A 288,358-nucleotide genomic window follows, 5' to 3' on the forward strand; every position below is an offset into this window, starting at 1 on the left:
TCTATTAAGACTCTGTTTAGTTGAGATAATAATTTTGGGGTAATTAAGCAAATTGTATAGACTCCAATGAGCCGTTAATCCCCAAAGGAATCTTGTGAAATGGAGAGGCCTTTAAATTCTGTAGTAAGGATCAGAGTTTGGCAACAGTGACATTTTGAATTTCCTTCAGTAAAAATGAAAAGGTAGCAATGTTAACAGGTATTGGTTCTGCATGAAGAATTCACTTCATTTACTTATAATCTGTACCTCACCTTGCTGTGTTAAAAGAGACAGTTAAAACATTAAAGTAAGGGTTCAAGTATCAGTTAAGTACACTCAGCAGGAGGTAGAAGTACATCAGCAACCCTGGGCTAAAGGTTACATTAGCAATTGACACCCAGTTTTGCTAAGTTTCTCAGCAACCAACAACATGGATTACTTAGCTACTACTACCTAATTAAAGGAGGCACTCTGGGAATACAGAAAACCTCTTTAACTGACTTCTAAAAACAATAGTTTGCAGAACAGAGAGCATCAAGTTTGGAAGCAGAGAAATGTGAAGTCCAGTGCAGGCTTTACAACCATAGGATCTTGGGCAAGTTAATAGATGGCTCTTAATCCTACTGTCCCTACCTGTAAAAGAATAACGGTGCTGAACTCTTGGGGGTTGCATTGAGGTTAAATGAAATCTTATATGTGAAGCACCCCAGCACATGCCAGGTCTACAATGAATGATATTTCTCTTCTACTCTGCCTTTTCAATAAAAAGAGAGACCTTCAATGAAAGCTTAAAAAAAAAAAAAAGGCACTGAGATGATCCCAGTACTGAAAAGGAGAGCAACACGCCCGATCTCCTCAAGCTAGAATGAAACTACAAAAAAGTCATGTTACTGAAGTTGCAGCAATTTGTTCAAGCAATCTTTGGCTACTACTTCTGAATGTCTGCCAGACACATTTGGTATAGATTTCTTTGAAAAGAAATGGAAGCACATAGCAAAAGGAAAGCACTGGGAAGGAAAGATAGCTCAGAAGAGGAAGGAAATTGAGGAAGTAGGTGCGGTGGCCACTTACTTGTGGTCTTTCCCTAGGAACCTGCTCGCTCAACTGCATATAAGGGAGAGGCAAGTTTACCACCCTCTCCTACAAGTCACAATCAAGACATCAGTGCTTTGTCCTAGCCTGTGTGGCTCTGGGTAGGGGGTGTGCAGGAGGCAGCAGATTGATGTCTCTCTCTCTCTCTCTCTCTCTCTCTCTCTCTCTCTCTCTCTCTCTCTCTTCCCCTCTCTCCCTCTCCCTTCCTCTCTCTCAAAAAAAAAAATCAATTAAAAATACATATTTAAAAAAAAGACATCAGTGCTTTTAATTTGCAAAAAGTCCAGACAGTTAATTAATTCAATTACCCTTCTTTGCCTACAGCTACTGCTGTTCTACATATTCAAATGTGCAGCTGGGAAGGGTGCTCAAAAGCTCTTCCTGGCACCTTTGGAGAGTTTTCCCAATAGTCTTTTGTTTTAACTTTATTTTTAACGTTGACACAATTACAGATGTCCCCATTCCCCCCCACCTTTGCCCACCTCCATCCAGCCCCTGGCCCCCCTTCCCTCTGGCCATCACCACACTGTTGTCTATGCTTATGTGTCATATTGCAGCGTTATTTACAATAGCCAAGATCTGGAAACAGCCCAAGTAGATGTATGGCTAAAAAAAGCTATAGTACATGGATCTCTCTCTTTCTCTCTCTCTCTCTCTCTCTCTCTCTCTCTCTCTCTCTCTCTCTCTCTCTCTTCCTCTTTCTCTAAAAATCAATAAAAACATATCCTTGGGTGAGGATTGAAAAACAGTGGTACATTTGCGCAATGGAATATTATGTGGCTGTAAAAAAGAAGGAAATCGTACCTTTTGTAACAGCATGGATGGACCTGGAGGTTATTATGCTAAGTGAAATAAGCCAGTCACAAAAAGACCAACACCATATGATCTCACTTATATGTAGAACCTAATGAACAAAATAGAAACAGAGGCATGGATGCATGGAACAGAGCAACAGCTGTCAGAAGGGAGTGGGGGTTATTGGGTGAAAGAAGGTAAAGGAATTTTCCAATAGTCTTTGACACTCTGAGCTGCTGTATGGCCAGGAAAATATCTCTCCTCCCTGAGACTCAGTTTTGTAAACTGTAAAACTGGAGCAAAATTGATCCCTATTTTATATGGTTATTGTAAGGATTGAATGCAAAGTTTAACACAGTGCCTGGCACATAGAAAGAGCTCAATGCATGGTAGCTCATATCAGTTATTCACAGAATGTCAGTGCTGAAGGGGGTGTCAGTTTTGTAGTCTAATGTACTGAGTTTACAAATAAGAAAGTAAGCCCTTGCCAGGCCGGCATGGCTCAGTGGATAGAGCATTGGCCTGCGGACTGAAGGGTCCCGGGCTTGATTCTGGTCAGGGCACATGCCCAAGTTGTGGGCTCAGTCCCCAGTGTGGGGTGTGCAGGAGGCAGTCAAACTGATTCTCTCTCATCGTTAATGTCTCTATCTCTCTCTCCCTCTCTGAAATCAATAAAATATATTTAAAAAAAGAAAGAAAGTAAGCCCAGAAAGTTGAACTGGCAGGTCTAAGGTGATATCGTGTTGATGTGTGTTACTCTGTCCAGCCCAATAATATACATGCTGGCCCCTTGATAGGGGGCAATTCTCACTCTTCTCCCAATCTTGAGAAAAGTCTGGACTTTGAATTAATTTGACCAGGCCAGCGGGGGGGGGGGGGCAGTTAGGGGAGACCAGGGTGGCAGGGGGGCAGTGAGGGGCGACTAGGCCAGTTGGGGGGGGGATGTTGGGGGCGACCAGGTCGGCGGAGGGGGGGGGCAGTTAGGAGTGACCAGGCTGGCAGGGTGGGGGCAATTGGGGGTGACCTGGCTAGCAGGGTGAGGTCAGTTAGGGGCGACCAGGCTGGCAGGCAGGTGAGCAATTAGGAGCCAGCGGTCCAGAACTGTGAGAGGGATGTCCAACTGACGGTTTAGGCCCGTTCCCTGGGATTGAGCCTAAACCAGCCGTGGGCAAACTACGGCCCACAGGCCGGATCCGGCCCGTTTGAAATGAATAAAACTATTGAAAAAAAAGACCGTACCCTTTTATGTAATGATGTTTACTTTGAATTTATATTAGTTCACACAAACACTCCATCCATGCTTTTGTTCCAGCCCTCCAGTCCAGTTTAAGAACCCATTGTGGCCCTTGAGTTAAAAAGTTTGCCCACCCCTGGCCTAAACCATCAGCCGGACATCCCCCAAGGGTTCCCGGATTGGAGAGGGTGCAGGCTTGGCTGAGGGGACCCCCGCGGTGGACAAATTTCGTGCATCGGGCCTCTAGTAGGTTATAACCCACAAAACAAAGCAAATATCCACAATTCCATATGCATTTAAATTAACAACTGAATAAATGGGGGAGAAGAGAAAGCTCTTCCTTACATTAGAAATCCAACTGATAAATATAGAAGGCATGATAAAAATAGGAAATCACCAACTGGCAAATACCACCATAATCATTGTTTTGAGTAAGAATTATTAATAGATGATAAAATTAGTGGGTGAAAGTTTGATTAAAAACAGGCTATTTACATAGTCTCAAATATCACCTCCAAGATTCTTGTTAATTATAAGGAAACTAGAAGCCCGTTGCACAAAATTTTGCGCAATAGGCCTTCCTTCCCCTGGCTGATGGCACTGGTTTTCCTCTGGCACCTGGGACCCAGGCCTTTGGTCCGGCCACAGCAGAGACGCCAAGCCTCTTCAGTCTTCAGTCTTTAGTCTTCAGTCTTCACTCTGGCCAGAGCTTTCAGTCTTCGCTCCATGCCTGCATATGCAAATTATCCACCATCTTTGTTGGGTTAATTTGCATAGTCGCTCTGATTGGTTTGTGAGAGTAGCAGAGTGACACCAATTTGCATGCTTCTCTTTTATTAGTGTAGATAGTAATTTTACCAGGAAGAATCTTGGCAGATACCACCTTAGCCAAGAGATTAGCATTAACATCACCAATTAATGAGACATATTAACACCATCTGCCTCCCGATACCCTGAGAAAGGCACAGCATCATTTTTGTGTTGCCAAGAAGTGCATAACCTCAACTGAATCACGAAAAAACACACCACATTACCCTGAATTAAGAAACATTCTATCAAATAGCTGGCAAGAACTTTTATGAAATGTCAATGCCATGAAAGAAGCAGACAGAGGAACTGTCACAGATTAGAGAACAGTAAGGAGACATGACAACTAAATGCAGTGTGGAATCCTCGGCCAGACAAAGGGCACTAATGGGAAACTGATGAACTTTAAATAAGGTCTGTAGTAATCATATTGTCTCAGTGAATTTCTTAGTTTTGACAATTGTGGTATGGTTATGTAAGGTGTCAATATTTTAGGAAGCTAGGTGAAGGCAATACAAGGAACTTTGCAACTTTTTCCCTAAGTCTGAAGTTATTTCTAAATGAAAAGCTAAAAAAGAGAGAAAGGGAAAAGGTGGCCTTTGGCAAATCTCTCCTCTCTCTGAGCCTTAGTTTCCTCATCTGTAGAGCAGGGCAATAATTCCAATCTACTTCACAGCAGCATGAGGATAAAATGAAACAATGCAAAGTAGCAATGTGCATGTATTTATCCTATAAAAAGTTATTCTTGCTGTTAGTAATGGCAGCTCATGTGTCTTGATGAGATGTTTGAGCTGCTAAAACTTTAGGAGGGTTGTATCCTAATGAGAAACATCTGGCTGCAAGCTACTTCCTCACCGCCATTCGATATGACCTTGCCCAAGGAAATAATAATGCCAGCTTTGTGGCTGGGTGGCTGTTGTCAAGGAGATGGCGCCAGATAGCCCAGACAGCTGGTGGTAATGACGTCACCTCTAGGCTTGGCAGAAAGAAAAGCTGTGGGGAGACAGAGACAGGGCAAAGGGCGTTATCCCTGACCATGAAAACAGGAAAAACAACTTCCCAAATAGCCTGTCCTTTGTACGACTGATTCTATTTTCAGTTTCCAGGTTCACCAAAGGGTTTAGCATACAATTCAGGAACATGGTCATTTTCTTGAATGGGGCAATGGCTTAATCATAAGGACAACGCGTCACAGGCTCGTATTTCTTTATTATTGTTCCCAAAGTATCTAATTAGATAATGCAAGTGTGTGAGCTCAGCACTGTCTGCCCTGTTTTACACATGGAAAAATCAAGGAGAAGCAAAGGGAAGGTACTCCAGGTCACAGGAAGTTAGAGGACTCTCCAGAGTCAGAATTCTGGTACCCAGACTTCCAGTCTGCAATCAGACTCCACACTAAGGTTTCCCTCACGGCCACCTTGAAGCAGTTGCCCAAGGAGTCTGCTGAACACATCCCTGAAATGTCTCACCTCTGAACCTTAAATTCTAAAGTGGAGAAAAGGGAACAAACAGGGAAGACAGGCTGCCTGAAACAATGAGGACATTGACGTTTAGAGAGACCTGAGAAAGTCATCTTTACCTCTTTCAGCCTCAGTCTTCTCCTGTGTAAGTGAAGTGGGGTTCACAGTAGACCTCCTCCAGGGGTGGTGGCGAGAGTTCAATGAGGCGGTGCATGTGATGTGCCTGTCCAAAGTGGCAGGAAAGAGATGTTCAGGATGTGTGAGTCCTCTTCCTTGTTTCCTTTCTCAAGAGCTTTCATCTGCTGCATGGAAAGTTAGTTCCTTCATTTGAGAAATGATGGTTGTATAACTCAGCCTCCCTCGCCAGAACAGAGTTGGTTGTGCATTAGTCGCTTTGAAAAACACACAAAGAAATGGCCTCCGGAGCTGTGAGGTCCTGAGACATCCATCCAGTCCCACCCTCTTATTTTATCGCTGTAGAAACTGAGGCCCAGAGAAGAGGAGTGGACGGCCAAAGGTCACAGGGAGTCCGTGGCAGAACCAGCTTCCCTGCTTTTGGACACACTCGTCTCATTGCTTGGACTTAGCACTGTCAGGAACTGTTGGTTCCACGGCGTCAAGCACTGCTCCTTTCCTGGAGACGTGGGCTCCTGCCCACTCTGTCCTTCAGGATGTCATTTTATTGCTGATTCTGAGGAGGTTGAAGATCTGGGACGGGAAGAGGAACAGGCACAGGACGATGTGCTTTATAGGTTTCATGAAGAAACACACACACACACACACACACACACACACACACAGAATAGGAATATGTAGGACGCTGACTGAACTATTATAGGTATCTTAGGTCATCTTCACATCCTTGCAGGATAGGTTTTGGCTCCATTTCCCAGATGGATTGAATCATTCAACATATATTTTTAAACACCTGCTGGGTGGAGGCACTGTGATAGGTGTCGGGGATAAAGCAGGAAACAATTCAGAATATAGTCTCTGCCTCATGGAGCTGCCAGTCTAGTGCAAGAGGACAACATTGGAAAACAAACATCCCCCCCCCCCCCTTTCCAGAAATCTGTCCTTGCAAAATGCAGTAAGCGCCCCAGAGGAAAAGCAGAGGGGCTAAGAATTCAAGGAAGGGCTTGATTTAGATGAGAGGATTAGAGAAGGCCTCCTTTGGAAAGGAACACTTAAAGTGGAGAATGAGGAAACCGAGGCCGAGGCTGGACTTACCAATATACACGATAACAGGGAAAGCCACCATCAACCCATCTTTCCACGTTATTTTCATCCAGGACCCTCCTGTCAGCCTGCAGAGGGAGGTATGAACCTCGAGATGGGAGATGAAGGTGGGGTTCACTGGCCACCCTCTGCGCCGTCACCCAGGCGCCCAGGGAGGCCCTGTGCCTTAGAGGAGGCAGCGAGGATAGGCAGAGCCCTGATGCAGGGGCCGGGGCCGGCCTGGCTCCATTCACAGTTTATTGTGCAGGACTCCGGGCGAGTGGCCTAGTCTTGCGGGGCCTCAGTTTACAGATCTCAAGTGCGTTTGAGACCTAAAGGTAATGGTCACTAGGAGAGACTGGAGAGGAAGTGTTGCTGACCACTGGGCTCATAGGAATGCGCTTGCTACTTGAGTTGGGATTCCACAGGTAGGATTTTTCTAAAGGGAGGCGGCACTGGCTTGTCTGTTGAGTTTCAATTGAAGGCGGAAAAAAGAAACTTGGAAGAACAGACTGTAAGGTTCGTGGTCACTATTCTAGAAAAGCACAGAGGCGGTTATGAAATCTGAAGGTCCGCGAGTGGCCTGATGCCCGGCTCCCGCTTAAATTAACGGACCGAAGCCGACCTTTGCCCTCAACAAAGATGGCGCCTTCCCGGGCCTCGGCCAGGCTGCCCTCATCAAATATGGCCACCACAGGCCCCTCTTTCCTTAGCTTTGCTGGCCCAAGTGCGGGCGTCCTGCCCTTAGTTAAGATGGCGCCCGCCCGCGCTTCCCTGCCCGGCTTCACGGCGCGCGCCGCGTTGGTCCCGCCTCGTTTCCGTAGGAAGAGGCGCCGGGAAAGATGGCGGCGGCTGCGGTTTGAATTCCAGCGGCGCCGCCGGAGTCCGAACAAGAGCTGGATTGGAGGGGGCGGGGACCTGGAGAGCCGGGCGGGTCGCGACCGCAGGAGAAACCAGGGTCGAGGCCGCCACGGACACCAATGCCACCACCTGCTCTGTGTCCATGATGGACTCGGTGTTGGAAGAGGACGTCACCCTCCCCGGGACGCTCAGCGGCTGCAGGTGCGGCCCGGGTTTGAGGGATTCGCGATAACGGGGTCGGGTGCCCGCTGATGGGGTTCGCTCTTGAGGGTGTTTCTGGACCTGGTCAGGTGTGGGGTGCGTTTCTGGGAGGGGGTCTCTTTGGGGACCCACCCGTCGATACTGAGTGCGGGGTCCCGGGGGTCCCGACCGGCCCCACACTCGCCCTTCGTATTGCGGGCGGATCTTGGAAGAGGGTGTGCGGGGCAGGAGGGAGGGTGCCTCTCGGAGTGCACGTCCGTGGGAGCTGCTGCGGGCAGGACTGGGAGCATTCTGGTTTGGGGGTTCGCTTTCATGGGGACTTCGCTTATGGGGCCACCAAGACTGAGGCAATGGAGTGCAGTGGTTAAGAACCTTGGCTGGAGTTGAACAGAATTGGGTCCAAATTCAAGTCCTGGGGGTGGGGGCGGAGGCGGGCTAGGAGGGGTCATGGGGGAAAATGGGGGACATAGGCAATACTTTGAACAACGAAGATTAAAAAACATCCAGGTCCTTTTAGCTGGGTGACCTTGGGAGGGTGGCTTAGCCTACTTTCCCATCTGTGAAATGGGGCTAGTGGTCATATCAGTGCCTAAAAAATGATTGAGCTGCCGTCATCATCATCATCATCATCATCATCAATATCAATAATGGTTGAGAGTGGCCCCCCGATGGACCTGTTCCAAGAGGCAGTTGGACTCCACATTGCTGATGGGGCCAGTATCTCCGCCCATGGGAGGGCCTGAGAGAGCCTGTGGTTGTCCTGGGTCCCTGGTTGGAGGGCGCTGGAAGGATGCCGAGGAGAGCCCGACTGAGACAATGGCTGTCTATCCAGGTCTGCTAGGGACAGGATGCTACTTTTAGTCAACAGACCCTAATTGAAAGGGTGATTATATTATTTGTTGTGCAAACCTGGGCTCTTTGCAGAGGGAGATGGCACAATTAATATTTATGCCTGGACAGCAGGTGTAATCAAGTCCTATCTTGGACAGAACTTGACAAATAGTTTCTTTGCTTATTGAGAATCTACTATGCATAAGCCAGAGCCAGGCCCTTTGCAGCTCCTGCTTAATTGGATCCAGTGGTAGTCCATCATGTCTCTTTGTCTTCATCTTACTTCCACAGCCCCCCATATATTATGGTATGACCTCTCACCCGGATTGTCCTGTTTTCCCTGGCCCCTCTAATATTAATTCAGTATTCCCATATATTATCATTCTGACTTGTAGCAGGTATCAGCATTTCATTCCTTTTTATGGCTGAATAATAGTCCATTGTATGCATGTAGCATATTTTGTTTATTCATTCATTGGTTTGTGACATTGGGTTGTTTCTGCTTTTTTTTTGGCTATTATAAATAATATTGTTATAAACATTTATTTTTATAAAAGTTTTTATATGGACATATGTTTTCATTTCTTTCTAGGTATATACCTGGAAGTGAAATTGCTGGGTCATATGGTAACATTGTATTTAACATTTTGAGGAACTGTCCAACTCTTTTCCAAAGTGGCTGATGTCTGCCAGGTCATCTGGTAACTTTGGGACAAGGCAGTGTATGAGGGTCCTTATTTCTTCATAGCCTCACCAACACTCGCTATTGTCTGTCTCTTTTATTGTAGCCATCCATGGAGGTATGATATGGTATCACATTGTGGTATTGATTTGCATTTTCCTAATGACAATGATGTTCAGCATTTTTTCATGTGCTTATTAGCCATTTGTATATTTTCAAATCCTTTGCCCACTCAAAAATATGAATATTTTTTGGTCCAGCAGTTCCACTTCTTGTTATCTATGCACAAGAAATCCTCATGCATGTGCACAAGGAGTCCTGTATGCATTGTAAAAGGAAAAACTTAGAAACAAACTGAATTATCCTCAGGGGATTGTGTAAATACAGATCCTTTCAAGCGTGTCTTTCAGACTGTGACCCATGACAGCTCATGAAATTCAACTTAGTAGGTTGCAATCAGAATTTTATAAAATGGAATAGAACAGAATAGAAAACATTACAAGAATTAAGGGTAATATGTTTCCTTCTATGGGTGGTACGCAGTAAGTTTTGGAAAAAGAGTGTTGTAGAATGCTTTGCGGGAGTTAAAAACATTGAGGGAGATCTATTTGTACTGCCATGAAAATATCTTTAGGACACATTAAGTGAAGAAAAGATGCTGCAGAATAACACATAAAATTTGATTGTATTTATTTATGTTTAAACCACAAAATAAAACTATGTCTCTTTGTATGTGAATGCATAGATTAAGATCTGGAAGAATACATGTCTTGTGGCAGCATGGGTACCTCTTAGGAGGGGACTGAGATGGGAGTGAGGAGTAGTTGAAGAGAACTTTAGCTTATCTATACTTTTGTATTTATATATTTCCTCTCTAAGGATAAGTAACAAAGAATGACAAATGAATTGTTGAAGGGCAAACAAAAGTGCACTTGTAATTGTTTTCTGAAAGCGATGTCCAGCCCCATCCTTGGCACTCATAACACTTTACCAATGAAATGCCTAGGCCTTGTGTCTGTGTGGGGAGTGGACAATTGTTGCTGCCATATACAGACACAGACAGAGATCACTCCTATTGAGTGGCTGTAGGGTAAGATAGGAGGATGAGATGGTGAAGCTCAGGGGAGTGTCCATTCATTCACTCAACAAATAGTTGACAAACAGCAGTCCTGATGGCTCTGCACTGATGGAGTGAGCACTGAAAGTCCTCTGCCTCTGTTCATTCGGACCTCGCCACAGCCCCCTGAGGAAGGTGTTAGGGGTATAGAGGTTAAGAGCTTGGGGTTTGAAATCTGGGTAGCTTGGCCTTTCCAACACTGAGTAAATGTTACTAACTTTTCTGGGCCTCTGTTTCCTCATTTTAAAAAATGGCAACATTTAAAAACTACCACCTACCACAAAAGGGCTGTGATGAGCCTTAAATGGGAGGCTCATCACATGTGGTGCCTTGCTAGTGTGGGTGCCCTACAGGGTAGGATTGCTGGATTTTGCTGGATTTTGTCTCCGCTTTGTGATTTTAAGCAAATAAGTTCCTTCCCCCTTCTGGGCCTTAGTCTCCCCCATCTGTACCATGATAAAACCATATCTAAGCTCTCTATTTTTTGCTAGCATAAAAAAGCCCCGCCCCTCCTTTTTTTCCCTGTGGGGCTCCCTGAAGCCCCAGCCTTACTTCTTAGGCTAAAAATGAGTTATCCGAATGGGAAGAGGGAGCTACTTAGAACTGGAGGGGCAGCTGGAACTGACTGGAGTATGCAGATGACAGACTCATAGCATTTAAAAGTGGTCAGGTGGTTGGAGTGTTGTCCCATACACTAAAAGGTTTCGGGTTTGATTCCTGGTCAGGGCACATACCCAGGTGCGGGTTTGATCTCGGTTGGAGTGGGCGCTGGAAGCAGCTGATTGATGTTTCTCACATTGATGTTACTCTCTCTCTACCCCAACTCCTTTTCTAAAATAACAAAACAAACAAACAAGCAAACAGAAAGAACATATCCTTGGAAAGTGATTATTTTTTTAAAAAAAGGATTAGGTAAAGCCCAAGTGGAAAGTTGGCAAGAACCAGACAGGAATTTTTGGGTTACATAGTGGTTTCTTCTAAGAGTTGGGAAACTTGGCTAAACTAAATTCTTTGGCTTTGTCAACCATGATTGATCTTGGTTTGAGTAATTGATGGGCCAGTTTAGTCAGTGGGAGTCATTCAATGGCTGTGGTGGGGAGAACCCCAGATTGGGAATGTAGAGACTAGACTGTAGGATGAGCTTAACCAGTAACTAGTGGGCCATTGGGCCACCATCTGTGAAAGGTGCTGATTGAACTTGATTTTAACTTTTAAGAAAATTCAGTTTAGAAAATGGATTTGTCCTTCTAGTGATGCTTATTAGAGGAAATTGAGAATTTTAGAAAATTAAAGGAGGCAAGTATCTCTCATTTCCACAAATGATGATTTTAAATATTTCCCTTGTCTTGTTATATATTTATAGCCCACCTAATTTCCAAGAAGGATTAGTGGTGACTTTAGTATATATGTATTTTTTTTAAATAACTGAGGACATATTCTAAAGGTTTTTATCAGTTGTCTTTAAATTCTTTCTTTTAAAAAATTCTTTATTGATTAAAGTATTACATATATCTCCTTTTTCCCCCATTGACCTCTCCCCGGCCACTCCCACCCCCCAGCACATTCCCTCACCCCCTAGTGTCTGTGTCTATTGGTTATGCTTATCTGCATGCATACAAGTCCTTTGATTGATCTCTTACCGCCTCCCCCTACTACCCTGCCTTCCCTCTGAAGTTTGATGGTCTGTTTGGTGCTTCTCTGTTTCTGGACCTATTTTTGTTCATCAGTTTATGTTGTTTATTATATTCCATAAATGAGTGAGATCATGTGATATTTATCTTTCTCCGACTGGCTTATTTCGTTTAGCATAATGCTCTCCAGTTCCATCCATGCTGTTGCAAATGGTAAGAGTTCCTTCTTTTTTACAGCAGCGTAGTATTCCACTGTGTAGATGTACCACAGTTTTTTAATCCATTCATTTACTGATGGGCACTTAGGCTGTTTCCAAATCTTAGCTATAGTAAATTGTGCTGCTATGAACTTAAGGGTGCATATATCTTTTTTGATTGGTGCGTCTGATTTCTTGGGATATATTCCTAGAAGTGGGATAACTGGGTCAAATGGGAGTCCAATTTTTAATTTTTTGAGGAAATGCCATACTGTTTTCCACAGTGGCTGCACCAGTCTGCATTCCCACCAGCAGTGCATGAGGGTCCCTTTTTCTCCACATCCTCTCCAGCACTTGTCATTTGTTGATTTCTTGATGATAGCCATTCTAACAGGTGTGAGATGGTATCTCATTGTCATTTTGATTTGCATCTCTCGGATGATTAGTGACTTTGAGCATATTTTCATATGTCTGTTGGCCTTCTGTATGTCCCCTTTCAAAAAGTGTCTAGTTAGGTTCTTTGCCCATTTTTTTATTGAATTGTTTTATCTTCCTTTTGTTAAATTGTATGAGTTCCCTGTAAATTTTGGAGATTAAACCCTTATCGGTGATTGTGTCGTGTCCATCACTGGCAGGTTTGGTGAGCCTGAGGAGGGGCGGTGAAGGATTAAAGAAGACAGACAAGAGAATACAGCTGGGTCTCAGACGCTGCTTCTCTGATGGAGACACAGTGCCACGGCCAGTCTTTATTTTATAGTCAGAGCACACAAATCAAAACAAGAGAAGTGGTCAACATGTTTACAATGTTCTTGGGAGTTTCATCTTGTTTTGGCAGCACTTGCTGCACCTCCCACAACCCATTAGCTACCTAGGAAGGAACTAGGGAGGACTGTAAGGTCAAGCTTAATTGTGCTAGGAGAGCTTGCTCTCCAAGCTGGGACTTGTTTGTGGCCCTGCCACAGGTCAGTCTGAGGCTTAACCCTATAGCTGCTCCCTGCAGGTGATAACATTGGCAAATATGTTCTCCCATGCAGTGGGCTTTCTTGTTGTTTTGCTGATGGTTTCTTTTGCTGTGCAGAAGCTTTTTATTTTGATGTAGTCCCATTTGTTTATTTTCTCCTTAGTCACCATTGCCCTAGGAGCTGTATCTGTAAAGATATTGTTACCACATATATCTGATATTTTGCTGCCTGTGCAGTCTTCTAAGATTTTTATGGTTTCCCATCTTACGTTTAAGTCCTTTATCCATTTTGAGTTTATTTTTGTTTATGTTGTAAGTTGGTGGTCTAGTTTCATTTTTTTGCATGTATCTGACCAATTTTCCGAACACCATTTATTGAAGAGACTGTCTTGACTCCCTTGTATGCTCTTGCCTCCTTTGTCAAATATTAATTGAGCATAATGGCTTGGGTCGATTTCTGGGTTCTCTGTTCTGTTCCATTGGTCTATATGTCTGTTCTTGTGCCAGTACCAGGCTGTTTTGAGAATAGTGGCTTTGTAATACAGCTTGAAATTTGTATTGAGATCCCTCCTAATTTGTTCTTCTTTCTCAGGATTGCTGCTGCTCTTTGGGGTCTTTTTTTATTCCATATGAATTTTTGGAGAGTTTGTTTAGGTCTGTGAACTATGCCGTTGGTATTTTAATGGGGAGTGCATTGAATCTATAGATTTTTTCAGTTGTCGTTATAGTAGACACATTTTGTGTAAATCATTCTCTTGATGTTGAATTTTATGACACCCATTTTTTTTCTTCTTTTGCTTGGTGCTCTTCTTGGAGGTGTATGCCAGCTTTATGTTGGGTGATCAGGCAGAATTGTCTTTGGAACAGAATGGATTCTGATTTAGAGATCTGGAAAGAACAATCTGCCAAGAAGCCAAGCTGGGCTTCCATCAAGTCCTAGGTTACAGCGTGGGGCAGGGATGCGTCATTGTGGACTGGACACAAGAGGCTTGGATTCTGGACTTGGATCTCTACTTAACTACCATGCCACCCTGGATAGGCCACTGAGTTACCTGGATCTTAGCGCCTTCCTTTGAAAAATACATGGACCCTCAGGGAACTGGGTAGCTCCCATGTCAGTAAATTATGAAGCACAGTATGTTTCTAGGTGACAGTGGTATTTTGCTTCCGTTTGTGGGGTGCCTCCAATTTGAAGATACCTTGCTGGGCACTGTGTCTTGTTTAATTGTCAGCTACTCTCTGAAATGGCTGCTGTTCTCCTTTCACAGATGAAAGAAGCAAAGCCTGGAGGGGCATGTGGCAGAGCTTAGGATAGAATCCAGGGTAATATCCTTTGTGTTAAACCACTCCTCCTATTATGGCTTAGTTTTCTGACAATGTCTCCAGGTCTTCACTGACCCTATTTTTATAATTCACCTAGTAAAACTTCTTGGATCAGTGAATTTTGTATTTTTATGTGATGTTCTTAAAGCATCTGAATTGGTGCCTGATTCTTGGAAGCTTAATTTTTGGTTGTGATAGGTATATTAATAAGAGTATGACAAAAACAACATATGCCACTTGCTGAGTGTTTACTATGTGCTGAGTGTTCATAGACATTCACTCATTTAATCTTTATAGCTAGAGGTATTCCCATGTAACAGATTGAGTGAGACTCAGAAACTTAACTCGCTTATATTTGGCTCAGTGCCTCTGCCCCTGCTACATTTATGGCACACAGAATACTTGTATGAGTGAATGAATGAATGAATGACCAACCAACATTACTGAAGGTCACTCAGCTATTGAGTTCTTAACCTCTGCACTGCATGCCTCCCAGGTGGCTCAGCTGTGTGCCCCTCCGTGGCCGCGGCCTGGTGATTGTCATGTGCAGACTGTCTTAACGGTCTCCCTGTGTTCAAACACTAACTCATCTCTTGTGCACATGTTTTCTCTTAGTGGCCTTGTCCCCAAGTTACCAGATGACCTGGAAGGTATCAGCCCCATTGCTGGTTTGGGAAATGGAGGTAAGTACACAAAACTGGGTATTCTCTTGAGTAAGAACAAGGCATGTAGACACCAGACCATGAGGGCCCTGAGGCCTTGAGCCTGAGACTGGGCTCTGATGTCTCTGGGCCCAGAGCCTACTCTGGCCTGGCTAGGTGCTCAGAGTAGGTGCTCAGTATTTTATATATGTATTGATTTATTATTCACCTCCTTTCATAAACATGGGATTAGAGGAATTGATGTCCTTCAGGCTGTATTTCATGAGTTTTCTTTCTTTCTTTTTTTTTTTTTTTTTAAATCCTCACCCGAGGACATGTTTTTCATTGATTCTAGAGAGAGAGGAAGGAAGAGGAAGAGAGAGAAACATTGATCGGTTGCCTCATGCACATGCTCTGACTGGGGATCGAACCCACAACTTGGATATGTGCCCTGACCAAGAATTGAATCCTTGACCCTACGGTGCATGGGACGGTGCTCTAACCATGGAGCACATCGGCCAGGGCGAGCTTTCCTTTTTGCTACCACGCTTGTAGGATTCAGTCTGTGTTTTCTAAAATGAATGACTGTGTGGAGGCTGGATGTTGAATTGGTGACTAGTCAGACAAGGAAGGTCTGTTGGTCCCACTGCTGAGTGGCTGGAGGCTGAGGAGAGCTCCTATCTGAACTTCGTGTGCCAAGGCCTTCCTGGCAGGCTGCTGGGTCCCATCTGCCAGCAGAGGCCCAGCATTCCTACCCAGGCCTGCCCTTTGGAGACAAATAGCTGGTTAGACCACGGGAGACGGTGCCGAGTAAATAAGCAGTCTATTGTGGTGGAGCCCATTATGAGGAGACTTTCCACTTTGCAGTGTGGATTTTGCTAAGCATTCTTCATAATTTTTGTTTCTGAAAAAAGGGCAAGCTATTGTATGTATCTGTGAGAAGTGCTAATAATTTGATTTGTTGAAATATCTCAGAGAGATATTTTGATTTTCATTTTATTCTCTTCTCCAAAGTGATGAGATATGTGCAAAAGGGAGAAGTTTTTAGAGCAGGTCATATAAATGTCACAGGGTTTATTTCTGGAGAATACTTTAGCTTATAGGCCACCCTTAGGTTTCCCTTCAAAATATGTTAACTTTTAACACAAATCCAGTAATTCTGGCTTCTGCTTTCCCTGCCCACAGGTAGTTAGAAGCAGAAAATTGGTAGGCCTGCTCCTTAATGCAGCCCATGTGTACGTCTGCTTCATGTCAGGCTCTGGGCTGTGCACTGGCAGTCAACCTTGAACAGGTTACAGTCAAGCCGAGAAGACAGACAATTAAATAAAGAATAGCTATGATAAATCATATGACAGATGTAACGAGCGGAGAAGTATAAGGTGCTGTGAGAGAGGTAAGAGGGAATTTACCCTGGAACTGGAGGAGTTGGGTCAGGCAAGAGTTTCCCAAGAAACTGATATTGGAGCAAAGACTTGAAGAATGAATGGCTCAGACACCATGCCCACTCCCACCTCTGGGCCTTTGCATGGGACGCTGCTTTTCCTTTTGTTCCCTCATCTGCCCGCTGCCTCTTTAAGACTGAGCTTGAAGCTCATTGCCTTCCCTGGCTCTCCGCAGGCTGACTTAGGTGTGCTTTCCTTTCTGAAACGTACATGTTTAATTTTATTTCATTGATTTGTGTCGGCTGCTTTAAAAATACCCAGAATTAGGTAACTTCTGCCACCCTGGTCTAAGCCACTGTGATCTCTGGCGTAGACTGTGCCCGCATTCTCCTAACTGGTCTTGTTCCTCAGCTCCTTTCAGTCTGTTCTCAGTGAGGCAGCCAGAGGGAGCCTGTGGAAGCCAGAGTCCCATCGTGTTACTCCTTAGCTCAGAATCCTCTGTTGGCTCTCGGAGTCCTGAGAAGAGCCTACAAGGCCATCCACAGCCTGTCCCCCGGTACTTTGCTCACCTCCTTTCTGCCCCTCTTAGTCCATTGGCATCACGGCTGGTCCTCAGACCCACTAGACATGCTCCCCTCTCAGACTTCTCCCTTCGCCCTTCCCTCAAGCCTGCCCAGTGAGACCTTCCCTAATTTGACCACCTTACTTAAAATTGCAACCCTTACCCCACCCTTGGTATTTCTCATCCTTATCCACTTTATTTTTCTCCACAGTTTTTATCACATTTTAACATACTGTGTAATTGCCCTATTATTTTTTTATCTATTTCTTCTTTCCAGAATATCAGCTCCGTTTGTTTGTTCGTTTCCTAATATAGCCACGTCTAGAATGAGGCCTAGCAGAGCAGAGGCCTGCCATGCGTATTTGTTGGAAGAATGCTTTCATTCTCAACACCCATCTACTCAGCAGCTAAACAGTGCCACGCCCTTTGTGCAGCATAATAGTTTGTGTCCGTCTCTGTCTTGCTCACTAGATTGGCTCTCTCTCGGGCCCAGCATCAGTGTCTCCTTCGCTGTTGTTTCCCCAACACCTAGTATGGTGCTTGGCACAGAGTAGGGGTGTAATAAATGTTTGGTGAATTAAAGAAGCTGTGGAAAAATTTGGGTATTGGCAAAGTCTTTAATCATTCCAAAGCAGGGCTTGGCAGTTTCCGACCCACAGCCTGCTTTTGAAAATAAGCTTTTATTGGAACAGCTTCTTTATTGGTTTATGAATTGTCTGTGGTTCTTTTTGTGCTGCAACAGAAGAGTTAGTAATGTAACTGTCTTATATTTGTAAAATAGTTTAGGTTTCATATATGACCTACAAAGCCTAAAATATTTGTCGTCTGCTGTCTTAAACATTTTGCTGACCCCTGCTCTCAAGTTAGTTGGATATGCTTTGTTTTAGTTGCTGACATGTGAGATATCATCCTGGTCAGCAGAATAATTTTATGACAGTCAGTAAGGAAGTACATATCAGGACGTTGCTGCTTTGCCACATGCCCAGTGCATTTTCTGGTTCATCCTCTGACATATACATTGTTACATTGGGGCTAGTTTAAGTAATTTGTAAATATTTGAAATCTAATGGTTTAGAGCTTTCCCTGGACTCAACTCAGTAAATCACAGCAGACAGAAAGTACCAGCAGAATACACTGTGGAAGCTATTTACGTTTTTTTTCTCTGGGCTCTGTCCCCTAATAGGGATGCTGGGTGATTTGCATACCATGATGTTTTGTCTACTTTACCTTTTTATAGTGCTCCCAAAGGTGTCAGAAGAAACGGTGTCTCCCACAAGAGCACGGAACATGAAGGACTTTGAAAATGTAAGTGGAGACGCCAAGTTACCAGCCCTAACAAATCATGCCTGCTGCCCCTGTCTAAGTAGACCCAGGAGGGAGCCGTATTTCTTGACAGGTGTCTAAGTTGGGTAATGCCAGGGTTGGAGGAATGCCGTGTCTCTGTGAGACTGTTGCATACCTAGGCAATCGGCCCTTGAATATGTGTCCAGTTATGGGTTCTAACAGGATCAGCAATTTCCAACCTGGGGGAAGGTGGTGTATTCTGGTGCCCCGACTGTGAGGTTATTACCCTCTTGCACAGTTGAGAGGAGCTCATATTTGTCAAGGGCTTTTTTATGATGTCAGACGCCTTATATATGGTCCCCATTTAATTTTTGCTACAACTCTGTGAGGTATTTTGTATTATCCCCATTTTACAGATAAGGAATCACATAATATTTAAGCAGCAGAGCTGGGATTTGAATCCAGGTTTTTAATGACTCCAAAGCCATTATTCTTTTCACCACATTGGGGGGACTCCTTGCATTTTGTAGGCTTCATCTTTGTTGCTGTTGAATGAAAGTGAGCAGCCTGGACCCAGTGCTGTCTGAGGATGGATTACGTGGTGATAGATCTGTCTCCTGTACTTAATGTCTTTTGGCACCGTGTCTTTCATTTGTTAGTGTATGTGTGTGTGTGTGTGTGTGGGGGGGGGGGTGAGGGGGTGTTGTTGTTAAGTAACAGGAAAATAAGGATATTTTCCCAATTCCAAATCTTCTTAACAAGTTACCTGTTCAGCGCTCTCATTTATCATAGGAAGAATTAGACCATCTTCATTTGTAACCAAATGGAACCCATACTGTACAAGATAAAAGAGATATTTATCAGAGAGAAGACGGAGGACACAGAGAGAAGGACGTTCCCCAATTGTGTTTCTCTCTCCCCAGTTGTCTGTACAGAACAGAGCAGTACTGTTTCTAGATTTAATTTAGAATACTCATTACTGCTAATAGTTATCTGCAAACCACCAGTGACCAATTGAAGAAATGACTTGTCAGATCTCTAATGGAAACAAGTAATTTCTAAGCTTGGAGTTGTTATAATTTCAACTGTACAACATGATCTATGCCGTGGGGTCTGGGGCCTCAAACGAATGAGATTTGATTATTTCACATTGTGTATAATTAAAATGTGCTCTAATATTAAATGGTGATTCCTGGTTTATCGTAGAGTAATACTAGCTACTGCTTATTGAGCTCTTGTTCTGAGCTGGGCACTTATGTGTTAGGCTCTTCATATATATTACATTAATATTAAAGCAGCTTTGTAAGATATAGTTATTTAATTTATGAAGGGCACAGTTTTGAATTTTATTTCTAGATGGAAAAATTTAATAGAATCTTAGAATTTTTGTTTCACGCTTTATTGTCTGCCTTTTGATGTGGGATGAATCAGTCCTCTTTATTATATGTAGGAGAAACTGAGACCCAGAGGTGTGACATGGAAAGCTGTTCTCTAAGGACCACAGCCTCTGGAGCCAGACTGCCTGCTCACCCACTTCTGCTGGGTGACCTTGGGCCAGTCATTTAACAGTTTCTATTTCGTAGTGGAAGCACATGTGCCTACCGAGTTCATCCTGTGTCAGCTGTTGCTCCTCTTATAGTTATTGGTATATATATATATTATTGTGATTTTCCCCCCTGCTCTGCATGTGACTGAAGTTTCTCTTGCTCAAGTGTGCTCTTGATGACCTAAATACCATTTTTCTTGAAGGTGAAGGAGAGCCTTCCATGCCAGTGTTTTAGAATTTATGTGTGTGTGTGTTTTTTTTTTATGACTGTGCTCCTTTGGCTGCTGTTAGGTTTTTATGGCATTAATATTTTTTACTGTAGCATTTTTAGGAGCGAATTCTTCAGTTGAAATTGAAATGACCACACTGTTCTCCACGTTTCCCTTTTAGGTCTTTATAAGTCACTGAAGATTTTCATCTGGCCTGAGCTACCCAATGCATGACCTCTATGCTGAGGTAGTCTGAACTTTCTGCGGGATGCTTATAGGAAATGCTCTTGGCATCTCAAGCTAATTTTAAAGTCAGCATGCATATTAAAGAGGAGGCAGGAATAGTTTTGATTTAAAGGGGAAACTTATGATTCCTCTTCTAGTCTCAGATAACAGGTACCTGAACATCAGGGTCTGTTAGCTAGTATCTAGCAAGACATAGGCCTCCTTCTGGTTTTGCTCAGAGTTCATCTGTTCATTAATGAATATTTTCAGATATATGCCCTATGCCAGGCTGGGCTAGGGACCGGGAATTTGCAGTAGGTTAATACCGGGTACATTTCCCTGTCAAGAGGCTCACAGTCTAGTTGGGGAGATGGAGAGGAAAACAGTGCAGTGATAGAGGTAAATACAGGGTGCTGTGGGGCACAGAGGATGGGCCCCGAACCTGACCTGGGGGTTCAGGGCAGCCTCCCTGGAAGAGGTGTTCCTTGAGTTGGGTCTTCAGAGACAGGGAGGGATTAGCCAAGGCAAGAGAACTGGGGGAGCATCCAGACACAAGGACTCACATGGGCAAGTGTAGAGAGAGGCATGGTGGGTGTGATGAGTTTAGAGATCTCTAAGTTCCCTTTGCTGGAAGGAGCCTCTGTGAAGGGGCCTGAGAGAAGTGAGGCCATTGAAGCTGGCAGGGGTCAGATTCTGTCTGTGACACTGCTTTGTTTGATTTTGTCCTGAAGATGAAGGGGAGCCAATGATGACTTTTAATCCAGGAGGAAAATGACCAAATTACGCTCTCAAAACACCCAGAAGGGTGACTGCAGGAAGGAGCAAGGTTGGGGGCAAGATGGCCAGTTAAAAGGCTGCTCTGTGTGGTCTCATGGAAAACAGGATGATGCTGAAGCTAAGGGATGGGGTCACGAGATGTTTAGAAGAAAGGCAGAATTTCAGAGCTAGGGGAATGCCAGGAGTCCCTTCATTTGACACATGAGGACTTTGAAGCCCAGAGAGTGGGAGGGACTTCTTCAGGCTTTGAACTTGGGCCACTCTGCTCTTCTGTGCAAGGCCTCACTCTGCCATGTGAAAACCACTTGCCTTCTTTTGGGTCTTTAAACTGGTAATCCATTAGTACCTTTATTAAATAAAGCTGAAGGTATAGTCACCTCTGTGGCAGACCTATGGTTGCTGGCAAATCATTTTGGTCTTCAGTGGGGGCCTGTCTTATTGGACCCAGATTCTGGTTCCACCTATCCAGTTAGTCCAGTAGAAATTTTTATTCGTATATAGAAGAGTTTAATTCTGGCTTTTTCTGTGACCTTCTTGACAGGGAATGACGGGTAGCTTTCCACCTCTGTTCATACTACTGATGGATAGTATTATTTAATGACTGTCTAAAGTTCATAAAGACTTATTAAAAGGGATGGATTAAACAGTAATCTATATGATCTTTTATTGTGAGATGTTCATATTTCTAATTTTTCACTATTACAAACAGAGCTGTGATGAATATCCTTATGCACACATATTTTGACAGTTATGTGATTATTTTCTTAGGGTAAATTCTGCTGTCATGTCTCATACTCAGCTGCCCTGGGGTGCTGGTGTTCTTGTACCCCGGCCCTTGTTCCTTTTTGTTGAAAATTCTTGGTCTTAGTTGAGGCATTTAGTCAAATTTAGTGTTTTATATGAGGAATGGTAGGAGGTTCACATCTTCAGATTTGCTCTGTAACCTCTATGTTGTGAGTTACTTATTATACCAGGGAATAGCTCCCTTCATCCCCACCCCTGCCCCATTTTGTCATAAAAAATATTACTCTTGAGCCCACTAATCCATTTTGGGAAAACTTATCCTCAGGAAACAACCCAGTAGAAGGAAAAAGCTCTGTGGGTAAGGTGTTTGTTGCCACATGGCATATAATTGTGAAAAGTTGGGAACAAAGGAATGATTTTACATTTGTTATTTCTTTGGCTTCTTGCAGTAAGTTTGTGATGAAGGTATTTCACAGATGAGGAAGCTGAGATTGGAGAGATTAAATGACTTGCCCATGAGCTTGGTGTGATTGAGAAACTCAAAGCAGGCAGAATTCAAGCCCGGTCTTCTTGATTATAAAGCTTGAATGCTCTCTACTAGATCACATTGACGGCATAGATGCTCAGTAGAGAAATGTGAAATAATCGACAGTGAATCAGTTCAGTAGAATTCAGTGCAGTCATTTCAAATGATAATTGTGTAATTCTTCAACAACAGTGTAAGACATTAGGGGAAAGCAGTGGAATATCGAAATTCACTTATATCATAATATACTAGAGGCTCGATGCACGAAATTCGTGCAAGGGACTTGCCCCTTGCAGAAGGTCGTCTGGAAGGATGTCCAGAAGGTTGTTCGGCTGTCTGGTCTAATTAGCATATTACACTTTTATTATAGACTAGAGGCCTGGTGCACGAAATTCGTGTGCAGGTACGGTCCCTAGGCCTGGCCTGCTATCAGGGCCATCTTCCCCAGCTGCCCGCAGCTGGCCCTGCCCCCTGCCGCCACCCATCTCCGGTTCCCTGTTTGCCATCAGGTGATAGGTGCCTGACGGCCGGGGAAATGGACCAAGGGGTGGTCAGTGCACCTCATAGTGACTCGTCCAGCGGTCATTCTGGTCATTCTGCTGTTAGTGTCAATTTGCATATTACCCTTTTATTATATAGGATAAAAATGTATAGATAAAAAATTCATGAGTGAAAGCTGAAAAGAATATAACAGAAATTGATCTCATAAGTTGATTTCATTGTATTCCAAGTATTGTTTGAGGTTCAGTTTTAAAATTCTGTTACTGCTACAGTACAGTGGGGCCTTGACTTACGAGTGTCCCGACTAACGAGTTTTTCCAGATATGAGCTGTCTCTCGGCCGATTTTTTGCTTTGAGTTGCGAGCTAAAATTTGGGTTACGAGCCAGCTTCAGATACCCCACCGCTAGTTGGCTCAGCGAACGTCACAGTGAATGCCACGACATCAGCCCAGCATCACGTGTCTCACTCGTTCACTTTAAGATTTGACATATGAGTAATTTGAGTTACGAGCTCCGTCACGGAACAAATTAAACTTGTAAGTCAAGGCCCCACTGTACTAATTGTTAATAAATAGATGTTTGCCAAGAATAGTTTTCTTGATGATTTGAGGACTAGGGAGAGTATTGGAATCAGAAACTAATTCCAGAGTGTCCTTATTTTCCTAACCTCACTTAGCTGCTACTGGCAAAACCATCATACACATGGTATTGTTTACCAGAGATGAATTCTGGACAGTAAGAGTCCATGTTTTTTGTGATGTACAGGTGAGTGGTCTAACACCTTTTGGATTTTTAAAGAGGATAACAAAATTGTTGGTGACCCAAAGATCTGCTTAACGAGGGCTTGAGTGGAAACGGATTCCTTTTGAAAGCCAGCCTTTGTTTCCTGTTTGCTAGTGCCAGGCTCTGCAGGTGCTTTAACTCATTCGGTTGTCACACCCCCCCGTGAGGTCATTGATTTTTATCCTCATTTTATAGATGACCCAACAAAGATGGTAAGTAATGTTTCCAAGGTCACATGGCTCATAGGTGGCAGCATTGGAGGTTCAGTTCATTCTGCTGACCCTAGGGCCTTGCTCCTAGCCCAGCTGCCTTGAATTGAAAGGTGATCTGATGGGTGAACTTCAGCTTTGGAGGCCCGGGCTCTTGTAAGCCAGAGTGAGGTCTCGCTTAGATTTCAGTGAAGGAGGGCCTGTTTGGAGTTGCTCTGATTCTTTTTCACGTGGTTGATTTTCGTTTTTCCCTGTTTGGTGAAGCTTTAGACTTAGCCAAGGCTCTTGATAGGGAGTGAGAGTGGGAGGAAGCCAGAAGGACTGAGTAGCAGCTCTTTCAAAGTGGGGCCCTGTCCAGCTTCAGAAAGCACCACCCGTGACCATGCTGGATGTTGCCCCTTGCAGAGGCTGCACTTCCACAACAACACTGGGCTTCTGAAGGCGGGAATGTGGCAAGCACAGCCCTTGCATTAGCTTACTTTTGAGCATTAGATTTCTGAGTCATATTTGGTGGGTTTTCTATTTTGAGGTTTTTATTCCTACTGTATGGTAAGCTGTTTTCAGTTTTTCCAGCTCAAGTTTAAAAAAATTTTTTGAACTTGATCTCATAAAGGGAGAAGGAAAAATGAGAAGACTATTAAAATGTTTTAAGTTCTTATGCTGTGCTGGGCATAATATTGAGCAATGAAATTAATTTCTTCTAATCCTTATAATAGCTCTCCGAAATGGGCATTATTATAATCCCATTTGTATAGATAAAGGAACTGAGGCAAAGGGGAAAATGAACATGACTAAAGTCATACAGCTAGTAAGGTAGTAAGGATTTCATTTATTTATTAATTTATTCATTCATTTAGCAAATGTTAGTTGAACTCTGCTGTGTTCTAGGGACTGTGCTAAAACCTCAGGGCCATAAATAGGTAAGGTCCATGCCCTCAAGAAGTGGATTATCCTATATAATAAAAGCCTAATATGCAAATTGACTGAACAGTGGAATGACCGTTTGGCAGGGGGTAGGAGCTGGTGAACGGGCGGTGCCAGGCCAGCCAAGGTGTGTGCCAGTGAGCAGAGAGAGGACAGCTATTGGTGGGCTGTGATTGGTGGGTGGTGGCGACCGGCGGTGGAGGGGTGATGGGGGGGTGGGGCTGGCCGCTTGCCACTGGTGCCGTCCCCTAATCTGCCTGCCCGTTGCCTCCCTCAGAGGGAGGCTAGACTGCGGCTAAGCCGTCAGTCAGACATCCCCTGAGGGCTCCTGGACTGCGAGAGGGCACAGGCTGGGTGGAGAGGACCCCCCCCCCCCCATTCAGTGCACGAATTTTCATTATAGTATTCATGTAATAAGCATAATAAATAATAAATGTGTTAGTAAATAAGGTGAATACAGATTGTGAAAAGTTCCGGCAAGAAAATAAGAATTAGGTGTCAGAGCATGACTTGGTGGAGGTGATAGAGATGGGGACCACTTTAGATTGGAAAGTTAGGAAAGGCCCCTTTGAATTGTTGACATTTGAGCTGAGATGGAAAAGATGAGACTGAGCCACCCTGGCAAGTGCTGTGGAAGAGCTGTGCAGACAGACAGATGGGCTGGGCTTATCTGAAGCCCAGAAAGGCGGCCAGTGAGGCTGCAACACTGAGCAAGGAGAGGATGTATACAGTGAGCCTAGAGAGACAGGCCGGAGCCGGGTCATACAGCGCTTTGTGGCCATGGCAGGGAGATCTTGTCTGAAAGTGGAGAAAAACACAGTGGAGTGACGTGAACCAGATCTGTCTGACTCTGATGCCTTCTTGCATTGCACTTCTTCAAGAAAGTCTTAAATGTGTGTGTTCACCCATTCAGCCATTGGGTATTTAGTAAAACCGTCTCTTATGTTTTAGACTAGAATGCACATGAAGATATAGTTCCTGATGTCTTAGAGATGGTAAGGGTAGAAAGGCAAATAACCAGCTCGTACAAAGCCCTGTGATAACTGTTATGATAAAGAAAGTGGAGGGTATATGGAAATATTTAGAAGGGTTCCCAGTTCAGCCTGGCGGGGGTGGTCAGAGAAAACTTGATGAGGAAAGTGCAGAGAACTAGACTGGCATTGTTGTTGAATAGATAGTGCCTGTATGTCTTCTGGGCCAGTCCGGCATGGGCAATGAGCTTCTGAGGCTTATTGACCTTTCTCCTGTTTTTTAAGAAAATGTCTTTACCTATGAATAGGACAAATATTTTTTCAAGTGGTGTTAAGAATTTCAGCAGTGTGTACAATGTGGGCATTCTGAGCAAGCTCCATAAATATTTTATTGGTAGCTGAGTAACAAGAATAAGGTTTCTCTTTATAGGATGCAGCTGGCAGGGTAGACTTTTTTGTTTGAATGAATGTTTTATGTGCTGTTTCCTTCCAACATTTAAAAGGAGGCTTTAATGAACCTACCAATTGTTTCTTGTGCTGTTCTTGTTAGCCACAAAATTGTTAACAAGAGGGCCACGGGCAGACAGCTTGAAAATATAATACAGAGTATGCTTATCATTTTCTTTTATCCAGTCATAAAAGTATGTTTATTAAAAAAAGCATTATATACTATTACCAATTGTTTTTTAAAGTGCTGGAAAAAAACCTGAGTGATATGTGTGGAGATATTAGGCATTCTAGTACAGCTATTAATATTCTGTTATATTTCTTTTTTGTTATTTTAAATTAAACTTATTGAGATATAATTTACATAAAATTTACCCATTTTGAGTTTTGGATGAGAGTTGGATGTGCTGGATGAGTATACTTACTCTCTTGTAACCTCTGTCATAATGAAGATATAATATGTAAGTGTATATAGTTATAATTTTTTAATATGTGTATACTCTTCTCGGTTCATGTGACCATCACCACAATCACAATATAGAATTAGTTCCATAATGCCCACATGCCTCTTTGTGGTCAAACCTTCTCTTTACCCCAAACCTCTAGCAGCTATTATGTTCTGTCCTTCGCCCCTATAATTTTGCTTTTTCCAGATGTCACATAAATGGAATCATACAGTTTGTAATCTTTTGAGGCTAGCTTCTTTTCCTCAGTGTAATGTCTTTGAAATATATTCATGTTGTGTGTGTCACAGTAGCCAAGTATTACTCCATCATATGGATGCATACTATTTAGTCTTTCACCCTTTGAAGAACATTTGTATTTTGGTGATTGTTAATGAAGCTGCAGTAAACATTCACATACAGGTTTGTGTGTGAACATAGGTTCTCATTTCTTTAGGGCAGTGGTCGGCAAACTGCGGAGCCACATGCGGCTCTTTGGCCCCTTGAGTGTGGCTCTTCCACAAAATACCGACTTCTGCGCATGGGCCACGAAGTTTCAATCGCACTGTATGTGCATGCCCGCACGTGGTATTTTGTGGAAGAGCCACACTCAAGGGGCCAAAGAGCCGCATGTGGCAGCGAGCCACAATTTGCCGACCACTGCTTTAGGGTAAATATCTCGGGATGGAATTGCTGAGTCATGTGACGAGTATAGTTTTCCAAACTGTTAACCAGATGGGTTGTGCCATTTTGCATTCTCATCAGCAGAGTATGAGAACCCCATTTGCTTCCCATCCTCATCAGCATTTGATATTATCAATTATAACTTTTTTTTTTTTTTAGCTAGGCTAGTAGGTGCATAGTAGTTTTGTAGTTTTAATTTGCATTTTCCTAATGGCTAAAATTGGGTTGTTTGCTTACAGTTACATTTTGAGAGTTATTCATGTTCTGGTTACAGTTTCTATGTTGAATATGTGATTTGTAAATATTTGTCCTAATGTGTAGCTTGTCTTTTCATTCTTTTTTTGAGAGAAAAAGTTTTAAATTTTGATGAAGCCCAATTTATTGATTAAATATTTTTTTTGATGGATGATGCCTTCTCTGTTATATCTAACTAGGGGCCCGGTGCACGAAATTCGTGCACTGGGTGTGTGTGTGGGGGGGAGTGTCCCTCAGCCCAGCCTGCCCCCTCTCACATACTGGGAGCCCTCAGGCGTTGACCCCCATCACCCTCCAATCGCAGGATCGGCCCCTTGCCCAGGCCTGACGCCTCTGGCCTAGGCGTCCGGCCCGGGCAGCGGGGACCCACAGCTGCAGTGGCCCTGCGATCGTGGGCTTCGCTTTAGGCCCAGGCAAGGGGCCCCTAGCTCCTGGGACTGCCAGCTGCGACCGTGCCCAGCTCCCATCGCTGGCTCCACCCCTACTTCCTGCTATCACTGGCCAGGGCGGAAAAGGCACCTGATTCTCCGATCATGGCTGGGGGGCAGGGCAAAGGCGGCCCCAGGGCTGCCTTTGCCCTGCCCCCCAGCTCTTAGCTCCCCCCTGGGTTTCTGATCACTGTCAGTGGCAGGGGGCTTCTTCCTGCTTTCCCTTTCGCCTCCCTGCATTGTGCCTACATATGCAAATTAACCGCCATCTTGTTGGCAGTTAATTTGCATATAGCCCTGATTAGCCAATGAAAAGGGTATCGTCGTACGCCAATTACCATTTTTCTCTTTTATTAGTGTAGATAATTCTACTGAGCCCTAGGTTTCAAAGATTTGCCCCTATGTATTCTTCTAAAAATTATATAATTTTACCTTGCCTTTTTTGTCATAGATTAATTGACCATATAAGTGTGAGTTTGTTTCTGGGCTCTCTATTCTATCCCATTGATCTATGTGTCTATTTTGACTATTATCGCTCTATAGTATAGTTTGAAATCAGGGAGCATAATACCTCCAACTTGGTAATTCTTTTCTCAAGATTGCTTTGTCTATTCAGGGTCCTTTGTGATAAATTTTAGGATTCTTTGTTCTATTCTGTCAAAAATGACATTGACATTTTGATAGGGATTGCATTGAATCTATAGATTGCTTTGGGTACTGTGGACATTTTAGTGATATTGATTCTTCAAATCCATGAGCATGGTATAGCCTTCCATTTTCTTGAGTCTTGTTCAGTTTCTTTCATCAGTGTCTTATAGTTTTCAGTGTACAAGTCTTTTACCTCCTTGGTTAAATTTATTCCTAGGTATTTTATTCTTTATGATGCAATTATAAATGGGGTTGTTATCTTAATTTCTGATGGTTCATTATTTGTGTATAGAAACACAACATATTTCTGAATATTAATTTTGTATCCTGCAACTTGACTGAATTCATTTATTAGTTGCAACAATGGTGGATTCCTTTCTTTTCATTCATTAGAGAGTTAGTTGCAGACATCTTGATAGTACCCGTAAGGACTTCAGCATGTATTTCTTAGGACATTCTCTTACAAAATCACACTATTATCTAATATAAAGTTGTTATTCATATTTCCTCAGTTATCTTCACATAGCTTTATCTTTTAAGTTCAAGATTCACTGTATAATTTCGTTGTACTTAGTTGTCATGCCTGTATTACTTCCATTTATTTATTTAATTTATTGGGGTCACATTGGTCAACGTGAACATGCAGGTTTCAGGGGTAGGTTTCTATGTTACAAGGTCTATATATTGCACTATGTGCCTGCTTTAAAAAAAAATATTTTTATTGATTTCAGAGAGAAAGGGAGAGGGAGAGATAGATAGAAATGTCAATGATGAGAGAGAAGCACTTATCGGCTGCCATCTGCTAGCCCCCACTGGGGATCGAGCCTGCAACCTGGGCACATGCCTTGACGGAATCAAACTGTGACCTCCTGGTTCATAGGTTGATGCTCAACCACAGAGCCACACCTGCCGGGCAGTACTTCATTTATTTGGAAGAGTTCCCTAACCATTTTTTACTTAAGATTGTCATTAAGATTTTTTAAAAGTTTTATTTTATTGTTTAAAGTATTACATACAGTATTACGTATGTCTCCTTTTTCCCCCATTGACCTCCCCCCGGCTAACCCCCAGCCCCCCCCCCCCTCCCCGCTATATGCCCCCACCCCCTAGTGTCTGTGTCCATTGGTTATGCTTATATGCATGCATACACATCCTTTGGTTGATCTCTTATCCCCACCTCCAACCCCTCCCCTGCCTTCCCACTGAAGTTTGACAGTCTGTTCGATGCTTCTTTGTCTCTGTATCTATTTTTGTTCATCAGTTTATAATGTTCATTATATTCCACAAATGTCATTAAGATTTTTGAAGAGTCCAGGCCTGTTGTTTTGCAGAAAGTCCTTCAATTTGGATGTGTCTGATCAACAACTTTTGATTAGATTCAGGGCAGAAGTATTTTAAGTGAAATTGCTTCCTTTCAGTGATTTATTTCAGGAGGCACGAGATGTCAGTTTGTCTTATCAGGGTGATTTTAACTACAGTTGGCCCTCCATATTTGTGTGTTTTGCATCTGGATTCAACCAACTAAAAATACTTTGGTTGAAAATATTTTTTAAAATATAGGTTATATTCAAATAGTACACCATTTTATGTAAATGATGAGAGCATTTACTGATTTTGGTTTCCATGGGAGTTCCTGGAACCCATCCTCTGTGGATACTGAGGGACAACTGTATATACTCTTTTAAAAAATTAGTTTTTATTGATTTGAAATAGAGAGGAAGAGAGAAGGAGAGAGAATGAAACATTGATTGGCTGCCTCCTACGCGCACCCAGATGCATTTGGACCTCAGATCAAGCCCCCAACCTGGGCATGTGCCCTGACCGGGAATTGAACCAGTAACCCTTTGGTGCATCAGATGACGTTTAACCAACTGAGCCACACCGGCCAGGGCTGTATATACTCTTGATTAATGTGGTGTCTGATAGGTTTCTTAATTTTAAATGTACCGTTTCCTTTTGTAATTAATAAACCATCTGTGGGGTGATATCTTGAGACCGTGTGAATGAATATCATGCTGTCCAGTGATCTTTCATCTAAATTTTTTAGCATTAATGAGTCTCACCTGAGTCAATTATTACTATAGTGGTTGTGTAATGGTGATTTTCTGTTCCTATTATTCTACATTTATTAACTGGATTTATATTCTAAATAACAGATTCCTCTCTTCTTTTCCTTCCTTTCTTTACTTATTGTCAGTGTGAAATCTTGAATTCTTTCTTTACTTGGTCATTATTTATTCTGATGTTCAGATTGTCCTAAATTTGGTTAGAGGGAACCACTTAGTACTGGGTTGGTACAATTATAGCAAAGGTAAGCTTTCTCTAGTATGTAACATTTGAATCCATTTGTAGCCTCGGGAGCTCTGAGAATTAATGTAGGTAACATCCCTTTGACCTTATTTTGATAACCCATCTGTGCTTATTTTCTAGCAAATCACTGAACTGAAGAAAGAAAACTTTAACCTAAAGCTTCGCATCTATTTCCTTGAAGAACGAATGCAACAGGAATTTCATGGCCCCACAGAACACATCTATAAAACTGTGAGTGTCCTACTTCTCGCTGCCATCCTGGTGTCTTTCCTCAAAGTCCTCCAAGCAGCAATTTGATTAATGTTTATGCTCAGAGTTAGCAGGAGTAGGTGGAGCTGCCTTCATTTCGTTTGAATTGATTATAAGGAGCATAAAGATAATAGGATGACCTTAATATTAAGCAAAGAGATACAAGATTAATTTTAAAGGAGTCTTTTTCTCTTCCTAAAATTGGACTTCTGATTTTCTATATCTCAGTTGCCTTTTAAAATTTATTTATAATTTAGACAAAGACAGTGAAATGATAGAATGTCTGTGGAATTGCATCTTATTGTTATCAACTAATTTGCCTAACTGTAGGCAAGTCATTTCAGCTCTCTGGGCTTGGTCCAGCAGGGAGTGATAATCACTGTGTCGTAGGGTTATTAGTGTGGATTAAAATGAGGGGACAGGTGAAAAGCCCCAGCACGCAGTCAGTGCTGGCAGTTACCATCATTGTCTCATGGAGGCTTCCATGGGGAGCTGAGAGTTAGGATTGTCAGTGTTTCTGTGATGTGACTCTTCTGTGTGCTTTATGTGCTTGCTTATAACTAACTGTCAGAAAAAACATCAATTTCCATCTGAAGTCTTGGCCTGCAGGCCTCTGCCTGAAAACAGACCTTGGTTCTGAAAGTTGAAAAAAGAACTTGGCTTTCTTGAAAAGGCATGAGTACAAACAATATTTCAGTGCCCATTTCTTGGCTTTCTCCAGTAGATTAGCCCTTGGCCTGGGAATTATTCCATTTTTTCTCTTCTGAAGTTTGCACCAGTGGGAACTTTTGAAGGAGGAAAAGGAACTCTGCTTGAGTTTCAGTGGATGAACTTAAATGGGCTTGTCTTGAAGAAGGATTGTACTGTACTTCTGAGGCTTTTCAAGAACTGAAAAGCTCCCTTGTCCCTTAGGACACAGTGTTTTCCCTTCATTGTGGGGTGGAAAGACAATGAGGGCGTCCCCCTTTCTGGAAGGAAGTGGTGATGCAATCAAAATGTTAAAGACAAACCAGTAGCCTAAAACATTTTATATGTAAGCATGGTTATCATCTGTCTCAGAACGTGTAGGGTGATAAGAAGCCAAATCGTGTTAATTGTCTTTGCAAGGTCAGGCACTGTCCTGGGCCTTTGTACATCATCACCGTATGTTAATGCTCAAGACAGCCCTTGGCAGGAGAGGACACTGAAGCTCGGGGAAGATCAGTGACTGGCTTGATGTCATAGCTACTATGTGCGGTGGGTTTGAACCCAGCTCTGCCTACCTCATTGTACCACGCTCTTTCAGCTATTCTTTTCCATTGTCTGCTTCGATGACCTGATGTTATTGCAGTTTTATTGCAATTTAAGTTTTTATTTAGGTGTACATGGTTCAAAATTTAAAAAGCATAAAAGGTATACACTGAAAGATTTTCTTCTACCCTGTCTTCTAGTCCCCTAGGTCTAACCAATAGTGTTATTTCCTCAGGCAAAGATATTTTATGTCTAGAAAAGCAAGTGTGTGTGTGTGTGTGTGTGTGTGTGTGTGTGTGTGCGCGTGTATATATAAACCCCCTTTTATATAAATGCAAGCATGTTCTGTTCTGTATCTTGCATTTTTCCTTAACAATATCTTGGATATCTTTTCTTAATAGTGGCTTAAGAGCCTCTGTCTTCTTTAAAAAATTGTTTCTAATCCTCACCTGAGGACATATTTTCCATTGAATCTAGAGAGAGGAACGGGGAGGGGGGGGAGGGGAGGAAGAGAGGGAGAGAGAGAGAGAAGAGAGAGAGAGAGAGAGAAACATTAATGTGAGAGAGAAACATCAATCAGTCGTCTCCCATATGCATCCTGACTGAGGATTGACCCACAACCTAGGCATGTGCCCTGACTGGGAATTGAAGCCTCAACCCTTTAGTGCACAGGATGATACTCCAATTAACCAAGCCACCTGACCAGGCTGTTCTTTTTTTATAATGATATTTCATTTTATGCTAATAAGGTATCTTGATTTCTGGTTTCAAAATAATGATTTCCATGTATATAAGTTTATAACTTAAGGTGTTGGGCTTGTGAAAAATAGTCTAGTGGACACATTAGCTCTCTGTTCTTTTAAATTCGCTAGGCTGGAGTGCCAGTTGATTCATCAGAAAGTATAGCACTCAGAATCTGTGCTATCAGCTCTTACACAGTTCTCTGCCCTTCTGAGACTGGCAAGGAATCCTCAGTTGAAGGGTGTTTCTGTTTTTTTCACAAAACCGCAGTGAAAACATTGTGCACTGCCACTCAGTGTCCTTTATCAAAGATCACTTTCTTCTGGAAAAAGTTCTGCTGTATGGATGACTTCTTTAGTTCCTGTTGTTTGGCGTTGAAGACAATAATACATTCTGAGCCTTGTCTTTAGGCTGCTCTCATTCGTTAGCTCGCTTAATCCTAAAATTTCCCATGTCAGGTGGCTTATTGATTTTCATTTGCCACATGGGGAACTGAGAGGAGAAACCTTACATCCTCACATTCTGGGCTTATGCTTCTGCAGACAGTTAAAGGCTCACACTTCCAAGTTTCTGTTTGACGTTAGCATGAAGGCAGGCTGTGTCTGGCTTGTATACCAGGGTCCTCAGTGCTTAGTCCAGTGCTTGGCCCATCACAGGGACTGGTGAATGTCTATGAAGTGAAGGAATGAATACATGAGCATTTACTGACTACTATAGTTTCCTCTTGGTGAAGAGTGGAGGCAGAATTTGAACCCACGTCCTTCTGGTCTCAAGCCCATGACCTTGCCTTTCTGGCTGACTTCTCAACCTGGGTATATCCTACAGCTATTTGGCTGGAAGGAGGGAGGGATGTCCTCTGAGATTATAAATTTTACTGGAAGTTTTATGTTTTTAAAAAATATTTTTATTAATTTTAGACAGAGGAAGGGGGAAGGAGAGAGAGAAACATCAATGATGAGAAAATCATTGATCAGCTGCTGGGGACTGAGTCCATAACCTGGGCATGTCCCCCTACTGGGAATTGAACTGGTGACCTCTTGGTTCATGGGATGACACTCAACCACTGAGCCACACCAGTTGGGCTGGATGTGTTATTTTTATTTAAAATGATGAACATGTTTTGTGGAGTAGAATGTAAAATTGGCACGACTTACTAAAATAAAACAGGAGCAAGATTTCAAAGGAAACCTAGATTTATAGCAGTTCTCTGCAAACCGTGCACCCATATCCCTGTTTCTACTATGTAAATTCATCTAATATTCCGTCTGGGATACATTTGTGGACTGGTTTGAGAAGGCATCCACTGCCCCAACTATCTCACGTTGTGATCCACTTGCCAAAGACTCTGTCTTTGGATTCTCATGTGAATGATGAGTCCAAGGCCATGTGTGACTCCCTTCCTTCCAGTCAATTAAGAGGAAGAGGGTTGGTTGGAGAACATTGTGGTGTCCCTTACTGACAGCTTGCCCTGTGTGGTTGTGGCTCTTTTGTAAGTGAATACCCTGAAATCTTAGATTGAAAGAAGATAGGCAATGACGAATTCCCATTTATCCAGCCACATGCTTTATTTTTTTTTAAGCTGTAAAATGTTTCCACTTCTACAACCAGGACATGCATGATGGTAAACAACCAGAAGTAATTGCCTTAGAATGGTAAAGGCAAACTGCGAAATTGCTTGTAAATTTGCTTGGTGGAGGGCAAACAATTTTTAAATCGGCCTCTCTTGTATGACATTTATGCCTCAATGTTTGAGTGCTCTGGCTGTTAGAAGCTTGGAAAATTTACATAATTGTTCCAAGTCTTGAGAAATCCGGGGCTTTCTTTGGAGACCACCAGTGTTTAATAATTCCCTTTTCCCAGTGCCCTGAGGCTAATGAGATTTTGAATCTAACGGCTGTCTATTATGAGCATGGCGTAGTCAGTCCACGCCGAAAGCCATTTCCCCATGGTAGACATTCGTTTGTCCTGTGTTTTTACACTGTTTCTTTTTCCCCCCTAATCTCGTCTGAAAGAATATCGAGCTCAAGGTGGAAGTAGAAAGTCTGAAGCGTGAGCTCCAAGAGAGAGAGCAGCTGCTCATCAAAGCCTCGTGAGTACCTGTCATCCTGTCATAAGCTTGCGGGTAGCCCAGGGGTTCTGATGGTGGCGGCTAAGTGGGTCAGTGAAATAGAACCTTGTGCTTTCTAAGCCACTTGTTCTCCAGCTGGGCTCTGAGGAGGTTTCATTTTTATTTAGTTATTTTTCAACAAACTTAAAATTTATAGGAAAATGAACAGATCTTGTCCATGAAGCAGAATGAATTTTCACTAAGCAGACACACCTGTGGGGCCACCATCCTGATCAGAAGCCAGCACATCACCAGCCCCCTAGAAGTCCCCTTTGTGCTCTGGGAACTTACCTTTCTGCCACAAAGAGGACCACTTTGCTGACCAGTAGTGTCACCTTTAGTTCTGCCCCTTTTGAACTTTTTAGAAATGGAATCATATACTATGCATGCACCCATATATGTCTGGTCCTTTTCCTCAGCAATATATTTGTGAGATCCATCCAGATCTTAAAGTGTATCATTAACTCATTCATCTCTGTAAAAACCCTAGAGCCGTGGTCGGCAAACTGTGGCTCTTTGGCCCCTTGAGTGTGGCTCTTCCTAAGCCTTAGGAGTACTCTAATTAAGTTAATAACAATGGACCTACCTATATAGTTTAAGTTTAAAAAATTTGGTTCTCAAAAGAAATTTCAATCGTTGTACTGTTGATATTTGGCTCTGTTGACTAAAGAGTTTGCCGACCACTGCCCTACAGGCTTAAAGGGGTTCTGAAGGCCCTGGCTTGACCTCGCATGTGTAGTATTTTCTGAGGGAATGAATGAATGAATGAATAAATGAATAAACCAGGTTAACACATTTTTTATTTTTGTTGTAGTTTTTTTAGAGGCACATCGCTCACCATTCTCTAGGCAGGGAGTCAAATCAACTTTACGAAGCCTGGAAGTCAGTAGTAGAATTCGGTTTGTTTTATACTCAGTGCCCTGCCTGCTGCAGGTCTTGACTTGGACTTGTTTTTAGTCAAGCATGTACATGTGGAAGCCCAGACTCACCAAGGCTATGCACACTCCTCATTCCAGCATGCAAGGCGGAGTGCTTTGTATGCAAAGATTCTCCTAACTGCCCAAACTAGTGTTTAAGGCCCTTTGGTCTGATCTTATTTACCAGTTTATTCAGAAATTATTTCTTAAGCAGCTGTTCTGTGCTGCACTGGCCTCAGCTCCTGGGGATGCAGTGGTGAGCCAGACAGACACATGGGGCTTACATTCTAGTGTGACTGATGGGGATCAAATACTTCAGTAATAAATATATCAATGCAAACTGGGAGAAGAGCCGTGAGAAAAATAAAATGAGCTGTGAGAACTTAGAGCAGCGGGAGTAGATACCTAAGTATATGTCTATGAGAGGCCTGGTGCATGGATTCGTGCACCAGTGGAGTCCCTTGGCCTGGTCTGTGGGGATCGGGCTGAAACCAGCAGCCTGACATCCCCTGAGGGGTCCCGGAGTGCAAGAGGGCACTCGGCAAAGTTGCTGTGGCTCGGCAGCTCTTGCATTGAGCGTCTGTCCCCGTGGTGGTCAGTGCATGTCATAGCTACGGGCCGGTCGGCCGGTTGCTTAGTCTTTTGTATATATAGATAGATAGCAGGGAAGAGACCCTGAGGAAGCAGCATTTGAGATGAGGTCTGAGAGGTCAATAGGAATTAACCAGGTGAAAGGGTGGTGAAACATGTTTAAAGGGAAAGAAATGTGCAGGTCTGAGGAAATAGGATCTGCCTAGGGGGCTCAGCCTCATCTTGCAGTGTCTGGAGGCCTGATTAGAGATTTTGGTCGTTATCCTAAAATCAAAGGAAAAAGCAATCATGGGTTTTAAGCAACTGATACAATCAGAGTTTTGTTTTCTAAAAGGTCGCTCTGGATGCTGAATGGGAAATGTTTGGTAGAGGAAGAGGGAGTGGAAGAGTGAGAAGGCTAGTACAGTAGTGTAGGTGACAGATTAGTGACGGAGGTAGATGGTGGATTGGAAAGACACTTAGGAAGCAAAATGAACAGGACTTGGTGGATGGGAAGGGAGCTGGCAAGGATAGGTTAGGGATCAGATCACTAGCTCTGTTTAAGAATGTCACAGTGACTAGCTGCTCCAGCTTTCTCTCCACCAATTTTTAATCTCAAACACAGTTCACAGATACTAGAAAGGGTTCCTGTTCCTGCTACTCTACCGTTGCCCTGGCAGACCTCTTCCCTGCCCAGCCCTCCCAGCCCCTGTGCCTTTGCTGTTGTCCACCCTTAATACAGGTTTCTGTTGAATCCCATGTGGCTGCCTCAGCCCACATCGGTCTCTTCACAAACTTCTCGGGCATATAATGACAATCCCATATGTGGATAGCACTTTTCAGTGTAGAAAACACTTTCACATCTATTTGCATTCCATCGTTATCCTGAGAGCTCATCAAATCTTGAGGAAAGCCTCATGAGAGAGGAGGGAATTTCAGTTTGGAGAAGGGAAGGGCCATGACTAACATCCCTCAGCCAGAAAGATCAGAGTTGGCTTAGAACTCACGTTTGTGACTTCTGGTCCAGCACGAGGTTTCAGATTCTTTTTAATGTTCATGTGTGTTTCTCATTTCTTCAACATGATTCTACATCTAAGCCAAAGGCCTCTTCCTTGGTGGAGTACGGGGCAGTGGAAAGGGCGGGCTCTGGGTTGGCTCTACCAATAGGTAGGACTGTGGTCTCTGAGCCTTGGCTTCTCAGTCGTTCCTACATCCTAGAGCTTTTGTGCAGATGACCTGCCATAGGATACGCACACTGTCTACCACAGACCTGCTCACTGGCCTTTCCCTTGACCTCTACCTGCCCGGCACTTGGCAGTGTATATGTGATACAACCTTGTTGATGGAAAAATAGCTTTTTATTAACGCCCTCAACTCCCTTTTTGAGTTTTATGGTTGTTTTAATGGGTGTGTGTGTGTGTGTGGGGGGGTAGATATGGGAAAAGCCCCTGTTTTTCTCCAAAGAACTATAATTAGAACAGAAAGAGGAAATGTTGATGGTTAACAAGAGTAGTGAGGGTGGTGTTTATAGAAGTTCTCTTTTGTACTGGGTGGAAAGCTGGATTAGACCACTTTCCTCATCCTTTCCTCTCCTTAGGTCTTGCTCTCTGTCTTGTCTGTTGGCCCAAATTCTATGAGGAAGGAAAGGATAGAGGGAGGGAACTAACATTTATTGAGATCCTTCTTAGCCCCTAACCCTGTGCCTGGCACTTGACATGCTTTTTGCATCTGACTTTACAGCAGTTCTGTGAGGCAGCCAGTATTCCCATTTGAGCTAAGAGGAAACGGGGCTCAGGGGAGTGAGGGAACTTGCCCAAGTTGGCAACAGAGCTGGGGCTGATCTGGCTCTGGAGCCCACTCTGCCTCGCTGTGAAGTAAACATATATGTTCGCTGATTTTCCATTGTTCTATTTCTCAGTTACCATAAGGGGACATTAAAACCAAAAGCAGACATATTGGCAGGAGTGAATTTTATCTCTGTAGCTTTAAAACACAAACAAAAATAATAATTCCATTAGTAGAGGAAAATTGCACCATACTGCTGAGTATAAATTTTATTGCTACAGTAACTGTAAAATACAAAGATGATAAATGAAAAGTTGGAACATTTATTATTGGGTGTATATTTTATTGGTATAACTAAAATGCAAACAAACTGAATAATGCCGTTACTTGTTAAAAATTGTAGTCAGCCTTTTGACAATGTGTGTGATGCTGACTGTAAAACACTAAGGTTTGATCTGGGCGGACAGGAGGGAGCCAGTATATTTGCACCCGCTGGGTGAGTGGAGGGTAAGGGAGGGGTAATGGAGCCATTTGCTAGAGGAGGCTTTATGAAGCCCAAGGGCTAAAACATTTGTGGTGGTTCGAGGAAATTGAGGACTGGAAAATTCGGTATCCAAGGCTCAGGAAGGAAAAGCTTCTTTTCTAGAATTCTTTTTTTTTTTTTTTTTAATTATTCTTGACACTATTACAACTGTCCCCCATTTCCTCCCCTTTAGCCCAGAATTCTTGCAGCCATGTAGAATGCCCTCTTGAGAAGTGGCAGAAATGATTGTGAGTCATGTGAACTCCCTACAGTGCTGGTCCAGACGTGAGCTGAGGGACGGGGCTCAGGGCGCTTGGTGGCATTCATCAGGAAGTGGCAGCTTTGGTCTTAGTTCAGGCCAGTGGACAATCTGTTCTCAGCTGGGGCACCACCGGAGGGTAGAATGAGGCTGCTCAGCATCTTAGCAGAGGCAGCGCTGCGGTGGCCGCGGGGACCACAGGCTGTCCTGCAGCACTCAGATCAGAGAGGAAGGAGCCCCGTGCTTTGGCCGCCGCATGTGCCAGCACATTAATTCTAAGAGGGCATCACCTCATTTTTCAAATGAGGAAACTGAGGTGAAAGAGGTAATTTACCCAGAGTCACACTGAGGCCATAATAGAGTACAAATTTGGAAGCAGATCTGTTCTGCTTCTGAGCCCGTGTTCTTTCTTCCCAGTTATCCACATTGAATTCCATTAAAATGATATCGTGACACTGGGGCCTTGTGAAGGCTCGTTGGTGAAAGGAAACAAGATATGAATAAAGCCTTTATTTGCAGGCAGTTCGTGTCTGAGGCTTGGACAGCAAGTATGGCCCTCTTGACATTCCATTGTTCTCAGTCAAAAATTCACATGGCCCGTGCATGTGCATGTCTGGTCACATGGCTCTTGGTCGGAAAAGCCTTACATCCCCCTAACGCAGGGCTTGGGAGGCTGGTGGTGACTGGATTTGTCCTATTGCCGTTTTCTGAGAAACCAGCTTTAGGTGGAGCCATTTCCTTATATTATTCTGCCTTCTGGAAACCCACAATCATTTTAGAAACCCAATAGAGCTGCTCTGAGTACAGGTCTCCCAAATTCATATCTGACACTGTTTTTCTTCTGGGGAGAAGCAGATGAAAGGCGTCAGTGGTTGTGGTCCTCTGTCTGATTTCGGTGTGCCATTCCCACCACTGCCTGTCAGGAGGACAGAATGTTTATTCCGTGGTGCCACAGTGATGTGAAGTCTGCATTTCATGTTAGAGTAACACGGAGTGTGGGCTGCTTGCGTGCTCTCTTCTCCTCATGCCCTAAGTAGTAGCTAGTGCTCACACATAGCAGTGTGCTGTATTTAAAATGCTTTTCCTCCAAGCCCCAGCCAGGTAGCTCAGTTGGTTAGAGCATCGTCCTGATATGCCAAGGTTGTGGGTTCAGTTCTGATCGGGACACTTGCAACAATCAACCAGTGAATCCATAAATAAATGGAACAACAAATTGATGTTTCTCTTTGTGTCTCTCTCTGTCTTTCTCTCTCTCTCTCAAAAATTAATAAATAAAATTTAAAAATAAAATAAAATGCTTCCCCTCCTGCTGAAGCATACCAACCTTTACCCCTCAGATTCATTTTGTTACATACTTTCTGTGTACATTGGTTTGTCAAGTTAGCTTTCCACCTTTCCTAACACTGGTGGAGGTGTGCTTTGTTGGAAGTTTCCTGGTGGGAAACTTGGCAACAGCTGTCAAAAAAGTCTTAAAAGAATACTTACACTTTGACCCTGTAATTCCCTTTCTAGGAATTGACCCTAAGGAAATCACTGGATAGTTTACATACAAGGATGCTTTTTCATCACAACATTGCTTATACTAGTAATAATAAACAATAACACTGACATATGTTGAATACTTTTGTTGAGTACTTTGGCCACTGTTCTCAGAGCTTTGTAAGTGTTATTGGACAAATATATAAAATCAGAAGCAATTTAAGTGTTTTAAAAATAGGGGTTGATTAAATATAGTACATTTCATATAGCAAATTATTATGTAGTCAAATGATACACATTTGTATTTATTGACACAAAAGGTGTTTTAGTGTGTTAAGCAATAAAATCGTGATGATATATAGATGATGCTTACTTTGTTTTTAAATTTGTATTTTTATTGACTCATAATTGACATTTAACATTGTGCAAGTTTAAGGGGTACAACATGTTGATTTAGTACATTTATATATTGTATGGTCAGTGTTTTTGAGTTACAAATATTAATTAAAATATAAAAGAAGCTCAGCACAGGCCCATGGGGGAATTTGTTGTTTCTTGGGGTGATTAAAATCACTACCTGACTGCCACTCTTATTTGCCTCATTTTGCAGCAAAGCAGTTGAGAGCCTCGCTGCAGGAGGCGGCTCAGAAGTTCGGCGGGCGAAAGAGGATGCTCAGAAGAAGGTGCAGCAGGTCGAAGATCTCCTAACCAAAAGGATACTCCTTTTGGAAGAGGCAAGTCTGGAGACCCTGTGGAGAGTGTGTTTCTTTCAGTGGGTTAATAACGGACTGGGCAGAATTGTGTTTCTTTCCTCATAAACTTGCGCAGACATGAGAACCATCCTCATTGAATATCTCTGGGGTTCCAGCTCCATCAGAGATGCTTGGCATAAAGAATTTATACCCTTTCACCCTGCAAACTGGCCATTATTGTTTTATTCCTATAGATGAGGACACTGAGATATGGAGAGAAATGCTAACCAGTCCAAGTTTAATCCTGCATTTAAATGTAGACTGCTGTCGCTAAACCCCGTGTTCTTGCCACACCACTCTTCTTATTATCTAGTTTAGTGCCTTTATTTCACTGAGGAGGAAACTGAGGCCCAGAGAGGGAAGCCACTCACCCAACATTAGCTAAGCCTGGAACCAGATTTTCTGACTTGTAGGTCATTGTGTGTCCATGCAGCCCCACCCCGCGTGTCCAGCCTCCACGCCACCATCCACCGGTGTTGACTGAGGACCTGTCTGGAGGCTCTGTATGTAGCTCCTCCTCCTGATTCCAGTCAGATGCTTCCTAGGTATTAAACAGGTTTCCTCCATTAAAGCTAATATTAAGTAAACTAATTATTTCGTTCTTGGTCTTTGAAGTCTGTTATTTCAGCTCACTTTTTCTACCTGCAACCCTGATTTTTCTAAGCAGGTAGGAGGAGAAATAGCACCAAAAAGCGTTTCTGGATACAAAGAGTGAATACATTTGTACTGTAATTTGCAGCTAACAATGGCCTTTTTCAGTCATGATGTTCAGTTCAGCCCTTGTTCATGAGCGTGTATAGATATTAGGTCGATCATATGGATGAGGAAATAGGCTCAGAGAAGGGGAGAAAGTAGTCCTCGTCATTAGTAGTAGAGCTGGGACCAAAAGAAGGGGCTCTGAGCCCAAGTTCTGAATTTTAGTTAAGATGACTGTGAGACTGCCCTAGCCCATTTGACTCAGTCGGCTTGTGGACCCCAGGGTCCCGGGTTTAATTCCGGTCAAGGGCATGTACCTTGGCTGCAGGCTCCTCCCTTGCCTGGGCCCTCCTTGGGGTGCGTGCGGGAGGCAACCAGTCAATGTATTTCTCTCACATCGATATTTCTCTCTGTCTTCCCCTCTCTCTTCCACTCTCTAAAAAATCAATGGAAAAATATCCTTGGGTAAGGATTAAAACAAACAAACAAGATGATAGTGAGACTTTTAAGAGACTTAACCTAATCTTGCTCATTCATCTTATTTTTCCCAGTAAGTGCCTCCCAGTGTGTTGGGCTGCCAGTGTAACTGACAGTGCTGGGTGCAGTCCCTGTGCTGTCACTTACTAGCTTTGTCACCTTGGATAAAGCATTTGCCTTCCCGGAGCCTTTGCCTCTGTAAAACGAGGCTAGTGATACCTGCTTGGCTGGTAATTGCAATAACAACAGCAGTACTAACCATTGGTGGAGGGCTTCCCACACGTGAGCACCCTTCTCAGCGTTTTACATATATTGACTTAGGTAATCCCCTCAGCAAACCTAGGAGGTAAATGCTGTATCATCCTTTAACAACAGAAAGAAGAACATGATGACACCGGCCGAGTGGCTGAGTCACTTGCTTACGGTGACACAGGCAGGAAGTGCCTGGTGGTCTGGCTGCAGAGCGTGCATTGTAAACTGCAGTAATGTGTCTCTATATGTCAGTGTTTAGGCTTGAGTGAGAATCAAAGAAAATATAAACAGAGCTTCTTGTGAAGCCTGGCATTGAGTAAGCTCCCACTGAATAATAGGCTTCGTTGTTTGTTGTCTCAAAATATTGGGAAATGATTTTTCCCAGCTGTCATTGAGATTGACAGGCATGCCTCTTGGGGAGACAGCGTTCAGGAGGCCCAGGAGGGAAAAGGTGGGGAGGAGGAAGTCACATTTTTCGAGTTTCCCGTGATGCAGCAGGCACTTGACAGAGCCTCACAACAATTCTCTGACGAGATGGTCATTAGGAAGCTGGGTCTCAGAGAGGTTAAGTGACTATCCAAGGTCACACAGCAAATAAGTGGGAGCTGGGTTTTGAACCTAGTTTGATTTGACTTTCATCTTTGTGGTGCAGTCAGAGGCAGTTGGCATGAGCAGTCAGAGATGCCCATCGACTCCGGGTCACTTTCATGAGCAGCAGGGCCTGTTCCCCTAACACAGACGCTGCCTGCATGATTTAGATAATTTCCTCGTCAGCCTCTGTGAGTGCTCAGGAAGAACATAGAGTTTTTTACCACCTAAATCACTTTGGAGATGGAGAAAATGTACTTAGAATTATATCGTCATTATCTGAAAAACCCCCACAAAAAAACTGGGGGGAGGGGGGGCGGTGGGGTGTGGAATGAATTTGTGTGGAGATTGTGGTGACTCTGGAATTTATGTATGTTTAAGTATTGAGAGGTACGTTACTCCTTGTTCTCATTGAGCTGTAAATATTGATCTGATTTTTCAAAACCACAACAGTTCTTATATAGTTGAGTCTTTTCCATTGGAAATGCCTATTACTCTTCAGGATACAAGAAGGAAAGATGGCTGGCAAATGTATTTATTACTGATTCTCCCCATGTAGAGTACAATTCAGGGAGGGGAAATGTGCCGGAGAAAAAGTCATAAATATTTATATTTTAATCCAATTTCCTTTCAAAGTGTTCCCAATTGTATTGAAAAATTGCATCAAATGCATTTAATTTAACTCTAGGATGTGAAAGCCGCCCAAGCAGAACTGGAAAAGGCCTTTGCAGGGACAGAAACGGAGAAGGCTCTTCGGTTGAGTTTGGAAAACAAGCTTTCAGAGATGAAGAAGATGCACGAGGGGGACTTGGACATGGCTCTGGTCCTGGAAGAGAAAGACAGGTCTGGCTCTTGTCCCTGTGATACCCTGACAGTCATTTATCTGGCAGTCCTTTCCCACCCCTTTCCTACTGGTTCCCCACAGTAAGGAAACCAGGAATGTGAGGACAGAGAGAGAGGTAGTAGGTAGAAATTCATGCTGGAATTTGCTACTCAGGTACTAAATTTAGCATTCAGTTTTGGCTCTAAGCTTCTTGGTAGTCAATGGATAGTAGGAAAAACAATCTTGATGGACGGAAGATTCACATGATTCATAAAATAAAACAAGTTAGTAACTCAGGAGACGTCTAGTTTTACTTGACATTGTTTAGACACTTGTGGATCTTCTTGTAGGGAACAGTTAATGTCTACATCCCCACAGTAAATACCAGTGCATTTTCTGTGACCCGTTTCTGGCATATATATATATAATTTTTTCTGGCATATCTTTTAATGTGGCCTGAGGGCCCAGGTTTGTACAGTGCAAGGGGCCAAAACAATCCACACCAAGTACAGAGCTCTTTGATGGTCCAGGAATAAAATGTGTGCCATTTGGACTAAGGTGTCAGAATTAGGGGTGGAGAAGAATAAGAGAGATATTTAGAAGGTAGAATCAATCACGTGTTGGCTTGAAGGGCTTGGTGGCTTATTGGATTTGAGGCTGAGGGAAACGGCTGCCGAGATACTCCCTCACCCAGATGAGCAATGGTGGGATGGTATTGCAGTTGGCTGAGTGTGGGACTGAAAGGGAGAAAGAGATGTTTTTGGGTAGAGGGGGTGGGAAGATGAGCTTTCAGTTGGGACATGTTGGGTTGAAGGATTGTGCTAGCCAAGAGGAGAGTCCAGGTGGTACTTGGGAATACAGATCAAGGCCCAGATTAGAGGAGACAAACATTCATTCATTAGCCACCTACTGAGCATGGCCTGGGTTGTGTGCCAGGAATGCAAAGGGGAGCACTGTCTTCCTTATAGGGAATTCCCAAGTGTAGGAGGGGACAGATGTAAAGGGAAGATGGTGCTGGAGGTAAGTTCAGGGTTCTGTGCTGTGACAGAGGGGAGGGAGCTCTGCTTGGGTGAGGAGCAGGGAAGGCTTCTCAGAGGAGGAGTGCTGGGAGTTGGGTGAGGAAGCCTTGCCACACGAGGGAGCGGCAAGTGCAAAGGTGTGGAGTCTGGCTCATTTCAAGGTAATTACAGAGGAAAGTGGTCCCCGATGAGACTTGGATTCTCATCTGTTTGGAAAAGGGAATTTGGGAAGAATTAATGCTTATTGAGTTCTTACCAGCCCAAGCGGTGGGGTCTCCAGGTCAGGGCCTTGTGAAAGGCTTTGTCTTCCTGGGGTTTCCTAGAGTCTGGCTACATAGGCACAGAAACCTGAGTTGTCAGCACTGCGAATGCGTCTGTCCCAGGGGTAGGTGTGTCCCAGCCACATTCCCAGAGACCTAAGAGCAGCCAGATGCCTACTCAGGGTTCCTGCTCGCTCTGGGCACGGCCCTCTCTGGTGGAGCTCTCCTGGGTCTAAGGTCAGTGTTTCCTCCCTGAAGGCAGGCCTGTCTAGGAAGCTAAATCCATATGAGAAGGTGAGTGCTGAGCGAAGAATTGGAATAAGGGTCTCCGTCATGCCCTGGTGAGGTGGATCCAGACCGGCCACACAGATTGGCCCGCCTTTGGGCAGGGCCCTCATGAGGATGTCCTTGTCTTTCTGGGCCCCCACCACCCTTTTCAAAGGTGTGCACTTTAGCTACTTGATTTCCTTCAATCTGACCTTGAAGTTAGTCTGTATCTTTAAGGTAGTTGACAGTGAAGAGCCCTACAGTCAAGTTTGGCCTTTGGATGTTTTATCTGTTTGTGTGTTTTTTTAGAGTTTAACTAAAAACATCTAATTTTATGTAAGAGTCTGAATTTCCAGATTCTCTCAAAAACCTGGGAGGTGTGGGAGGATGGGCCATGGTATTGCTGGGGTGTGGCCGCTCCCTCAGGTGGCCTGGCGCTCCTGCTTGGCCGCAGTCCCCGCAGGCCTGCCCCGCTCATTTCCATCCCTAGCTGCACCTTGCTGTAAGGACCTAAAAAAAGAGTTTTATCGAGGTGGAAGGTACACACAACGCAACACATGCATTTTAGAGTACAGTTTGGTGCCTTTACCTCTCCAGTGGATTATGTGATGATTTCAGAGTTGAGCCCCTAGAGGGCACTCTTACTTCTCTTTCCTAGTTTTGGGGGGTGTTGTATTGACGCTGCCAGTTCTTGCTGTATCCAGTTGTCTTAGTCCATTTGGTGCCATAACAAAATAATACACACTGGATCGCTTATAAATAATACCTTTATTTCTTACAGTTGTGGATGCTGGAAGTCCAAGGTCAGGGTGCAGCGTGGTTAGGTGAGGGGCCCCTTTAGGTCCTCTTTCTCGTTGTGTCCCCACCTGGCAGAGAGACCAAGGGATCTCTCTAGAGCTTCCTTAATAAGGCATCACTCCAATTTATGAGAGCTCCACTGTCATGACCTTGTTTTCTCCCAAATGCGTCCCAAATGACACCTCCTAATGTCAACATTTTTGGGGACACACGATGTTCAGACAGTGCGCCAGATGCTCAAGCTGCTTTTGGCTCCCTCCTCACCTGCACCCGGGCACCTATCCTCTTTCTGCCACAGTAAGTTGCTTTTTAGGCTTAGCTACAAACACTCTTAAGGTCTTTTGACAAAATGCTAATCATTGAATGCTAAAAAATAGTACTAATTATAGCAACTGTCACTTGTTGAGTTCTGCCATATGCCTAGAGCTGTGGAGGGCCCTTTTAAAAAGCTTATCTCCCTCCCACATAAACAAGTTATCTCCATTTTATAGCTGAGGAGATGCAGGCTTAGAGCTGAAATAATTTGACTGTTGTCAGAGTGCAGTTAATAGAGGGAATTTGGGGCCTCCAGAAGGGTGTGCTCAGCTCGACCTAAGGGGGCTCTTGGGGTGTCGACTGGCAAAGCTTCCCCGAGAATAATGCCTAATGAAGTCGGGTGTATGAAGGGTGTCTAGCAGGTGGAGGTGGTTGTGGAGTTGTGAAGGGCATTCTAGGTACAGGAGCCGTGGGAACAAAGGTCTAGAGCAGGGGTGGGCAACTTTTTTGTGAGTGGGTGCCAAAACTAGCAAAATCTCTGACTCAAAATTCTTCTGCGTGCCAACCCTAATTTTTTGAGAACATGTTACGCCTACTTGATATCTCTTAAGGTATACGTATGTGAAGAACCTTGAAGAAATAATAAAATTCATTCGAGCGACAAGAACACAGTATATGATGATGAAAAATACATTTATTTTTTAATGTATACATGTACACTGATAGTCCGACAGAAAACTTTATGACTCCTTTTGATATTATCAGTGGGACTTTTGCTGCTGCATCACTGATGACAGAGATTTTACATCAGGTTTATATTTTGTGACCTGCAGAGATAGGCACAAGCTACTACTGTCATCTGTCAGGCTACTCCTATTACGAGACTTAACAAAATTCATCACTGAGAACAAAGATTCCCAAGTGTATGTGGATGAAACCAAAACATTGGTTAGATCTAGGAAGGCAGGGAGAGTTAAGGCAGAGGCATAGAAATTGCTTTTTCCCTCTCTCGTCAATCCATGTCTATGGTCTTTAAGATAACTTGTTATGTAAAATTATTTATTTATCTAAGATGCACCTACACTGAATTTATCTGAAAAATAAAAAAGTCGATATTAAGAAAAAAATTGTAAATGGAAGATTATAAGAGAGGGTTTCGTGTGCCAGCAAAAGTTACTGGCGTGCCATGTTTGGCACGCGTGCCAGGGGTTGCCCACCCCTGGTCTAGAGGCCCAGCACAGCCTGGCTTCTGGAGAGATCTGGAAGTGTGGCTCCCGAGGGCGATGAGGGGGAGTGGGGGTGGGGGGGTTTCCTGTGAGAGGTGATGCCGAAGCTTCAGCAGGGCCTCTGATCTCGCCCCTAAAAGCTCGGGCTTGACTGCTGCCCAGGAGTTCGTTCTTCATCTTGAACGTCAGTATGTTTTCAACTTTGCCCTGAGATGCCTCGGAGAGAAGTTCTTTGTTTTTCACATTTACCAGAATATTTCTGCTTTATTGGTCATGTTTGTTTAGCCTTCAGTGCCAGATTTCTTTTGGAGAGAAGATTTCTTGGCTGGAAAAATTTAGTAATCCACAGCTGTCAGTGGTGGGGACCGTTGAATGGTTGAGCAGGGGTGTGACTCAGTCAGACCATAGTCCAGTAGCTCGGAGGGTGGATCGCCCGGGGCCAGGCTGGAAGTGAGGGGACAGTTAATGTCACACGGATTCTGGCCCTTAGTCTCCGACCTGCAAATGCTATTTCGTTCATGTTCAGTCACTGGACATGTCTACTTTGAAGATGTCTGGCCCCATTTCCTACCTCCTCCTGCTCCACTGAGCTGAGAGAGCAGTGTCGAATTAATATTGAAATCTGTTCTCTTTTAGACTGATTGAGGAGTTGAGGCTGTCTTTGAAGAGCAAAGAAGCTTTAATTCAGCGCCTGAGAGAGGAGAAATCTCAGATGGTGCCTGCTGCTGAGAATGTGTCATCTGGAGAGCTCCGAGGGCTTTCTGCTGCTTGCAGGGCTGAAAAGGAGAGAGAAACCGTGGTGAGGCCACAGGACGTGGAGGGGGCTTTAGTTAGCACACCAGACTGCACGGGCCATGGGACACACATGCAGGCCCCTGGCCACCCACAGTCTGCTTCTGAATATCATCGCCCTGTCAGCTGAGATCAGCAGAAACTTCCTGTCAGGGGCCTGGCATATTTTTCCCCTCCAGCTTTGTGTTCACAGAGTTGGTTAAAACACCAGTCCATACCTGCTTGCCTCTGTTTTATTATGTGTTCATTTGCTGTTGTCTGGGGACTTGATCTTATTTTCATCCTTTGGATTTTCTTAGGATAAAATTGTGTTACTTTCTCATTTCACCTTTTGTGGTTAGAGGCAGCTGAAGGCCAACAGTGGTCTGCAACTGTGAGGCAGTGGGGACAGGCAGCTGCCCTGTCGGGTGTGCTGCACACAAGGGGACGCCGTGTGCCCTTCATCTCATCCGCCTGCACACCTTCCGAGGCTGGGGTCACGGTCCCTCATTGAGTTTAGAAACAGGTTCGGCTCAGAGTTGTTATATTTTCCTAGGCTCTAAGAGGTGGGTTACTAGCACCGATCCCAAAGCCTCCCGGGACCCCTCCCTGCACTAGGTGGCCTCCACAGCAAGCTCTTTTGAAGAGGGTGGGCAGGACCTGGAAGGGCAGGTAGGCCTAGTCAGGCCTTCCCATTCCTGTGGGACCACGGGTGCTGCTGCATGTGGTATGTTCACTTAGAGACATTCTGGATGCTCATGGAAGTCTTGGCTTCGTTAGGGAGCAGGGTCTCCTTTTCCCCTAACATGCTGTGACTTCCTTAGCCTCACCTATGAGTTTCAGGCTGCTTCTTTGTCTCCTGCTTCTTTGAACCCTGTCTCACTTCCTTGGCCCTGTCCTTTCGAAGGCCCTTTTCATTGTCCAGTCGCCCCTTGGTTTACTCTCTATGGGGCTGGTGGTCATCTTTACATTTTTCTTCACTTGGGTGGGACTTTGGGTGAGTTTCACAGCAAGGGAACAGCAAGTAAATGAGGTGCTCATTCTAATTGTTCGGGGGAAGCTATTGGATTATGGGTCCCTTCTGGGCACCAATTAATGTCTTTTCGTAGGCTGCACAAGTGGAGCGCCAGACGGAGAGAAATCGCTTTGAAGAGAGGATCCAGGTATGATGATACAGTTTTAAAAATGTGTTGAAGATTTATCCTTGCCTCTTTTTTTATTCTGAGTCCAGTAGATAATTCTGTGTGGCAATAGCTGTCACTCATTGAATGCTACTGTCTGCCAGTCAAGCTTTAGGCACTGTGGGGAGGGGTTCTCAGTCTTTGTAATAACTCTGTGAAGCAGGCATGCCCATCTTGCAGATATGACATGTGAGGCTCAGAGCGGTGAGGTCCCTACCCAAGGTCATGTAGCTTGGAGTATAGCAGGGATTCAGACTTGCCAGTCTCACTCCAAAGCCCTTGCTCCATGGTCCCTTAGTCTCAGCAGCTGGCATTTGTGTAGCACCTGCCGACTTAGAAAGTGCTTTCACATCCATTATCTCATTTGATCCTCACGACAGCCTGGGAGGGAGGCAGCAGTGAGTATCTTTAGAAATGAACTCAGACTATAAATGTATATGTTCAGTCTCCATCAAACCAAATTCTCTGCTAGCTTTTGTAGCATTAAGGAATGATATTAATGATCTGTTATTTCCCCCCAAATAACTGGTATGATTTCAAAGACTCTGATGTGACTGTATTCAACTTCCAGAAGGCATTGGAGTCCTTCCTGTAGGAATAGCTGTCATTTCTTAACTGATCTGCTCCCCTGCCTTTCACCCAGCCCGGTTGCCTTGAGCGGTAATACAGTAACTTGGAGCTGATGCCACTACGTTCAGCTCTACTTGGAAACATTAATCACAGAGTCACAGAATAAGATAGAATAACTGCATTTGAGTGTGCTCTTAAAGATATATACTGTGCATTTTGGTTGGAACACATCAACTTAGTGAATCTTTTTCTAATCTAATTTAGGCACTTCAGGAGGACCTGAGAGAGAAGGAAAGAGAAATTGCTACAGAAAAGCAAAATAGTTTAAAGAGGGATAAAGCCATTCAGGGTCTAACCATGGCATTAAAGTCAAAGGAAAAAGAGGTATGTCTGCTAGATCTCAAGTGAGATTTTTCTTTATTAGCTTCTGTGACTGGCCTGTCCTTCCCTGAATTTTTAGCTTTAAGGAAAAAGTTTGTGAAAGAGCTGAGATGACTGTAGAAAGTGGGGTAGGGATCCTGTAGTCGATTAGACGTTCTTTTGGAATGTCTAATCCAGCACTGTCCAATGCAAATATGTGAGTTACATATGTAATTTTAATTTACTAGTAGCCACATTAAAAGAAGTAAAAAGAAGCAAATATATTTGCTAATATATATGACAAATATCATTTCAACATCCAGTCAACAGAACAAAATAAATAAAGAGGTATTTAACATTTATTTTTTTATTTTTTGTTAATCCTCACCTGAGGATATTCCATTGATTTTTAGGGAGAGTGGAAGAGAGAGGGAAAGACAGCGAGTAACATTGATGTGAGAGAAACACATCGATTGGTTGCCTCCAGACCAGGGCCTGGGCCGGGGAGGAGCCTGCAACCAAGGTACATGCCCTTGACCGGAATCAAACCTGGGTCTCTTTGGTCTGCAGGCTGATGCTCTATCCACTGAGTCAAACCTGCTTAGGGCTTTAACATTTTAAAAAATCTGAAGTCCAGATATGCTTACAGCACATCTCAAGTCAGACTAACCACATTTCAAGTGCCCAGTAGCCACAGGTGACTTGTGGCTACCGTATGGGACAGTGCAGGTCTAATCTTTTGAAAGACAACAGAAAATGGAGATACAGGAGTTTTGCGGGGGCAAGGCCAAGGTAGTTAGATAGGTACGTGGGCTGTTGTCTTTGTGACCCAAGGTGGTGGCTGGTGATTCTGTGCTTTTTCTTGTCATTGGTGTAGCAATCTTGTGTCTCAGTTGGAGGCACAGAAACAGAGAAGCAAAATCTAGCTGTGCCCACAAGCCTTGTGGGGAAGAAAGACAATGAAGGTGTGATTGAAGGTGCAGGCCTGTGAGGTGGAACAAAGGGGTCCCCATCCAGATTAGGGGGACTGGTGCTTCGAGGAGCAGGTATTTGAGCTGAATCTTTTTTTTTTTAATATTTTTTATTGATTTTTTACAGAGAGGAAGGGAGAGGGATAGAGAGTTAGAAACATCGACGAGAGAGAAACATCGATCAGCCGCCTCCTGCACGCCCCCCACTGGGGATGTGCCCGCAACCAAGGCACATGCCCTTGACCGGAATTGAACCTGGGACACTTGAGTCCACAGGCCGACGCTCTATCCACTGAGCCAAACCGGTCAGGGCATGAGCTGAATCTTAAAGGATGAGTAGGTGTTGGTTGGGAAGGAGGACAGAAAAGAGGAGGCCATTTCATACAGAGGGGAGAACATTGGTCAGGCATTCAGTGGGGAAAGAGCCTGATATGTTTTTGTGGAACCAAAATCAGTTTGAGGTCATCAGAGCATCAAGTGCAGAACTTAAGTGAGATGAGAGAAGAGGCTGGAGAGGTTGCTAGGGACCAGTGGTGGTGGTGGATCTATTCATGATTCATTGCTTGGGTGACACTCCACTGAAGACTCTTAAGTGAGATAGGTGTGATCACATTTGCATTTTAGCCAGTTCTCTGCCTGTATCCAGAGAGTGGGTTGTAGGAGGGAGAGAATAAATGCAGGGAGGCCATTAGCCAAGATGAGAGCCACCTAATTCAGAAAGGCTGCATTAGAGCAGTGGTCACAGCAAGCAAGAGTGGTGGGGTGGGGCTAATTCAGGAAATAAAATGAGAAACAATTAATTAAAAGTATATGACTATGCTGTATAGCTGACACGAATATAAAATAATATTGAATGTCAACTGTAATTGAAAAATAAAATAAAATAAAAATTAAAAAAAACAATATAAAAATGAAATAATTAATTAATTAAAGATTAGAAGTAAATTTGGGGAAATATGATGGTCAGACGTAGGAATAGAGAGAAGGACCAAACCAGGATGACTTCTGGCTGGCACCACTAGAGAGATGGTCTTGCCACCAACTCAGCATGGAAAATGGAGGATGATGGTGGGATGGGAGGTAGTGATGGAAGTGATGAGACTTTTAGAAAGTATGGACTTTGAGGAGTCTGTGGACCATCCAGGTGAGATGTCCAGGAGTCGATAGATCTGCAAGTCTAAAGCTTGGAGAGAGAGCTCATTAGGCCTGAAGGTATAGATCGGAGAGTCCCTCTTCAGCAGATGTGAGTTAAAATTCTGAGAGCTGATCACCTTATCCAAGGAGAGTGTACAGCGGGAAAGAAGGCTGAGGATTGGGCCACAGGGGACATCAGAATTGAAGGTACAGGAAGAGGAATGCACAAAGAAGACGGAAGAAGGAATGGCTGTAGAAAATGAAGCCAACCAGGAAACTGGTGCTGAAGAAGCTAAAGGAGAGAATGAGTTTGAGTAATCACCACTGTCAGATGCAGCAGAGAGTTGGTTCTTAGTAATAGTAGCTGTAGTTTGTGTTGGAGTTCAGGGCCCAGTGGTGGAGCAGTTCTGGGTGCTGGCAAAGTCCAGGTGTAACTTGGTAGCTATTGGCTGTCTCTGGGTAGATGGGAGTAGCCAGGCTAGGTTGTTGGGTGGCTCATCTATATGACAATAATAATTATAGTGACAGTATGAGCCAAACATGGTTTTAGCACCACTGCACATTACCTCATCAACAGTGCTAGGTTGGGTGAGCGGTGGTATCTTCATTTTATAGGTAAGGGAATTGAGTCTCAAAGAGATTAAGTTTTGTGCCTTGAGTCATCTAGCTAGTAAACAGCCAAACTAGAAATCCCACTTTTCTGACTTCAGGCTTTTTCTGATTACAAAGCCCTTGATTATAAGCACAGTCGAGCAGTTAAAGCAGTTGGGCTGTGGGAGATAGGAGGAGCCCAGTTGCACAGTTGGCTGCTAGTCCTTATTTTTACCCAGGTTGAAGAACTTAACTCTGAAATCGAAGAGCTCAATGCTGCCTTTGCTAAAGTCAAAGAGGCCCGCCAGAAACCAGAGACTCAGAAAGTCCAGGTAAGTAAGTGTTCAGGGTGAAGAAGTTCTCTCTTTGATCCTTTCTCCTGCTGAGGTCAGGACTTCATAGCTGAAAGGAATGGAGGAAAACTCAGTGGTCTCTAATAATAGAACCATCATTCTACTTAAACTGGCCCGGCCAGAGTGGCTCACTTGGTTGAGCATTGTCCTGTGCACTGAAAGGGGTTGATCAATTCCCAGTTGGGGCACATATGGAAGTCAGCTGATCAATATTTCTCATATCAATGTTTCTCTCTCTCCCTCTCCCCCCCTTCCTCTCTCTAGTCGTGTCCTCAGTGAGAATTAAAAATAAATAAATAAATATATAAAATACATTGTTTTAAAAAATTATTATCTAATGAACAAAATAAACTGATGAACAAAAAAGATCCAGTGACATAGAAGCATGGAACAGACTGATGAACCTCAAAGGGAAGGCAGAGGTGGGGTGGGGGTGGGGGATAGATTAACCAAAGAATTTATATGCATATCTGTATAACCCAGGGATACCAGCAATAGTGTGATGAAGGCCTTGTGGGGGCGGGGGAGTGGGTGTGGTGTAGAGGGGGGTCAATGGGGAAAAAAAGGGGACATGTGTAATACTTTCAACAATAAAGATAAATTAAAAAAAATAAAACTTTACCAAAAAAAGTTCTTATATTTCAAAGGGAAAAAAATCATTATAAAAGTTACATACTCACTAACCTTAGAACATTTGAAAATACAGAGTGGTGAAGGAAAAAAGTCAACTGTGTTTCCACCCCATGAAAGTTCCTGTTAACTTTCTGTACTTTTCCTTCTAGTCTTAAAGTTATTTTTTTACACAGTTGTAGCTTCCCCCTTCCCTTTAACATCAACACCATAATATAAACATTACCCTAAGTTATTTCAAAATCTTCATATTATTTGTGCTCTAGGTCCTGAATGATGTTTATATTAATCCCCTCCCTGCAAGGTGAAAAAGGAGCACAGATTTCTTGGTTTGTTTAATGAGCTATGAAAATTAGCTGTCTCCCCCCCAACCCCCGTCTTCTAGGGATCTGAAGATTATGAAGCTGCTCTGTTGGAAAAGGCAGCCCTTTTGGCTGAGTTGCACTCAGAAAACCTCACCAAGAGTACAGAGAACCACAGACTGCGTAGGAACATTAAGAAAGTCACCCAGGAGTTGAGCGACTTGCAGCAGGAGAAGGAGAGACTAGAAAAGGATCTGGAAGCAGCCCATCGAGAGAAGAGCAAGAGAGACTGCACCATCCATGTGAGCACCCCGTTCCCTTCTGAAATAGCGGGCAGTGCAGCGGGCTGGGGCTGTCCCATGTTCATGGTTTTAGGGAGATTCACTGCAGAAAACTTAGAAAATTTGAAAAATTTAAAGAAGAAAATAACTTCACTCATCTGATCACCTAGAAATGACCAGTTGATGTCTTAACTAGTTGATGTTTCATTCCCTGTATACTCTTTCTCCCCCCACTCCCCAGGCATTGGTATCAAGCTGAAAATGCAGTTTTGTGTCAGTTTTTTAAGTTCTGTGTTCTCTCTTTGGTGTGTTGCCATGTTATGAATGTTCTTCAAAAACGTTTGTGTGTGTGTGTGTGTGTGTACAAGCATATTTCATCGCCTGGATGTGCTACAATTTGAGTGATTTTTTAAAAGGCTATTCTATTCAGCATTGGGTGTTAGCATAAAAAAAGAAATCTCTGAACTTGGAAGAAGAAAATAATTTATCTTTTAGAATTTTTATTGTATTTAAACTTAAGTATTCAGCATCCTGAGAGTCATATCCAGATACACAAGCCTTGGTGCCGTCAGGTAGGAGAGGGTCGGATTGGAGTGGTTAGTGGCACTCAGGTCCCAGGCGCTCAGGCTAATGGGATTACCTGCACGGGAAGCTGGGGCAGGAAGAATCAGAGTAGAGAGCTCAGAAGAGAGACTATAGGTATCAGAGGTTAGTTCTCTGGGGACTGCTGTTGGCAGGGACACCAAGATCCATAATTTGAAATCTTGATGTTAATGCTGATGCAAGAATTGAAATGCAATGTTTGTATAGTTTAACAAAAACTTTAATGAACATTAGAGAGCAATAATGGAAATTTAGATAATTAAGAAATCGTCACCTACCATTCCAATGAAGTAACTCTTGTTTTTCAAGATCACCCTTCCGTGCTAGTACAGCTGGATCCCCAATCTAATCAGAGGCTAAATACTCTGTCAGTGTTCTTTGGTCACCTGGGCATGTCCCCATGTCACTTCCCTTATCATGGACATCTCCTCAGGTTACTTTCCCTGTTATGACATCTCCCATGTTGTATAGATTCCAGAGTCATTAGGTTGAATGGTGCATACCCCTCACTGAATAGATTTCACATGATTACTTAATAATTTCCTCCTCTCTTGGACATTTTAGCTGTTTAAGTAATGCTACAGTGAACATCTTTGATCATTAAGGCATTTTCTCTTGAAATTCCTAGATAGATTCTGAGGAATGAGATAATTGGTACAAATATTATACACTAGTTAATCATGCTGACAAATTATTTGTCCAAAAGGCTGTTCCAGTTTATGTTGCCACCAGCAATATTGGAGAGTACCAGTTTGTTGCGTGTTATTAAAAGACCTGTTCCCTGTATTTATTCAGTGTTATTGAACACCAAATATACCTAGTGTAGATGCTGATGGAAATACAAGGCATGGCCTCTGAAAGTTTTATTTTTCTAAGTGAGCTGAAAATGTTATACATGACAAAATGCAAAGTAGTTTGAAATCCAGAGCTAATTAATGTAGTTTATATAGTCAGTGCAAAAGATCCTTGCAGAATGGAGTAGTCAGGGAGGCCTTCTGGGAGGAGAGGATACTTGAGTTGATTGAAAAGAGTGAGATCTGAGCAGTGTGCCTTTGTGGATGAGGTAAGGATGAGACTGGCCAGAGGGTCCTTTTACAGAGGTGCAGTTTTCATAGTCAATTTTTATATCCCTCACAACATTTTTAGGTTAACAAAACCTGTGGCATAACAGGTTTCTTTTTGTTTCTTTCAGTTTAAAGTAGTTTGTTTTCTTTCTCCTTCACTGCCATCATAAAAATATTCAATAAAATTTGGATGGGGAAACATATGTGTGTGTGTGTGTGTGTGTGTGTGTGTGTATATGCATATGTGAAATATGTAATTTTTTTACACTATAACTTACTCTTGGCAATAAATAGCTAGAAAACTATATCAAAAGGGTATTTAACTATCTCTCTATTGTCAGACATTGTTGGTCCCAAAATTCACTTATTTATGTAAACTCTGGTGTTTCTAAAATAATATTGGGCTGCTGTTGATGAAAAGCAGCATTCTTAGGCAAAAAGGGACATTTATTGCCTTGTAACTAAATTGCTGGAGGGATGGATGATTGGGACACTGCCAGGACCTGGTCTCTGTCTCTCTGAGAGCTGACGTCTTTATTTTGTTAATTGTCACCTGAGGATAATTTTTCCAATGATTTTTAGAGGGAGTGGAAAGGAGGGGGAGGGGAAAAGAGAGAGAGAACCATTGAGTGAGAGAAACATTGACGAGAGAAAGACACAGGGATTAGTTGCCTCCCGCACCCACCTCGACCAGGGCTATGGATCAAATCTGCAACCTAGGCAGGTGCTCTTGACCAGGAATCAAACCTGCGACCTTTCAGTGCTGGGGCCAGCACCCTAGCCACTGAGAAACTGGCCAGGGTGAGAGAGAGTGGCTTCTTTTTCTTGCATCCACTTCCTCCAGGTCCAAGTGTTGGACCCATCCCTGCCAGCCCTGCCAGGATCCCATTTTCCCAGTTCATTACATAGAGGAAGGGGGGCTCACACTCCACTATCCCCGCTGTCTCCGTCAGGGTGGCCAGAGGAGTGAGATACTGAGAGGCCAGCTTGGGTCCCCTGCCCATTCTTCTTTGTCAGAAGTGCGCGTATGCCATCGTTGTCAGCTTCCCCTGGAACCATGTGTTTGTTTGGAGGGGCATGAGCGAAAGCACTGTTTTGTTTCATGGCACTGGGCAGACCAGAACCACAGCTGTGCACTCTCAGTGCTTTCCTCAGGTGAGCGTGTCTGTGACTCAGCTTCTGAGCATCTCGTGACTACTTTTCTACGTCATACATATGTTTCTGACAAGGTCATATGGCTCTGGTTTCTTTCCTTTTGTGTATGTATTGCATGACAGGTATCTCTATTTAACTTCTGGTTATATTCTAAGAATTTGGTTGTGTCCATCTCATATGAATGTTTTAGGCCTGATCTTGGGGTCACTGGCTTGCAGAGTCTGGGGAGACATCTTGGGGTGGTGATTTTGCCTTAAGGTGCTAGGTGCATGCAGAGGCAGAGCACAACCACCGGCCTCGCATGTCCCATCAGCTTGTTCTGTTCACTGGAGCCCTCCACTCACCAGCTGCTACTGCTGGTGCTTTGGATTGAAACAAACAAACAAACAAACAGAGAACCAGACTTTGTCGTGTTTCTGCCCTGGCAAAGGAAAGGAACATTCACATAGTTAGCAGGCCCTCAACTTGGCGTGGGGACAGTTCCATACTGAGATACCAAGTGCCACGGGAGCACGGAGGAAGGAAGTGCTTGCAGGATCAGAGCAGGCTCTGGGGAAAGTCACTTCTGAACTGGTTCTGAGGTTCAAGTTTAAGGTTGTTAGATAGTCAAGGGAGAGCAGGGGGTTCTGCACGGAAGTTGAAGGTACAGAGGTGTGAGAGTGTATGTTGTTTTGGGAGAAACAAGAATATCCAGCTTAAAGTGTTCTGGTTATTTGAAGCTTCAAAAATTGTAACTTCTTTTAAAAACATTTTCAGAGGTTTATGGATAGTCATGAAATTAAAAATGAAAATAAAGGCATTAGGGTGAAGGAAAAATAAGGTGACTGGTGAAATGGAATCAGTAAGTAGAAATGCAGGTTGTGATACCCGCCACAGTACTGAAGAGGGGGACTTAACTTCAGCTGGTAGCTCCTGGCAGCAGAAGTAAAAAGGGAAATTTAGTTACAAGGTCTCCAGTGTCTGTAAGATGAACATGTTAAGATAAAAGGACAGCTTTGCCAGCACTCAGGCCTGAGGGAAGTATTGCCTCTGGTGGGTTTTATAAAGAGTTCTCTGAGCAGTACACAGAATCTTTGACAATGCCCCATTCAATAAAAGCAATTTTGCACAGGGCCAGGTCAGTGTCATCCAAGTTGGTAAGCTTGTAAGCATTAAGTTAAGGTTTTCAGTCCCTGGGACTATGTGTGGGTATTTCCCGTTATTCTCGTGTCTTGGACAACTACAAAGTCCGTGGGAAATACTGCGGCCCTGTTTATAGATGTGCCCTGACTCCAAGCTTTGCAGTGGCCCCCTACTCTGCAGTCCTAGATTTTATAGCATTCCCTGAATTCTTTCCAATGGTAAGCCATCAGCTCTCTTTTGGATGTGCTCAAACCATCCTTTGCTCATGCCAAAAACATTGATTGCCGTCTCACTGCCTGCTTTTAAGCATTTCAGGGGGAGACAATGCCTGTCTGAATAGAGGCATATGAATTCACTGTGTCTTATTGTGTACGAACGCTGACAAGTTTGGCCCTGAGAGTCATTTCTCGTTTGTTTTAATTGCCTGCGATTGCAGTGACCCAGTGCCAGTTGACTCAGCATGTGTTGTTATGTGCAGTTTGTTCATTTGTTTATTCAGGGGACACTTCCTGAGTACTTGCAGTCGTGCAGGCACTGTGGGTAGGCTGTGGGGAATACAAGTTTGGTTTTTACTTTGGAAGTGTTTTTACAACAAGGGAGGTCAAGAATTGAGGGCCTTACAGATATATTCCTTTTATTGTATTATTTCTCCTTGTCACCAGAGGGACTCATATCCCTTTGAAGAAATTCAGCAGGCCTTCGCAAAAGCAAACAAAAAAACCCCAGGATGCCCAAGTCAGTGTCCTTACTGTGATGTTTAAAGTTCCCTAGTTTCTGGGGTCTGACAGGCGGGCTTCTTGGATTTCCACATCCTTGTCCTCACATCTCTGACTCTGCTACATTGCTTGGTTTCAGAGACATAAGGCTTTCCTTTTAGTGTGTGCATGCGTGTGTGTGTGTGTGCTTGTTTGTGTGTGTGTGTGCATTTGGTGAAGGTGATAGAGTGGTCCATCTTTATTTTAGATTTGCTATCTCTGGCTCAGGCGTTCTGTGTGCTATTCAGGGTGTGTGGGAGAGAAGAGCAAGTCCTAGTCCTTTTCTTCTCCTGTAGAAGCAACGTATATTAGACATTGGTTTAGCCATATTCCCCAGATTGTCACATAATGCTCTCTTCTGTCACCCGCTACTCTGACAAGTGTGTGCTTCAGTACCTGGGCACTTAGCTCTGTGGGAATGCATTTGCTGGCTAAAGCCCAAAAATCTAATTAAAGTTGTACCTGCCACCCAGCTGCTAACCCAGTGTGCTATGACAGGAGCGAGTTTTAATTTCAGGGTAGTTCAGCCTGAACCCCTCCGGTCCTCACGTGTGTTTGTTGTGGGTAGCTCCAAATGAGATTGTGACAGCATCCAGAGTATCTCTTGGTGAACTGTAATCAAAACATGGCCCTTGGAGACAGTGTCTGTAGGCTGGCTGGTTAGGGCTAAGACCACAGACCTGAGGCAGTGTGATTTTTTCCCCAGGGCCAAAGCTCCCCTTTATTTGTTTTAATCAGGTGTAAAGATTTTGAGTTGGTGTCCTGGTAGAATCATATGCAGTTTCAGTGTCCTATGTTGGAAGAAGCTCTGTCTTTGCAAATCCCAGTTTCTTGTAGGAGAGGCTGAATGCAGAGACTTTGGAGTCAAAGTGGGTTTGAATCCTGGTCCCGTCGCTTGTGAGATGTTGAACTGAGTCAGGAACTGTGCCTCTCCAAACTGTGGGGTCCATTTCTCGTCAGAAAACAGAATAGTTGTAGGGATTACAGGAGATATCACTTAGCATCATACCTGGCACATCATAAATGATCAGTGAACAGTAGCTGTTTTCATGATGGTGATGCTGCTGCCACCTTGGGAGCTAGAAACTTAGCCATTTTAGTAGGTGTCTTTGGAATAGTGGAAACCAGGGTTGGGCTCCAGTTGGAACCAGAGCTTCAGCAGGTGTTTAAGCCTCTAACTCAGTTACTTAACCTTTCTAAACTAATGTTTTCTCCCCTAAAATGGCATTGATTGCATCTACTTTAGGATTAAATAAATGAATAATAAAATATAATGCATGAGAAAGCACCTACTGTGGTTCCTGGCACATAGAGGTAGATGCTCACTGTATTACATTCCTTCTCTTCTTTCCTCTTTTCCTGTTTTCAGTTGTGTGGCACGTGCTGGCTCAGGACTTTGAATGCCAAACCATTGGCTGCTAGAATCTAATGGACACTATCTACACTAATAAAAGAGAAACATGCAAATTGACCATACCTCCGCTATGCCCACCAGCCAATCAGAGTGATATGCAAATTAACCCAACAAAGATGGTGGTTAATTTGCATACACAGGCACAGAGCGAAGACTGAAGACAGTGTAGAAGGAAGCCAACCACTGCAGAAGTGAGCAAAGCGGCGGAGAAGGGAACAAAGCCGAGGCAGCGGAGACAGGAGTGGAGCTGAGGCAGCGAACATGGGAGGGAACGAGGCAGCAGAGACGGGAGGGAGTGAAGTGGCAGAGAAGGGAGGGAGCGAGGCAGTGGAGATGGGAGGGAGAGAGGCAGTGGAGACAGGAGGGAGCGAGGCAGTGGAGATGGGAGGGAGGCAGCGGAGATGGGAGAGAGTGAGGCAGCGGAGAAGGGAGCGAAGCCTGCCCCTACTCTTTGCTCCAGCCTCAGGAAGCCCTATTCTTGCAGGAATCTTCCTGCAATGGGCCTCTAGTTGACTAATAAATGTGGTCTACCTTTATCAATCAAGTCAACATAGCTGTAACTTCCTTCTTGGTCACCACCCACCTCTTCTCTGAAGAAGGTGCTTGTCTGTTCCTGTCCCTCTGATAGTTCCCTCCAGGAAGGGAGTCAGAACCCTTTGGAGTGACAGACTCGGAGTGTATCAGTGTCTCGCGTGTGGGGCTGCTGGGGGAGCTGGTTTCAAGGCTGTTCCCATCAGTGTTAATATGGAATTGCTCTAGTTTTTCTGGTGCACAAACAGAAAGGAATTTCCTGATCTCTGGGTCTTATTTTAGGATTTCTATGCCAGGCTCTGTCCTGGGCACTGGGAGTACAGGACAGAATCAAATCAGACACAGTCTCTGAGAGAATCTAGTAGAGAAATAGAATAGAAGTGCAGGCAAAGAGCCAATAATAAGTGCTGATAGAGGCTGGACCACATGCTTTGGGAGCACAGAGAATGGAACTGTGCTAAGAGGGGAGGGGAAGGAGGGAAGGCTCCACTGAGGGGTGGATTTGAGTTGAGACTGGACGGAAGGGCAGATGCATTCCTGGAAGAGGGAAGGCCCGTGCAAAGGCTGGGGGCCTGAGTGAGCGTGGCACAAGGGAGAACGGTAGTGGGAGCTGGAGGAGAGGCCAGGTGGGGTTTAGAGAGGTGTGGTGCCTGGCAGCTGTTATGTGACTCAGCTGGGCCTTGACCCCTGCTCAGCTTCATTTCCTTTGTCTGTTATTTCCATCTTTCTGGTGAAAGCTGCATTGAGCTCCTTGCTCGGAACTCCTGCAGTCCTCGCAGCCAGGAACACATACTAGTTCTCTGTGACAAGGGCTGCCTCCTTCCAGTGGCTTCTGTTTATTTATTTAATTTTTAAGCATGCGGTTGCTTTGTTCAAATGAACTCTTCTGAAGAACAAACATATAAAAGTAGAGCTGCTCAGGGTGAAGCGAGGGAGGAGGCCTGGTGCTCCCCCGTTCCTACCATGTCCTGCTTCTGCCACAGCCCCAGGAGCCATGAGGCTCCACAGAAGGGGGCTTGGACACCACGTCGCATACTGATTCTGGGAATTCGTACATCACTGAGTTCCTGCACCTCATTAAGATTTTGGAGAGGTTTCCTTTGTATATTTAAAGGTAACTACTGAGCACTTTGACAAGCTTTTTCACAGCGAACCTGATAAAGTAAAAATTTGATGGATGAGAACCTTCTCATTCTCCATCTGGCCAGAGATAAAACAAACGAGCTGACTGAAGAAGGAAGTGAGAGGGCCTGGCTTTCATTTCTAACGGGATTCTAAGATTATAGAGATATTTTATTTTTCAAATAACACACTTTTTAAAAATCAGTCTGCTCCAAGGGAGCCTGACATGCAAAAGCATCACTCGGCTCAGTGTTGGTCGAGAGTGTACCTGTGAACCTGAAAGGAAATTGTCCAGTAGGGTAGAAATTGAAGCCACTCAGTTGATGCCTCAAATATAAACTTCTCTGTTTTTCCCCAAGTTGATAGCGTCAGTTTCTGGATGAACATGTAGTCAGATGATATGGATGGCCGGCCAGGCTTGGGCATTGCTAATCCTAGGGCTTCTTGGGCTCCAAATCGCTAGTTTAGTGAAAATAACACAAATAGAACTGGTTTAAAATCCTGATTCCACACCTTTTACTTCGGTTAAGTGGCTTGAACATTTCAAACTTCCATTTCCTGGATGATAAATGGATATAATTAGAGCATCTGCTTTGTAGGGTGGTTGTGAGTTGAATGAGGTGATGGTGTTTCCGGTGATGGTGTTTTTGAAGGATGATTACTGAGGGTAGAATAGTCAGGGAGGGTTTTGTGGAAGAGGTGGCACTAGGTTGGGTCTTATAAGATAAGCATGCCGTCTCCAGGCAGAATTGAGGGAATTCATTTTATTTTTCTAGTTGGAGGAGACTGGGTGGGTACAGGTGCAGGGCCTGGAGAGTGTTAATGAAGTGGCTGGGTGAGAGAAAGCTAAAAGGCCAGCTAGAATGTACTGCTGGGAGCCTGGAATGACTGCTTGTTAAGGTAGCTTCACTCTGCAGTCCACTTGGAGTCACTGAAGGGTTCCAGGCGGAGATATAATGATCAAGGGTGTGTGTGTGATTTTGTGGGTGAACCCAGGGGCAGGGAGACCAGTTAGGAAGCTGCTGCGGTTGAGCAGGTGAGAGCTAAGTTCTGAAGAAGGCAGCGGCAGTGGGCTGCGGGAGAGGGGCTGAGTGTGCGGGGAGGGACACTTTCCCCCAGTACCTCAGCCTCCGCCCTGCTTCCTTCGTCCTTTCTAATACCCCTCAAGGGAGGAGGACTGACTCCCCCGGTTATTCAGAGCCTTGCTAATGGGTGGATTACAAGTTCTAGGTTCTTCTGCTTTCTAACCGCAGACCTCACTTGACCTGGCCTTTGCTGGGTAGGTGACTGGCTCCTGTAAGCTGTATATACCCTCCCCATTCACAAAACACAAACAGAAACAACTCTCAGTGTTATCAGAAAGCCCTGCTCTGAGTATGAGATTTTTAGTCTGCGATCGTTTCTTATGTTTTGCTCCTTTGTTCTGTGGGAGTGAGGGGCGGTTGGCAGGGCAGGATTTGGCACTTGGTTCCACGTAAAAGCACCAAATCCTCACTGCTCATTTCTCATGTGCTCTGTATGGAGGATGCACTGTCCCCTCAGGCCTGGATGTCCTGTTGGATGACAAGGTGTGTGTGAGAGGGAGGGGGAAGAGTTGAACCTTGGGGCTGGGTGGAAGGTGATGCTGTGCCCACACAAGACAACCTGGGAATAGAGGTCAGCCTGAGGATGTGTGTGGGGAGAAGGGGAGGTGGCGCAGTATCATTTCCTGTGCACCTGCTTCTGTGCTGGCCACCCATCTTGCATTTTCTCATTTACCTCTCCAGGGACCCTAGGAGTTTGTGTTATTATTTCTATTTACTGGAAAGGAAACAATCATAAAGATTTAAATTGCCTGTTTTAGCCACATAGCTTTTTAGCAGTAAAGCCCGGATGCAAGGCTAGGTCTGCCTGTCTTCACAGCCCTGGAATATTGAAGGAGGTTTGGGGAAACCACCCAAGATTATCAATTTTCAGTTCTGATTGTTTTGCTCAGCAGACGAGACATGCCGTCTCCATGCCTCCCCTAAACATTTATTATGACTCCACTGGTGCCAAGCACATGAGCCTGTCGGCTGTCTTTGTGTTGCCATGGTAGCTGCTCCTGCTCAAGGCCACCTGAGCACACATTTCCCCCTTCCCTGCAGTGGTCCTTTTTCTTCAAGCCTTCTCTTATTGCTCTTCACTTGTGGTCCAAGGTTGTTGGTCCTGTCCTGTTCTTTAGCAGGAGGGCCTCCGTCCCTGGATGGGTGTTCCTTCAGTCCGGAGCCTTGAGAAACTAAAACATGAGCTTGGGGTATTGAAATTATTAACCAAGGGAAGCCCATGTCATAGAGTGGTTTTCTATTTCTTTGGTCTTAACAGTGCAGTAGGTGGAAAGAGCACAGGATTTGGGGTCAGACTGACTTGAGTTTGAATTTCAGCACTGCAGCTTAGTTGTAAAGCTTTGTGAAAGCCTCTGTGAGCCAGTTTCTTTTCTGTAAACATGGAACTAACAATACTTATCATGTAGGCCAGTGGTTCTCAACCTGTGGGTCGCGACCCCTTTGGGGGTCGAGCGACCCTTTCACAGGGGTCGCCTAAGACCATCGGAAAACACATAGATAATTACATATTGTTTTTGTGATTAATCACTATGCTTTCATTATGTTCAATTTGTAACAATGAAATTGGGGGTCACCACAACATGAGGAACTGTATTAAAGGGTCGCGGCATTAAGAAGGTTGAGAACCACTGATGTAGGCAGTCATCGAGGCTGGGGATGTTTTATGTAAAAATGCCTTGGCCCATGCTTGGCTCATAGCTGGTGCTCAGTAAATAGTAGTTTCTATTACTAATGCTTATAATAAGAGAAATGGTTTATACTCTTTGGTGTCCTGGGACCCTGATTTATACGGACAGCCCTCAAATCCCCAAAATGTACACACACACAGATTTGTATAGGCTCCCAGGGGCCCATTCAATGGATCTTAGGTTAAGAACTCCTGGTCTTAGGAATGACAAAATTACATGTCCTCTGGGATTCTGGAACAGGTTATTTTCATATTGGCAACTGTTTGGTTGGGGTATATGTGGAAAAAATGTGCCACGAGATTAATAGCCTTTCTTAAAACATGTAAGAAGTTCTTAAAACACATAGGTAGCTGAATTAAAATTTTATAAGCAAATGAAATGGAGAAAGGAATAAATTATTGCTGACACATACATTAATAAGTGGACCTATAATGAATGTGCACATGAATGGTGCATATGTCTTACATAAACATTTTAAAATTAAAAAGTCAGCATGATCTTTCTAGGGTGGCAGGCAAATTTGTTGTGAATTTAAAGATGTACCTAAGTAGCTTAACATAGATTTTATGGTTCCTATTCTCGCACCAGTTTTTAGGGAGAGGTTTCAAAGGCGAGCATCAGGTGACTGTGCAGTGGATTAGGATCATTGCAGAAGAAATCCAAACCCTTGTCATAGTGTGGAAGTGAACTGAAAGTCTTGGAATTGGAGGGACCTAGGGTCAGGCAGGTGCTGTTCCTTAGTGACTATGACCTTGGATAAATAACCTGTGTGAGCTTGTTTGCTCATTCATTAAATGGGAGCAACCTCATCTACCTCATCTATCCATCCATCCAACCAACCAACCAACCAACCAAACAACAGGTATTATTACTACTAGGTGCCGTTCTGGTTACCTATTATTGCATAACAAATGATCCCAAAACTTGGTGTCTTAAAACAATGATCATTTTGTTATATCTCATAATTTTTGTGGGTCGGGGATTAGTGTAGGGCTCAGCTAGGTGGTTTTCTGCTGAACACCAGGTCTCTCATGGTATTCAGCTGGTGAGTGGGCTGGTCTGGAGGGTCCGTGACTCTTCAGTCACATGTCTCGTGCCTTTGGGGGAATGGCTGGAAAGCTTAGCACAGCTGGGATTGTCAGTTGCATTAAGGTAGACATACTCCTTTGCTGATGACAGGGTTCCCAGAGAGAGTGTTACAAGAGACAAGAGTTGGAAGCTGCCAGTTTGTTAAATTTGGGCTTAGAAATGGACACACTGTCACTTCTGCTATATTCTTTTGGTCCCAGTAGTCATCGCATTGTCTAGATTATAGCTATAGGAGGGGACATAGAATCCACAGCCCCTTGATAAAAAGAAGGTCAAGGGATTTATGGCTGTCTTTATTTTGCCATGAGTGTCTACTATGTGCCAGGTACCATTCTAGGTGCTTGAGCTTCAGCAGTAAACTAAATACACAAAAATCCCTGCCCTTGTGGAGCTTACATTCTGGTGGGGGAGACTATAAACAACATTTATAAATAAAATAAACACTACATTAGAAGATGCTATCAGGACGAATAATGAAGGGAAGGAATACAGAGAGTGAGGTTGTGGTGGGGCTAGTGGTGATTTTAGAAGGGACGGTCAGGAAAGACTGGATTGAGAAATGACATTTGAGCACAGACTTGATGGAAATGAGGAAGCAGGCTTGAGGAACTTCACAGGCAGAGAGAACAGCAAGCTTAAAAGTCTTGAGCTGGGAGTACACAGGGTATGTAAGAGAAACAGCAAGAAAGCCAGGTTGCCAGAGCAGAATAGGTTGAGGGGAGAGCAGCAGGAGACAAAGTCAGCAAGGCAAGCCTTGCAGCCATCGTATGTTGTGAAGATTACCTGGGTGAACACGAAAGTGCCTAGCATAGTGCCTGGAACTGCAGTAGCCATTTGACACGCAATAGCTTTTATTACTAACAGAACCCAGGTGTGGGAGCTCCCAGGCCCTCCTCACTCCACACACTGCCCACTGCTCAGCCACAGCAACTCCTCTGCACTGGTGCATGCTCTCATTCTGATTAGTAACAGCTGGAAAAACAGCCAGGCAGGCCAAAAAGTAACGAACGGTTTGGAAGGTGAATCCTCATAATCTACTTCTTCTCTAACAGCATTAGTAAGACAGGTGGACTTGGTCCTGGTGGCTTTTCTGATGTGGGGGGACAAGGAGTTTGTGTGTGTGCTTGTGTATGCACACCATGGGTGATTCCTGAGCGATCAACTTTTCATGAGAACCGCCCTTGAAAGTACTTTTATTATGGCCAATTTGCATAAGGGGAAATCCAAACAATAGTCAAATATATAGAAATATGGTGACAATAAAAGAAATGCAAATTCAAACTCTTGCGAAGAACCATTTTATAGCAATTAAATTAGCAAACATTTAAGAAAATGTCAGTGCTAGTGAGAAAGCAAATCAAAAGTTAGGAAAAAAATTTGTTTTGTGCACAGAGCTCTTCTTTGCTGTATTATCTGGAGACAGTGGGGAAATAGATAAAAATGAATTGTGATATACTCATTGAAATGGAGAAATATGAAAATTGTCTATCTTTCACTGAGCATCACCTAGTGACCACATACTGTATTGTCTTTCCCGTGGACCAGCAGGATGGGGAAAACCCAGTTGTAAGCTCAGGTGTACCAGCTCCGTAGATTTTTCTTATCTCTACTTTTTTGTTTGTTTTTGTTAATCCTTACCTGCCGGGGTCCAACCCCAGCAGGTCCAGGGGTTCCCAAAGGCGTAGACGGAGTCGGCAAAGAAGGAATGACACGGAGACAGCGTTCAGTTGATCAGCAGCCTAGCCAGGATCTCCAGCCAAGTTCTGGTCTCGATCTCCAGAGAGGTTCTGTAGCCATGTTCCCTCGCTAGGTTCTTCAGCCAGGATCTGTCCAGGTTCTCCAGCCAGGTTCAGTCACCAGGGTTCTAGTCAGGTTCTCTTGCCAATTTCTGTAGTCAGGTTTAGTCCAGGATCTTTTGCCATGTTCTCTCGCTAGGTTCTGTCTCTAGGTTCTGAGGCCAGTTTCTGTCCAGGATCTTTTGCCATGTTCTCTCCAGCGAAGTTCTTCTGTCTCTAGAGAACGTTCTGTGTAGGTTCTGTGCCTAAGTTCTGTCTCCTAAGTTCTGTGTTCTGAGTTCTGTGTTCTTCTGTCTTCTGAATTCTGTCTTTCTAAGTTCTGTCTCCTGCTGTCTTGTTACATCTGTATTTATACCAGTTGAATCAGTCCTATCAATCTCTATTACAAAGGTTAGGGCGTTTCTTATCTCCATTCCAGGGAGTAAAGATTATGCAGCTTAAGCATGATTGTTTGTAGTTAAAGTGATTAATTACCCGCCTGGCACTTAGTTAAGGGGTTTTATTCCCTCCCTAACTTAAGGGGAAAATCCCTACCTGGGGAAACAACCTTTCTCAGAGGTGACCTTGGTTAAAACACATAGTGCCAAGAAGGTGAGCAAACATATTAAGAAAAGTATGCCATATATGCCAGGTCCCTTGAAACAGCAAGGATGGACCGGCTCCCGGCACTTACCAAAGGATATTTTTTCCGTTGATTTTTAGAGAGCGTGGAAGGGAAGGGGAGAGACAGAGAAAAACATCGATGTGGTAGAGATACATTGATTGGTTGCCGTCTGCATGCATCCCGACTGGGGCCTGGGATTGAGCCTGCAACCAAGATAGTGCCTTTGACTGGAATCGAACCCAGTACTCTTCAGTCTTTGGGCTGACACTCTAACCACTGGGCAAGACTGCCTAGGGTTCATCTCTCAATGTTTTTTTTTTCTTTTTAAATAACTTTTCTTGACTTGATGCTGTTAAACTTTTTGTTTTACAATTGTTTTTCAGTTGTGTAATTATTTAATGTGTGTGTGCTCTTTTGTAGGTTGTGGTGTAATGGAATAAATAAATCAAGTAAAATGGGAACAAATTTAAACCATTTAAAATTGTATAAAAATTATGGCTGCAGATGGACAAGGACCAATAGGAACATCTATAGTTTGAAAATGGTTTAATTTGTTGGCATGACACTAATGTGGGAATTGTTCTTAGTTTTTAACTTTAGAGTTCTATTAATGTCACTTTAGTATTATTTGTATAATATAAAAAAACCCGTCTTTTCTCCCTCTAGAATTGAATTTCTATTTACTGACATTTACAATTCATGATAGGTTTTTGGTCTAGTTGTTTTGGATTAAAGGTTTAGGGCAATCTTATCACCATCTGTTTGCCCGAGAGAAAAATTAACATTTAATTTTGAAGGTAGTTTCTTTTAAAAAATGTTACTTTAAAAATGTTTCCCCCTCCATTATAAATACAGTATATGCTTAGCATAAAGTATTTAAAAAATAGAGAAAAAATAACATTATTAAAAATATGATTTATAATCATGTGAGTTCGTATTTCCTCTAGTTTTTTAATTGGTGCTTAAACACACACACACACACACACACACACACACACACATGCTTATGATGGAAAATTTCACATACACATAAAATGAGAGAATGAACCTCTGTGTACTTGTCATCCAACTTAAGCAGTCAAACAACTAACCCAGTGGTTCTCAACCTTCTGGCCCTTTAAATACAGTTCCTCATGTTGTGACCCAATCACAAAATTATTTTTGTTGCTACTTCATAACTGTAATGTTGCTACTGTTATGAATCATAATGTAAATATCTGATATGCAGGATGGTCTTAGGCAACCCCTGTGAAAGGGTCGTTTGACCGCCAAAGGGATCGTGACCCACAGGTTGAGAACCGTTGATCTATACCCTTCCCCAACTCCCTCTCTTTCAACACTGAAGTATTTCAAGAAGTTCCAAAACATTATTTCATCAGCTTCTCAGGATGTTCTTTTTTCTGGAATTTATTGCGACATTGATTAACAAAATTAGATAGTTTTCTTTTAACAAATATCATTTTTACTTCAGAAAGATAAACAATCTTTTAATTTTACCAAGTAGCCAATTAATGTTTAGATTTCTCTGATTATCTCATTTAAAAATTGTTTTAAACAGTTTGCTCAAGTCATGATCCAGAGAAGGTATATACATTGCATCAATTGATATATCTTTTAAACAACTTTTTATTTTGAAATAATTTTAGACTTAGAGGGAAGATCTACACTAATAAAAGACAAAGATGCTAATTGACCGTACCTTCACTACACTCAAGTCATGTCCACCAGCCAATCAGAGTGACTATATGCAAATTAACCCAACCAAGATGGCAGCCGGCAGCCAAGGAGCTAGAGCAGCAGGAGGCTTGGTTGCCCCAGTGGTGGAGGAAGCCAAGCTTCCTGCCTGTTCTGGCTGGCTGTGGCCTCCGCAAAAGGCAACAAAGTTTCAATTATAGAAGATAAATAAATCCCAGATATCTGCTTCCAGCCAGCCTCACTGGGAGCTTGGGTGGCTGGGGGCTGTGGCCAGCCTGTAAACAGCCATTAGCCCGTCACCCGGGCTGGCCAGGCACCCCAGCGGGGACCCCCACCCTGAAGGGGCTGTGGCCAGCCTGCAAATAGCCATCAGCCCCTCACCCAGGCTGGCCACACCCTCATGGGGTGAGGGTCCTCACTGGGGGGCTTGGCCAGCCTGCAAACAGCCATCAGCCTCTCATCCAGGCTGGTCAGGCACCCCAGGGGGGACCCCTATTCTGAAGGGGCTGTGGCCAGCCTGCAAACAGCCATCAGCTCCTCACCTGGGCTGGCCAGGCACCCCAGAGGGGACCCCCACCCTGAAGGGGGTGTGGCCCGCCTGAAAATGAACCTCAGCCCCTCACCCACGCTGGCCAGGCACCACACCCTGAAGGGGCTGTGGCCAGCCTGCAAATAGCCATCAGCCCCTCACCCAGGCTGTCCAGGCACCCCAGGGGTGACCCTGCCCCCCCCAAAGGGGCTGTAGCCAGCCTGTAAACAGCCATCAGCCCCTCACCCAGGCTGGCCAGGCACCCCAGCAGGGACCCCCCCACCCTGAAGGGGCTGTGGCCAGCCTGCAAACAGCCATCAGCCCCTCACCCAGGCTGGTCAGGCACCCCAGGGGTGACCCTGCCCCCCGAAAGGGGCTGTAGCCAGCCTGTAAACAGCCATCAGCCCCTCACCCAGGCTGGCCAGGCACCCCAGCGGGACCCCCACCCTGATCTGGGACACCCTTCAGGGCAAACCAGGCGGCCCCCACGCATATACCAGGTCTCTATCCTATATAATAAAAGGGTAATATGCAAATTGACCCTAACAGCAGAGCAACTGGGAATCACTGGTCACTATGACACACACTGACCACCAGGGGGCAGATGCTCAATGCAGGTGCTGCCCCCTGGTGGTCAGTGTGCAAGTGGACATGTTCTGAGGGCTGCCGGGCTGCCAGAGGGATGTCTGACTGCCAGCTTAGGCCCAGTCCCCTGGGAAGCAGGCCTAAACCAGCAGGTGGTCATTTCCTGAGGGGTCGCAGACTGTGAGAGGGCACAGGCTGGGCTGAGGGACCCTCCCAAGTGCACAAATTTTTGTGCACTGGGCCTCTAGTATTAAAATAATACAGAGTTCTCATATTACCTTCACCCAGCTTCTCCTAATGTTGCCATGTTATCACTGTAGTACACTTATCAGAACCAGAAAATTAGTAATTAAAAAATACTATTACTTATAGACTATTTGAATTTTGCCAGGTTTCCTATTAATGCCCTCTTTCTGGTCCAGGATTCAATCCAGGGTTCACATTACCTTTAAGTATCATGTCTCACTGGTCACTTATTTTGTAAATGTTCATTAATTTGGGCTTGTCTGATGTTTCTCATGATTACATCGAGGGTATACATTTTTGGTAATAGCACAGATGTGTTGTGCACTCATCAGAGTGTCATATCTGGAGGTGCATAATGGCAGTCTGCCTTATTACTGGTGAGGTTAGTTGGTTAAGATGGGAGGAGGGCTCCTGAGTTTCTCCACAGTAAAGTTACTATTTTATGGGGAGGTACTTTGAGATTTTGTAAATATCTTGTTTCACATCATACTTTTAAGAATCTTAGTATCTATTGAGGATACCTGCTACAGTTATTACTGTGATTTTTGACTAATAGTAGTTTTTAATTTTCATGATTTCTTCTATACTTAGTAGTTGTAATTCTACTGTCCATTCTCTTGCATTTATTTATTACTAGAGGACTTTGTGCACCAGTGGGGTCTCTCGTCCTGGCTTGTGGGATTGGGCCAAAACTGGCTCTCTGACATCCCCCAAGGGGTCCTGGATTTTGAGAGAGCGCAGGCCAGCCCGAGGGACCCCACCAATGGTGCACAATCGAGGCCGGGGAGGGACGCGGGAGGTTGGCCAGCGGGGGAGGGACTGTGGGAGGGCTCCAGGGCGTATAAGGCCCATTTCATTCAGTCCCGATCCTGATCGGCCAAACCCCAGCAGCAAGCTAACCTACCAGTCGGAGCATCTGCTCCCTGGTGGTCTGTGCACGTCATAGCAGCTGGTTGCCCTGTTGACTATCTGCCCCCTGGTGGTCAGTGCACGTCATAGTGACTGGGTGACCAGTCAACTGTTGGCCTCCTGTTGGTCAGTGCACATCATAGCGATTGTTGAGTGGCCTTAGCATATCATTAGCATATTACGTTTTGATTGGTTGAACGAATGACCAGGGGACCGGACACTTAGCATATTAGGCTTTTATTATATAGGATGTAGTTATTTGTTTATATCAATATGGACTAATGGACATTTGTTTTAGTGTATAGGTTCTAAGTCATTGATATCATGATTGATTTTGTTGCTCACACTGTCCCAGATTTGACCATTGGGAGCTCCTTCAAATTGATTCCTGTGCCTTTTAACATGATTTATTTATTTATTTATTTATTTATTTATTTATTTATCTATCTATCTATCTATCTATCTATCTATTATTTATTTATTTAATGAGAGCTAATTAATGATAGGGGGCTTTTGCTCTTACCAGTAATGAAGATTTTAAAAAATATTTTATTGATTTTTAGAGGTGGGGTGCGGGGGCGGGGAGAGAGAGAGAGAGAGAGAGAGAGAGAGAGAGAGAGAGAGAAAATCAATGTGAGAGCAAAACATCATCCAGCTGCCTCCTGCACGCCCCTCACCAGAAATCAAGCCCACAACTCAGGCATGTACCCTGACCAGGAATTGAACCAGCAACGTTTTGATGCTCGGAACGATGCCCACCTAACTGAGCCACACTGGCCAGGGCCTTGCCCCATCATTTTATTTTTATGTTTTACTGATTTTAGAGAGAGGAAGGGAGAGGGAAAGAGATGGAGAGAGAGAGAGAGAGAGAGAGAGAGAGAGAGAGAGAGAGAACAAAGGTAGGGTAGGCTTGAATGAGCCCTGTGGAATCATGTATGAACTCATGTGTTCACATTAACCTTCCCTAAGTTTATTAATTATTTAATCCACAGCTTCTCCCTCTCCCCCTCTCCCCCCATATAATTTATTTGTTGAATAAGTTGGGTAGTTTGTTCTTTACAGTTTTCCATTCTGGATTTTGCTTATTGTAATTTTGTAATGGCATTTAACTTGTTTCTCTGCTGACTCTCTAGTAAATTAGTAGTTAGATAAGATGCATTGTCAAATTCAGGTTTAAAATTTTGGCAAGATATACATTATAGGTGGTCATTTGTACTTCCAATAGGTGATGCATAATATTTGGTACTTCCTGTTTTTGTGAAGTTACTATGAATGACCATTTGCAAAATGGTAATAATTTAATCTCTTCATTCCTTATTCATTTACAGCTATATACTTCTATAAAGAAAAACTCATTTCTCATCATCTATTTAGTTACCCTGGGGTACAGTTCCTATGGAAAGACAAAATAAAAAATTCACTGAATTCTGCAAAGGCAGTTAACTGTATTAGTTTCCATTGTGGTGGTAACAAATTATCATGACCTTGGTGGCTTAACACAGATTTGATAGCTTTGGAATTCAGAAGTCTGAAATGGGTCTGACCAGGCTGAGTTCATGGTGTCAGCAAGGCTGCACTCCTGAAGGCTCTGGGACAGTCCATTTCCTCGCCTTTCCCAGCTTTTGGAGGCTGGCAGCATATCTAGGCCCTGGGCTCACTTCCGTCTTCACAGCCAGCAGTGACTGCTGATGTCTTTTTGTGCTTCCTTCTTTCACTTTTAAGGATCTTTGTAATTATATTGGACCCTCCTGGTTGATCTATTTTAAGGTCAGCTGATTAGTAAACTTAATTCCATCTGCAACTTTCATCAGGTAATTTAGCATATTCACAGATTTTGGGAATTAGGATGTGAACATATAATTTGGGGGGACATTATTCTGTCTATTATAGTGATCGTTTTTTGTTTTTGTTTTAATAGTATTATGAGCTCAGATTTTTAAAAATTTTAATGTATTTTTATTGTTGTTATCCTCGATGTTCTAATTGTCCTATCCTTGGATAGTGGAAAAGCTTATTCAAGTTGACTCCTCTTTTTTTTTCATATCCTCACCTGAGGACTTGCTTAGGGAGAGGAAGTAGGGGGAGAGAGAGAGAGAGACATTGATGCGAGAGCTAACATGGGTAGGTTGCCTTTTGTATGTGTCCCGACTAGGGACCAAACTCAAAACCCAGGTACTTGCCCTGACTGGGAATGGAACCAGCAACCTTTCGGTGGCACAGGATGATGCTCAACTAACTGAGCTACTCTGGCCAGGCCCCGAGTTCTTTAGACATGATCATTGAGACTTTGTTAGCTTCCTTCCTTTCTGACATGAGAAGATGTTTGGGCCCACGTTGAATGTTGCTGCCCTGGGTCTGGAGTCACCCCTCCCCATAAGGCAAGCTTTAGTGTGCATCAGAACCACTTGGAGGGCTTATTAAAACACAGATGGATGGACCTGACCTACCTGCAGAATTTCTGATTTAATAGGTCTGGATGGGGCCCAGTAATTTGCTTTCGTCGTTTCCAGGTGGTGCTGATAATGCTGCTCTAGGGACTACACTTTGAGAACCATTGCTTTAAAGAACCCTATTCTTTTTGATGGGAAATAGTACTTAGAGACTCCAGTCTGGATGCTAGGGATGGTAATGATTCTTGGCTTTTTCAGTAAAGGAAGGAAATAACAGAAAATATAAGTTTATATTGATGTTTCCAATTCAAATTTAGACTTACATATTTTAACTTCTTTTGTATTTGTATTTTTTCTCAGGCTTAAAGTCTTGGTTTTTATGACATTAATAATTACTTATTTAATAAATATACACACAGTTTCAGAATAACAATACCAATATTATTTTTTATGACATTGTACTAAAAACAGTTTAAGATATTTTTTTTGCAGCAGTTCCTTTTGTCCTTAGAAAAATATCCCATTAGGGATGCACAAATTACTCTCCTTTAAAGTTATTGAAATCATTTCTTTCTGTTTGGTTAACCAATCAACTTGATACACAGATTCTTTGTTTTTGCTCTGCTTTCAGTTTTAGGGAATTTTAATTTTATTTAAAAAATAATTACCTAAATATTTAAATGGTTTCAATGTAACATCGATAAAATGAGTTCTACTTTTAATTTCTGTCCCTTCTATTTTTTTCTTTTTCCTTGTAGACAGCCATTTAATTTGTTTTATGGTTAAATAAATGTTAATAAGCTGTACATACTTCTTTTTTCTCCTGGGGTCTGTCCCTTTTGCCCTTCTCCCTTGCAGCAATATATTCTAAAGATTACTTCAGGGCAGTATATTTATGGAGTAATCATTCATTGTCCTTGATAGCATCAGAGTTCTCCCCTGTGAGCACTTATGAGAGTTTATTCCTCTATTGGTGGACACTTGGGTTGTTTCCACCTTTTGCTGTTATGAATAGGGCTTCAATATTACAAATAGAACATATTTTGAGGTAGTTACAGTCACTGTATACAGTTTCCTGATTTTTCTTTAATGTCAAAACATGAGCATTTCCATGTAAATGTCATGATTTAAGACAGTTTTTTTCTGATTATGAGAGTAATACAGACTTATTTAAGAGATTTTAGAAACTGAGAAAAATTGAAAATTACCCTTAATTCCTCTGCTTAGGTATGCTGTTATTATTTTGATGTGTTCCCTTAGAGCCTTAACAACATTTTGTGTGAACAGTTAGAAAACAATTAGCATCACAGTACATAGTATCCTGGTTTGCTTTTTTAAATTTTTATTTATTTATTCTATATTAAAAATATATTTTAAAATATTTTTATTGATTTCAGAGAGGGAGAGAGAGAGATAGAAACATCAATGATGAGAGAGAATCATTGGTCAGCTGCCTCCTGCACCCCCCTCCTGGGGATTGAGCCCACAACCTGGCCATGTGCCCCGACCCACGGGTCGATGCCTAACTAGTGAACCACACTGGCCAGGCTATCCTGGTTTGCTTTTATTCATAATTCCATTTTTTCATACCATAACTTCTTTTATAATTCCCTACTGGTAGATATTTAGTTTCCGGTTTTGCAGTACTATAAATCAGCGGTTCTCAACCTGTGGATCGCGACCCCTTTGGGGCCCGAACGACCCTTTCACAGGGGTCACCTAAGACCATCGGAAAACACATATATAATTACACTAGAGGCCCGGTGCACAAAAATTTGTGCACTTGGGGGGGAGGGGGGGTCCCTCAGCCCGGCCTGTGCCCTCTCGCAGTCTGGGACCCCTCGGGAGATAACGACCTGCTGGCTTAGGCCTGCTCCCAGGTGGCAGAGGGCAGGCCCAATCCCTAGGTGCAGCCCCTGGTCGGGCTCAGAGCAGGGCCGATTGGGGGGTTGGGGCACCACCCCCTGTCACACTCAAGGCAGGGTCGATGGGGAGGTTGCGGCGCGACCCCCTGTCACGCACAGAGCAGGGCCCATCAGGGGGGTTGGGGCTCCGTACCCTGTCATGCACAGAGCAGGGCCCATCAGGGGGTTGGGGAGCTCCCTCCTGTCACGCACAGAGCGGGGCCCATCAGGGGGTTGAGGAGCTCCCCCCTGTCACTCAGAGAGTAGGTCCGATAGGGGAGTTGGGGCACTGTCCCCTGTCACACACAGCAGGGCGGATCAGTGGGTTGGGGCGCCGCCCTCTATCACCCACAGAGCAGGGCCAATCAGGGGATTTGGGCACCGCCACTGTCACACTCAGGGCAGGGCTGATGGGGAGGTTATGGCTCTACCCCGTCACACACAGAGCAGGGCCCGTTGGGGGGCAGAGGGGGTTGGGGGACCACCCTCTATCACCCACAGAGCAGGGCCGATCAGGGGGTTGGGGCGCCGCCACTCTCACACTCAGGGCAGGGCCGATGGGGAGGTTATGGCTCTACCCCGTCACACACAGAGCAGGGCCCGGGCGGGGGGGGGGGGGGGGTTGGGGTGCCACACCCTGTCACACACAGAGCAGGGCCGATCAGGGTGTTTGGGCGCTGCCCCCTGTCATGTTGATCCCGGTGCCGGGAGGCATATTACCCTTTTACTATATAGCATAGAGGCCTGGTGCATGGTTAGGGGCCGGCTGGTTTTCCCTGAAGGGTGTCCTGGATCAGGGTGGGGGTCCCCACTGGGGTGCCTGGCCAGCCTGGGTGAGGGGATGATGGCTGTTTGCAGCTGGTCACACACCCTTCAGGGTGGGGGTCCCCACTGGGGTGCCTGGCCAGTCTGGGTGAGGGGTTGAGGGCTGTTTTCAGGCTGGGGGTGACTGAACTCCCATACGCTCCTTTTTTCCTTTTTTTAAAATTTTTATTCTGGGCCAGCTTTAGCTTGAGGCTTGGCTCCAGCTCTTAGGCCTCCGCTGCCTTTGCATACAATGTTGCGAATCTGCTGGCTGAAGTCTGGCGGTATTTGTTACAATGTTTGAAACTGCCTGCTCAGAGGCCTGCAGCCGCAGGCGGGAACATTGGTTTCCTCCGTCACTGAGGCAACCAAGCCTCATGTTAGTTTCAAGCTTCCTGGCTCCCGGCCGCCATCTTGGCTGACAGTTAATTTGCATATCTCGCTGATTAGCCAATGAAAAGGGTAGCGGTCGTACGCCAATTACCATGTTTCTCTTTTATTAGTGTAGATATTGTTTTTGTGATTAATCACTATGCTTTAATTATGTTCAATTTGTAACAATGAAATTGGGGGTCACCACAACATGAGGAACTGTATTAAAGGGTCGCGGCATTAGGAAGGTTGAGAACCACTGCTATAAATAATATGATAACATCTGTGCTTTTTCCAAATTTCAGGTTATTGTTAAAGTTGGATTTTGTAAGACTTTAAATGAAAAGGAAGTATACATTTGTTAAATACATCTACTGGTTTGCTTATTTTTGTCAAGTAAATTTCAATTTTTTCTTTTCCTTCTGGCAGGACCTTAGAAATGAAGTTGAGAAATTACGCAACGAAGTGAATGAAAGAGAGAAAGCAGTGGAGAACCATTATAAGAGTCTTTTGAGTGAAAGTAATAAAAAATTACATAGTCAAGAGCAGGTGATCAGCCGTCTAACAGAAAGTACCAATCAAAAGGACAAGGACTTGTTGCCTCAGGTATCGAAACTTTTTTCTTTTGTATTTAGATTTTGACTTGGCGTAGGTTTCTTTAAACTCTTTTGCATGAACATTTATAGAAAAACACGTTTGGTAAAAATGATTATAGCCTTCATGGCTATATATCAGAGCACTTTGGAACTTTCTTTCTATCATTTGGGCCTCAGGCACCAGGGAGGTAAGTTTGGAGAAATGGAAGCTCAGCAAAGGGAAGGAACTTATCGTGGGTCACATGACTAGTAAGTGGCAGATCCCATTCTGGCCCTGATCTCCTTTGCTCTGGCGCCCCCCTGCTTCCTTGAGTAGGTCTTCCGCAGGAACTTGCTGTTGCCCATTCCTTCCGTGCCCTTTCACTCTGCCGTACTTTCCTCTAACTGCTCCTTTTTGTCTTGGAAGACCCTTCTTGTTTGATCATGTTTGATTCAGCTCAGACTTAACAGGGACCATGATGGATCCAACATGGATGGGTATTTAATTCTGCTTCCTGCTGAGACCTCATTAACATGGCAGTGGAGGGGTAAAAAGGTATAAACCCACAGGCCTAGGAGGAGGGGAGTATGCAACAACAGGTCACTGTCTGGATGATAAATGAATGGGCAGGTGGTAACTACGTGGGCTTCCTCTTTCTCCACATTGCTGCTACATGCTTTGGGATGAAAAGCTAAGAAGAAGCAAGCTGGCTTACCCTATAGAACCCAGAAAGGCTCAGCAGGCAGTGCAAGTACCTGGTGTCTTAGTAAACAGGACAGGGGCTGGAACACTGGGCAGTTTGATGACCTGTTTTCTTCACTAATTGGAAATGGGAGCTTTACTCTCTGGGGAGCTGGTCTGGAGGTCACTGAGTGCATCTGAAAGCAGAGTGGAGGAAGCGGACGTGTGTGTACCCAGCTGTGGGTTCCTCTGAAAGGGGAAACATGGAAAGGTGCTGATAGAATAGCTGAGTCCCCATTGTAAGGCTGCCAGCGATGGGTCTTTCCACACTCAGAACTTCTGAGCACTTTTACATTGAAACGTGCTTGGAGGCTGGAGTTCGTCAAACAGGAGAGAAGTGTCTCAGAGGAAAGACAAAGACCAAACAGACAGAACAAAGCTACGTAGAGGAGATAGAAACAGTGGAGGATGGGAAGAAAACTAGACAGCATGACAAACTCAACGCTAACATGTTTAGATAATAAATGAGATCAGGCTCTGGTAAAGATATTTGGAAAAGAAGAGCAACCTATTGTAAATTGGTATAGATAGAAAAAGTTTAATACAAGACTTAGAGAAGTTGGAAGATAAAGAGCAAGTTTTGCAGAAAATGGGAGAGAAAAGAGGAAATTGGAGCCTTGATTGAAGAGCTCCAGTATATGACTAAGAAGTTCCAGAAAGAACAAACAGGTAAAGCAGAGGGAAGAAATTTTCAAAGTAATAGAAAATTTCCAAAATGGAAGGACAGATAGCTGTGCATTGAATGGGCCTGCTCTGTTTCTAGCACAATGGATGATAAAGATCTGCAGCTCAAGGCATATCTTTGTAAAATTTCAGAACACAAAGCGAGGGTAAAGCGAGCATCCAAAAAACTTCCAGAGAGAGGAAAATATGGGTGACATACAAAGTCTTCAAAATGACAGAATTCTCAGCTGGAACACGAAGCCAGAAGATGGGAGAGCAGTATTTTCAGATTGTTGAGGAAGAGTTATTTCTTTTTACCTTTCCTTTTTTTAATCCTCACCCGAGGATATATTTTTCCCATTGGTTTTTAGAGAGAGTGGAAGGGAAGGAGGAGGGAGGAGAGAGAGAGAAAGAGAGAGAGAGAGAGAGAGAGAGAGAGAGAGAGAGAGAGACATTGACGTGAGAGAGACACATTGATTGGTTGCCTCCCACGTGGGGCAGTTGAACCTGCAGCTGAGGTATGTACCATTGACCAGGAATCAAACCCACAACCCTTCAGTCCTCGGGCTAACGCTCTGCCAGTGAGTCATACCGTCCAGTTCAGAGCAGAAGAGTGATTTCCAGTCCAGCATTCTGTGCTCACAGAGCTATTAGCAAGAGTGAGGGCAGAGTAAAGGCATTTCCAGATGTTTGGTGTCTGAAATCGTTTGCCTCCCATGGACTCCTTGCAGGAGACGTCTAGAGGATGATTTTAAATGAGGAAGTAACCAAAAGGAAGCGTGGAATCCAGAAAGTAAGGAATTCACCGGGGATGTGAAGCCCCAGGCGGATGGCTGAGATGTAGGGAGCCCAGATTTGAGCTGTTGAGGGAGCTTAAGTTAGAATTTCTCAAAGAAATTGAAATGGAATGTCACTTATCTGGAGTATCTGACTCCATCTAGAGGAATTTTTAAGTTCTTTTAGAGCAGCGGTTCTCAACCTGTGGGTCGCGACCCCTTTGGGGGTCGAACAACCCTTTCACAGGGGTCGCCTAAGACCATCGGAAAACACGTATGTAATTACATATGTTTTTTGTGATTAATCACTATTCTTTAATTATGTTCAATTTGTAACAATGAAATTGGGGGTCACCACAACATGAGGAACTGTAGGGTCGCGGCATTAGGAAGGTTGAGAACCACTGTTTTAGAGAGTTTGGAGGTAACATTAAGTACATGGTTTAGTTTTATGAACTAAGTAGACAAACAGAACAAAGCAGTTGTTACTGATTCCAAGAAAAGTAAAGAACTGAAAAGGAAAGGAAATGTAATCATGGAATTTAGTATGTGTGGCTGAGCATGAACAGTATTTTGGCCATAGTAATGTAAATGTGGAATATTGATTTACTAAAATTGTGATATAACTATTAGGAAAAGTGTGTGGGGGGAGCTGATGATATAAGAGCTAAATTTTAAGACTTCTGCGATAGTTGTTTTTTTCTGGGATTGGGACTAAGAGCTGAGAAGTGGAGAGGTGGAGGTGACTGTTTTCTATTTAAGCTTTACAGTGCTATTAATATCTATCTATCTATCTATCTATCTATCTATCTATCTATCTATCTATCTATCTATCTAAAAGCCTAAGTGACCATTATGACAGGTTGACCACTTGACCGGTTGACGGGTTGCTATGATGTGCACTGACCACCAGGGGGCAGATGCTCAGTGCAAGAGCTGCCCCCTGGTGGTCAGTGCGCTCCCACAGCAGGAGTGCTACTCAGCCAGAAGCCGGGTTCACCGCTGGCAGCTGTGGTGGCAGGAGCCTCTCATGCCTCAGTGGCAGCACTACCGTGCGGCGCAGTGGCAAGCTCAGCAGGGTTGGGATGAGCAGAAGAAGCACGGTGCCCAGCCCCTGCTCAGGCTCCTCCCCGGCAGCCACCACTGCTTCGGCACTGCTACATCCCTTGGGGATGGGGCCGAAACCAGCAGTCCGACATCCCCCGAGGGGTCCCGGATTGCGAGAGGGTGCAGGCCAGGCTGAGGGACCCTACCCATGCATGAATCTGTGCACCTGCCCTCTAGTATATGTATAATTGGACTTTATAATAATAAAGATAAACATGTAACAAGCACAATAGTATTATGAAAATTCTAGAAATTCAGTGTTGGCTATTTGATTCCTAGTTTTTCCTTTTACAGATCAATGGGTTTTTACAGAAATTTGTCTCTGCTGCTTTTTGGGGTGTGTTCATCTAATTTTTCTGACAAGCTTGACATGATGAATTAATTCTGATAGGCTAAGGAATAAGATGTGGTTCTTGCCCTGAATTTCTGACAGAGTGCAGAAACCTAGTTCAGGGGTTACCAGGTGTTAAGTAGGTAGGTCTAGATCCCATGCTTGAACTTGGGCACAAGACCAGAGAAATGGTCTCCAGTTCTGCCGTGTTGTTGCTTGTCACCTCTTCTGCAGGGGTCGGGCAGGGGAAACTGCACTGTGCATCAGCATGAAGGAGCTTTACATGTGTGACCAGACCCCAGAGCAGTGTTTGCAGTCTTGCCTTTTTTCTTCCTGGAAGTCAAATCTCCCCACAGATATGGATGGTTCAAGTTTTATCAAATTTGTAATATTTCAAGAGACACTGCCCTTTGGTGGTTGTGATTTACATAATCTCCCTAATCACTGCAGTAACCCCGTGGGATGGGAAACAGACCCGGAGGTCACACTGGTCAGGGGGACTCAGGATTGGAACCCAGTCCCATGGACCAGAGCCTGGGCTTTGCTCTCCGCACATGCTGGGAGGCTGTCTCAGTGGTGCCAGAAGGAAGGTTTGTAATGACCACCACCATGCTGGCATCTGCTCTTCCAGCTGTAATCACACACAAATGGGGTGCATTACAGTTTTGTAATTGCCAGTATTTGGGGATGATGGAAGTTCCTTAGAGGACATTGTGAAGAAAAAAAGTATCTTTCCTTAAAGTGCAGGGGATAATCTCTTAATGTATTTTTTGATGAAAACTTCCTTATGATTTGTTTTGTTTCTTTAGAAATTCAGTGGCAAAGATTCAGAAGCAGTACAGCAAAATCGTTACTTAATGACTGCGGAGGATCTCAAATTCAGGAGTGAAGACTTAATAACAGAAAAGTGCTCCTCTCAACAGTCACCAGGCAGCAGAAGCATCTTCTCCGAGGTGAGCGTGCCTGAAGCGGGACGTTCACATGCGAATTCATGTTCTTTTCTGACACATGTTTGGTAATTCCTTTGATCTAGGAAGCCTCAGATGCCTTTTTGCTGATAGTTGAGCTTACAACAGGTAAGAGGAGGGGCCGTGAGTCTGTGTAATTTACAGATTAGTATTCCGCAGCCGAACATTAGTGTTTGCACTGCACAGGAAACAGAAATCGCGGCTCCTTAAAACATGAACCTCATGTTTGCTCTGTAGGTTCACCTGTCAAGAACTAGGTAATCTCAGGTGTTAAGAACATTTTCCTGTTCAAACGCACATGGAAAAGGGCACAGCAGTCCTTCCTTATCTGCTCCCAAGTTATCTCCCAGTCCCATTTTCTTTCATTCCTTATCATCACTAACAACAGCCAACTTCTTGCAGGTTCCCGAAGACGCCATCTTTGCACGCGTTGTTCCATCTCCTGGAATTCCTTTTTCTTCCTTGTTCACCTGGTGACTCCTGAACATCTCTAATGGCCCTCTAGTGTCACCTTCTCTGTGGCCCCTCCCCTGAACCCGCTTAGTAGTGATGTCTCTCTTCCTTTCTGGTGCACTGCACTGTGCACGCCCACCCATCCTAGCACTTAGGTCTTGTGTTGACATTACAGGATCCACCTTTCTGCTTTCCCGTCACTTGAGCCCCTGTGCACCATGGGCAGGCACCTCAGAGGTAGAGAACTGACGCTTGTGTTGAGCCCCAACATCTAGCCCAGTGGTTGGCTCAGTAAGTGCTTGTTGAGTGAATGAATGACTCTGTTGCTTTGTGAGAGATGCGTAAATATTGTTCTGACCCCAGCTTGAATGAAATGCAACTTGGCCGCCAGAAATGGGAAAGGAAAGGAGTTCAAGTTTTGAAAGCTGACTTTAATTAAGTTCATGCATTTAGGACAGACTCTTACACAAATTAGTTCTCTGATGAATGGCTCTGATCATGATGTGTGGTTTTGCAAAGGGTGAGTCTCAAAATAATTAATTGATGCAGCACGGGCCCAGCTATGGGAATAGACTCAGGCAGTAGGGCTGGAGCAGGGTCCTGGAGGCCTGCTTGTGTGCCAGGGACCAACACTATAGTTATTGGGTCTTGGAGAGGTTCCTAGGAGTCTACAGGGAGGGGCCAGGACAGCTGGGCTAGTTGGGGTGGATGGATCAGGGGTTATTTTACAACGGGTGTAGAAGTACTTCAGTATTTTAGCATCAGTACTAGCCATTGCACTAAGTATCAGCTCAGTATCAGTTCGGTCCAGAGGGCATCATTGGCTGGACAGTGGGAGCTCTTTCTTAACTTTGACCATTTATGGGTTTGCATTTTTCTGTGTTTTTGGAATAAGAGTGTTAGCATAGACTAGTGAGGAGCTAGAGCCAGGCCAGAAGTCTGCAGGCCTGGATTCCTCTCTTGGCTATGTCACTTCGTTGGGTAAGTCCGATAATGAAACCTCACAGAACTGACATTTTGTAATTCTAACCTACGTATAGTTATTTTATTTTGACCAAATTTAGTTGGGTATTAGGATACACTCTAACCTGTCTAAGGTACAGTCTGTTTTGAAACAAGATAGCACCCCATCAGGTGTTCTAGATGGACACATTTAGTTAAATTTTGCTATTTTGCATCATGTTTTAGTCATGTAAAAAGTATGTAAATGTTGAATAACATGTTTATGAATCTAGTGAACAGTCTGAGTTGGATGATCTGCACCTCTCTGTGTTTAGGTTTTTTTGGTCTGAGTGGTGTTTGTACTTTCATATAACCACAAGTAAAAAGTCATTTCATGGGCATTTCCCTTATATTTAGAACCTGATGTTTAAATTACTGTGCAAAATGCCTAAGTATTTTAGCAAAGGTTTTAATTCTATTCTGCAAGACTAATTGCAAATTGTGGATAAGGATTTATAAGTTATCATTTAGGAATTGTAAATTTCAAGGTGTCAGTTTAAGAAATCCCTACTGTTAGAGGCTATAGTCCCCCTCCCTCCGCCCCCACTCCCAAAGGTATACTTTTCAGATTGCAGTTCTTTATTTGTAGAAAATGTGGATTTCTTTTGCTATGCCCTTGGCCATTTTGTGTTAATTTAGGTTTTATCCTCTTCCCATTTCTACAAAGAACTTGAGGCTGTAATGATGTCCCCATTTACTCTGGGCAGTCTGTTTCCCTTCTAATTATTGTGTGATCCTGAGAACGAATGCTGGATGCTCAGGGAATTGAAGAACAGAGAGTAAAACCACTGACCATATTAAACTTGCAGCAGCCAGAGCTTTTTAGACCCTGGCTGTTGACATGTTTGGAACATCGTTGCTGAAGTTCCTGGATATTAAATATCTTTATTGCAGGGCTGTGTCATAGCTACCAAGAGAGACACCACCCATCTACCAGGCCACTAAATTGCCCTCATTATCAAGAAGTGAGCCATTAAGTCCTCTTGTTACTATCTCTTCAGATTGTGGTCAACACATTGCATGTGTTTCCTTCATGTCGTTAAGGAAGCTGGGGCAGAGTAGAAAATGCCCGGCTTTGGTGTTGGAATGTCAGTTCTGCTACTTATTAGCTCTAGGACTTGGGTCAGGTCTCTTAATCTCTCTGGAACTCACCTTCCTAATCTGTAAAATGGAGAATTCCATGCTAATTTCCCGAGAGGATTAGAAATAATGTAGTGTATTAGTTAAGGTTCTTTTGGTTGCCAGAAGCCTAATATACAACATTGAGTAGTTCGAGCAAAATAGCAATGAACTGGAGTGTTTACTGGTAGCATAAGGAGGGTGTCGCAGATGCCAGGGGAGAGTCCAGCAGCCATGCCTGGGGAGAGAGAACCTGCACCAGGCCCATGGACAGCAGAAGCTTCACCCTAGGGCTCTGTCTTTTTATTTATTTATTTTGTTTTGTTTTTGTTAATCCTCACCTGAGGATATTTTTTTCCATTGATTTTTAGAGAGAGTGGAAGGAAGGGAAGGAAGGAAGGGAGAGAGAGAGAGAGAGAGAGAGAGAGAGAGAGAGAGAAACATCAATGTGAGAGAGTCATATCAGTTGGTTGCCTCCTGCACTCCCACACACCCACCTGTGACTGAGAATCTAACTCTCGACCCTCCAGTCTGTAGGCCGATGCTCTAACTAGTGAGCAACACTGGCCAGTGTTAGGACTCTGTCTTTGACATGAGTCACACCCAGCAACTCCCAGACTGATGGTGTTTCAGTTCACATTTCTGAATCTCTGGAGAGAATCATACTAGTTTCGTGAGGACCCAGGGTCTAGCTCGCAGAGGAGAGAGGGGTCTTCCCTCTCTCGTCCCTGTGTTTTAGGGACAGTTCTCAGATGGGCCAAGGGGATGGTGGTGAGCTGGCTGGGTGGTATTCTTGGGCTGCAGAGAACAAACTGCAGATCAGACACAGTAGATGCGTGGTGATCGTGTCTCCTGTGGGATGAGTGGCCTCCTGTCTGGGTTGTTTCTTGTTTGGAGGGACAGTGTGGAGGTTGCTCCTGCTCAGAGGTGCCTGTCCTTACTGACCTCCTGGCACCCCTCTGCCTCTATGCCAAGGAGACCCATTGGTTTGTCAGCTCTTTCTAATGGGGCATGATTCAACACAAGGGAATAGGTGATTGATGAAATGGCTCAAATGGCTCCAAAGAGTTCATTTATTTAACAAGGGTGAACATTTTGCTTCTAGGAAGATGTTGACTCACTCGGACTCCATTATGCAAAATATCCACAAGACTCTGTGCTCCTAAGATTCCTGTGGGTCCCTGTGTTGCCTCATAGATATTTAGTCATCAGGTCTGCACGTATTGTGGCAGCGTTTGACCTGTGCCAGGCACTGTGCTGCTCACAAGGAGCCCTCGGACCCACAAGCAGGTGGCTAGGCCTCTTGGGCAGGAATATCACGGGTGCGATGCTGTGTTCTCATTGTGTCCTGTCCGATGGCACATGATTTCAATTTGTCCCATTACTGGCCACGCTGACTGATAACTTTATGAAGATGGTGCCTGCCAGGTGTCTCAGCTATAGTTATTTTCATTCGTAATTAAGTATTTGTGTGTGTGTGTGTGTGTGTGTGTGTGTGTGTGTGTGTGTGAGGGTGTTCTGAATTTATGTAAATACCTTGATCTTTAAACTTTCACCCACTAGTTTCCTTTTATGTTTCTTGGCTGAATTATTAATTCCCACGATGGTTGGCAAACGGTGAGTTTTCTAATTCCATCATTCCTTCTACATTTGTTAGTTGTTGTTCTACTTTAAAGAAAAGCGCACTCTTCTTCCCATTTATTCATATCAATATGGACTCAAGAATTCATATTTTATTCAGTAGGTTATAATGTTACTGTTATTTATTTTGATGCTCAAATTATTCCAGAGTTGGCCTTTTCTTAAAAACATTTTTTTTTATTGATTTCTTTTTAACTTTAAGAGAACATTTTTTTTGATAAATCACAGAGGTAGAAGAAGTAATTCCTAGAAGAAATGGCCTTAGGAGAAAGTTATGGAGGTAAAGGAAGGGCCCTTGGCGCTTAGGCGTGAGGAAGATAATGGTAACATGCTGGGGCAGGGAGTGTGAGGGGGCAGGAGGGAGAAGAGGAAGGGGAAGGCAAAGGCAAAGGAAAAGGCACAGGCATGCTCCAGGAGGAGGAGTGCCTGATTTTTTTGTTTTGTTTTGTTTGTTTGTTTTTTTAGAGAGAGAGAGAGAGGAAGGGAGAGGGAAAGAGAGAGAGAAATGTCGAAGCATTGTTTGGCTGCCTCCTGCATGCCATCCACAGGGATCAAGCTCACAACCCAGCATGTGCCCTGACCAGGAATTGAACTGGCAATGTTTCAGTGCACGGGATGACACCCAACCAACTGAGCCATACAGGCCAGGGCCAGACGTGGCCTTTTCAAACTGGCTCCCTTGTCCTTCTGGAAACACACTGCATCATTATTTAAGCAATTCCATCTTTCCTGGCATTACAAAATTGTATTGTTCTTGATTTTCTTGCCCCAATACTGGCATTGGCCATTTCTCTCGGGATCCCTTCTAGTACACATTTAACTTTATCTGCTCTATAACTCCTCGAGGTGGTGATTATTGTCTACCATTTACAGATGGAATACCAAGGCTTCAGTAAATTACCTCCTAGGCCCCAGAACTGGTAAGAGGCAAAGACAAAATTGAACCTTAAAAATAAATTCATAGTGCCCTGGCTGGGTAACTCAGTTGGTTAGAGTGTCGTCTCGATACGAAAAGGTTGTGGGTTCGATCCTGGTCAGAGCACATACAAGAATCAACCAATGAATACATAAATAAATGGAACAATGAATCGATGTTTCTCCCTCTCTCTCTCCCCCACTTCCTCTCTCTAAAAAAAATCAATAAAATAAAAATTCACATTTGTGAGGGCTAATTCACAAAATTACATCCCCAGTGCATACATGAGGAAACTAAAGCTCATAGAGGTTTGTTAACTAGTTACCTGGGCTACGTAGCTGCAAGGTGCAGAGCTCCAGGCAGGTCTCTGTACTGGCAGCATCACTCCGTTCGGATGCCTGAAAGCACGACTCACTCGACCTCTTCTACTTGAATGTAAGCCCCTTATTCCTAATACTTGCCAGGTTTGGGTTTAGAAAATTTTTTTTTTGAACAAGAGCAGTGTGGAAAGGCATTCTCTGTAGTGTTGTGAAAATAATAACCAGAAGCTCTGAGGGATGGCTACTTGATGATGGGCAAATAGGGTAACTGTGATGGTTCTCTGTGATAGATATTTAGTGTTGGGAGCACAGCTCCACTTTATTCAGAGGGAAGTGATGGCCGGTCATTCCCCACTCCTCCTGCAGGTGGTGCTCACTGACCGTGGCCTGATCCAGAGCCCGGCACTAGGGATCACCTTTGTTTGGATTTAGAAACCAGAAGCACCCACCTAGGTTTGCATAATGTAAGGATGTGCTCTTTTAAAATTCATCTCTTAATGTCAGATACCCATTGTCATTTCCAGGAAAAGCAACAATTAGACTATGAAGAGCTGATTCAGGTCTTAAAGAAAGAGCAGGACATCTATGCCCGCCTGGTAAAATCTCTGCAGGACTCAGACAGGTAAGGGTTTCTGTTTGGACATCACACATATGTGAGTGTGAGCACTTATTTGAATAAGTGCTGGTTGTTTCTGAGGCAGCAAAGTTTGCCTAGGAAGCTCAAAGTGTTTGGATGGTGACTGCCTTTTTTAAGCCAGATATACCTATTTTCTAGCAAGAATTGTCTGACTCTTGACAACAAATTTAGGATTTTCACTCAGATTTTTATAATACATTATTATAGATTTAGAAGGTGCTTCTATGTATTATCTCCAGTGATCCTCACAGCAGTTCTGTGAGGTAAGTACTGTTATTCCTGTTTTCCATAAAGCATTTTCCATGAGCGGTTAAGCGACTTGTCCAAAGTCTTATGGGTGATGAGTGACAGAACCCCACAACTCACTCAAGTGACTTGTGTCTTTACAGAATTGCTGGGATGATTTGGTGCCTGGGAGTGTGGCGAGGAGAGTTGATTACAGGCTAGAGGTCTTGTCGTAGCCCTAGCTCTGTGTACCCAGGCAAGTGGCCTGTCCTGAGCCGCTGTTTGCCCATCTGTAAACACAGGGGTGGCCTCAGTGATTTCTCATAGTAAGCAATCATCTCTCTATGCACCAAGCAATCATCTCTCTATGCACCAACAGGTGAAAGGGATGATGTCTGGGGTTCATTTCAAAACAGCACAGAAGCAGAGGAAGTGGACAGAGATACTGTGGAACAAGGTTGCCATGGCTTCCTGGTTGGGGCTGGGGTGGGACTAGAGGGGCAAGGAGTGGAAGTCAGTTCTCGGAGGTGGTCAGGGTATTGTCCAGGCGTCTACAGTTTGGAACAACCAGAGCTCAGACCTCCCTGGCTCCCGAGCCTCTGCCCTTCCCGAGACGTCTCTCTTGAGAACTCGGACAGTTTTTACTTCCCTGGGACTTAGCTTTCTCTCGCTGGGCTCTATTGGGATTTGAGGCTGGGTAATATTTTGTTAGGAGGGGCTGTGCATTGTCTCATTTAGCAACAGCTCTGACTTTCTCCACCACATGCCGGGAGCTCCCTTCCACGCCCCAGTTGTGACAACTGTCAGTGTTGCAGATATTGCCACTTGTTCTCGGGCGCCAGGGTTGTTTCCAGATGGGAATCACTGATGTAACTCATGAGAATCAGACATTCGGCTTACAAATGTTATCTTTTGGGGGGAGTTTTCAGGATATGTGGAAGGAAGAAATAATGTGTTGAGTATTAAGTATGTGTTGGGCACTATGCTATGTTCTTTCCCATATAACACCTCATTTAATCCTCAAGACAATCTTGAAGGAAAGATACCACCCTGTTTTACAGAGGAGGAAATTAGGGCTAAGACCTGAGGTCATGGAGCTAGCTGTTGGTGGTTTGCCTTTTGGTGCTTGGGTCTCTGACTGCTCATTTCTGCCTCTTTCCCTACCATGTTCCAGAGAGAGGAAAGCACAGGGCTTTTGCTTCCTTTGCTTCTTTTGTTCCACCAAATCCCTGCACCTTGAAAAGACTCTGGAGTTGGGGAAACATAAATAATAGACAGGGGCGCAGCAGCGAATGGAAGAGGGAGCGAAGCAGTTAGCTTTCCCAGCCCTAATCGCACGAGCTTTGCTAAAACAATCTCCTTTTTTCTTTTTCCCTGGTTAAATGTGTCTGCAGCCCAGCCGTATCCAAGCGCGTGCTGCGCTGTGACACTCTGGAAGGTTTTCCATCAGCCTGACAAATTGGTCATTATGATTGTCTTGAAATGGAAGTAGGTACAAGTTGCTGGTAGGGCCCCTGGCTTTGCAAGAAGACGGCTTCACAATGAGCCATCGTCAAAGCAGTGAGCATAGAAGATTAGACATAATGGTTTATTTTCCTTCCAATATATGTTGATTTATGTGTGCAGTCCGGTGGATGGAGCTGAAAGAAATTTGTGAAGGAGAAGTGGGGCTTGAGTCTGCAGCACATATACTTAGAGCAATAGCTTGTATCTGTTTCGGGGTGTGGACTCCTTTTGAAAAGTCTGATGAAAGCTTACAGGCTCTCTTCCTAGAAAAAGCCACATAGACGGTTCCAAAGTGCTGATGGACACTCTCAGGGAACGATGGGTCAGATGCTGGAAGGGAGTGATACATTACTTGGTGTCCGAAAAAGGAGGCTTTCTGACGGGTTAGTGTGTTTTGGTAGTCTCGAGAAATGTTCATATAGTTTGACTGTCATTGCACTGCTGGGAACTTGTCTTAAGAAACTAACCTGAGTGTGGAACAAGGCTTAGGCACCGAGTTCAGTGAAGCGTGTTTATGTTACTCCGATTTCGGCTGGGGTCTCTGTTCCTCTGGGAGCTGGGGTAACAGTTCAGACCTCTGCTGTGTGCACAGCAGTAGGAGTTCACAGTCCTTCCTGTGGACGTGCATGGCCCAATTAGGAGCCACTAACCATGTGCCTATTTAAGTTTAAATTTTAAAAAATTAGGCATTTAGTTCTTTGGTGTGCTAGTCACAGTTCAAACTCAAACTCTCTGTAGGCGCTTTTAGCTCGTGGCTGCTGTATTAGATAGTGCAGATACCGAACATTTCCATCAGAGGGATTCTGTTGGACAGTCCTCCCCAAGGTCAATGCCATTTCTGGGAGGTGTGCATTTTCATGGCCTCCTCTGAGTTCCAGGTTGCTCTCTATATAGCTTAGCACGGTGGCACAGTGACCCTGAGTCATACTTGGCTCCCCCTCCTAAGATAACCCATTCCACCATGTATTTGGGCGGGGCTGACCAACCACAGTGGAGTTCTGTTGGTCTTTAAATTGGTCCTTCCCTCCCTCTTTTTATTGACTTTCTTTGTTCTTTATTTTTCTCCTTTCCTGTCCCTCGCCCTTACCCTATACTACCTCTTTTTGGAGTGACACACAGACATTCTCTCTTGTCTCCTCGCTTCTGAAGCCTGGGGGCCAGGTGACACTGGGCTCCGGAGAGCCTCCCTTTTTATGCCCAAGCCCTCACAGGCGTTTCCCAACAGAGACATTCTGCAGAGTTAAACTATTTCACTTATTTCCATCTGTAGCAAAAGCCTGGAAGTGATCCCGATGCACACCGATAGGGGAGGAGTTAATGCTACAGAGCCAAAAAGTGATGTTTGCAAACAATTTTCAAATGTGTAGGGAAATATTTAAGTGAGGAACACACAACTTAGCATTGTATGTCCATTTCAACCTTGTAATAATACTCGGGGGGAAAGATTGGGAGGAAATACAGTCTGCCAAGTGTTAATTGGTAGTGGGATCATGGTAATTTTTGTTTTCTTTATTCTTTTGTCTTATATTTTCAATTTCCTATAATAAACATATTTACTTTTATAACCAGAAACAACCACAAATGACATAAAAATCAAAGGGAAGGCTGGCAGAGTTTTGCATCTTAAAGCACAAACAGGTTTGTTTTTTAATTTCTGTTGTCTTATTTTACCAAGTGTCAGCAACCTGCAGGCTGAGTTAAACAGCATCCTTGCGCTGCGGAAGCAGCTGGAGCGGGATGTGCTCACCTATCAGAATCTGCAAAAGACGCTGGAGGAGCAGATCAGTGAAATACGGAGGCGGGAAGGTACACGCTCTTGTATTTATTTCTCTTTGGTTTTTCCACTTGGAGGACTGGGACTGGACTCTAAGGGAGTCCTAAACTCCAGTAGGACACGAGTCACCACAGGATTTCATCTGCGGGTCCTTTTTCGTGGTGACAGTGTTTTCTCTCCCAGTCTGTAGCCGTCTGGCTTCGGTCTTCATAGTGGAAGACCCAGCAAATGTGTGAATTCTGCAGAGCTCTGCTGCAGGACTGCTTCCCTCTGCCTCTCCCGGGTTCTGTAGCATGTGATACTTCTAATTCCAGGTCACCTTGGAACCTTACAATACCCCTTACAACAGCCCTGGCCGCCCAGAACGTCCGGGCTCTGCCTCCCACAGCACCCCATGCAGAGCCCGGACTACAGACACATGAGGGTGAGGTTGCTGCTTCATATTCAAACACTGCTTTTTGCATTGTTGTGACCACAGTGGACTCATTTAGGGAGGGCTGCAAGATGAGGGTCCCGTGGTTCTTGTATTGCTGTGCTTCTCACAGGAATGTTTGGCCCTCTCCCTTCCTAGAACCTGAGCCCCTTAGCGTCTGGCTTGGAATCTTCTCCCTTTCTGTATCTCTAGCCTGGCATGTGTGGGATAAATTGGTAATAGTGGTGGGCTTGCCATTTCTTGAGCAACTACTATGTACAAGACACAGTGCCAGGCAATTAACTTCTCATCCCTGATCCTGACAATTATCCCGTTAGGTAGAGTAGGTATTGGCTTTATTTTACAGATGAAGAAATGAGGCTCAGGGGTGGAGTGGGACTTGGTTTACCCAGATGTGAGCCAGGACATCTTCCTTTGAAGTGCAGCTCTTCCTAGTGCATTAAGTGTAGCAGCTGTTACCCCGTGTGTTAAATGAGGTCATGTCTGTGGATGTGCCTCACTCAGTAAACAGCCTGCCCCTTCCCTGCGCCTTCCCTCCCTATTAGAATGTGACCTTTGCTGCAGAGCAGCAATTTCAGCCGTTTTCATCTCACGGCACATAAACTAACTATAACATTCTGCAGCACACCAAAAATATATTTTTTTTTGCTGATCTAACAACAACAACAAAAGGGTATAATTTTGGTTTATTCACACCACTGGACGGCTATTGTTGTGTTGGCTGTTGTCATTTTTTTATTTGACAATCTAAGGGGAAAGAGGTCAGTGCCCCTGACTACATAGTCGGGTATTGCATGTTTTAAACATTCTTGCGGAACACTGGTTGAAGACGGCTGCTGCAGAGCAAGCGGGCCCTTATGTAGGTGACTCGACTCTCTTATCTAAGATGTAGCAGGCATTTTCTGCACTGGGTATGTTTGCTACCATGGAGGCTCTGGGGCCAGTAAAAAATACATTAGGCATTTATTTCCCTTGAGTTCTACCCTTGAAGGTCACATCTAATTTTCCTGTATTCTCACCTAAACAGAATCATTCCCTCCTTTAAACTGAAATCACCATTTTCTTGTGCCACTCAGGCACAACACTTGATATGCAAATTATAATTCAGAATTGGCTACAGTGAAAGCTTCTGCAGCCCATGATGAAACCACACTTTGAGACATCAGCCTGTAGAGAAAGAAGGGAAAATTACTTTTGCTCCAAAGCTTAGACTCCCTATGCGTACTTCTGTCCCTCTGTCCCCACCCCCACCCAATTCAAACTGCCAGAGATGGATTGCACTGGGACTGATCTGGGAAGGATCTATTTCTGATTTTCTTTTTCTCCTCCTGCCACTTTGTTTTCTTTTTAGCAGAAGAACCATTTTCATTTTATAGTGATCAAACATCTTATCTAAGTATTTGCCTTGAAGAGCACAATCGGTTTCAAGTGGAGCATTTTTCTCAAGAAGAACTTAAGAAAAAGGTATTTGCCTGTTACTTTCAATGCTCTTTTGGTTATTTGTTGTCTCTTGGGTTCCTGATCAGAGGTGTAAGATTCTCAAACCCCCTTTCTCTCCTTTCTTCCCTCTCCTCCCTGCTTGCCTTTGCTCCTTCACGTGCGTTAGCTGGAGAGCCCTCCCCAGGTCTGATACACTCCTTAGGCTCAAGGACCAGCCCAGCTCGAGCTGCTGTAGGACATGCTCTCCAGTCCCTCCACGTAGAGTTGGGCCACCTTTCCCTCAGGTCGCTCACCTCTCTTCTTGTACCAGGCACATCGATTCCCTTCGCATGCGGGCCTGCAATTGTCGGGGTGTTGTCTATTTCCTCTGCTAGGCCAAGAGCACCCCATTTATCTGTAGTTTTCCAGTACCTGGCACACGTAGTGGGAGTTAATAGATGCTTTTTGAAAGAATAAACGTTCAAGTTTGATCAATAACTCTTTTTTAAAACTAAAAAGGTTTTTCAATCTGTTGATTGTTGGTGTGGTTAGAATGGTTTAATATTTCAAGGTTCTAAGAATAGAATAAGAATAGGAAGTGTGAGCTCAGAGGAGACTGTTTTATTGTAAAATTATCATACTTGTATGACAGATTCAGTTTCTGTCTTGGAATAACTTACATTCTGATAGAGTGAATAGACTTGTAAATAAGGAATTGCAATGGGGAGTGCAGGGGTTGCTGTAATAGGCAGATGTGCAGGGTGTGGAGGTAGCAGAGAAGGAAAGGTTAACTGTTGGGGTTGGGGAGAAAGCGTCTCAGCATAAGTGAGGCCCTGAAGTGGATTTTGAAGAATGGATAGGAGTTTATCTGGGTAGAGGGCTTTTTTAGCAGAAAAGGGGAAATAGCCAGTGTAAGGCACAGAAGTAAGAAATACTAGTAGAAAGGAGAACTGTGAAAATTTCAGTATTGTGGGAGGAGTAAAGCAAGGAGCATGAGGCATTTTTATGTTTGAAGGTAAAGAAAACGGGACGATATAGCTGCTACTAGTACCTACTGTGGCTGTGTTAAGGCAGGAAGTTGTTCATTTGGTTGGCATGTAGTAAGTGTCACATAGTGTTTATAGGATCAGAATATCTTATATTTCCCATTATAACCTTGAGGATCGGGTTCAGTTTGTACTCAGGTGTTGGTGTATTTTGGACGTCTGCTATAGATAGTCTGGGTGGGTAGGATTTCCCACTTAACAAGTAAAGAAGTCCTTGGGAAGTTACTGGCCATTGGGATTTGAAACTTGCTGGGAACAAAGGTGGTGTCTGCTCAATTGCTTCTGTACCTGGCCTAGCAAGGCCTGTACCTTAAGGGGGAGCACTGGGCTGGGAGCGTCCGGATCTCAGCTCCAGCCTGGCTGTGCCTCTGTGGAGGCAGCTGCCCTTTCCCACATGGCGAGGCGCGTTGGCTGTTACCTGCCATTTGTTCTCCAGGCACCCCCAGCTGTGGGACCTTGGGCAGTGAAGGTCTTTCCACCTCAGGCTCTTCATTGTAAAATGGGGATAATTATACTAGTCTATCCACCTCCTCAAGATTTTTGAAAAGAATAATCGACTCAAGCTTGTGGGAGTATTTTAGTAGCTGTAAATTGCTTTGTAATTGAAGACTATTATTATTACTGACACTGCTAGGTAAGTGTACAAAGAAGGCGATGCTGTAAAGTAAGGCTCTGACAGTCTCAGAAACTTCATTCTCGGGCATTTTCCTCCCAGGGGCCTCAAGTACGAGGTAGTGTTAACTGTTATTAGACTGTACCAAGGACTTTAGTGCACTGTGACCATGATCTGACTCAATTCTCGCAGTAACCCATTCCACAGATGAGGAATTGGAGGCTTAGCTTAGGCCACTTGCCCAGCACCTCTGCTGTGAAGTGCTGGCTCTGGGATTAGAGGACAGGCATGCTGGTGTTTTCCCCCAACTGTCCCCAGGGCAGCCTGAAGCCTGGAATCAGACCGCCTGGTTCTCCAAGCTGTGCTGCTGAAAGGTCTGCTCAGTAGGAAGGGCTGTGCCCAGGAGTGTGGTCCTGGGAAGCTGAAGTCTGCTTGTGGGTATCCAGTTCTCTCTCCTACCTTCTAGGTCAGCGACCTCATACAGCTCGTGAAGGAACTGTATACAGACAACCAGCACCTGAAGAAAACCATCTTTGACCTCTCCTGCCTGGGCTTCCAGGGGGATGACAGACTTGAGTCAACAGAACAAGTGGAGGTAAGAAAAACCGACCTTGTCATGTGGTAATTACAAAAAAAAACAACCCCCCAGATTTCTCAAGACTGCGCCTGTCCTGGGGAGCCTCTAGAGAAATTCCTTCGGCCATGGTTGGGGTTTGAGGGCCCTCTCGGGTCAGCAGGTCTGTCCACAGGCTTCCTCAGTTTGGGCCATGTTTGTGCGGACACGATCAGAACATTGTGATGCCTTTGACTCCAAGCCTGGCCCTGAGGTCTGTGCTGCAGATGGCACATCTGGAAGAGAGGTGCAGTCTGAGGGATTGGAGAGTTGCCAAATCACCCAGATAATTTGGGTAGTGTAGATGCAGCCTGTAGTTCCCTGGGATTGTGTTCCGAGGGAGAGAGGCCCATTCTGTTAGTTTGCTCTGGGGAAGGACCAGGGAAGCCTTGTTCACCCTGATGACTTCTGGTCTCTGCTCATCTTTGTGATGTGTTGCCTTTGATGTTCTCTGTTCTCAGCCCGTGGTGTACAATGGGAGGACCCCAAAGTGTGACAGTGAGGCAGAGTTTGTTGTTTCCTCCCTTTTGCCCCTAACTTGGCCCAACTCTCCGCTTGAAGAGCCTTACCCCCTGCATCTATTAGCCTTTTCCGGAAGACGAATTGTTCTCCTGAAATGCAGGTGGGCCTGTTTGGGGCCCTGGAATCTTCTTGGTCAGAGTTGTCTTGAACCAGCCTGGCATGTCATGTCAATGGACGTCTCATTGCCACATCATTTCTGGGGAAAGATTTGTCGGCTTTAAGCTGTCTCCTCCCACCTTCCACGTGGGAAATGCTCAAAGGTATCGAAGCTGCGCTGGCCATCTGCTGTCTTGGAGAGGGACTGTTACTGATCTAAGCCTCCCGGGCTCTGGAGCATTTTGAAAACCAAGAATATCGGCGATTCATTTAGGGAGAAACAAGTCTCTTGGCTTCTTTTCTCCAAGGCAGCATTTTTAATAAGCAGCTCATTCTTCACCTACTTCATTTGAGTGGTAAATGGCAAGTTTGTTTGTTCATTTGTCCTTTGAAAAATCTGTTCAATGTCCCATTGTGTCCTTTGGAGAACAGAGGCCTTTTCCTCTCCCCACTCTGAGGTCTTCATACCAGCCGGTTCAGATTTGAGTAATATGTCAGATTGCACTTCAATTGGATGCTCCCTGTGAGTAACCTTGTCCTTTGTAGCATAGTTCCCGCCATCCCCGCAATGGGAAGGGGGTGTTCCCACAACAACCTTGAGCCCAGGGAGGAGAAGTTAGGGGTGAGGGTGGGTGACAAGGAGGGGCAGCTGCCTCCCTGGGAGGGCGCCTGGTTCTCCTTTGTGAGAAGGAGGCAGGAACACTGGATGTGCTTGTGTCCACGCCTCTTCTGAGCAGCAGGGCTTGCAGAGTGGGGCTGGCACCGATCCTGCTCTCTGGGAGCCTAGAAATTAGAAAAGGAAAACAACGAAGGCAAATACAGTTGTATGATAAATTCGGTATTTTTCTCCAATATTTAATTAACCCACAGCATTACCCAATACTTGGAAAACAGAGAAAAGAAATCACCCCATAATCCTGTCACTTGAAAACACTCACAGTTAACTCGCATTTTGGCATCTTTCCTTCTCTGTTTGTGTGTATGGACACGTGCATGCCCACAAGACATCTATACAGTTTTGTTTTTTGTGTTTTTCCAGTCACTGTTATGTTATAGCATCTTATGAATGCACTGAAATTTAACTAACTGCCTCACTGTTGCTGAACATGGAGATTGTTTTCAGTGATTCACTATTTAAATTTACCTGCTGAGTGCTTTTGGACTCAAATCTTTTCTGGGTTTAGGATTTTTTCCCTTAGGCTTTATTTCCAGATATGTAGTTACTAGGTCTGAAGTACAAATACTATTAGATATAGATATAAAATAGGCATATCATTTATTTTTATATGCCCTCCTGCCACAACTTTTAATTTGACAAAGGGGTCCAAATAGTAGGAGGCCCTTGATGACAGTTGGTCGGGTTCATCTTCAAAATGGTTGCTGTGGCGTGGATTCCCTCCAGCTGCTGCAGCCCGCTGCTGCCCTGTGTCTGGCAGTTTACTTCAGACCACCCACAAAGACCATGCACAGGTGTTCTTTTGTTTTACAGTGCATTTAAAATCTCTCATGAGGTTGCTCCTATTTCTTTACATTTATTTACTGGTTATTAATTTATGTATTAGAGAAAAATGTGGTTGAGAATTGACATACAGGCCCAGCTGGGTGACTCAGTTGGAGCGATGGTCTGTGCACCAAAAAGGTTGCAGGTTCAATTCCTGGTCAGGGCACATGCCTAGATTGTGGGTTTGATCCCCTGTATGTATTGACGGGAGGCAACCGATTGATGTTTCTCTTGTACATTGATATTTTTCTTTCTCTTTCTCTCTCTCTACCTTCCCCTCTCTCTCAAAATCAATAAAAAATATCACCAGGGGGTGGGGGCGGGTTAGAAGGGGTCAATAGGGGAAAAATGGGAGATATGTGATACTTTCAACAATAAAGATTAAAAAAAACCCGTGGGTGAGCATTTAAATAAGGAGATAGAGAGAATTGACAAACAGTAGTGATTTGAGCAGACTATAATCAGGGTAGTCTCACAATCTAGATTTTTTTATTTATGTTTTATTTTTAATTTTTATTTTTTTAAATATATTTCATTGATTTTTTACAGAGAGGAAGGGAGAGAGAGAGAGATAGTTAGAAACATCGATGAGAGAGAAACATCGATCAGCTGCCTCCTGCACATCTCCCACTGGGGATATGCCCGCAACCCAGGTACATGCCCTTGACCGGAATCGAACCTGGGACCTTTCAGTCCGCAAGCCGACGCTCTATCCACTGAGCCAAACCGGTTTCGGCACAATCTAGATTTTTTTAACATTTCCCACCTGCCCATCATCACTCAGCTTATCTTTTTGATAAATTTTAATGTACAAACATCAGTACACTTTCCCCTAAGTGCTCCAACATGCTTATCTTTAACTTTAATATGTTTTGTAGTCATTTTTTCTTTAAGGTTAAATTTGCATACAGTGAAATGAATAAACTGTAAGTCTACATTTGCTAACTTTTACAAATGTATGTCCTTTGCAACCCCAATCCCTAGGAAGATCATGGCCCTTCTAATCAATCCCCACCCTCACCCTGTCCACTTCTCTCATCTTGTTCTCCTGGATTAGTTGTGCCTGGACTGTGCCTTCACATAAATGGAACCATAAAGGATGCTTTCTTTTGTGTAATGCTTTTTTACTCAGCATGTTTTTGAGATTTGTCCATGTTGTTACATGAATCAACAGTTTATTTCTTTTTATTGCTCAGTAGTATTCTAATATATGAATAAGTTACAGTATGTTTATTCATTTTGCTATTGATGAACATTTGGATTATTTCTGGGTTTTGGATATTGTTATAAAAGCTGATAGGAATATTCATATGCAAACCTTTATGTGGACATGTTTCTTGTTCTCTTGATGAATACCTAGGAGTGGGATTCCTGGATCATTGGGTTATTGGTTTTATAAGAAATTGCCAGTATTTTTTCCATAGTGGCTTAACATTTTATACTCTCATAACAAGCTTAACAGTCCTGGTTGATCTATATAACTGAGAAAGTTTTAATAATGAGGGAAGAAGCCAATAGCAGGAGTGGGTTCCTCCCCTGTATTTAGAAACTCGTATGCCCTAATAGGTATACTTACGTATTCTTAGTCTGCTTATTGCTTGATAGTTAATACAGATCTGATTTGTGATTATCACTTCTATTTGATCCTCATTGCAGATTTGGATGTGGTTAGATTGAATATATTCTGATACTGAGATATTTTCTGTAAAATGACTTTTCTGATATTAGTTTGCTGTGTTTTGTTTTTCTTCTTCCAAAACAAGAGTTTCCTCTAAAAGGAAGATTAGAAAATTTTAAGTTGGGCTGGGAGAATTATGGGTAGTTGATTAAATGTATAGATTCATAGAATAAAACTATGGTGCTAGAATCCTAGACATCTCATATGTTCAACATGCCTAGCAAGGTACTTCCGCGCTTGGCCTGTGGTTTTAACGCTCGTGAAATGGGGTTTGCTATACTTTTTGAGACAGTTGTGACTGATTCCCTCCCTGGGTATGGCCACCTTTCCTCATGTTTTATTGGGTTAACCCAGGTGCTACATGATTAGAATTTTCACCCTTCCAGACAGCAGAGATCTGGCCCTCTTGAGGACTTTGTACTGCCTGTTCTGCATTCTGCAGAACCTTTGGGAATTGCACTTCTTTAAAGCATTAGGGATTTATGCACTTTTTATAAATAACTGTTCTTCGTTTTCAAAAGCATGAAGTTATCCTCAGGCAAGCCTGATACTCTTTATTAGCAATGAGGACATTTGTCAGCAAAATGACAGTGTTGCTCGGATGTCCATCTCAGATGTGTGACACTCCAAAGATAGGTTGATGCCCTGTGCAAAGTAGAAGCAGTGGTGCATAAACCATAGATTTCATTTACTGCTTTCTCGCTATTTGATATTTTCGATCCCATCAATAGCTATTTTCCAAAATCTTGTTACTTTGATGTAATCTGAAAGTGAATTCAGCAACAGCAGGACAACAGACAGCATATTCCATTTGCAGCAGCTCGGGGAGGTGGGGGGGGGGGAGGTGCCGTGCAAGGGCAGGGAAACTAGCTTGAGTTATTTCTTGGGGAGTTTGTCCTTAAATTATGCCTGGTCCCAGGCAGCTGTTTGTGATTTCCAGAACTAGCAACTCTAACTTTAGTTCATTTTTATTTCATGGCTTTGGCATTTGTTTTTGCCTCTTTTTTGGTTTGTTTTTGTTTTGCATTAAAAAAAAAAGTCATCACTGACTTATTCATACATATTCATGCTACATCCTTTTTTGGGTTGCATTTTCACACCATTCCACGCACCATGTAGCTTCCGGCTGGCAAGGAAGACGAGGACACGATCAGAATTGGAGAGGGTGATGAGAGTACTTCCCTGAGTGACCCGCATTTGGAGCAGACTAATAAGGTAGGAACACGGCAGTTAACTCCTTATCCCCTCTACCCCTCTCTGTGCCCAACCCAGTCATCTAATCTGGGATGTGTCCCATGGGTTTCCTGTTCATTCCACCTGTATTGAGTGCCTACTGTGTGCCTGTGGAGAGCCGAGAGACTAGGTCCCTTCCTCCTCAGAAGTCACTGACTGGGTGGGAGAGCCAGTAATGAAACAGTAAACAAACATATACTTGCAAATAAAAATAGGGCTTTTCAGGGAGAATAACTTTCCTGAGTGACCAGCACCAATGAGAATTTGACTCTGTCCACATTGAATGTTCCTCCAGTCACATTGATACTGAATATTTGGAGCAAACACTCTCCAAGTTTGAAAAAGATCCTAAAGACTGGGATGTGGTGGGAGATAGGAGGCTGCAGATTTGACATTTGCAGCCTTCACAGTGTTCAAGTTCATGGAGTCACGAGTGGGAAATCATTAAAATGTAGATAGTTATGGAGAGCAAAGCCGTTAAAAGGCAGGGCTTTGGAATGAGACTTGATTCTGGGTCTCAGTCAGTATCTCTGTGACCCTGGTTAACCCTTACTTAGCCTCTAAGCCCAAGTTTCCCCATCAGTGAAGATAATAACACTTCTTGTTAGACTTGCTGTGATATTTATATAGAAATGCATACTAAGTGCTCAGTAAATGGTAGCGGTTACTATTTTTATTAGTGTGTTCTAGACTTTTCCTTCTTGGGAGGTTGCTTATTTAGATGGATGTAATAACTAGATTGGTGGCACACAAGATCCTATAAATAACAGCTCATTTGTGTAGGTCTTGTCTTTCATTTAAAACCTTAATCATTTTACAAGCGTGGAGAGAGGGGTGTGATGGCTAGTGTATATCACCAGCAGTAATGAAGTCGAGGGGAGTTATTTATAGATTGGTAAAGAAATTTACAGCATTGGAAAGGGGGGGAAGAATGCTAATTGCAGCACCTCAAGACATGCCCAGAACAGGCTCTAACTGGATGCATCCTTGGCACCACTCTCCTGGGACCCTCGCGACCCAAGAAGGTGGATCTGGAAATAACATCTCCATGGGAATGAGGAACTCTCCACTTTCCTAATGAGGCAAATCAAAGTTACGCTAATTAGGATGTATCTGTAAAGAGCAAGTGGGCTTTCTGTTTCATAATGGGGAGGCTACATTGCAGAAGTATAGATAAGTGCCCAAAGCTCTGGTCATGGCCTGGGTTCTGTGCCCTTCTTAGGAAGAACTTCTAAAGAGTGGGCCACGGGGGAGGAGGGGAGAAACATGCCGTAGTGGGTAAGACCCAGAGCCACTCACTTAAGTGAGTTGGTCATCTCATCTTGTTCTCATGGTCACTTTGGGAGGTAGCATTACTGTCCCCGTTTTATAGAAGAGGAAACTGATCTAAATATCTCTGTGCTCTTGCCAGAGTGTCTCCCTGCCATGAAGAGACTGTTTGGCGTCCCTGTCTCCCCTCCCTCATTCATGTTCTCTCTGCCTTACTTACACTTGCTTATTCTCTGTCTCCATCCTTTCTCTCTCTTCCACCTGCCCTCTTCCCCTCCTCCAGAGTCCATTATTTGATCAAATACTTTGATTTGCAGATTACTGAGGATTATTCCAAAGGAGGCTGCAAAAATGGATATTTAAGGCACACAGATTCCAATATTTTGGACTACAATGGAGCCCACATACCTGGTGGCCCTGGAGCCCAGAGTCTGGAGGAAGGCGAACTTATGAACCTGCTTGCCCCTTTCATCAATGAGAAGGCCACGTCGTTACTGGAATCCAGGTAGACACGGGGCCCAGGCATTGCTTTGTCTCTAGTTTGAGGAGAATAAACTCTCATTTTGCTAAATGGATGTAGCTGGCATGTGGTGCTGTGTAATTTACCTGAGAAAGCTCCTGAGATGACTGGGAAGGAGCCTGGCCAGCCATGCAATTAAGTAATCAGGCTGCATGCTAGCGGCTGGGAGGGACTTCAGCACAGCCCATGCAGCCCGTTATAAAGAGGAGAAAGCGAGCTTCCTATGGAGTCATTCTTAGGAGCCCCAGACGGGGTTGTCTGGATGTTGGTGAGAGGAATCAGTCTCAGTGACATGGCTTCTGGTTCCACAATGGCTGAGAAACTGCCATTGTAGTTGTAACTCTGCTGTTTCATGTTGAGCTTGAACTAAAATTCTCTTCTCATTATATCTGCAGGGAGTCATCCCTGCGTGAGGAGATACTACAGGATGTTTTTCTTAAAACAAAAACGGAGAAACCTTTGGTACATTTGTATTGAAAATTAATCCTTTAGGAGCCATTCCCCCCACCGCCACCCCACCCCCATTCACATTCTTCTGGTTCACCAACAGCTGTTGTGCTCTCATCTCTCAGTGCCTCAGCCTCTCTGACCACTCCTCAGGGTTGCTCTGAGGAGTAAGAAAAAGTACTGTTTATGGAAAATGGCTGGCATGTGGGTGTGTACAGTGAAAGTTGTCAGTTCTCTTCCAGTATAGATGGCGAGATGGAGCTGGTGACTGCCGCCCATGCCGCTTGGCAGGAGTCAGGAACCCTACTCTTTCTCTGTCCTTGGTGGACTAAGCCTCATGGTCGCTTCTTTAGCTAAGAAAAAGGATTGAAGTGTTCTGTGTTTGTGAGCTCAGGCAGGCCAACCCCTCCCCGGTCCTGACATCTGTCTAACATTTTCCAGCGTGAGTCCTCTTGGGACGTGCCCAGTGGCTCTTCCGGTTTATTATCACAGGGAGCTAGGTGCCCACAGTCAGTGCTTGAGAAATGGAGGATTTCCTCAACATCAGAGTCCCAAATGTCCCATCAGAGTGGAAGATGCAACTCTCTCTTTCTCTCTGAGGGCCATCAAGAATGTACTTGGGTGATGGGAGCTGGGATAGTTGAGTGGGAGTCGTAGGAGTGGGCAAACTGGGGTGTGAGTGCCCCCTTCTAGTGGACAGGAGCTTCTCAGCTCCGACTGATTATTGTCCTGCAAACACACAGGCTCAGAGCTTCTGGTCTTTCAGTAGAAGTCCAAAAATTATATTCTAAATCTGTTGATTTTTAAAAATTGAGACTTAGTTACAGTTTTAAAGAAAGCACTTTATGGGCCAATACCCTGCAGGCAAGCTTATGACATCTGAGATCCAGTTCCCTGTTCCCGGTAGGTTCCAGAGGTTTACAGGCCAGCACTGGCCAGGCTAGTTATTAGAAAGGCTTTCCTACACAGGCAAACCTGCTGCCCTAGCCTCATTAAGGCTGTCATTCAGAGTGCACCATTGACTTCCATGATGGGGGGAAGGAGGGCCCGACTCTAAGGGCCCTCTTGCCGACCTGATGGGTCTGCACCCCCTTCTTTAACACACTTTGCCAGGGCCCAAGCTGGCACTTGTAGTAAAATGCCTGATCTCATTTTACCCTCATATCTGCATTGCATGCTGCTAGTCTCGATTTTACAGTGTGGGAGCAGACATTTGGGGACTCGACATTTCCTTAGCTGGTGAATGGCAGAGCTATTGGAGACTTTTCTGGAGGAGTCAGAGAAACACCAATCCTCTACCTGGAATTCCCTCCAGGTGGTAGGTGGTTTTGTACTAGAAAAAGCAGAGTTTGGAGTCAGACAAACCTGTGCTCCAGTTCAGCTGTGTCATTTAGACCCGTGACATCACTCCCCATCTTGGTTTCCTCATCTGTAGCGTGCAGGGTGATGATGCTTATTCATCCCATTAGTCATCTTTTTTTTTTTTTTTTGCTTCCCATTTATCTCATTTATTTTGATATTGTTTTTGTTATTGCTTTTGAGTATTTAACTTTTTTTAAATTTGCAATTGATTTCTTACTTTTCTATTAATGGACAGATTTCTCTTAACTTGGTTGACAACTCCCACTTTGTGGTACCTACCAACATTAAGCTCATAGTAAATACAAACAATTTTATCTTTAATTTTCTGAATTCAATAGGCATGTTTTGAGGATTAAGTAAAATAATGGGTATAGAGTATAGATCCAGGTTGACAGTAAAGTGGGGTTTAGGTGATATTACTGCTTAAATTGTGCCCTACCAAGTACTACTACTTTTTCCCACTGCCCTCAGGTAAGATTCATACCAAATGCAAGACACTGGCCAGCCCATGATTCATGCCTCCGAGGTCATTGTGAGCCACCTGATAACCCCGGTCACAGACTAGGCCTGAGACTTCCCTTCAGCTTTTGAGCTCCTCCACCTTCCAGCCATCGGTAGGCCTCTGCGAGGGCCTATGGGGCTAGCAGAAGAGCTGGGCCCCTGGAAAACACTAATTCAACTTACCGTCTGCCAGGATGCTACAAGGAAGCAACATGTCCAGTAGTTACTGTAGTCTAATTAGTTGTCTTGCACTTGACCAACCAGAGAAATTTATTCCTTGGAGGTGGAATGAAAGGATGGGTGCAGGCCCTGCCTGGCCGGCCCCTCCTCTCCTGAGGTGTTCACTGTGTGTGATCCCAGCACTCTCTCTAGGTGCTTCCAATTCCATTTGGCTCCATTCTCTGGAGGACATGGTTTAGGATTTTATCATGTCAGTGTTTTGGTCTTTGTAGCCAAAAATTAGGTGTGAAATTTGATATCGGAAAATCTAAAAGGGGAGCCCTTGGGGGTTATTTTTAAAAAAAGCTGATATAGTCTTGAGCTCTAGGTAATAGAAGTGGGGCAGCTACTCCTGGGAAATCTGAGTCTGCTTTGCTGGGCATGGCTGTGTGGAACCAGAAGGAGGCGCTGGCGAGTGGTCCACAGAAGTTAGAGGTTAGCACATAAATAGCGGAAGAGACTTGGCGTGTGTAGGCTGTGGGGGAAGCAGAGTTGGCAAGTGCCTGAATGTACAGTCCATGCTGGAGAGGGAATAGATGTTGGGGTTCTAGACAGGACCCCAGAAACCCAGGGCCTCCTCAATTCTTCCCTTTCCTTCACTGCCCAAACCTAAGTCCTGACCCTCTGCCTCCTAAATAGCTCTTAATTCCCCTACTTCTCACCATTCCTGTTGCCTCCTGTCCGTCCTCAGCTCCCTTCAGATTGCTCGGCATCACTGCAGTAGGCTCCTAACTAGCCCCCAGAGACTTCACTTTTCTTGGGACCCAAATCCTCAGCATGGCCTGCTAGGCGCTGCGTGTCCTGTCCTGCAGCTCTGTCAGCACTGCTCCTGCTTTCTGTGCTTCCGCCACGCTCCCTTCTTCAGTCCCCAGGATGAGCTGACTGGCCACATCAGTCTTGCATATGCCAAGAACGAAGACACCCTCCCCGGACATAGGTTCATCCCTGTTTATCTGTTGCATCCAACCCTTTCCTAAGACCTTGACTTGACCAGCTACTCATGTTACATGTGCTCATATGACAGATCCAATTATCATCACTAATTTCAAAATGAGCACTCAGCATTGCAGCTTCTCTTCTCCCCTCCCTGACTGACGACCTTGCCTTATACCCGACTGAAAAAAAGCTATTTCTCTTTTCCCACCAGTGCTGCCAGCTCATGTGCTTCTGTATCCACAAACTCTGACTCCTGCTGTTGGGATGGAAGAAAGGAATAGCCTGCTCCTGTCCAAACCATTGGGCCTCTCTTTTCTGCATCATTTGTATTTTCTTGTTATGAGTCATCGCCATTAACATAAGACCTGGATTAATAGCAACCATTTGGGAGACGGTCCCCCTGCACCCTCCCCTCCCCAGTTTTACTCCAGCTGCTGCCCATTTCTTTCTTCCCCTCAAAGGCAAGTTTTCTTGGAAGACCTGTTCACATTCCCTGTATCCACAGTCTTTCCTTGCATTCCCTCTTTATCTCATTCCCAGGGCTTTCATACCTTTCACGACACTTACCAAGGACAGTCTCCAAGTTGTGAAGTTCAGCTGCCAGGGGCAGCTTTTATCAGCAGCAGCTGGCCACTCTCTGTGGTCTCTGTTCAAGCCCTCCCTCCCTCTTTTCTTCTGCCTCACCAGCCTCTCAGCTTCCTTTGCTGGCTGTTGAATGTTGAATGTCCTGGAGCTGTTTCCTTAGCCCGTTTCTCTCTCTGTCTTCCCTCTCCCATGGCTTTGGAGTACGCTTTGGGACTTTCAGATGTATACCCACAGCCCAGACTTCTCCAGGTCATACTGTCAGCTGTCTGCATGACATTTCCACCTTCAACATTAGTCTGTCCAAAACCAAACTCCCTGTTCTTACCTTTCTCATGTCACTTAGCAGCACTGCGATCTATCTAATTGGTGTAGCTGAAAGTCTAGTTTCCACAATCCCCATATTCATCAGCAAGTCCTGTTGATTGCACCTTCAACGTGCATCCCTAGTTCAGCCACTTCACATCTTTTCTGCTTCCCTCCTCGTAGCAGGCTCCAGTTCTTGCCTGGACTCGGCATCCTAGCGGAAGATGACTTTAGGAACCGGGGGAGAGTGCAGTGCTTCTTCGGAGTCAGAACAGCCCCAGTGCCAGCCACTGCTCTGCACGTTACCAGGGGATCTTGACTCTTTACAAGCTCATTTCTTCACCTGTAAAATGGGGTTCACATTAGCCCCCATCTCACTGTCTTCCTCTGATGACTAAATGTATTTAGTATATTTAAAGGATCTGACACCGTAAGTGCTTCGTAAACATCAGTCCTTTCCCTTATGCCTTCTGTGTGACCAAGATGCTCCGGAAGGGCATGGAAACAGTGTTTAGGGCTCTGACAAGACCCAGGGACTGACCATTGCAAAGGTCCTGACTGCAGTGACGGCTTAATGAATCTGCTGTTCAGGTTTCCAGCGAAGGAACACTTGAAATGCTTTATTTAACAGCACAGCACTTTAGTATATTATAATGGCCTCTTTCACCACCTTTTACTACCCATTTGTAAAGTCTTTTTCCTGGGTTTTATTGTGTGTTGTTTGGTCTTGAGTAATGGTCCTCCTTTGGCTAGCTGAATAGCAATTGTCATTATTTTTAATCTATATTAAGGGAAGGAGAGGAAAGGAAAATTTAGTTTAACATGCTTAAAATACCAGAAATATTTCTAAAGTCTGAGTTTACTGAATTTTAAGATGGTTTGTGTAGTCTAGATGATTTCGTATTAGAAGTGAAAAACGTACCATACATTTTAATTTTGTTTTTTATACTTTTATTTTTTGCTCTGTTTTAGTGAGCTGCAGCTGGGTCTTTTGAGTTGAATTGACTCTACCCCAGAACTAGATGATCAGAATCCAGAGATGAGTGAGACCGTGCCCCTGCCCTCAGAGGGCTCCTGCTACTTCTAGTGGCAGCAGAGATACAGGCAAGGGAAGCCCAAGGTGTGTTGGAGGTGTTGGTAGTTGTAGTCTCACTGTCCCACAGGTTTTTGGAAATAAGGCAGGCGGGAGAAACTGCAGAGAGAAGAAAAGGGATCTAACACTGATGATGGCCTGTTCTGTCCTCTCTCTCTACTGACTGCACTACTTCATCCTGCCCCACATCTTTCTCCTGGAAGAAGCAACCGCTTTCCAATCTTGCCCCATCCCTCCACTTCCTTTTCTCTTAACTTTCTGTCTCAATTTTATAACCTCCTCTTCTTTTCTTTATGACTTTTTCTCATATTTTGAGATGATTTAAACATGCTTATTTTAAAATTCTTCTTCAGATTGCTTTGTTATTTTTATTTCCTTGAGTGTGAATTCGCTTTGTTGGCTTGTTATCTGTCTTTGATCATAGTGGGTTTTGTTGGCAAGTTTGGTTTGCCTGTGTTAAGCCCTGATCAGTCCCCCACCCTTACTCCTCCCTGCATGGTGGTTTGCCTCAACTTGACTTTCTAGATCTTACTGTGGGGTTTATGATATTTGCATGGCTCTTCTACCGTAGGAGTGAAATTTCTGGTTCCACTGCTTTCTGCAAATGCCCCTTTCTCATGACTTTGGGCTCTACTGTTTCTGACCTTTGAATAAATTTCGTCTTGAATTTGAATCCTGTAGTGCACCTGAAAACATTTTTGTTGTTCTGTATTCTTGCTGCCCTTTACATGTGTTTAGAACAGAGTGGAGGGGCTCCTGTGTATACTGATACCATGCTCTGGACAGGAAACCTCTCCATTCATTCTTTACACCACAGCCTGCCTGAGCCATCTTTCTAGAGCTCGTGTGACTGTGATGCTCCCTCGCACAGAGCCTCGCAGTGGCTCATCCTTCCTTACCATGGCTGGTTCTCCCACCTCATTTTCCAGCCTCATCTCCCTGTTCTCCAGTGTGTCTTGGCTCTATTCATATGTTTTACATGCTCACAGTATTCCATTTTCCTTTCCCCTGGCTAGGCTCTGTCAACTCTGGAATAGTTTAATGACATTCTTCCTGCTACCGTGGTCTGGACACCTGGGATTGTTGTTCTGTAGCTTTTGGAAACGTGCACAGTGCTGTGATCCGCTTTTTACCCTGTGGAGGAAGGACTGTGTACACGCCTGTCTCCAACAGCAGGCTCAGTCCTCACAGGCAGTTTTGTACCCCCAGTGCCCATTACAGTGCCTGGCACAAGAAATACCTCACAAGGGATGCTTCTCGAACTACTCCACAATCTTTTACATGCTAGCTTAGTTTGAGTTCCTGGGAAAGCAGAGCCTGAGATGAGGACTTGGGTACAAGTGGTTTATTTGGGATGTTGATTCCAGGGAGTAGGAAGGAGGGGTCAGGGAAAGGAAGATGAAAATGGAGGCAAAGTCAATAAGGATACATCATTGCTCTAGTTACTGCTGTGGACAGCTGGGGCTCAGTCCTACTGTCCACCCCCTGAGGGACAGCACAGACCGTGCCTTAGTGTTGTCCCTCCAAAGGATGGGAGCCTGGGACACTCACTCAGCAGCTCTCTTCCCCACTGCTTGAGTGTTTCCCCCATGTACGAACTGGTCCACACTTTCCCACTGCCCTGCTGGCTGGCTCAGCGAGCTCTGGGAAAAGTCCCAAGGCAGCAGAGAGATGCAGGAAGTACTTGAGGTGGGACTGTGCATGTCTGTGAGAGCTGTCCGTCCACACAGCTGTAGCTGGAGTCCGAGGGAGGCTAAGGGCACTGGCCAGGGGCAGAGAAAGCATCTGCTTACCCATACACTCTCGTTTAATCCTCGTAGCTGTCCTGTGGAGGAAGACTTATTTTCAAAGAATCACAGTTAGATTTCAAGCCACTCTTGTCTGATATTAGAGCCACTGCTCTTTCTATTAAGAGCAGTTTACAGCATCCCGTTAGTCCACCCTAGTTACTGAGCACCAGCCATGCACCACGATGGACCAGGCCAGTCCGTGAGGACACCTTGGGAAAGTTGGTAGGAAACAAGGACATAGCAGGAAGCTTAGTTTTCCCACTTCTTTCTCTTTTGGAAAAACAGGCCGGACCTTCTGAAAGTGCTGCGTGAACTGCTCCTGGAACGAATCTGCTTGCCAGAGCGGGAAGCTTCCGGAGAACACCTTGAGGCTGAAACTGAGAAGACACTTAAGCAGATGGCTGTTCAGCTAAGAGGTGAACTCAGGCAATTCATCCAAGCCAACTCCTTTTCCAAGCCCCACGATGAGCTGAAGTCACCTAGGGGCGGTCAGCTAGTAAAGGTGGAGGCCTCGTCCAGGGTGAAGCTGAAAGATGCCTCGGTGCAGACCACGGCCACGGAGCGTGACCCGCTCCGATTCAAACACGAAGGCACGAGAGAGGCTTGGGAAGAGACACTGCCAGCTGCCGCATTCAGCACCGGGTACCAGCCTGAGATGGCAGGACATCAGGCCTGTCCTCTTTCCGTCCCCCATGGGGCTGACAAAGTGAGTTTCTCCATACATCACTTATTTTATACAAACAGAACCCTTGAATTCACCTGTGTTTGTCTAAAACTGGGTTTATATAAAACCTGGTGTCCCCCTCTACCTGCACTTATCCTGGCCTCTACTTAGAGGTGTGTGTCTGTTCTAACCTTCCCTAAAGTATTACTATTGTTTCCCCTTTTCCTTCCTCATCCCAGCCCTATCTTATTTGTTTATCACACACACAGTGTATATGAGAAGACACTGCTATTATATTAACGGTACTTGAGATGCAAATTTGTGCAATTTGGCTAAAATAGAAATGCTCTCATCTGCCCCAGCTCCTTTAGTTTGTACCTACATATTAGGAAAACTAGGTCTCCCAACCCCCATTTGTATGGGAGATATCATTCTATATTCAGGAAGTTTGGGTAATTGAATGAACTTAATTTCCCTGAATGTATTGAAAACCTTTTTTAGTTTAGAATTATCCTATTTGCCTGTGTCTTCAAAACAAAGGTAAATGTGCTTATTTTATAGCATCTGTTCTGTGTGCCTGAATTGTGCTAGATATCTATGCATACATCATCACATTTAATTTTTCTGTGAAAGGCTCAGAAAATTGTCCAGAGTGACTCAGCTGTTAAGAGGAGGAGAAGCGCCCAGCCGGTGTGGCTCAGTGGTTGAGCATCACGGTTCGATTCCTGTTTGGGGCATATGCCCAGGTTGTGGGCTCGACCCCCAGTGTGGAGTGTGCAGGAGGCAGCCTATCGATGATTCTCCTCTCATCATTGATGTTTCTATCTCTCTAGCCCACTCCCTTCCTTTCTGAAATCAATAAAAATATATTTTAAAAAAAGAGGAGGAGAAGGATATAAAACTGAAGTCCTATTTTAGAGGTAGACAGGGCTGTTATAAACCTGCCTTTCTCAGGAGGGGTGGAGCCCTCTTACCACCATAGTGGCCTCCATTCTATGCAAAGTAGAAGAAAATTTAATGATTTTCTTTGTGGTCTTTGGTTAGTCAATGAATCAGTAATCCTAAGGCTTAAGCCAGAACTCTGGTACCTTGTTGAAAAGAACATCATTGCAGTGTAACAGTGAAATAGGAGGTGGATATAATTCCGGTTGTTTAGTTTTAGAAGCAAGACAATGGACTTTACAGATATACCTGTGATTGCATCGGGCCTGACATTTAGCTACTTTGAGTCCTTGTGTAAGTCACCCGATCTGTCTCAATGACTTGAATGGGATCAGTGTGACCTAGAACCTGAGGCTGGCATGATAGCTAAATGAGGTCATGTGTGGCCGTGCCTTGCACATGGTAGGAGCTCAGTGTGTGTGCTTTCCTGTTCCCTGCCATTGCCAGGTGAGAAGTTTCATGACATTAATAAGGTGGTAGGTGGGAATCTGCTCAGCGCCCATAAGGTAGCATTTTCTGCAGTGTTATTTTAGAACCGGCATTAGGTTGACTGACAACAGTCTTCCAGCCTGGAATTGGCTTTGGCATTTGTGCACTTGCAGATATCTTTTCTGCTGCCATCTGACACACAGATTTGGATCCAAGAATAAAGATTGGTGGAGACAGAGGACCAAGCAAATGACTGTTATTTTCCAGTCCTCTATGATGAGGCCTCCACCTCCTCCCGAATAGTCCCTTCACCACCACAGGTGCTCTTGTCCTTGAACCTGTTCTCTCACTCTGGAATTTCAGGGCAGAAAAGGCCTCACTTTTCTTAACTGAGCCGTAGAGTCTGAAGAGCTTGTTTGAGGTCTGTCTGTCCAACCTTGTTGTATGACATTGACTGCTTGTTTGGCATCTCAGTTCTTTGGAATATAGGCATGATAATATCTATTATTCTCTGAGCTCTGGGAATACAGTTTACTTGAGAATTCTGGGAGAATGCCTGAAAGCATTTTATATCCTAGAATGTGAAAGAAGGGGTTTTTCTTCTTTTCTTCTTGAGAGACCTTGCTGATTTTCTGATTCCCAGGGTCCCAAATATTTCTTGTTTTCCTCTCAGGTTCCTTCTCCACTACTTAAAAAATAAAAAGTAAAATAGCTTTACTTAACTATAATTCATATATCCTCCAATTCATTCATTGAACGTATATAATAAAGTGGGTTTTGAAAAATATATTCATAGAGTTGAGCAACCATTACCATAATTAATTTTAGAACATGTTCATTATTCCAAAGAAACCCTGAACCCATTAGCAATCATTGCCCATTTCTCCACACCTGTCTACCCCTAGCTGTGCCTGTTCAGGATTTTCATATAAATGGAATCATAGAATATGTGTCTTTTGTGACTGGCTTCTTCCACTCAGCGTAATGTTTTTAAGGTTCATACATGCTATAATCTGTATCACTGCTTTATTTCTATTGCCAAACAATAGTCCACTGTGTGGAAATGGTACATTTAATTTGATAGGCATCTTAATTGTTTCCACTTTTTGGCTATTATGAATAATGTTGCTATGAACTTTGATGTGTATGTTTTGGTGAGTATACATGTCTTCATTTCTCCTGGGTTTATACCTAGGAGTGGAATTGCTGGGTCACAGTAACTCTATGTTCAACCTTTTGAGGAACTACCAGACTGTTTTCTAAAGCAACTGTTCCTAGTTTACATTTTCACCAGCAATGTGTGAGGGGTGCAGTTTCTCTACATCCTCACTAATACTTGTTTTATTATCTTTTTTTAATTATCTCTGCCCTAATGAGTAGGATTGGCAGTATTTCATTGCAATTTGATTTATATTTCCTGATGACTAATGATATTGAGCATCTCTTCATGTGCTTATTGGCCATATGTGTTTCTTCTTTTGAGAAATGTCTATCAGATCTTTTGCCCATCTTTTAATTGAGCTATTTGTGTTTTTATTATTGAATTTTAATAGTCCCTTTTTTCTTTTTAAGATTTTTAATTGATTTTTAGAGAAAGAGGAAGGGAGAGGGAGAGAGAGAGAAACATGGATATGAGAGTGAGACACTGATCGCTGCCACCTGCATGCCCCCTACCAGGGATCAAGCCTGCAATCCAGGCATGTGCCTTGACTGAGGAATTGAACTGGCAACCTTTGGGTGCACTGGATGACGTCCAATGAAGTAAACCATACTGGCTAGGACTTAATAGTTCTTTATATATTCCAGATTCAGTCCCTCTCCTTAAAGTGTGAATATCTTTAAAATTCTCCCACTTGAAAGGCACCCTTTTGGCCTCTTAAGTGATGGTTTGCATGTTCATTCTACAAGTCGTTATTGAATACCCACTGAGTACTAGTTCTTGTGCTGGAAGCTGTGAATAGAGTGTGACCAAGAAATGCAGAGTCCCTGAACCCTAGAGCTTGTAGGCCAGAGCAGAAGATAGATAAAGAGCAAGAATTGCATAGGCATCTATATATATAAAAGCCTAAGCAACCGTTAAGACCAGTCGAACAAACAACATGTCTGTCAGTCTATATGACATGCACTGACCACCAGGAGGCAGATGCTCAATGCAGGGGCCGGCTGGCCAACCTCCCACGGTCCCTCCCCCTAGCCGGCCAGCCCCGATTGGCTCCGGTCACCGGCCAGGCTGAGGAACCCCCTCGTGCACAAATTCGTGCATTGGCCTCTAGTTGAATTATAATGGTACTAATGTTCTCTCAGAAGAATCATAGGCGGCAGTGAGTGTAAGACCGGGAGATCTGACCTGGTCTTGGAAATCAAAGCTCATTCTCCTGGGCAAGGCACATTTGAGCGGAGTCCTAATGAACGTATTGGGATTAGTGGGTGACGTGGGGATGGGCAAGAATGAGTTCTAGGCAGAGGAGACAGCGTACACCAAGCTCTGAGTGGAAAGAGCCTATGATGTTGAAGAACTGTTAGAGGGTGAGTATTTGGCAGTGAGGAAGTGAGAGAAAGGGAGGAACTCAGGCTGCAGGTCATGCTCAGTGTGAGCTGTGGTCAGGACTTTGACCTTTATCATAAGGGAACTGGGAAGCAGTAAAATAGTTTAAGCAGAGGAGAGGGATGGTAGTTTGCCTTGTCTGTTGCAGCATGGAGAGTGGATTAGAAAGGGCAGGAGTGAGTGTTGGGAGGACCACTCAGAAGGCTGTGGCAGTGGCCTTGTGAGGGTGTCCTGGAGTTGAATGGTGGTAGTGGAGGATGAAGGGAGTGGAAAGAATTCAGAGACAACGTGGGAGGTGGAATTAATGGAACCTGGTGAGTGATGAAAGTGTGTGATGAATGTAAAGGGAAGTTTAAAAAGGACGCCCAGGTTTGGGTTGTGCTGTAAGTGGAGTTGGTGTGATTCACCAGGACAGAGACTTTCTCAGTGGTGTAGCTTTGGGGACATGGGATGATGGTATTGAAGAGTTGAGTTCTCCGTTGACTTTGGAGTGTCCGTGAGCCATTGAAAATGAAGATGTCTAGGATAGGCAGGTCCCGAGCTTTGAGCCTGGGAAATATTTGTTGGATTAGTGACTCAGTAGCCACTGAAAACTGTAGTAAGAGGTGGTGCTAGTGAACTAGCAGGGGTGGGAGGCAGATTGGCCTAGATTGAGGAATGGGTGGAAGTGAGGAAACAGGCCAGAGGAAGAAAATGTTTCTCAGAAGATTGTGTTGCAAAAGGACTGCCATATATTGAACATCTGGAATGTCTAGAGAGGGTCAGTGGGTCAGGGCCAAGGGGGTGTCGAGCAGGAAAAGCTTGGCACTTGCTGGTCAGAGGAGGGACTTGCCAAGATAAAAGCTCTTCAGACTGGGAGGAAAACAGAGATGCCAGTATAGGAACCAGAAGTCTGGATAGCGGTTTGAATTCAGGTTTATAAGATTGGCCATGAGACTGTTGATTATGCGACCACAGGAAGTATATTCACTGTGTCTCTGTGTATGTTTTCAGGATGCTAAGAAGTCCCGTTTGCCCATCCTGATAAAACCATCCCAGTCGCTAGGAAGTGTGTATCGGCTCCCAGCCACGCAGGAGGTGGTGGCCCAGCTGCAGGCTCAGATCTTGGAACTGCAGGGGGAGCTGAAGGAGTTTAAAATTCGCAACAAGCAACTTCACCAAAAGTTAATTCTGGCTGAAGCAATGATGGAGGGGAGCCCAGTGCCAGACAAAACGCTACAGAAAGGTAAGCACCTAGAAAAATGTCTTCTCCGCAAGCTAGATGAACGACCCGATTGAACTGCTGGAAATGTCAGCCTTGTTGTTTAGAATTGCAATAAGTTCGAGTATAAATTTCATGAATTGCAGTGATTAATCTTGACTCTTGACAAATACACAATTGAGGGAACACAATAAGGAAAATGAATCTATTGTTTTCACTTTATTCTGAGTCTGGATACAGGGACTTGTGGTGCTCACAGGTCTTGCGAGGCCACTGCTCCCCTCACTTGGGATTGCCTGCGGTGCCCCAGATGTGATGACTTGAACCTGGACTTTTTTTCTGGCTTCATCTGTGGATTTTTAGAATGCTCTGTAGCCAGAGGTATTTTCCATATAATTTTAGGTTCCATCTTGGATTTACCATAGTTGCGGTTTCAAGATAAGTTGGCCTTTGGCAGGATTACTCTTCTCTCCCTCCCTTCCTCCTTCCTTCCCTTCTCTTAATCCATCCATCTACCCATGCAGGCATCTATTCACTGGTTCAGTGGATGTCCCTGAGCATTTGCTGTGTCCTGGCCTCCTGCAGTGGGTAAGGAGAGAGAGGAATGAGAGACCGTCTCTGCCTTCTGAGAACTCCAGGTCTCATGGGATGGACGCAGATAATTAAATTAACATGGGTCGTGGTTCAGGAGGAGGGTGCACTTCAGAGAGGAAAGATTTTATGGCAAAGCTGACTCAGCCAAACATAGGCCTGGCACTTTGTCCAGGGCTTGCCATTTGCACTTACCAATGTTTTTATTTCTTTCTGAGACCCCAGGGTGCCTCAACCATGTGCTACTTCCTTCCAGAGTTTTCCAGAAGATCCTGGGGCCTCTCTGTTGGGAAGGGTGGGCATGAGTCTATGGAAATCATTTTCTCACTCATAGTTATTTGAGAGCCCGGACTTAAACCATTTCAGACAAGCTGCAGTGTATTTATGCTTTTTATGTCCTGTTATGGCAGCTCAATAGATTAATATTATCTCATAAATTGCATTTTGCCTCCCCAGTGTTTTTATTTCTGTGTTGTATCTTGGTGTTCGTCTCAGTATTTGTTGGCAGGAGGGTGGTTCCCATGGTTAAATTCACTTTTTAGAACAGTTGCTCTGAGGAAGAAGTTGGATTGAGAGGTAAGAGGGAAGACTGCAGTCAGGGGGCTTATTAGAAGGCCCTTGCAGTGGTCTCAGCTTAGCAGTGCTGCGAGGAAGGACAGAGGGGATGGATTTCAGCACAGGAGACCCATTGACATAAATGTGCTTGATTTTCAGACCCTGAAATTGACCAACCCAATAACCTTGCCATCTTGCCAACATGCAAAGAGAATCCTTCTGAAGATTTTCAGAGCCCAACTTCAGTAGCTACTTACCTGAATTCCAAGAGTCAGCTTTCCACTGAAATCAGTGTGATTGGAACCCATCAGTGTAAGAACATTGATACCTCAAATGATACAGAAAACTTGAAACAGAAAATCTATGACTTGGAAACTGAGCTTGAGGGCTACCGGAATTTCATATTTCAGCTTCAGAAGCATTCCCAGTGCAGTGAGGCCATTATCACAGTTTTGTGTGGGACAGAAGGGGCTCAGGATGGCTCCAACAAGGCCAAGGGTCATACTGATGAAGAAGAAATGACCTTTTCAAGTTTGCACCAAGTACGTTATGTGAAACACATGCAAATCCTCCATCCACCGGACCCAGAGATGGCTGATGACAGGATGCTGGAGAGCCTTGAGCAAGAGCTGGTAGACCAGGAATGTGAGCTGCAGAAGGAGCACAGTTCGAACATGGAACTTTTCAGTGATGTGCATGACCTGCAGAATAAGTTCAGAGATCTCTCGCCCTCAAGGTACATCCCACTGTTGAATCCTGCAGTTTCCTTATGTTGCCACTAGGTTGAAGCCAATGAGCTGAAAGGGACCATGAGTAGGGTGTGTACTGTGGAAGGCTTGGTGCTGGGGGTGAAGGCATCTAGGCCCTGCCCAGAAGGGAAATGTGAGGCCACGGAGAATAGTGCCTGCATACATGCAAGTCTTGTATCCTCTGCAATTATCAGGGCAGATTTTGCCTTCCTCTGATTAGGGCCTCAGTAAACATTTTATACCAGTCACTTGTGATTAGTAGTATGTTTGCTGAATGGCAGTGTTCACTTCTGGACACTATTACTGGCTTTTACTTACTGTGTTGCAGAACTGAAAGATGTCCTAGGCAGGTGGGAAGAATATAAATATTTTCCATATCTTTACCATTTAAGTTCATCTTTAAGAAACAAGCCAGTGTTAAAAGAGAAGAATTCTTAGGTCATGAAGATATATTTTATGAGCATAGATACATATAGCTTTGCTTCAGGAGATCTGGCAAAAATGGGATCATTTGTAAAGTTGACCTTCATTCGTCACTAATTTGAGTCAAACACATAGTTCTGACTTGTCAGGAGCCAGAGTGAATTTTTCAAGACTTCCAAACATTGAGATTGAAGGAAGCTTGTATTTATTGAAAGGCCGTTGTGTCAGACCTTCCAGTGGGCACTTTTCTTATTTAACCCTCAAAATCACCTGAGGAGGAGTTGTTATTAAATATGTTTTCATAGATGAGGAAATTGAGCCTCATAGAGGTTGTCCAGCCCACAGTGACCACTCTAATACTTGTGTTCTTTCTCATCCATTCAACTGGCCCCCACCCGCAGTACTGCAGTCACATGATTGTATGTGCAAACTGGGGGCAGGTGGTCACCAGTCCCACACACTGTCGTCATTTTTGGGAGGAGGAACATGTTGACCTGAGGGCTTAGTGTCTGCCAGCTTCTCTGGAGCCAGGTTACTGTGGCCACAGTTTCTGTGAGCCATGGTTTCCTCAGTGCCTCCCAATTCCTGAGTCTTACTAGGAAGCCCAGTACAGTGGCATAATAGGGCGTGGGCTCTGAAGGCAGAGCTGTGTTTGAGTCCGAAATCTTCACCATTTAACTAACTTTGTGTCTCTGAGAGTCAGTTCCCTCTTCTGTAAAAGGGGAGGTTCATACATTTGTTGGAAGATTGGGAGGATCAGGTAACTTATAAAAAACACTTACTACAGTGACTAACAAACACGTCATAGACCCTCCATGAATGATAGTTAGGATCCTGACTATTCCTTGACCTTTTGGTTGAGCTGAGAGAGTCCTGTCTTTGTTTTCCTGCCTATAGTTTCTGTTTTGTTCTTCATGGGATTTGTGGTGGGTTCCCTGTCCCCTGGGCACTTGTTTCTACAACTCGGAATAGGATTTTTGAAGAGTGTATGGATCTGATTGTTCTCTTGAGTCCTTGCCAATCTTACTTTAATTGGGGGCTTCATAAGGTTAAAAATATTGCAGAAGAACCTTTGTTCCAGCATTTGTTAGCTGTTTTGAAATTGAAGGAGTGACCTTGTACAGTTTCAATTTTTCTAAAAGTATATATACGTGTACAGCTTCAGGCTTTTAAAAATTGTGCTCTGTCATTTTTCCAATTAGTGTTAAGGTCACAAAAATTCAATTCTAAAATGGCACACGCATTTTCTTTCCCCCCTTTTATCAGATACAATTCATTAGTTCAGTCCCAAGCCAGGGAGCTCTCCCTTCAGCGGCAGCAGATCAAGGATAGCCATGACATCTGTGTCATTTATCGTCAACACATGAGCACCATGATTAAGGCATTTGAGGAGCTGCTGCAGGCCAGCGATGTGGACTACTGCGTGGCTGAGGGCTTCCAGGAGCAGCTGAATCAATGTGCCGCGCTGCTCGAGAAATTGGAAAAGCTGTTTCTCAACGGTAAGTGGGGCGAGGCACTCGAGTCTTAAGGCACATCAGTAATTGACCCGGGACTTCTTAGAGGGCCCAGGAGGAACTGACTCCTTGGTCCCACATACCTTCCACCCTATGCTCTGATGAGGTGACAATAGGACCACACTGACTGCTTCTTTCTCCTGGTGACTGTTCCACTGTTCCAACCTGGGCCCTGCCTTGGGCTGGCTGGTGGGGCACACAAGTGAAGCCAGGGGGAGGTGCTGCCCCTCAGCACCTGCCACATGGTGGTTGGTTCATCCATAAGAGAAGACGGAAATTGGGGTGTTTTGTTGTTGTTGTTTTGGTAAAAAAACACATGAGTTTTAAATATTGGCAACAACAAATAAACCAAAAAACCCCAAACTGTTTTTTTTTTAATGTATTTTTATTGATTTCAGAGAAGAAGGGAGAGGGAGAGAGAGATAGAAACATCAGTGATGAGAGAGAATCATTGATCGGCTGCCTCCTGCACACCTCCTACTGGGGATCGAGCCCGCAACCCGGGCATGTATCCTTGACTGGAATCGAACCCGGACCTTTCAGTCCACAGGCCCCGATGCTCTATCCACTGATCCAAACCGGCTAGGGCTGAACTTTTATTGGTTAAAAAATACATTCAATTGGATGGGTAGGAAGAGATCAACCAAAGAACTTGTATGCATATATGCATAATCCATGGACATAGACAATAGGGCTGTGAAGGCCTGGGAGTGAGGGGAAGGGGGCGGGAGGGCGCTAGAAGAGGTCAATGGAGGGGAAAAAGGGGACATGTGTAATACTTTCAACAATAAAGATTATATATTTCTATATATTTAAAGGCCAGAGGTGGTCAGAAGAGGGATGAAAGAAAACCTTTGCTAACCATTTGCCATATGCTAGGTACTTTAATAAATATTACTAGTTTAATAAATATTACTATTGTAAAATGTTTTTAAAAAATAATTTGCAATTTTCTGAGACTACAACAAAGAACTTCCGTATAACATTCATGCAGCCTTGTCAGTGGTTGGAATTTTGCCACATTGCTTTATCATTCTCTCTCTCTACACACACACACACACACACACACACACACACACACACACACACGCACACTGAGTGGCCAGATTATTATGACCAGACATTTGTAGGCAAATTAGCTATAATTTCACGCTGAAGTTGCTAGAGGGCCAGACCATTATAAATAGGGAAGCAGGTTGTTTACCATGACAGTCGAAGTGATTTTTTCTGAAGATATGGGTAAGCAACGCGATTTAACAGCCTTTGAATGTGGATACACACACACACACACACACACACACACACACACACACACACACACTGAGTGGCCAGATTATTATGACCACCCCATCAGTACTTTGTTGGGCCACCTTTTGCCTTCAGTACTGCGGCGATTCTTCTTGGCATTGACTCTATGAGATGTTGAAAGGTGATGCGAGGAATCTGACACCATGCCTGATGAATAGCACTGTCCAGTTCTGTGAGATTTGATGGTTGTGGAACCAGCTGCCTGATGGCTCTTTCAACTTCGGCCCACAAATGCTCAATTGGATTGAGATCTGGTGATTGTGGGGGCCACCTAAGCAAGGTAAACTCTCCCTCATGTTCTTGAAACCACTCCTGCACAATACGAGCACCGTGGCATGATGCATTGTCTTGTTGGAAGAAGCCATCTCCATTGGGATACGCCATCAACATGATAGGATGAACTTGATCAGCAACAATACTTAGGTATGTTGTGCTATTCAGGCGTTGTTCCACACGAATTAAAGGGCCCATATCATGCCAGGAAAACATGCTCCAAACCATAACACTGCCCCCGCCAGCTTGAAGGGTTGTACTCATACTCATACATGTGGGGTGCATGCTTACATGCTGTTTTCCACCAAATTCTCACTCTGCCATCTGCATGATGCAACTGGAAACGTGATTCATCGGACCACATGACTTTTTTCCAATGTTCAACTGTCCAATCCTTGTGTTCCTGTGCGAATTGGAGACATTTTATCTTGGTAACTGCAGACAGCAAAGGTGTTCGAATAGGCCTTCGGCTTCCATATGCCATATGCTGCAGTGTACGGCTAACTTGCCTACAATGTCAGGTGGTCATAATAATCTGGCCACTCAGTGTATATATGTGTGTGTGTGTGTGTGTGTGTGTGTGTGTGTATGTATATATTTAAAGCATAATATGCTAATTAGACCAGATGTCCTTCTGAACAACCTTCCAGACGAAGCCAGGGCTGCGAGGGAAGCCCGGGTCCAGGGTGCCAGAGGGAAGCTGGTGCCAGCAGCCCGGGGGAAGGAAGGCCTACTCTTGCACGAATATTGTGCATCGCTCCTCTAGTATATATATATATCTCCCACGTTCAAAGGCTGTTAAATTGCGTTGTTTACCCATATCTTCAGAAAAAAATTACTTCTACTGTCATGGTAAACAACCTGCTTCCCTATTTATAATGGCCTGACCCTCTAGCAACTTCAGTGCCTAATTATAGCTAATTTGCCTACAAACATCAGGTGGTCATAATAATCTGGCCACTCAGTGTATATGTGTGTGTGTGTGTGTGTGTGTGTGTGTGTGTGTGTGTGTATATATATATATATATATATATATACACACACACGCATACATACATATTAGAGACCTGGTGCACGACATTCATGCACTGGGGAGGAGGGGGGGTCTCTCAGCCCATCCTGTGCCCTCTTGCAGTCTGGGATCCCTCAGGGGATGTCCACCTGCCGGCTTAGGCCCGATCCCTCAGGGTGCAGTCAGACATCCCTCTTGCTATCTGGGGCTCTTGCAGTCCGGGACCTCTCGCTCCTTACCGCCCGCTTGCAGCGGAGGTGGGAGAGGCTCAGCTGTGAGGCTTCTGGCTGAGTAGTGCTCCCCCTGTGGGAGTGTACTGACCACCAGGAGGCAGGTCCTACATTGAGCATCTGCCCCCTGGTGGTCAGTGCACATCATAGCGACCAGTCGTTTTGCTGTTTGGTTGATTTGCATATTAGGGTTTTATTATATAGGATAGGATATATACAGACACATATACACCTTATTTTTTTCCTAACCCTATGAGAGTAGATTGATGATATCATGTGTCATCAGTCTTCCTAGATACTTCAGACCAAGACCACAATGATCAAATCAGGAAAAAGTATTTTCTAATATATAGTTTATAGTCAAATTTCAGTAATTGATTCAATAATGTCTTTTATGATCCCACAGGCAACTACTGTTCTGGACTTTCCGTAGATTAGTCTTGTCTATTCTTGAACTTCATGTAAATGGAATCATACCATAGTAAAAATATGTCTTTTATGAGCGTTTTATTCCCGATCTTGATCCAGGATCCAGCCCCCACACTACATCTAGGTGTCCCAGCTCGTTGGTGTCCACTAGTCTGGAGTAGTTCGCCTTTTGTCTTTCATGATATATTCCAGGAGTTTGGCCGCTTGCTCAATTTGGGATTATCGGTTGTTTCCTCATGATTAGATTAGATGCATTACATGACTTTGGCAGGAGTACTGCATAAATGACTGTGTTCTCATGGTGTCATGTTAAGGAGGCCCGTGATATCAGTTTGTCCCGTTTTTGGTGGTGGTAACTTTAATTCCTAGTAAGGTAATGGCTGTCAGATTTCTTCACTGTAGTTTACAGTATTTCTCTGTGTAATTTAAAAGTAACTAATGAGGGATACTTTGCAACTCTGAAGTATTTTATTCCTCTTCAGACTTTTATCCATGGGATTTACCATCCATTGAGGATTCTTGCCTTAGTCATTTATCACTGTGATGATGCTATCATGGTCATTTTTTCTAATGCCATCATTCCTTCATTTATTATTAGGTGGCATCTGTTAAAAGGATGAATTCTCCCTTTATCTCCTTTTATTTATATAGTTATTGTTTGTTTATTATCAGTGTTGACTTGTAGATTCTTCTTTTATTCAGTGGATTATGTATTATCCATTCTATCATTCATATTAATGCTCAAATTGTTCCAGAATCAGCAGCTGGCAGTTCCTTTTGACATATCTCCATCCTTTTGGGGGGCACTTCCTAGCCCAAAAGATGTTCCAGGCTGGCTTTTGTTTTCTTTCTTTTCTTTTCTTTTTTTTCTCACTGGAGGATATGTTCTTACTGATTTTAGAGAAAGGGAAAGGGGGAGAGAAAGAGAAAGAGAAACATGGATGTATAAGAGAAACATGGATCAGTGACCTCCCATAGCCAGTCCCACTGGGGACTGAACCTGCAATCTAGGTAATGTACCCTGACCAGGAATTGAACCACATTGGCCAGGGCTCCAAGCTCATTTTATTCTGTCTTTCCCCTGAATCAGCCATTTCTCTAAGTAGCCCTGGTTCATTTTAAAAGGCAATGCCATTTAAAAACCAAGAGTTGGTGCTGGCTGTGTTTATTGCTACTGGTGTGTAATTGTTTCTAGGTCCTTTAGCAAGAGAACAAAGATATATGTTCACATACATATATATACACTGATACACACAATATATCTATAGATGTATAAAAAGTATGTATGTTTAAAAGTATCCTATATAATAAAAGTCTAATATGCAAATTGTCCCCTTGACTGGGAGTTCAACCAGGAGTTTGACCAGGGGGTGGGGCTGGCCAGCCAAACCGCCCACAGCCCCTCCACCTGGCCGGCCTGGCCCAATAAGCCCAGATTGGGGCTGGTCGCCAGACCCCACCTGTGCACGAATTTGTGCACTGGGCTCTAGTATAATATATTAAAAAAATTACAATGGTACTTCCAATTTCTATTCAGATCCAGTCTGTGTTATTTTTTGCCTTTCTTGCTTCTATATTTGTGTTTCCCTTCTCCTGGCTCTCACAATATCAACATATCTGCTTATTTGCGTAATTCTATAATACACTCAGAGTTCCAGAATCGCTTCGCCCATACCCTGGTGAAATACAAACCTAAAAGAGTTCAGGATTTGTTTATAGTTATTCTTGTTTTCAGGCTAAGGGTATTTAGTCAGGTATTAAATTTAGTTATTTGGTTTCATACAGTCTTGTTATGTTATTCATTTGAAATACAGTCAGATTTTTGTTTTCTTTCTGTTTGTATTCAATTTTAGGGTTCCCCTGTCCTTACGGATTAAACTTAGTTTCATTTTTTGAATGTGAATAACATTAATGTGGTTCCAGAGTTAAAACTTTCATTCTTTTAAATTGCTTCTATGAAGTCATTATTTTTGTCCCTTTTCTTTATGTCCATTAGTATTACTTTGCAGTCTCCCTTCCTCTCTTAAACCCTTTTGATCGGGGCTTTCAGACATGCCAAGCTTTCCGTCTGGATGGCATTTGCCAGAGTCACTAAAAACTTGCACTTGCTGAACCCAGTGATTCGTTTCAGACTGCATTTCACTCAAACCCACAGCAGTTTTGGTTTCTGAGATGAAATCAGTGAATCAGTTCTGCACCCACCCCACGGGCTGCCCCTCGGAAGCTCTCCCTTCAGCCTGGATTCAGAGTCGGGCCAATGGTCATGCCCTTGCTGCTGCCACAGCTCCAGATTGCCGTTGCCACCTCCCGTGGGTCATGGCAGTCCTGTTCTCCCTGGGCCCGCACTCCCACCCTGGTCCCACTCCTGTCCATTTCCACACAGTAGTCAGCAATCTTTTTGAAATGTAAGTCCGGGCAGTCCATTCTCTGCTCACATCAGGGGCTTTCCTGTGTGAGCTGTGAGGGTTAAATTAAACGGCGTGAGGCTTGTAGGTCCTGCGTGCTCACGAGGACCTGCGCTTGTGAGTTAGGGGCCGAGTCTCCAGAACAGCCTGGTGGACGGAGGAGCTTGGCCCTCACAAAGGAAAGTCAGTTGCTCAAAGTCATAGAACTGGGATTTGACCCCAGTTCTTCTCTCTTCATACCTATGGTACAGATGGTTCAGGAAGGTCTACATATGTTCAGTTTAATTCCAAGATAGAACATGGGGTAGCTTGGCCTCTGAGCCCCGAGAATGTTTTTCCTTGATTTTTTGAAGAGCCCAGCAGCAAGGCTGGTGGCAGATTGATCCTCTAGGCCCAGATCTGCGGGGCCCTGAGGGCCGCCAGGGCGTGGGGGCACTTGGCTTCCCAGCTTTATGGAATCTGCTTTCTTCTGGTGAAGGGTTTCCAAATAAGCTAGTTTTCATTTTATTATTGGGGAATAACGGGTCTTCAAGATGGAGCTGCACCTTCCAGGGCCCCAGTGCTTCCCATCTGCCCCTGCAAGCCCTCCACCTGGGCCCAGGAGGTGGGGCTGAGAGTGCCTGGCACCAGCTGCCCTTCCTTGCTCGTTCAGCCACCGCCTTGATTTATTTTTTAGTTATTTACCTTGACAAGCCCAGGGAGATCCCACTCTCTGTTCCTGCAAAGCAGGAGTATTTCAGTCTTGGCAGACGACACAAACATAGAACTTCATTTTCTTCTCCAAAAGGCACAAAGGTCTCGGGAACCTCATTGCAACTCTTTTCCTTGGAGAATAAAATAGAACAGAGGTGGGTCCTTCCTAGATGCTATCAAAGGTCTGGCTCCTGAATTATGAAATGAGCTTACCACAGACTAGTTTTATATTTGAGGCAGTGGCATAGCGTGAGTTCTTAAAAAATTTAAATATAGTCTTTTTTTATTAATACAAAGCAGTACATGTTTATTGTAGAATAACAGGTAAGCAAATACTCCTGTAATTGCACCATTTATACCGCAAAACATGAACACCCTGGCGTTTAATATTTTCAGACCTTTTTTATATATATTTGTATTTTTTTTGTGGAAGTAGGACTGTTTGTAATCTCTCCCTTTGTTCAATTATAGATGGTAAGCATTACTCTACATTGTAAGTTCTGGTCGCTACTGAGCATTCTTTTGTATGAATGTACCATCATTTATTTAATCATCCCCATTAGATGGATGTTCAGTTGCTCTCAGTTTGGGGCTATTGTAATGAACACTGTGCACATCCTTGCTATTTCTTTGTTAATATTTGACTGGTAGAACCCAAGAAGCAGGGTGATAGTGTGGTTTCCTAATGCTTGTCATGAGAGCTGACAAGAGTAGGTCTGGGGCCCTGCAGATTTTGTGAGTATGTGCACTTTTCTGGGGTGAGGGTCTAAAACTTAGATTTTCAAAACAGGCTGAGCCTGGCTGGTGTGGCCCAGTGGTTGAGTGTTGACCTATGAACTAGGACAGTGGTCGGCAAACTGCGGCTCGGCAAATCGCGGCTCACGAGGCATATGCAGCTCTTTGGCCCCTTGAGTGTGGCTCTGCCCTTTATTCATTTATCAATTGCATACCAAAGAGCCGCATGTGGCTCACGAGCCGCGGTTTGCCGACCACGGAACTAGGAGGTCACTGTTCAATTCTCAGTCAGGGCACATGCCCGGGGTGCGGGCTTGATCCCCAGTACGGGGTGTGCTCCTGCTGCAGTCCCTTGCTCGTTCAGCCACCCCCTTGATTTATTTTTCTGTTATTTACCTTGACAAGCTCAGGTCCGATCGATGATTTTCATAATTGATTTTCTATTTCTCCATCCCTTTCCCTTCCTCTCTCTGAAATCAATAAAAAAAACACACAACAACAACAACAAAAAAAATGGGCTGAGACCCCAGTATAGATCAGGAACTGGTGTTGCAGTCCCAGGTCTCCCACCATTTCCTTGTGCATGGTACCTCCCAAGACCAGTAGCATAAATCGGGATGGCAGTGTTTGTCTTCAGGGATGTTTGAGTAAGCCCTGGCGAAGGTACAAAGAAGATGAAATACGTATAGTCCCTTTCCTGAGCGTGCTTGCCAGGTGCACCAGGGTTAGCCACATGAGTAGACAGCTGCTGGATCCTTCCCCTTGGCTCTCCTTGGCCTGCAGGGACGAATACATTTCTTTTAAGGCCTTACATCAGTGGTTCTCAACCTTGGCTGCACATTAGAATCACCTGAGAATCTTTTTAAAATCCTGATTTCTGGGCCTCATCCTGCGGAAATTCTGTTTCTTTGTTACTAATGTGGCCCCACCCCATAACAAATACATATTGTTTTTGTGATTAATCACTATACTTTAATTATGTTCAATTTGTAACAATGAAAATACATCCTGCATATCAGATATTTACATTACGATTCATAACAGTAGCAAAATTAGTTATGAAATAGCAACGAAAATAATTTTATGGTTGGGGGTCACCACAACATGAGGAACTGTATTAAAGGGTCGCGGCATTAGGAAGGTTGAGAACCACTGCTCTAGATGATGATGGTGATGATGATGATGATAAAGGTGAAGCAATGAGGAAGGCTGGTCATTGTCAAGTGCTTCTGTATTCTGGGCATTGTGCTCAGCCTATGAGGTACTTTTTATCTTCATTTAATGAATGGGGAACAGAGAGGTTGATTTACTTGCTCAGGGTAACACGGGAAGTGACAGAGTCTGGATTTGAGCTCAGACATTTGCTTCCACACCCTAACCTCCTGACCACCATGGCTTCGTGAGTCTCACGCTCCTGTCACATTAGGGGTCTTGGTCAAATGTTTCTGTGGGTCAGGTCTTGCATGTCCCCACTTCTGTGACTCTCTTCAAACCAGTCCCTTTTCTAGAAGGCTTTTACTGCCTCTCTACTTCTAGAGAGTCTGTCTACCTTCTAGGAAGCTTTCCTTGTTTACCCCCGAGTAGAGCCAGTTTGTTCCTTCTCTTTACTGCTGGGCTGTTTGTAGCACCCAGCTGACAGTCACATCTGGGCTTATGATGCAGGCCATGTGCTGGGATGGAAAGAACCAAACCTTTGGACCCAAACCAACTTGAGTTCACATCCCATTTGGGTCAGGTAGGAGTTGCCAGGCTGTGATATTTGATCTTAATTCTGCGTAATTGGTCGCTTTTGAGCTAGGGAGTACTGTTTCAAAAGAAGCTGTTTAAATGGTGGCAGTGTACAAGGATGGATCAGTGCAGAGAGGAAACTGGAGATGGGTCAACCAATTACACGTCTGTCCTGCATAATAATTCTCTTGCTTGTTCACATATGGATTCAATAACTACATGTCCTTTCATTTGGAAAGATGAAGTCCCCTCGCTGGCACACAGCTTCCGGGGGTAGCAATAAGACGTACCTGAGAGATGGGAGCAGTAGTGCGCTCGTGACATTCTTCCTCCGCTTTTGGAGTAGCCTGACAGATGGTATCCTGTGATCTGCATGCAGGCAGTTTCCACCAAGAAATTCACTGCATCAGCTGTAATGATCGCCATGTGAATCCCACTATAGCAATTTGTCATTTGGTTTTAAAGAACACTGTTGTGATAGGGGTTGGGTGGAATGCAATTGTGGAGTCATCATAAGCCCCTCAAAGGATCTCTTATTTGAAGAAGAAGAACCCATTGCTGCTGGTGGCATCAGGCCACTTCCTTCTTTGGTCATAAGTTTTGTTAGAAATTGAGAGGTTTTTGATAGTTTTGAGATCAGTTTGTGAATGCCTAAAATCTGCCCCAGACCAAGGGTCCCCTGTCCCGAGAACTTCCCGAGGAGTGAATGGTGCCCATAAAGAACAATGGTAAGTGTGGAGTTACTGCTGGCCGGGCCGGTGTGTGTAGAACACCTGGCTCGTTGGAAGGCTGGGCTGCAGCAGATGGCCCCTCCTCGGGGTCTGTAGGGCCCAAATCTCATCATCCGCTGAAAGTTGGTGAGCAGCCCCAGTGCAGGTGGGAGATGAACGCTGAGTTGTTCTTTGGATATGCAGTTGTCCCTGTCCGTTCGTGGTGGTCTTGCAGTCGGGACTTCTAGCCTTGGTCTTGGAACCTGACCCAATCAAATAGAGATTCCCTCTTTGAGGAGGAATGTGGAGAACAGAGAGATGGAGCCCGTGGGAGCATCCACCATGGTAGAGGCCAGTCAACCCCTCCCGGGAGCCCAAATAGCATGTCATTGCAGGATGTAAGCAAGAAGATGGAGACGTGGATGTGTGGTGGAGATGTGTGGGAATGTTTCTGTGTCCCTTGCTAAACAGGAACCTGCCGGAAAGGAGGTGAGAGTGTGCATTGGGCAGAGTGAGAGAGTGGAAGCAGTAGACCTCCTGGATTTTCACTTGTAAAATGGAGATACTGACACTGGGCCTGTAGGATGGTTGTGAGGCCTATTTAATATCAGTGGTTATTAAAGAACCATCCTCAGGGCCCGGCTCCTGGTTGCTCAGGCCTGTCTTATTCTGGTGCCCACAGAGCCCTGCAGTGGGAGGTGACTTTCAAGCACAGGGTATAGGGCTGTGACCTGCAGCCCAGGGGCTGGCATGGCAGGTGGAGGGGGAGCCCTGGCAGCCCTCCAGCCAGCTTGTGAGTTCATTCGTGGGAACCACAGACAGAAAGCAAATGTGCGAGTCTCCAATGATCTTTTCCTGGGGCTGTGGTGTTGTGAACTCTCCTTTAGGAGTCGTTTTGAAAATGGTGTGTGTGGGTGTAGTTTAATTGTAGGCTCATTTTTCAAGTACGGCTATGGAAGGGTTTGTTTTGTTCTTTAGCCACACGTTAGTTTCTTCAAAGAGCTCATCTCAGTCTGCAGTTTCCAGAGTTCTGAAGTATTTTTCAAATAAAGTTGTTAGTCTCTTTGAAATCTGGGCTCAGGTGCCTCCTTTCAAACAGCAAATGAGGACCTGCAGGAGAGAGAGGAGGATCTTTTGCCCAGCTATGCTTTGTTTCATTTTGTTTTCTTTTGTCATCCCCCTGTTGTAGACACTGGCTTTTTCAACGGTAATCATATACTCCTTTCCCTAGTAATCCCTCTTCTGAGAGCTTTTCCTTAGGAAACAATTTAAATGCAGATAAAGCTGCATGCACAAAGATGTTTATTTCATTTTTTTTAATATATAAAAGTGAAAAATTGGAGATGACCTAAATGTCAAAATGGGACTGGCAAAATTGTTGTATGTGCATGTCTATAATGGTATATTGATGTGGTCTTTAAAAAGGATGTTTCTAAAGCACATTTAGTAAGAGAAATGCTTATAAGTATGAAGTGAAAAATACAGTCATAGTATCCTATCCTCATGCCAAAATGCATGGACAAAGAATAGAAGAGACTGGATTCAGTGACATGTGCGTAGTGGGTACCCAAAGGATAGTGATCTTTTTCTTGCTTCTGTTACCCATTCTATCCTATATAATAAAAGGCTAATATGCAAATCGACCAAACAGCAGAACAGATGCTCAATGCAGGAGCTGCCCCCTGGTGGTCAGTGCGCTCCCACAGGGGGAGTGCTGCTCAGCCAGAAGCTGGGCTCAAGGCTGATGAGCACAGCGGCAGTGGTGGGAGCCTCTCCTGCCTCCACAGCAGCGCTAAAGGTGTCCGACTGATGGCTTAGGCCTGGTCCCTGTGGGGAGCGGAGCGAGCCTAAGCCATCAGTTGGACATCCCCCGAGGGCTCCTGGACTGCGAAGAGGGCACAGGCTGGGCTGAGGACTGCCCCCCCCCCCAGTGCATGAATCTCGTGCACTGGGCCTCTAGTTTCCTATAAAGAGCATGTATTCTGCTAGTATCAGAGTTTTAGAGAAGGACCAAGAACCTGCACCTGTGCCGCTGCCTTTAGCTTTAGTGCTGTCACAGTCTTGCTAGAACTGGAACCCAAACAGTATGAGGAGTCGTTGTCTGAACCATGTTCTTGGTAATCCTACTTTAAATACCCGGGGTTGCTATAAAGAGTGATTCAACAGATGGAATAGTGTCTCTGCAAACGTGTGAGCAAGAAATCATCAGGGAACACCTTTTAAAAATGTTTTTCTTCATGTTATTTCTGCTTCTAGGAAAATCAGTAGGAGTGGACATGAGTACCCAGAGTGAACTGAAAGAGAGGTGAGTGTGTAGTGTTTGGTAAGAGGGCTGCAGGTGTGGTTTATCTGCGGGTGTTTTTAGTATTCCTGCTCCCTCCCCCTGGTAGTTTCCTGCTTCTTGTAAATAAAGCATAAACACCTGTGAAACTGAGAATGGCCACACTAAACCAAGGGGTCATGCTGTGTGTCCTGCAGCCTTCATCCAGTTGAACAGGTTACTCTGCCAGGTGCTGTGACCCAGAGGACACATTCCTCCTGTTGGCACCTGGTACCTGCAGAATAAATCCATTTGTGCCCCTTCTTGGTCTGACCCATCTTTCCTTTCCATCATGTATCCCAGGCTTCTCTGACTGTTGTTCTCTTGACCAGCGGTTGCCAACCTTTCGGACCTCACGGACCACCAGTTGGCAACTGCTGCTCTAGACCATGATGGCAGTCAGTTCACATGGAAATGAACTGCCTCCTCCTGACACCCCCATCTCGCCACTGCATTCAGGATCAGTTGTTCTTCCTGTAGCACTTGACACATAATTACATTACAGAACTTAGCACATGGTATTGTAATACTTCTGCATTCATCTTTTACTCCCAGATTCCTCAAAAGAGGAAAGGAGCTAGCATTAACTGGGTATTGGTATGTGTCAGCCCCTGCCTAGGCATTCACTTTCAATAGTTCTGGCCTTACAAGGTGAGCATTATTATTCTCATTTTTGAATGAGGAGCCTAAGGGTCAGAGTTGCATACTTGCCATTAAGAGCAGAGCTGAGATTTGAACTTGAGCCTGTTGTACTCCATCACCAGGGCTGTTATTATTATTCCACATTGCCTTTGAAGGGCAAAGACTGTGTTTTTAATACCTGTATACCTGCTCCAACCTCAGGTATCTGGCATGTAGTTGGAATTCAGAAAATGTTCACGGACTAAATGGATTGCATACTCTCGTAGCTTGCCTCTGGGCAACTGGAAGTGTCAAGGTGTTGCCCTCCTCTGTTTTCTTGGTAAAGGTTCTGAATGCTACAGGGCTATGAGTACTTCTCTCCTCTTTGGAACTACAGCCCTTTGGGTTCCTGGGGGTAAAATAAAGAAATAGAGACCAGTCTGGGGTGCAGAATTTATTTGGCATCATGAAGGCCACCAGCAAGCAGGCAGGGAGGTGATCACTGCTCACTGGAGGACATTTCTATCAGTGTTTCTGTAACTTTAGAAGAAATACTCCTCTCCCCCTGCAGTATTCCCAGTTCAACCCTCCACTTCCATCCTTAAAATAACAGATCACACCCCATTGGCAGGCTGTGGGAGGGTAAGGAAGGCCTCCCAGACCAGAGACAGTCTGCTGAGATCTAAAGGATGAGCATTGAGGGCTGGGAGTGTGTCCATTCTTGATGCACGGGAGTTGTGGCCCCTTTAAGCAGTGTGGCTGCTGCATGAAATGCGAAGGTTGGGGCTAGAGAGGCAGGCAGGGCCTTGCTGGGCTTATCCTCAAATACTGTGTTAAGAGTCCAAAATGTGTTCTGTAGGAAGAGGGGAGTCTTTGAAGGAGGGTGAGCTGGCATTACACATGATCAGATTTGCCATCTGAAAGGCAATGGTGGTTCTTGGAGAATGGACGGAGGGAGGCAGGGAGCCTCCTCAACCATGTGTCACCCTTCCGTTTCTGACAGGCTTGTTTCTTTCCTTCTGTTCTACCTGTTTGAGCTGTAGGCTTAGCACTCACATGGGCCTCTCCTTAGCTAATTAAATGGGGGCTCTTGGCCCGTTCCGTACTTTTGCCAGGCAGCGGCAAGCCCACGCATCCATCACGCTGTCTGAGCAAAGGTGCATCTGGTGTTTACCTGTTAATGAATGCATCGCAGCTTTGGAGTCCTTTGCTCTTGTCTGAGTTTATGAATAATGAGACAAGAAGTAATAGGAAAAAGTGGGAGAAAAAAAGAGCTTAAATTAAGGAGCTTATCTATAATGGAGATTCACATGGGCTTTTTACAGAGTTCAGGATGTTTTTCCTCATGGCTTAGGTTGCCTTGGGAAATACAGGTTAATAACCAGATGATTGCCAGAATGGAGATATTGGGCCACAAGGGTTTTGAGGTTTTTAAACCCCTAAGGCCACTTCATGAGTTTGGGTTGGTCTCTCTCATTCTCCTGGGGCCTCGAAGGCAGGCAGACCTGGGTTCAAATGTGAACCCGTCACCTGGGAGCTGTGAGACAGCGGGCAAGTTTATATGGGGCTCAGGCCCCCCAACTCTAGGTGAGAATCCTACTCCCTACTTTACAGGGTTTCTGTGAGGACCAAGTAATATAGTTCATCTCAAGTGCCTGGTATGCCATGGACTGATGCTCTCTCTCAGATCTCTCCCCCACAAGCCAGATGGTGGTGCTCCCCCTGCTCCAGACTCAAGCCCCGAGCCCTTTTTGCCTTCTGAATGTCCTTGCTGAAAATGCTCCAGGGAAGCAAAGGGGCTCCAACACAGCAAAGGGCCCAGGAATCTTATGTGTTCTGAAGGCATGGTCCTGGCTTGGGATCTCAGATTTTTCTCTCTCTCCCATGGTCAAGGGTTGAGGAAGACAGCTTACCCTACCAACATATTCTACCTGAATCTCCTGAGCCTGCAGCCTCTCACGCATTGTCTGATGGTGAAATGTCCGAAAAGTCCTCCTCCTCACAAGACCAGAAGCAAGACAGCGAGTCTGAGAGGACTTCAGTTTTGGTGAACAATTTTTCTCAAGGTAAGCTAAGCTTTACGAAGCATTTTAAACACAGCCAAGGTTTCCTGGTTTAAACGACAGTGTGCCATCTTGCCATAGTAAGCAAGAGTGTGGTGACATTTGAATATTTCTTTGAGGGAAGGAGATTCTGGGTGAGCCAGAGCTGGTCACTCAGAGTGTCATTTATCACTGGGAAAAGCTAGGGTTGTTGACAGTGTTGGTGACTGGGGAAAAGCCATTTTTGTTTTTTAAATGATGACTTATTGTATGACTGGCTATTTTCTTGCTCTTCTAAGTAGGCAGGCTGGAAACTCTGGTTCATTTCCTTTGTTTCTTTCAAACTCTTCCTAAGGCAGGGGCAGTAGGAAGACTCTTCTGCTTTGAATTGTACAGATGCCAGAGATCACCTAACCCCTGTTAGGTGTTTTGTAATTCTGTAAGTCTGCTGTGTTTCTCTTTCGTGGAAGCCCTGGCCCATGGGTCAGCCCCTTGCCTCCCTCTGATCGTGGAGCCATGGGCTCAGTTGGCAGAATCAGCCTCCCGAGGCCCTACCTGCCCCTAAGCCCCCCTTTACCTCTTCGGTATTTGCAGTCTACGTTACATCCTGTTGGGGTATTAGGTAGGGCTTGGTGTTTATAATTCAGTGTATTTCAGAAGTTCAAGGAACAGTATAGACCAGAACAAATAGACCAGGGACTGGCACTGTTTTCCTATAAAAGGCCAGAGAGTAAATATTTTAGGTTTTATGGGGCATTTCCTCTTTTAATTTAGGTCAGACCATGAATTGTTTGGTCCCCAGTAGCACTCCTGCACTGTCAATCCCTTTCCCAGAAACCCCGGGACCGTAGGCCTTTGTGGGAAGAGCCGACTTGACTGAGGGTGGGAGGACCAGGAGGGGCCAGGTCCCAATGCAGCAAGCCAGCTCCGTAACATCAGAATGCTTAAGATTGCGTTCTGCAGAGCCCTCCTCTGTGGTGCTGGGCACTTTCCACTTTTCCTCTCGTCTGTCCCTCTTTTTTCTAGTCTCTGTTTTTTTTCAGTGTAGAACCATTCAGGAATCTTTAATTTTGATTCCTCTTAGGACCCATGACCTTGGGCTTATGCCCTCCTCCTGGGTTCCCAGGCACTCCCCTGATGGGGATGGTGCTCACTGGAACCCCTGAGCAAACCCATTGTTCACTTTCTTGGTTTGTCTTCAGAATTTTAGTCTTTGCATCTGTCTTTTCCTTTTTTCATATTCATAATCTGAATGGAGAGGGAATTTTGTGGTTTTTCCTTTTTTTTTCACTTAGTATTATATCATAAGCTTTCTAACATGTTACAGAACATCATTTTTACTGGCTTTGGCTTAGTCCGCTGAATGGCCGAACTGCAGGTTTTCTTATGTTCCCTGTTGCAGAACATTTAAGTCATTGCAGAAATCTCACAGTTTTGATCAGTGCTGTAGGGAATATCTTTGAACATGAGCTTTCACCTTATTGAAGGGCATTTCTTAACCTAGATTCTGTAAATCGGAATTACTAGTCAGAAGATGTACACAATGTTTTTGGTGGTTGCTTTAAACAGGATTTGTGGTTTTAAAGAGTTAGCATTTGTCAGAAGGGTGTTATTGTGGAGGGACGGATATTTTTCTCCCACCTGTAAAGGCGAGTATACTGTTTCCTTCTCCTTGGTGAGGGCTGCATAATTAACAAGTGGTGTCCAGTTCAACTGGGAATGTGTCCTTAAGCCCAAGTGATGATTCCAGCTCCCGGCCAGACTCAGCAGAAGATGACTTGGGCTGCTGGCTGCTGAGATTATTACCGCAGAAGACAGCAGCATGCAATGTGGAGGAACTGGCAAGGACGGCCACAGCCAGAGCAATAAGCTCCCGGCTCGCTCCGACCTGACTAGCCACTGGAAGGTGTGCAGGGCAGCGAGGCAGGCGCAGCAGGTGCGGTGACATGACGTGACATGACGCGCTGGGAGTCTGTGACAGGCCGTTCTTCAGTCTGGGCTGCAGCGAGGGCCTCAGACAGTCCAGCAAATGGCTTGCCACATGGGTGGCATTAATAGGAGATAGCTGAGGGTTTGGGAATTAAGTCATCTCATCAACATTCAGATTCATGGCTAAATTGCTATTTAATTAGGAAAAGATCGGTAACATTGTACTACTTTTAAATGAAAGTCGTGTTGGAGGAATTAAAACTGGGTCATAACATTAGTATAATGTTTTAAAGTAAACATTACTAAGACATACGGAGTGTACCCTAATTGATGAGTTGAAGACTTTAGTTTTTCTTTGGATACCTAATGTGGTTGTGCTTTAAACACTGATTCTGGAAACCCACCTCTAGGTTGGAGCTACGCTTCCTTCTTTGTTAAAGTGAGGTGTGGCAGAGGCTAAAAAAATGACATGCTCATTTTAGAAAATGTGGGAAGTTTAAATTTTTATATATTATTAAATATAATATTAAGATGTAATATAGAAGTTTTGAAAAACCAAAAATCTATACCCAAAGGCAATCTCTGTGAATATTTCGGTGTATTTACTTCTTTTGTGTATGTCTCTTTCCTGTCTGCAAAGTTTTAAATAGAGCTTTGATTGTACTGATAAGCCATTTTGTATCTATATTTTTCTATGGTACTATAAGGTCATCATAATATACTTTTAATAGCTGTGTAATACTACATCATAATGCATGTAATACAATTTATTTAATAATTTGAGTTATTTTCAGTTCTTGCTGTTACATACAGTGTCAAAAAGAACATTTTCTTGCATCTGGCAAATGGTTGTCAGTAGCTCTGGTGACCTCTTAAATAAGTTCCTAGAATTAGAATTATTTAGTAAAAGACATTGGAAAGAACCTTTCTAAGGTTAATGATAAAAACAGTCCCAAAAAGTCATATACATTTATACTCATGCTAACAGGATGTATTCTTGATCGTACCATTCTCACTAACATCAAGAGTATTGATTGTTTTGTTTTTAAGACTGAAATTAGTAAGTGATAAATGGATAACATAAGCCTTTCAAAGAATTGGTCCTGAAAATATCTGGATTCATAATGGAGGTAGTTTAATCAACTCTTAGGCAATTCAGGCAGACTTCAGAGCGATCTGTTAGTTTCACCATAAGGAAGATTTTAAATTAATAATTGATATTTAGAAGAATAAAGGGCTGCATGAGAGTTAGCATTAAAATTGTATGGAATATAATTTTTCCATGCGATGTACAATATCTCTCTCGTGGAGGGCTGCAGAGAATCGTTACAGAACTGTGTCTGTGGGCTGTGGGCATCAGCTCAGCCTCCCCCTGCTAAGAAGGAATTGCCAGTTGCTGACTATCTTAGCACAGCCAGTGCCATTGGAATTTCAAGATCACTGCATAATCTAGAAATTACTCACTTTGCTAGGGGCTTCAGGCCGTAAATAAAAACTGTCCTTCTTCCTGTAGACCTACTAATGGAACATATACAGGAAATTCGAAGTTTGAGGCAACGTTTAGAAGAATCTATTAAGACAAATGAGCAGCTACGGAGACAGTTGGAACGGCAAGGGCTTGAGTTTGATCAAGGTAAGAAGGACCTTCCCAAGCCGGCGCAGTCTGTGCGTGTTCATTGCCTGGATCAGCATTCTGTGCACTGGGAAGAGCATCGGACTCATGGCCAGAGAGGTTTCAGTTCAGACCCTGACTCTGCTGCTTACCTCCAGGGTGCCCTCACTTAAGCTTGCTGACTTTCAGTTTTAGTCACTTTTCTATAAAATGGGGATAGTAATTTCCATTTTATCCTATTGTGATGAGAATTCCATGAGCTAACTTAAGTAGAGAGCCCCATAGCCCCTGACATAGTAGTCACTTGATAAATGTTCCTTTCCCAGCCATTGGAGAAGTCTGCCAGCCCCCCAGACGCCTTGAATTGTGGTTGGCTCCTCATTTGCCTTTGGAAGCTGTACAGAAATAGATAGGTATTTTAAAACCACAAAAGCAGTATTTTGTCTTTTTAATAATGGATTATAAAAATATTAGCATTTTAGCAGTCTAGTAAATCTCACATGCTAATCAAAAAGTCACCAATAATGCTGCATAGCCACACTTAGCTCTGAATGGGATATTTTTCCATGAAGAATTTTTAAATATTTTTCCATAGGTAAGATATTCTTATGATTCAAAAGTTGATGCCTTCATTCTGTACCCATCAGTCCTATTATCCCTTCTCTGCTCCCATTTCTGCTAGTTTTCTTCTGTGTTCTTAAACAGTGTTTGTCTTTTTAAATGTAAATCCAAATATATATTCTTATTCCCTTTCTCACTTACCCTGAAGGTGTAGAATACTTTGTATCATTATTCTGTTCCATCTTTTTCTTCAAACAATACATTTTGGACATCATTTCTTCTTGCTCCGAGGACTGTGTCCTCATTTCGTGAAGAATGTGTCTGAGAGCAGCTTTGTGCCCCAGGAAAGTGGGAGATGGTTTGGGCCGGACTACCTGGTGTGGATCCCAGAGCTTCTGTTGATTAGTTTGTGGCTTTGGGCAAATCTCCCCAGCTCTCCCCATCTTAATTATCTTATAAGAGTCACAGAGATTAAATGAGGCAGTGTTATGAATGGGGTCTTGCTTAAGCTCCTCTCAATAAATGGTGGTTTTCTTCATCATTAACAGTTTTATTTTATTTATTGTGTAACTTTACCAGTTTAACTTTGCAGCGCTCTGCAAAGGGTGGGGATGCTGATGTCATTCCATTTTTGGAGATGAGATGACGAAGCTCTGCATCTTTATCAGAGATGTACTCAGTGGTAGCTCGCTGAGCTCGCTGTGGCTGGCAAAGAGCTCCTTAACTTGAATCTTTGGACCCTAGTCCAGTTCTCATTGCTCTCCAGCCTGTCGCAGTCAGAAGGACATCTTTCCAGAGTACTGTGCGTGCTGCTGTTTGGTTCCAAATGGTGTTCTCCCTCTCTCTCTCTCTCTCTCTCTCTCTCTCTCTCTCTCTCTCTCTCTCTCCCCCCTCCCTCCCTCCCTTCCCACCTGCATCCAGCATCCTCCCCCCGTCAGCCCCAAGGAAATTTATTAATCTGAGTTATTAGTCACATCAAACACAGGAAAGAAATACACGCCTGGGCCCTTCACATTCGCTCTTGGTAATGCCCGAATTAGATTCATCCTGTTTTACATTTTCCCTAGCAAATCCAATTATAGAATTATTTGGGGGCTCAAATGGCCACCAGCTATAATGGAGCAGGCAATTGCTCTGGAGAGTAATTCACTTTGACAGGAAGGTTTACAAAAAGGCATTCATAAAGTATTCACGCTGGTGGAAAGACATGCTGTTCTCACCATGTTGTCACAGCCTCCGAGAGACAAAGAAATAAATGTGGCTGCGCCTCCCCCTGCTGCCAAGTGTTCACCTTGGGAGCAGGTTTGAGAAAGGCATGGCTCCTGTAATGCTGAGGATGTGGGGGAGCCCCTCTTGTCTCCTCTTTTAAGCTCACTCTTGTCTCCCTTTGGGCTCTGGTAGCACCATATATAGTTCACAGAGTGATTTTCTTATGTTTCCTCATTATTTAAAGCTGTTTTCTAGAAACTTCTCTACCTTGAGACTGATAAATCACTATATTTTTGTTTTTATAGGTTCTTCAAACAGTTTTGCTTGTGGTTCAGAGCTGCATAATTCTCTGACATCAGAAATTCGTTTCCTGAGGAAGCAGAACCAGGCCCTCAATACAATGCTTGCTAGAGGATCCAGAGGTAAGACTTAAAGGGGTCTCCTGCAGCCTGGAGCCCCACTGCCTTCTGTGGCATGGGAAGAATGCAGGCACTGCACTCGGAGCAATCTAGGCTCACCTCCCGTGGCTCTGGGTGGGTCACTTAACCTTTCTGAACCTCTGTATTCTTTTCTGTACCAGGAAAACAGGAATGCCTCACAGGGCTGTAGTGACAATTAAACACTGTAAAGCCCTCAGCTCAGTAAATGTTGCTTTTTGCCCTTGTTACACATCCCCTCTATCCAGCCACCTCTCATCTGTCTTAGCTCCCAGTGGGAGAGAGAAGGCCTGGAAGTATATTACTGCCACATCTCAATCAGAGGTTTCCCACTGTCAGGAAAGTTTTCCCAGTATTTCTTATAAAGATCCCTTCTCTTAATTCCTTCTGTTTGGAGCTTCGTCCCCCAAGAGCTTTCACTCACATTACCTCTCAATACTTAAAATGTTTCTGGAATGATATGTCATCAGTCCTGTTTCACAGGTAAGAGACAGGCCTAAGGAATTGACTGAACTGTGGTCACAGAGCTCGAAGGTGGTGGAGCTGAAACTTGGGCCGGTTTATTTCACTTTCCCTAGAGGTTATTCATGCTGATTTTGTTTGAGATGAAATTCGGGCTTCTGCAGATCATTCATTCACTCAGCAAACATTCCTGGCTCCAGTTCTATGTCAGGGCCTGTGTGGATGCTGTTACAGAAATGAATTGAGAACTGGTCCTTTTCCTCGTGGTCTGATGGGAGACACAGCAGGCCAGTCTGTGGACTAGCCACGATGCAGGCAGACTCAGAGCTACAGGATCCTGGAGATAGCATCCTGGCCAGGGAAAACTGGTCTTCAGAAGCAGAGTCTAGAGCAGTGGTTCTCAACCTTCCTAATGCCGCGACCCTTTAATACAGTTCCTCATGTTGTGGTGACCCCCAACCATAAAATTATTTTCGTTGCTACTTCATAACTGTAATTTTGCTACTGTTATGAATCGTAATGTAAATATCTGATATGCAGGATGTATTTTCATTGTTACAAATTGAACATAATTAAAGCATAGTGATTAATCACAAAAACAATATGTAATTATGTATGTGTTTTCCGATGGTCTTAGGCAGCCCCTGTGAAAGGGTCGTTTAACCCCCAAAGGGGTCGCGACCTACAGGTTGAGAACCGCTGGTCTAGAGGATAAGTAGGGATTAACCAAGGTGCCTCCGGTTTAGAGGAGCAGGGCCTTTTCAATAGAAGAAGGAGAGCGGACACAGGCCTAGCAGTTAGAGATGGGGCGAGTACAGATGGGCCGGGGTTGGGGGCAGGAGCACACTTGCTGGAGAAATAACGTGTCATAGTTAAGAGTGGAATCAGAAAACCCGGGTCTGAGTCTTGGCTCTGCCACTTACTGACTGTGTGATCTTGGGAAAGTCTTAACCTCTTTGCTCCTTATTTTCCCATCTGGGAAACGGGAGAATGCTAGTACCTTCCTTGGAGGTTTGCTGTGAAGAGTACATAACATGATACATGTGAAGATCTTCATGTGGTGCCTGCAGATGGCTGGTACAGCACTGCCAGCAGCCTGCACTGTGGAAGCACTGTGCGTGCAGTCCCGGGTAATCCTCACACTGGTACATGGAGGAAACCGAGGCACAGAGAAGGGAAGGAGCTCACTCAAGGCTGTGGAGCCAGTGAGCAGAAGAGCACTGCCTCTGGGCCCGAGGTGTGTCCTCCTCAGGAGAGGGCTGTCCTCAGGGCTGAGGAGTGGATGGGTCCCAGGCCGCCATCGGCACAGCCCCGCTGGCCTGTGGGGAGGCTCGCATACTTTTCCAACACCCAGGGCCAGGATTTGGGGCCTGTTCCTTGCCTCTGTCTAATTTCTACCCACTGTTTGCTCTGTGAAGGCAAAGTCACTAGGTTTGCACAGCCCATTATTTAATAGAAAATTAAACAGGCCCATTTCATCCCAGTGACGTTTAATCTGCAGCCGTGGTGTTGACAGATTTATCTGCCCACAATGCATAAGATAATTGGAGTGCCAGAATCATAAATGCCAGATTAAATCTCATTCTCTTTTGTATTCTTGGAGTGCTCGAACTCAAGTGCCGTATTTGCGTAATAAGGTTGGAAAAAACAAATGGGGTCTCTTCTCAGTGGCGCATTTTGTTTGCAGATAAACAGAAGGAGAATGAAAAATTACAAGAGTCCCTCTCCAGGAAGACTGCGAACCTTGAGCGGCTCCAGCGGGAGCTTGCCTGTGTGAAGGGGGAGAAGGAAAGGCTGCAGCAGGAGGTGGGCCAGAGGGAGCAGCACAACCAGCAGCTGCGCCAGGAGCTGTGTGCCAGCCACAGCGAGCTCAGCAGGTAGTCAGGCACCCCTGGCCTGGCGGCTGTGCAGGCGTTGGGTACTGGGCAGTGGCCACGGGACAGGGCATGCCAGCCCCTGCCCTAGTGCACAGGGACTGCAGACAGTATGACAGTAAACACCCAACACACGTGGGAATAGAACATTTGGAGAGAGGTCTTCGCAGTAAGCAGGATGGGCCCTGGGGGCTGATTGTGGCAGGGCGGGTCAGGGATTCTCGGGCAGTGAGGTGTGAACTCTGCGGATAGCTAGTGGAAGATCACTGTGGGAGGGAAGGGTACGGGGCGGAGGGAAGGGTATGGGTGGAGGCAGGGCGTCCTTGGCCCCTGCTGGGCAGAGCAGGGAGGCAGTGCAGCTGAGGAGAGAGGCTGTGTTACGGGGGAGGGCAGAGGTGGCTAGAGGCTGGATCACATAGGACCTCGTCACGTGGTCAGACTTTGCTTTTTACTCTGAGTGACAGGAAGCTGGGGAGATTCTGAGTAGAGGGGCCGCATGAGTCTGACTTAGATTTTAAAGGGATGTGCCAACTGCTCTTTGCCGTTTCCCCTTGGACTCTGTCTTGTCCCCATGTTTCCAGCCTCTCCTGTCGGCAGCGTGAGTGCCTTGTTCTTGTGGAGTGACTGACCTCGCCCTGGGTCTCCCGGGGTGGGAATTGGTCTTTTCCGTCCTGGCTCCTCTCCGGGCTGTGCCCCCTGGGCTTCACTTCCTCATGTCCGAGTGGAGGATTAGATAGCAGGTTCCTTCTGTGTCCGTGAAGATTACGTGAGATAATGTATGGAAAAGGCTGGGCTGTGACCAATTCTGAACCACGCTTGTCACTCCGGTCCACTCTCTCCCAGCTAAGGGTGGACTTGGCTGCCTGTGAGGTCCAGCTGCGTCACTCTAAGTTAGAGTAACCTCTCCTCCCCGGTGCTGGGCCTTCGCAGGGTGCAGGAGAGGTTGAAATGGAGGCAGGAGCTGCTCTCACAGAACAACAGGCTGCTGCAGTCCCTGCGAGTGGAGCTGAAGGTGTACGAGAAGCTGGATGCGCAGCACGGGATTCCCAGAGGTACGGGCGCTGGTCGGGCTTTCTCGGCTTGGGCTCTGTGTCTTGGGCTGTCATCACACCCAAGCTCACCCAGATGGTAGATGTATTTCGAAGCAAGCTCTCTGGCCCACTCTTCCTCTGAAGAAGCCGCCGGACTCACGGAAGGACGGAGGCTCAGGAGTCAGGCCGCTGACGTGTGGGTTTTCACCACCTTGCTCCCGCTCTGTGGCTCTCGGCAGTGTCTCACCCCTTGGGGCCTGTTTCTTCCTCTGTAAAGCGTGCTCACTGGTACCTGTTCTGCAGAGTTGTTGAGAACATTCTATGAGGTCATTTATTGAATGCACCCTAACACAGTATGTAGCACATAGTAGGCACTCAGGATACGGTTTTTACTACAATTTTCTTGCTACTATGTGTTTCCTTTTTGCCCATTCATTCAGCAAGTATTTATGGAGCACCCACTCCACAGTGGCCATTGCTCCAGAGGTGGTCGTTGGCCCTGGTCCTCTCTATATCCTGAGAGGGACTCCAGATCAGAGTGACTCGACTGTAAACTCAGATGTTTTAGAATCAATTTTGAGGTGTGGTGGGATTTTTTTAAAACTAATTTTCCAGATGGTTTCTCCCTATTGAAAATTTATCTAGAAAAGGGTCACAGCTTTTATTTTCTCTTCGAGTTGCTTTTCTTATTCTTGCTGTTGCCTTTTTAAATATACTGTGGCTCTTAAAATCAGCCCCTTTCATTCTATAATTCCACCCAAATAGATTTTATTACTACTAGACATAATTTCGGGGTTTGGTGTGCAATTTGCTATGCTTTTATGGCCAGAAGTGAAAATTAATTTCCAGCTCTTATTTAGCCTGTGGAATAGCAGCAATTAGGCCTGCCAATATTTTTGTTTTTAAAGTCAAGTTGTTATTTTAAATTGGACTAGGTTCTTAGGAAGGGGAGGGTGATGGTGGCGGGTTTAAAACGAGCGCTTTTGATGGCTGACCCTTTGGTGGAAGAAGGTGTCGAGGCTTCTCCTGCACGTTTCAGAGTCCAGCGGAGAGACGCCGGGAGAAGGCTGGAAGGGGCAGGACCCGCTCGGTGACCTGCATGACCTCCTGACCGAGATCCAGGCTCTGCGGGCACAGCTGGAAAGGAGCATCGATACCAACAGCACACTGCAGGGCAGGCTGGAGGAGCAGCTGGGGCAGAGCGGGAGGAAGGCACTCCAAACCCTGCCCACGCCTGAGCAGCCCCTTCCACCAGACAAACACGGTACTGCTCCCGCTCTCCCCCCTGTTAGAGAAGGCAGCCCTGGGTGTCTGTGCAGCACACGCACACGCCTGATGCTGCCCTTGCTCACAGAGGTGTCTTTCCATTGACAGCAGACATGCTCTACCCTGGAAGCCAGGGGACCTGACCACTAATTAGCTGCCACCTTTGGCAAAATAGTGTAAGCTCTATCTGGAGCCTCCTGGTTCTCAGGGAGTGGGGTTTGGGCTGCCAGCCGCCCTCATTGCCTCCCATCCATCTAGTGCTGCCCACGTCCCTCTACTACTGAACATCCCTTTTAGTCCTTCTTATTGCCTTTAAAAGAGAATTTAAGCCTCTTATCCCGACTGTCAATGCTTTTCACGACCTGACGGGCATCCTAGTAGGTTTGAAAACTGGTTCTGCGTTGCATTTGCTTGTGTTGCAGATCATCTTGTATAGCATCTGATTGATTTTGCCTCCTTACATTGTTTCAGAAATGCATCACCTCCCAAATCCTTATTTGGGTCACTCTTCTCTCTTGCTTGAGCTACTGCGGCAGCCTCCAGGCTCGCTCCTCCAGCCCGAAGTGCAGATCTCGCTGCACACTGCCCTGCCTCACTCCCTGGAGTGGGTCCCACGTCCTCACAATTCTGGCCTGGCTCCCTGGGCTCAGCCCTTTGAACTGCGGCAGTCTCCCTGGGCGTGCAGAGATGGCTCACTCCTTTGTGCCTCTGCGTCTGCTCCTTCCTCTGCCTGCATTTCTTTTTCTCCTCGGATTAGCGCCCCTCCCTGAGCTCCCACAGCTCCCGGGGCTTCCCTCCCTTAGCCCTGAGCACCCCAAGGGAAATGGCCTGTTTTCTTGTCTGGATAAGAGGGTCCTTCCAGGGAGGGGACTGAGTCTGCTCATTCTTTTTACTTATTTATTATTTTTATTATTTAATCCTCACCTGAGGATATGTTTCTCTAATTGATTTAGAGAGAGGAATGGGAGGGAGGGGGATGAAGAGAGAGAGAGAGAGAGAGAGAGAGAGAGAGAGAGAGAGAGAGAGAGAGAGAGAGAGAGATAGATCGGTTGCCCTTGAACGTGCCCTGACTGGGAATCAAGCCTGCAACCTTTTGGTATACAGGATGATGCTGCAACCACCTGAACCACCCGGCCGGGGCAGCCTGCTCGCTCTTGTCTGGTGTCTGCACAGGGCCTGGCAGGAGAGATCCAGTGAGCTTATGAAGGATTGCTTGTGTGTCCGATACTTCACCATATTCTCCTTCAGTTCTGTCTGTGAGACAAAACACTTAACAGCTCATTTTCCTTCTCTTATTTTGCATTTTGTAGATGGCGACAAATGTCCTGTGGCCACCGATAATTCCTGTGATCTGCGTGACTCGGCCCCACCTGTGCGCCCGAGATCAGGTACAAAGCCGACATCTGGGTTGACTACAGCAGGATTGGATTTGCCAGTGGACTTTTTATTTTTCATTTTATTTTATTTTTTAATATTTTTATTGATTTCAGAGAGGAAGGGAGAGGCAGAGATAGAAACATCAATGAGAGGAAATCATTGATCGGCTGCCTCCTGCATGCCCCCTACTGGGGATCGAGCTCACAACCCCGGCATGTGCTCTTGACCAGTTTTGAACCTGGGACCCAAACCGGCAAGAGCAGGACTTTTTAAATTGAAGAAAAGGGTGTCCCTGGTCTTAGCTTAAGAGGGTGTTTGGCAGGATTTGGGTTTCGTGTTGTCAGCATCTCTAGCTGGTGATCTTCTCCAAGCCAGTTAATTGGTGCCTTGGTATTACCAACCTCAGTGACAGCATTGGGTCTCTGGATTAGCGTGGGATTCAAGGTCCTGGAGCAGCCAGACTCAGTGGGCTCTGTCCGTCCTTATCCCTCTGCCCTCATGCTCTCATACAGAGGGTCACATTCCTGCAGACACGCTCCCACTTTCCTCCTTTTCCAGACCGCCCTTGTCCCACTCTCTGCCACTCACCACGAATGCAAACTTCACTGGTGTCCCAGCCAGAATTTTTAACTCTGAGCCCTGGGTCTTCGTTGTTGTGCTTTTCCACCTCCCATGTGTCTGTTCTGATTAGACCATGGGCTCCTGGGGTGCAGGCACTGGCTTGATTCATCTGTGTGAATCGGGGTCTTCTGCAGAGCGGGTGCCTGACCTGCTAAGTGTTGGTTGAATGGAATTGAGCTTCTCCCACAAGATGAATAAGCCCGGTGTGGGGCAATGTACAGACTGAGGGCCGCCCTTAGCCCCCCTAGCTGGTTGAATGAAGCTCATGGAACGCCGGGTGCTGCCTCCAATAGATCTGACATCTTCCCTCTCATTCTGTAGCGTCAGAGAGTCCTCCACTCTCTAGAAATGACATGGACTCCCTCTCCTGCGACAGTGGCAGCTCGGCCACGAGCGCCTTGAGTATGTCTCGCCTGGTCCTGGGCCACCACTTGTGGGCCAGCAAGAGTGGCAGCCACATCCTGGGCCTGATTGAGGACTACGAGGCCCTGTGCACGCAGGTTGGCCAGGGCCAGAAGCTCCTTGCCGAGATGGACATTCAGATCCAGGAGGCACCCAGCCCCTCAAGTCGAGAGCTGGAAACAAAGGTAACCTGACCTGTGACAGAGCTGGGAGGGAGACTGATGCTCAGGAGGGGCAGGCATGGACGTGTCGGCTGAGGGGAAGGCAAGGGGCACACGTGACCTCACTGAGGCCCTGGGACGAGGAACCTGGAAGTGTAACCACGCGAGCTGAGAGGTCAGGGCCCGTTGGGGGCTTCTGTTGTTTTCTGTGGGAGGGACACTTGTCGAGGCTGGTGCCCTGCATTATTGCCATCGCTTACTGGGACCTGCCGTAAGACTGCTTCGGTCTGTCCAGTCTTCCAGCCATTCTCCCGTCCTTCAATCCTCCCAGACTGGACCCAGCTTCCATGGGTCACATTTCCTAGTCCCTCTTCTCAGGTCCTTACTGCGGACATTGGAGCCCCCTGCTTTCTGATACCTTTTTGCCTTTTAGTTTCGTTTTGTTTTACTACCATATTGTAAAAGTCAGCTTCGCGTCTTACATTTCACTAGATAATGAGCTCCAGGAGAGGGGGTAGTGCCTGCTTTGCCCAACACTGTTACCCACTCCCTAGCTCAGGGCCTGGCATGGCATAGCTGCATGGCAAATATTTGTTGAATGAATTAATCAATCTTAATAAGGTTATTCTTTTCTGATTATAAATTTTTTAAAAAAGAAACTAGAAAAGCATAAAAGGAAAACATAAAAATACCACATGGTGCTTAACACTTGAAATTTTGATAAATATACTTTTAGTTCATTCATAAAGCTTAATTAAACTGACTCTAGCACATAGGAGTTTCGTATTTTGACTTTCAGTTCACATTATACTAACATTTTTCCTATCTCATTCAGTGTAATTTCTAGAACTTGACTTTTAATGGCTGAAAAATAAGCTAACCTGTGGGTGTACCATCATTGATTTACTCTCACAGCTGGCTGGTGGGTATCTCAGCTGTGATGATCCATATAAATAGGGCTCTGGTCATGTCTTTGACTGGTTCCTTAGGGATGAGCTTCCCAACGTGGAATTACCTGTTCGAAGGCTGTGAACTCTTGTGATATCTCTTGCTACATCACTTTCCAAAAATATTGCTATCCACTGCACTGAGTGTTTTTATTTATAAGTTTGTGTCCTTATTTTGCCAATTTGATAGCTAAAAGGGGAGTGTGGTGTTTTATTTTACGTTTATTTGATAGTGAAGACAATGCCCTTTCAATTTCTGTTTTTAAATTTATTTTGTTTTCCCCTCTTGATTCATGTTCTTTGCTTTCCCATGCCCTCGTCATCCCCCAATTTGAGTTTGCTTCTGCCAGCAGAGAGGGTGAGAGACTGTGCACTGGCAGCAAGCAGAGCCGTTCAGCAGGTGACTGAGGAAGGAGTGTTTGTGTTGCATTACGTGCTGTTGGCGTCATTTGCCTTCCCGAGAGGCAGAGAGAGTGGTCCGACCATGCACCCTCTTCTTGGCATAGTAAATATAGTTAATGCAGGTGGTTATTAATCATGGTTATTGATTGGGCTAAATTCACTACTGAATTCTCTCATAATCTATAATTCACCCGTCTTTAAGAACAATAAATTGGTGTCATCTGGCACCAGGCTCTTGCTCAGCATGTGGAGCGTGAGCCCTGCGGTCTGGAGATTTATGCTGCCCATTAAAGCTGGCTTGTCCATAATCGTTTTCAAGGCTGCATGTAACAACCTTCTCATCCCCGCATGCAGGGTCTCCACCCGGCGCCTCTGAGCAGGTTTGTCACCAGCGTGAGCAGAGCCAAGCTGATTCTGGAAGAGGCCGCGAGGTTACTGACGCTTCTCTGGAGAGTCTCACTCCCCACGGATGGCCAGTGCACACTCCACTGTGAACAGGTGGGTGGTGACACAGGATGCAGAGGCTCAGGGGAGCCACTACAGGCGTGTCCCAGTCTCCTGCACGTCCCTCCAGGACCTGGCTCACAGCAGTTGGGCGCTCATTGTGGGGATTGTCAGAGGGCGGGAAGGCATTGTGCCAGGCACCAAGCTGGTGCTCCCAGTGTGTTCCGCATCCACCACCACCCTGCTGCCCTAACCCGGCCCTGTCCTCACTCTCAGGACGTCTTTGTTGAGGGAGATGCTGTTTGCATCGTACACATGAGGAAACCGAGGCTTGGGGAGTGAGGCCCATACTCAAGGTTACAGAGCTGGTTTGAAAGCACAAGTGTCTGAATCCAAGGAATGAACTTGTTTTATGGGCTGTAGGTCCCAGCTTGTCCCGTGGCCCAGCTCCTTCCCTTCTTCTCAGAGTCTTTTAGTTCAGATGCCTCTTCTGGGCCGGCTGGTGCCTTTGTTAGTTTTCAGCATTGTATTAAGTTGGTCGTATTCAAGTCTGTTTTAACCATTTAGGACAGCAGTTCTCAACCTGTGGGTCGCAACCCCTTTGGGAGTCAAACGACCCTTTCACAGGGGTCGCCTAAGACCATCAGAAAACACATATATAATTACATATTGTTTTTGTGATTAATCACTATGCTTTAATTATGTTCAATTTGTAACAATGAAAATACATCCTGCATATCAGATATTTACATTACGATTCATAACAGTAGCAAAATTACAGTTATGAAGTAGCAACGAAAATAATTTTATGGTTGGGGGTCACCACAACATGAGGAACTGTATTAAAGGGTTGCGGCATTAGGAAGGTTGAGAACCACTGATTTAGGAACTGCTTTTTTGAATCAGTGAAAATCATCTATCTTATAAAAGGCCAGTGGCCGTAACGCCATAATGACCAAATGACCTGTCACCAGGAGGTGCATTGATGGTCTGGGGTCTCATGTGGTTTTGTGCACTGGGCCTCTAGTTTACTATGAAACCATTGAATCCTCCCTTAAAAGCTCAACTTTATAGACACTTGAATGTGACTAAATTAAGAACTGTTGATCCCATGCCCATCCTCATCTCATGTCTCATGGGCACTACTCAGGAATCAGGTGGGCAGAAGTGGTCCCAGGGTTTTGTCTGTGGGAAAACAGGTGAGCGCCCACTCTGCTGACCAGAGAAACCTCCTGGAAGCAGGGGCGCGCAAGTTGAGGAGGCATTAGAACTCTGCCTGGTGCCCTGATAGATGTGTCCCCCTGTACTTGTCTAACCTATACATTCTTGCCAAAGGCAGCAGGAAGGCAGAGGGAATTTTACAATCCATGTCAATACGTGTCTAATTAAGCCTCTTTGATGGCTCTCAGGTCTGTCAGAAGTGGTGGTGAAGCAGCTCTCTGCTTGAAGGGTCTGTGGAGCCTGTGCTAAGACTTCCGTCTTGGGACCCTGGGGGGAAGTTGGGGTGCACTGAGTGTTGGAAGTACGGAACCAGTCCTGGTGCAGGAAATCCTGCTTTACCCTCTTGTAGCTGGTGGGGCCCGAGTGGAAGATGGAATGTTGGAGGGAAGAAGGCCCATTGGGTTCCAGGCCCCCTCTGACCTTTCCTTTTCTTCTAACCCATTGTGCTCTCTTCCCTCTGAGGCTTAGACACAGATGCTCTGCCTCCTAACCCTGCCTCCTTCCCAGCCGCTGGCTCCTCATCTCTCTCATCTCCCCTAAAATGTTACGTCAAGGTCAGAAAGGGCTCCCTGTTCACTCAGCATAGCTTTCGTTTCATTATAGCCCCTATCACAAATTATAATTACACATTCATTTGTTTAATGACTGCCTCCTGCTATTTTCCACGAGGGGCAAAGTCTAAGTTGTTCATATTTTTAAATGAATGAATAATTTTCTCTCATACTATCAAACTAGTATTTGCCCATATGATTTTTAGAGCATAACGTGTCTGAACTAAACAGTTTACTCTCAATGCAACATTTTTGTCCTCAGTACGTGGGAATGCCTGTGAAATAGAATGCAGTCCTTGTTCCACGCGCGTGTGTGAAGATTAACTATGCTCACATTGATCTCCCCACTCGCAAATCAGTCTAGGGACTGATCAGCACTTGTGATGATTCGCCCCATGTTTCCGAGTCTTTCTCCGGGAATTGATGATGCTCACTTTAGCATCATAGAATTTTAGAACCACAAAAAGGACCTTGGAGATGCTCTGATATGGTTGCTGGTGTACGCAGACCCCCTGTGTGGTGTTTAATTGCCTCCAGCCACTTTTCTGTCCCTGCCCATGTTTCATACAGTGCCTTTTTCTTGGTGTGAAATGTGTGTAAATCAGATTTCCAAGTTGTCACCAGCAACCCCAATGGCTTTTTACTACCTGGTGTTTTCTCTGAGTGTCATTAATTTGCCTTTTGCATTTAATACATCATCCTCTGCAGTTCCAGGACTGCTCTGGAAAGTGTGATCATATACTTCAGTTTTTCTAAGAAAGTTGTGAGGAGGGGTATAAATATATACATACATTTATTTATAAAAAAATTTTAATGGATAAATAATAACAGGTTACTTGTAGGGGGTGGGAAGAAAGAGGATGGATGGGCAGGATAGAAGGTACCTTTCTCTGAATAGAACTTGTTTTGTAAATCTGACTTTGAAACTGTATAAATGCTTTACATAATTATAGATTAAATCAAAATGAGAAAAAAGCAGTTTCTAAGAATTCATAGGGAGATGAAACCAACAAACCTTAGTGTCTATAGTACTGAAGGCATGACCACAAAGAGAGGAAACAGTTCAGTGACTAAAACAGCAATTTGGCTGCATGGAAATACTCCAAGGGCAAAAAGAACTGCAAAAAGTTTTAAACTGTTCTCATTGATCAAGTTATTAGTAACAATATTGATATTGATGTTATAAAACTATTATATTTCTATTATAGGATAAAACAACTATGTTGAGTTTTTTACTGTCAGGGAAGAGATTAAATAAAATAAAAATCAAAGAAGTAAAAATCCTGCAATCCTTAATTTAAATTGGAAATATCAGTATGGACTCATGTGTATTTGCTATATGCCGGGAGCCAGTCCATCCTTGCTGTTTCAAAGGACCTGGCATATATGGCATACTGTTCTTAATATGTTTGCTCACCTTCTTGGCACTATGTGTTTTAACCAAGGTCTCCTCTCTGAGAAAGGTTGTTTCCCCAGATAGGGATTTTCCCCTGAAGTTAGGGAGGGAATAAAACCCCTCAACTAAGTGCCAGGCGGGTAATTAATCACTTTAACTATGAACAATCATGCTTAAGCTACATAATCTTTACTCCCTGGAATGGAGATAAGAAACGCCCTAACCTTTGTAATAGAGATTGATAGGATTGAATCAACTGGTATAAATACAGATGTAACAAGACAGCAAGAGACAGAACTTAGAAGAGAGAACCTACAGACAGAACCTACACAGAACCTACAGACAGAAGAACTTCGCTGGAGAGAACATGGCAAAAGATCCTGGATGAACCTGACTACAAAAAATTGGCAAGAGAACCTGACTAGAACCTGGTGACTGAACCTGGCTGGAGAACCTGGACAGAACCTGGCTGAAGAACCTAGTGAGGGAACATGGACACAGAACCTGGCTGGAGATCCGAACCAGAACTTCGCTGGAGATCCAGACCAGAACTTGGCTGGAGATCCTGGCTAGAGATCCTGGCTAGGCTGCTGATCAACTGAACACTGCCTCCATGTCATTCCTTCTTCACCGACTCCGTCCACACCTTTGGGGACCCCTGGACCTGCTGGGGTTGGACCCCGGCAGCTATAGTTCTCTCTAATTAAAAGGCTTTAAGAGTTTCCGAAACAGAACCAGTGAACACCTCTAGTGCCAGATTGTGGTTTCTAACTACCTTTCCTACTGCTAGGAACTAGGAGTCCTTGGAGAAAGGGCTTGAGTCTAGGTCTGGGGCAGGAAATGTGCCAGATGAGCTTAGAACATCTTTTCACCCTAGGAAAAATGAGCGGGGGGGAGTGAAGTTTGCAGGTTCGTGGTGATTCGTAAAGTATGGGTTCTTGATCAGCAGCATGAGCACATCTGGAAACTAGGTGCAAATGCAGACTTGGGGGCCTCATCCCAGACCCATTGAATCAAAGTCTGGGCGTGGGCCCCCGCGTTCTGTTTTCACAAGTCCTGTTGCTGTGAGAACCACTGGAGTAAAAGAAATTTAAGATACACATCAGTAAAATGCAAAATGTGTTATTTGTATTCCAATTTAATTAGAATCAAACCAGTTGTTCAAAAAATAAAATTATGATGCAATCAGGGAAATGTGTCTACTGGCATGTTTAGTAATAGGAGGCAGTTATCGTCACTGCTTTAGATGTGGTAATTATATTGTGTTTTTCTAAAGAATCTTTTTCTTCTAAAGCTATAAACTAAAATATTTTATGGATGAAATATGATCGGCTCCTAGGATTGATGTTAGAAACAACTTTAGGGTGAGGATGGGCAGGGATGACACAGTGTTGGCCATGATTTGGTAATGACTGAAGCTGGGAGGGAACGTGGGTGCTTCATTGTCCTGTTCTTTCTCCTTTTGTCAATGTTTGAGAATTTTCATCATGAAAAAGAAAGCAAACACGACACAACGGAACCATCCCAGCCCCCGCAGCCAGGTGGCCGCTCAGGAGTGAGTCTGAGGCCCCCTAGGAGGGGTGTGGTGTTGGCGCCCAGCTCAGCCTGGTGGCCTTGGGGAAGGGTTGCTCTGTGGCAGGCTCTCTGCTCTACACTCGGCATCTCACTTCATCCCTCGCAGTTGACTTTAGAAAGTGAGGGATTATTTCCATTTTCTGGAAGTAAAGACCGAAGCCCCCTGCTCCATCACCATCTGGAAGGGACTGAGCTGGGCTTTGGACCCCTGCTGTTTACCAAGGTGTATTTATCCTATAAAAATGAAGATTTTAGATGGAACAGCAGGCACTATCTGAATTCTGTATTTAAGTGCTGGGTAGAACATGTACCGAGTGTTTGAGAGTGCAGGTGAAATTAACCCCCACTTGGCGGATGGTCTCACAGCACCTCCTCTGGGCCAGGCGCTGATGGTCAGGAACAAGTGAGTTCTGCCCCCATCGAGCTGGTCCAGGAGGGAAGCAAACAACGTCCCTGCTCTCCTCACCTCTGAAAAGTCAGGATGGTGCCCCAATGGGTCAGACTCTCCTAATACTTTCATATCTTTTTCTAAGATCTGAGCATTAAAATGTGAAGGGAAGCACCATGCACGGTGGGCACCCAAAGGAGCAGAAACCAGCCTAGACTCCTGGGGAGAGTCTCAGGGAAAGCTCCCTGGAGGAGGTGGTGCCTGAGTTGACTTTAGGAAGAGAAAGGTGCTGGCCAGGCAAGGGTGAAGCAGTCGTCCTCCCTGCCTCCCGGGAGCGCCTCATTGAGGCTTTCTATTGCAGTGTGATGGGTGGGTTCGAGATGGATGGGGTGGGGGTCCTCCCTATTTTACAGACGTGGGGGGAACTGAGGCTCTGAATATGGATAGAATGACTGTCCTGAAAGGTGTGGCCCTTGAAGCCGTGACCAGAACACGGGTCGTTGTGGGCTCTTAGCATGAGGAAGAGAATCAAAGAAAAGCTAATATTTAAATTAGAATGTTTTGGAAGAACAGTTGAAGTCCTTGTAGCTGACACAGTTGTTTAATCTTAAAAGTAGGTTAAAGCAGGGAATCAAAAAATGATACATACCTTAAACATTTTAGGTTAACTTAAAACAGTTAAATGTACGTTCATTTGCCATTCTTTTGATGTAGGGCCAGAGCCTTTCCTTTGAATATGGGTCTGCTGTTCGGAGTTCTACATTTCCTTTCTTTCATAAATTACATCCATAATGTATGTCTGTCACTTCCAATTTCTGTTTCTTTAAGATGAAGAAAAAAATGTAGACACATGAAAAGCAGTTTGAATGTAGAATTCATCTAGACCATGTTCCTCCCACAACTTTTACAGTTGATGCACCCACACCTCATTTGCCAGAAATGGGTTTTTAGTGAGTTGCCTTTTCCAAGTCTTTCCTGAAGTAGTTTTCATACAACCAGGTCTTTTCACACACATATTTCACAGGGTTACTTAACACTTAATTAAATCACACACAGTAAGTCCTCGCTTAATGTCGTCAATAGGTTCTGTGACTTTTAAGCGAAATGACATATAAGGAAATCCATTTTACCACGGACTAATTGATACAAATAAGGGTTAAGTGCCTGCAACATCTCGTCAACGTAATAAGGAAATGATGTTGAATGAAAACGACCTTATTCGAGGACCTGCTGTAACTGATTACAGTAAAACGGCCATAAATAAGTCGGGAACGAACTAAAGTGACTCTATAAGCTAAGAGCCCAGCGTTTCCCCTCTTGGGGACAGAGGTGTCTCGATGTAGGGGAGAGTGGTCTGTGCCAGGGCACCTTGCAGTCAGGGTTTTAGGAGGAAGGGGGTGTGCTAACACACTGCGTGAGTCAGGCGGAGGCTTGCTGAGAGGGCCTGCGTGGTGTGCCCTTTTCCCTTCAGAGGACGGGGTGCTTGTCTTGAGGCCCTTCACCTCTGAAAAATCAAGAAAGGTGCCCCTAATGGGTCAGGCTCTCCTAATAATACTTTCATATCTCTTTTTAAGATTTAAGCATTACATTTTAAAAAAATTAGCATTGTAGTTTTTGTTTAAAAAGTCAATCAATTCTGATAAATTTTTAAAATGAAACAAAACATTCCAAATAACATTTCTCGGGGATAATCGTTATTGACATTTTGATGACATTTCTATGTCACCAGTATTTTTGTAGATGTCTTGATGTACCCATCTGTGAATGTAGATGTATGTAATCGGTTTTATGGAACAGGAATGCCTAATATACAATAGCTGTTCTGGGCTCTTTGTCACTAATTACTATCATCCTTCAATGTCAATAAGTAGAGTTCTACAACATCATTTTTAATAGCTGCAGAATTATTCCACTGTGTGTGAGCACCGTGATTTATCTAGACCAGCCGTGGGCAAACTACGGCCCGCGGGCCGGATCCGGCCCGTTTGAAATGAATAAAACTAAAAAAAAAAAAAAGTACCCTTTTATGTAATGATGTTTACTTTGAATTTATATTAGTTCACACAAACACTCCATCCATGCTTTTGTTCCGGCCCTCCGGTCCAGTTTAAGAACCCATTGTGGCCCTCGAGTCAAAAAGTTTGCCCACCCCTGATCTAGACCCTACCGATCAGTTTGTTTTTTCCTGCTATGAACAGTGCTGAGATGGACATCTCTGAACATAGGCATCTTCTTGTGCTTATATTACTCCTTGGGGGTAAATGCCAAAGGGTAGAATTGCCGGGTCAGAGGGGTAAGCACATTTTATAATTTGGCAAATCTTGCCAGGTCATTGTTCCACCTGGGCACAGCCCCTTGGCCTGCTTCACCACACCTCACCTTCGCTGGGTTTGGCCTGTTTTTGCCAACCTGACCACAGAAAATGGCTTCTAGTTTTTATCGAATACCTTTGTAGGTGAGGTGGAGCATCTTTATATGTGGTTTTGTAACTCTGCCCATGTGATATGATGTTGGATACCCTGTGTTCATTTTTCCAATGGCTCTCCTCTTTAGACTGGAGAAATGAAGGCTGAGATCACCAAACTGAACAAAAAATTATTTGATCAAGAAAAGAAGTTGCAACACACCATGAAGCTTTTGCAGCTGAGCAAGCACCAGGAAAAAGTCATCTTTGATCAGTGTAAGTGAACGGTCGGGGGCGGCACCATGTCCACTTCCTGCCTCTGGGGACTAAAAAGCCAGCCCTGGACCACCCTCTTTGGAGGCCAGACCGTTTGTCATCACACCTCCTATTTGTGGTTTCCTTTCATATTTCATCCTTCCTGACTCACAGACAAATGCATTCACCCCACAGACTCGTGGAGAGGCACTCTGTGCCAGGGGCAGTCACCTCGCTGTGAGACGGCGTGTGGCATGTGCTTTGATAGGGACATGTGCGGGGCCCTAGGGAGCACTAAGGTGGGAGTGGAGCGGGTGCCACCCTGCCCTGGGAGCTGAGTCCACAAGGAGGAGTAGGCATTGGTCAGGTGGAAATGGAACCGTGTAGACAAAGGCAGGGAGGAAAGAAAGAAGGCTTTGTATGTGAGAAACCACCAGCACATCATGTTGCTGGACTAAGAGCTGTTAAGTGGCCAGTGAGGCAGGAGGGGTCAGGGGGACCAAGACTGTGTTGCCAGAAGGCCTTAGGTCAGTGATGGCGAACCTATGACATGCGACAGAGGTGACATGCGAACTCATTTTTTTGGTTGATTTTTTCTTTGTTAAATGGCATTTAAATATATAAAATAAATATCAAAAATATAAGTCTTTGTTTTACTATGGCAAATATCAAAAAATTTCTATACATGACACGGCACCAGAGTTAAGTTAGGGTTTTTCAAAATGCTGACACACCGAGCTCAAAAGGTTCGCCATCACTGCCTTAGGTGGCAGGCTCAGGTGTCTCACATTGAGAGCAGGGCACGGCCCTGTCACATCTGTGTGCAGGGCAGGCTGGTGAGGAGGAACCAGGCAGACGAGAAGGACGCCTGTGCCAGGCAGTGGGCATCCAGAGGCAGGGATGGGGTTGAGAAACAATTTTTGAGACAGATACAAGGTCAAGGTCACAGAGGTAAAACCACTTTGCCCCGACCTGGGAGCTTCAGGTTATTGGGAGCAGCCCCCCGAGTTCCTTCCAGTGCGCCAGGCTGTCTGCCTGTCACCGCCCTGTCTTAGCAGAACTGCTGACCATGGCACTTTCCTGTCCTCGCTGCCTGTGCACTCTCTTATCAAAGGCCAGCATTTCTGAGAAGCACAGGACATGGATTATTGTCACATAAGAGTTCTCCTTAGCCCCTGGGAGCTTTCTGAAAACAGACGGTGAGACTGAACTGCCGGAGAGAGCTGATTAGTCGCTAGCCAGCACCAGTTCCCGCTCCATGCCCCGTGCCAGGCTCGGGGGACAGCCGTGAATGAGACAGTTCTTGCCAGGTGGAGCTTTGCCTGAATGGGGAGACACAAAATGAGCTGCAGAATGAGGGACCTGCATCCCAGGCAGCCTGAGAAGGGCTTCAAGGCTCTGGACCAGTTGGGTCTTGTCACAAAGGGCCTTGTGGGCCGGACTCAGAATGAGCAGCAGGGACTGACTGGTTCACTGTGTGTGGGAAGGTCCGTGGCTGAGCATGGAGGAGCTGGAAGTGGGGACACCTCTTCCAGGGCCGTGGCAGTTGCCCAGGCAGGCAGTGGAGAGGCCCGATGGGGCCGGCACAGGGCCATGGAGGAGAGGGGGTGGCTTTGAAAGATTAAGGCAGTAGTCCTGGTAGAGTGGTGGGTGTCTGTGAGGTTCTGGCCCAGGGTTCATGTCACTGGTAGAGAAAAGGAGCCCTGGAGGGGACCTGGGGGAGACGGTGCCAGTGTGGTCCTGTCTGAGGTGGGCCTGCTGGAGCAGCAAGGGGGCGGGGCAGGAAGAGGTGCTTCTGTTCGGCCCCCAAGTCCCGGCAAAGTCGGAACTCGCCCTATGGGCATCTCTCCTCGGCAGCCCTGAGCAGTCACAGGGCACATCAAGTCAACCCTGCTGCAGGTGAGGGGATCTCGGAAGTGGGCAGTAGGTGCACGGTGAGTGACCGGACCGTGCAGACCCAAAGGGCATATCTAGCCCCCACGTCCAAGGTCGGTGCCTGGAATCACTAGTGAGCACAGGCCAGGTCTCCGCTCTCCTGTGTGACCTGGAGTACGTGGCTTTAACTCTCTGAACTTCAGACTCATCATCTCTGATTGGAGACAATTACACCAAAGGACTCAGACTGGCCAGATGGCCCAAGTTCTAAACACAACTTTATAAAAGTGCTTCGGTTTCCTCATCTATCGCATCAACGGTAACAATGCCTCAACTTCATTATACTCTTTCTGGATAGAGCAGAAGCTCAACAAACGTTAGTTCGCTGCCTCTCTTTCCAGTAGGTCGGACTGAATCCCATGTATGGGGGTGGTAAACCATTAATAGTGTGAAAAACCTAAATGTGTCATGGCAGCTCCCATGCTAAGGTGGTGTCCCCCATCTCTGTCTCCAAGGCCTGGCACAGCGGGGGCTCAGCTCAGTGCCAGGGGAGGGCCTTGCCTGAGTCCACACCGCTGGTGGCAGGCCCTGGACTGTGGCTGCCCCTGGCCAGGCTCGGCAGCTCATCCCGACGAGTTGGGTCCTTGGGAGTGGTTCAAACCCTGCCAGCCCTGCAGGGCTGCTTCTGGCTGTGAGTGGCTGTGTGCAAGTGTCCCCTCCTGCCCCTTCTCCGCCTGGCGACTGGAGGAGCGAGGCCCAAGGTGGTCCCTGCCGGGATGCTGAGCACTACATCTCCTCCCAGAGTCTGCAGGGGAAAGGAAGGAGAGGGGTCACCGTGAGACCCCAGGACCCCACCACTCCCTCGCCATGTCACCTGGAGTCACCCGCTTCCCTCCCAGCCTCTGAGACAGGAGTCCCTGCTGCTCAGGGTTGGTGTGTTCACCAGGTCACAGTTGTCACCAGCGAGACACCGCTGGGGTTGGCGTCTTCTTGCCAGCCTCTGCTGATGCGGAGGAGCCCTGCGCTGAGTAACAGGCCTGGCTCCAGTCCGCCCTCACACTGCGAGTCTGGACTTGGGCCGCGCCCTTACCGCTCTGTCCTGGGCTTCTGCTGCAGCGGGATTTCCGCGCTCCGGCAGGTGTGCAGAGCTGTTCAGATGTGGGAGTCCCTTCCCGGCGAGCCTTAGCTCATCCCCGGGGCGTCTTGTTCTTTAACATCACAACCTTATTTTAACCTCCAGGGCCGGGACACTTACTTGTTGGTGACTCTCAGGAGAGGTATGATCTCTCTCCAGAAAGATGCATCCGTCCACACACATGTCAAGGTTTACACTTAGTTCCCGGGGATTTGGGCCATTCCAAAGCGCACCCCTGGACCCAGGGTAGAACTCCCTGGGTTGGAGCCCGGGATGGGGGAGGGCACCTCTGAAGTCTGCCCATACACAGCTCAGTGCCGGGTCTGGGGGCACCTCTGCAGCTGTCCCACCCACCCCTCCTGTCCTGGCAGAGCGTGACTTGCTCAGGGAACCATGTCGGGTTCCTCTGCCAGCTACAGCGCAGCTCAGGAGGGAAAGTGCCAGCCTCCCTGGTCATTGGAGCCTGCCTGGTGCTGCTGGTACACGTTTGACTACAAAATTGCCCTCCGCCCTGGGCTTGGCCTCCACACAAGGGCTTGCTTCAGTGGGCACACCCCCTTCCAGAAGCCAGGGTATGCAGGATGCTAGTCAGGCGGAGGCCCCCCTGCCCTGCCCTGGCCCCTCCTGGCTTGTGGAGGTGAGCCCTGGGCGTACCTGAGCATCAGCTGGCCTTTCGGAGCCTTGGATTTGTCTGGAACGAGGTGTAGCACCTCTGCTCCACCTCTCATGTCGCTGTGAGGTTGTGGCTCAGCACGGTATCTTGAACAGGTGTCTGGTCCGCCCTCTCTGATGATTATTTGGTCCTGGGTATCACCTTCACACCTCTCTCTGGCCTGGGCGCTCAGGCTTGTCTGAACTATTTGGGGTTCAGAGGGCTCCTCCCTGAACCTAACCCTCTCGTTCTCCGCTCTCTCCGCAGTGCTCATCACCCACAAGGTCCTTCGGAAGGCCCGAGGAAACCTGGAGGTAATGCCCTGCAGCTCCTCCCATGGAAAGCCAGGTGGGCGGGCGGGGCAGGGCAGGCAGCGACCTCTTTGAACAACGAAGGTGAACCAGGGCACGTGCCCTCCACACACAGGAGCACAGAACTTGCCTCTCATCTGCCACGGCCTCAGTGGCTCTGATTACCAACTGGCTGCGGTTTTCACCAGGGAGAGACAGTGCCTCGTGCCTGGCGCACATTGGGCGCTTGGGAAGTAGTTTTTGGATGAATGTTTGTAAATACGATCGCGTTGTCATTTGGTAGTTTCAGCATCACAGGGTTCCTGGTAACTCTGTTCCCTCGGACACCCTCCTTCGCTCCTAAGCTTCTCCTGTTTTCCTCTCTTCCAGCTGAGGCCCGGGGGCGCCCACCCAGGACCGTGCAGCCCCAGCAGGCCGGGCTCCTGAGAGCGTGCAGACAATAAAGCTTGCGGTTCCCACAGTCTCCTTGTCACAGGCGTGGTTCCTACTTACCGAGGAAAAGAGCTATCTACTCAAAGGAAATCTGTTTTTCCTTTTAATATTTTCTGTCCTGAAGTTGGTTTAAGGGTTGTTGTCAGACAAGGTTCCCATGCTGTGCAGGCCTTGGCGTCCAGGCATCCCTGTGCTCTGTGCCACCCGATTCGCTTAGTGCTCAGCCAGCCCTGCAGGGTGACGGTTCACATGAAATGATTCGTTTCAACTTGGTGATGCAGTGACTGTGTGTGGAGCTCAAAGCCCAGGTCCCCCACACCCAAGGGGGACAGGCTGGGTCTCGGGAGTGGCCCTCAGATGTTGCTAAGCTCTCTGCCGATTCCAGCCAGGTGTCCAGAGAGGAATGATGCCACGTGGCATGGCCGGGGCACCTGCACCTGGCATGGCCTCGGCGGTGCACAGAGACGCCCTCGAGCAGCCCGCTGAGGTGGTGCCGTTCCCACTGGGACTGACCAGGAGGCTGTGGTGGGGACTTGGCAGTGCAGTGTCCCCACGGTGACCTGGTCTTTCCCCCCCACTGCCTGCTGCATCTGCTACAGCCCTGTCGCTGGCCTTCCTGTTAAATTGTCCTCCACCTTTGCCCTGAGCTTCGTGATGTCCCTGAGACATACACAGGGTGGGGCAGGTGAGCCTCCAGACTGGCATTTGGCCCTGAGCGGTGCTAACAGCCACTCTGCTTTTCTGCCCCGCAGCCCTGCCCACCACCTCGGTGCCTTCCAAAGCCCTCCCCGGTGGGGTGGCCGAGCGATGTTTCAGCTCCATCACTCAGTTCAGTACCGTCCTTAGTCCATGACCTCACTGGTGGTGGAGGGGCGGGCGGTCAGGATCGGGCCAGTCTTCCCAGCACAGCTGAGCGACTTGTCCAAGGTTCGTCCCTTCGAGGTGAAGCTGGGCGTGATCCCGCCTGTGCTCTCTGCTGCTGCCCTAGCAGCTCCCCGGACACGATGGTGACGAGGTGATGTGATGGCATCGGCTGCAGGCACAGGGATGGAGGAGCAGGAGCCAGGCTGGGAGTCGGGGAGCCGGCCTCATGCTGGCCTGGGCCCCACTTCTCTGCCTGTTTCCCATCAGCTGAGGGGCAGGGCAGGTGGGCAGGAAGGACCCTCTCCGCTTGGGTTCCTGCCACCTGAGCTCTCATGAGAAGTGTTGGCACAGGTGCCCCTTATACATTCAGGTTCAGGCATAAAGTAACATGGCAGCTCCTTTTCCAAGAAGTCACACAACTGGATTCCTTAGCGGGAGCTCTGATCCGTGGCATGGACAGCTCCGTGTGGTTCTGTGGAGGGAGCAGGAGGCCTGGCTCGTAGTCCCAAGTCACAGCCCTGTCACCAGTCTCTGCGTCTGTAAGTGGCAACCTCCCTTCTGCCCAGTGTGGGAGCCTCAAGATTTGGAAGTAGCCAACCGAGCCCTTTCCTAAAAGTAATGACCCTCAATCAGTGTCCATCAGTGCTTGGTCGCTAGGACGCTTTCAAAGCACTATTTTAAGTTACCAGTGGTTGGTGAGCACAAATGCAGGTGTGAGTGTTGAGGGGGGCGGACAGGACAGAGGTTAGAACTCAGGTGGGGCTTGGAAGTCAGACGCGGGTTCAGATGTACAGGGGCAATTGTGTGTATATTGCCTGGCATGTGGTCAGTGCACAGGCCCGGGAGCTGGGCTTGGTTGTTGGCAAGGGCATGAGCGGAAGGGTTATGAGGGCAGATACACTTTTCTGGCACATTCCCGGCCCATGTGTTTGCCTAAGAGGAGGGGCTCTGGGAGTCCGGTCAGCCACTTGCCTCAGCCACCCACAGCCTTTCAGGAACACAGCCATCCAAGGCAAAGTGTATCTCTCCCCCCCCCCCCCCCCCCCCCGCCACCCCACCCTTAGAATTGTGCAAACTATTCCCAACCTTGGGCTAGTGGAGTCCCTTCCTCTAGGAGGTGGAGGAGCAGCCCGCTTTGGGCTGGATTGGGGCCAAGAGCCAACTCTGCAAATAAGGACAATTTGGACTTTAGAAAAGGCTCCATTGTCCCTGGTGAGTTAATTTCACCAGCAGCTGAATTCAGGAGGCTCTGAAGCCGTAATCTGAAAATGCATCAGTTTCCTGTTGGTGAAATTAATCACCACCTATGTCCTCGGACTGGAGCTGCACCTGCACCTGAGAGGGGCAGCTGCAAAGTCAAATACACAGGAGGGGGGAGGCACAGGCCTCCTGTGCGCCCACCTTGGCCCACTTGCCCACTTCCCTGGCATCAGTCCAAAGGGTACAATCCTTGCTCCTGCAGGCTGGCGCCCACCTGCCTAGCAGTAGCCACACTGTGCATCCTCTCATTAGTTAATTTGAACCATCCTGTTCATTCTACAAACGAGAAAACGGTGGAATCACCTTAGTACAGGGGTAGGGGATGTCCGGCCATCGGGCCTTACAAGGCCCAGAAATCATTGGGCTGGCCCTGCCAAGGCGTTAAGGGTGAGATAATTAAATGTTTGACCAAGTAGAGCAGGCTAATTTTTAAGCTGATAATTTTGTATGGCCTGCGAATGATGCTATAAATATCCAAATGGCCCTGGGCAGGAAAAAAGTCCCACCCTGCCGGAGTAAGTGCTGGAGCCAGGATTTGAACCGAGTCTGTCATGACCTGTTTTCTGTGTTGTCCTGTCCTCTGGGTTATTCCGTCTCCCCGAGTGCTCTCTATTCCCCAAACAGCAGTCCTACCCTATATTACAAACCAAAGCCTCCTCACTACCCTTTTCAACAAAATGTCTCTGGGTGACCAGAGCAGGGGCCCAGAGACCCACAATTGAATTCCTCGGCCCCACAGCCCTGAGAACCGCTTGTAAAGGGGGCTGTGGAAGGAGGAAGAGTGATCTTGTTAATAAGTTCTCAGCATCGTGGAGGCAGAGAAATCTGCCTGGGGGCTCCTGACCCTGCCAAATTGCCTCTTCAATCTTGGCCATTTTTTAAGTCTAACTCAAAAATTCAATTATCAGAATTACTCATCCAGTCTCCCGAGAAGCCCAGGACTCTGCCTTTGGGGCCAGATGTGTTTGCCTCTTGCCACAGCTGGGGCCTTCCCAACTCACTGCGCGGGTGTCAGGTGGGGTGGGCCTCGGCGGGTCCAGAGACGTGGGATCTCGCCGGGACTCTTAGTAGAACCCAGTCTCATTTCCTCTGCAAGATTATGATGTGGAAAGAAAAAGATGGCTAACTCTGACCCCAAATATTGGCCAAATCCCTGGGGTTTGCTTGTTCATTTATCTCCGTGAAGGTTCTGCCTCCAGCCAGCAGCTTACACTGAAGTCATCCCTGACACCTCTTTCTCCCTCACCCTCTCTGTCCTGGCCACAGTCGCGGCTGTTCTATCCACTTTGTCTCCCAAGGTCATTGCTTCATTTATCTTCATCCCCACCTTGGTCCAGGTCTCTCACCTGAACCACTAGCTATAATGGCCTCCTAGTTGGCCTCCCCACTTCCACCCCTACCCACTCCAGTATCCCCAAACCACAGCTAGAGTGATTCTTTAAAATGCAAAGCTGATCGTGTGATCTCTTTGGTTTAAATGCTGACTGCTTCCCATTGCACTTAGGCTGACGTACAGGTCGTGTGCTGAGTTCTGCCCATTCCTTCATTTCCTCCAGTGGCCTGCCCTCTCCAGCCTCAGGGCTTTCCTTCTGGCCACAGGGCCTTTGCACATGCTTCCCTGCCTTGCATCTTCCCATCCACTTCCCCGGCCTCCCTTGCTTCTCTTGTTAGTTGGCTCCTGTTTATGCCTTGGAGAAGTCTTCTGAATCAGGAGCCCCTGTTGTACAGTGATGTCCTCACCGGCACTTGGCCACCGTGTGACTTTCTTTGGTTATGCCTCTTCCCATCACTAGCTGGCAGGTCTGTGAGGCCACACGCCCGGTGCGATTTGCTCACCACTCCAGCCCTGGTGTCGGCCTCAGAGCAGCAAATACATTCACTCACCAAACATTCCTGAGCTGCTCTCACCTCCTTCTGGAAGAAATCACACTGGGGAGGGGTGGGGGGAGAAGGGGAGCACAGGTAGTAACTCCAATAGGGAAGACTTGTTTCTGAGCCAGCAGTCTGTAACATCACGTGCAATCACCTGACAGCCCTGTGGGGGAGATGCTCTTTTCAGATGGGAGACTGGGGTGCAGAGTAAACTGCCCAAGATCGGGCCAGTGGGGCGTGGAGCCTGATTCAAGCAGAAGCTGTTGGCAGCTGCAGAGCCCAGGCCCATCCCAGTGCTTCGGCGAGCACAGTTCCACAGTTCGAGATGGTGAGTGCCAAGCGAGCTCAGGGCTGGGACGCAGTCTGCACTCCAGTGCCGCTTCTACTGGCAGCCTGCCCAAGCTTTCCGCCACCAGATCCAAAGCCCAGGCCTGTCCCTGGCTTGGCCAGTCTCTGCCACTCTCGAGGCATCAGCCTCTCCATCGTCCATAAGAGACAAACAGCTGGAGCTGCCTCTAGCTGACTCCTCGCAGGTCTGTCTCCCAGGACCCTTTAGCTCTGTGGATTTGACTCCATCCTCTTCCTTGGGGAAGCCATACCCCCGCCTGGCCCCAGAGGGCAGCACTGGGCACGGTGAGCCCCTTACCTGCTTGATGACAAAGTTAAAAGTTTCAGTGGTTACCAACCACCTTCCCACACAAATACGTAATCATGTCATTCTTAACAGGCATTAACATGAGAACTTAATTACAGGTTTTTGGGGTTAAAAAGATCCTTTGTTTGTATTAATGCTCCTTCTTCCAAACGGAACAGCGTGTGGTCCTCCCTGCCTGACCTGGCTTTTCTCCCATCTCTCTGGGCTCATCACTGTGATACCCACCCCCACCCATGAGTCTTGCCACACTCCTTATAGTTCCCGAAATCACCTCCTTTTCTGCAACTCCAGGTTAGCACACGTGTCTCCTGCTCTGAAATACTTGTCTCCCACACCCCCAACTTGACTCACTCCACTCATCCTTGATCTCATCTCCGGAACCACCCCAGGGCCTCCATCCTTTCAGCCTCACTTTCTCCCACTATAAAATGGGCACGGTCTCTTTGTCCCCTTGTAACTGGAGACAGACTTAGGGTTTTAATTGACTACAAGCAGGCAAGTTTGCTGAGACCAAAGAAGGGACCTCAAATGCTAATACTACCTCAGCTGCATCCATAGAGGTATAGAGCCTGAATGAGTGGTGAGGAGTCATGCTCTGTCTGTGACTCACCATCCTGCATTGAGAATCTGTGATCCTGTCCTGTACCAGGCAACAGGATGGATATTGGCAAAGTGGATTATATCATTGATACTGTCACCCTGGTCATCAAATTGGTCTTCCATTTATCAAACATATATATGGCAGGCACTATACCTATGTCACATTTAATCCTGCTGTTCTGCCCTTTCAATAGGCGAGGAGGAATAAATTCAGTCTGCTTGGTGTTGCAATAAAAGAATGCCCGTGGCAGGTGGAGCAGCGTCCCCAGGACCTGTCCGTTCTCTAGTCTCTGGAATCGTGACTATTTACCTAACATGGCAAAGGGAAGGTTACAAGTGTCCTTCATGTTACAGACTGGGATGAGATGCTGCGGGTGGGCTCACTCTAATCACACGAGCCCTTAAAGGAGGAGGATTTTTTCCAGCTGCTGTCAGAGGCAGACGTGGCAGCAGGAAGAGGGGCAGAGGGGCTGGCTTTGACGCTGGAGGAAGGGGCCACGAGTCACGGGATGCAGGGGACCCGGGGAGCTGGAAAGGGTGAGCAGGCAGATTCTCCCCTGGAAACTCCAGAAAGAACTCAGTCCTGCCAACACTGAGTTCTGGGAGAACCATGTCAGACTTCCGACCTCTAGAGCCGTAAGAGAATACATTGTGCTGCTTTAAGCCACCAAGTTTGGGGCTTGTTATAGCAGCAATAGCAATACACTGCAATGCCTAACATAGTCACTGTAGAGCCGATCATATGAATTTAGAGATGGATGCCATGGGCTTGTGGTAATGCCCAGTAATTTCTTTAAAAAAAAAATCTATATTCTTGTATCGGGGGCATGGAGTAGAGAAGAAAGCAGCCCCTATACTGGGCCCCACTCTGTGGCAGCTTCTTGCTCCATAGGCTAAGGAAGACTTTGAAGAAATAAAAGTTGTTTGGGAAAATCCAGGTGCAATTGCTCTATATGCTGTGGGAGTAGAAGGGATGAAGTGAAGTGTGAGGGCCCCTCACACTCTCCATCTTGCCTCACACTATGTCCTGGGACCCTGGGGCGAAGAAACCGCCACTTTCATTCCTACTTCCTGGGATTGTTGACGGCCACATGGTGATAGAGAACGACAAGCAGGAAGAGCGATAGGCCTAGCATGTTGTTGAAGATGGCGAACTGCACGTCGCTAATCATCCTGAGCAGCTGGGCTTGGCTCCGACGCGGTCTGCGCACTAGCTCCAGGTAGGAGACCTGCCTAGAGTGATTTCTTAATGACAAGGCCCATCGAATAGACAGCCAGGGAGGTAGTGAGCTCCCCGTCCCGGAGGTGTGGCTGCAAAGTGCAGGTGGAGATGGGCAGGTACTTGAACAAAGTACTGTTGTGACCCTCAGAGGCCAGCGTCAGAAGCCATGTGACCGTGGGCAGGAGGAGGCCACGGCTCTCCCTGCAGGCTGGGAGGCCTCTGGCACTCCGTCGCCACCCGCGGCATCCTCCCTGAGGCGAGTTGTTATAGATGGTCACAGGACTCCATTTCTTCAGAACGCCTCTGTGTAATGCATTGGAAGAATTATTGAAATGTGTAATTATAGTGTGCATTGTAATATAAAACAAGTCTATTATATTCATTTGATGGAACTGTGCTCCATAATGTCTATTCTCATATAAAAGATTCTGCCATTAGAGTGTTATATTGTGTGATGATAATTGTCCGTCTGCAGACACCGTCTCCCTGTCTTCATCCGGTTCCCACGCTTCCCCTTCATGTGTCTTCCGGCGTGAAACCAGAGTACCGAGCTTCAGGGTTGGGGAGCATTTTGGGGTCATTCGGTCCAACCCCACATTCCACAGATGGGGAAAGGGAAGCCTTGAGGGATGAGGCATCTGCCCAAGGTCCAGAACTGGCACCACTGGTCTCTTCCCAGTCCCAGCCACCGTTTGCCTGTGGTCCCCAAACACTTTTGGGAATTGGAACCCTTTCCTCACAAAGAATCTCACATGGAACCACATACACAGACCAGAGGGCCAGCTCTGCGTGAAGCTGACAGGCGGCCCCTCCATCCCCACGCCGAGCTCCCCCAGACACTGGGGCTCTAAGGGACAACCCCCCATTGAAAACCAGTGGCCCAAGTTCTTCATCATCCAGATGAGAAAGTTCTTGCCCAAGATCAGATCCCAAGTTGTCCCCTCGGTCACGTGGAATTTTCCCTTCCCCACCCTGGCTGCCGTGGTCTCCGGGAGTGTTGTTCATCGAGGTGGGAGGCCCTCCCTGCAGGTGGGGGCGGGGGGTCTGTGCCAGGCTTAGGAACCCCCTGGGGACCTGCTGCACAGTGGGAGCTAAAACAGCTTCCTCCCGCCTGCACCTCGCTGGCCTGCCCACTCAGCCTCCTCGCCTGCACCCACACAGGCTTAGAGCCAACACGTGCTGGGCACTGTTCTGGGCCCTGGGGACACAGCAGTGAACAAAACAGACTCCGCTTACATTTCAGCCCTGAGAGGACATAGTAGAGAAGCAACAACCCCCTCTGTTGGCGGGTGAACATGATACAGCCAAGAGGACAGGAGAGCAGTGCAGGGGAAGGTGGCAGGAGTGTCCCAGGCGGAGGGGACAGCTGCTGGATCAGTAAATACCGGAGGCAGGAGGGAGCCCGGGTGCCCGAGGAGCAGCTAGCAGGTCGGGGTGCTTGGGGGTGAGCGTTGGGAGATGAGCTTGGATGACCACAGGGCCTGTGCGCGCCTGGTGGGCCCTGGGAGGGTTGGTGTGACTTTGTGAGCGGGCGGAGCCCGGAGGGTCTGGAGCGGGTGTGCTCTGACCTGGGCTTTTGCAGCATCACTCTGGTTCCCGTGCCAGGAGGCCGGGCACATCCAGGTGAGGAATGGCTGCCTCCTGCCCCCAGTCCAACCCTGTGGTTTCCCACAGGGCCAGGATGTGACCGCCCAGGGTGAATGCTGAGAAAAGAGGGAGCCCCCCGGTGCCCTGCCTGCCGTGTGTTAGGTAACAAAATCTGTCTTGGCCTCAGAATGTCTTTATCTTCATCTCCCTTGTTGCCCGAGCCTCCATTTTCACCGTGTTTTGAGTAGATTCTCTCACTGCTAAATCTCCCAGCAACTTCCTGTGAATTAAGCTTCACTCCTTGTATTTTGTGCTCAAAGAAACTGTCAGAGAGGAAGGAGAACTGCCTGAGGCCACACAGCGGGTAGGTGGGAGCCAGGACTCCAGCAGGCTCTTGTCCTTGCTTCTCACTGAAGGGGGACCCCTGGGAGGGCCTCGCTCAGGCCCCAGGATTCCAGCAGCGAGCCCACAGGCAGGGACTGTGTGTATGTTAAGAGTCAGACGCTGAAGCTTACCTTGCCAAGTTCTACACCCGCAATCTCAGCTTCACAACTTGCCTATGCAGTGGTTTTAATTCTCCCACTTCGCAGACCAGGAAATGCATCGGTGCGGTTAACTCACTTGCTCAGGGTCGCATTCCCAGTAAATCGAGGCGCCGGGACTGGAGCCGGATCCTTTGTCTCCACCAATTGGTGTCCCCTCGTTAAATACCTGCTGAGCCGCAGGATGGAGCTGTGGCGGGTTGGACTGGCTGGGTCAGAGCCCCCAGAACCCCGGACTGGCAATTCCAAACGTGCTATTCAAATCCAGCCCTCCTGTTTTACACGAACAGTCATCAAAGGCTGCTGTTAGCAGGACCTGCGTCTCCTCCGCGCGTTTGGAAAAGCCTCATCTTAAAGCATCTTGCCCCGTGCAGCCGTGACCCTGGGGGAGTGAAGTCAGGAGCCAGGATCAGGAGGAAGGGAGAGGAAGGTCAGCCTTTGAAATGACAACGAGGTGCTGTTTTCTCAGCCCGGGAGGCAAGCCTTCGGTAACACCCACTGGGCTGCAGATTTTAATTCCAATCTCTGCAGCTGCTAATGTGCTTGTTTCTTGGAGAATAGACACTAATTGACAAGCAACTAAATAAATAAAGTGTAACATGAAAGCAAACACAAGCTTTCAAGGAGAGGAAAAATAGCAAAGGGGATGAAATTTAAAAAATGCAGGGGGTTGAACAGTGTTTTCCTCACTCTGTTCAAGTGACATCAAAAGGCTTTTCAAAATATTTGTTTCATGGTGAAGACACAGTTTGGAATCAGCTGAGCTCCTGTCTCCATGCTGCTGTGCCGGAGATTGGAAAGGCTTTGAAGGACCTGGAGACACGCCAGGGCCGCCCGGGAATGACCCGCCAACCCCCTCGCTTTACGGAGGCCCAGCCTGGGGCACACCCAGGGCCCCACAGCGGGTGGTCAGGCCTCCGGGTGGTCAGGCCTCCGGGAGGTCAGGCCTCTCGTGTGGCTTGAACTGTGTTCCCATCTGCAAAAAAAGATACGTTGCAGCCCTCATACCTCGCATCTCAGAAATAGAGTCATTGCAGGTGTAACTAGTTAAGATGAGGTCATCCAGGACAGGGTGGGCCCTTAGAACAGTGGTTCTCAACCTTGGCTGCACATTAGAATCACCTGGGAATCTTTTTAAAATCCTGATCTCTGGGCCTCATCCTCCGGAAATTCTGTTTCTTTGTGATGGGGTGGGGCCACAACATTAGTAACAAAGAAACAGAATTTCTGGAGGATGAGGCCCAGAGATCAGGATTTTAAAAAGATTCCCAGGTGATTCTAACGTGCAGCCAAGGTTGAGAACCACTGATATAGAAAGAGAGAGGCCTGGGGAGAACAGCAGGTGGACTGGGAGAGATGGCCATGTGACCACAGACAGAGGGGCAAGAGCAAGGCAGCTGCAGGCTGAGGAGGGCGGAGGTTGCTGGCCACCACTAGGAGCTAGGAGAGGCGAGGAGGGATTCAACCCAGAGTCCCAGGCGCATCTCGGCCTCATGGCACCTTGATTTTGGACGTCTAGCCTCCGGAAAGGTGAGAGAATCCACTTCCGTTGTTTAAAGCCCCCAGTTTATGGGATGTTGTTCCTGCAGCCCCAGGAAGCACACGCAGCCTCGGGGCTGTACCCATGCTCCCCGCGTGGGCAGCCCATGTGGCCCTGGTCCCTGGGTTCCCTCACCCAGTCATCCCCTGGTCACCACAGGGCTGTAACACGTCATTTTGGTTCCCCCTTTCCAATTATTTATGTAGTTCTTGCCACCTAGACTCTCAGGACCTGCAGAAATCACGATGCAATGAGTTCCACAGGCACTTCTCAGGCCTCCTAACCCAGTCTCCCACGGGGTCCCCTGCCTGTGCCCCTGTCCCTCCAGCCAGGCCGCCTTGCCCCGTTGAATAAGCCTCAGTGGCCCAGAGTGCTCCCCTCAGAGCCTGGGTGCTTGGTCTGCCTGAATGCCTTCCTCCAGGCCTCCCTGGGCTCCCCCAGCCCCTCCTCGGAGATTTTGTTCAGAAGCCGCTTCTCGGTGAGGCCTACACTGACCGCATTTAAAGGGACAGCCTGCCCCCTGGGCTCTGATTCCACTCAGGCCTGGGTGTCGGGTACTTTTCAAACATGTCCTGCTTACTGTCCATTTTGTCTGTTTTTCCTTCCTAGACTGTGAATTCATGCGGGCAGGGCCCCCATGTGTTCTGCTCGTCTAAGATGGTGCCTGGTCCTCGATGACCACCCCTGGAGGGATGCTGCTCCCTGTGCCAGGCCCTGCGCTGGGCACTGGGGACACGGACATATGGACCTTAAGTAGCTACAGCGTCGCAGGGGACCGACGTGAGCTGACTCCAGCTCAGCTGCTCAGCGCGACAATTGGTTGCCTGGGGTAACAGGACTGGTGAGTCACTGTTCCCGGGTGGCACAGGCCTTCCACGGGGCTGCTGTCAGGTGAGCGGGCAGGTGGGCAGGAGGCCCGGCCCAGGGACCCAATATGTGAAACTGAGGCCATAGGGAGGGATACACTCATGGGACCGCAGACAGTGAGGCCTGGGGCGGGGGGAGGGGGGCATCCGGAGGGCGTCACTGGGATTCCCATCCCCAGCGGGGAGACTGAGGCCCAGGAAGGCGAGCAGCTCATCTGACCAGCCCCTGAAATGGGAGTCGATGTGACAAATTGGCGCCGAGGAGGGCGCCTGGCATACAGTGAAATCGCGTATCAGAGGAATAATGCTAAAAGTGAAATACATCAGACTTCGCACTGACGTCGTAATTTTAAAAATTAACTAAGAATAAAAAGAAGATGCATCTGAAAGGACGGGAGAAGTCTCCTTTCGACAGACAGTAATTAATTCCCCGCTCAGGGTTCATGAACGGCCGCCGTGCAAATGGCTCCTTAGCAGGCCTGGAACTCCCTGGGGCGCATCACAGGGAGGCCACTTCTGGGGACCCGTGGGTGGGGCTGGGAGGCTCCCGCAGTCACCCTTCCAGGCACATGAGCACCCACGCCAGGGGTTGGGTGCTGAGTGCCCGCAGGGAATGCGATGGAGCCTGTGCCCTCCAGGGCTCCCAGTCAGATGGAGGAGACAGACTCTCCTACAAGGTGCCAGGTGCTGTGCTGTGGTTGGGGAAGGAGAAGGAGCTGGGGGGACTCGGGGAGGGGCCTCCTGAAATGAGTCTTGGAGGATTATTGGGGCTTCCCAGGAGAGAAGGGCGGTGGGGAGTTCCAGGCAGAGAACCAAGCTGAGGGGCAGAAACTCCGTGGTCCCCGGATCTGCTGGAAAGTGCCCCATCTGGAGGCCGGCACTAAAGGGAGAGCAGGATGCAGGGTGGACAGTGGGCTGGGGAGGTGCCCTTGAATACCAGGCCCAGGAGAGCAGACTGGATCCTGGGGCAACGAGTCACTACAGGGTCCAAGGCAGGAATGGCTCGATCCTGAGAGAGACCACAATGTCTGAAGTCCCATTGATCAGCCTGCTTCTTGCAGCCTGAGTGCTGTCCAGAACGCCCCTCATGCCCATCAGGCACATCACTTCTTTCTAAAATAAATGTCTTCAGTTGGAAACAATCTTAAACTTACAGAAAATTTGCCAAGTAAGGCTGCCTCTGGGGCAGGGGGCCGTCCCTGTGTGTGGATGGCAGGGACACCTCCCAGGCTCACCCCATTCGTTATGACAACGCACACAAATGGTGAAAGCCTCTTACTGGACAGACAAAAAAATGTAGGCTGAGTGATTAGTAGTGAAAACTGGACATCTCTAAAATATTCAATGGCAGGACAGTTTGGTATCCTGGAGTATTATGCTGGTAAAAACATTTTTTAAAAGAATTTGTAATGACATGGGGGTATGCTGACAATATAATGTTGAACGGAAAAGCAGCGTGCAAGGTGCGGTGTGATTTCCAGGGTGTTAGTGAAGAGCGGAGAAAAGTCCACCAAAATGTTAATAGAACTTTTAAATCTGGATTGTGGGCTTGTGGCTGACTTTTATTTCCTTCTTTATCTTTCTGTGTTTTCTGCAATAAACAATATCACTTATATTACTTACAATAAAAAATTACAAGAAACAATATTACTTTTAGAGAAGGAAAAAAAACACATAAAAGTTTACGAAAGGAACCCAACACCACATAATTTGTAAGTGACACTACCTTCGTGTGAAGCCGTTACAAGTCCTCGTATCTCCAGAGGCACAGGTCACCTGAATCGTGTCTACCCCCCAAAAACAGCCCCTTTGTCCTTTCATGAGGATGGCATTTCTATAAGCAAAACAGGGGAAAGAAGAACTGGTCAGAGGGCGAGGGACCTTGTAGGAAGGGGCGGAGAAGCCGGAGGAGAAAATGGTGACACAGAAAGGCCCAGATTCACATTCTCCCAAGTTGATAACACTGGCTCAAAGTCAGTATCTTCCCCAAGAGTGCTCGTCAAAAAAATCTCAGGGAAGGCTCTGATTGGTCAGGCTGTATCATGTGATCAACAAAAGCAGGGGTATGTCACCAAAAACAGAGTCCACCAACAATTGAAGTTATAAATATTATAATTCTATTTCTTGACTTACTTTCTTTAGATACTCCCTGTTTCCTTCTGCTAAGAAAGATGAAGAATTGATATACTTTAATGCCTTCCATCTCTCCTTTCCCTTACTGAATTTTATAGTTATGGCATTATTCTGAGTTCTGATTTTGTAACTTTTAACACTGTACGAACTTTGTACTTCTTTATTGATTTCTTTTGGACTATAACTATTGATCACTGTTCTGAAAATTTTAAAAATCAGCATATTTATAGTTTCTTCAGTGGCTCCTGCCTACCCTCCAATTCTTGTTAAATAATTGTCAAGGTTCATAATATTTACATTCTCTCTGTTACTATACTGGTTTTTCATAGTTTTTCTACAGGTTGGTTCTAAAAATGTTTAAATCCAATAAAATACCAGTTCCATACGTTCAATTATGGAAATATTCACTGCAGAACCAAGTGATGGGATTAGAGCTGTAGAGACAATAATATGACCATATGTCTCAAAACCCTTACTGCTCAAAGGGCATGTTCTAAACGCCAGGGCCAGAGAATAATCTTGTAATTTGGTTTTCACTTTCCTCGATCTGAACTTACCCTTAGCTGCTATTGTTTCCTGGGTTTATGCCTTTTCTCTTCCGTAAGTTTCTTTAGCATAAATGTTTCTATTTTAATGATTTTTAAGGTGTGCAATGTACTGGCATTAAGTGCATTCACAATGCTATGTCTCATCAGTGTTACATACTTTAGTGAAACACACATGCAGGTGTTTCCTTGGTCCACATGTTGTTCTGCCCTTTCCTTCTATGAAATCACACCAGTTTCTCCAAGGCCGGGCAGCACCAGCTCTCTCCCAGGAACCATAGTTGTCTTATCCGGAGCTTCTTTCGCTGGCTTGGCTTCCAGGGAACATCCCCTGCCTGGAGATTATGAAATACTTTTCATTATCTGCGTTGCCTGTTCATCGCAGCTCTCTTCACAATAGCCAAGATGTGGCAACAAGCCAGATGTCCAGGGACAGATGAACAGAAGTAGAAAATGCGGTATATAGATAAAATGGAATAATATTTCGCCTTACAAAAGAGGGAAATCCTGCTATTTTTTGACATGGATGAACCTGAAGACATGATACTAAGTGAAATAAGCCGGACGCAGAAGGACAAATACTTCATGATCTCACTCATGTGAGATATCTAAAATAGCCAAGCTCGTAGAAGCAGAGAGTGGAATGCCAGGGTGTGTGTGTGTGTGTGTGTGTGAATCAGGGAATTGATATCAATTGGTATAAAGTTACACTTATGCAAAATAGATTAGTTCTAGAGATCAGCTGGGCACCATAATGTCTCTAGTTAACAATCCAGTGTTGTGCACTTAACATTTTAAGATGGTAGATAGTGTGTTAAGTGCTCTTACAACCACAAACAAAGAAAAAACCAAAAGGATAGCCGGAGACTTTGGGAGGTGATGGTATCAGGGGTGTGTGCACATGGTATGCATTAACTAATGCAGTGTTTTGCGTAACATTTTTACCTTCAATACAGCTGTTTAGAAAAGGGAACTACTGCTCTTGCTGATGACAAAATCTCTGTCTTTCATAATGACCGCCTTGCCCACGCCACTGCCCATTCTATTCATTCCATTCTGAGAAGCTCTCAAGCACCGTGTCCCCGTGCAATGGAGGGAGCACCGGGTTAGGGGCCCAGGCCTGGGTGCGGCTGTCAGAGCTCCCCTGTTAGCCGCTACTGCTCTCATGTGCTCGCTTCGGCGCCAGCTGCTCTGTTTCCCCTCCCCATTGCAGGCCCCGGGCTCCCCGCTCTGTGGTTGGTCTCTGTCTCAGCAGGTAGTCTGAGGGCTCAGGAAGAGAGCTGCCTTCCTCATGAAGAAGGTGAATCAATCTTCTGGGAACTGGTTGTGCAAATTCAGACCTTTCCTTCCATGAGAAATGAGCACTTTCAGGGCCTGTTCACCGGGCTTGGCCAGCGAGAGACTCAGTCCCGCCCCTGCAGAGCTTCCCTCTGGGCCAAGGAGAAACACATTTCCAGTTTCTCTGGGCCAGTGGGTCCCCAGGAGCTACTGATGGCCTCTCTGACATTCTCCATAGTGCCTGGGACATGATGACACAGTAAATATTTGGCGAATAAATCAGCATGATTTTATATTTTTCTTCAAGAAATGGCTTGGGATCTCTGGAAAAAATATTGCTGAATAATTGAATGAGAATATTGTTCAAAACTCAGAGGATGACTAGACTTCTGAAAAGTGTTTTCTCTGGATCCAGAAGAAAATGTTAGCATCTTTTAAGGACCCCGTGTGAATGCAAGGAGAGCGTGGCTCTTATGAAATTAGAGCAGCAAGCCATAGGAGAGGAAGCTGAGATGAACTGATTCCTCGATGAAATATGAAGATGGATGAGCTAAGGAAGATTTACAAGGGGCATGAAAGGCAATGGAATCCTTACAACATCTCTGGAAGCATCAGCAGTGGAATCAGCTTCATGGAAAATCAAATCAGTGACATGGCAGATAATCTTGAAAAGTTCCCTTGGAAGGCAGAAGAAAAAGATAACGACACAGAGATGGGGCAAGCGTATATATTATGGTGGTTCTTGAGAAAGCAGTACGGTCGTCACCAAGGCAGAAATTAAAGACAGACTGTGCAGGTCAAAAAGGCCCCCTCCATCCTGGCTAAGACCAACACTTGGATAAATCCTGGTTAATATGTTGACTAAGGAAAACGTTAAAAGCAAATAACTTGCAAGGATCCAGGCAGGAAGAAGCAAAACATCTAAGAGGTGACCCAGCAGGAAACGTCAGGGGCTTTAGACATCCTTTGAAGCAACAGACCAGTGTCTACAGAGTTGTGGCCCAAGGATTATCTATTCTTCCAAAGAATCTTACACATAGAAAGGCGAACAGTCTTCACATCTATAATCCAGGGCTGAGACTAGTCCTTTCTTATGGGATTGTTAGAGAGCTAAATGGGATATTCATGTGTTTAGACCAGCTGTGGGCAAACTACGGCCCGCAGGCCGGATCCGGCCCGTTTGAAATGAATAAAACTAAAAAAAAAAAAAAAAAAAAAAAAGACCGTACCCTTTTATGTAATGATGTTTACTTTGAATTTATATTAGTTCACACAAACACTCCATCCATGCTTTTGTTCCGGCCCTCCGGTCCAGTTTAAGAACCCACTGTGGCCCTCGAGTCAAAAAGTTTGCCCACCCCTGGTTTAGACAGAACAGTGCCCCGCGTGGGGTTTTCATTCATTCTCATTGGCTCTGATGCTCTCAGTAAATGAAGATGTCACTTCCATTGGGCCATGTGAAGCTGGAGGCACCTCAAACATCTGAGCGAACATATCCAGATGGCTGATGGATCCTTGGGTTTGGAGCTCAAGAGAAGGAGAGCTGGGGTGGAGATGGTAACCAAAGCTGAGAGGGCAGATTGAACTACCAGGAAACGGTGTCCAGTGCGAGAAGAGATGTCAGGAGGGCCACGTTAGGAGATGGACATCGTGGCAGCCGGGGAGGGTATGAGGCCAACCTCAGGTTTAATGTGAATTCTGTTCTTGGCTGTGGAGCCCACCTGGCAATCAATGGTCAAATAGTTACTTGACCCACAAGACATATCTTCTGTCAGCCTGAAAGGTCTGGAAACTGCCCCAAATCATGGGGGCACCAAATTGCCCACGGCAGACGGACCCTGCTCCCCCAGGTCCATCTCCTGCCTGGGAGGGGAGCCTCTCCTCCTGGCACCTGGGAAGGCCCTGACTTTTATTTGGGACCCAGCTGATCAATCACCGATAACTCCAGGCTCTGAGTTGTCATTCCCCTCTTATCAATAAGGATCTCCCTCCTCTCCTTACTGATCAGAGAAGACTAATTGGGACTAGAATGCTCAGTGTTTGCAGATTGTATGGTTAGGAGATGTACACATTCAAGTTTGCCCGGCCAGATTCAATTTTGCTCTAATCAGAAAGATTGAAAAATCCAGTGTGATGATGATGGGGAAAATGACTTTGACCATTTAAATATCTCCCACTGCAAACACTTCTGGGAGCCGTGGCCTCTAGACTTGCCTTGCTGGGGCTGTGGGAAGGGCAAGGGCTTGGAAATGTCGTTATCTGATCTCCATATGTCAATATTCTCTAGAAGCCACATGAGGCCTTTGAATGATGACTCAGGCAGAGTGTGGAACATGATGGCAAACAGTGTTGTTGGGAGAACTCATTCCTTTGCTTGGCTCTGATCCCACCAGCTCCTGTGGACCCAAGGATGAGACCAAGCACCTGGTGGCAACATTCTGGGCTGAAGGGAGTCACATGGAGTGACGACCAGGGCCTTCGGAGAATGTCTAGATCCCCAGCACATGCTCTATGCACCTCCCTCTCTTCACTCATTCTGTTTCCTGTACTAGGGATGTCCTTTCTCTCCTGCACCATCTGGTGACCTCCTACTCATCCTTCAAAGCCCACTCAAAAAGTCCCCTCTGAAATCCTGGCCAGCAGTTTCCCCCGGCAAAGCTGGTCACTCTGCTCTGTCCCATCATTGCATAGCATCATTATATTCTTCTTGCCTTTTCTCCATTTGTCTGCTTTTTGTGTGTAAGCAGTAGTTAGATCTGAATTCAGATCTGAACATCGGAACATTTCAGTCCCCTGTAGCTGAGGGCAAGTCAGTCATAAAAGGAAACTGAGATAGACCCCAATCTATAATGTTGGCCATGCGGGGGACTCGGCCACCCTCAGGCCAGCTCCTTTGTGTCGCATGCTCTTGGTCCCCTCCAGCTGCAGACCCTGGGGATCTGCTGGAGTGGGTTGATGGACATAAAGGACTCTGCTTGAGAGCGGAGTGGGCTCCTATCTTTGTGATCAGGCCACTGAGAAAGTTTGGGGAGATCAGGCCTAGGGGTAGTGGTGGTATCGACTGGGCCCAGGCCTGGCCTCTGGTACAGTGTGGTGGTAGCAACAGGGGTGAAGGCCTTGAGCGGTGGAGCCAGGTGATGGGTGTGAGCCCTTCTGCTGCCACTTCAGGGACTCCCTTAACCTCTCGGGTCTCAGGTTCCTCATCAGGGAGATGGGGACATTAACGGACCTTCCTTATAGGGTTGTTGGAGGATGAAATGAAATATCCATACAAAGCGTTTAGAACAGAACGCAGCTTAGCACTCAGTGATGTCAGATGCTTGGACTTCTTTCTGGGGAGGGATTAGTGCCAGAGCTGCAGGGACAGTCTTCAGGAGGATGTGCAGGTTCTGGCCCCATAGGGTTGCTTTGGGCCCAGAGACTCTGCAGCTGGGGAGGGGGCTGGCCCCGTGGCTAATCTCTGCTGGGAGCGTGGGGAAGCGACTTTAACGCCCTGGGATGGAGTCAACCTTCCAGGAGCGCTTCCTCCCTGCAAGGCGCCTCACAAGCCCTTTCTTGTTGAGTCTTCACAAAAACCTTAGGAAATGGAGAGGGTGCTAGAGACCCACTGTGCAGACTGGGAAACTCGGGAGCCCTGAGCATCTGTAGAGGTGAGGGGGCCAGGATGCAAACAAGGCCTGTCTAACTTCAGAGTACCTCGGCGTTAGCACTCAAAATACTCCATCTCCTTTCATATTCCCGGGGTTGTGACCCCTGGCGTGGTTCTGCTCACTTACTGTTGAGGAAACTGAGGCAAGAGATGGTCCAGGGTCACTCAGCCCATGGACTGCATGACCAGGACTTGGCCCCAGACCCCTGCTCATGCTTGGATGCCACCAGGTTGCTTAAGGGGAAGGGCCGTGACGCTGATGTTGGTGCCTCTTCCTCATCCTGCCTGGGGACCCTGGAGCTGGGCTTGCAGGTGACAGAAGCGCTCTTCAGTGGCGAGGCATTTACCTGGATGATCAGTAGCCCTGTTGAAGGGTGGCGCTGGGATCATCACTGTAGCTCCACTGCTCTGTCATTTGAAATTTAATGACCTATAAATGATACTGGATAATTTGCAAATTTGACATAATCAGCACTGGCCAATTCCATTCAATTATTTGTTAATAAACACCAGGCTGGAGTTCTATGCTTCAAATTTGAAATGAAAAGCTGGGAGACCGACCAGAGTGCAATACCTGCCTCTTCTCTCGCTGAATATTTATAGGGAATTTTATCTCTGCAGGGCCCTGCGACACCCAGGGTGTACTTGCTGTTCATTTGCATTGTGGTTTTGTTTTTTTTAAAAATAGTAATTATCTGAAAAGGTCAAATATTTGCTTTATCTATATAATTTAATTTCCCAAAGGCCTTTGGGATCCAAATGAACGCCCTTGTAATATCTTCATTGAAAAAGAAGATTAATTATGCTTACACGGAACCTAATTTGGCTTATCAGACCTTTAATATGGCTGTGATCGCAAATGCATTTAAATTTAGGATTATGCGGTGATCTCGGGCCCTTATTTGGGAGACTTTTAATATTTGTCATTATTTTTATGCATATCATTTTTCCCGCCTGCTTAGGAAAATTAAAATGTCGGTTCTGAAAGAAATAAACATTATGTATTGACATTGGTAATTATGTTTTGGTATTTAAGGATGCATAAAAAACTGCACACAGGGCCTCAAATATAAATTAGCAGCTGATGCCCTCAGATGGAACTGGAGCTCTCGACTTGACTCACTTAAACTGGGAACGGGCTGTCCCCGGGGATGCTGGGTGTAGTCAGGGCCAGGACCCAGGACCCAGGCATGACTTTTATTGGCACTCAAGACGGCCTGAGGCCCTGGCTGGGTAGTTCAGTTGGTTAGAGTGTCGTTCCGACAAGCCAAGGTTGGAGGTTCAACCCCCAGTAGGGCACATACAAGAACCAACCAGTGAGTGCACAAATAAGTGGAACAACAAATCGATGTTTTTCTCTCTCTTTCTCTCTCTCTCTCTCTCTCTCTCTCTCTCTCAAATCAATAAATTAAAAAAAAAGACTGCTTGAGGGTTTGAGTGAACCCTGAGACTCTGGATTTCGTCCTGAGGTTTCTCTTTATCACTGAAGTGCTGAGTCGTCACAAAGAAGGCCTCTTCTGAACCCCTCGTTCGTATCTGTGGAGAAAGAACAGGGGCCTGGGGCCGGGTCCCGGTCCTGCAGCTCCGGGCTCAGTGACACTGGGCCATCGTTAGCCTCGCTTTCCTCAACTATAATTCGCCAGGTTCTTTCTCAATGGACTGTCAGTTTTGCAGAGGCGGGACTGTATCTTCTTTAGTCTTGGACCTTCAGGTCTGAGTTACATATGGACTAAGTGTAGAGTTTTGACCCCTAATAAAGACAGGTGTGGGGGGGTGGTCTTAGAGATAGTAGAGATTGTAAGTCAAAGTTTGGCTTTGTATCAGTTAGCTATTGCCACATAACAAATCATACCAAAACATAAGGGCTTAACATAAAAACTCTTTCTTATTTTTCAAGACTCTCAGGTCACCTATGCTGTTTTGCTGACTTGGGCGGAGTCAGCTAATCTTGCTGGGCTTATTCATGTTTCTTAAGTCAGCTGGCAGGGGGGCTGGGGCTGGCCAGTCTAGGATGGCCTTGGATGGGGTGCTTCATGTGTTTGTCCCCTCTCTGGCCCAGGAGCCCAGGCTTATTCTCATGGCAGAACAGGCTTTGAGGGAGAAGCAGAAACATGCAAATACTTTTTCAGACTTCGTCTTGGCCCTGCCACTAGCTGGGTGAGCAGAGGCACGAGGTCCGAAACGCTCAGTTTCAGCTTCTTCATCTGTCTCATCTGGCAGAGATGTGGTGAGGTTTAAATGAGATAAATGTGTCTTAAGTATTTGGCACCAGCACACGGTGGCTTCCCAGGATTGCTTACCCAGAGGTGGAAGGATAAATGCCCCCAAATGGGCCTGCAGGTTTGTTTTTAAGAGCGGACAATCAGAAGCTACCGCAATGTCCATTGGAAGGGGCCAAGTTAAATAAATCATGGTGCCCCCATTTAATGGAATACGTTTTAGCTCTAAGTCAATAGATCGATAGAGTGGCATTGAAAGATGTCTCTGATAGATTGTTGAGTGGAGAAAAAAGCAAGTTTCAGCACAACTTACAATGGATGATGTCATTTTTGTGTGTGTGTGAAATGGCAGTTATGTGTTTATTCCTGTTTATAGAGAGATATCTGGAAAACTAAGCCCCAAACTGTAAGCACTGGGTTCAAGATATCTAGATGGTTTGCATTTTTACAATGAATGTGCATTCTGGGGATGCATGCCTTTTTGGAATGGGAAAAAAATTTAGAGGGAAAATGTCAGGCAAAAACATAAAAACTGGTGGCTTTTAGGTCCTCAGTTATCTGAATGTTCTAAGTAGTAGCTAATAATAATGAAAATCATAAATTAATATAAAATGGAACAGCTGCCATTTATTGAAGACTCACTGTGTGCTGAGTACTTCACAACCTTTATCTACCAAGACTGAAAGATGGGTGGATCCCCATTTTCCAGGTGAGGAAACTGAGGCTCAGAAAGGGGGAGTACCTGGCCTAGCTGAGAGCAGCTCCCCCATGGTTGACCAGCACTCCCTCCCTTTGACTGTCTGACCTTTGTCCCACAGAGAGGCTGTGCCACATTGGTCTGTAAAGCAGAGGTTCCCTGTGTTTGTCCACCATTCTAAGCGCTAAGTAACTTTTTTCAGATATAGGTTCTTGGGTCCCACCCTATATCCAACAAACCATTTCTCTTTTAAGGGGGCCCAGTCAGTCTGGCATGGAGGAACCACTGTCCTAAGTCCCTTTATCTTGTCCAGTGGCTCACTCAATCTTCACAACACCCACAATTTACGAAATGTAAATTATGTCCATCACCCCCATTTTATCGATGTGGAAACTGAGGCTCAGGGAGAGAAAGCCACTTGCTCAGGGTCTTGGAGTCAGGGTCTGGGATTGGAGATGTGGTCTGACTCCAAGCCTATGGGCCTCTCCAGTGGACTAGCTAGCCTGTGGGGAAGGCCTTTTGGATAGTGACAGGAAAAGAGGGAGACTCCCGGATATTGGGGGCCACCAGGTAGCTTGTGGTGGACAAATGCTCTCTGGCCCGTGCCCCCAGCTGGTGGAGCACAGGTGGCAGAATCCCCGTGGCCCATTTCTCTGCCAGGCACCTGGAGGCTGATGCCAGTATGGAGCTGTGGTGGATTATGGGCCCTACCGATGGCCACTGAGGGGGCCCCCAGATGACCCCAAATATCCAGCCCCATATAACTGGGTGAAAAATGGGCCTTAATTGGGCCACTTCCTCCTCCCGCACTTCCTGGGTGCTGGGACCCTGAAGGTTTCCTCTTTCTTCCTCTTCTTAGTTTGTAGCTTCTTGGCTTATATTAGTGAATTTTTAGGGGAGTAGGTTTGCTGGGGAAATGATGAAAGGTGTTCGTAATCAGGGAGTTTCAAGCTGTCTACGGTTGATGATGTGAGTGCTGGAGAGGGCTCCGTCGCGTTACTGACCTTCATAGCAGGTGGGAGCTAGCTGCTTGGGGACTGGGGTTGGGGACCAAGTCTGGACTGGAGAGAGGCCCTGGCAATGTCCCCTGCATCCCCCCAAACTCCAAGGGAGCCAGTCTTCCACCACCATTGCCCCTGCCTCGGTGGGAGGGCTGAGATGCTGCCGGATGAGGGGCCCCATGATGTCAGCTCTTTGCCCCCCTGTCCTCCAACAGCCTCTTCTCCGCTCAGGCTCCTAGGGATCCCTTCACAGTATTTTATTTTGTTTTGTGGAACAGCTTGCTTGAGGTATATACCACACAATTTACCCGTTTAAAGTGACAGTTCAATGGCCCAATTGAATGGTATTCACAGAGTTTTGAAGCAATCCTCCCATCAATTTTTGAACATTTTCATCTTCTCAGAAGAATACCTTTTAGCTGTCACCCTCCGAATCCCCATCCCTGCCAGGCCTAGGCAGCCACTAATCCACTCTCCATCTCAAGGAGTTCCCTGTTGTGGACACTTCAGATCGACGGGACCGCACGATGGGTGGCCTTTGGTGCCTGGCTTCTTCCACTTAGTGTGACATTTTCAAGGTTTGTCCCTGTGGTAACATATTTCAGTACTTCACTCCTTTTTATGGCTGCGTAATATTCCATTGTCTTGATAAATGGGTCAATATGCCATCCTTTATTTCATAAATATTTTTCTTCTTGTTCTCCAAAGCATTTACCAATCTTAAAGAATGCTGTCAGATTCAAAACAAAAGAGATCACTGCTAAGCATTTTTCATCAGAAGGATAGCACACAAATGGGGAAAATAATTGCACCAGGAATTCCCCGGCAGCTTGCTTTATAATCGCCAACATGAGAAATAGCCTAAGTGCACTGAAATAGGGATCTGGCTAAATAAATGATGGTAATCCGTACTATGGTGTACTGTGCAGTCATGTGGATTTATAGTCATTGACACGAAATGCTATATATGACATATAGTTGAGTCAATTATAGAATCCCATTTTTATAAAATTATACTTGCGTTCCATGCCCATCTGGAAGGCTGTTCATCAAAATGTTCACATAAATGTTTATATCTGAGGGGTGGAATTTCGGGTGGTATGTGTGTATTTTTATATTGAGGGAAAAAATAGTAAGAAAATCAGGCCTAGGAGCAAACAAGGATAGCAACATGAGATATACCTAAGGGATGTTTCTTCCCTTCATTATATACTGGGAAGTCGTTTGCATTTACGCAAAGGGCCTCCATGCTGTGCCCTCTCTGAGAACTAGGAAACCGATAGGGCTGGATGATCAAACGTATACATGGCTCTGAGCTCCCCAGCAGCCAAAGCAAAGAGGGAAAGGAGCATCTATAACTTGTTCACCCAGAGAAGCAGTTCCTGAGAGAGGCTGAGAGCACTCCTGGGCCTCAGGGAGGGAACAACAGCCTCTAAAGCAGCGGTTCTCAACCTGTGGGTCGCGACCCCTTTGGGGGTCGAACGACCCTTTCACAGGGGTCGCCTAAGACCATCGGAAAACACATATATAATTATATATTGTTTTTGTGATTAATCACTATGCTTGAATTATGTTCAATTTGTAACAATGAAATTGGGGGTCACCACAATATGAGGAGCTGTATTAAAGGGTCGCGGCATTAGGAAGGTTGAGAACCGCTGCTCTATGACATCCTCTCAGAGAGCACAAGAGGGAGACTTCTAAATGCTGCCTATGGGCCCCCTCTGAAGGCAGTGAGGAACCTGGGAGTTGTGAAAGGAGGCAGGGCGCGGGGGGGGGGGGGAGGGGGGGGAGTGGGGGGACTGTTTGAGTGTGTGTGCCCATGGGGCTCCTCAGGCTGCCCTGCGGGGAGCCGAGGGAGGGAGCCCTCAGGGGCGCCTCCTCTGGCTCAGGCTCTCCTTCTCTGCTTATTATCCTTGTGAGAGAGCGGCCTGATGAGTCTCATCATGCCCAGTTGGCAGCTGAGAAAGCAGAGGAGACGTCAGTTGCCTGAGCGCGTCCCGCTGCAGGAGGGCAGAGAGGGAACGTCGCCCAGGTCTTGCTGTCCCAAAGCCAGGGCTCTTGGGACCCTCCACCCAGCCTCACGAGGTGGAGGCCCGTCCCCGAGGCCCTGGCGGCTCTGCCGCTGTTCCTCGAGGCCCGCTGCCTCCTCCCCTCGCTCTGTGTCTCTGCTGGGCTGTGAAAACCCCCTGGGCCTCAGCTTCCGCACTGGGACTGGGACGTGGGAGGAGGAAGTGTGTTGATAAACGTGTGAGGTGCCGAGGGCAGTGCCTGGTCCCCCCACCTCTGGTGTGGTCCCCTCCTCTGCAGGGACTGGAGTTTTCTAAGACGAACCTCTGAGGATGCCATTCCCCCTCTCCTTCAGTGAAGACCACTCGTATTAGCAGGGTTTCTGGGTCCACTCTCCCCACCTGGCCCCTCCCCTCCCGCCCCAGCCAGACCGCCTTCCATTGGGTTCCACAACTAAGCTCCTCTCTTTCTCACTCCCTAGGTGGTCCCCTCTCCCTGGCTCTGTTTCCTTCCTTCCTTCCCCCAGCGGACACCTCCCTATCTTTTGGGTTTTGGCTTAGACAGCACCTCCTCCAGGAAGACTTCCCTGATCCCTGAGCCCTCCACTGCACTTCCACAGTCCCCCGTACGTGGCCTGGCTGTCTGCTGCATGCAGCTTCTCCACGGCCTGGAGGGCCAGCTGGTTCATGACTCACAGCGTGTTGGCCACGCAGGGGCCAGTGGCATAGTTGACGAATGGGTGCAGAGTGTGGGCCTTGATGGGAGAGGGCCACACCGGCTGGGGCTCACATGAATGAACAAGGGCTTCACTCCAGAGGAGGAGGACGCTGGGGGCTGGGGGACTGTAGTAACATCCAGCAGGAGATGGTGCGAGTTGGCCGGTGGGGGACATCAGGCTGGAGTCGAGGGCAGGCCCCCTCCCTTTGTCCTCTGTCTGACCTTGGTGGGGTTCCCCTGGAGGCAGTGGTCTCTGCCTCAGAGGTGGCGGCTGGTGGATGGCCCTCCCTGCGAGCGCCTGGGGCTGCCCTTGACAGGGCCAGGTTGGGGGGCTGGGGTGGGGCCAGGAGGGGTGATGCTGCAGGCGGAGCCGTGGCTGCCTCCCCTGGCTTCCACCGGGGGTCAGTGTAGCACTGCCGTTCCTCCCCGCCTGCTCTGCCACACACCTTGCCGAGGCCCTTGGGTTAGGATGTGGGTCAGTGAGTTATATTTGGAGCCCTGGAGGCAGGCGCCAGGCCAGGTGGGCTGAGGGATCCAGAGCCACTTGAGAAGCAATTTTGCTTGTTTGCTTTGAATGTAGAGTTTCAGAGCGAACTTATTGGGAAAGCCACATTTCTGCAACACGGAGAGGACTAATCCCTCCCCTCTTCAAGCCCCTGAAGTGGCGGTAGCTACCCTTGTCAGAGACCCCTTCTGCCTTGTCTGCACCCACCTGGGAGGTGGGGTCCACCTCGAGGCAGTTCTAGAAAAGGGCAGATTCCAGCGTCTCAGGGAGTCTGGGAGAGTGCCTAGATCGCCTGCCACCCTGCACAGTGTATAGCTTTCTGCTTGGCTGTTCAGAGAGCTGAGAAACTGACCAGAGAAGGTGGCCTGATTGGCCCAAGGTCTTGAAGCAAGTCAGTGGCAGGACCAGGTTAGGGTGGTGGTCTCCTAACCCCTGGCTCTCTGATTTCAGTGGCTCCAGTTGGGGGTAACAGTATCCTTGGCATCACTTACAGCGCCCCCTTCTGCTTTCTCAGCCAACATGCAATGACCTCGCAAGGTGGGCACTGCTCTCTTCATGTCACAGATGAGGACACCGAGGCGGGAGACGGGCGGGGCTCCTGGGCCAGCAGGTGGAGGCCAGGCCTCCTGCCCTCCCGCTTGGAGTGTGTGGAGCATGCCAGCGCCTCCCACATGCCAGTGTGCATCAGAGCGACCTTCGGGGAGCTGCTCTGAAATGCGGGCTGCTGGGCCCCCCCTCCAGTGGTTCTGATTCTCTAGGCTTGTGGTAGGGCCTGGGGTCTACTTTCTGATCAGACTCCCCAAGGAATTCTGAAGCAAGCCATTGGCAGATCGCCCTTGGAGACCATTGTGGCCGCCACCAACACTTCTCAGACTTCGATGTGCATCGAAGCACCTGGGCATTGGGCTCAAATGCCCATTCAGATGCAGTAGATTGAGGTGGGGCAGGATTCTGGAATATTTATCTAATATGTATAGATATTTTGAGTGCTGCTGCTGCTGGGGGGTCGTGGACCACACTACGAGAGCCACTGTGGCCGGGACCACGCTCTCATCCCCTGGGCATAGTAGGAGTAGCCATCAACATCCATTCTGCTATCCCTCCCAGAAGAGGCTAATGTTTCATGGTATCCTGTCGCTTTCTGAAATTTCCTCTGGCCTCCAGCCTAACCACACCCTCTCCTCTGTGTTCCTTACATCGGAGGCTGGGAGTCCCAAAGGGAGAAGAAAGAAAAGGCAGAACTCCCACCAGACTCCATTCCTTAGAGCAGTGGTTCTCAACCTTCCTAATGCCATGACCCTTTAATACAGTTCCTCATGTTGTGGTGATGCCCAACCATAAAATTATTTTCGTTGCTACGTCATAACTGTAATTTTGCTACTGTTATGAATCATAATATAAATATCTGACATGCAGGATGTATTTTCATTGTTACAAATTGAACATAATTAAAGCATAGTGATTAATCACAAAAACAATATGTAATTATATATGTGTTTTCCAATGGTGTTAGGCGACCCCTGTGAAAGGGTCGTTTGACCTCCAAAGGGGTCGTGACACACAGGTTGGCGACCCACAGGTTGAGAACTGCTGCCTTAGAGGAACCCCATGGAGCCACTGTTGGCAAAACCACGCCTGGACGTCCATGGAGCTCAGGGAGGGAAAGGAGCCGTCAAGTGCTTGGGGAAACGTAGGCAACCCTACCTCCCACGGACACCTTTTCTCTGCCTCTTTCTCATACCTTCCCAATATTACTTTTATGCCCTTCTGAATCTTGTGTTACGTTAATAGTTTCCTAAGTATTTTTAATTAGATTTTCCAAGCAAAAGAAAGTTCCCAAAGTTAATTAAAAGTTGTCTTACTGTAATTGTATAAAAGCAGCTTTTGCTTCTGAATATTAAATTGTTATAATTAAACTCTTCTATCCATTTAAAGATTTCCCTGGAATGTTTATTATTCGTTCATTATGAAGAAACCGTGGGAGGAATGCTGTGCCCACAGTTCGGCGTGGGTCCATCTGATACGGGGTCCATGTCACGAACTCGCTGCCCCTCCCTGGCGATCACATGCCTCTGGGAAAGAAAGATGGAGCCCCGTGCGAGCTGTGGTGGCTCTGTGAGCGCGGGCTTCGGGCCTGTCCCCAAACCCTGGAACGTTTTTTGCATAGATTGTACCATCTCCCACTTACAGGTGCCGCTCCTGCTGTCCTCTTCCGTTTTCATCAGGATGGGCCATGGGCTTATTCTGGACAATACGTGGGGGTGGGGGTGGGGGTGGGGGAATGACGTGTGTGCATCAAGGAAGAAACTTCAGGATCCAGCACCTGGTTTGCCACGACTGTGTCCTTGTCTCCGCAGTCATGACCGACAGTGTCCCTGACGGACAGAGGCCGCTCCCTCAGCCTGGGACGTGGAGCGAGACGGGTGGAGCCGAGAGGCAGCTGAGTGGAGGGGTTTCTACGCTTTGTCTGTTATTGACCTCTGCACCGGGAGGGCCTGTCTGATCCTAAGGACGCAGCCTCGATGGCCCTTTCTATGGAGAGCATTCCCCGGCCACCAAGGCAGGGTTCCTGGTCATTGCTATGAGCCCACAGCTCCCCGGGCTTTCTGATGGACAAACACCCATGCTGCTATGTCTGAGTCAACGCCACTGTCTCCTTTCCACGGAACCCACTGAAAATAGAGACGTCTGTGTGCCTATGGTCCAGGACAGAGGCCTACCATGCTTACTGGACGAACAGCTAAGCTTCGGGGGTCAGACAGATCTGGATGCGAATCCCACTGCTTACCCGCCGAGGGAGAGTGGACACATTGCTTCTCCCCTGTCGGCTTCAGGTTTGCATCTTCAGGGTGGGTCCAAGAGTAGAGTCTGCTGTGGACTCCTGGTGCACGCCCACCTCTGGCTCTGTCACCGCTGGCTGTGTGACTTCAGACACGCTCCTCAGCTTTCCCTATGATCAGTTTCCACTCAAGATGGTGGCGATCATTAGGGTGGGCTCTAACCCAATATGACCAGTGTCCTATGAGGAAGTCAGGACACAGACATGCACAGAGAGGAGACCATGTGAAGACACAGGGAGAGAAGGGCCATCTACAAACCAAGGAGAGAGGTCTTAGATGGAACCCACCCCGTGGCACCGCGATCTCACACGTCCAACCTCCAGCATTGGAAAAGAATTCGCTTCTGTTGTATAAGCCCCAAGTCTGTGTTATGTTAACAAACAAATGCAGTGATTATTTAAAAAGGTACTTTATTTTTTAGAGCAGTTTTAGGTTCATGGCAAAAGGAAGCAGACGTTGGAGATCAAGCAGGTGCCCCCTGACCCCACGCATGTCCACAAGCAGAGCCACCCACGGTCAACATCCTGCAGAGATGTGTCCGCTCTTCCACTGGGCAGGAAGCTTCCGAGGTGCATCCCTGGCGTAGCGTGGGCCAGTCCTCCATTTCTTTCATGATGAGTCAGATTCCATTGTATGGGTGGACCACGACTTGTTTGCCCATTCACCTGTTGGTGAACATGTGGGTTGTTTCCACCATTTGGCTACTGGGAATAAAGCTGCTCCAAACATTCGTGTACAAGGTCCTGTGTGGACCTGTGTTCTCACTTCTCTTGGGTGTATATCTAGGAGTGGGATTGCTGGGCCGTAAGGTGACTCTATGTTTAACCTGTGGAGATGTGTATAACCTTTTCGCATGTACCCACCTCTTCCCCGGAACCCGGTATAGTGCTGAGGGGGAGTGTGACTGGTGGGGAACTGCCTGGTTCATGCCCTGCCTTCACTCTTCACTGGCTGGGGACCTCGGGCAAGGTACTAATTTCCTGAGGTGGGCCTTGTAGGTTGTTGTGCAGATTCAATGTAAACAGATACCAAGAACTTCTTCTATATCAGGGCTTCTCAACCTGAGGGTCGCGACCCCTTTGGGGGTCAAACGACCCTTTCACAGGGGTCGCCTAAGACCATCGGAAAACACATATATAATCACATATTGTTTTTGTGATTAATCACTATGCTTTAATTATGTTCAATTTGTAACAATGAAAATACATCCTGCATATCAGATATTTACATTACGATTCATAACAGTAGCAAAATTACAGTTATGAAGTAGCAACGAAAATAATTTTATGGTTGGGGGTCACCACAACATGAGGAACTGTATTAAAGGGTCGTGGCATTAGGAAGGTTGAGAACCACTGATCTATATGAATCACTCAGTAAATGTTCCCTACGTTAGGATCCCTGAAGGTACCCTCACGCACACTTATTGGCTATTTTTTATTATTATTGTAGCTCACCTTGAAGGATTTGGATATGTGAGGCTATGAAGAGATGGTGTATTTAGCTGGAGGGAGGCATAAGCAAGAGATAAGTTTCCAAACAAGGACGGGGGCAGACTTAGGGGCCTTGAGCACCAACCACTCTCAGCGGGGCCTTGAATATGCCAATGCCAGTCTCCGTCTTGGAAGTTCCAGCGGGAAGGGGCAGAGGTCACTGTGAGGTGTGGAAGGAGAGGGTAGGTGTGTACTGTCATGCACAGGAATCCCTCAGCACTTGCAGCTCTCCTCGCCATATTGTGTGATTTTGAAGCTTGACAGTTATATCCCAATTTTTTTCAAAATTTGTGGGACAGAAAAGATCTGCTGAATGCAGAGTTCCTTAGAAGAGACCCAGAAAAAATGTGCCTTTACTTCGAGATAATTTATGAAAAGACCACTGCACAAGCAAAACTTGGCCAAGCACTTAGAGTACCACCCGAGCCTCAGTTTCTTTACCTATAAAATGGGGGTGCTGGCAGGGGTGCCTCCGGGGTGGTGTGGGAACTGGAGGAATTACACCCTGCTGTGTGCACAGCAGCCCTCGATTGCTGCGGTGCACGTTTGTCTTGAAGACCGGGAATGCTTCGCGAGGACGTGTGGGTAAATATTCCCTCCCTAAATATTTGATTTAAAGAGCTTGACTTGGAGGACAGAATAAAATGGAGCTGCGGCTTTTTGCCATGTATTATTAATATCCCTAAATGGGAGTAGGCGCGGGCTCTCGGCTGATGATGCTGTTTCTTGGAGCAGTGAGCCTTTAACCAAGTTTCACTTATTGAAAACGGGCTGCAAAGGGGAGGAAGTGAAATCTCTCTCACGGAGGAATGATAAAGACTGGCACAGGCATCCTGCCACGTGGGCCAGGGGGAGGACGGCTGTGGGGCCTGGAGGTAGCAGGGAGAGATAAAGTAAGTTCGTTCGTTCGTTCGTTTGTTCATTCATTCATTCATCCACCCACCTTTTCCTACCACAGGGCAGTTTTGTCTTCACACTTCCCTCCTTTCTTTTTCTCTAGTCCTTCCTTCTAGTCCTCTTCCATCCCTCTCTCTTCCTTCCTCTTCCCCGCCCCCTCCCTGTCTTTTCCATTGTCAATACCCTCAATGGAGGTAGGAAATATTATTTCTGATATCTAGATGAGAAGGCTGAGCTTCAGAAAAGTGAACTATTTTTTTTAAAGAATATATTTCATTGATTTTTTTACAGAGAGGAAGGAAAAGGGGTAGAGAGTTAGAAACATCGATCAGCTGCCTCTTGCATACCTCCTATTGGGGATGTGCCCGCAACCAAGGTACATGCCCTTGACTGGAATCGAACCCAGGACCCTTCAGTCCGCAGGCCGACGCTCTATCCACTGAGCCAAACCGGTCAGGGCAGAGAAGTGAACTTTTTATTTTTTTATTTTTATTTTTTTACCAACTCCACACAGTGAGGGATGGTGGAGAGGGAATGTGAAGTCTGCTTAGGACCACAACCCACTTGCAGGCAGGAGTCATATCTGGACCATCTGTCTCCCTGTTCCAGCCTGGGCTATGGCTTCCTGTCTACCAAGGGGTGCCAGTTCCTTCTGGGTGACCCAAAATGGGTCCATGTCCCTACCACGGGGCTGTAGTGAGAATTAGCGCAATTATATATGTGTAAGCACTTAACCCAATAGCAGACACGGAGTAGGTATTAGGTACGAGGTAACTATGGTCTTTACTGATGCTCAAGATCGTTCTGTCTGCTTTGAATTCTAAGTCCTTCCAGTCCTTGAGGGAATGTCTCAAGTCCCCTCCTCACTGGCTGAGACGAAGGACGTGGGGGGGAAAGGGAGAATGCTCAGCTCCTCTTGGGACAGGCTGGGTCTGACACGTCCTCAGGAAGGTGGGACAGACAGGTGTGGAGACAGGAGAGAGGCCGGGGCTGCAGGTGGATACTCGGGGTCTGTGACTCCCACGGTAGACAGGAAGCCCAGAAGGGGCTGCACTTGCCTGATGACCATGGAAAGAACAGGAAGTCGCGTGAAAGAGACCGAGAAGGGGAAATCCCCGTGCTCAGCGCTGTTATGCCAGTGTCTCCTCCGCTGGTGGCGGTCAGATTTCTGGCTTGGCCTCCTGTTCATTTCAATGAACAGACAATGGCCGCCCCTGTGCTCACGAAAGGGACATAGAGGCATCGGACATGGATCTGTCTGCAAAGAGCTTGTTCTCTAGTGGGCAAGGCAGGCGGTGTCTCGTGTGAAGTGTGGGGACAGGTGGCTGCAGGCCAGCTCATCCAGAGGCTCCACAGGCCGGAGAAAGCAGCACAGCAGACGCTCCAGTAAAGGGAAGACCTGCTCAGCGTGCGGGGAGGACTTTAACCCCCAAGGTCAAATTGATCACAACAGGTTCATTCACAGCGCTGATTTATCTGCCAAGCAGTTATCTCCCCTGTGTGACCACGTTGCAATAGCTGTCACCCCCGATACAAGGACGAGACAAATGCCCTCTCTAGATTCCAGGTACCACTAGGAGAACGAAATCATAACTCACCCTGGAAGCCAGCGATACATATTTATACGCTGACGGGTGCAGGCCTGAGAGAGCTCTTCACTTCCCGCCTTCCCGACCGTGGAAGACACCAGTCTCCTCTCCAGTTTGTTAATGGGGCTGCCACTCAAGCCAGATTCACCGTCACATGACCATGCCGAGACAGTTCACCATGGGAACATTTGCTCACTTTGCCCTGTCCCAGTGGTTCCCTGCAATGCCCGATACTGCTCTGTAAGTGACATTTCTTTTCTTCTGGAAAAAAATCTTTCTGTCCTCTCCCCTCCCCCGCCCCCGGCCCCACTTGTGTTCTCCCCATCTTCTTATTTAACAGAAGCAGTAAATGTCAAACATGTCTACCGAAGGGAAGTCAACATCCAAGGCCAAACAAAGCCCATGTAAACTAGCCTTGGTCCATGTGGAATTGGCTCCATTTAATGAACTGGGCTAATTTTTGGGTGGAGACATGACTTGGAAAATCTAGCTATATTGAAAAAACCAACCAGGTTTCATGCTCCATATTCTCTCTGAGGACTATGTGCCCTCTCTTCACAGTTTCTCCTGTGGAACTTTTAAAGTTCTTTCTATCTTCTCAAACAGGTTAAGTGCCTACTCTGCGGACATTGAGATAGGCGTTTTTCATGCATTATCTACCATGGTGTTGGGTCTACCAGCTGGCCATTCGAGGTAGGGGATGGGACAAGCTATATTCCTACTTCACTCATTATAGCAAGAGATTGCAATTTTAAGAAACCATAGAGTACTAGAGGTGGATGTGGGTGAAATGAAAAGAATATTGGATGGGCAAGAGTTCTAAACATAGCATAAAACCATGAAACCAAAAAAGATGGACACATTACAGATAATTTAAAATACTGTGTGGAAAGAATGCCATAAATAAGCTGAAAGGCAAACATTGAACTGGCAAAAATATTTGCAACAAATGACAGAGAGAATATTTCTTTATTAATAAAAAGTTCTCAGAAATTCTAATGGAAGAACAAAAGAGAAAAATGGGCAAAGGGTATAAACAGGCTCTTTCTAGAAAAGAAGAAATACATGTCTGAAAAGACATTCAATCTCACTCATAGCTAAAGAAATAAAATAAAAAATAAAAGTGAATTTACTTTTCATTTATTTCAGATTGATATATATTAATAAGGAATGGGAAAACTCATGTTATTGATAGTATAGTGGTACATTGATTTAGGTGGGAAATTTGCAATATCTAATACACCCAGGAATTCTGTTTCTTTTTTTAAATTTAAATTTATTTTTTATTTAAGTATAGTTGGTATACAATATTATATTGATTATATTAGTTTCAGGTGTAAAATACAGTAATTTGACATTTTTATACCTTACAATGTGATCACTCCACTAATTCTTGTAATCATCTATCACTGTGAAAACTTATCACAATATTATTGATTATATTCCCCTTTCTCTTTCCACCCATTCTCCCAACCCCTTCCTTATGGTAACTATCCCTCTGGTCTCTGTTTCTATGAGTTGTTTTTGTTTTGTTTGCTTGTTATTTTTTAGATTTCACATATAAGTGAAACCATACAGTATTTGTCTTTCTCTGCTTGATTTCTTTCACTTAGCACAATACCCTCTAGACCTATCTATGTTGTTGTGAATGGCAAGGTGTCATTCTTTTTTATTGCTGCGCAGTATTCTATTGTATATATGTACCATGCCTTCTTTATCCATTCATCTATCTATAGATACCTAGGTTGTTTCCATAACTTGGTTATTGTAAGTAAAGCTGCAGTGAACATAGGGGTGCATATATCTTTTTGAATTAGTGTTCTCATTTTCTTTGGATAAATACCCAGAGGTGGAATTGCTGGGTCACATGATTTATCTATTTTTAGTTTTTTTGAGGATTCCAGGAGTTCTGTTTCCAGGGATGTACTAGAGATTGTACTAGAGGTTGTCTCACTTTTGCATGCCACTCAGTGGTGACCATGGTGTGGTCACCCAGCCTGGGGCACACACTCTCTTCATCTATGAAATGGGAATGACGCGGCCCGATTGGCTCTAATGTGACACCTGCATTCCCCAGAAACCTCCCATTCTCAAAACTTGGATTTTAGAAACTTTTTTTTTAATGAGGGCGAATAAAGGGAGTAGGGCTAATGCATTTAAAACTCACAATTAGTTCTTTTCTTGTAGGAGTTGAAATCATGAGGGAGTTTTAAAAATAGCTCTTAAGATTAATTTTCCAGGGCACGTCAACATAAATAATTCTGTTGATTAAAATTGGTAAGACTGAATCTAAAAAACACGTTGCATCGTATCAAAACCAACATGTTTCTAACAATTACAATAAATGGCAGCCACCAACTTCGGCAAAAGAAGGAGGGAGACCACGGCAGGCCCTGCTCCAGGCTGGAGCCCTGCCAGCTGGCTGGTTTGTTCCAGGTGGTGACAGGGACGGTGCGGGCAATTGTGTCTCTAACGAAGCTCGGGCTCTCACTTCCTCTGTGTGAGGAGCATTTGTGCAGGAGGAGAACCGTCTTCAACACGAAGGCTCAGTGTCCCCATCTGGAGCACAAGGCGGCTGGAGGCTGAATTTCCAAAGGTCGAGGACCTGGCCGGGGGCCCAGGACGGAGGAGGCACAGGGCCGATGAGATGACGACTCTCGTTACTCATTTGCGCCACCCCAGCTCCTCCAACTGTTCCTCGTGGGCCCCCGCCATTGCAATGTTCCTTTGACATTTTCCAGTTTTAAAAATACCCTGGGGACTTTGTAGTGTGTGTGGGGGGTGGCCTGTGCCTGCCTGAGTGTCGTGCTGTGTGGTAAGAACTGTCAAGGACATGGTGGTGGGAGAAGAGAAGAGAAGAGGGGGCGCTGATCCTGCTGCTTTGGGGTGGTCACAAATGACTGTCATGGAAGGGGGATGGTCAGGGTGGGGGAGCCCCGACATGACATCTAGTCACAGGGCTCTGACTTCAGGGGCTCCCAGGAGAGGGAGGCACATAGAAAGCAAGTTAGAGAATGTCATTCAGAGTCCTGGCTCTTGGAAGGTGCTCAAGGCACCAGCCCCGTGGGCAAAGGTCCTGTGGGGCCACCTGTCCCTGGTGCGGAGTCATTGTGGGAGGTGGGTTCCCTCTGGGGGCTGCGAGGGAGAGTGTGTTCAAGGCCTCTCTCCTCTATGGCTTGAGGATCCATAAAGCCGTGGAGAGAAGTCTGCGTGTGGAGGACAGTGGGGAGCCACTGAAGAACTCGACACAAGGGTGTGACAAGGACCCAAGTCTGGAGCGGGGGAGGTGAGGGGAGGGTGAAGGAGGGGTGTTGAGCCAGTAGGAGGCACGATGGGTTTTGGAGATGTTTAGGAGGGTGGGACACTGACTGGGGAGGGGGAGGGAGAGGTGGTGCCTGGATGACATCTTGGTCTCGGTTTTGTCTGGGTGCAGGGAGATGGGCATCAGTGGTCTGGGCCCCCCACTCCCCAGACTCGGACCCTTTGGTGGTGATACAGCTGAGAGGTGTTACTCCCCGGGGAACCAAGGATCCTAAGCTCTGGAGGGATGGTGAGATAAGGATGGAAGGAAGAGCAGGGCAGATGGAGCGCCTCCAGCACTTTGACTGGATATTCCGAGTCCACAAAGCAGGGAAGCTGCGGCCCCACAGACTCAGTGGCAGCGGGTCCTATGTATGCCCGCCTTTTACATCATGGCTCACTCAGAACGCTGCCCAAACCCGGAGCCTGACATTCAGGATTCCACCCCCCTCCCAACCTCCCCGCCCCACCCCGAGTCTGGTCTGAAGACTTTTCCAGCTTCATGCTCTGCTGTTCCTCCTCAGTGGGACCCTCTGGTGAACAGAACCACCCTGTCCTGCCTCTGGCCTGGGTAGCTGAGGGCTGCCCTCTCTGGTCCACCCTCTCCCAGCACCGGGTGCATTGCATGCCCCTGCACGCTCCGCACCTGCCCACTGGTATCCCTATATCTCCCTTATTATATACTAGAAGCCCAATGCATGAAATTCATGCAAGGGGCTTGGCCCTCGCAGCCCCAGCTTCGTCTGGAAGGTCTAATTAGCATATTACGCTTTTATTATTATGGACTAGGGGCCCGGTGCATGAAATTCGTGCACTGGGTGTCTGTGGGGAGGGGAGTGTCCCTCAGCCCAGCCTGCCCCCTCTCACATACTGGGAGCCCTCAGGCGTTGACCCCCATCACCCTCCAATCACAGGATCGGCCCCTTGCCCAGGCCTGACGCCTCCGCCAGAGGCATAGACCCCCATCACACTCCGATCGCCTGATCGGCCCCTTGCCCAGGCCTGACGCCTCCGCCAGAGGTGTCAGGCTTGGACAGGGGACCCCCATCACCCCCCAATCACTGGCTCTGGCCCCCGCCCAGGCCTGAGGCCTCTGGCCCAGGAATCATGCCTGGGCAGGGGACCCCCATCTCCCTCTGATCGCTTGCTCCACCCCCCGCCCAAGCCTGACGCCTCTGACCCAGGCTTCAGGCCTGGGCAAGGGGACCATCATATCCCCCCAATCCCCGGCTCCGCCCCCCACCCAGGCCTGATGCCTCGGCCAGAGGAGTTGACCCTCATCACCCTCCGATCACCAATCACCGGATCGGCCCCTTGACCAGGCCTGAGACCTCTGGCAGAGGTGTCAGGCCTGGGAAGGGGACCCCCACCTCCCCGCGGTTGCAGGCTCCGCCCCTGCCCAGGCCTAACACCTCTGGCCTAGGCGTCCGGCCCGGGCAGAGGGGACCAGCAGCTGCAGCGGCCCCGCAATCATAGGCTTCGCTTTAGGCCCAGGCAAGGGGCCCCTAGCTCCTGGGACTGCCAGCTTCGACCGTGCCCAGCTCCCATCGCTGGCTCCACCCCTACTTCCTGCTATCACTGGCCAGGGCGGCAAAGGCGCCTGATTCTCCGATCATGGCTGGGGGGCAGGGCAAAGGCGGCCCCAGGGCCGCCTTTGCCCTGCCCCCCAGCTCTTAGCTCCCCCCTGGGTTTCCGATCACTGTCAGTGGCAGGGGGCTTCTTCCTGCTTTCCCTTTCGCCTCCCTGCATTGTGCCTACATATGCAAATTAACCACCATCTTGTTGGCAGTTAACTGCCAATCATAGTTGACAGTTAACTGCCAATCATAGTTGGCAGTTAATTTGCATATAGCCCTGATTAGCCAATGAAAAGGGTATCGTTGTACGCCAATTACCATTTTTCTCTTTTATTAGATAGGATGAGCTTCTTGCTGTCAGGGACAAGTGTCAGACTCACCTTGGTAACCCCAGTGCCTGTAGGTAGGAAGGAAAGAAGCAAACATGCATTAAACACAAATTAAATGCTGGTCACTACACCATTGGTCTTATGAATCTGTTCACAGTTAATCCTTACTCCCCTTCAGGTTTGGCCTTTGAAGTCAGCCCCATTCACAGGTGAGAACAGGGGCGCAGGGGGAGTGGCTTGGTAATAAGTGGCAGAGCTCTGAAGTGTGCCCTTTCTCTTCAGCTAGCTGGGTCAGTGCTTGGATGGATGGATGGATGGATGGATGAATGAATGAATGAATGAATGAATGAATGAATGAATGAATGAAAATTAGAGGGCTGGGGGAGGCTCAGAAGAACCCTTGTGGGCTCTCCCATTTCAGGATTGGAAAGGTAGAAATTCTGTCCAATAAGTGAAGTTGGTGAGGAACTGAACGGGGAAGGTCTGCCTAGATCCTATATAACACAGCCCGCTAGAGGAGCAGAAAGGGCCCCAACCCTTCATTCCCGGTGACCTTGGGCAGATCACTCCCATAGGGAAGAAGAAGGCTGGACACTGTCTTAGAAGCTCCCCATCCACTGTCATTCATCAGTTACCGTGACTGTCCCCATGAGCGCCCACTGTCATTCACTCAGTCCCGGTGACTGACCAAATATTGGCCAGAGCAGAGAAGTGGGGAGCAGATCAGCCTGTGGCCCCCGCTTCTCTAGGACCCTGATGGTCTCCGTAGTTGACCAGCCCTGAAAGGATGAGACCATTTCACTGGTTTCAGCAGTGGGTGCCAGTGTGCAGTCATTTCAAACGAAGCCGTGCTCTCCATCTGCCAGGCTTAGAGGCATTTTTGCTCGTTCAGTGGTGAGAACAGAGGTGGGAGGGAGCACGGGATATTGGATTCTCTTATAGACCAAGGCTCTTGAAGTCCATTATCAGATATGGAAGTGCTGAATCCGGAAGTCCCTTTCCTGACGCCCTTCCCGCGGACTCCCCACAAGATGTCAGGGCTCCTAGGAAGCTTGTTGGGTGGGTTTCGCTCTGTCTCTTCCGGTCACACGGGCGTCCTCTCTCAGGTGGGATTAGACCAAGAGCAGAGCATGCTTGAAAGCAGATGCTTCCATTTCCCATAAAAACCACAGTGTGCTCCTCTGTCCATTCATCCTACTTCTCTCTTCATTCACTCAAAAGTGTTCATTATGGCGTCTCTGATGCTCGAGGGCCCCCAGCTTCCCAGTAGAAAAAGGGGCCCTCAGCTTACCCCTCCTTCTAAGCTGAGGATTCATGAATGACTTTACTGCGCTAAGATGCTCTAAACAAGGGAAAAGGACCAATCCAGTCAATTCTGCTCGTTAATATTTTGCAGAAAGTTTCTGCATCTGGGTTCATGAGAGAAATTAGCCTGCAATTTTCGTACAATTTATTTTTCAGGTTTTGGTGTCAAGATGATGCTGGCCTCATAAAAGAAAATGAGGCGAGAGGAGGTCACAGTCTCCGGAGGAGTGTGGAGCAAGTGGCCTTACCCCCGAAGTGCTGGGCAGAATTCATTAGTGAAACTCTGGGCCGGCGCTGGAGTTTCCTTTGCGGGGAGGTTTCCATTAAGAATTCCATTTCTTTGATAGGTATGAGGCCATAAGCAGGTTACTTTTCCTCTTGTGTCAATTTTAGTAGATTGTATTTTTCTAGGAGTTTGTCAGCGTCGATTATATTTTCAAGTTTGTGGACATAAGGTGTCTTATTATAACGTCAATTTCTATGTGATCCTGCAGTGACATTGCCCATGTCACTCCTGACATGAGGTATTGGTTATTAGTGCTCTTCCGCTCTCTCTCTTATTCCTCAATCCGTTTGCCAGTGGGTTATCAATACGAACAGTCTTCAAAGAATCAGCTTCTAGCTTTGTGACTCAACTCTGTTGTACTCTGGTTTCTCCCATTAACTTCTGTTCTTTATTTCCTTCCACCTACTTCCTTTGGTTTCATTTTGCAGCTTTTTCCCTAACTTCTTGAGATGAATGCTTAGATCGTTGACCTTTTCTTTTCGAATATCTGCAATTAAGGCTGCAATTTCCCCATACGTTTTGTTAGGTAGTACTTTCATTATCATTTAGTTAAAAATATTTTCTAATTTCCAATGTCATTTCTTCTTTGACACAAGGGTTATTTAAAAATACATTCCTTTATTTAAAAACAGAGAGACTTTTCTAGCAATCTTTACATTTTGCTGTTAATATCTAACTTATTTTCACTGTGTTTGAAGCACTGTCTTCATAAATTTAATTCTTGAAATTTGTTGAGGTTTGAATTATAGACCAGGATGTGATTCATTTTGGTAAATCAAAGAACCAACTTTTAGCTCTGTTAATGAGCTTTATTGTATTTTGTTCATGTTTGCTATCTTTTTCCTTACATTATCTCACTTCACTCAGAGAGGTGGAATGACTTGCTTGAGGTTATACTGCCGAAAGTGGCAGTGCTGGGATTTGACCCCAAGTCAACATGGTTCCAGAACCCATGGTCTTTCCGTTATACTATTCTCAGGTTGTCCATCCATCTGTCCATCTGTCATCCCATTGATTCAACAATCCATCTGTCCATCCATCCACCTATCCATCCTCTCATACATTTAACAGATATTTATTTAGCACCTGCTATGTGCCAGGTAACCAAGGTCCATACCCTCATGGGGAGATACAGACAAGAAACCATCAAACAGAAAGACGCTGAATATGACCACTGAGTGATGCCACCACGGCCTGGGTGTTGCCCCCCTCCCCTGCCCCCCGCCCCTGTGCTGACTCCCTGGCTGACCCTGTACAAAGTACCTTACCTCTCTGTGCCTCTGTTTCTCATTTGTGCAACAAAGCTTTGGACTAGAAATAGGATCTTGAGTTTCTTCTGGCCCCAAGAGTCTCTTCTAAGTCCTTAAGGAGTTCTGCGTCCTCATTCCTTTCTTCATAAATAACACCAGGTGACACTACACAGAAAGCCAAAGACAGGTGCCCATGTAGCCACAGGGGCAGATGCCTGGTGTCTGAAAGCCAAGGACTCTGTCACTTTGAGTCTGAGGACAATTTACTTGGATTCTGAGCTATTTCCATTTGCCTCAGTGGAAGTATGTTTCTCAGTCACAGAGTTCGCATGTGGGGAGCCCAGAGCTACTTCCTGGGAACAAGGTGGGGTTTATTCATCAAATCAAGTCCTGCTATGGGAGCAGACTTCATGCTTACACCGTTCCTGCATCCAGCAAATATTGTTCCGATCACAGACAAAGACAACGTGAAACGTCACCCTGAAAGTCTGCGTTACCACAGGTTTTCAATTCCAGGGACCCCGAGAAACTTCCCAACACCCACCTCTATTTTCATGCTTCTCAACTTGAACCTAAGATTAACCACTGTTGGCCATTCCTTTTCTTATTAAAAAAAAAGATCATAGAAGTAATGTCTTCCTCATATTGAAAATACAGTGAAGAATAAATAAGAAAAATAACCACCCATAATCCCACCACCCACAGATAAACACTATTAACATGTTATCATATTTCCTTCCAGTCTGTTTATGCTGTTCAGAGGAGTTGAAATCATACTTTATAACCTTTTTTCTATCCTGCTCTTTTACTTAATGTTATATCATTAAGCATTTTTCCATGTCGTTAAGAACACTTCATAAGCATCATTTGTAACGGTGGCACAATGTTCCATCTTGTGCAAGCAGTTCAATTTACTTAGCCATTCCCTAAAATTCAACATTTAAGGTTATTTTTACCCATATTATTTTACTACTATGAACGATACTGTGATGAACATATTTTGTGCATAAATCTTTGTCTACATGTCAGATTATTTTTCCAGGAGAGATACCCAGATTGAAAACTTACTAGTCAAGCCTTGGCCAGGTGGCTCAGTTGGTTGGAGCATCGTCCCATACACTGAAGGTTGTGGGTTTGATTCCCCCAGTCAGGGTACATACCTAGATTGTGGTTTTGATCTCTGGTCCGGGCCTATATGTGAGGCAACTGATCAATGTTTCTCTCTTACATCAATGTTTTTCTCTCTCTTCCTTTCTTTTTTTCTCTCTCCTTTCCTCTCTCTTTAAAAATAAACATATCTTAGGGTGAGGATGAAACAACAAAACAAACAAACAAACAAACACACAAGACTAAACTTACTAGTCAATTTACGTTTCAGAAATATTGTGCCCAGTTTTTACTCTTCCGGGTAGTCTGTGGAGATAGTCAATGCCCTACCACCCTCCACAGCATAGACTGTTATCACTAATCAGAAACGTTGCTAACTGGGAGGGGAAAAGTAGCCAATCTATTTCAGTTTGCATTTCTCTCACCAGCAGGAAGGCCCAATGCATGTTCTAATGTCTGTCAGCTATTGTAATCCCTATTTGATCGACCTCTTCTTCCCAGGTGCTCTTTTCTCTCTGGATTCTGTCTACAGACATGGGCTCCCCCAATGAGCCACAGGAAGAAGTCACAAGCAAGCCCTGGGCCGGCTCTCCGTGCACTCTTGTTCCCTGGAGAAAGCATGCTTTGGCGATCTGTTGCTGCGTAACAAACTCCAAAACCTGGTGGCTTAAAGCAACCATTTTCTTTTGCTCGTGGTCTTGAGCCCGGACTTGGGGGAAAGGCTTAGCCGGGCACTTAGTCACTGAACAGTGTGGCAGCTGCTGGGGCAGCGGGGGCCGGAGGACCCACCTGCAGGTGCTCCCTCGCTCACGAGGCTGGTGCCTGGGTGGGGTGGCTGGAAGGCTGGGCACAGCTGGGGCGGCGACAACAGCACCGCCAGGTGCCATCTTCAGCACGGGGCTGCAGGGAAGCTGGACTTCTTTCCGGCATGTTCAGCGCTCCCAGAGGCAGTGGTCCCAGTTGCACGAAGTAGAAGCTGCTGGTTTCCTAATCAGAGGCCTGAAAACTGGCATCTGTCATATTCTGCTGGTCCAAGCGACCCCAGAGCTCAGGTTCAAGGACAGGACACAGAGGCTTACCTCTTGATGTGGGGAGGGTTGAGGAGTTAACATCTGTCTAATCTGCTATAAAAGAGCGCCTCTCTGTTCCAGGGACAAGTTGTCACGGGTTCAGGGGGTGGAAGAAGCAGGGAATCGGAGGCCCTGCTCAAGGCATGGGTACCGAGAAGTCGCTCCGCCTGCAGAAAGCCACACAGCAGGTCCCTAGGAGAGCCCAGACTGAAACGTCAGGATTTTATTGCCCACATTTAGTTCCAGAAGATTTCCTCCCTCCAGGGAAGGGTCTTATCTTGCTAATATGTGTGGAAACCACCAATACATGGAATGACATAAAGTTCCAGAATAGAACCATCTAGCAATAGTCTCTCCCCATTTATAGCTCCTGAAATAACTGTGGTGGGGGCGAGTGAGGGGGAGGGAATTAAAATATCTGGGTCTCTGAGTCAACAATATTGGGTGGTAGATTACATATGCGAATATGCATAATTTCCAAATCCTTATCTTTCTTCCCCAGACAAGTGACCTGGAGTTTTAGCGGAGCTTATAAGGTTAAGTAGTAGAGGCTGAGATGATGGGGCAGGACCGCTACTCTTCTCTGGAGAATTTGGGCATTTGCCTGACACAGAGAGCTTGGCCCCATACACCCCTGGTGAGGCTCGCCTTGCATTGGGTAGGTACCATGACAGGAAGGACTCCTTTGCCCCATTTCGTGACTTATGGAATAGTTGTAAGTTTGTACCCTTAAACATCTCTCCAATTCAATTAGTTTTTCATTTAATCAATTAATTAATTAATTAATTAGATAATTCTTCCTCCTTAGGGAGATTTTCTCCACCTTTTTCCCCCACTGACTCATTCCTCCACCATTTAGCCCAACACTCAGGTCATTCTGTAAGCGATTCTGTTCCCTATGTGCAGTATTGCGACCTGGTCCTTTCTTTTTGTTTTGTTCTTCTTGTTCCATGTTGTTAATATCTCCATTTATCTTCTTTTATATGTTGATTAGGCTAATTTTAAATTCTTATCCCTTCTGGTCTCATATTTCTGCTTCTTTATGGAATGTGTGTGTGTTCCAGGATGTTGTTTTTCTTGTCTTGTTTCAGTTTAGCTGTGCTTTCAAATTTGTAGTCATGTTTCCCTGTAAATGTGTTTTTCCCGAGAGATGTGGGTTAGAGTCAGGCCACGCGTGTGGGGGAAGGGAGGCCCCAAGGCCAATGGACTCAGGGGGCCTGGTGGGGAGGTGGACAGGCCACAGCATGAAAAAACCACAGCCAGTTGCCCTCACCCCCTCACCAGGTGTCACCTTTTCTTGTAGAGAAAAGCAGTACCTGGAGGTATGGGTCAGAGCCTGGGGTGTGGAGGGGAAGAGATGGGGAGGGGACTGCCTGAGGCTAGTTGGCCCCCACCCCGTGTTTTTCTCGGCCTTCCTCACAGGCTCCAGTAGGTCCCTGACGCTACCTGGCCCTCAGCTGTGAGTCCCGTAGGTGTAAGGGAGGCACTGTGTGTCCCAGGACCATGGTAGCCAAGAAGGAAGAGAGGAAGTGATCAGTTCCTTCCCTCTTTTTTTTTAAATATATTTTATTGATTTTTTACAGAGAGGAAGGGAGAGAGATAGAGAGTTAGAAACATCGATCAGCCGCCTCCTGCACATCTCCTACTGGGGATGTGCCCGCAACCAGGTACATGCCCTCCACCGGAATCGAACCTGGGACCTTTCAGTCCACAGGCCGACACTCTATCCACTGAGCCAAACCGGTCTCGGCTCCTTCCCTCTTTTATCGCCCACAACCTCGCTGGGCTGGTTCCTCCTCTGGTCAAAACCACTCCTGTACCCATTTAGAAAGGATCCCTCCTTTTCAGAGGTTTCTCACTATTCTCTTGCTTCCCACTCCAAGTCCTTCAGTGCTGGCCTCGGGGGCGGGACCCAGTGTCATGGTAACTCAGCATTTTAGTGTGCCGTCCTGCCCAGCCTCCTCTCCGTTCCCCGCCAAGTTCTTGCACACCCGGTCCTTTCCCACCTTTCTGCCCCTGCCCCCACACTCCCTACTGCCTGAATGCCCTTCCTGGCAAACCTCTACTCATGCTGCAGCTCAGCGCAAGCACCTGCCACCCTGCCCGCGTCAGGTCTCCTCTGACCTTCGTAACAATAATGAGGGCTAGGTCCTGTGCCGAACACTTTTTGTGCATTTCCCATTTAATTCCTTCCATGATCCTAGCACAGAGAGGTTCAGTGACTTCTAGAAGGTCGCCCAGCAAGCCAGTGTTGGTGCAGAGATTCACACAAGCATAGGATGCCAGAGCCCATATTCCTAAGCACTCGATCTGCTGCCCTTTCTCAGGACTTTCCCATCTCTCTGTGCTAACAGTGACCTCTCTGGATCACTTCTACTTGTTTCCATCACCGACTCGTTCAGTGGGGACAGGGTTCAATTCCATTCCCCCACCCCTAGCCCAGATTTTCCTCCTTCCAGGATAGGTGCTGTCTTGGAGAAGGTGAGGGTGGGTGGATTAGTCTGCCTGTCCCACTCCTGCCACAGGCCTTTGAGTGTCCGTGCTGAGCAGAGCACCGTGCACACAGCAGAACCAACCAACCAGATATAAAGTCTGTCCCAGGAGGAAACGGAGGGAGATGTCGTATCTTTGCTATAGTTTATTTATTGTGCTGGAGGACTAGTTAATTCACAACCATTTATTGAGCACCTACTACGAGCAGTGTCTTTTTGACTTGGTCTTACCAATTTCTGCCAGAGAGTTTTTACCTCTTTTTTTGTGAGACCCCTGGGCGGGGCAATCAGGTGTCAGGTGACCCCCTTGCCTCCGGGGCGAACAGGTGTCACATGATTGACAGCTGATGATCTAAGAGTCTATAAAAATTGCCCAAGTAATGGAGACATTTGATTCAGAAACAAGGGAAACAGGGACTCCAGATTCTCCAAGTTTATGGACAAAAGATAAACTATTCATGAGCAAATAGCAAAACGAAGTAAGCATAATACAAAATTAATAAGACATACCTTTTAGAGCAAAGTAAAGGGATTAATAATAAACTACTATTTACTCCTGAGAATTCAACTCCCTCCCTAAAAAACAACAGCCCTGTTTGATGATCATATGCTGTCGTCTTGCTACCGCTTTAGAGGGGCCGTTATTGCTAAAACCAGACTCTCTTTAGCTCATGCTGCCTCCATTTCTCCTCTTCTTCTTCCTCCTCCTCCCCCTCCTCCTCCTCCTCCTCCTCCTCCTCCTCCTCCTCCTCCTTCTTTAGATATGATGTTTTTTGAGATCCTTTTGGCTAAAGATGGAGGCATACTTCTTAAGTGAAAAACGGCTTGTTTTGTCTGGGGAGGAACTTTCTCGTCACCCTCAGTCCTGTTTCTTTTCGTAGCCACGTTAACACTGCCTTGCACCAACCTACTGCTCTAACTGGAAGCCCTGCTGGAAGGCAGTGGTGGGCACTGGTGCTGAATAAGACGATCCTGGACCTAAGTCCAGCTTCTTTTCACGTGAGAGGAGTCTATAACTCGATTACTTGAGCATTTGCTCATTGGCATATTCTGCTGCTTGCAGCTGAATGCATGCACCCTGGTTCAGTTGGACAGGGGCCAGGCCCTGACTTTTCTTGCACATATATGTACCCCATAGTACATAACTCACGCACACACATATCACATTCTTCCTTTGAACCCTTGGCAGTATCTTCTAGTACCAAAGACATTGTTGTCTCCTTTTAACAGAGTGGGAAACAGACTCAAAGCATGACTTACAGCAAATGATGATGGGTTTTACTTGCTGAGATTCAGATAGAAAGTAATCAGACTTGTGCTTCTATGAAAGATGTGGCACTGCCTTCTTAGAAGTTCTTGGCATTGGAGGAAAGTCTTAAAAATTGTGACAGTTAGCCCTAGCTGGTTTGGCTCAGTGGATAGAGCGTCAGCCTGTGGACTGAAGGGTCCCGGGTTTGATTCCAGTCAAGGGCGCATGCCTGGGTTACAGGCTCAATCCCCAGTAGGGGGTGTGCAGGAGGCAGCCAATCAATGATTCTCTCTCATCATTGATGTTTCTGTCTCTCTCCCCCTCTCCCTTCCTCTCTGAAATCAATAAAAATATATTTTAAAAAATTGTGACAGTTAATTTTATGTGTCAGCTTGACGGGGCCACAGGTGCCCAGATATTTGGCCAAACATTATTTTGGGTGTTCCTGTGAGTGTTTTTGGATGACATTAACATTTGAATCAATAGACTGAATAAAGCAGATTGCCCTCCCCAGTGTGAGTGGGCCTCGCCCAATCAGTTGAAGGCATAAATGGTACAAAAGATTGACCCTCTCTGGGTAAGAATTCGTCTAGGCTGGCTGCCTTCAAAATGGGACATCTGATTTTTCCTGCCTCAGGACTCACACGGAAACATCAGTTGTTCCTGGGTCTTGGGCCTGCTGGTCTTTGGACTGGAGTCACACTGTCCGCGCTCCTGGGCCTCCAGCTCATAGATGGCCGATCTTGGGACGTGTCAGCCTCTATAACTGTGTGAGCCGGAACAAGCAAGGTTTCCTTCTCTGGAGAGGGAGGAAAAGGGAATTAATACCCTCTCTGTGGCCTCTCTGTGCCAGGCACTGACTAGGTTCTTTCTGTACAGTTTCTCATGGACTTGTCCAACAGCCCGAGAGGGTGGCCCTGCTGCTGCCTCCATCACTGGAGGAAACTGAGACTCACAGCAAGGGAGCAGCTTGCCCAAGGCCACGCGGATGGTAAAGGCAGAGCTGGGGTTTGTGGGGTTTCTATTAAACCAAATGTCTGGGAGAGGCTGCAGGGATTTGTGGGAGAGCAAGCTTCTTTGCTTGTTTTCTCACTCATCCTTCGGGAGCTGTCTGCTCCCCTGTTTGGGGCTGAGACCTAAATCACCATGCAGCTCAGGGTGTCCCCTCTTCTTCTCATTCATTTGAGAAGCTGAGTGATTTACAAAGACAGCTCCTTAGCAGAGTCAGATGCCATTGGCAGCCGTTCTAGAGAAATGCGGACAGTTTATTTTAGCCGCAGGAGAGACTCTCCTTCTGCTCCCTCTGACCATTTCCCCCCTTTTCTATTCTTTTTTGGTTTTAGTCTCATTGTCCCCTACCTTAGTCCTTCCTCTCATGAAAGCAATTTTAACTTCATGACACTAATTAACGTTTGATGTGCCTACATTCCTTTACTGAACTGATCCTACTTGGATTCCTTCCATTGAAATAGAAGCAGACCAAGAGGGAAAAGCCTTCGGGGTTCTTCTACAGGACGGGGTTGTATGTGCAGTTGTGGGGTGCCTGAAGACGTCAACCAAGCCTTGGTTGGGAACTGCAGGACTTATGAATGGAACCCAAGTTCCTTTGGACTAAGACAGTGTGACAGAGAGTCAGGCAGATGCCAATGGGTGCAATGGAAATGGATGTTGAATGAAAAAGGAAAAATGGACAAATGAGTGAATAGGAAATTACAATGGGTAAAAAGAATTTTAAAAATGCTATTGATAAAAACATCAGTTATGAGTGCTTGTCGTGTTCCAAAGACTGCAAAACATGTTATAGCTATTACCTTACTTAATCCCTCCCAAGTGTCTTTAAAATAGGTATTTTTACCCTGTTTTTATAGATACTGAAATTGAGAACAGAAGGTTTAAAAACTTACCTGAGCATATTCGGCCAAAAATTGGAAGAACTTGGATTTAAAACAGAAGTATTTGAATCAAATAATTAGCTCTCTGATTGCTGAGTGCACTGTGTGATTTGTTCACAATCCTCACCCCCTTTCTTGCTCTGCTCCCCCATAGGTGGAGTGCCCTTTCCCACCCCATTAACTTTGGGCTTGTCCATGTGACTTTCTTTGGCCAATGGAATGTGAAGGCCACCATATCTGAGCAACAGCTTTCAAGGCATTCATTGTTTGGTTCTGCCTCTCATGCATGACTTTTCTCTGCCACGAGAAACCATGCAACATGCCACGTTACTGTCCCTGACAAATGCTGCTCCTCCAACTGGGTGCCCAGATGAGAAAACAGATGGAGCAAAACTGAGCAGACAGACGCATGCAACTGACCTACAAGAAACAAATGTTTGTACCCATAAGGCATTGGGATTTTGGGATTGCTTGTTACTGCAGCAAGAGCTAACTAATACAGTCTCCATATCCTGGAGACTATTCTACAGTGCTTCCTGGAAGAGGGAGGATGTAAACTCAGATTGGGAAAAGTTTTTATGAGACTGAGAAATAGGGAAAGTGCATTCCAGGAGGTAGAAGCTGAGTGAACAGAGTCATGGAGGTGGGACGGTACATTGGAGCATATGAGGCCAATGAGAAAACAGCCTTAGTGAAGCACCATGGGAGGGCTTGGGGGAAGACAGTTGGAAAATCAGTCCATGGAGAGCATCGGATGCTCTGCTAGGGATGATAAACTTAACCTTGGTGGTGCTGGAGGGGGAGACACTGAGGGTTCCTGAACGAGGATCATGGCTGCTCAGAATTTCCTGCCTGTGTAGAAAAACGCCGTCTGCCCTGTTCTAATTCCTGGCTGATCCTGTAAACCCGTTCTGCCAGCATTTGCCAGCAGCCTGAAAGCTGATTTCTTTCCACCTTTATCCGATGTCTATCAGGATGGGTGAGTCTGCTCTGCTCAGAGGAGGGAGAATGAAGTTGCTTCAGGAATAACAATAGTGAGCTGCTTCTCAAAGTGTTTCGAGTCCTATTTATACGTTCCTAGGAGGGCGAGGGCTGAGGCAAGGGAGGGCCCAACCTACCTCGGGCAGCTATTCTGTGCCAGCAGGGCTGGGTTCACGGGGGCGTGACCCACGGAGTCTCACGGGGCTCTGCCCCAAGAGGGGTCCCGCACTTACTTCAATGCTCTGCGATCCTTCAAATGCTTCATCATTTTCGAACCAGGGGGCCCTGCATTTTCATGTTGCGCTGGGTCCTGCACATGGTTGCGCCAGTCCTGTGGCTCCGAGGCATCGTTGTCCTAGACACTTTCACACCGTGTTTCATTGGATTCTCCTGATAACCCTGGGGGTGATCATTCTGGCCTTACTGATGTGCACACGGAGGCTCAGAGAGGTGAAGTTATTTGCCCAAAGTCACACAGCTGGCATGTGATGGAATGGGACCCGAACCCTGATTACACTGTCCCCCAAACCCACTCTCCTTCACCTGACAGGCTCACAGGACATTTTGGGTATAAAACACCTTTTTCTTCCATTGTTTCAGCTTCAACTTCCCAACAGCCCGCGAGGTCAAAGTCATTATCCCCACAGAAGAGAAGTGACTGCTCCCCAGCAGGTCAGCGCTAGAGCAAGACTGGAGGTGAGGTTTTTCAGACCAGGGCTCCCTGAAACCCGGGCAGAAGAGCCTGCGCCTTAGGGAATGGCTCCATGGAGGCACTGAGATCCAGGCGGTTGGATGTCTCCCAGACTCCCCCTCTCATGTCTCAGAGACTCACGGCTCCCATGGACCGTGCTCAGAGTTCACTGTTGACCTGGACAATGGAAGTTCCAGGACCAGGCTTGGTCCAAACCCTCCCGTTTATAGATGGTGGAACCAGAGGCTAAGCAAGAATGGCAGTCACTTGTCCAAAGTCACACACACGGCTGAGGCCAATCCACCAGTGGAGTCACACTCACTCATTCGGGCACCAGGTCCTGTGTTAGGTGCGGGGCATGCAGAGGTGAACAGAGCAGACACAGCCCCGCCCTCAGGAGCTCACATGCAGTGGGGGATGGATAGGGACTGAGGTCCTCACTTCGGGGACCCTCACTTGGCATAGCATCAAGCAGACTCAACAACCTACGATAGGAAAGTCTGCAAAACTTCTGGCTTGGAGAGGCCTGAGCCATTCTCTTAGAATTGATGCTGGCTTTCGAATCAATTTGCATAAGATGGGTCCTATCCTGCTAGAACAGCAAATTAATAGCTCATTTTGTAGATTGAGCAATCAACCCTACAGCCCATTAAATTTAACAGCAAACGGGGCTGATGATCCGCTTTCAGCTCGGTCCCACCATCAACTCCTCTTCCTTCCTCTTGACCTTTCCATTTCCTTCCATCTCCCTTCTCATGAACCCTCCTCTGAGACCCTCATTTTCTCATTAGTAAACACTGTGTTAATTGAACTCCCCAGCATCTCTTCTGTGCTGGGGCTAGAAGGTCTCCCTAGTCCTCCAAGTGGGTTCTGTCATCTGTGACGAGCCCTGAACTCCAGACATCAGCGCACAAGCTCATTTTGGGGCCCTTGGCCTGGCCGTGGATATGGGCAATCAATATTTTATAAAGGTGTTAAGGTGGCGATAAAAGATGCATGAGGTGGTGTGCAGGGAGGAGCTTGCAGACAAAGGAGTGGGTGACATTAAAGCTAACCTCGGTGGCTGTGACTTACGTGGCTAGAATTCAGGAAGGCTGATCTACCCAAGGAAATGGGAAGATTTTTCATAAGGACATTGTCAAGTCTTTACGTTGGACCTACCAACTTAATCTCCCTTAGAAGACTTCTAATTGCTTTAGAAGCATGGGCGGTATGAATAAGTGGGTGAAGGCCCGGATGATGTGGTCAACTAGACCTCCATTAGCTGTGGCTTCCATGGATTTTGCAAGCCCCGCTAGGTGGGAGCATTTGGCATTGCAGTTGTGGCTTAGTGGTAGGGTCGGAGGGAGCTTGGGGATTCTGGGTAAGTAAGATGGTGTGGGATAGACTGGACTATTGGCTCCAATTCTCCACTCCACTGTGATAGGATGACACACGCATATCTTCTGCTGTGCTTTGCATTCTGCAGAGTATTAGCTGGGCTTGTCCATGGGATTTTCTTTGGCCACCACACAATAGTGGACAAGACTTGATCAGAGGCCTTAAAGGTGCTCGTGCCATTAGGTTTGGGTTCTCGTGCCTCCGCTCTTTTCCATGAGAAGAGCACATCACTGGTGCCAGCTAGCTCCCTAACTGCCCCCTGGCTCCACCAATCCCACCCTTTCCCATCAGCCTCCAAACTTCCCCTGCACACCACGACCGACGTAATCTTTGTAAACAAGATCTGGCTGTGCACTGTTCTGATTAAGACCTGCAAATGGCTTCCTGTCACCTGCTGGACGATTCATCTGCTCACTGGGATCCAAGATGCTCTGTGATTGGGATCCTGTCCACCTCACCTGGCTCACTGCCTCGGCCCACTCGCCATTTGTCCCAGGCACCCTCTGAAAGGTCCTCCCTGCGTTGAACATGAACTTTCCAGCCTCTGCTCTTTAGTACATGCTCCTCCTCCTGTGGCCGCGTGCTTCCTCTATTCTCTGCCGGTCGGACACTGCTTCATGCTATAGAGTCCGCTCAGAGGCCACCTCCATGGGGAAGCTGCCCTAGGGCCCCTGTGGGCAGGGTCACAGTCGCCTCCCCTCCCCTCCCACACACCTTGCTCATCTTTCTCTTGTGCGGTATTTCTCCCACTGTGTTGTAACCTTTTTGCGTGCAATAAATTTTCCTTTTCCCATTTATAACCTAAATTGCTTCTAAAGAGAATAGATTAAGTTAATAGGCAAGCTTTCGTTCTGCCAAGCACCTCTGTGCATTTGTGTATAAACAGCGTCGGTGGAGGATCCAAAGTTGTCGCTCTGTAGGAGGGAGAGAATTTTGAAGAGTTGTGGGGAGGCGGATAGAAAAGGAACTTGGGGTGCGCGCCAGGGAGAGAGGAGCCCCTGAGACTGGATGCTGCGTGGGGGAAGAGTCAGCGATGTTTGTCTCTCCACCGGAGTAGCAGCTGAGAAAGACTTGGGGAGGATGAGGCATGATGAAATGGGAGTGTTAAGTTGACCATTAAGGATGTGCCTTATGTCTCCCACCTCCCCTTCAGCGTCTGTATCACTCACAAGTGCTATGTTGGGAAGATGACTGAGTTCAGGTCTGCTTTGGAGTGGATTTAGAATAGACGCAGATTGAGCAGCCGGGCCCCTGGTGCAGGCAGAGGACCCAGGAAGCTGCTTGTCTCTGGGAGTAAAGAGAAGCCATGAGGAGAACTTGGCCCTCTTGGCGTGGGGACGCCTGAGCCAGGCACCGGCATCTCCAAGGGCCACAGGTGTCGAGCTGGCCTCTGGTTATTTCCTTTCCATTTTGTCTCTCCCATCAGATTACCTTGAGGATAGAACTCACGCAAAATCTGTCAGGATTCTTTTACTGACAATAAATAGAAACTTGTGTCAAATTGGCTTAAAAAAACAAAACGCACTAATTGGGCCACATAATTGAAAGGTCCCAGGGATGCCGGGTCAGGTAGGGCTGGATCCAGGTGCTCAAATGATGTCATCAAATTCACTTTGTTTTCTTCTGTGTTAGTTTTGTTCCCAGCCACTGGGTGGGCCTGGTAGAACCACAGCTCCTTCCTGTCCGCATAGCAGAAGGAAAACTTCTCTTCATGCCTGAGGGCTGAGACTATTTGGACCAGGTGCCCACTCGGGAATGAATCACCATGGCTCAAGGATTGGCCAGAGCTGGGTTGTGTCTCCCTGCTGGTTCAGGGTGGGTGAGGGCCGGAATTAGTTCTACTCTGGTCACCTGGACTGTGACTGGGGGCGGGATGTTCTTCTGAAGGAACGTGAAGAGCTGATCTCAGAAGCAGGGGAAATGGATGTAGAGGCACAGAATCCACCCCAGATAATCACACCTGAGGTCATTAACCATCTCTGCATCACTTACTTGACACAGAAGAAAGGTTGATAAGCTTTACTACATTTGATTTAGAAAAAAAAAAATCAGAGAATTCAGTTTTGCCGTACTTTCAAAATCGCTCCATCTGTAAGAGTCACTAGTAAACCTGTTATTGATTGTACTGGCCTCGTGGGGTGCAAACAAGAAATAGCTTTACCTTCTCCCTCCTCTGCTTTCAAATCTGCTCTCTTGGCGCCTGCCCCCCTCCCCCCCACTTCCCCGGCAGCTCAGGCAGACCCCATAGATTACCAAGTATTTTAAAGTAGTTTTCAACTTGATGTTATTTTTTATAGAACAAGTTTACAAAAAAATTAAGAAGATAGTAAGAGGGTTCCCATATTATCCCAGTTTCCCACATTATTAAAACTTTTCTTTAGTATGGTCATTTGTTGCAATTAATGAACCAATATTGGCACATCATTATTTGATCACTCATAGATAGTAAATGTCAACCCACTTTCTGGGGTTAAGAATCTCAGGCTGGTCCAAATCAGAACTTCGACCTCCATGCAATGCGGATCTCCAGCCCAGGCCTGCCCTTGTGGTGTTAGGACTTGAGGTGGTAGGTGGTAGGGACTTTCTCCACTCCTTCTCACCCTCACTTAGCTTCCCCCCCGCAACTCCCCCACTCCTGCAGGTGATTCCTCCAGGGTCAGGGCCAGCAGGGGAGGGGCTGGGGAGAAGGGACCAGCACTGTTGTAACTCACCCATCGTGACCTCTGCTACTGCACACCGTCTCTCATGGGAGGCAATTTGATATACATCGGTTGACTAATAATAAAAAAATTGAGGCTAGCTAGCATTTATATATCTTTATTTTTGTTTCACATTTCTAGCAACTCCTTTTTATTGTGTTTTACAAAACTCCTGGCTGGCAGGAAACAAAAAACATTGCTCCTTGGACAAACATTATTTAAGAAGCATTGTTCTAGGAAACCTCCATTTGACACTAGCAGCCGCTGGGAAGGAAGGAACAAGGCTGACCGATTACAGGTCCCAGGCATTGTGCGAGGGCCTTTTATGATCATTATCTCAGGCCTTCTCTTTGCAAAGGAGGCATCATTATTTCCACTGTCTAGGTACAAAAACAGGCTCAGAGAGGTTAAATAATTTGTTTATAGTTACGTAGTCAGCAAGTGGCTATAATCAATTTCATTTTTCTCACAACTATTTATTACTATCTCCTTCCGGGTAAGATTGCATCCATTACCACGTAACTTCCCTCACCTCTGGTCGGTGGGGTGTTTACATCCTCACCTCCTTGATTTTGGCCTTTAGCCAATGAAGTCTGAATGGGACTGTCAGTGTGTTAGTTCTGAACAGAAGGTTTAAGAAATCCCATGTATTCCCTCCCCCTCCCCTGGAGAATCTGCCCCATGCTGTAGGGACATCATGGACCCGGTGGAGGCTGAGTCACCAATGAATGGACTTTTAGGTTATTTTCGGGTTTTTGCTGCTAACAACAATGCTACATAAAACATATTTTTTCATGAACACGAGCACAAAATTATATGTTTGGCTACATTTCTAAAAGTGGAGTGGCTGGATCAGGGGTTATATGTTCTCATAATCATTTTCCTTTTTAATTCTGAAGCATTCTAAAATTACTAAAATGTAAATAAATGTTACTTGGATACTCATTTCCAAATATACACACATACACACTTTGCTATATTTGCTTCACATCTTTAAAGAAATAAAATGTCAGGGCCACATGTGAAGTTTACCTTGGTCTTTTCCCCTCACCCCTTGGCAAAGGTACCTGTGTGCATCATTCCCGTAAATATTCTCATGTGTCTATTTGAACTTTATTACATATTTATGTTTCCATCGGCAATACTATAGTATAGCATTGCAGGCCTAAGTTTTTTAAATAAATGCTATCATCACGTATTATTTTGCAACTTGCTTTTCCCCATTTAACATTTTGTTGAGTTTATCTATGTTTATGTATGAATACCAGTTTTAGCTCTTTTAACTTCCACATTGTATTCCATTTTATTAACAAATCGCTGTTTATCTTGTCTGCTATTGAAGAACAGTTGGGTTATTTTGCTATATAAACATTGCTGCAATAAACGTCTTTGTACATATCTCCTTGTGTATATATACGCGAGCGTTTCCAGGGTAGAGAGCGAAGCAGACTTGCTGAATAGAATAGACACATCTGCAGCTTACTAGATATTGCCAAATGGCTCTCCCGAGTGCTTGTACCAATTTATATTCTCAACAGCAGTGAATTAATACCTTTTTCCTTATATCCTTGACAATTCTTGGCATTATCAGATTTTTAGAAAAAAAAAAGGAAATTAACTTGGTGTGAAATAATACTTCGTTGTTTTAATTTGATCGTCTCTACATATGTTTATTGGCCATTTATATTTTCTCTTCCATGAATTGCTTGTTCATATTCTTTGCTCACTTTCCTGTTGGGATTTTATTTTGTCATTGATTTTTTTAGTCGAAATTTTATTGACGTAGTTGTTGATTCACATGTGGCTCTAAGAAATAATACAGAAAGATCACAGAACACTTTGCTGAGTTTCCCCCAACGGTAACATTTTGCAAAACAGTAGTGTGAGACGACAGTGAGGATATTGACATTAATACAATCCATTGATCTTATTTACATTTCCCCAGCTTTACTTATACTCAGGTGTGTGTGCTTTGGGTAGCTAGATATTAAATTACTGATTAAACTTCTGTAGTGGTTATAGATCTCTTTGTGTTTAAATTTCGTTTAAAGTCCATTTTGATAAGTTGTATGTTTCTAGAAAATTGACAATTTTGGCTAATATATTGCTATCATTCTCATGGAGTTCCTTTGAGTCTGAGGCTCTGTGACCCCCAAGTGATGGTGTCCCCAGGACTCACATATCCCAGCACAGTGTTTTATATCCAGGCTATAGTAAGTCACCCTTTAGTTCAGAGTGATTTGAATGGATCAGAATGGGACAGCCTTTATTTCAGATTCCTTCCTAGCTGTGCCATCTTGGGCAGGTGCTTCAACCTCTCTGGGCCTCAGTTCCCACATCTACACAATGGGCACAATAACACTACGTCAGGGTGAAGTGAAAATGAGGAAGACGCTGGCACAGCACAAAGTAGGTAACCAATAAACACAGCTCTCTTCTGATGTTGCATCTTAATACTCACATCTGGTCTTTCCACTGTAGGCAGAAGCCATCTGAAGGTAGGGACAGTGTCTGATGCATCTGTGCACCCCCTGGTGCGGGCCTGCACACTCACCCAGGAAGTATCTACTGAATGAAGACTGTGCCCAGAGGAACGAGAGTGCCAGGCCTGGTGCAGCAGGGGTGGAAGGCACCTGAGGTGGGCAGAGTCACACATCAGGGTATTGAGGTAGGCAGTATTCCTGGTGGTGAGGACTGTGGGCTCTGACGAGACAGAGATGGGTTCAGCTCCAACTCTGCTACTTGGGTACTATGTAACCTCTCTGAACTCAGTTTTCTCATTCATTAAGTGGAATTAATAATAATAATAATGGCTAGCAACTAATGAATGCTATGAGCCTTGATTGTGTTTTAAGCACTTTACATGAATTACATAAATTCATGTCATCTTCACAACCCCACGAAGTAGGCAATAGTTATCATATCCATTTTACCAAAGAGAAACAGAGAAAGGGGGGGTTACCTACCTTGCCCAATCCCATGTAGCCACTAGGGGGTGTTGGGGGGGGGGACGACCCAAGCCCAGGCAGTATGGCTCCTGAATCCAATGGTGGTTCCTAGCATGGAAGTAGTGGAGGTGAAAGGAGATATTGTGTATAAGGTTCTCTGCAGAGTGCCTGACACATAGTGAGTGCTCAGCAAGAACTGTCACCAGTATTCCTGCTGTTCCACACAGCTCTCCTGGCCCCTCCGCTGGGTCCAGCCACAGAGGCTCTGGATTGTACTCACAGCCGTCTCTGCTTGGCGATGAAACATGCTTAATTATCGAGCTATTCTTGATCTTCCCCTGGGTGTGGATGCCACTTCCCTGGCAGCCAACGGAGAGTGTGCAAGACTATGAAGCATTGATGCTCATCTTAGAAATAACTTCTTTGACACACCTCTTCCTATTCTTTGCAGAAGCGTCAATCCATTCATCCATTTGTCCATCTGTCCATTCCATCCATCCATCCATTCATCATCAACAGATGTTTTTTGAGCATCGACTATGTGCCAGGCACTGTCACAGGTCCTCAGTGCTCATAACCTATGCCTGGTGAAGGTAGTTAAGTCTGGAGTCCTGAGAAGAGATCCTTGAATGCTTCCTGGAAGAAGCATCACTTGACTTGAGCTAGGCGCACTGGGTTTACAGTGGGACTATTGGAACTTAGGGTTCAGTAAGCAAGGCAGACCGGGATCAGATACTGGGATATATGATGGTATGATTATCAATGAGATAAGTGCTCTTAAGGGAAAAAGCCCAGCTCTGTGACAACCTGAACTCCATGGGAGATGGGGGAGAAGTGGTGGTCAAAGGAGGCCTTGGGAGCTGCCTTTTCAAAGGTCTCCAGACAATTCTGATGGCCACTCATGTTTGGAATCCATCATCGTAGGCCTGAGCGCCCAGTTCGTCAGCTGCGATGGCTGATAAAGGAGCTGAGATCCTAAGTCCCTCACCCCTTGGGTTGGCCAGCACCAGGGTTGGTTGCTCCCAGCAATGAGCAGCTCATCTGTTTTCTCCAGGGTGCTGGACACACACTACCATTTTCTATGTGAGCTGAGAAGTGGCACCAGTGTAGCAACATGAAGTCACAGGAGGTTGTTGAACAGGATGTGTTCTGGTCAGCTGGACCGTCTAGAAAATTCTGAGCCACAATGTGGAATACATGCTGATGAAGGAAAGGAGAGCAGAGGGTCTATGGGATACACGGGGAAGCCTGAGCTCTGGTTGTGAAGCTGGGAGTTGTGGGGGCCGAGGCAAGACACATTAAGGAGGTAAACTCACCAGAAAGAGGGGGAGGCAGGCTCGGTGCTGGGTGTTCCATTTGCTGAGACAGTGGCACAAAAGAAGAAGCTGGGCTGGGGGTGGGTAGGTGAAGATTTCATTTTTGGATGAAACAGGGACTTTTTAGGAGTCCAGATTGTGTGTCCGTGATAATCCTTTGATGACAGTCAGGGGTCCTTGAGCGTGGGCCTTTCAGATGGCCATTATTCCTGAATCAAAACTTTTGCCATCTGCTCGCCCCTAAAATGTGAAAGCAGAAAGAACTGACTTCCCGACCAGACTGGGCAGGAGGAAGAGAAATGCTCTTTAAATGCACGCAGGACATATGTTCTTCATTCAACATCGCATTTGTCTGCAGTGCTCGGCCCATGCCTGCGGGATGTGAGGAAGGTGGGGGAGGAAGGAGGGAAATTGCTGGGGGAGGCTGTGGCTGCTGGAGAGGGGCTGACCTCAAGGCCAAGGAGAGGGCTTCCCAGCTGCCTTTCCGGATTAGTCTGACTTCACGGATCAGGGGCTCTTTCTTCCAGGAAGCCCTCAGGGGTCTCTCCTCTCCCCCAGGCACTGAGCCCAAGGAGCCCAGTGGCAATTTGACTTTTCACGGGTGTCTCCATTCGTGTTCTGCCTGCTAAGAAATTTGGTCTGGAGAAGTGGTTCTTAACTTGGCTGCATGTTGCAATCACCCAGGGAGCTTTAAAAAATAATGATGTCTGGCCCCGCCCCCAAGATTCTGATGTAATTGGTGCGGGGTGCTGTCTGGGCTTCGGAGTTTTAACAGCTCCCCAGAGGATTCTAATGTGTAGCCAGGTAAAACTTAATGGGTGATTAATTCCCTCCCACCCAGACACGTGGATGAGCTTTGCTCTAAAGCATTTTCAGAAGGCAGAAGGATTCCACCCAATTATTGCTCAGCTAAAGGCTGGCTTACTGCTCGCAGCCTCAAGGATGGCTGTTGGGTTAGGAGTGGCCAGCAGAGGTGGGGTCCAGGACGAGGGGCTGGGGCAGACTGCCTGTGTCTCACTTCGCGCGGCCTGCATCTTGCTGGTCAAGGGCAGCATCCTCCCTCTGAGGCAGCCAGAAGAGGTCCCCGGGCTGCTGCTCAGATGAAGTCAGGAACCGCCCCCCCCCCCCCCCACACACACACACACATGGGTTCTGAGAAGCAGCACAGGCTAAAGTTGGACCCATACTGCCTGGGCACCGTTCTGCTTCTGCCACTCGGTAGCTGGGTGACGTTAGGGGAACTATTCAACTTAGTTTCATTACCAATGAAATGGGGGAGAGCATGGCAATACCCTCCAATAGTGACTTACAGAGATGAAGCGTGGAGTAATGTCTGGCTCACATCCACTCCGCTTTCATCGAATAGCTGCAGGCATCAGTAAGAGAACAAAGGAAGAAAGAAAAACAGGGTGGAGCCAACGCCATGGGTGAGCCTCACAATTCAGCTTCCTCACTCGTTCATTTTTCTATTTGTGTAGTTATTGTTCCTGGTGACTTAGTAATTCATGGTTAAATCTCCTCCATCCCTTCAACCTTGCCTTCCATGCTGAGCATGTTGCTTTGGTCTCAGTGACAGCCACGTCAGGCAGGTGACTTGCCTACAGCGATGCAGAAGGCATTGGCTCTGCTCTTTCACGCAAGGAAGAAAGGCAGGCAACCCGGGGCCTGAGAGAGTAGGAGGTGGAAGGAGAAAGGGCAGGGAACTGCAGAATCTGACTGTCCAGACAAGTTAAAAGTAAATGCAAAAGAAAAAAAATAAAGAAAATAGTTCTGGCATCTTCCTGAGAAGACTAAGCCACTTCCTGTCTCCCATCTGCATGGGACATTTAAATATGTGAGCTTCATTTATTGGAAATGGATGAAGAGATGTAGGTATGGAAGATCTTAATTAATACATTCTAATGGCCAAGGGGTCCTTGAAATTCAACGCCGCCGCCCCAATCTGAGATCCATTTTCAGTTTCACTGCTAACCAGAGCAGTAGGGGGGACTTACCCAGCACCCATTCTGGGATTCCTCCCCTTTCCATGTCACAGGCGATAGGACTGAGGTCCAGGGAGGTTGGGGGACCCCTGGCCAGTGTCTCATAGCTGTGCACAGTGGGGATGATGGGGCTTGGAGCATGGCCTTCGGATGCCTGACTTCCATGGACTACAGGCTCAGATGGCCACTCCACTTTGCACAAGCACCGTGGCCTTGCACTCCAGTAGCTGCCTATCCAAGACAGTTACTTCTTGGCTCTGTGGCCATCTCCACCATCAGACTCTGATGCCTTTTGAGAAATGACAGTCTGACTTACACCTGCCTGTCTGTGTTCCCAGCAGGCGACCCAAGCTTGGAGCTTAGTAGCTACCTTAGCAGGTCAACATTTGATGAGTCGAATTGAACATTAAATTCCTAGCACCACCATGCCTCTGATGTGTACAACCATAATAATGTTAATAATGTTAATATTGAAATAGTGCCATTGACACTAAGGGCTTGCTATGTGTCAGGCACTAGTCTCAGCACTGCGTATATTTTTATCTGTGCCTGTGCCTATGTCTTTTATATGTCTATGTCTATGTCTGTATTTATTCACACAGATACTCTTACAACAATCCTATGAGGAAAATTCTTATTTTACATGAGGTCAAAGACACGGCAGAATCAGGACTGAATTCAGGTCTGTCTGGTGCCCATGCTCTCAAGCACCCAGCTCTCCACCTCCAGGGAGGGCTGCGAGGCCCCGAATCTGCACAGCACTTTAACTTCTGGTCATGCCTCTGTCAGCACCTTGCTCCCCAGACTTCCTGTGACTCCGTTTTAACAGGAGAGGGTTCCAGAACATGAGCTGGAAGATCCTTCCAGATCCAGGCCTCAAAATGTGCTTATGGAAGCCTGGCACTTGGGACCACTGACCAGCTAGGTCACAGAATTCTATCCAGGAGAGGAATTTGGTCTCTGCACGAAAGACTGTGTGCGTGTGTGTGTGTGTATGTGTGTGTGTGCATGTGTGCACACTCGAGCACGCATCATGGAGCAGTCTGTCAACATCGCAAGGACAGAGTCACAGGAAATAGCTCACCAGATGTGCCCCTATCAAATGGATTTTATTCTCTGATTCACTAAGTAATAGATTCTGATCCCAAATCTTGTATGTTAGGGCCATGGTGAAGCCAGTAGTCAAAGTGCAGAAGAAAATGTGTTCTTGCTCTCAGAGCAGAATAACTCACCAGCTCCAACACATCTATATTAAAATCGGAAACGCTTCCTCTCAGCCATGGAAACGCCCTCTCATCCCCAGGGACCCCCCTCATGTGCCTCAGAAGACTCATCTCGAAGTCTATTCATTGACCTTCCTTTTACCCTAATGGGGGTATGAACTAGGAATCTTTCCCAGCGAATGAAAATATGGAATGTGGAGCGTAGAGCTGCCCCCAAGCGCCGTCCTGGTTTCCCCACTTCCTCCTGCCCATGCTCTACCGAAGTTTATGAGTCTGCAATTTCCTGGGAATGCCTACAGCCTGAAAGAAGGAGAATTCATAAAATATGCAATTTAATTGCAAAAGCCATGTACTAATCTCGCTAATGTGCTAGATTAAGACTGTAATGCGAGGAGCTGCAAGGTGGTTCAACTGATTTAGAGCAACTCGGACCCTTAAGTCTCTTTGTCTGTGTCCGTATTTTATGCCACCCAGACCTAACAACTTACTTTATTTTGGTTGCTGATTTGTCGTCTAAGAATGCTAATGTCCCGTCAGACTGTATGTTATCTAGAATAATCTCCTCTCTGCTGGGCTAGATGAATGCCTCTCAGCAAAACCCTGCTCTGGGCAGTGCACCCGCCAGGGGACCCAACTCTGCTCCGAGCCTGAAACCAAGAGGGGCTCATTTCTGAGTCTCTGCTCAACCCCGGCTGCCTCCTGCAGGCAATGCAAGCAACGCAGGCACCACAGGCACCCGGCAGTGTCCGAGAAGAGAACCTCATCTCTGGGACAGAGGGACAAGAGCCAGGGCTCTGCGATCCCGTGATCCACCTCTCTGAGCCCAAACCCATTACATAAAGTAAGGTGTTCATACCCATTTTGTGGGTTGGGGATCCAGCGAGTCAATATACCAAGTTCAGGGCACCTAGCAGGCTCCCAAGTGTGGGTAGTTCCCTTCCCTTTATTTCAGATTACCAGAGAAGGTGAGAGGCTTCAGAATCACCTTAATACCATCACATTAAGCTTCAAAGCATTTAAAGCCATTGGTGGGGCAAATCGTGATCCAAATGTATTTAAAAGTAACTGTTCATCCTCTATGTGCCAAATTCTAGCCCACGTAGCTGGACATAATAAAGAAAAGTCCTGGAAGGGGGAGGGGAAGCTCAAGATGAGAGAAATGAGTGTAAGTTCATGTGTGTGGGGGGGTAGGGGGAGGGGCTCAGGGCGCTGCCAGGTGTGGAAGTTTCGCTGCACAGGTGTGGCCCCAGCTCTGTCTGACTCAGTTGGATTGTCTGGGAGGCTCCCTTGACTCGCCTCTGTGAAAGTTCATCCGCCAACGTCCCATTCACATGCCACCTTCTTTCTGCCCTCTCAGTCTCACATGGTCGTACCTCATTGGTGGAGCCTGATTTGCCTCCAAAGCCTCAGCTGCAAAGGCCTCTGGGAAAGATAGTTTTTAGCTTCTGAGTTTGCTGCCCAGGCAGGTACATGGGAAGCAGAGCGGTTCCAAGTGCCACTCAACCACAGCCTCCACAGTTCCCACGCAGCTGTCAGCTGATGTGAACACAGAGTTCTGCTGGGTGACTTGAGTTCATTACAGCTGTTGTCTTCTGGGGATTTTTGACACTTCTCCGTCTAGGAGGGTCATGTTTCAGGTTGGAAAAGTCTGAGAGAGATTGCTAATAGAGACAATAATTTCCTTGTTTAGTTCAATGATGCAAAAAGGAAATAAAAATGGAGTTCATGCACAAGTCAGAAGGAACAACCCTCCCGGCGTATCACCCTCCCCACCCATTTTTCAAATGGGGAAACTGAGGACCCCCCAAAAGGACAAAGGTCACCTGGCAGAGCTGACTTAAACTCAGGTGCCTTCATTGTGGCTTAGAAAGCACTTTGCTGTCCAGGATTTCTTTTGATAAGAGCAGGGGAGGTAATGCTATTTTACAGCTGAAGGGCCTGAGGTTCTGACAAGGTAAGCAAGGGCTGCATCATATGCAACACAGCAAGCCTGGTCACCCGGCCTGGTACCGCCTGGAGCCAGAGGCCTGCCCCCTAGTCTCGGCTCCTCTGCCTGTTAGCTGTGTGACTGTGGATAAATGACCTAACCTCTCTCTGCCTCCCTTTCTTCTTCTTCTGTGAAATAGAGTTAATAATGGCATCTGCCTCAAGAGGTTTTGAAGAAAGCATGAGATCATGGATGTAAGGAGCCTGCAATATAAGTGTGCAGGAAACATTAGCTATTTTTCTGAGCGTTTCCCAAGAAAGAATCTAAGAGCTTGTTTAGGAGCTATCGCATTGTCCCCAGAGAGGCTGAGTTTTCATAAAACAAAACAGAGTAGATGCTCAATGAACGTTAGCTGGTTCTCCATTACTACTTGTTATCACCGATATTTTTACTTGTAGGCCTGCTGGACTAGGAGTCAGAAGAACGGGGTTCTGTTCTCAGCTCTTCATTCTATTGATCTTCGGCAAATTTTTGATGTCCCTAGAACTGTTTGAGGTACGTGTTTAGTTAACAAATCAATGACTGTGTCATAAAGAGAAGCTCCGGTTAGCATTCTCTCTGTGTTCCCTGGGAAGGATGCAGACGAGGTGATGAATGCATGTTTGTGGAGAGGCCTCTGGGGAGAGACTCTAAGGTGGTCTCTGACCACAGGGGCTGCTTTTGGGAGCCCACACTCGTGGTGGCACCTGCTTCCCTGGAGCCCTCCCACCGAGGACACGGCAGAGGACACGGCAGAGGCCCTTGGTCTGGGGTGCGCCACTGGGCTTTGCTGGGCGCACAAACGTATATATATTTTAGAAGCGCTTCTCTTAATCATATCTTGAATTAATGCAGGCCTCGTTCCTTCCCAGCTCTCATTACCCTCTTAATTAACTCAGCACAGATGGAAAAAGTCGGAATTGCTCTAGCCGAGTTGTTCTGCTAGTTTTAAAATGAGATAGCAGATGGGAGGACGAGGTGGAACGGGCCGGCTCGGAGGGAGGAGATGAGTTTTCAAGCTGTCACTGGAGCGTCAACAAATACTCCATCTGTTGGTGGCAAGGCCAGGCGAGGCCTGGTGCAAGGGGCTGGCACTCAGAGGGCCACAGGGGCCAAGGTCAGAGGGCTTGGCCGCCCACAGTGTCCCCAGGACATGGCCCCCAGCACTGGATGGGTGCCAGGTGTTCTGGGGCCCAGATGAGGTAAGACTGCTCCCTCAGACCACGATGGAAACACTCCTGTCCCACATGGCTGTGTGGGAGCCAAGGGAGGGTTTCATTTCCCTCATCTACAATAGTCTTAGGAATGAATGACATCAACTCCACATGGCTGTCAGAGGGGGTGTTGTAAAATGCACATCACTTTGCTGCTTGTCATTGGCTCCCGTGGCCCTCAAGGCAGAGTCTGGCCCTGCCCATGACTGCAGACTCACCTCTCCCAACCGCACTGCTTTCAGCCATGGTGACCTGCTGTGGCCTCTGTCATGCTCTCTCTTGTCTCTGGCCTTTGCGTTCACTGTTCCTCCTGCTGGAACAGCCCGTCCTCCTCATCCTTCAAGACCAGCTGTGTCCGCTTACCCCTTGAGTCCTCTCTCTGCTCCTTGTGACTCTCCCACCAAAGTGTTTTCCAAAAGACTCTTTGCTGGTAAATGAATCAATAAATGATTCTTCAGTGACGGCTCATGAAGGGGTGTTTGGTTGGCTTGGAAATGTGTTTCAACCTGCAAAGATCGGGGAACTTTAGAGTTCAAAAGGATCTTGAAAATTTCTTAGAGTGCAGGATCCTCTCTAGTACATCGGGGCAGGTGGGGAGTCAGCCTTGGCTTGCATACCCCGAGGAACGAGCACCTCACTCTCTCATAGATAGACACGCGAGCGGTGGACACATGTGACGGCTCCCCCACTCTCTGGGCTGGGCTCCCTGTACTCCTCATGGAAATAAAATCCGTCCCTTCTACCACAGGGTGGTCTCTCCTGAGCTTACGAGTCTCAGTGACATTGTCGACAGATAGTTGTTGGTGCCAATTCAAAGCCAACAAGAATCCCCAATTTGGGGTGCGGTGAAGAAGGAAACTTTATTTAGTGCAACGGGCTTGATGGTAATACACATGGCTGTGAAGACAGCCCAGGTCAGGCTGCCCCGCAGCCAGGCCCCTCTCCGCTATGGAAGTGCTTCTCTGAGCCAGCGGCTTATATAGACAGAAGTCCCCACCCTTGGTCCCTGATTGGTCAGAATAGAGCCTCTGCAACCCCAATTGGGCAGGGAAAGCATTGGTCCTATTGGTTGGAATAGGACTCCAGGAACTCCTTTATAAGGGCGGGCTCACAGTGCAGGCAGGCAGTTCAGTGCAGGCTTCTGTATGAAGTGCAGTGGGCACGAGGGTCCCTGGTGTAGAAATGGCTGCTAGGCTCTGTGTTTGGTTTTTTAATTTGAGCCTAGTTAGCCACCAGGAGCCCTTCTTAGTGGGTGTCTTGTTTTTCTTCCTCAGGATTCACCCGACATTGAAGGTAGGACTCATTAATTGCTCTATGACCCTTCTGTCAGGGACTGGCGTCTTGGGGCGACTGACCATTCTGTCTTCTGTCCAGAGGTTTGTGGAGCCGTAGACAGAGCTCAGACTTTGGAGTCTGATGGACCTAACATCAAACCCCTGCTCTGCGGTGTACTAGCCCTGAGACCTCAAACAGGTGCCTTCACTTCTCTGAGCCTCGGCTTCCTCCTCCGTACAGTGGGGGTCGAATCAGATGGTTGTTCAGGTCCCTTTAGTCTTGTCCTGTGAAGTTCCACGTTGCTTGTGTTTCAGGAACTAGAAGTTGTTCCTATGTCTTCCACCTCCAAATGCCTGTCCCTTGCTCCCCCGTCCCCCCCCCCCCCAATCCCTGGTTTATTGCACTGACTCTCTGGCTCCCTTCACCAGGTTTTCCTAAATTCATTTCCAATCAAGTCACTCCTCTGCTTCTGTCTTTATCGGCCCATCAGCTCTGCGTTATGTCCAGGCTCCTGAGTGTCTTGCCAGTGTCTCCAGCTCCTAAGCTGCAGCTTTCCACTCGCCGCCTTCCCCCTTGGACTTCTTCTCAGGCACTGGCACTTCCCCACTTCGCATGTGCTGTTACCTCCACCTGCAAGCTCTTTCCCCCTTGGCGCTGTCAGTTGCAAACTCCTATTGACGTTGCAAAACCCTATTTACTGGTAGAAGTCGCCTCCTCTCTGCAGCTTTTCCAGACCATTCTTCCCCTCGGGACAAACGGAATCATTCCTTCTAGCCTCCTCTGCAAGTGCGATCAGCGCGTGATCACAGTAGGTCGGGATGGTCAGTGTCTGTGCTTGTCTTTGGTCTGTGACTCTCACAGGGCAGGGCGTCTGATTCCTCTGTGTCCTCAGTGCTGGGGACAGGGCCTGGTCCCCTCCTTCATGACTAACGTGGCTGCACTTCTGACCCCAGTCTCTTTTCTCACTTTTTTCAAGTGAAAATGACAGGGGTTCTTAATCAGAACTCCTTAATCACACCGCCGCTACCCTTCCGCGATGCTTTTACCTCCAGGAGGAACCCATTGATTCACCGCTCTAAATTACTATAATTACCACAAATGATAAAATAGCAGCTTTCCCAGTTTTCTTTACCCCTGCCAATTTGCATATGCTAATAAATGAATCTCTCTCATCAGCACCCCCACCCCCACCCCCAGCTCTTCTGAGACAATTTCTGTGTTTGTGCCCTGTCCCACTCCGACTCAGGGCTGGATCCGGGCGGGAGGAAAGAAGTTTCCAGAAATTCCCAATCCACCCAAGGAATGGAAAAAATGAATTTCCTGTCACTTAAAGTTCGGTAAATACGCGGGGGAAGTCTTTCTGCTGCCTCAGGAGGAGGCAGGGCTGTGGGAGCGGTGGTACTGTCCACTGAGGAGCAGGACAGGCCTGGGTTCGAGCTGCTGCCTCCCACAGCCTTGCCCTCCTCCCCTCACTCTCCAAAGCTCCGAGTCCTCTTCTGGAAGCGGGAAGTTTAGTCCCACTTGGCAGTTCCTAATGAGGAATAAACACGATCTTTTTTATTTAAAAAATTAGGGTAAACTATACATAACACACCATAAAATGTGCCATTGTAACCATTGTAAAGGGCACAGTTCAGTGGTATTAAACACATTCACACTGTTGGGCACTGTCACACACCCATTCGAGAACTCTCCGCTTTGCAAACCTGAAAGTCTACACCCGTGAAACAGCAGCTCCCCATTCCCCCTCCCCGGCGTGCGGCAACCACGCTCTACTTTCTGTCTCTGTGAAATTGACCACTCGACGCACCTCGTGTACGTGGGACCACACGGTCTTTGTCTTTGTGTATCTGGGTTATTTCACTCAGCACAATGTCCTCCAGGGCCATCCATGTGGTACCAGTTGTCAGAATTTCCTTCTGTTTAAGGCTGATAATATTCCATGGCAGGTATAGACCACATTTTGCTTACCCATCCATTTAGTGTTGGGTACTTGGCTTGCTCGAAATATAATTTTATAGGTTAAGGTATTTTCTAAAATTCACAGACAGTATAATTTTAGGAGATAGGGATGGCTAGGGCAGTGAGCTTCAGTTTCACACTTGACTGAGTCCTGGCCAGGTGTCTTAAGGTCCTTGCCTCAGTCTCTCTCACAGGGTTTTGAGTTAGCAACTTAAGGCCTGTGAACAACCCACAGTCATTCTTTTAGTCATTCTTCATTAGCAAATCTTTACTGAGCAGCTGCTGTGTCCCAGGCACTGCACTAAGCGTTTGGGCTAGAACAGCCGTGGGCAAACTAAAAAATGAATAAAACTAAAAAAAAAAAAAAAGACCGTACCCTTTTATGTAAGGATGTTTACTTTGAATTTATATTAGTTCACACAAACACTCCATCCATGCTTTTGTTCCGGCCCTCCTGGTCCAGTTTAAGAACCCATTGTGGCCCTCGAGTCAAAAAGTTTGCCCACCCCTGGGCTAGAACAATGCATATCTTGCCGATGCCAACCTGAAGAAGCAAGACAGACTGTAATCAGAAAAGTAAGAGAAAGTGCATTCTGTCTGATGATGAAGGGTTCTGGGCATGGAAGCAGAGCAGACGAGGGGGGCTAGTGCTGTTTCATACAGGGGAGCAGCAAACGTCTCCTGAGGACATGAGAGTTCCAAGAGTGAGCCCGGTCAGGATTGGAGACAGAATGGAAAATGCATAGGCCTGGAGGTGGGAACATGCGTGGAATCTTCCAAGGAGAGAAACATGTCTGGTGTGGCTGGTGAAGCTTGAGACAGAGAGGCTGCAGGGACAGGTGGGCCTGGGCAAGTGACAGAAGTGGGCACGGAGGAATTCTAAGCAGGGAACGTTTAAAGAGCATTGCTAGCTGGCTGGTTTGTGAATTGACCATCGTGTGGACAACAGTATCTCTAGGAAGATCTATGACTGTAATAACACAGACTAGAGATTGACACACTTTTTCTATAAGTAAATGTGTTTGGTTTTGTGGACCATATTGCCATGTTGCAATTACTCAATTATTTCATTGGGAATGCAAAAGCAGCCACAGATAATATGTACTAAACAGATGGGTGTGACTGTGTTCCAATAAAACTTTATTCACAAACACAGGTGGTAGGTTGGGTTTGGCCCACAGGCTGTAGTTTGCTGACCCCCCCCACCCCCTCTTCTAGCAAAAGGTTGGTGGGTTGGGCCAGGGTATGGCAATGGGATTATGGGAAGTGGCTGAATATGGGATATATTGTTGAACTGGAGGAGAGATGTGAGAAAGAGAGGAATCAAGACTGACTAAGTTTTAGGACCTGAGAAATGCCAATCACAGAGATGAGAGAGTTATGGGTATAACAGGATGTTTTTAGGGTGTGAGGAGAATTAGGGTTTTGGTTTCAAACATATTAAGTTTGAGATGACCCTTAGATATCCAAGGAGGATGTATCAGTCTGGAGCTCAGGGGAGAGACTGGGGCTGGAGTTAGGAATCTTGAGGTTGTCAATATCTACACGGGATTTGGAAATGTGAGATTGGATGAGGTCACCTAGGGAAGGAAGTCAGTGGAGAGAAGAAAAAGCCTCCATGGACTGAACTCTGGGGCACTCAGAGGGATGAGCAGCAATCAGCCAAGGAGACTGAGGTGGAGTGGTCACTGAGATGGGAGGACAACCCAGGGAGTGTGTGTCCTAGAAGCAAAGAGAAGGAAGTACATCTGAGCGGGAATGATCAATTGTGCTAACACTTGCTGTTGTGGGTCAAAGAGTATACCCCCAATTCATGTCTGCCTGGAACCTCAGTAGGGTCTTTGCATATATAATTAGCTAAGTTAAGATAAAGTCATACTGCCTTAGGGTCAGCCCTAAAGCCAATGGCTGGTGATCTTATGGGAAGAAGAGAGGACACATGGAGACACACAGAGGGGGAAAGGCCATGGGGTGGGGGAAAGAGAGAGGGATGCGGCTACAAGCCAAGAAATGCTGAATGAGGAGAGCAGGGAGAGGCAGGGAAAGATTCTTCCCCGGAACCTTCAGAGGGAGCATGACCCTACTGACACCTTGATTTTGGATTTATAGCCTCCAGACTGTTATTACCTAAGTTTCTGTTGTTTTAAAGCCACCTAGTTTGTGGATGTGGGTGATAGAAGCCCTAAGAAACTAATATATGTTGCTGATGGGTTAAGCAAGATCAGACTGAAAAAGAACCTTGGACTTGGGCAATGGTGGATGACCTTGACAAGAGTTGTTTTCCATAAAATGGAAGGTATAAAAGTCTGATTGGAGTGGATGCAAGAGAGAATGGGAGGAAAGGCATTCAAGACTGAATATGAGCCATTATTTTATTTTAGAGGGAGGAGATATGCTGGTAGCATTGGAGAGGAATGGGAGAAATAAAACACGGCTAACACTGATGGGACTAATCCAGCCGGGAGGCAAGAAATGATGATGCAGGCAAGAGAGAGAATGAGTGGTGTCCTTGGGGGCTGGATTAATGGGCACGAGGAGAGTTGGAACTTGGGGAGGAAAAGCAGTGCATGTGGGTGGATTGGGTGACAGATGTGATGGAAGAACTTGTGGGAGTGCTTTTCTGATTGCTTCTGTTGTCTTGGCGAAATAGGAATCAGACATCAGCTGAGATGAAGGCTGGGGAGGAAGCATTAAAGGTTGGAGTTGAGTGAAGGGCTGAAATGGCCATTTGGGAGAATGATTCTTACTGGGGAAATGTAATTGGATGGCTGGGCAGCCAAAGTGGCCATGAATTCAGTGTGGGCAGAGTCAGCAAGGTTGTGTTTCTCTTAGGGCATTCAGCTGCCAGGTCCCGGTTTAGAGCAGGTGAAGAGTTGGATTAAACCAGCAAGTGTAATGAAACAAGAAATGAACAAGGCAGCCCAGGGTTGTATCAGTTATCTATTGCAGTGCAACAAACCAGCCCAGTACTTAGCAGGTTAAAACAACAACAATCATTCATTTTCTTGTAAATCTTCCATTTTTGTCAGAGCTTTGGCGGAGTCAGTTTGTATCTGCTCAGCCAGGGTGGTTCCAGTGGGGAATCGAGGACCCCTATTTAAGGTGGTGAAGTACAACAATGGCCCTCCAGTAGTCTCAGGTCCTAATTCCTGGGCTTGTAAATGTTAGCTTATCTGGAAAAGGGATTTTTGCAGATGTAATTAAGTTGATAATCTTGAGACAGGGAGGTTATCTTGGATTATCTGCATGGGCCACAAATGCAATAAGAGAGAGGCAGAGGGTGATGTGACATACAGAAGAGATAGAGACGATGTGACCATAGGGGAAGAAGTTGGAGTAATGCAGCTATAGGAATGCCTGGTGCCACCAGAAGCTGGAAGATGCAAAGAATGGATTCTTCCCTAGAGCCCCCAAATGTGTGTGGTCCTGTCAGCACCTTGGTTCAGACTTCCAGCCTTCAGAACTGTGAGCAGGTACATTTCTGTTGTGATAAGCCACCCAGCTCGTGGCAATTTGTTACAGCGTCTCCAGGGAACTAAAACAGATGGTGATGAACATGGCTGGCAAGTTTGTTCCGTCATCCATGAGCTCAGCTGGTCCTGAGGGCTGAGGGCCCTAGTTACTCTCCATGTGGACCCCTCATGGCATGGTGGCTGGGTTCCAAGAGCAAGTGTCCCAAGAAAACAAGACAGAAGCTCTCCCACCTTTTCTAACAGCCTTGACATTACTTCTGCCACAGTCAAAGCCCCACTCTGATTCAAGGAGGCATAGACCCACCTCTCAATGGGAGGGGCATAAAGTCATATAAGAAGTACATGTGAGATGGGAGGAACTATTGAAGCCGGTTTTTAGAATGTGCAACCTGCCACAAAGGTAATGCGAGGAAATTATGATGGTGATGTTGATGTTGATGGTGATGATGATAATGGTAATTATGATGGTGATGATGATAATGGTGACAGTGATGATTGACTGTGACTTCTTGGTTGAGCAAAGAGGGACGTGAGGACTAATGAGATAAAGGGTAGTAAAAAGATAGCAGAAACCGTGGTCCCTAGGACCTAACTAGGTAGAAAAATCATTGACCCCAGAGTGAGAAGAGCCCATAGAGTGGAATTCTTGAAACTGAGGTTCTGGAGTAAGCACCGTGATTGGTGATGATAAGGTATACAGTAAGACCGTGGCAGCGAATGACAGAGGTAAGCCTTTTTGCATGAGAGGAAGTCAGGGAACGACAGAGCAGAATGTTGGGAGGAACTCTGATATGATTATTGAAACCAAGTCTGTGTTGGAAAGAGTGCCAGTGGACTTCTAGGGAGTCCGGGACAGTGAGTGGCCTGCAGGTCTATGGATGGCCATGAAAAGAAGAGATGTTGGGTGCCTTAACGGATGGGATGAGCTCCAGAGCTGAGGCTTTTAGGGATGGGGGTGGGGGCAGTGTTATGGAGCAGTAGGAGCAGTGTGAATAACAGCAGGAGTGTGGGAGGGCAAACAGGATCTGAGAGAGCTGCAGGGGGAGAGGGCCCCCGGAAGTCAGAGTTCAGTTGGAGCTGGGAGGTGAAGAAGTTTGGTGGAGGAGAAAGGAGACTGCAGAGGGTGCAGTGGGAAGTTTTGGGAGGGATGTCGAGCCCATTGGGGTCACAGCCTGAGGAGAGGAGGGGCAATACCCTGGGAACTCTGGGCTTCTTGGGATGATTGATGTGAGCCAGGATTAGAGCATGATGGGATTCGATTTGGGAGGCTGAAGGCAGACAGCGGTGGTCTGGGCTTTGAGGGCTGGCGGAAGAGGAAGGCATGGGGAGACTTTACCAGGAACCCTGAGCTCTGGCATTCCTGCTTCACTAATGTCCATGGCAGTGGGAGGCCAGGGGAGGTGTCCAGAAGGACTAGGAGTTGAGCAGATACTGTCATGATTTTCTAGGTGAAGCTGCTGGTTTTATAGATGGGGAAGGGGCATTATTGTCACATGCTGTAATTATCCATTTTTCTGGCTTCCCCACACGCTGTGCACTCCCGAAGAGCAGGCTCTTCATCTTGCTGCCCTGGAATCCCCAGTATTCAGCACAATGATTAGCCCCAAAATTTATCAGCCAGCAAGCAGGTGTTGAAAGAAAAAGGCTCAGAGAGACATACTGACCTACCCAAGGTCACACAGCAAAAACAGAGCCGGGACAAATCTCCTGGGTTCCTGAATCCCAATGATACTCCTGCATTATCTAAATTCCTCTTTTTCTTATAGTGGGTACTTCTTTGCTTTATGTCTTTCCTTTTCCCCCCATTTATTTTTCAGTGAGATCTGCAGCCTCAGCTGGAGTTTGAAGCCCAGAACCTCCATCAATGTTGAAAGTACCTCTTTCTTTTGCTCATGTGTAATCTTCAAAAGACCCTTTTATCCCACTGGTGATCTGCCCTGGGGGGCGTCTAGCAGGCCCTAAAATGGGAACTGCAAGCTAGCTAAATAGGGCTTTTCAGCTAATAGAATAAACTACTGACAAGGGAAAAAACAGGGAAAGAGGTGGAGGGCTCTGTAGTCTCTTTGTCAACTATTTGGGTCTTGGCATTGCGGGGGTGGCGGGGGTGAAGGGGTGGGGGGGGCGGGGAGTGCTGAAGTCCATCAGCTTCTGCTAATTTCTCTAGTGCTTTGTGATGGAGGGAGTGTAACTGGCTGGAAATACTCCTTAAGTGGGGTGAATCACACCTGAAACTGACAGGCGGAGATAAACCCATCAGGGAAAGTAGGGCATCTTCAAAATCCATCTGAAAAGTTTGAGGAGCGAGAGGGAGAATCCCATGATCCAATGCCAGCCTCCTGATCACAGCTTCCCTTCTGAGATGCTGTCAGCAGGGGGCTTTGAGCAACCTCTCTCAAAGCTAGGAGCATCACCGCTCTATGATCAGCTCAGAAACAGTGGGTTCCAACCCTCGGTTCCCCCACCACCACCCCCTGAAACCTTCAGAGGGTGGGCAGGTGCCAATGGGACAGATAGAGATGAGCAAAAAATGAGAATATCAATCGTACTGTGATCGAGGTGTGTGTACGTGTGATGAGTGGATTGGCATGGGGACATGAGGAGGGTGGAGTCTCAATCTTTGGAGAGAGCTCGAGGAAAAGGAAATGATTCTCCTTCCTGTGCCTTTAGAGCGGGTCATTGGAGCCAATGTGGGGTGGATGTCCCAGGAAGACAGAGCACAGCCACTCTGGGGTGGTCTTTTCTATCACAGCGGGAATCTCCAATGGGCTGCTGTGGACGATGAACCCTCAGCCCCCGAAGTGTTGAGTCCCCCTTTGAAGACCATCTAGCACAGCCGTGGGCAAACTACGGCCTGCGGGCCTGATCCGGATCCGGCCCGTTTGAAATGAATAAAACTAAAAAAAAAAAAAAAGACCGTACCCTTTTATGTAATGATGTTTACTTTGAATTTATATTAGTTCACACAAACACTCCATCCATGCTTTTGTTCCGGCCCTCCGGTCCAGTTTAAGAACCCAGTGTGGCCCTCGAGTCAAAAAGTTTGCCCACCCCTGATCTAGCACCACCGGTCAGGAGACCTCTAGGCCGTCTAAGGCAGTGTGGTTTTTGCCCACCCCTGATCTAGCACCACCAGTCAGGAGACCTCTAGGCGGTCTAAGGCAGTGTGGTTTTTGCCCACCCCTGATCTAGCACCACCGGTCAGGAGACCTCTAGGCCGTCTAAGGCAGTGCGGTTTAGCAGAGGGCACTCGGGAGTTCTTTTCCCTTATCTCCCCTCCACAATCCAGGAGCAAGTCCTGTTGGTACCATTTCCAGAGTATACCCAGCCTGCCTACTGCTCCCATCTTCAATGCTGGAATCCCACTGGACAGCTGCAGCGGCCTCTAAACTGACCTCTCAGCCTCGGCTCTCCCTAACCTATGATCTCCCGTCCCCACAGCAGCCTGAGTAATATTTTAAAAATGTAAATCAGATCATGGTACTCTTTGTAAAAAAAAAAAAAATTCTCCAATAGCTTGTCATTGCTGAGGCGATGGACACATCTGGTCTACCTGTCTCCCAGCCTCAGTCTCATCCCTGGGAGCCACCTGGCTCTCTGATGCCCAGGCTCTGCCCACATTCCTGTTGCCACTCCTGTGCTCAGCACCCTCACTCTTTCCAATGTCTTCATAATACTCAAGCCTCGGTAAGCCTGGCATTCAGGAGTTCTCATGTTCTCTGTCCAATTCTACACCTCTTGACTTTCAGCGGTTCCTTCCCTCACAGTCCAGCTTAAACTGGTTGTTTTAGTTCACTGAGCGTTGGGTCATCAGTGCACAAGCAAATGGTGTGCTAATTACACCATGGCCCACTTGTATTCCTTCAAGGGTGGTGGCCACAGTTTCATTGGGGCTGTGCTTCCAGGAGTCACTTGTATTGAGCATTTCCTTTCTGTGTTGATTCATTTTTAACTTGTAACATAAACGTTTAGGGCGGGAAGGATACTCTTGTCTAACTCTCATGACAGAGGGGAAATAGGGCCCAGAGAAGGCAAGCACCGTGTCCGCATCACGCAGCGAGTCAGCAGCTGAGTTGAGACTAGACCCCAGTCTCCTGCCTCCACATTATGGGTTTTGGCTGCAGGGAGCTGGTGGCTGAGCTCAGTTTGGACTCAGCCTGACCATGGCCCATCTGGCTTGGCTGTGTCCCTGGGCACAGTGTGAGCGGCAGCAGCTAGAGGCCGTTTGGGGCGTGTGAATCCCTCTTGCTCACACCCCCTTCTATAAACATTGTCCTTGGAGGCGACCTCTGCTGGGATGGTGTGCCCAGGTGGCTGTCCCATGAGCAGCCTGCATGCCCCGCAGCCTCCTCTGAGGCGTGAGAAGTCTGAACGGAGCTTTCTGCTGGGAGAGTGGGACATGGCTAAGTCCCTGGATGGTCCCACCCAGGATGGTGGGTGCAGCTAGTCCTCTGAGGTGCTGATCCTCAAAGGGAGCAATGCTTCCCCCTGCTGGTGTTTTGGGTATCTATGGAGGTGTTTTTGGTTGTCCCAATGTTGGGGGAAGCTACTCATAACTGGTGCGTGTGACCAGATATGCCCAACATACTGCCATGTGCGGGGAAGTTCCACATGACAAAGAATCCATTTGTAGCTTTTTGAGCAACTTTCACAGGCCTCACTGGTAGTGCATGTGTGTGACAATCTGTTTATGTTTTGTAGATCTAGGCCCAAGCTCTCTCTCGCACTCAGCTCTCTGAATATGAATATATATAAAAAGTCATTTTATGCATGTTTTTAAAATACACTGAACTTTCCAGGAATGCAGCTACTGGGTAAATCAAGAGTAGGTGGTACTTTGTTTTGTTCAGAACTTTACCAAGAGTTGTTTACCGTTTCAGAAAATTATGCTGTGGATGGCAAGGCCGCTGTGGAACTGAAGGCACTAAAACTGTCCCCTCTTGACTCAGTCTGCCTCTGTAGTTATAAATATAGAAAGGTGCTTATTTAGCCCTTATTTCAAAATGTCAATGTCAAATACAAAGTGTCAACAATATTCATTGAATGCAGTTTATGTCCTTCAAACCCCAGCCTGCTCCTTAGAAAGGGGTGCAAACATCTGACTACTTCCTGTGTCTTCTCTGAAGGCATGTCTGCACATTTTCTTACTGAAATAGATGTCATTTTAATTATGTTATCTCCTCTAATTTATCTTTATAATGTATGGCATTGATTTTTAACAAGTATGTAGGTAGGTTAGACTACAAGTTTCCTTTCTAGTCCTCATCAATTCTTGTTTTACTTCATGCATCCATTTTCTTACTCCCTTAACATTTATTGAGCAGCTACTGTATTCCAAGTGCTATGCGAGGCATCCTGGCTGCTAGGCACTGAGGACCTCATAATCTAGTGCAGTGATGGCGAACCTTTTGAGCTCGGCGTGTCAGCCTTTTGAAAAGCCCTAACTTAACTCTGGTGCCGTGTCACATATAGAAATTTTTTGATATTTGAAACCATAAAAACAAAGACATATTTTTGATATTTATTTTATATATTTAAATGCCATTTAACAAAGAAAAATCAACCAAAAAAATGAGTTTGCATGTCACGCATGTCATAGGTTCACCATCACTGATCTAGTGGGTGAGACCAAGTCACCATGAAGAATGATCCTCTTGGTGAGAGAGGGTCTTCAGAAGAGGAGTCCTCCTTCAGAGGACGCACTGACGAAGGAGAGAATGTGCCTGGAAAGCAGCATCTTGTAGGGAGGTCGTTTAAATAGTATGCGGAGGAGTTTGCCAGGCAAGACAAACAGTTCTTGTCCTAATATTACACCCATTTCAATGCAGGCCAATCTAGGCTGCTTTATACTTTTTTTTGCCAACAACAAGGGTTGAGCGTAAGTACATAAAACTTCGAGGAGCTTTGGAAATGAGATTGTTCAATCTCCATCAACCTCTGAGGCTTTCGTGGCAGGAACAAGGAAGACCTACGGAGAGGAATGTGCTGTACTGGTTTGGTTTAACTCAGATACCCTCTGCTGCACTGTATTGCTCTTTTTAAATAGGATTCAAGCCCCAATCCCCAAGAACATAGATTAAACTTTCATGGTGATATAGAGCCCCTTTCTTCTGTCCGGGCCCTTTCCCTAGGACTTAGCATCTAATTAGCGAAACATTCGTTATCTAGGGAGCGCCAAAGTAAGCACAGACCCCAAAAAGAAACCAGCGTTGTATTTTAAAAGTCATGCTTGCAGTTGTTTTGGGTGAATTACCATTTATACATTTTCCATCTGTGAGTATTTTTCTGGAGTGCCACCTGTTTTCTCTCCACTTTGGTAGTAGAAAATCCAAGAGATCGTATCTGAGAAAAAATGCAGTTTATCTATAGTAGCTTTCCACGTTTTCAGCAACATTTTTTTTTTATCCCACAAAATAATCTCCCCTAAATATGAGCCAGCTTTTAGAGATCCAAATAGACATGCACACTTAAAAAAAATTTTTTTTTTTCAGATCTCCCACGAGAGTCCTGGGAAGTCAACGTAAAGAGAAAAACTCAAAGTGACAGTGAAGATGACGAGGAACTTGAGATGGGAGACACATCCTGTATAAGAACACGCCGATAAACTGCGAAGTCAGGAGAGGTAAGCTCTGAGTCGAGGCGGGGAAATCTTGTCTTTGGATCTGGGGACCTGGATTTCTAACTTTCCTCTGTGCTTCTTGGTCCCATGGGACTTGAAATCTGATTCTGTTTCCTCGTCTGTAACATGGTGACAGTAAGGCTCCCTCCAGAGCTGTGGTTTCATGAAATGGTTGATGCCCAATCAGCATTCGTTTTTCTTCTGTTCATGTTGCTTGTTATGCAGGGGTCGGGGGTGAAAGTTTACCTCTTCACTCTGAGCAAGAAGCTCCCATCTGATCAGAGCGAAGGCCCCTGGGATTGTACTTCTTAGCAATGTGTCAGGGTCTATCCAAAACCTTGGAATAAACGTCGATCGTCTTCCAGGTGGTTCAGTTTGATAACTTGGCAACTAGTTTGCACATCGTTTTCAAGTTAAAGTAAGCATGCCTGTAGTGTGATGGAGATGGCAAATTCCATGTGTCACATTTTATAACTCAGAATTGACAAGAGGCTTTGCAGGGTGCTGTGGGTGTGTCTATGGGGCTCTTGGGGTACGACTTTATTCTCCTCTGGCTTTAGGGGTGTATGGCTCAGGGGGAGGCTTTGGAAGCGCTGCTTAGGAGCTGTCTGAAAGACTTGGTTGTTTTGCCATCGCGTGCCTTCCAGGGGGGAGTCAAGGGAGTTTTGTCAAGGAGTTGTAAGGGACTTTCACAAGGGAGTTTTGTCAAGGAGTTGTAAGGGACTTTCACAAGGGAGTTTTGTCAAGGAGATGTAAGGGACTTTCACAAGGGAGTTTTGTCAAGGAGTTGTAAGGGACTTTCACAAGGGAGTTTTGTCAAGGAGTTGTAAGGGACTTTCAAAATATGGTCAGTTGCTTTGACAGGTGGGTGGGCGCGTGGGCTCCTGCAGGCAGCCTTTCCTCTGCTGTATTGCTACGGTGACCGTGTACTTATTATCTCTGCTGGGACTTCTGAGACTGAAGAGGGTGCTGTTAGCAATTACACTGGGATGGCAGGCACACACCAGGACTGCCCAGTGGTCCAGAGCCTGGGTGGCCCTATGCGCTGCACTGTATTTCCCTGATTCCACGAGCCCATGAATCATAAGACACATCCCTGACTTAGGAACAGCCTCTAAGAAACAAAAGGACACAAATTATGCACATCAATTGCAAGATGCATGCTCACTTCAGAAATGTCCAATGTACATGTTTTAGAATTGAGAAAACTCATGCTTTTCTACTTTGGGAAATTGGCAATTCTTAGCATGATAAGGCTCTGAGGGTGGCGGAAGGAGGAAGCCTCGTGGATGTGACATGCCTCAAGGAGCAGCGGCTTGCATGCCTCTCAGACTCTGGGTAGGCAGACTGGGGAGAGTAGCAGAGGGAAACTGGTCTACTCCACCTCTCCAAGCCCGTGCCCATGTGTTTGTCCTGTGTCCTCCCCTCTCACCGGCCGTTCCCAAGGGCCTGATCACAGCCATCAACGTCATTGAGAAGGTCACCTGATGCTCAGGACACATGCATTCTCTTGCTTCAGGTATTTCAGGTCACCCAGCTCTGGCTCCGAAAGCTTGGGCTGCCGTGACTCGCCAGCATTGCAAAGTAGAAAACGAGACAGACAACTCCACTCACCCAGAGGAATATTTCAGGACAGTGGCCACGGGGATTATAAAACAGGATAATCCTGAAAATCTGCCTGCTGGTCACCTCAGCGCTTCAGTGCTGCAAACAAGGTTGGCTTGGCAGGATGCAAACAGCAGTGAGGAAGACAGTCGGTCTGTTAAGGCACAGCCCTCTGCTTTAGGGGGACATGTCACATTTGGCAGGACATGGGGTTATTTTTTTGGGATGCTTCTAAAATATTCATTGACTGTGGGGACAAGCTGCTTAGTCTTTCACTCATGCCACATTCTTTCCTACCCCAGGGCCTTTGCACATGATGCTCCCTCCTTTTTCCCAAAGGGCCCTTCTCCCCACTCCCCACATGACTGGCTCCTCCTTTTCCTTCAAGTCTCAGCTCAGTGCCTATGCTTTGGACAGCCTCCCCTAACCAGATGGTCTTGTCATCTTCCATCTCCGCTCTTTGTAGTTCTTCTTATAAACCGATATCCTCTGCCACCATTGGACTTGCCTACTTCCTTGTGTAACTGCCTTCCTTTCTAGAAGGCAAGCACCATGTGGCAAAATGACTTTGCCTTGTTCATCGCTGTACCTCCAGCCCTCGGAAAGAGTGCCCGAGATAGATTAGGAGCCCGGCCAGTATTTGTGGACTGAATAAATGATTCCTGGGTTGAGGGAGCTGGAGGAGAGCTCTGAACTCATCTCCATCTCTAAGAGCCTTTGGGTTGACAAATATTTTAGCAGTGGCGAGCCGCCCTGGAGCCCTGAAACAGGAACGTAAATTCTTCCACCTCCATGAAAGGTCCCTTTGCCGGGCACAGAGGGTCTGCACGCCCCCCTCACAGGGTCCTGCAGGGAATCAGATGTGCCCTACCTGCTGGCACGCACACGCCGTCTCAGACACGACAGAGACCACGCGGCCCCAGTGCCAGCTGCCCGCTCGGTCTCAGGAGTGGCCTTAAATCACACAGCTGTCCCGAGGCGGGAGCATAACCCGTCCGGCCATAGATCGCCGGGCACGTGGCGGCCGTCATAGATCACCGGACTCCGTAAAGCCTCCACCGCACCTGGGAAGCTCTCCTGCTCGGATCGCTTCACCGAACCGCGGCTCGGGGAGTAATTGTCCTCATGTCCAACTCTCCCTGCACGTAGGAGGTCTGTCTGTTTCCTTTTTCATTCTTTCCCCCCCTCTCTCCTTTCTCTTCTGTTTCCTAGGAGGGAGTGGTGCTGTCCTTGGCCTTGTTTAGAAAATGTGGCATGATCAAGGTAGATAAACTGAGGCAAGGAATGGCGGCCTCCCCGGGAGGGGGGTGTCACAGAGCACAAGGAAGGCAAACCCAGGAGGACCCCCCATCCCCCGGGAAGTGACCTGCAGAGAAATTTTGTGAGGCTCCTGCATGTGCTGGGTGTCTGGGAGAGGCAGTGTGGTGGACGGTGGGGGAAGCGAGTGTGGCTTTGGGGCCGTGACTCCCTCCTTTACTTTATAAGTTATTTTATGGAATCTCAGGGCATCTTGGAAAGAGGGGACTCTGGAGGCCAGCAGACATGGGTCCCAATGCCTGTCTCGTGACTTGCACACCTCTCTCAAGCCTCCACTTCCCTGTTCTCACCGTGGGGCAAGAATAGAGCGTCCCTCATGGCGCCGCGGTGACGAGTGGTGGCAACAACACGCGTGGAGGTGCTGGACAAGCTGGAAAGTGCTCTACAGGCCGGTGATGGCATCCGTCTCCATCATTAACCTGAGTGAAGGACAGGCAGGGAGCATCTCTCCGCTGCGCCCTCTGCAGGAGGCGATCCTGGGCCACACCCCCACCCCCAACACCCTTCAAGGGTGTCCGAGGCAACCTCTCTTCACATAAATCAGATATACAGTCTAGAGAGAGGGCAAGAGAGGTGACAGGTCCTCGGCCATTTGCTGCTTGGGTGGGGCCTTGTGTGGCTTGACGGATGGAGGAAAAGAGAATTCTTTCTTTTCTTGGGCCACTGTTGTGTGGCCTAGGAGAGAGGCGCAATCAGAGAGTGGTTATTGTGTGACAGCTGCTCCCCATTTCGCAGGGCCATTGGAGCAGCTGGACTGGCAGCCGGACGGGCTCGTGTGTTGGCGAGGACATGGGCTCTGGAGTCCCACGGATCTGCCTGTGTGACCTGGGCACGCTGTCCACACGTCTCCAGGCTCGGTCCTTGCTGCCATGAGATGAGGCTGTCAGTCAGGCACTGGGGAGGGCCAGTGCACACCCAGGACTTCGGAGAGTTCCTGCGTGGGGTCTGGGGGCCCCCAGACCCCCGCACCACCATGCCCCAGCTTCCCCAGACTCGCCCTCACGCTGCACACCTGACCCCAGTTTCTGAGGACTTGGGGGGAACTGGAGGAGGACTTTATCAGTGATACCGATGACTTTAAAGTGAGCTCGGGCCTCTTTATCCTTAAAGCGTTCTTACCTGCTCTATCACTGTGATGCTTAATCTCATGTGCCCACTGGACGGGGCTCAGTGATGCCCTGATAGTGATGAAACGTGATTTCTTGGGGTGTCTGTGGGGTGTTCTGAGAGAGATTAGCATTTGGCCCTGAATGGAGCAAGGAGGAAGGCTGAATTTTCTCTCCTTGAAGGTCTCTTCTGCCTGAGCTGAGATCTTCCCCTTGTCCTGCCCTCAGACATGGGGCTCCTGCTTCCAGGCTGTTGGCCCCCTGATTCTCAGGCCTTTGGACTCTGCTGAATCGCACCACCAGCTTTCCTGGTTCTCCAGTTTGCAGGCAGCAGATCATGGGACTTCCTGGCCTCCACAGCCACATGATCCTATTCCTATAATAAATCTCCTCTTATATGCCTACTGGTTCTGTTTCTCTGGGGAGCCCTGCCTAATGCAACCACCTATTGGTTTCTTTATTCCCTGTGGACCTCCCAGCCACACCCCGTCTAGCTGGGTCCCTCTATTAGCTGCCTGGGCTGCTGTAACAAAGCACTTTAAACTGCGTGGCTTACACATAGACATTCGTTCCCTCATAGTTCCGGAGGCTGGAAGACCAAAATCGGACCGCCAGCAGGGCCGTGCTCCCTCCAAAGCCTCTAGAGGAGGGTCCTTCGTTGCCTCCAGTTTTTGGTGGCCCCGAGCCTTGGTGGCTTGTGGCAGCATCACTGTGGTCTCTATCCCTGTCTTCACGTGGCATTCTTTCCCCCGCGTCTCTGTTTTCCCTTCTCATAAGGACATAAGTCATATTGGGTTAGGACCCATCTTAGTTGAGTGTGATGTCATCTCAGTTATCTATAATAATAAATGCATAATATGCTAATTAGACCAGATAGCTGGATGAAGCCGGGGCTGCGAGGGCTGAGGCGAGCCACCGTAGCTGCAAGGGCCGAGCCCCTTGTGCGAATTTCGTGCATCGGGCCTCTAGTTTCTAATAAGGTCACATTTTCAGGTGTCAGGTTGGGATTTCAACAGATCTTTTGGGTGGACACAAACTCAAACCACACCATTCTCTTTGTATTATTTATTTATCTACTCACTCTTCTGGTGCAAGTTCCACATCCTTCTCTGTTATGCAGAACACTTAGCTCTCTCCTGGGCACCTGCAGCCAAGGTTTACCCTCACTTACCTCAAACCATCGAGACGACCAAGTCTTTCAATTTAGCAGAAGCTAGACCATGGCTTCTTTCTTTTTCTTTCTCCATACACCCAGTCCACAAATGGGATCGTGTTATACATGCTGTTGTATACCTTGCTTTTTAAATATTTTGCAGTAAATCATGAGCATCTTCCCATGTCTACAAATATATTTCTATAGCATGCTTTTTAAGGGCCATGTAGAACTTTGTCCCGCGTGCCTCTTCTGTAATTTGATTAACCAGTCACCAACTGTTGGGCACATAGGCCACTTCTGCTTTTGCAGGATTGATCCCATCGCTATGATAAGCACCCCCACAAATCTGAGTTCTGGAATTCAGCGGTTTCCCCCGATGGGCTTTTATCTGTGTGAACACTCTCTGGGTGAACAGGAGGTACACGCTTTGCCAAGCCAGCAAAATAACTGCAGTCATAGCTAAAGATGGGCTTAAGTTCCTGACGCAGCACCTTTCCGCTGTCCATAGATAGGGCCGAGTGGTGCTCTGACACCTGGAATCTGCAGGCCTGTCTGATTCTAGAAGGAAACGGATGGCGCCCATCCTGGAGTCAGTGTTTGGAAACAGACCACAAAAGAGAACCTTTATTAACACTGGGAATGTACTCTCAGCTCGGTTTCCTTTTCAACGCCCGTCTTGTTCATCTCACAGCTCAATGAACTGGTAACACCACATATATCTTTTGTTCCAGCAGCGAATCCGGTTACTCCAGGCTTCTGCTAACTGCAGACAGATGAGATTTAGTTTTCTCTGGGAGCGAGAGAAAGAGAGAGAGAGAGAAAAATCTGTGTAGCGGGTCTTGGCAGGGCTGCGGTGGAGGTGGGGTGGTGCCTAGCGGTTATTTAATCCATGTGGCGTCAGATGCTTCCATTTCCTCGTGGTGTGATTGTAAACTTCAGATCTGTTTCTTTCTGTGTCGGCAAGGCTCCATTCAATCCGTTCTCTGGCCAAAAGTGTCGAGTTGGTTATGTTTGCTGATGGCACACTTGTCGAGAAGGTGAGAGCCATCAGGAGCCCAGAAAGGGACATTTTTCTATTTAAGCAAGAGGATGACCCTCCCTTTAACCCCCAATTCTCTTATAGATTACCCCAGACGACAAAATGAGATGATGACAAATGATCAAATGATAATTTAAAGGCCTATGAACATTCAGCGGTTCTCAACCTATGGGTCGCGACCCCTGAAAATACATCCTGCATATCAGATATTTACATTATGATTCATAGCAGTAGCAAAATTACAGTTATGAAGTAGCAATGAAAATAATTTTATGGTTGGGAGTCACCACAACATGAAGAACTATATTAAAGGGTCGCGGCATTAGGAAGGTTGAGAACCACAGATAGCTGATGTCCATCCTTGTGAGTTTAGGGCTGGGGGAGGGGGGGAGAAACACATTAGACTTTCACTGCAAATTTCAAGTTCAGAAGGGCCCTGTCAGCTTTGGTTGCCTTTTCTAAATCGAACACTGTCCCTAAGTCACGTCATGGATCCGTGGCAATGGGGCTGGGATTCCTGGAGTCAGGCCCTGAAAGCAACCAGGGCTTTGGAGTCAGAATGTGTGGCTCAGATTCATCCTGTAACGTTTATTGTTTATTACAGCTGTCATTTCGGGTGAGTCGAGGCCCTTCCTCACTTGCCAAATTGGGCCCATGAGAGAGCTAACTTCTGTCCACCTCTAGAGACTTTTGTCATTTTCAAGGGAAATGTGAGTGAAACAGCACCTTGAAAACTGCCAAGTGGTTGACCATTTCAACTCTCCGATTCCTGGGAGACGGATGAGTGTGTGATGTGGAGTTGGCTGGATATGGGTTTGAGCGCTGTTTCTACCTCTCAGAGCTCAATTTCCTCCCCCATAATATTTATGATAGCTAACACTGACCGGGGGTGTTCTTTGTGCACCATTCTCAGTGTTTTACATGGGTTAATGTATTGACTTGCAATACAACCCTCAGAGGGTAGGTGCCATTAATACTCTTATTATAGAGAAGAGGAAACGGAGGCACAGAGAGATGAAGACCTTGCTGAAGGTCACCCTGTTGGGAGTGGTCATAGCTGGAGTTTGACAAACCAGGCAGAGACCTACCTCTCTCATTGGGTTGTTGTGAGGATCAGGTTGGTGCCTTCCAGATTTCTCTGCCACAAAGTCACCATTCCTCGCTTTGTAATTGAGGTTATGTAGTGAGATATCCAAGATTATGCCAATATCCTCTTACTCCTAAACGCCCCACCATCAGCCTTAGCATCCACTGACAATTCCTGCCGAACTCAATCTCTACAACGATGGTTACCAAATGGTGATTTTTCCATTTCCATCATTCTTTCCACATTTACTAGTTGGAATTCTTCCGTACAGAAGACTTTCCCATTTCCCCCTATTTGCTGATTAATTAAACTAATGAACAAATTAATATCAGCATGAAACTTGTGAATTTCTATCTTGTTCAATGGGTTGTGATCCATAATAGTCATTATTTACTTTGATGCTCAAATTGTCCCTTATCTCCCTATTGGGAGCCCCTTCAAGCTGGCTCCTATGTACTTTTAAGCATTTCTTTACTTTCTGGCACAAGATATTCCAGGTTCCTTTTGTAATTTCCCACTCTGTGCCAGACCTAGAATCGGCCATTTCTCCAAGGGTCCCTGGTTCCTGCTAATAGAGGACAGTGTTTAGAAACCCGGATTTGGGTGCTCAGTGTGCTCATTGTTACTGGTGTGTCATTGCTTCTGGGTCCTCTCAATGGACAGTGCTAGAAAATGTATGTACACTTATATATACGCACATGTGTCTCCATGTCTGTGTCCGTGTCTATGTCTACATATTGTATGTTTGTATCATCTGTCTCATACGTTTATATTGATACTTCTCATTCCAATCCAATACCACAGCATTCATTCCAGCCTTCTCCCTTCCTGTATTTTCAAATCTGTTCTCTGACAGTGAGCAACTTGGTTTTTATTTCCCTCAATATATTTGCATATTTGTTAATATCCCTGTATGGATCTAATCTCTCAATCAGAGCTGGCTGCCTCTTTGACCAGCTACATCCACTGCCCCCAAAAACATGCTATTCAACCTCCACTCCTCTGAGGGAGGGAAATTCAGGGAGGATCTCTTGATACAAAAAGAAAATTACCCATTGGGGCCATTGGGGGAGATGGCAGGACATGGTGACATTCCTGTGTATCCAGGTGCATTTGTTGAGCTTCTACTCAGAGCCATTCACTGTGCTGGATGTTGGGACCACACATGTAAATAAACCCTGGTTCTGAGCCTTGAAAACCTCATGAAGGAGGCTGACAGGTGGACAGAATGCAAATTATAGTGTAAAGATGCTATATGTAGCCCCTGCCACATAAGCAACTCTGCTTGGAGAAACAGCAAAAGCATAACAGAGAAGGGACCTCACTGGGTGACTATGAGTTGGCCAGGTGAGTAAGAGGGTGGGGAGAGGACTAGAGAAGGGCATTCCAGGCAGAAGGAACAGCAAGCTAAAGGCACAGGAGCATGAAATTTGTTTATTGGTAGGATGGCCACTCATCACCCTTTGGCAATTGACTTTTGAAGGTCAAGTGATTCCTCCAGATCAGATGATGGCTCATGGTTGGGGCCATCAGAGACATGTGAGTTCACTCAGCAGCTTACTAATTTAATATCCCATCACCCTTACAGTATTTAAATCTCAACTTACTATTTATTTGGGAGAGACAGGGGAATAATTATGGATTAATAAAAATATGTACCTTTTAGGTTAAAAAGGAAAAGACTTATTACAAGATATTTGAGGTGAGATAGCTCTTTGGGAGTACTCCTGAATAATCAGCTGGCTGGTGCTGTGTGTGGTTGAATCCTGCTATTTGAACAGGTTTGGGGGGTGACTGGAGGCACTTGCTATGACCAGGACAGAATCAGTTGATTATTTTCTATTATGAAAGGAATTGCAGGTGGGAACCTGAGACCACATTCCTGGTGGACTTCAGTGAGGCTTTATTTAGACCTCTTATAGACCAGTGTCCTGGGCAGTTGTCTGGCTGACCAGGGCTTATTCTAGCTCCCCTGTGGCCCCAATGAGCACCAGGGTCACAGCAAAGCTTTCTGGTTGGTCACGACTTCCTTTCACTCTTCTATGATATTATGGTTCTTATTTCACCTGATCCAAACTCATCACTTCTACTCACATCCAAATATTGACTCCATTGAATATCACCTGCCCCTCCCAGCTTGGCCCAAGAATAAGGCAGAAGGAAAAACAAAAGAACATTTATCCTAAGGTGGAGCCCCTTCCAAAGGCTCTTGGGATCCCAAAAGCCACTGCAGAGACTGGAGGCATCAATTAAGGATCTGTCAGATTCTCTCACAAATGGGCCATGTGCTCCTCCGCACAGACCATGAAGAGAAAGTTGGAGAAGCAAATTGGTCTTGTAAACAAGCTCTCAAGGGCCATGTTTTCTTGAGACAAGAAATTGTTTACCAGCTCCACGGGAGCACCATTTACATAAAACAATCACTATGCTCATTACCAAGCATTTTCATTTATTCATTAAAACAGGTACCAGCAGGACTTGGCAAACCTGTGTTCGCTGGGTTCTGTGGACTCCTGTTCCTCCAAAGGGGGACTTTGGAGGAGTGCTTACTCCTTGAACACTTCCAGTCTGAGGATAGTAACAGCTACCATTCACTGAGGGCTTATTTGGGCCAGACACGTTTGTCATGGTTTGTTTATTTATTTTAAAATTTAATTTATTTATTTTAAAAATCTTTATTGTTGAGAATATTACCAATGTGCCCCCTTTTCCACCTACTCCCCGCCTCCACCCAGTTCCTGCCCCATCCCAGGCCCTCACCACCCTACTGTCTGTGTCTGTAGGTAAGATCTTTGGTTGATCTCTGCCCCCACTTCCCTCTGAGATTCATTAGTCTATTCCATGCTTCCATGTCTCTGATTCTGTTTTATTCGCCAGTTTATTTTGTTCATTAGATTTCTTGTTCATTTATTTTGATTTTTAGATTCAATTGTTGATAGATATGTACTTGTTGCCATTTTATTGTTCACATTTTTAAAAAGCTGTTCTTCTTAAATAATTCCCTTCAACATTTCATATAGTACCGATTTGGTGGTGATAAACTCCTTTAGCTTTTTCTTGTTTGTGAAGGTCTTTATCTGACCTTCAATTCTAAACGAGAGCTTTTCTGGGTAGAGTAATCTTGGTTGTAGGTCCTTACTATTCATCACTTTGAATATTTCTTGCCACTCCCTTCTGGCCTGCAAAGTTTCTGTTCAGAAATCAGCTGACAGTCATATGGGTGCTCCCTTGTCGCTAACTAACTTTTTTTTCTCTTGCTGCTTTTAAGATCCTCTCTTTGTCTTTAACCCTTGGCATTTAATTACGATGTGTCTTGGTGTGGGCTTCTTTGAGTTCCTCTTGTTTGGGACTCTATGTGCTTCCCGGACTTGTAAGTCTATTTCTTTCACCAGGTGGGGGAAGTTTTCTGTCATTATTTCTTCAAATAGGTTTTCAATATCTTGCTCTTTCTCTTCTCCTTATGGCACCCCCATAATGCAAATGTTGTTATGCTTGAAATTGTCCCAGAGGCTCCTTACACTATCTTCATATATTTGGATTTTTTTTCTTTTTGCTCTTCTGATTGGGTGTTTTTTGCTTCCTCATATCCCAAATCATTGATTTGATTCTCAGAATCCTCTACTCAACTGTTGAATCCCTGTAAATAATTCTTTATTTCAGTGAGTGTATGCTTAATTTCTGACTGGTCCTTTTTCATGTCTTTGACATTCTCACTAAGAGCCTTGGAAGTCTCATGAAGATCACTGAGTAACCTTATAACCATGGTTTTGAACTCTGTATCCAAAAATTTACTTGCTTTCCTTTGTGACATGTTTCTTTGTCTCTGCATTTTGGCTGCTTCCCTGTGTTTGTTTCTATGTATTAGGTAGAGCTACTATGTCTCCTGGAATTGGGAGAGCGGCCTTGTGTAGAAGGTGTCCTGTAGGGCCCAGTGGCTCAGCCTCCCCAGTCATCTGACCTGGGCATTCTAGGTGCTCCCTTGTGTGGGCTGTGTACACAGTCTTATAGTTGAGCCTTTATTGCTATTGGCATCTCTGGGAGGAGTTGACCTCCAGGCCAATGGGCTGTGAGGACCAGCTGTGACTATAGTGGGAGAGCTGCTGTGCAGGAGTTGAGGCCCAACTATGAAGCAAGGCAGGCTGGTGCTAGAGTTGTGTCTTGGGCCTTTTATTGATAGGTTTGGGGCATGCTGTCATCAGCTGTACCTTGTTTGATAGATTTTAGCAAAGTCCAAAGCCTGAGCCAGGAAAGGCCATGTATATGGAAAAGCTGCTACAAGCAACTTTCAATTGGGGCTGCAAATTGGATGGGGTGGGGTCTCAGGTAATCCTCAGGGTGGAGCGAAGAGTGTGCTCCTGGCTAATAGAGACTCAGATATGGCTGCCAGTCAGCCCTATGACAGGGGAGGTCCTAACAGACTAACAATGACCTCTGGGAGCACCCCCACCTGGAAGAAAGCCACCCCCGAGTTTCTCCCCATATGTGTCTGTAGCTTGGAAGAAGAGGTACCAGGTAAGTTTGTGCGCCGGACCTTTAAGAGGAACACCTGGGATTCCATCAGCCTTAGTGTTCCTCACCCAAATCCCTGCTGGTTTTTATAGCTGAAGTTACAGGAACTTCTCTTCCCAGCTCTGGAGCTCTGGGCTGGGGGTCTGGTGTGGGGCTGGGACCCCTTGGTCCTCACAGGCAACTCCACAGAGACTGTCTCCCTCCTGATTAAAAATATAGTGTATGTGAGTGTGGGGCCAGCCTGTTCTGTGTCTCTACCCTCCTTCCAGCCCCAATGCTCTTTCTTCTTTACTTGTCTAGTTGTAGGACTTCCATTCAGCGAGCTTTCAGGTGGTTCTGAATGATAGTTCTGTATTTTAGTTGTAATTTTGATGTGGTTGTGGAAAGTGGCGAGTACAGGTATCTGACACGTTTTATTGTTTAATCTTCACAACAACTTGGTGAGGTAGGTCATACCATCCCACTTGACCTGTGAAGGAAATGAGATTCACAGACACGTGGCTCAGCCAGGACTTCCCAGCAGGTGAATGTGAGGCTGAGCTGGATGCTTCCCTGGGACGAGGCCCTGACTACTCAGAAGTTGTGTGTAAAGTCAGGGGCAGGCAGGAGGCATGCACGATTGTTTTGTGTATTTCCTTGCAGTTGCAACGTTTCAGCCTTGGTGGAGGCCTTAGGAGTTCCAGAATGTTTGCTGAGAGATCTCACAATTGGTGAAAAATAGCACGTAACTGGGAGTCACTTTGGCGTCAACCGTGATATGACTGGGGGAATCCGGGTGTAGCCCAGATCGGTTGAACACATCCTCCTTCTGGGTCTCTGGGTCTCCGCTTGTAAAATGGGGGGAAATTAACTAGTTTAAGAGGTTCCTGGATTTTTGATCAGATCAGTTGACAAGGTTTTCATGGGGGGGAGAAGGGGATGGAAATCCAAGAAATTAAATGTAAGCATTATGGGGTTTTTTTGCATGTGTCAGATTCTCAAAATGTCTTGTGGACTAATAATACTGATATTATAGGACAATAAAGTAAGTGCTTATTAAATGCTGAACACTATGCTCTTTACATGAACTTATTTACTTCTCTTAAAATCCTATGAGGTAAGGATTATTATTTTCATTTTAGAAGTGTGTAAAACTGAGGTTCGGGGAGGTTGAATAACTTAGGACCACAAAGCTAGGGAGCAGCAGAACTCTTACCCACAACACTGTAATATTCTCATTATTCCAGACTACTTCCTCAGGCCTCGAAGATGTAAAGAATGACTGAACGGATAGTCTCTGACAATCTCTTTTCTTGACTGTAAAATGGGGAAAAGTAGCATAATACTGACTTCAGGGAGTGAGGATCAGGTGAGATAAGGCATGGTGCCTGGCCAAGAGTAACTTACTCCTTCATCATTGCTAACTTTTATTTTCATTATAAATAGAAAGTCATTCAATAAATTATAAAGTTGCTGTACTGATGGAGGAAGGAGGAAGGCATGGAAGACTGAAGACATTTTTTTACCTCTTTCTTAGCCTGTGATTGTTGGATTCTGCTATTCTTATACATGACATTGCTTGCTCATCTCCTCTGGGAAGTTACATTAGGCGCCTGATTAGTAAAGGTGGTGTAGCTCCAAGGGGCCAGGTTGTGCAGGCAGTTGCTGGGTGATGGTGATGGTCTGGTGGGGTCTATGAGTCTGTGGGAGGAGATGCTGAAGGCCCAGTTTTGGGACCTGCCCTTTGCAACCTGCCTGCTCCGCCCCTACAGCCCCACATCCCTGCCTGGCCCCCTCCACAACTCTCCTCTTCCCACCCACATGAGCCCCAGAGCTGCAGCTGTTCGCTCCCAAGAAGGAAAAAAACACGAGCCACAGGCCTGTTCAATCTCACCTTTCCCAATTAATCTAAGAAAACAAAGAGGTGGCCACACACACACCTAGTCGCGAAGAATCTGAGAGCCAAGGATGCATGTGACAGTGGCCAGACCATATATGACAATAGAAGTCTTGCCTGCACCCCCTGCAGCAATTGGTTCCAAATGGCCGGGATTACACAATGACTGCCAGCTTTCCTATTTTTTGTGCTGGCTTCCAACTCAGGACCAACCACAGAAAGCCAGATATATTCCCCAAACCAATTTCTAGTCAGCCCAGCTCCAGCTCCCTGTGCCAACAGCTTCCTGCAAGGCACACCTGAAGGCTCCATGCTAGGTACACACGGAATAATCAGCTCTGTGTGTTCACATTCATGTGCTCTTGGTTCATTTCCACTCTCCCCACCCCAGCAAATCTCCGTCTAGTCCAGAGCAGCCTCACTGCAGGTCCAGACTAATGGGAACCCAGCAGAAATCTTGATTCTCTAGCCCCTTCACCTCTTACTCGTTGCCTTATGAGTTTCCTTCACACTCTGTAACCCTGTCATTAAATTAAATGAAGTTGGAACCCACCATTGTCTCCCCACAGCTCAGGAACAAAGGTTAGAACAGAAAACAAAACCCAGTTTCCACTGAGAGAGGGCCCTTGTGTCTTCAGTGTCTGTGGCAATAGGGTTCTTACTAAAACATACCTTAGGGCCCAGCCCGAGTGGCTCAGTGGTTGAGCGTCGACCTATGAACCAGAAGGTCATGGTTCAATTCCTGGTCAGGGCACATGCCAGGGTTGTGGGCTCGATCCCCAGTGCGGGGCATGCAGGAGGCAACTGATCAATGATTCCCTCTCATCATTGATGTTACTATGTCTCTCCCTTCCTCTCTGGAATCAATAAAAATATATTAAAAGCAAAATAAAACAAAACACGTGCTTTAGGGAACAGAAACAGGTCTTTTACTCTTGAACCTGATTGTCACTTACTTGGCACCTGTTCCCACGTCATAAACATCCTGCAGGAGGGGTTGGTTGCAGACATCCATGAATTGTCCTCAGGTCGCCAGTCCAGCTCTGTGGAACCCGGTCCCCTTGCCTGGAGGGTGTCAGCTCCCCCTCTCCTCCAAGGTAACCCTTTTCAGGTGAGGATGGGCCTGGCTGCCGCCCGCTGTCTCCCGTGTGTTTGCTAGGCGCGTTTCCAGCCTGTTTCATATGGATGAGGCCGAGGCACCGAGTCCTCACGTGTTTCTCTGTGCACTTCCGAACCTTGTGAAATTACATTACAGATTCATTTGATAAACAGGATACGAGCACAGCCGTTGTCAAGCGGCCCCACAGTCAAACGGCGGCGATCGAGGCGCAAACTGACACTCAGGCTGGCTACATGCAAACCTTGCACAATAAATTGGTCATCGTTTGCTTATTCGATCTCCAGCTTCTAGAAGCCTATTTGGTAGCAAAAATAACCCTTTTGAACACTTCAGCAGGGAGATCATGGGAGGAGGGGCGGGGCACTGGCAGATGCAATGCAGAAGGTGTCCCCTTTAACGGGGTTGGGGGTTGGGACAAAGTGCAGGACCAGCTGCTCACCTGTGTGGCTTTGAGCAGGTACTAAACCCTTCCGAGCCTGTTTCCTCCTTATAGACAGGAAATCTATAAATACCTATGGCGTGTTACAAGAAGTAAATTACATGTAAACTACACATGTCATGTGTGAAAACAAGGCCTGACACCCAGTGGGTGCCAAGCAAATGTTAGATATTTCATTCTTTTTTAAAAAAACACACATATTTTTATTGATATCAGAGAGGAAGGGAGATGAAGAGAGAGATAGAAACATTAATGAAAGAGAATCATTGATCAGCTGCCTCCTGCACGCCCCACACTGGGGATCAAGCTTGCAACCCAGGCATATGCTCTGACCAGGAATCTAACCGGGACCTCCTGGTTCATAGGTTGATGCTCAACCACTGAGCCATGCTAGCCAGGCAAATATTAGATATTTCAATGTGTTCCACTTGTTCACTCATTCATTTATCACGATTAGCCCGTGAATAAATATCTGGAACCTACCACGCTCACACAGGTAACTAGTGTACGCGAAAGAGCTTGACCGTCACAATTAGAGTCCTGGTCTGAGCCCTGGATTTGCCACCTACTGGTTGTAGGACCTTCAGGGAGGAACCTCTCAGAAGCTGTTTCCAAGTTTTTAAAACAAGGATTTCACCTCCACTGTGATTCTTATTGGGGTTAAATAGTGGAGAGAGGGTGAAGGTGCTGTAAGATGGCCATGTGTGAGGGATCCTTAGGTTAGTTTTCATCATGATAATAGCACACACTTAAAAACACCCTATTCTAAGCATTTGATTAAGTATTTAATTGTAATCATAATAGCAGTCAGTACTTACTTGGTGCCAACTCTGGGCCCGGTGCTGTTCCAGAACTTCTACACATATTACCCGAGTCCCACAGACCCTCTGGCTGGCTTCTGGCTGGTTCCTGATGGCTACAATAGCAATTCACTCTGCTCAACTTAAGCAGAAAAGGGGTTTATTGGAAGGATATTAGGGACTGGCAAAGCTGATATAGAGGCTGGAGAACCAAGGGAAGGAGCGCAGGGAGGCAGGTGCAACCAAGATCCTGCCGCCTCGGAAAGTCGCTTCAGCTCAGGTCCTGGGCCCGGCTGTTGGCTGTGTGCGTTTGGGGTCAGGCAGAGAGGGGATGGGCCCCCTTGGCCTCCAGAATGAGAAGAGGGGCTTCACCTCTTTCTTAATCCAGAAATTCCCCAAGAGAAAAGGGCTCTGGATTTCCCGTCGCCTCAAATGACAAATGGTGGACGGTATTGTTCCCTGTAACAGACCTGGAGGTTAAATGCCTGGTCCTCAGTCCTGAGGTTGATACCCCAACTCACTGCTTGGCTGCGCCCCACCCCTGCTCCTCCCAACCCAGGCTGCCCTCCTGAGGTCACAGATGGAGAGAACATAATTCTCCCTGGTGTTTCTCCATTTCAATCCTTAAAATCTAAGGATATCTCCTTTGATCTGGATTTTCTACTTCAAGTTCTTTGTGCTGTAGAAATAATGGAGATTAGACTCAGACTTATACCAAAGGAGGTGGTGACAACTTGTTTTATTCTATGGAGATGCTGGATACAATGTAAACAACCAATATGGCGCGTGGCGGGGCGGGCGGTCTTTAAGGAAGGCATACGTGTATGATGGAATATTGTGTATTCATGAAAGTGAGTTGTTTCAAAGTGTTTACAATGACTTAAAATCAGTAAGGAAAAGTAAAACAAAACAAAATACAACTAATTATAGATTATGACCTAAATTTTTTTTTGGGGGGGGGGAAGTCTCTTGTATGCATAGAAAAAAGACTGGAAAGAAATATGCTTAAATTCTAGTAGTGATGACTTTTGGTTGTTATGATGATTTTGAGTTTATCTTTTTTTCTGTTTGAATTATCTGCAATGAATGTGTATTTCTGCCACAAACTGAAAAAGAGTCAAGAAAAAGTCAGAACATCCAAGATGGTGAAATTTTGTGGTGCAAATGGCACTAGTATACTCCGCCGGTGTATCATAAATTGGTACAATTCTTTTCAGGGGGGCGGGGCGGAATCATGGTGGTAGGTACATTTTCCAATGAGGTTTATGTCCTCTGATTCCAAACAATCGATTTCTGGGAATTTCTCTTTTATTCTGGGGATATAATTCATCAGACGCCAAGAGCTATGTGCAACGAAGGTGCTCATTGCAGCGTTATCGATAATAAGAAACACTGTATAAAAGTAAATGTCCGACAATCGGTGAACAGTTTTGTAAATTATGGTGTATCCAGACTAAAGGGTATTATGGGGCCATTAAAATGATAATTTTGAAGACTGTAGCATCACGGAATACATTTATAATAGGGTGCAAGTGCAAAACGCAGAATATCAAGCCTGCCACCATGTAACATGTGTCAATGCCGTGCACCTAGAGTAAATGCTCAAACCATGAAAAGGCAAACATTACCGTGGTGGGTGAATGGAGAGTATTATTAGTTTGTTTCATGAAAACTGTATTTAAATAGTATTGATACTTCACCCTCTTGCTGCAACTTGCATTTTACTGAACAAAGCTCTGTCAGATATTGGTTTGAAGCAGGGTGATGAGTGGTCTCTACAAAATTAAAACAGGAGCGAGGGGCTACCAAGGAGCCTGAGTGTCGTGGATGCAACTCTGCAACCCTCTGCCTGCCCTGGGTTTCGGGTTCACGTCTGGAAAATGGGGAGAGGGTGAGACTTAGTCTTGGGTAGTTCCTCAAATCTGATATTTTAAAAAAGCTGTGGTATTTATTGAGCCCTGTTGCCAGGTGTTTTGTTGTGTACGTTGCTAATGAGCACCCTTTGGGATTGGTCCTATCGCTGGCATCATTTTAAGGACACAGAAAATCAGATTCAGAGCTGTTAGTAGAATATTCATTGTCTGGGGATGGAGATGGAGAAGGTATAGGAGATTTGCTTTTGTACCATGGGGTTTAAAAAGGTGGATTGGGAAATCATCATTTTCTTATTCCTTTATGAGGTACATCTCTTTCCTAAACGAAGGTACATCTCTGATAAAAACAAGTCAGTTTATGGCTAATCTAAGTGTTCCGGTTTTTTGTTAGTTGTGGAAACTGCCAGTGCTATTGGTAGTGATTCATTCAAACAACCACATATTTCCTACGGATACCTTGTGCTGTGTAGATGAGAGAGGAGTCTCTGTCTTGAAGGGCCTTGCTGATAAATGAGGTGAAGATTTTATGCAGAGAAACCCACGTGCAATGTTACCCATTTCCCAGCACACCTCACATTGCCCAGGGCCTTCACAGAGTGCAATGATTTTCCTAAAGAAAAGGAAGAGGGAAGGGTGAATGGGAGTTAAGGGGTTGCCTGGCGCTGAAGCACATTCCCCACGGCCATCAGATGCTCTAGCTGGTCCCGAGCTTTCCTGGGTCATTACCTGCATGGAGAAGAGGCGCTTGGGTGCTCCAGGTGGGAAGAGGGACCGCCTCCTACCACATGACTTTGGGCAGGTCACAGGAGCCTAGAGCCCTTGGCTGGCTGGGGTCTGAAAGGGTCCCCAGTTTAACCCCCATCGCATTCTGTGCCTGGGATGAAAGGGCAGCAGATGTGGTAGCCACCCGCTTGAGGGCCTACTATGTGCCCTTCCATCAGCCTGTGTTCAAGCACCACAACAGCACCACGAGGTCAGTGTTACTCCCCGCATCTCAGCATCTAATTCAGGGCCCAAGAGAAGAGAGGGTGAGCACTGTTTCCCGGGGCAGGTCCTGGGCCTCCTATAAGTTCTGCAGCATAAATGCAAGGCCAGAGGCCAGAGGGAGCAAGACTGCTGGGCTTCCTCCCGCACAGGGATGGGGCCCTGGGCCGGGTACCAGCAGAGGGGAGCACTGGGGCCACACGTTCGCCTCTGGTGACAGTGGCCCTCCCATCGAGAGCCAGGCCCAGCCCAGCCCTGGCCTGGGACCACTCCATTTACACCTCTTTCTGAGCAGGGGGTGGGGGAGATGGCGGTGGCTGTGGTTTAGGGCTTCCCCCGAATGCTGCCTTCCAGGTCACTAACATCTCCTTTACCTGTTGCCCCGAGGCCCACGAGGGTTCACGCACAGGAAACATCTCTGGAAATGCAGCAGTGCTGTGTCTGCGAAATGGGGCGGTTAACAGTCTCACAGCCACCATGCATCTTAGGAAATGTGCCCTGAGCAGGTTTCCCAAGAGCGGGGATGGCTTCTGCATCTCCTACCCTCCTCCTCTGCTGGGGGGAGGAAGGCGGCTGCTGAGTCTGCTGTCCTCCATGGGCCGGCTGCACTCCCGCCTCAGGGCCTGTGCGTTTGACACCCCCTTTCCTGCGGGGATGCCCTCCCTTCCTGCTCCTTCCCCTCTTCCTCCTCCCAGGCCTCTCTTTCCGGGAGGCCTTTCCCCTTAGACCGCAGAAGGGGCTGTGGGTCCCCCAGGCCCTGCCGTGCTGGCAGCGTGGGCCGCTCATGTCACCGCCTCCTCCTCCAGAGAACTGGCTGATGGAGGCCCCGGCCAGCAGGTTCTGCCCCCCTCCCGCCCCCCACTGACTCCTGAGGGGTCAAAGCTGGGCTAGAGCAGAGTGCACGCCTTCATCCTCTCAGCAGGAGGCCCAAGGCCCGACTCCACGTCCAGGGGAGCGAGTTAAGACACAGCCGCCCCGAGAGGGAACACACACCGCGGTCACCCGGAGCCCCTCGCCCTGCCTTATTTTTTTTTCGTGAGCTGATCCTTCAGGACAGCGCGGGATGCATTTGTGTATTGCCCGTCCCTCCCCTTCGCAGCAAGCTCCGGAGAGCAGGCCTTCGTGGCGTCCCCTCCTGCGGGCCCGAACCCAGCCCAGAGCTGGGCTCATGGGAGGACCCAGCGCCCCCCCCCCCCCCCCCGCAGGCATGACCGGCTCCCCAGGTAGGCGCAGGGGAGCCAGAATGTCCCTAAGGAGGCGGCTGGAAGGGTCCAGAGATTAGGCTCTGATGCTCAACTCTGAAGAAACCCACTCGCTGTCACAGTTGAGTCAGTTACGGTGAGAGCTGATGTGACTTTCCTGGGAAATTCTGTGTGCTGACAATGTGATCAGAAAGGCAGAAGACCCGAGACACTTAGTGCAGACCGTTCCTGGGGGTGCTCTGCAGGATGAAGTATTGTAGAAAGTTCTGGCCCCAGGCAGAAAACTGCTCATTCATTCATTCATTCCCTGGCATTTCCTGGGTGGCCTGCTCGGTGGCGGACTCTGTGCTGGGTCCGGCGATGTGGTCCCTGCCTTCAGGAAGCTCCCAGAGACCTGGGTTTTAATCTGGGGTTTGTCCCAATGGAGCCACGTGACCTCAGACAAGGCCCTCGCGTCTAGGGGTCCGCCTTCCCATTCCTAGCGAGGCCACCGGCCGGGGGGACTGAGCCCTCCTCTCAGACAGGCGGTTTGATTTTCAGGGCCGTCAGTGTTTCTCTAACCATCACCTCCCTTCATTTCTGGGGGAACTGAAAATAAAGCTAACTGGTTTTTCCAGATACCACGTCGACATTGTCACAGATACAATTTGCTACATTGGGATCGAAGCCGGGCAGAGGAGGGCTGAGGCTCCCCCCACGCATCATCCGAGGGAGAGCCCGGGAGTGGGGCGCACGATGAGGTCTCATTAGCCACCTCCTCTCCGCACACTCATGTCCCCGCTGCCTGACTCCGCGCCCATCCGCATCCCGCCTCCCGCTCCCCGTGTGCTAATGAATGCATCGATTTCCCCCTTCTGTTCCAGCACACTCATTTCAGAGATAAATGCCTCCTGTTTGTGGATATTAAATCGGCTTCACGTTGGACAGCTGGGGGTGGGTGGAAAGAGTGGCCCGGAGGAGCTCAATGGGGGCAACCCGGGACGGATCCCAGCTCAGTTTCCAACAGGCTGCAGGACCTTGGGCCAGCTACTGCTCCAGGGCCTCAGTTTCCCTCTCTGTAATATGGAAGTGTTTGGGTGGACCCGGGGTTTACATTTTTTTTAAAGCAGCAGAATGCTTTTATTAGAAAACAGTGTTACCTATGAGACCATGTGTAAAACAGATAAGAAGTGGCTCCATTCGGAATGGGGGTGTGGAGGGATTCGCTCACACTCGGCCTCCTCCTTGCTCCCTATGGAGACCTGGGCACCCCCAGGGAGCCCCAGGGCCCTGAAGACCGCAAGTCTACATGGACACAACTGGGATTGTAGGTTTCTCAGTAACAGGTGAGGGAGAGGGGGCTGACATGTGGCGAAAGGAAGGGAGGGACTGACTTGGTCAGACAGGTCGCTCAGTGCCCCTGAGGAAGTGGCCCATCTGACAAGTCTTCACTGAGCTTGACTTTCGCTCCCTTTTGCCCAGAATCCTCCTCTGTAGTCAAATCACAGGAGAGAGGCAACCTGGGCCCTGTGGGTGGTTAATGAAGTCACTGATATTTGGGCCAAACAGGTCTGGGTTTGAATCCCAGCTCAGACACTTTATAGCTGTGTGACCTTGGACAAGTCTCTGATCCTCAGTCTCCTCATCTGTAAAATGGGATTAATGATAGTTTCCCATAGACACCATGAAGGCCTTTGATTTGATGCAATCACACGCATTTTAATTCTTAGAATAAGAACAGAATGCTAAGCTGTTGTTTACCACTTACCACATATCGGTCCCCATGCTAAATTGTAATGTTTATGTCTAGTCTTCACAATCCCCCCAGAAAGTCAGGGTTCAGCATATTTCCCTTCCAGCTGAGCCTCAGAGAAGAGGAGCTAAAAACTGCTGCAGAATTTGAACCCAGGTTAGTTTAGCTTCAAAAAACGATGTTCTTGCTTCTATAGCGAGCATCTGAAGCCCGGTCAAGATCGCCCTCTTGTTCTTTGTGAAGCGCAAAGGTCCAGATTCTCGGCTTAGACAAGAACTTCGAGGGGCATCATATCTACTTTCTTCCTCTTGCCAGGCTGCACGCTCACCTTGCTTAGAAATTTCAGCAGACACAGAAGGCCGAGCTGGTCCTTGCCTTTGCAGGCTGGTACTGCTCCCTGTGGTTGGTTAATTACTCCCAACCATTCAACAACCGAATCCCTTATCTGTAGCAGTTACTATGTTGTTTTCTGGGGACAAGGATGTCAACAAGAGACAATCCCTGCCCTCAAGGAGCTCCCAGTCTTTGGAAGAAACAGAGTAGAAAGTAACCTAGCACAGTGGGAGCTGTCATGACAAAGGGGCTCTGGGTGCACAGAAAAGCCTGGAAGGCTTCCTGTAGGGGGTGGCACTTCAACCTCATGAGGGAGGAGTGAGGGCTAGTCAAAGCCAGCAGAGAAAGGAGTTGGCAACAGGGACCTGGAACAGCTGAGGAACAGCATGTGCAAAGGTGCAAGGGTGAGGGATGGCATGGGACATTTGGAGAACTAGCAACAAACAGTTCAGATATCTGGAGGAGGAACAAAGGGAGAGGTTGATGAGATACCAGTGGAGAGGTAATGCTGTTCTGGTCCTGGGGAACCAGTGGCTGGGACATGGTCTAGGGGACAATTTGAAGCCACTAAAGTTCTCAACCTTCCTAATGCCGCAACCCTTTAATACAGTTCCTCATGTTGTGGTGACCCCCAATTTCATTGTTACCAATTGAACATAATTAAAGCACAGTGATTAATCACAAAAACAATATGTAATTATATATGTGTTTTCCGATGGTCTTAAGCAACCCCTGTGAAAGGGTTGTTCGACCCCCAAAGGGGTTGCGACCCACAGGTTGAGAACCGCTGCACTAAAGAGTCTATAACAGAGTTCCGGAAAATCATCCAGAAACTTCTATGGAGGCTGCAGTGGAGCAGGAGCTCAGGGAGCAGGCTGGGGTGGTGACTCCAGAGAAAGAAGATGGCACCAGGACCAGGTGGTGGCAGTGGAGTTAGCGTTAAAAGGATGCATTTAATAGAGTTGGGTGGTTGGGTCTCCAGGACATGGCGACGGTTGGCTGTGGGGTCCAGTATGATTCCAGGGTTTTGCTGGTCTGTGCAACTGGGTGGGTAGTGATGCCTTCCACCAAGATGGGATCCCGGAAAAGCAGGGGCCTGGGGGAACATGCTGAGCTCGAAGCGGGCCATGGTGACTTTGAGGGCCGGGGGGCAGCTGGAAGGAGACGGCTAGGAAGCTCTTGGACACATGGGGCCCCAAGCTCTGGAGAGGGAGTTCGAGGTGGAGATTCGAGGTCACTAGCTCACATGTTGAGAGAGTTTGGGATCATCCAGGAGAAGATGTAGAGAGAAGAGGAGAGAGACAAGGAAGCTTAAAGCCACCTGGGTGACTCAGGCCATACAATGGGGAGACAGACGCCTTTTTTTCCCTGGCGCTTGCAATGTGCTCCCCAGACAGCCACCTTTCTGCAGAGCAGCATTTAAAGACCCTCCATCTCCGCGCGCGAGCATCATGCTCCCGCAGTATTATTTGAGGGCTGTTACTAAATCCATATCGCATCCAATTTCTCCATTTTACAGGGGGTGAAAAAGGAAAATAAAGAAAATAACTGTTCATTTTGGTTACTATTTCTTTCTAACTATATTCCCTTAATGAGGCATTTGCCTGCAACATGGTCTGTTATGTATTCGGTGTTTTATCAAAGATCTCCTGGGGAAAATAACCCAGGAAACACAATTTTTCAGCACCATCTCCTTTTATTAAGAATAATGAAAAGGAAACAAGAATCACTCTCCCAGTCAAACACACTTCTGCTCCCTCTTAGCGGTGCTTATGGCAGCTGCCAGGGAGTCCAGGCGGCCACGCCTTTGCTTCCACCCAGGTGCGCGCCCATTTCACCGCCGTTCTAACAAGCCAGTTGCATGTACATTAGGACGGGGGACAGGTGGGGGGAGCATTAATATTCTGGGTCTCTGTATCTACATATTGCCCATATGTGGGTAAGTGTTTGAGATGGTACAGGACCTTAAAATTACACACACAAAATAGGCTCTTCGCCCAGAAAACCAATCATCTTTCAAAACGGGCAGAAAGAGCAAAGAGGGCAATGAGCCCAGGAGGAGGAATGTGAAACAAACAAAACAAAAGGCTAAGGAGTGAGGCCGATCATCGGAAACTCGGCTCAGGTTTATGGGCGTAACTGTGGGTCCTCCACGCCCTCTCTCTGGAGAGTGGCCACGCTCTTGGCTGGACCGCTGCCCACGTATGGGAGGCTCCTGCCCGCGGCTCCAGCCCAGGGCTCCCACGGACACTTCAGATGCGTAGATCCAACTGCCAGCTGGACACCTGCCCTTGGATGCTAGCTGGCCAGGCTAACTCTGAACCACTTTCTCTCTGCCTTCTCTCCCCCAACCCCCTATCTTGGCTAATGGTTATCTCAGTTAATAGTTAATGGCTCCAAAGTCATCCCGTGGCCCCAGGCAAGGGCTACCCTGACTCCTTCACCTCCTCCCTCTCCTTTACCAAATTGTCAGGTGTTTCCTGAGTTGCTCCTTGGTTAAGAGTGTAGGATCCAAAGTCAGAAACATCCAACGTCAGATCCCGACCCTGCCCTGGATTTACTGCCTGGGCCTGGACTCTTAAGCCTCAGTTTCTTCATCTGTAAAATGGGAACAACAGTCACAGCCCCTGCCTCACAGGGGGTTGCCATAGATGCAATACCGAATGCAGACCACGGTCACAAACCTGAGCACAGAGTGGGAGCCTGACAGGTGTGCGCCCTCCTTCGCATTGGCAGGGCCGGGTGCCAGAGGTTGCTGTCACCTCCTGCCTCCAGTCTCCCTTTCTTCCCGAGCGCTTTTTTGTGGGGCACATGGCTGCCCGGAATAAAGATGCGTTTCCCCGCTTGTGACTCTGCCTTCTTCTAGGCCCTTGGAATCCTCTTAATGCAACAGGCAGATGAGAAAAGACAAGGGAGGGCTGTGTGGGGAGAACCCACCCGACCTGAGACACAGAGTACCTGTCCTCACCAGACTGACCCTCCAGCGAGGCAGTGGCTTAGTTACGCGACAGCAGAGTGGGTGCTGTGATTGGGGACGCTCAGGGGTCAAGAGAGCACATGGCGTGGGGACCACTTGGGCCCGGGCTGAACTCACAGACTTGCTAAATGTTTTCCTTCTGATTTCTCCTGGCTGCTGCCCCCAGTTGTGCAGCAACAGACACAGCTCGCTCCCCCTAGAGTCGGGCAGCCCGTCCTGTGGGGTGCCTTCTGAAGGAGCGAGGACCAGTATTTATGGAGGGCCCCCTTGGCTGCAGGCACTGGTACGAACGTGATTTACTTCGGCTATCTCCTCTCTCATCTAATTCTCGGGGGCTGCTGTCTCAGACAGGACACAGAGGGCCCTTACTGCCCAAGAGCACACAGCCAGGCAGGGCCAGGATCCCCCCCAGGCTGGCCCTAAGCCAGTGGTTCTCAACCTTCCTAATGCCGCGACCCTTTCATACAGTTCCTCATGTTGTGGTGACGCCCAACCATAAAATTATTTTCGCTGCTACTTCATAACTGTAATTTTGCTACTGTTATGAATCGTCATGTAAATATCTGATATGCAGGATGTATTTTCATTGTTACAAATTGAACATAATTCAAGCATAGTGATTAATCACAAAAAAATATGTGATTATATATGTGTTTTCCGATGGTCTTAGGCGACCCCTGTGAAAGGGTCGTTCGACCCCCAAAGGGGTCTCGACCCACAGGTTGAGAACCACTACCCTAAGCTCACCTGCCTGCCGCCTGCACCAGCAGCTCCGGCGCTGCTCTGCCCACAGTGATTGGAGGTGACCTCCAGGGACAGTGGTTATCGTGAGCTGGGACCCGAACCCACTGCCTGACTCGGAGTGCTCTGCGCCTCCTCCCATCAGGCTGCGTGAGTCCGGTGGGAGAGCCCTCCACGCGCAGCCTTCACAGAGCTGGGAGGCCCAGGGTTAGAGCGAGGCCGTAGTGCAGTTCCACGGTGAAGCGCACAGCCCTGGATGTGTTACCTGTCCTCGGATCTTGGCTCACTGCTTAGAGCAGTGTGATCTGGGCACGGCATTTGCCTTCCCTGGGCCTCAGTTTCCTCCCCCGTGAAGTGGGGGTGATAACAGTGACTACTTCATGGGGTCATTGTGAGGATTAAATAAGATAATACAAGGAACGTGCCTGTATAGTGCCCGAAACCGTATAGAATCACTAAGGCACTATCGCTCCAAGTTTAGTAGGGACAGACACTGAGCTCAGAGAGTTACATGATTCCATTTCATCCTTACGAGGCAGTGAGGTTGGAATTATTATCCCACTTTGCACAGGAGAAGACCGAGCACAGAAAGGTAGGGCGTTTGCTTAGAATCACACAGCTTGTGGGGGCGGGTGGGGGTTGCTGAGGAGTCTGGTTCCTGCCCACTGCACAGCATCCCCTTTGGTCCAGCAGGGTCTGCAGCTATCCCTCAGAGCCTGACTCAGTGAATCCCAGGTTGCTTCATCCTGTATGTCAGTACCCACCTTCTGCATCATCGAAGCGTCTGGGAACAGCTTGGCTATTGTTCGAAGCAGCATCCGTGGCTCCCGGAGCAGATTCCTTCTCTTTGCTGCCAACACGGGCTGCCGGCAGCACTGGCCAGAGCCGGAATCGCCCGTCTCCATCCCAAGTGCCAGATTGCACAATCTGCTCCTCGTCTCTATGGAAGCCCATCTGCAGGGACCCCACAAGCTCTCCAAGGAGCGCCCACTAGGGAACTCACATCCCTGTCCCCCCCCACACACACACACACCCCAGACCCATCTTCCCATCTCCCCAGCGATTAGGAATGCACCCATCTTTTAAACTCTGGGCCCTGCTGTAATATTAAGGCAGTAATTTATACACTTGGCTCCTGAGCCCCAGGCTGTTTCAAAGGCATTGATCACCCCAGAGCCCTCATACATGATTCAGGCTTCCTCCTCCAACTCCTCTGCCAGCTATTGATTCCAATGACATTATTTATCAATTACGAAAGGTTTATTCCTCACTTGCTCCTGCACAAAAGAATCCGCGCATTTATTTTACAGCATGATTTATTGACACGTCACCATGCATTACATGGAAAATTGAATTTTTGGAGGTTGGAGAACCTTAGGAAATTTTGCAGGTTCAATTAGACAGGAGAACATCAAAGAGTTTAATGATACCATTTTTCATCCATTTGCTGCAGCACCGGAAGGGGAGGGGCCCGGGGCCAGGTCAGCTTGGAGCCCCAGACAGTCCAGGTGTGCACCTGACCCCGGGCCTGGCTTGGCTCAGGGCTTCTATTTATGACTCCGGAGGTCGGAATTTTTTAAAGCTGGGTTAGCCCTTTGTCCACAGAGCAATAAACCTTCCCCGGGCTGTTGGGGAGACCTAGACACATCTTTCCTTGAACCGTGGCGGAAGGAAAAAGGGCCACCTGTGGCGGTGGGTCCGTGCAAGAGAGAAATGCGCCATCGTGTTTAGGGTCCACTGATGTCCTCGACCCTCCCGTCCGACCCCAGCCCAGGTGCGCGTTCCCAGGGGAAGCCCGCCAGGTGGCTCAGACCCTCCCAGCGCTCTGCAAACGTCGGTATACACATTCCTGTGATTATGTGACTGATGCCACCTCGGCAGCAGCGTGTGGGACTGTTTGTTGTCAACTTGGCACCACTGCCATCCCCATCCACTGGCGGGGACGTTGTTTCCCAGGAGCCCTTTCTCGGCCGCTTTCCAATGAGAGGAACTGGCAGGCGCTTTGGATGGTGAAGCAAAGCAGGGGCCATGTTCTCGTGGTGGCTCTCGGCACCGCTCCTCGAGTTCCCACGTTGGTGACTGAATGTCATCCGAGTGGCATCTCAGACTTCCCGGTGAGCTCGGGCTTCTCCACCGGTTCCAGCATTCGGGGCTGACATGTTAGTGACCGCTTCTCTGATCCTCCTCCTCCTATATGCCACTCCCCCAGCCCTGGCGTGTGTGTAAATCCTAATCCCCGTACGAAATGCCTTGTTTCTGTTATACTTACGGTGGGCCCATTTTCCTGATGGGACTCAGACTGACACTGTGAAAGAAGTGTTTGTATTGCTTCCCTTGCTTTCTTCGGGGAAAAATGTGTAATAGGTGTAGCATCTGATCAAATATGTTGCACTTTATTGATGAATGGCAACTCTCCCTCTCCTCTGGCTGGTTAATTCCCACTTTGCATTTAAAGCTCACCTCCTCCAAGAAGCCTTTCTTGATTGCAAGAGTGGGTTAAGGGCACCTCCTCTGGGCTCCTCCTATTGGAGCGCATGTCATGCCGGGGTTTAAGCATCTGTCTATTTCCCCATCGGTTGCAGATGGTGATGAGCTCCTTACACCTAAGGATGAACCTTAGAATGAGGCCTGTTTCTCCACTTCTAGAGTGTCTGGCACAGAGGTTTATGGATGGACTTAGTCATTTATTTGCCCGTCCATCACTGCTGGGTATAAGAACAGTATGCACAGGTGACTAGAGCCTTTCACATTCAATTTCTTTCTTTTTTTAAAAAAATATATTTTATTGATTTTTTACAGAGAGGAAAGGAGAGAGATAGAGAGTTAGAAACATCGATGAGAGAGAAACATCGATCAGCTGCCTCCTGCGCACCTCCTACTGGGGATGTGCCCGCAACCCAGGTACATGCCCTTGACCGGAATCGAACCTGGGACCTCTCAGTCCGCAGGCCGACGCTCTATCCACTGAGCCAAACCGGTTTCGGCTCAATTTCTTAATTGACCCGCACAATAAACGCACGCTGGGGCGGCGGTGGCTCCCTGAGAAGAAGAGACTACAGCGTCAAGAGTGTTGCCCGTCTGAAGAGCAAAACACTCAGGGCTGGAAGCGCGCAGCCCTTTCCGTGCTGAGGGCGCACTTCACAGTCCAAAGCCAGACAGACTTTGGAGCAGGCACCAGAAAAGTCAGACATGTTTGGAACTAACCAAGTGATAATCAGGCAAATTGACTATTAAATACGCGCATGGAATCTACACTTTTGGAAAGCTAAAATTTTAGCATTAAAATTGGTGCCTGAGATGTTTGAAAATGACAGATCATTTGGATCACGAGAGCTACCATTTATTTAATCAACCCTCTATTTCCTAAAATTAGCCGGAGATTCATTTATCTCCCTTTGTAACTGTGAGAAAGGCACGCGTCACTTGCTGCAGATACACTTTAAGGAACAGAGGCCTTCCCATAAGGCTAGCCTTGAAGCGCATTTCTCTCAAGTGAATTAGATTTTCCCATGGATTTACATGATTAGATTAAAGATGTGTTCTCATGGGAAAAGTTGACCAATAAATGAAATTTAAAAAAATTTTTTTTTTAAATCAAGAAAGGGGAAGGGTTAGCAGTCACAGGATATCATGGAGGTGGTCCATTGCCAGCATCATGGCTGCAGGGAGCCCTTGCCCTCTCCCTGCCATTGTCTTTCTTTGTGTCTTAGTGCTTCACAGCTTTACCAAATTTTATAAATTGGAGTCAGTCAGAAAGGGCGGCCAACATATATTGAGCCCTTATTTTGGTCGGCTTACTAAGTGAGGCACTTCTTAATTCTTAAAGCCCCCTTCTGAAAGAGGTATGATTATCCTTATTTTCAAGACAGGGACCCCGAGGTTCAGAGACATGAAGCCACTTACTCAGGGTCCTAAAGCTGTGTCTGTCTGAACCCAAAGACCATGCTTCATGGGATGGGAAGCAAAGGTACAAATAATCCACCCCGGCAGGCGTAGCTCAATGGTTGAGTGTCCACCTATGAACCAGGAGATCAGAGATTGATTCCCGGTCAGGGCACAGGCCTGGGTTGTGGGCTCGATCGCCAGTGTGGGGTGTGTGGGAGGCAGCCGTTCAATGATTCTCACTCATCATTGATGTTTCTATATCTCCCTCTCCCTTACTCTCTGAAATCCATAAAAAAATACTAAAAATATAAAATTAAAATAATCCAAAACCATAGATAAAGAAAAGATTGACTTTCTGTTTCTCTTAAATACAGGAATATCGATTGCCTGAAAATTGTGTCAAAATGAAACAAAGGTGCAGCTTTGTGGGTGCCCGGTCCCACAGGCATTGTGGCTGTCTGCTCAGAGCCTCCTGTTTCCGCCTCTGCATTTTTGATAAGTGCCGTGGTCTTTCTGGCCAAATTCTGGCAGTTCTCATGTCTCTAGGGAAGTAGTGGGCTTCGCAGATGGGCACAGAAGGGGAGGCAGGAGTCCAGGCTTTTCGCCCAGGCTCTGCCTCTCACTGGCTGTGGGGTCTTTGGTCAGCACCTTTCTCTCTGGGCCTCAGTTTCCCATCTGTAAAGCGAGGGGCTGCACTGAAGATATTCTTGAAGGCCACCCCGCCCCGGATCACGTTCTCTTTATTTCTTTGATTTCTTTCCGACTGCTCTCGGCGTTCACACAACAGCAAGAATTGACTCATTCTATGCACGGGGAAAAAAATTGATTGGCCATTTTGTATATTTAACGGCTGGCATTTAAACGGAAAGATATTTCAGGTTAAAGAATGCTGTTTGCAAACATAAAAAAATACCATAAAAAACAAATATATGCAGCCTGTACACAGAGCGGCACCAAATCAAGTACCCAAAGGGAAGGCGGCGGCAACAGTGGAGACTCCTGATTGTGAACCAAGCTGCCGCAATTGCAAAGGCAATTTTCATATAAAAATTGATTCTCTTCATGCTTTCCCCATGATTCAAATTAGAGAGGATGATGGTGTGTGTGTGTGTGTGTGTGTGTGTGTGTGTAATAAGTTCTTTAGCAACATGAGTTTGGATGTTTAAGCTCACATTGAGATTTTGGAACCTAACGCATCAACGGGAAATGTGAGTTGGTCTAGAAGGCCCCAGAGAAGGAGGCAGAGCCTTAAGTCTCACATTGTAGAAAATTAGTTTATAAAATGCTTAAGTCTCACATTGTAGAAAATTAGTTTATTAAAAAAAAATGCTTAAGTATCACATGGTATGAAATTAGTTTTCACCTCCTGTGTCTCGATCAATGGATAGCAGGATCTGGCCAGGTAGGTAATATAATCCCATTCTATAGATGATTAAACTGAGGCTCCCAGAGGAGAAGTGACTTCTCCAAGATTAAAGAGATAGAAATTGGCAATCCTGAGACTTGACTCAAAGGCATCTGACTCCACATTCAACTCACGGGGACTCAGTTCGATGGGAGGAGAGGGAGAATCTGGGGCGACTGCCAGCTGTTGGGGGTGCGAGGAGGCTCCATCAGTAGCACCTTTCCATCGGCCTGAGTTTGGAACCAATGGGGAAATAAAGCAAGAGGAAAGCAGTAGAGAAACAAAAACAGCACTTTGGTTGCTGTGAAAGCTGGCGCTGAACAACGCGGGCCAGTGTGCTGCTTCACACCGCACCTCAGCCTCCGGAAGCCCTTTCCGCCTCGCGGAGAGGGAGGCACCTTGTTCCCGGAGGCAGCCTGCTTCTACGAGAGAGGAGGGAGAACATCTTCTTGTGCCAAACTCAGGACCAAGGGGGAGTGTGGACAGGACTCTGGGTTTGTGAGGACCTGGTATGTCACCCAATGGGAATGCTGGTGGGTGGCTGGAGTGTCAAGTCCAGTGCTCAAAGGGACTGATGCAGATGCTGTGGACAGACAATAGTGGTTGGAGTCCTGATATGAATGGGGGAGGCTAGGGTGAGGAGTGACACTCTTGAAAAAGAAGAGCCTGGCCAGCGTGGCTTAGTGGTTGAGCGTCGTGCCCGAGTTGTGGGCTCCATCCCCAGTGGGGGGCATGCAGGAGGCAGCCGATCAATGATTCTCTCTCATCATTGCTGTTTCTATCTCCCTCTCCCTCTCCCTTCCTTTCTGAACTCAATAAAAATCTATTTTTTTAAAAAAAAAAAAAGGTTTAAAAAACAATAACAACCAAAACTAATATTACAGACACGAAGGCGGATGCATATACAAGGAAGTTATTAAAACAGCCTTGATTTTAATAAATTTACCACCAGGTAGCAATCTCTCAATGTCGCCTCTTTTCAATTTGCACATGTAACTGGCACCTCGTTAAAACGTCATTAAGAAATTGCAGACCAGGAAGTTGTAAACAGAGGCAGAGCAGCACCAGGGGGTGGAGGTTGGGGGCTGAGAAGGAGTCTGCGGGAGCAGAAGGGAGGGCTCCTTGCCTAACACAGAGCAAGAAAGTCAACTTGGCTATCCAAACCCAACCTGGTTAACACGTGGAGGAAATCAGAGTTTACATCCATACTGCTTACAAATGGGCAATTACAAGGCTATATTTTCCTGGGGTGATTGGAAATCTCAATAAAAGCTGCTGTCATTTTTCCTCAGCTGGGCCATCACTTACTGGGGCAGGCGAGCTTTTTCTTCAAAGAGGACAAGCTCCGGGTGACTGGGTTCTTGGATTCTGGTTCCCCTTCTGTGGCCAGATTAGCTTTTTATATATTTAGTTATTTTTGGTGTGTGTACAAGTATGTTTTTTTCTCCTTTTTACTATTCTCAAAAGAATATATAGCCATGGTTAACAAAAACGTTATAAGAATACATGGGCTAAGCTAATCCTAATTAAGTCTTGTGGTTTAATGAAAGGGCTCAGGCTTTGGAGCAGGGCAGGTGTGGGTGTGACTCCTGTCAGGTGTGGTTCTGCTGGTTACCTGCTGTGCGACACGGAGTCAGTTTGCTCATCTGTAAAAGGGGGGATGTGGCGTTGGGAGGGTGGGATGAGGTGATGCTGATAGGCTGGCCTGTAGGACCCAGGACATAGAGCACTCAATATGTGACAGTTACTAGTTTAACTCTTCCTGTCCTTCCTTCTAACAACCACTCCTTCTCCTTGAAATTCTTTACTGGCTTTATGAACACTAACATTAGCAAACGAGGCCTACTGACATGTGGCCCTAACATATCTGTTTGGTACTCCTCTCTGTAAGAATCAGAGAGCTAGACCTTTGTGTGTGTGCATATTTTACTGGTCTGGGCAGGCTAACTCTGTTGAAACAACCCCAACATTTCAGTGGCTTAACACCGAATTAAACATTATTTCTTGTTTGTGCCGCATATGGAATGGGAGGAGCTCTGTTCCACAGGGTCATTCAGGGACCCAGGGTCTCTCCCATTTGTGGTTCTGCTCTTCTTTAGGTCCATGGAGCTCTCTCCATTCACCCAGGGAAATGGGTGATGGTGAAGACACACCTACTATTTACTATGTGGCCGTATGGGAATGCACACATCACTTCTGTTCACATTCTATGGGCAAGAAATAGTCACACGGCCCCATCAAGGTGCAAAGGAAGCTGGGGAATGGGTTTGTCAGTGAACCCCGAGAATGAGGAGAGGGTGCCGATGGGTGAGTTCTCCCAGTCTCTGTTCCATGGGTAGATTCGACATGCAGTTTCCAATCAAATGATTAAACTCTGAATTGTCTTGCATCCCCCTTAATAAGACTTGCCAGGTATTAGGAATGACATTCCCTAACACCAGTTGTACGACTCAAGTGAGAGAGAAAAATTCCTGGAAAAAGGGAAAACAGGCTGACCAGACCAGCACAGCTACAAGTGAGATGTCCAATGCCCATCTGGCTGTGTGATGGACAAAGACATGATCCTTATCCTTAACAGGCCCACACTGATCAAACCCCTGGAGAGTGATTCTGGCTTGGGTATAATCAAAGATTACACCCAAGATAGGGACTGTCTTATAAATGCAAACTGAACTCAAAGGAGAAGGAAGTGGGGGTGTAAATGGAATAGCCATGCTGTGGCTGAAGGGGAATTATTCATACAGCCACCCAGGTGATCAGCTGGAAAACTTGAGTCTCCATTGTTAAAATGAGGCTAATTCTACCTGTATCACAGCATGGCTGCGAGGCATAGAAGAAATAACATATGTGAAAAGTTCAAAAGAAATAAATTTGGTTTGCCATGTTCAACCAAGATTGGGTGGCTCAAGGGAACAGGGTGGGGATGCAGAGAAGAGGCAGGGGAGGGCATCCCAGGGAGAGCAGTGGGGGCCCTGGTGTGGGCCCTGTTGTGGACATGGGCCTGGGTAGCCTGTGGGATGGGGCAGTGGAAAGATTAGGCAGGGAGCAGGGGCTCCTTTTATGGGCTCAGCCCACAGTGCTGAAACTTCCCCTCTCTTTTGGTTCTCCAAGTCCCTCTCAAGACGAGAATTTGGAATCCAGGCCAGATGATTCTGCCCGTGTGGCAGGATTCTCTGTCTTTTCATGGGCAGCGAGCGGGCAGGGTCAGTTTCTGAGACATAAAGCAGGGGGCAGGGCTACTGCCCGCCTGGAGGTCCAGTGTAAATTTGACTTAATGGGTCTCTCTTTCCCCACCACCCACCCTACACAAAACGCCGAGGCACAGGCTTGGGCTGTTTCACCCTTCATATACAACAGCATTTGTATAGAAGGTTCATAATTCTACCAGGCGCTGGGGCAGTGAACTGGGACCTGGAAGTGTGAGAGTTAATTGGGGTGACGACTCTACCGTTTACATCCAGCTGACAGGAGGGGAGGGCCGTGCTGCGGCGCTGACTGTCCCAGCCTTGTCCTAGTGCTTCCTGAGGTTGTGTGTCCTTCCCCACTGCCACCCTTGGGGCACAGATAATGTCCCCATCTCCCCATGGAGGACAGTGAGGCTCAGAGCACTATGATGGATTGTTTACATCAGACAGATCAGTTTGCAGACTCTTGCCAAGTGCCTTCTACACGCCAACTGTGCACTGTACGTAACTTAACCCTTCCGGAAGTGTTGCACGGGGGAGTTAATTTCATTCCCATTTTACTGATGAGGAAACGGAGGCTCAGAGAGGAAGGGGTTTGCTCAAGGTCACGCAGTGAATAATAGACACCTGGGATTTGAGACCAGATCTTTCCATTACAACATCAAACAGCGGAGACAGCAGTTACTTTGGTATTAAGACTGTCAGCTGATGTTGGTTGTACACTTGCTCAGAGCCCGGCACCGTGCTGAGCGCTTTTATACACAAGACCTCATTTAGTGATTCTCACAACTATTTCAGGAGGAAGGAACTAATATTATGTCCATTTCACAGGTGTCCGCTCAAAGAGACTTGGTCACTTGTGTTGAACAACTTGCTCAAAGTTTCTTACAGGAAGTGAGGTGACCGGACTTTGAACCCAGGTATTCTGACTCTGACTTCCTTTCCGGTAACCACTGCATTCAACTGCTTTGTTAATGGTAACCCTCGCATTAGTATAATATTACGTACACTTTGTACCACATTTATGGTTGTAGAGATAGGGGTAGGAAGATGGGGCTACTATTCCTAAAGCTTTTTTATTGATTGATGAGAGAGAGAGAGAGAGAGAGAGAGAGAGAGAGAGAGAGAGAAGGAAGGAGAGAGAGAAGAACATTGGTTTGTTGCTCCACCTCGTCAGGCACTCACTGGTTGATTCCTATACCTGCCCTGACCGAGGATTGAACCACAACCCTGGCACATTGGGACGATGCTCCAACCGACTGAGCTGCCCGGCCAGAGCAGTGGGGCTACTGCTAGATGAGCATCTTCTCTTTTCTAACGGTTTCCTCACCTGTCACAATGACGCTCTGAAGTGGCAACTCCTGCTCTATTCATTTCACAGATGGGAAAACCACAGCTCAGAGCAAAGTCACAGGGAAAGGGTTCAGACTCAGATACATCTGCCACTGTGGGTGTTCTCCCTAGTGTACCTGGCCGCCTGCGTCCTTGCTCAGGTCCCGAATGGCTTCAGCAGTGGACACTGGGTCTAATCACTTATCGATTCAACCAACAAATAGATAAATAGTCCACCCAACCATCTCAATGGGATTCCAGGCTTCTTGGTTACAGGGACTAAATATCTTTTTATAACCCGAATTCACCCAGATTAAAAGCCCCATTCAATCAGCTGGCAACAGATCTTTTTAAACCCTGGCTTTTACGGCACACACAACTGTGTGCCCAATACCGGCTTAAGGACTCCATGTGCTTTCATCTGCCAACAGCTCTTCGGAGGCAGGCATGGTTACTCATGGGCTCAGAGAGGGTGGGTGCCTTGCTCAGGTTTGCCCAGCGAGTGAGGGACGGTGCTGTGACCAGAACCAGGCCTCCTGCCACCAGGTCCTGACCCATTTTCATTTCCACTGCCCTTGGGGTGGGGGAGGCCAGGGTAAAGGGTGTGATGGAACTACATATTAGGAAGAAAATCATAGGTACCTTTATTTGACCCAAAATACTTCCTTTTTTTTCTCTCCCTTTAAAGTATTTAGAATTAGAAACAAGTTTGAAAGATGCCAGGGAGGCCTGCTGGGAGCCTGCAAAAATGACAGGGAAAGAAATTATTTCAACATTTCTTGTGACAAAAAAGCAAAACCCGAAATGACAACCCCCCCCCCACCCCCCAAAGTGAGAAATGACAGCCTCTGTGGGCGATCAGTGGGTGGAAGCCATAGGAATCGAGGCTTTAACCCAGATAAAGTCTTCCAGCAGGAAGAGGGGTCCAGTAGTCAGGGAGGGTCCTGGGGAGGGGGTGGATCCCAGGCCTGGAGGTACGACTACAGGACTGAACATTAAAATCCTTGCTTAGAATCAGCATCCCCATGTTAGCTCCAAGGCACCCATAGAAATGTCTTTCCTTTTCTCACAAACACCCCTGCCTTTGTCTCCTAGTCAGAACATGATTTGGGTTCTGCCTGAATCAGTGATTCCCGAATAGCTGTTTTTAATCTCAAGTAAATGCTTGTTGTCTCTTACTTTGGCCTATTATTTTCAGGTTAACACTCATAAATCAGAAGGATCAAACCACTTCTCCTCCCCATATCTGGTGCCAACTTTTAAGATGACATTTTAAAAAATGTCACCAAGCAAACATTGTCTGATTTTCTCTTTAGAGCAGGCCCTGCGAAGAGGTATCTTCATCTCTATTTTACAGTCCCAGAAAACCGGGACTTAGAGAGGTGGCTGGCCCAGGGTCCCAACCCCCAGGGTGTGGTATAAGCCGCAGGGCTCTCTGGTTCTGAAATCTTGGGGTTAGCCCGTGGGCTGTGCATACATCTGGAAACAGAGATGAATGAGATACAGCATGCCGAGGAGCTGGCATCAGATGGGCAATCGGCTGTGGAAGTGGATATTCATAATGATAAATTCCAGGACAGGACTTGGCACCGAATGTCACACAGAAGGCAGGGCCAGCTCTGCTGCCCATGGAGGCCTCACAGAGGAAGTGGCCCTGGGGCAGGGTTCAGAGGGTGACCGGGAATTCACCACAGACATGGGCCCCTGTGCGGAGGGCAAGGCCATTCTAAGCAGAGCGGCTCTTCCAGGGACTGACACAGCCTCGTGCCATACCATGCTTGTATGGGAAGCCACAAGCCCAGGGGGAAGGGCAGGCTGCCCAGTAGGAGAGGGAAGTGGTACAAAACAAGGCCGAAGAGGTTAGCAGGACCAGCTCACAAAAGCCTTGAATGCCAGGGCAAGGGTGTGGGTGATGGGGAGCCGTGGGAGGTCTACAGGCAAAAAACCAGAGTGATCTGTTTGCTTTAAGCCCGGGGTGCCGCGGGCCCACGCCCGCCCACAGGCGCGCACTTGGAGCCTTGCCTCTCTGCCACATTCATCTTCTTTTCAGGAACGGGTACGGGAGGTTTAATGAACTCATTACTCATTCCACTGGCAGGTGAGTCCAACTGTGGTGGAAGGACGGGCGGAGGGCTCCTCCTGCTGAGGCCGAGCTGCTGCCATCTCATCAGCAGCCCGTCCCTGGCAGAAGCTCCCCCAACCTGTTCCACCCGGGCCCACCCCTCCGCCCCCTCCCAATCCCATGCTTTGCTGCCTTCTGAACTGGCCAACATCCATTTCAATGGGCGTGATTGGAATCACGTCTTGCAGGAACTTGCCGCCATCTGTCTCTCCCTACGCCTCGTCTTGGTTGGTGCCCCTGCATCTCTATCTCGTCGCTGGGCATGAGAAGTTCTATTTGGGCCCTGGATGGCCAGTCTGTTTGTCTGTCTCTTCTCCTGGCATCCCTGCCCCCAGCCTGGGCCTGCCCACCTCTCTTCTCTTCTTTCCCCTTCCCTGCCCCTCTCCACCTTGGCCTTTCTAACTGACTTGCTCTTTCTTTTACCTGAAACTTCTTGTCTGAATGTCTCTCTGTTTGTCTGTCTCTTCTCATCTTCATCCCCCTGAGTGTTCATATCTTCCCTCTCTTCCTCTCTCTCATTTCTCAGGAACTCTCCAGAAACAGACCACTCCAAAGTTGACTTAGTAGAAGGGCACACGATTTTGCAAATTCCTAACCATTCTGATTAGGCCCAAGTAATTCATGGAAGGCACGTCAGGGTAGAAGGTGACCCGTCTGCTGGAAGCAGTGATAAGGCCACTGGAGGGTCAAGCATGGGCAACCGGGGACCGCCTTCTCCTTCGCTAATCCTAAGCCACATGCCCTTCCTCAGGCAGGAGCTGCAAAGCCCACCTCATGTCCCAGGCCATCCTTCTAGCTCTATCACATCATTATGGCTGACTTCCCTAGTAAACCTTTGACCTAAAATTATCTTGACCATTTATCTATTTACTCCATTATTATCACAGCACACTTCCCTTTAGTTTTCCTCCCATGTTAGGAGAAGGAAATGCAGAAGACACTATAACTTCTAAAACCACTAAATAGTGGTCCCAGGGCTTGAACCCATGTCCTACTGACTCTATAGCCTATGTTCTATCCATAATACTAACACTGTTCTCCTGAGAAAGTAATAATTGGTGGGCCACAGTTATTTTATCAGGACATAAATCATGGATCCCAAGGCAGGGCGGTGGTGGGGACCAAGCATGGATTCTTGGGTTGACAAGCCTGGATTCATTTTCTGGCATTGATGTTTTCCATTATTTAGCATCTCTAAATGTCTTTCCCTCCAAATAGAATGAATAAACTTACCTCAAAGAGTTAATGTGACGATTGAAAGAGATAATGTATAAAGCGGGTAACAATGTTTGCACACAGTGAGGGCTCAGGCACCATTGGTTCCCTTTCTCATCAAGATATTAACATTTAACCCGAGAGTTCCATCTTTATCTCAGACCAGGAAACTTATCAATGAAAAGAAAAAATAAATAAAACTTTGGATAAAAATACAAAAGATTCTGAAAAGGACCTGATTCACCCCTAACTTCTCTCCCAGGCTTTGTTAGGAAGTTAAGTTTAAATCCAAGTCAGGGCTCCCAAACCTCATCATAGTTACTGTGCTGAGAGCAAACAGACTTTGAGCTTTAAAATTTTTTATAGTCCTCCCGCTATAAAGTACAAATGTCATGGGCAAGGGGCAAACTCATTACAGCTAGGTTTCTATCTACCTGGTCCAGATGCACGTGGAAAATGGGAGGCCAGTTCCAATGGCCAACATCCAGGACCACATGCACCGTGACGAATGTATGTAAAACACACACAGGGCTCCTCTCTCCCGGCATCTGGACCAGAAAGCAAAAGTTAGCTACGGAGAAATTCTAGGCGAACTCTCCAAAGTCTTTATTGCTTTTCAAGTTTGGAGGCAGCGAGTCTGGCTTAAAGCAAAAGAGCCCTCGATCAGAACTGGGGATTATTCTTTATTTACATGGATGTTACTGTGTGCTGATGGTGTTCACACATCCTTGATCATAAAGTTTACTTTTTCTGTATGAGGACAGACTAGGTTGTGTTTGGATAAAAAATAATCTCCAGTTCTCAGAGGCTTAAAGAACAGGGTATATTTCTGGTTTATGCTCCAGATAGTCAGGGGGACTATTGTCACCATGACCACTCAGCATCCTAAGTCCATGGAAGAGTCACCATTGGGAACTTTGTTACTTGCTGGGCCAGAGAAGTCTCACATTGACATTAGTTGCTTATCCCAAAAGTGACTATGGCGCTGCCATTCCCAACTCATGGCTTCACCAATGGCAAGGGGGGCAGAGCGTGCAATCTGACCATGTGCCCAGAAGGGAGGAACCAAAATTTTTGTGCACAACACCTTATTTCTGTTCCTCACACTTCCTGGATGGGTCACCATGTCTAAGTGACTCAAATATCCTCATTAACAATAAGAAGTCTCATTCCCTTTGCTCCATGACTCTTAGACCCCAGCCTCTGCTCAGGCCTGACAATCTCTCACCTAATTGTTGCCTCTTTGCCAGTGCGGCTCCTTATAATTCATCCTTGGCATCTCAGAGTGATTGCCCTAAAGTCCCAATCCACCCAGGTCATTCCTTCCAGATGCAGAGCTTGAGCCCAGTGGCACCGTTTTTTCTTGCAACCCAGCCTAGATTCATAGAGAGGAAGACACAGGGTATTCTGTTGGTTTGTTTCTAGGAAAAGACATTTTAGGGCCCCATTGGAGCTGTGATTCTAAGATTCTATTATTATTTTCATCTATGAAGCTACAGACACACACCTCCTATAGGGGTCCAACCCAGGCGCTTAATTAGCAAAGACTAATTAAACTCCAAGGAACCAGGCTCCACAGTTGCTAGGTGACTTCTTGGGCGATCTGCTTCTCAGCCAGTGGGAGGGACGCTGAGGTGTCCGGGCCTCGATGCTGGAGCCTGCTGGCTTCTTTCACAACTCACCGCCCACGATCCTCAGCCCGCTCGGCTCTCCTGTCCCCAGGGACATCTCCCAGGCCCTCCCACACATCCACCTTCTCTCCCTCCAGGGGTTGTTATTATTCTCTCCCAACAGAGAAACACCAAGAGACAAACTCACCAGCTGAGTCCACCCCCAAAAATTCTCACCCTTCCTCCCACCAGCACAGGCCGGTCTGATTGACGAAGCACGTTCATCAGCGCTGGCTCCTTGCCTCATCTCAGCAACACCGTGAGGCGGATAAAACTGTCACCCATATTGACAGATGTGGAAACTGAGGCTCAGGGAGCTGAGGTCACTGGCCAGGAAGCAGCACCGTTAGGGCTGCAGGCAGGGTCTTCTGCTCCACACCGTGGTGATCAGAGGTGCTGGACCGCACCTCCTATGGAGCAGGATGTTTGGCAGTCCACGCCCAGACTCAGTTTCCCCCACTCTTCCTGGCTTGGCCTGGACTGCGGCAAGACTGAGAACCACAGGCCCTGAGACAAACGAGCCTATTGCTTGTCCGCTCCCATCAGCAACAATGGGCCAATTAAGGCAATTACGGCTGGTTTATACAACAGGACACGGGGATCACAGCGCTCAGCTCTTTGAAATCTCCTATAAAAGCGCTAATAATGCATTAATGTATTAATTCCCTAATCCTGTCCAATTACCACAGACTCCCTTCTCAGAGCCCACAGTGGATCTCAGCTCATCTCTTACCTCCCTTTCCCTAGCACTCCTCAGGGAGCTGGGTGGGGCTACGGGATGATGGTAGATGACTTCACAGCGGGGGCGGGGGGGGGGGGCAGGAATACAGATTCTTTTATAGCAGATGATGACATGCTAACCAAAGACTTTTCGTGGAGTCCTTCTCAGCAAGGAGAGCCCAGCATGGTCACCTGTACCCTGGGCTGCCCAGTGTCACTTGCTGTATGGTCTTGGGCTAGTTGTTGAACTTCTCTGAGCCTCTGCTTCCTCATTTGTAAGATGTGGATAATAATTCTTCAGTGCAGACTTGTCAAGGAGAGCCCACAGCCAAAGGCCAATGCCTGACCCACCATGAGAAGGCATTTGTTAAATCTCCAGTCTCTTTTCCATCTGTGAAATGGGAATAAGAATCCCACCATGAGGCTTAAGACAATTTCCTGGCACTCACTAGGGCTTCAGTAAAAATCAGTTATTTTTCCTCCTCACTCTTACTCTTTGTGTGTTTGTTTTTGTTTAATTAAAATGCTGCCTGAATTATACGAGAGCTTAGGAACAAAGGCCATGGTGCTGAAGGAGCTGTTCAGATATTTTATTTGTTTTGAAGCAAATGACATCTTTTCACTGAGCCCCACTTTCTAGGGTAGAGACAAGCTCCACCCCAGGCCACCCTGTATTAGGGAACCCCCATCCTTTCTTATGGGTGTAGTGGCATGAGCAGAAGCAGGAGGGGCTTACATGGGCCTAGAAATGAGGAAGGAGTTTAGTCTCTGATGGCCTCTAAGGCACTATGTCAGCTGTGGTGTCGGAATGCTGTGTGCAGACCTGGTCTTGCTGTGTGGTGGGCCACTGGGCTCCTGGGGCTTCCTGCAGGGTCCTCCAGTGGATGGCAGCTGCCCTTGAGGCCTCACTCAGTCCTTAGCAGCCCCCTCCATGGTCCTCTTGCAGTGCCCCCTGTTGGAGGTCTGGTGGCGGGGCAAGGGCAGGGCTTTGCCACACTCTGGAGTTGGAACCTGGGAAGGAAGAATCTACTCCATTCCTATCCCCATTCAGTTCTGGGGAGCACCTCTCTCTTTTAGGGTCAGCTACTTCTGTTCCTCCCCCAACAAGGGTAGAGTTGGTGAGGGGAAGGAGTGAGAGTTACCATCTTCCAAGTGATTCTGATTTCCCGCTCTGAAATACAGACTGTTCAAAGTCCTCTCGGCCAATGGCATTCAGATTTAGAATCCTCAAGTTTGGCTGCCTATTGGGAAGGGGGCAAGGGAAAAGGCCTTTTGTTCTTTCCAGTATCCTCGGGCAGTGTGAATGTTTAAAAATACTTCCATGAACCTATTGACACTAGTCCTCCAACAAGTAGAGCCTAATTCCCCTCTCCTGAGTTTGGTGGGCTTAATGACTTGATTCTAATGAAGAGAATGTGGCGGAAGTGATGATGTGTGATGGTGTAAGTCATAAAAAGTACTTGGTGTCCTCCTTGCTCTCTCAGAGCACTCACTCTGGAGGAAGCCAGCTGCCGGGTCATGAGTTCCTTCAAGCAGCCAATGGAGAGGTCCATGCAGGGAGGAACCGAGGCCTCCTGCCAATACCCAGGTGAGGTGCCATCTTGGAAGCAGACCTTCCAGCCCCAGTCGAGCCTTCAGCTGACTCCCCGGCCAATGTCTTGACTGTAACCTCATGAAAGACCTCAAGCCAGAACCACTCGGCTCAGCTGCCCCCAGATGCCTGATCCACAGAAATGGTGCGAGATAATAAAAATGTGTGTTGTTATAAGCCACTACGTTTTCAGGGAAATATGTTATGCAACAACAGATAACTAATAACAGTCAAAACAAAACACAAGTTGTTATCTCAGTATGTAGCCCCGTGTGTATGTGTGTGTGTACACATATGTACTTATGTATGCTATACGTGTTCACTTATTCAGAACCTATTTATTAAAGCCCAAAGCCATGTGGGTAAACCACAGACCCAGTGTCTAGGAGGCCCAGTTGCGAGGGAGCAGGCAATTACAATGCAGGGTGTCAACAGACAGGAGAGCACGGGACTGTGGCAGCCAAAGGAAGGGGCTCATGACCTGACCCAACTTCAAGGCCAAGGAAGGTTTCCTAGAGGTGGTGACAGCTATTGTGAGACTCCAAGGAAGAGTAGGAATCTGCCAGGTGAACAGGAGCTTGGGGAAGAGTGTACCAGGCAATAGCTTGGTGTGACAGATAGTACATCACCTTCCAGAAGTATAAATTGGTTTGATATGGTCAAAGCTTACGGATGTGCATGTGTTGTGTGCTTGCACTTGCATGTGGAGGGGAAAAAGGTGGGGAGGGAGGACTGTGACAAGAGATAAACAAACCTAAGGCCCAAGATAAAAACAAAACCCAATCTTCACTTAGCATGTCCTAGGTGTGTGATTTCAGACAGGTCACTTCCCTTTTCTGAGTTTTGGCCTCCTTGGCTCTGAAACAAGAATTCATTCAATATTTCATTTAACAAAGATGTCACTCTATGCCAGGCTCTAGGCTAAGTCTGGGAATACGGTGATGGTGACCTGAACACTTTGCCTAGAGCCGAGTGTAGCATCCTTGCCCGGTGCCAGGCCCTGGGCCTCTGCCCTTTGGCCAGCATTCTCCTGGGCTGTCTTCTCCCTCTCCCCTCAGTCAGGCCTACTGAGCATGTCCTTAATATGCCTGAGTGTCGCCTGATGGCTATGCTTTGAGTTCAGAAGGGCCCTGTGCTTTGAATCTGGTTATAAGTCTGGGCTCTGGTGTCAGACTGCCTGGCTTTAAATCTCAACTCCAGCATTTTCCAGTCGTGTGACCACGGCCAGTTGCTTTTGATCTCTCTGAGTCTGTTTGTTTGTATGAAACATGGGAATGTGTAACAACATCTGCATTTAGGGGTTTCTGCAAGAATTAAGCGCACGGAACTGCTCAGGAGGTGGAAGCAATCTGTGAATATTGTTAGCAGGATACCTCGATGCATCCTGGTTAGATGCTGGGACTCAGGAACCTGAGCACTGGCTCCAGCTGTCAGTTCTGTTACTTTTCAGCTCTGTGACCTTGGGCAAGCATTTAAGCTCTTTGCCTCTCAACTTCCTCCTCTGCAAAATGGGAATCATAAGAGAAACTATCTCAAAAGGCTGCTGTAAGAGGTACATGACAACGCATGTGAAGTGCCTAGTACGTCCCTGGCAATCAGCTACATATGTATAAGCTGTTATTTTTTAAACAATGCTACCTTACTCTTTGCAGTTTGCAAGGAATGGGCACCAACAGGGGAAATGAGCCATGTTCTTGGGCAGCAGAATGGGGTGCTCTTTACCAGCCCTCAGAGGGCAGCCACGCAAAGAAAAGAGCCCCTTGTCAATCCCCATAGAGTGATACAGGCTGTGCTCCCTCTATACCCACTCAGGAGCCTTCCCTCCTGTGGTCTAGGGTACACACAATGCACTGGGGCCAGAACCCATCACCTTCCCTCCAGCAACAGGGACTCAGGGGTGATGCGTGCGCTGGGTCAGCAGGACCTGGGTGAGCCAGGAAGCAGGATGCTTCCACCCCTGCCCCTGCCCCTGCCCCTGCCCCTGCCATTAGTGGCCTGAAGGACCCAAACAGACCCTGGACTTAATTAGCAAATGGCTTCTCAAAGGGATAATTTCACTGATGCATGCCGTGGGAGGGTCTCAGGCCTTAATGACTGGCTCGCCTGCTAAATGTGTTTATCAAAAAATAAGTTTATTGATTCCACAGCTAGGTCCCCCGCCCCCCCTTTGCCATCAGACTATTAATGCAAGTTTTATGTAACAGGACACATAGATCACGGTGTAAAGTCTTTGAAAATCCCCTGTGACTGCGGTAATCATGCTTTAATGTGCTAATCCCCGAAATCCTGTCAAAATTCCGGAAGAATTTCAGGACATACTGACAGAAGAGCTGGCTCCCGGCGCTGGAGCCGGCGCTGCGCGTGGAGGCTGCTGCTTTTAACCTTTGTGGCTGGAGAGGCGGCGATGTTGGGACTGGGTGCAGAGCTAGGAGCCCACACTGGAGAGGCTGGGAATCGATGGAAGGGAGGCTCACTTAGGGGAAGAACACACAGCGGGAAGACGGAGGCAGCCTTGAGGGAGTGCACGTGGTGGACCTGCGAGGCAGTGGCGCCTGGCACTTATTGGTTTCTCCGTCTCTGACTCTGTTTCTGTCTCTGTGGCTCTCTCTTCTCTGCTGGGAGCTGAGCTAAGCACTTTATAATCTTCACAACAGCCCTGTGAGACGGGCTCTAATCCATCCTCCCCACAGCTCCCAAGTTTTGTCAAAGCCCGACCAGACACCCCATGTTTCTTTCCATCCTTCCTTCCTTTCTACCTTTTCTTTCTCCCTTTATCCTGGGCCAGGCATCGGCTGGGCTAGGGGTCCAACAGGAAACAAGGTGCACATGGCTCACAGGGTCTAATTACAGGGTCAGCCACACCAGCATGAAACTAGCGATGACAGCCACCTATGATCAGATGGAGCATCAGCACTAACCCAGGGGAAGGATTGGAAGGGCCTCCTGGGGAAGTGATGTTTCCTTTGAATCCCTGGATGATGAGGAGTTATCCAGGTAAGGAGATGGGAAGAGCATTCCAGCCAATGGGAACAACATGTGCAAAGGCACAGAGAGGAACTAGCACTGGTGGGCTCTGGGAAGCCCTGGGAGGGTCCTGGCGCCTGTAGGATAAACACGGAACTTCTGAACACGGCATTCAAGGCTCTTCAAGTTCTGGCTCCAGGCTCACCTCTGTCCACTCCCTGACACCCCACCATGCCACCGTCATGGACTTCACAAAGTTCTTGCTTCATTGGAATACCCACTCCAGGATCCAAAGATGAAGGGACTCAATGGATCCCTGACCTCACAGAGCTCACAGCTTAGTTGCCGAGAGATGTGTCATCTCCAAACTCCAAAAGGCACCAGCTAGATGCTCCACTAGTTGTTGAATAAGAGAGTAAGTGAATAGGAGGTCAACAAAGAGCCGTCACCAACTCCCTGTGGGAAGTAGGAGCATTCCAGGAGGTGGGACAATATTAGCTAAGGGCATGTGGCATGTTCAGGAGCAGTGGGATACTGGCCGTGGTGAGAGGGTGGGCCACGTGTTGTGTGTGAGGTAAGCAGGGGTAGAGGGGCAACGGAAGGAGACACGGGGAGGAAGGGCCTCCGGCAGGTGAGGATGCCACGCTGAAGCCTCGGCATTCATTGCTGTCCCCAGCAGGCACGGAGAGTGATGTGGCTGGACCTTGTGCTTCCGGAAGGCTGACCTGAGTGCAGGCAGTGGGCACAGAGGCCCAGTTGGGCAGAAATGTGCCCTGGAGTTACAGCAGTGGTCCAGGCCTCGGAGATGGCGAGAGGGGACGGGAGAGGAGATGCAGTCCTCCGAGCTGTGACTGATACGTCAGATGTCAATACGAACAGGGGAGGGTTCGGGTGCCTCAGAGGTGCGGGACCAGGTGAGCCATTCATTGAGGAAAGGAACAGAGACTCCCAAGGAGAGCGCCTGCCATTACAGAGCAACGTGTGTGTCAGCTCTGTGCTCAGTGTCCCCCAAGCCCTGGCTTGTTCAGTCTTCACAGTACCCAGCGTGGCACCTCTCACTGTGCTCACTGCGCAGGTGGGTAGCTGATGCCAAGAGAGCGTAAGCGAGCTACTGTGTTCATGTGGTTCATGAATGCTGGATCCTGGCTGGGACTCAGGTCCTCCTCTGGGCGCGGAAGGTGGGGAGCGGACACAGTGTTGTTCAGGTCCAGGTCTCTAACGGGGGTAGAGGATTGGAGTCCAGAGAGATGTAGTCCATGAAAGGAATAAGGGCCTCCCGTCAGAACCTCAGAGAGCCTCATTCTGGGTCAGCCAAGAAAAGACAGTGGGCCCTTACCTACAGCTGCAGTGAGGTCTGGGTCCCTGGGCGCCGCGCATCCTGGGGGGAAACTCAGGCCCAGAGAGGTTAAGGGTCTTGCTTAGCACCACACAGGTAGAATGCGGCAAAGGTGAATTCAG

The 288,358-nt window shown here is 46.8% G+C and overlaps 2 protein-coding genes across 11 annotated transcripts; one reads left to right on the forward strand and one right to left on the reverse strand.

Moving 5' to 3' along the window:
* Nucleotides 1-7,399: 7,399 nt before the first annotated feature.
* CDK5RAP2 (CDK5 regulatory subunit associated protein 2) lies at nucleotides 7,400-162,780 on the forward strand. Of its 10 annotated transcripts, none has more exons than XM_059657826.1 (38): nucleotides 7,400-7,647; nucleotides 9,071-9,278; nucleotides 15,005-15,072; nucleotides 18,212-18,279; nucleotides 31,009-31,119; nucleotides 35,121-35,197; nucleotides 41,359-41,506; nucleotides 44,202-44,356; nucleotides 48,798-48,960; nucleotides 50,042-50,095; nucleotides 50,948-51,067; nucleotides 53,979-54,071; nucleotides 55,108-55,326; nucleotides 79,197-79,373; nucleotides 83,771-83,914; nucleotides 89,905-90,002; nucleotides 93,424-93,554; nucleotides 95,307-95,419; nucleotides 97,500-97,628; nucleotides 102,563-102,658; nucleotides 104,263-104,450; nucleotides 111,987-112,407; nucleotides 117,275-117,506; nucleotides 118,788-119,364; nucleotides 121,067-121,299; nucleotides 133,094-133,142; nucleotides 135,672-135,844; nucleotides 139,263-139,382; nucleotides 141,437-141,553; nucleotides 143,718-143,907; nucleotides 144,835-144,956; nucleotides 145,975-146,199; nucleotides 147,512-147,589; nucleotides 148,521-148,786; nucleotides 150,466-150,609; nucleotides 158,240-158,366; nucleotides 162,275-162,321; nucleotides 162,688-162,780. In XM_059657826.1, exons 4-38 carry the CDS (start codon nucleotides 18,262-18,264, stop codon nucleotides 162,742-162,744), a joined length of 5,412 nt encoding a protein of 1,803 aa, XP_059513809.1. In that variant the 5' UTR covers nucleotides 7,400-7,647; nucleotides 9,071-9,278; nucleotides 15,005-15,072; nucleotides 18,212-18,261; the 3' UTR covers nucleotides 162,745-162,780. The 10 variants fall into 10 exon arrangements, with proteins under 10 accessions (XP_059513809.1, XP_059513808.1, XP_059513803.1 ...); XM_059657825.1 differs by lacking the exon at nucleotides 9,071-9,278 and adding an exon at nucleotides 14,335-14,389; XM_059657820.1 differs by lacking the exon at nucleotides 9,071-9,278.
* A 6,191-nt stretch (nucleotides 162,781-168,971) lies between these two features.
* Nucleotides 168,972-169,203, reverse strand: LOC132212329 (dolichyl-diphosphooligosaccharide--protein glycosyltransferase subunit 4-like). The gene has a single exon (XM_059657830.1). The coding sequence runs from the start codon at nucleotides 169,171-169,173 to the stop codon at nucleotides 169,066-169,068; it is 108 nt and encodes a 35-aa protein (XP_059513813.1). The 5' UTR covers nucleotides 169,174-169,203; the 3' UTR covers nucleotides 168,972-169,065.
* Nucleotides 169,204-288,358: the final 119,155 nt, after the last annotated feature.

Source organism: Myotis daubentonii, chromosome 11 (genome assembly GCF_963259705.1).
Source record: "Myotis daubentonii chromosome 11, mMyoDau2.1, whole genome shotgun sequence".
Classification (NCBI taxonomy): domain Eukaryota; kingdom Metazoa; phylum Chordata; class Mammalia; order Chiroptera; family Vespertilionidae; genus Myotis; species Myotis daubentonii.

Bases quoted from the DNA above. Each gene is read 5' to 3' on its own strand.
- CDK5RAP2 (XM_059657820.1), top strand. From the start codon at position 7,589: ATGATGGACTCGGTGTTGGAAGAGGACGTCACCCTCCCCGGGACGCTC. The intron at 48,961-50,041 runs GTGAGGCCACAG...GTCTTTTCGTAG, and splicing joins AAAAGGAGAGAGAAACCGTG to GCTGCACAAGTGGAGCGCCA. The intron at 150,610-158,239 runs GTGGGTGGTGAC...TCTCCTCTTTAG, and splicing joins GCACACTCCACTGTGAACAG to ACTGGAGAAATGAAGGCTGA.
- LOC132212329 (XM_059657830.1), bottom strand. From the start codon at position 169,173: ATGATTAGCGACGTGCAGTTCGCCATCTTCAACAACATGCTAGGCCTA.